This window comes from Pezoporus occidentalis, unplaced genomic scaffold, assembly GCF_034315485.1.
Source record: "Pezoporus occidentalis ecotype Australia unplaced genomic scaffold, CSIRO_AGI_Poc_V1 ctg3, whole genome shotgun sequence".
Classification (NCBI taxonomy): domain Eukaryota; kingdom Metazoa; phylum Chordata; class Aves; order Psittaciformes; family Psittacidae; genus Pezoporus; species Pezoporus occidentalis.
In genome coordinates, this window is record NW_026914940.1 from 17,514,882 (window position 1) to 17,770,821 (window position 255,940).

At 37.4% G+C, this 255,940-nt stretch overlaps 1 protein-coding gene and 2 long non-coding RNA genes across 3 annotated transcripts; 1 reads left to right on the top strand and 2 right to left on the bottom strand.

Moving 5' to 3' along the window:
* Positions 1-40,280: 40,280 nt before the first annotated feature.
* On the top strand, positions 40,281-202,576 carry ANGPT1 (angiopoietin 1). Its single transcript, XM_062627177.1, has 9 exons — positions 40,281-42,404; positions 117,497-117,652; positions 119,930-120,051; positions 128,338-128,570; positions 143,718-143,845; positions 149,282-149,383; positions 163,064-163,230; positions 191,776-191,906; positions 202,108-202,576. Exons 1-9 carry the CDS (start codon positions 42,108-42,110, stop codon positions 202,266-202,268), a joined length of 1,497 nt encoding a protein of 498 aa, XP_062483161.1. The 5' UTR covers positions 40,281-42,107; the 3' UTR covers positions 202,269-202,576.
* Positions 149,245-151,671, bottom strand: LOC134167963 (uncharacterized). The gene is made up of 3 exons (XR_009966344.1): positions 151,279-151,671; positions 149,906-150,160; positions 149,245-149,364 (listed from the first exon to the last, which is right to left on the bottom strand). It is a non-coding gene; the product is annotated as an uncharacterized LOC134167963 (long non-coding RNA).
* Positions 202,577-224,364: 21,788 nt separating the features above from the next.
* Positions 224,365-245,789, bottom strand: LOC134168041 (uncharacterized). Its single transcript, XR_009966382.1, has 2 exons — positions 245,495-245,789; positions 224,365-224,625 (listed from the first exon to the last, which is right to left on the bottom strand). It is a non-coding gene; the product is annotated as an uncharacterized LOC134168041 (long non-coding RNA).
* Between the last annotated feature and the right edge of the window lie 10,151 nt (positions 245,790-255,940).

A 255,940-nucleotide genomic window follows, 5' to 3' on the forward strand; every position in this document is an offset into this window, starting at 1 on the left:
CTGATTCAATATTTCCAATATGATTTTCCTTATTGTTTACTATATCGTTTACTATAGTAAACTATAGTTTACTATATCATCGCAGTCCTTCTTCTGAAACTTCATAAGAGTAAGAACTCCCCAGGACTATTGAGATCTTTGTACTTGAAGAGATGCTTTTGTTAAGATCCCAGTAGTCTTGGAAATAACATAAATCTACGTGATCAGTTTTCAGAAGGGCACAGAATTCCCATTACTAGGATGTGCAAATGTTAGTTTATTCCAAGACATTAAGATTCCAAAGTATGATGGCCAACTTAATATTTTTATTAAAAATCTGACTGGCTAAAGTCCATTCTAAAAACTGACTTCATGATAGAGGAATACTTATGAGTTTATCACTTACATTATAAAGGGATTAATTAGAGAGAACCTGGTAGATTTCATTGAAATTCTCTTTTTGATAAAGTTCGTCTTTCAAAACTGTTCCTAAGTAATATTCTCTGGTTTTGTGAAGAGATAACTGTTGCTTCTTTGCTCTAATAGTTGCATGTGGCAGAAAAGAATGTTTAACAAGAGTTTGTTCAGCAAGAAAATTCAAGATCAAAGGTTATCCTCCTTTCTCACGCCATGAATAAATCTAAATCAGCCTTTACAAAACCCTTTAGCCAAAATACTTGTGAAATGTTCTGCTGATGAAGAAATAATTGTTTTCTTACGCAACATTTTTTCTTTCAGATTCTGAAATCTATGTCATTTTCTACCTACATTTCTACATCACAATACTCCTCATTAATCTGCATCCAATAGCAAATCATGTGCTGACATTTAAAATTCTGCAGGAATCCATCTAATACTATGTGATATGTTGCCAAGGGACATTGTAATACTGAAAATATTGGATGCGGAGACTGGCTCTGCAAAGGTCTTGGAGACAGAGTATATAGATACAGTTTCATTGGCCATGGGGACACACAGTACTGAGTGCTAATTAGTATGAGGTATAACTCTTTGAACAGCTGAGGCTGCAAGGATGCAGTGCCGTATCCCCTCTTTGACAGCAGCACTTCCTATCTTAGCAGCCAAGGTTATGATAATATAGAAGCACTATCAAAGTTTTAAATTTCTTCTTCAAAGAGGTATTCTTTCTTTCTATGTTGCACAAGAATCCTCTCCATTAGTAAAATAAAAATGGTCAATGTGTGGATGTAAGAACAGGTATGCGATCAGTTATACTGTTTTAGAGTTTGACAAGTAGCAACTTCTGGCCTGATCCCAGAGCTGGTAACACCCTTTCAAAGAAAACCTTGACTCTGATCCCTAACACAGGTCAGGGACCATTAGTGCAGGAAATTTGGATGCAACCACCCTGTTTTGAAGGATAAGACAGTTTGGCTGTAAGTCTATGTCATATGAGATGGCCTCAGGATCTTAGCTGGTTGTCTCTACTAGCATATGATCATTCATAACCATATTATTCAAAGTAAGTTTATTTGACACGTCTCCACTATGATGATTTTCTTATCTAAAACTATCATTGGTTTCCGCATTGAAGGGACTGGCACAATACACCACCTCCCAAACACTTCAGTCACTGCCACTGAGAACACACAGGCACTCTACTTACCTCATAGGTCATAGAAATACAACTAATAAGGTCTTTTATTCGTTCCTTCTAGATACATCTTGTCTGCACTCTAACTCAACCAGCCATGCTCTTTTGCCATCTGTACTGGTAGAGTTCATCAATGTGTAACAACAGTTGGATATTTGTAACATTGAAGAACAATGGATGGACTGGGCTTTCTAGGTTGAACCATTTTTCATTACTGCCAACCTGTTGAAAGGTTGCAATAGTCTTCTATGTCTTGTTACAACCACTGGTGGGATCATATTGTCCTCCAGATGTGGGCTGTTAACTTCCTGATGCTAAAAGAGTAGTTAAAACTTTCAGGATTACATTAGTTTTTTTTTGACAAATTAAAAGTGACTTTTTTTTATGTGCAGAGAGGAGCAAATTGTCATTTGGAGTGAGTGTGCTTAGCTCCCCTTAATTCACTGAGCCTGTGCCAAATTACCCTAGAAAAGATTATGGCTGCAGGATAGGCAGAATAATTTTCAAATAATCTCCACAGTGATAATTTGTTTGTTTTAAAGAGGAAAACGTTAGTTCGCATTTGGTAGGGATCATTTATAGTTTAGGACATTATTAAATTTTAACAGTAATTTTTTTCACTGTGACAAGCATAGATAAATAGAGCTATCTTAAATATCCAGCTTGAAATGTCTTCTTGTTTTCCTTCTATGGGAGAAAAAGTCCTTTTAGAAGAGAAATAGATAAACAACTCTACTTCTTTATAGGGGCATAGAATGAAATAACCCTGTAAATAAATTAGTTAGATAATCTTTTACAGCTTAGTGAAAATATGGAAGCAACTATTATTTTACAAGCCAAGTAATGTAAAACACATGATTTCCCTGATTAAAAACACAGAGCAATAGAGCTATGACTAAAAAAATTCAATGTAAAAACTCAGTTTTTGTGGAATTGTACATGAAAGTACTGTCGCAGCTTACATAAAAAATAGTGCTATAAATCATAAAATATAACATAAATAATTAGACTATTATAAATGCATTGCTTTATTATTGATAAATACCATATTTTATAAAACAGTGATTTTTTAGTTGCTTTTGTAAATACTGTATAGCTTCTTTGCAGTTTTCTGAGCATTAATGATTTATCTCATTTCTATCTTTATTTTTTTTTTAATCGAAATATTTCTTGTGGTTTGAAGACCAAGCGTCCCATCACTGTGGTCTGTAAGCCTGTAAAGAATCTCTTCATTTGAAAAATAGCACAGTAGATAATTTATTCTCTGCTGGAAGCAGAATTGCATTTTCATTTCACTAGCCTTTAAAACTGCCTGAGAAGACAAGAATGGCCATAGTAGTCCCCATGAAAGCTCCATCTAGGCTACTATGCTGCCTCCAGCAAAGCCTATAAAAGTGGATATCAGGGAAAAAGAAGATAGATACAAGCACAGAGACTTCCCTCTAATATTCTTCCAGTCTCTTCCTACTTCCAGTTCAGGGAATTTCTTGTTTTGTCTGTTAAGTTTATCCATACATAGACTGTTTTACTTCAGTGGGGAACAGTAAGAGCAATACTTCAGGTAAACCCTCTTTTTTTTTTTATGTTGTCTTCTAATGACAGTGTTTTGATTCTGTTAGGAGAATGACAGATTTGAAAACTATTAGGTATGATTATATTAATGTGTGGAACTTTCTTCAAATTCTATGATTCTATTCTGAGGGATATCTTTCTTCCTGCGTATCACATATAAATTTGAAGAATTTACTAATTCATTGTGATTTCATAGGAAGAAGGGAGACAAAATATAATATCTTTCCTAATTTTGGGAACAAACTGCATCAATGAAAGCCAACCCAAATTTGGTTTTATTATTTGATACACATATTTCCTTTCATCAACAGGAAATGGTCAGAAAAAAATGGACATAGGGTTACTGTCCTTGTACACCGCCTAGGTAAAAAAGACATTGGCCATTTAAGAAAAGAGCTCTAAATAGAGCAGAAATAGGATTTTTACATTTCATTGAAGCTTCTGTGCTGGTTTGGTATTAGAAAAGCTTGTTGTGTGAAGGAAGCCAGATAGAGGAGAGGAACGGAATGTGTGAGTCGTTTCAAAATAGCTGAGATTTTAAGAGTTGCTGACCAGTGGACAATAAAAACTTCAGTCTTAATAAATTGTCAGGTAAGCATATTTTCAAAAACATATGTCTGATTATGAAGATTTTGCATGAGTTTATAAAGACAGGATCTGCCTTCCATGCCTCTTCCTGTCAGAGAGTATCAGATACATAGACCTGTTAGTATTCCTGAGTGGTGTGGTTTATAAACAAATCAAACTTGAAACTTATACTGTGTTTTGAGAATGGAATTGGATAACATGCAACACAGATAAAAGCAATACTATTTCCAAATTTTACATATATGCTGTTGCATATCTCATTAATATCTCATTACTCAATAATATAGTCTGATAATATAATCTCAGTTATTTCATCTCTTCTCTCAGTATTTGTGCATTAGTGTCATGTTGAAGAAATTAGGCCTTTCACAGTCATGATAAGAAATGGCATCCCTTAGAGAATTAAGAAATTACAGATTCCACTTCCGTGTCTTGTGAGATTGTGCTTTTCAGGGCATTCACAGAATGAAACTGAACAAAAATATTGATAACCTCCAGGAGGGGGAGGTAAATAATGCCATACTAGACCGTATATTGAGATGCTGATGCTCTTCTTTTAGAACAGCATCAGTAAATTGTGGTAATTAACACACTTCAGAGCTAGAAGAAGGTTAAATGACTTACTTCATATTATCTTAAATGCATGCCCCTCTTAGTTTTTTACATTATATTTCTACGAACAGAAGTATTGCTATGCTCAGAGTTGGTGTGTGAACGTAAAGGTATATTACAGATTGCATGAGTTTATAGAAGTAACAAGATGCCTTGGGGGAATTTAAGATTCATAACATCTGTTCAGGGCACTCAAACTACAAAGAACAGCAAATCTTAAGGCTAGGCAACAGGACGTACTGAACAGCTCCTAAACTGTTAAAGCCAACAACTTGTGAGAGGTAATCCTCCCACTCTACTCAGCCCTGGTGAGGCCTCACCTGGACTTGTGTCCAGTTCTGGCCTCCCCAGTGCAAGAGAGACACAGAGCTTCTTCATCCAAGGATGATTAGATTGATTAAGGCTCTGGAGCATCTCTCATATGAGGAAAGGCTGAGGGAGCTGGACCTGTTCAGCCTAGAGGAGGCTCAGGGAGGATCTGATAAATGTGTTATAATTATCTGAAGGGAGGGTGTCAAGAGGACAGGCCAGGTTCTTCCTGGTGATGCCAGGTGATAGGACATGAGGCAATGTGCATAAACTAAACCACAGGAAGATCTACCTGAACATGGGCAAGAATTTGACTCTTGGGGTGACTGAGCATCAGAATAGGTTGCCCAGGGAGGTTATGGAGTCTCCTTCCCTGGAGATATTCAACAGCCTTCTGCACACGATCCTGAGCAATGAATGTACCCTGCATGACCCTGCTTGAGTGATGAGGTGGACTAGATGACACCTGGAGGTTCCTTCCAACCTCAACCATTTAGTGATTCTGTGAAAGCTTAGACTTTCACTTGAGATCCAGAACAGAGCAGGCTCTCCCAAGCATAAGCCCTTGATGGAGCAAGAAGAGAGGAGCTTTTGAGGACTGGAAGGGGATGGCAACCTGAAGCCAGGGTGAAGCCTTGTTCTCACTCTTCTGACCCTCTTTGACCTGGATTGTGCAGATCTAAGTTGGCTGGCTGGGAACTGGCTTCTCAGACTCCAAAACTGCACACTGCATGACTTTATGTATAGTTACTATTACAAAATACCACCTGTGTAGAAGAGTGGACCCTTGTTTAGCCTCTCAGACTGGATTTTCCCTGTGGGCTCTAACTGATTGATTGATTGATTGATGGCTTGGCTTCTCAAGCGAAGATTTGGGAAGGGCTTTAACCACGCTTACTACAAGTATGATGACCAACTCATATGCCACTGGTATGAACACCAATTCTTAAAGGGAATTGAGAGAGACAAGGAGCAACAAAACAATACAACCATAGACAGAAATGGCCGGTTATTTCAAATCGATTGGATAGCAATTAAAAATACAGGTACTTTTCTATTCAGCTAAAGCTGGCTTAAACATTCATAAGCTCTTTTGCTCAGACACTGAACTGTGTAATCCTAGGATATACCCCATTTAAAAAGCAAATTTCAAAAAGTGTTTCTCATCAGACTTCATCTGAAGAAGTGTCATGAAGCAGACCTCATCTGGGTGTGGGCTACAAGGAGATATGAGAATGAAATAAATTTTAAATGTGTTGATTTTCATCTGGACCATCTCGTGAACTTCAGCTGGAGCTGAATATGATTAGGTATGACTTAGAGAACAGTCGGTAAAAAAAAAAAGAACAACCAGCAAATATTCTGGTCCAGCCTCTATGAATATTCCTAGCATGAATGCTGCTACCTATATCTACTTTTTTTTTCTGTCAAAACACTTCAGGATGATTAAATAAAGAGGAGTCAGGTATTCACCTTCTTTTGTTTTAGTTCAGACAGAGGTATTATTAAGAAAATATTATCTCTTACCTGCTTAACAAAACTGAGTTGCAAAACTGCACACTTTGTTGAAGGTTACAATAATGAATAATGAGAGAGGCATTCATAACACTGACAAGATCTTTACACCTTTTTTTTTTTTCTTTTCCTACTTGCACCCACAGGAGTACCCAGGTTTTCACTTATGTTTCTCCATCAGATAATGAAAGTAGAAGCTGCTTTAAAACTTAGATTGATGTAGTTTGTTTTTCTCAGTCATAGATAGTCGAGGCATTTAGACAAATATTTTAATTCTTAACAGATATTATGAATTTCATCTGGACTCCTGGCATATTTCTATATAAAAAATTATACTCAGCTCCTTCTTTGATTCCTGTAGACATATTCCAGATTTACATCATCATTAGATGTGAGATGAGAATCCGGCTTATTATGCTAACACATCAGGGAAAAAAAACATCTGGTTACAAAGCTGTTCTATAAGCTCTTTTCCACAATGCTCAAGAAAGCAAGGAAAAACTAGTAGCAGACACACCCCTCCCTGCCAAGTTTCTACAAAAAAATGATGGAGTACTAGCTTCTCAGAGAAAAGTGGCTATAGTGCTATGGTTTTGCTATATAATGTGCATTTTCACATTAAAAAAAATAAAGTAAATACAAGAGCATATGAAATACGGCATTCTTTATCTTGCAAAGGAGCAGATTGACATTTTGGCTGACTGCAAACTTAGCATTACAAATTACATTAAAAGGAAATTCATTATCACTTAATTTGTGTACATAAATATGAGAGCACCCATACTTTGCTGTAGGCATTTTTTACATCTTCTAAACTAGAAAAAAACGTGGATATGGCTGCATGTCTTCATTTTCTATATAGAAATTTAACAATTGCAATACTTTGTTTCTTTAAAACAATACAGGAGACCTCCTGCAGCTTTCCTTTTGACAAAATCCAGAACAAATAGAAACATGCCTGGATAAAACAGTCATTTGTAAAATTAAAGTTGATTGAAAATTTTCACTGAATAATTGTTAAAAGAACATTGAGTTCTTGAAGATGTGATTTTGCAGTGTTCCTTGCAGGTCAGCAGAAGTGAGTTAGCTGCAACCCAGAGAAAAATCAGTCTAAAAAAAGGAGGTATCTTTGCAGAGAAAATACTGGCAGCAGAATTTTTCCTGAGCCCTAGTAAAATACTTCATACCTTGTATGAAATTGCTAACCTCAATTAACAGACATGTCAAGTACCTGCATAACATCCTTTTAGCACTTTATGTAATCAAATTAGGGGTGATCAAATGTTTTCTATCAAATTTGTTTTTAGCAGAAAATTGAATTTTCTGAGAAACATTTTCTTACTGCAAGTGTTTGTTTTCCATGGAAACATGTTTTTTTTTGCCAAAACCCCCAAACCAAAACCATTGCTGCCAACCCCCAATGCTTCTTTATTCAGCCGATATCTTTCAGAGCTTTTTGTCAAAAATCTGACATTTTGCAGAGATGAGATTTTGCGTTATGAGACTGAGACTATACCAATTCCATTTCATGTTTTTGTCATGTCTCATCTGTCTCTTTTCTAAAGTAAACAACTCCAAACTCTTCCATCTCCCTTCACACGAGTTTTTCACAGCCCCAGTCTTTCTTAGACTTGCGCACTTCTGCAGTGTCTTGGTGGTGGTGGTGGTGTGACCTGTTCGGCAAGGTAAACCAGGCAACTTCTGAAAGTTAGAATAACTTTTTTTATTGTTTTCCAGTGCTGTCTTTTCAACATTTCATCATTTCAGCTGTATGAATAACTTTTTCACACTGACGAGGTACCTCCTTTATACCTACGTTAATTTCCTGAATTGACCTAGTTAATTCAGTAGCCTTACTGTACTTAGCTCAAACGTTTTTTCTTCAATATGCATTATGTTGCACTTGTTAGCACCAAATTCTTATACCTGTCAACATGAGCTTATTTGCAAAGCATGATTAAGACCCAAGGACAGTAAAGATTTGTGCTTGGCCTCAGTTTACTTAAGACCCCACCCCATCATTTTAACATGTGGCAATAAGCATTCAGTGTAAAACTACTTTAATTTAAATATCTTCTCTAAGCCTGTATTTCTTGTCTTTCCAGATTGCAGACTCTATGTGGGGATTATGTCTGTGTAACTCTGTCAGCATAAAAGTAACAGTCCTAATAAAAGTCTGCTTTCAGAAATATGGAAAGAAATACAAGAAACAGCAGTAAGAATGGTGCAGAAAAAAAAAGTAGATTTTTAAGAATAGACAATCACTTTCGAAAACGGACTAAGTGGGGAAAAAGTTTCAGGAGCTCTAAATAATGAATATCCATTAAGGGCTATGGAGTACTTAATCCCTGAAGCATTGAATTGCTATTTATTTATTAGTTATTTCTACTTCACAGCTAAAACATCTTTAGTGATACGAATTGTATAGAAAGAAATAACAAAAACGGCTTCTGGATTTAAAAAAAAAGATATATACATATAAAAAGAAGTTATTTCTGAGGCCAGAAGAGAGAATAAAACTATCAGAAATTTCTCTATTGAGCCCAACAATTCCTGCAATATTGTTCAGTTTTCATCAAATACTTGAAATTACAGAGAAATTGTTTTAGCATTTTAATTGATACAGTAATAAAAAAAAATAATCTTATCTCATTTCCAGATATCTCACTATCAAAATGTAAGACATCTTTGATGTTTTATGTATCTTGCTACATCTGGACAGGCATCTGTTCACTAAAATTTGAACTGACATCTCTATGAAAGGTATTTAAAAGCTTTCCAAATATGTCTTTTCAAACACGCCAAACCATTTATCTGTGTCACATCCTCTAGCATGCATTTCTATTTTCAACACCCATTTTTCCTTTTTAATATTGGGATGCAAACTTTCACCTTTCTGTTGCAGATTTCCATGTGAGTAAATTAAGATGAATTGTTGTTGAAATACAGATTTGAAATAAAAATATTTGTTTCTGTCCTTCCTTTCTGTTCTACAGCTAATATATTATCCAACACCCCTTTGATGCTCATGGCACAAAAATTATGCCAAAGTCTGATTTTTCCTTTTCTGTTTCTTAAAGAGAACACTCTTTTGGTCCGATTATTATTAAGTAGGTTGGGCCAGGTCTGTGAGCTGATGGCTGGTATCAGTTAAAACAAAAAATGGCAAAACAGAATGAGATTTGAAAAACCTTGGTTTCCTGAATAATCTGGATTATTCAATTTTTAATTAGCAACCTTAAATTTACCAGAATAATACTAAAACAATGCAGGTCTACGTTCCTATTTAAAGACTTTAAATGGGACTTGACTATCAGAGATGTGGCCAACATATATTTCAGTTAATTGGAAATTACAGGCTTTTGAGCTAAATTCACAGAATACTACAACCCTGTGATCAGGATACATCTGTACTGCACATTGCTGTTTACCACAAGCAATCCAACTGCTGAGGGGTTAGCAAACTAGCCTTTGTGGAGCACCCCACTAACACAGCTATCATGTTTCTGATAATGTGTAACATACTGCAGTGTGTCATGCAGTGTTTATGTTCCTTGGCACTGCAGTGTACAGCTTTTAGGCTCCTGCCATCTCTTGGGAGGTCACAACTTATGAATTAGGTATCGACTGTCCATACATCTTATACGAAGAGAAGAGTGCCAGCACTCTGACCAGATAATAACCTAGGCAAACCAACAGCAAACATTGTGCGTAATCCCTTGCCAATGTTCAGGCATTTGACCTTTGCCACAGAGAAAGATTTCGCTTTATATACGGTTCATAGCCATTGAGAACTTTTGCTGAAGGAACAACTGTGAGGTCAAGGTCAAAGGAGGAGTGATGCTGTAACTGACTGCTTCCATATAGCCACGTGTTATAACATTCACCTGCCATCAGGAGACTTTCCTACAGGTTCATGTTCTCCCTAAACTGATTTGAAGCTGGGAGAGAACCTTTATTCTATAGCTAGCAGGTACATCGAATGGGCAGGGACTGTTCATGCCTTGCTAGGACTTATTAACATCAACAGTCATACTGGGCCCATCTGGTTTAGTAGCTGATAGAAGTCTGTCATGGTTTAAGCAGATATCCAGATAAGTATTATAAAAAATATTACACCAAATACCCTCCCATTTTTCAACTTTCTGTTGCTCAGGAAATTTGTGATCAGAGAGGTATCTGTTGAAGCTATTTCTCTTTCAAGGAGTAATTAAGACCTCATCAGGATAGGGGCAGAAAAAAATGCACATATCTTTACGGATGGTTTAATTCACATTTCCAAAGTCAGAATGCAGAGTGTATGAAAGACCAAGCATCTTGTGTGACTGCTAGTGTGGAAGAAACAAGTTCTTTTTTCCCTGGGAGTAAATTAATTTGTTTGCTTATCTTTTGAGTAATGGTTTGTTTGATTGCAGTTTGTCAGATTTGTGGTTTGGCAGCAGTTTTGTGTTTGCAGAGTGTTTGGGGCTGTCTGTTGTGAGTAGCAAAAACATCTTGCAGATGAAGGGTGAAAAAGTCTTTCTGCTTTTAATCACTGTCAACAGTGTTAATAGTTTGTTAGCTGCCAAAGCTGTGTCACAGAGTAGGGCTGACCCAGGTGATGTATCAGAAGCCTAAATAATGAAGATCTAGCAGCAGATGAAGGGTAACTTGCAGAGGAAAAGTATTGCTCTATCTGTCATCAAGATGAAGGGAAAATGAAGGAGGCAGGACTAAGGCAGCACAGATGCCGAGAATTTGAATTTAAAATCTTTCAGATAGCTTTTAAATATCAGACATCAGTAACTTTTTATTTCCTTGTTTAAAAGAATTGTCATGGTATGTGTGCGGTCAAATGATAGCTTAGAATTTTACTCGAAGTTACTGTGTATTTTTGGGAAGCATGTGATTTGCGTGTACAACAGTATATTTCGGAACACAGATGTGATCAAATTGGAGGTACAGTAGTACACATTTAATTTAGGGAGATCACACAACACTGATTCTGTACTAGGAAGAGCTCAGGGTTAGCTGTCTGAGGATCACAGTATGTAGTACATCCACTTGACTGTTTTATGGGTTGTGGGATGTCAGCCTCAGCAAAATGTAGTAATTTCTTGGGCAGTTCTTAGGGGCAGCTCATCTTCTGTTTGCAAAATAAGCCACAATTCTGGAGAATGATCTCACCATAAGGTTTTGCTGAACCAGGCTGAATTTAGACCTCTTCTTAAAAGACTAATGTACCATCTTAGCCCTCTGCCTGGGCAATTGATAAAACAGAGACAGTAGAAAGGTTTCTTGCCTTATCATAACAATACATACAGACATGAATTCACTTATTAACAGAGCTCAACAGGCAGCTAGGATCACATTAATAACTATATTCACTGTTTATTATGGATTTCTGTTATCATCGTTTAGAAAGGGAGTGGTTGGTTAGCAAAAAGAAAGCCTACTTGTTTGCCTGCCTTGACATTGCTCTCTTGGTCAGGTAGAAGCCAATGGAAACAAAGACAAATCACTTCTTCATCAGGTGTTATCCTTTATTACTTACAGTCAAGATGAGAAAAGGGGGATGGTCAGTAAAAACTGGCAAGAGAGGTAAAAAGACTTCTGTGAAGATTAAGGAACAAATTCTAGTGATAGAAAAGGTGGACTACGTTAAAGGTAAGTCATACTTGAGCAGCTTGATAAACTTCAAGAGGCCTTGCAGGGGGTTCCAGATATATTGAAGCACTGGGCAATCATGAATAGCATGGAAAAATGCCGGATTCTGCACCTGAGATGGACCTGGGATGAAGTAATGATGGGCAAAACTGGGAGAGAAGCCTTATCCTTCCAATATTTGTTTTTCACGTATCTACACTCTCTCATGTAGCAGCTCAACTTCATGACATAGAAACAATACCACAGCTGTGAGTTACAATAATGAGATGCAGTGATACAACTTCATTTTCCCCTTTTATTTTGTCTCTGTTGTTTTTCTCTACAGTCCCTTTTGTCCTACGCATTCTACCAGTATAGTTCTTACCATCTTTTAAATCCCAGATGAGCAGGCTTTTCCATTCCAGCCCTTAAGGTTTTGGGATTCTAACTACAGAAATAACAATAGAGCTTAGAGACTGTCAAGGGAAACATGAGAAAGCCTCTAAAACAAAGGATTTTGGAAAACAGATTCTGGAAACAGCATGTAACTGAAACTGCAAAATGTAGAGTATGTTTAGCTCCCAGGATCACAGTACCAGACTTGATCCCAGTAGGCATTGCTTGTAGCCTGCTTTTGTTCACTGGATTTTGATCTCTGAAAGCTAATGGAAATTATGTGGCCTGTTTTCTTAGGGAAGTGTATGAGGCATGGATTGTGGAAACTGTGCTCATGAAGTAAGTGACTTAAACATTGAATGTGTGAGGTGTTTGAGTAAGAACCAGGTGCCAGTAAAGACCTTGCCACATGTTGTGCTAGGTCTCTCATAACCTACCTCAGCTATCTTCTGGCTTTTGTCGTGTTCAGAGCTAGTATGCAAGTAATTGAGTGCAGCTGTAGTTGTCATTTGGCTCTGGCCCAGGACAATAACAGAACAGTATACCTCCTCTGGGCCAGACCATGTTTGCTGTTCCCTGCTCCCATACATTGAATTTCATAGATTACCCATCCACTTGGCCAAAGATCAGGTTCATGTGCCCAGGCAGCTGACTTTGACTACAGATACCCAAATTGCTTAAACAGAAAATAGAAATGGTCATTGTAGTTACCCCAGCTAAATAAGCACCCTTTGCTCCAGGCTATCATGAATTCCAGCAGATACATCCTCTATCTACGTCAGCTGTGGTGATGGTACGTTCTGCCTGTGGGATCCTCTGTCTGGCTGGTGTCCCAGTGGGAATGGAGGGGGGAAGAACTTGTAACTGCTGGATCCAGCATGCTCTCTCCAGGCTCTTCCACCACTGGGTCTGGTACATGGATGACAAAGACCTCTACAGACCTGTGATGAATCATGGGGGCCATCAGATGCAGATGGCCCCCCTGTTACCTCTGGCAGGCAGTTCTTTATGCTTCATGATGGCAGTCAGCCATGCAACTGCAGGAGTACACAAATATTTTTTCAACACTGTGCATCCTATTCAGCACAAAATGGTCCAAAATACTGAATGTATTGGGCAGGAAAAAAAATTGTCTCTGTAGAGAAGCCCATTACCCCAGGAAACATCTGGGTATACTCTCTGCCTATATCAAGCTGTATAACTGCTGACATATTCATTGAAATGAGAATAGTAAGTGAAGATAATTGGGCAGGAGATACGTCACTCCAATCTCCTTTCCCTTCTCCAAGTACTCTTCCATGGCAGGCGGGTTGGTACTAGAATATCTTCAGGTCCTTTCCAACCCTATCTATTCTGTGATTCTATGATTCTGGACAGGAAAATTCATCATTGCTGATTACGTATGTATGTACCTACATTTTAAGTGTAATATGGCCTACTGTGCAACTTAAGTAAAATAAGCCAGTGAGGTATTTTTGTGGAAAGGAACATGTATGGGGCTGTGATTCACAACTTTCCAGCTTGAAACAAGTGTAGCAAGAAGTCAAAGCCTCCAGATGTTACAGGTACTGGGTCCTGGACTGAAAAGCTCGTTCTGAGAGTGGGAGGGTTTAGGCAGCGGAAGGACAGTTCCCAGTCATTCACAGAAGAGCAGGGACAGAATTGCCAGCAACACCAGACTGTTTTATTGGCAAAATGCCTAGAAGCTGGCTGTATGCTTAGAATATGATAAGGAAATAGAAATAGGTCTCAAAGGCCTTCAAGAATGATCCAGAGTTTGTCCTCAGATGCTCCCTCTTTTCCTCAAAGGGGGCAGCAAATAGGAAGCCCAACTTTTCAAACATCTGACTATATCCCGGTCAAGCAGTTGCCGAGCTCTTCACAGTATTTACAGGCATTACTGTCCTCAGTCCATATTAACCCTTCTTTAGAACTTTCAGATTAGCCAAGCACAGCTGGTCCTTTTAGTCCTATACCAATAAATGAAGTAGGGCCAGGGCCTCTCCCATTGCCCTGAACACAGAGGGTTTGGATGGCTAAAATTTTCCCTCCTCTACAGGAAAAAAACGTAAGGATGGCCTCATCTGGGTTCCCTTGTGCCAGTCCCTGGCCAATCGTATTTTCCAAACCTGTAGGAAAAGATCAGCTGGCTCTGGCCATAGATGCGTGAATAATGCTAACAGTTAAACAGCAGGGTAAGACTCAGTGCCATGCTATGGTCCTGCAAAGGCAAAATAAACTTAATGCACATTCATACAGAACCTTTGCACATGCTGGCAAGAGAAGACCTGTAGAAGAGTCTGCCCCTGGAGCCCTAGCAGCTGTTTTAGATCTACCCACCTTCATTCTAGCTTGAGATAAACACAGTGAAATCTGGGCTAATGCAAATGAGGCACACATGGCCTTGATCTGGCTCAAATCCTGTCCCTGTCTCTGTGATGATAACCATGGTATTGTAGCTAACATTCAATTATATGGCAGTGGCAAAGTCAGAGGCAGTAGGCCAATGTAGAGATGCAATGCATGGCAGGTCTATGGCTAGGTCCATGACTACAGATGGAATCCAAGGACAAAGGGAAATACAGGGCCCTGTGCCTGCATATAAAGATGCAAGGCTGCTTCCAAAGACAATGACTCTGTGGGCAAGCAGGCAGATAAGGAGCAAGAAGGGACTGTGAGAAGGCTCACTGCCTATCTGTAGGAGGTTCACTAGCTGTGGGATATCTGGCATGGTCAGACAGTCCTGACTTAGCATAAAGTCAGCTGGCACAAAGTCAGCTCATCAACATTTTTTGAGTACTATAAACTTACTTTGCTGGCTCAAGTATAAGTTTATCAGCACTCTGCATCATGTAGTGGGAGTGTTCTTATTCCAGCAGAGTCGGGATTTAATCTACAGCCAAACCATAGACATAGCCAGTGAGAGCTGTAACCAAACAAGAAAATGGATAAGTGCACTAATGGTAAAAATTCAGGAAAAAAGAAGTCATTAGAGTATGGGGGAGCAAACTGGCAAATAAAAGTGCTGAGCAGAGAAAAAGTATCCAAAATACCAAGTGATTATAGAGGCATGATGTTATACACAACATATACAATTCCTATGGATATCAAGTGCAGAGCATGCTGTGACAAATGTTTTGCAAACTGCCCAGTGGAACTTGAAATACACAGCTTTCACAGTAGGAAAGAGAAGTAAAAGACACAGTGAATGAGCCTGTGACATGCTCCCTGTGATCCTAAAAATTCATGTATTACACCAAGAATTTCTTGCAGGCCAGAGAAACTTTAGTATTGCTAATTTTACTGGAAGTGTCTCCTGTCCTCCTTCAGTGTCACTTCTTTATTACTGGACCATAAAACTAAACAGAGGACCCACTCTGATGCCATCTGAATCCTCTCAAGTATATTCTGGAGACTGAAGTGCATGAAGAATTGCGCAATTCTCCACTTTATAGATCTGCTTTTTCCTTTATGTGAGAAATATTGTTATTAGGATGTTTTAGACCACACATCAAAAAAGGTAAAGACAAGTAGAAATTACCAACGTTCCTAACATCCCAGCCAGACAACGCCATTACCAGTGGCTATAAAGATTTATGCAAAGCCATGAAAGAAAAAAATATATCACCTACTCAAACTGCATTTATATCAGAAAGGTCTCTGCCTTATTCTGGTGACTCCTGGTTCTGAGAAGGTGGCAGTTCCAGTGCTTGGATGCCTGTTGTACAACACTTGGAGAGGCACTTTCAGATGGTACCCTACAGGAAATTCCATCAGCTCCCAGATCCAGGCCCACCTTGCAGGATTTATCTTCATATAATCTCAGATTGTACCAGTATTTTTGCTGTGTGGAAAATGTTAACACTTGTAGACAAACTCCCTTTAAATTCCTAGAGGGACTCAGACATATCATAATAGTATAGTAGTATCATAGTAATAAAAGTATAATAGTATCATAGTATGATAGATTCAGAGAATGATTAAGGTTGGAAGGGACCTTAAAGATCATCTAGCTTCAACCACCTTCCATGGACAGGGACACTTTCCATGGCCTCCTCTGGACTTGCTCGGGCAGATCCATGTCCCTTTCCTGTTGAGAGGCTGAGAGCTGAAGACAGTACTGCAGGTGGAATCTCATGAGAGTGGATTAGAGGGAAAGAATCACCTCCCTTGACGTACTGGTCATGCTCCTTTTGATGCAGCCCAGGGCACAGTTGGCTTTCTGGGCTGCAAGTACATACTACTGGCTCACGTTGAGCTTTTAGAATCATAGAATCATTAGGGTTGGAAAGGACCTTAAGATCATCTAGTTCCAATCCCCCTGCCGTGGGCAGGGACACCTTACGCTAAATCATATCACCCAAGGCCTCGTCCAACCTGGTCTGGAACACTGCCAGGGATGGAGCATTCACAACCTCCCTGGGCAACCTATTCCAGTGCCTCACCACCCTTACAGGAAAGAATTTCCTTCTTATATCCAATCGAAACTTCCCCTGTTTAAGTTTTAACCCGTTACCCCTTGTCCTGTCACTACAGTCCCTAATGAAGAGTGCCTCTCCAGCATCCTTGTAGGCCCCCTTCAGATACTGGAAAGCTGCTATGAGGTCTCCACGCAGCCTTCTCTTCTCCAGGCTGAACAGCCCCAACTTCCTCAGCCTGTCTTCATATGGGAGGTGCTCCAGTCCCCTCATCATCCTCGTGGCCCTGCTCTGCACTTGTTCCAACAGTTCCATGTCCTTTTTATGTTGAGGACACCAGAACTGCACGAGAGCAGAGTAGAGGGGCAGGATCACCTCCTTCAACCTGCTGGTCACGCTCCTTTTGATGCAGACCAGGATACAGTTGGCTTTCTGGGCTGTGAGTGCACACTAAAGCCAGCTCATGTTCATTTTCTCATCAGCCAACACCCCCAAGTCTTTCTCCGCAGGGCTGCTCTGTATCTCTTCTCTGCCTAACCTGTAGCTATGCTTGGGATTGCTCCAACCCAGGTGTAGGACCTTGCACTTGGCATGGTTAAACTTCATGAGGTTGGCATCAGCCCACCTCACAAGTGTGTCGAGGTCCCTCTGGATGGCATTCCTTCCCTCCAGCGTACCAACCAAACCACACAGCTTGGTGTCATTGGCAAACTTGCTGAGGGCACAGTCAATCCCACTGTCCATGTCAGTGACAAAGATGTCGAACAAGAGCGGTCCCAACACCGATCCCTGAGAGACACCAGTCGTTACTGGTCTCCAGCCAGACATTGAGCCATTGACCACAACTCTTTGTGTGTGGCCATCCAGCCAGTTCTTTATCCACCGAGTGGTTCATCCATCAAATTGATGTCTCTCCAATTTAGAGACAAGGATGTCGTGTGGGACAGTGTCGAACGCTTTACACAATTCCAGGTAGATGACATCAACTGCTCTACCCCTGTCCATCAGTTCCGTAGCCCCATCATAGAAGGCCACCAAATTGGTCAGGCAGGATTTCCCCTTAGTGAAGCCATGCTGGCTGTCACCAAGCACCTTGTTGATTTTCATGTGCCTTAGCATGCCTTCCAGGAGAATGTGCTCCAAGATTTTGCCAGGCACAGAGGTGAGACTGACTGGTCTGTAATTCCCTGGGTCATCCATTTTCCCCTTCTTAAAAATGGGGGTTATATTTCCCTTTTTCCAGTCATCGGGAACTTCACCTGACTGCCATGATTTCTCAAATATGATGGCCAGCGGCTTAGCAACTTCATTTGCCAGCTCCTTCAGGACCCGCAGATGGATCTCATCAGGACCCATGGACTTGTGCACATTCAGATTTTTAAGATGGTCTTGAACCAGTTCCTCTCCTACAGTGGGCACAAGGTCTTCATTCTCAAATGATTATTTTCATCAATCAACACTCTCAAGTCTTTCTCTTTAGGGCTGCTCTCAATCCTGTTCCTGCCCAGCTTTTGTTTGTCCTAGTATTCATTCTGTTTATGAGATAGTTTGATTATGCTTGCCTGTTAAATAGAGGATTGTTTCATATTCTTGGACTATCAGACTACTGGTAATCATAGAATCATGAATCATAGAATGCTTTGGGTTGGAAGGGACCTTAAAGATCATCTGGTTCCAACTCCCCTGCTATGGGCAGGGACACCTAGACCAGGCTGCTCAAAGCCCCATTCAACCTGGCCTTGAATACTGCCAAGGAGTTTTCTGGAAAATATGGGAAATAAAGTGGTCCAGGCTTTCATCTTTCCTGTTTGGTGACTCATTGGCACGTTTTAATGTGAAATATGTTTTATCTCCTGTATTGATTTCTGTGATTCAGAAGAATATGTATCATAAGCATCTCATTACCGTAAATGTATTTTGGCAGTTACTGGCTTGAATTGGACATCAAGTCATGGTGATTGTCCTTGATACTTAGGTAAGATGCATGAAAACAAAGAGATAGTGACAAAGCACATCATATTACACCTTTTCAGTAAAGGCAGAACAAAAATAAATTAGTAATTTCCACACTTCTATTAAACTGACTGTCCTTTCTTTATAATCTAGTATGTGATACCAAATAGATTACTGATTCTATGGAAAGAAAAGAGGAAAGAATCTAGATGGTTGTAAAGAAGACTTACAAGAACATTTTTTTTTCCCCTCTACTTTCCTTAAGGGAGATTGTAAGAGTTAAATGTTAACCTGAAAACAAGCACTTTTCATTGTTTAGTTTCATGATGTTACATGTGAAAAAATCTATGCTCAGCCATGTTGTATAATGTGGCTTATGCGAAAGGTTTTTAATAATTATTTGAAGACCAAAATGTTTCAGATTAGGAAAAGGAATCAAGAGTTATTAACTTCATCAGAGAATTTGATTCCTATTTCATGACATGAAAATAAAACAGTAAAAGAATGAAACAAGGCACTGGAAAAACAATATTTACTTTTCCTGTCATAGAAACAGCTATGAAAATCACCTGCTGTTGCAGGACTCCATGAGCTAATAGATGAAACTTTTCACAATTATTTTCAATTGTGATGTCAATCCTCAAGAGTACACTGGCATTTTCTTAATGAAATTGCCTCACAAACAGTACAAAATTTAATTGAGCTATTGGCATGTTTATTGACACAAGCATCAAATGGCTGTCTACATGAGTTGCTTGGTCCAAATGTTCCCAACCTGTTTTCCTGAGTGTAAATCAGACATGATTTATCTCATGTTTGACCTTTATTAGTGTCAGATAAAAGTGACAGCAGCCATGATGCTTACAGTAATAATGCAGATGGCAAGCATACGATTGCAGTGTTTTAGTCTGTTTTGAATTTCCGGCTACAAAGACCATTGAGATGGAGGCCAGTGACACTCCTGGGTGCTTCAGCAGGACCGCAGAAGGCACAGGGTGTTCACTGTGCTGTGTTGGCTTCTAGATGACCAGTGTTAACATGTGGGAGAATAGCAGTGCCTGCTTGTTACTACCAAACCTTTTAAAATCTCTGGTGGATTTACTGGGAGGATGAGATGGATTAACTGAACACCACTCATGACTGTTGGAGAGACTAAGGTCCACTCTGTATGCCTGTCTGGTCAACATCACAATTGCTTCCAGACTGATAAACACATACAAAAAAATCTTATCATAATGTGATAAGTGTTTAATGTTTGCAGCTTAAACTACCTGTAGATGTGCAGTGAAACTGCAACTAAGTGGGATAGCTTTGAGCTCTGTGATGCCTCCACATAAGACCAACAACATTGCAGTGTAAGGAAAAGCAGAAAACAAAACTCCAGCAATGTCCAGGGCTGAATGAGTGGCACCATCCTTTCCTGTGACTTATTAAGTGCCTTCATCTCTGACTGCTTATCCTTTTTGTTTACGTTCCATGAGGAAGATCTTGAGAAATATTCCTTAGAAAGAAACTCAGGGGTAGGCTTTGTAGTATCCCTGTACTGAGCTGTTACTGAGCTATGTAGGTGAGCTGCACATTCACCTATAATACTGTTTAAAACCAGTAATATTTACTGATAAGTAATAGAATCATAGACTAGTTAGGGTTGGAAAGGACCTTAAGATCATCAAGTTCCAACCCACCTGCCATGGGCAGGGACATCTCACACTAAACCATATTGCCCAATTTATTGATAAGTGAGAAACATCTGTCTTCTACTAATCAACTGTATATTATTTGATCCCCAGCTTGCTTCGTGTTTGTTAATGCAAAAAGCTACCCCTGACTACGCTCTTGCAATAAAATAATATCAATAGCTACATAAAATCATGGTTCATTGTATTAATTTCCTTCTGTACTTGAACTTGCCTGAAATCATAAATATGTCCACAAGCACAAAATTCCCTCTATGTATCCCTCAGCAGAGTGTAATATTTAAACACTTTTAAATGTATCTTTTTTTTTTCCAGAAATATTGCTATCTAGTAGGTTTTCCTAATGCTTTTCAAAATAAGGGAAAATGAGTTCACTTTAAAGATTTTATAATAGCTACTTTTCCACCACAAATTTGTTCGTTCCTTTGACATTCCTAAAAGATATGAAAGCACAAAACCATCGTACATTATACCCAGATTTCTAAACAGTTTCAATTTCTAAGCTTTAAATTACCATAGAGCCATTTGAACCATGTATATTTCAAACACTTATAATTAGCAAGATTTATATGTACAGCTGGCACTATGACAGCATTGTAACTAGCCTCTTTCACATCCTATTGCTTAGACCCTATCACATCTGACACTGCACTGGTAATGCAGAGAACTGGAGAATACTATTACTGAACCGTACTCCAGAGACAGACAATTAAAAAATGGTACTTAGTATCAGAGTTAAAAAAATACTTACGTACTTAACAGATTTCCTGTGATCATGTGGAAAGGAAAGCTATACCTCTGTTGCAGCAAGAAGGCATTAAATAATGTTTTCTATTAGGAAAGTTCTATTCTGTGCATAGTTCCCACATTGCATGTCAGAACAGTCTGAAATGGGGTTGAGCATTATCACAGTTCAAAATATATAAGGTAATAATTTTAGTTTCAAATATGCCCACGTGGATATTTGAATTTACTGTAGTTCTAAACTCCTAAAATTACACTTTTAATATTATACATAATAGCTGCAGCTGGGAATATCAGGAATCAGACCTCCCCACATCTTGTGCTGCTGATATGTGTTCCCTGAAGTAAGTTTGGGCAGCAGAGAAGAGGCTGTGGTCAGACTGTGGTCTCAGTAACCTTCTTCTTTTGGCAGGCTCCGAGAGCATACCTTGCAGAAATAACAAGTGGAATTGTATTCTACTGTGGGAAGATAGAATAGAAAAAATTGTTATGATGAGTTTGAGTTCTTATCTAGGGTTCCCTATAAGGAAAAACTATGCAGAGCTCACAAGAGTGCAGTTGCCCTCACATAGCTTACAGGAGATGAACAGTTATCCATGTGTACCTGAGGCAGACAGAACAGTTGATTCTCTCTGAAATCTGAGTGGAAGCAGCTGTGGTACCAGTGTGAAAAGAATTCAAGGTCCTATGGAGAAGTATACGTTTATGTTCTTTCTTCTGAAGAGAATAGACAGTTAAAAAAAAAGAAGGGAAAGGTAACTATGAGTAAATGACAGCAGAAGACTTAAATGATTTTTTTCTTTTTTAGTTAGCTTCAGTGCAGATCTCCAGAAAAGCAACCCTGGAAAGTTGGCACTTTTTGTTATAGGACACAGGGACCCTTGAAAAAAAAGTAAGATTTCTGAAATAATCTGAAGTGAGGCTGCAGAGATTTTTCTGTTTTCTTAGGTTCTTTCAAAAGACTGCAGAAAGATGCATGGGAGTGACCAGTAAAGAACTGAATTGAAAAGGAGCCTAGGAGGGCTGAAAAAGGAAATATCAAATGCTGCCTGAGACAATTGGAACAAGGTGTTATATTCATGCTTTAATTTACTGTGATAGTAAGCAGTTAAAATTTGACACTGGTTCAAGGAAATTTATTGACTTCTTTGCTTTTGAGAATTTACTGTACAATGGCTGATACTGCAATAAAAGATTTGAGAAAAAATGAGGTTTGTATCAAAGTTTCACCCAAATGAAGTGTCAAAAAACTGCACAAATGCAGATGTTGAGTGAGGAAAACTTTGCTTTGTTCTGGGCAAAAAACCAATGTTGCAGGCAAAAAAAGTTTGCTCTATTTCTAAGAAATGCAAGTTATGACGCACTTGATGGATTTCGGCTGCTGTAGGCAGAGGAAGTTAGCTGTAAAATTGCATTACAAAAATTTCTAAGATGTTGCAGTCCATATAAGTTTTAATACCAAAAAAAAGAGGAAATTTTAAAGGGTAAGATGAATGGGCTGTCAGTCTGAAAGCACAGAGAAGGCTAAATTTAAAAGTTGGACACAGTTGTGCAAGACAGCGTTATGCCAAAAACTGTAATATTAGCACTGAAAGGAGAGCCACAGGCAGCAGAGGGTAAGGTGGTAAACTTCAGCCTTACGATAGTGAACTTATCCCCGCTAAGGGAGTTTGTGAACTAAATTCATAGGGAAACAACCTACTGGAAAGGATTCAACTTGTAATTGGACCAGACGAAAAAGTATCCATGATAGGATTAAAAAGAGGTCATGCTATGGTGTTGCTGAGTTGGTTCTCTCACTGTTCTGATCTGGGTCCATCTTAGTTTAAGCTCAGAGGTCAGGGAAAGTTGCAGGACAGGGGTGGATGACTGCGCTTTCACTCACATTGGATGGGTGTTTACCTGTGGTTGAGGCTAAATGAAGATATAGATAGGATTTGGGGGGGGGGGGGAGGGCTGATGGAATAGCAACTTCCCAAACTTCTGTTGCTCTTCATGTGTGAGAAATGCTTCAAGATGGTTTCTCTCTCACTGTAAGCTACCTCCTTAGAGTGGGTAGGGAGTGAGAACCTAAAAGTATGTGTATAAACCACGGTAATGTGCACTTTGATAATTATAACACTGTAGGGTTTTTCTGTCTTTGTTGTCATATAATCTAAGAAGTAAATATGTAATCAGCAGATATTCTTTGTGATTACCTTTTCTGATTTACCAGCATTTGAATAGTGAAAGCCTTCTCATCCCAGTAAATCTATACTGGACTTTTTATTCGTTATGGCACCAGGAATGTAGTAAGTCTTCTCTTTATTCATGCTGATGCAGTACTCCTTGTCCTTAAAACCTCATTTGTGCCTGGAACTGCTGGAGTGACAAACTGTTCTATGCAGTGCTACAAATGCCCTGAGTCCTCCTATCTGGAGTCCTAGAGCAGCACCTGGTTTTAGGACAGAAATTGAAACTGGTTTTCTATGCACAAATTAAAAATAAACATTTGCTTCTTTTACTTCAAATTCATCATGACCTGTCATTGTTTCAAGACCAAAAGCCTTTAAGCAGAGTATAACCACTAAATAGTGCAGAGAAACTGTGTGTAGCTATTATCTCCTGCTGAAGTTGCTGCTATGGTTTATGTCTGCCACTAACGGGGCAGTAATAACAAAGTTTGTTTCTGAAAATATATATATTATCTATTCTAAATATTGCTACTTGGTTTATTAGAGAGTTTATTGTTTTCTTCTAATAAGGAACATTACTAAGTGAGGAAAAAGCCTCCTGATTATATACTTTCTTGAGGCCCTGTCGGAAAAGCCACAGGGTCATCATTGCTGCTATATTTGTAGAATGGCCAGAAGATCATAATAGTGTGTCACAAGAAAGTGTTTTTAGTGAGATGTTAGGCAGAGGTCTGGTGTGTTTCTAAACTGTATGTCAGGTCTTGAAAGTTTTCAATTGATTTGTCTCCAGCTTTAGTAAAGTGAAAATCTCTGTGGTAAAGGGTTATCACAAATATACCAAGGCTGTGTAACTCAGAGGAGCAATACTCATACTGAGCACTTATATGTAGACCTCAAAGAGCTTTTAATCACTGGATGCTTAACTAATTTGTGGCAGATATCTTAGCTAACAATTATAGCCTCCCTTTAATTCCCAAAGTATTTATGGGTAGACTGCAACTCTCCCAAACTGTTCAGTTAATCAAAGCTCTTACAGAGGTATTTCTTAAGGAACATTTTCTAACTGTTACACTCCTTAGAAATAACTCACACATCAATTTCTGCATTTATTTTGGTGTAAAATAATCTAGTAAGTGTTTAGCACTTACTGTGTTATTTAAAAATGTAATGGTTGTCCAAGACAATATAAGCTTATAGAAAAATCTATTCATGACACACTGTCCTATTAAGAAAAAGAACATATTGTTAATTGATATAAAAGTTCAAATTTTAATGTAATTATTTTAAACAATGCTATATCTATTTGAAATTGTGTACTACGATGTCACTGCTACTGGCCCTGTTAGTAATGGAGAGTCAGAAAAACTTTATTTGACTATATATACACATTATAATCACTATCAATTTAAACAAGATGAAAGAATAAAATAAAGATTTCATCTTTATGTAAGAAAATGTTTCTGCACTCAGGGTATTAAGTTCTGGAATTCTATCACCAAGAATGTCCTTCTTTTACCAAAAGCCTCAATAAAGCAAGCAATCAAGAAGAAGCTGGCCTGTTGGCTTCTATTGGAAATGCAGAAAGGGAAAAGAGTGTTCACTGGTGGTTCCACGCTCAGAACTAGCTCACTCAGGGTGTACCATCTATATGTTACTAGATGACTTGTGGGAGAGCTCACAGGATTTGATCTTAAACTAAAGGCTCCTTGTTAAATGCATGTGAAAGCCTTCAATAAGAAGTTGCACATCACAAAAATATGTAACTATATACATACAAATACTATTGTATATCTGATACTATTTAGATATATATGTTTGATACATATATGTGTGTATCTTTAGATATATATTTATATATGCATAAAGTACATACACACATACAGATATGTATAACCAGATCATGCAGTTGTAACTTCTCAGAGCAAATATATTTGAAACTATGTAATTAGAGAAGACAGTTTTGAAATTTGTCTTTGGATGTTTCAAAAAATACAAATGTTTTCAAAAAAAGCTTCCTTTCCTTTCAAATAAAAAAAAAATTCTGTGTTGATCCACTTCTGCCCTCCTAACTGAGAAACAAAAAAACAACCAAAGCAACTATAGCCACATGCAAATAATCAAAGCTCATTCCCAAGTAATTAAATTATTCATTATACAAAATGGCATCACTTAAAAATAAGGGTGGCAGCAAAAGTGAAGTGACACTGAACATTTATTTTGGGTCAAGTAGTTTCTTGGGGCTACTCTATAAATTAATAGAGTTATTTCAAAGAAGTCTTTTTGTCTGTGGTCTTCTGCCAGAATGCTGAATATAAGCGTTAATACTCTTAAAAAAACCCATGAAACTGCCTATTTACAATTTAAATCTTCAGATGCTTAACATCATCTTTCCTCTTTTAAAAATTATATACAGAGGTTAAATACTCATAATTTTGTTTTCCTAAAAATATTTTTCATATAGCACTATCAAAGAATCAACTTTTTAATTATGTTTGTATGTTAAACATGTTGCCAAAGTTTAATGTAGTCTGGCCATCATAAATATGTAAGTAGTAAATTTGTGAATTGCAAGTAGTAAACTGATATGTTGGTGATATGCTACGCTCAGGGTTAATGAGAAGGAGATACATTTTTAAAACCTTTCCATAAATTATTTTGATGGGACAGCTGTGTCCTGCACACACTGCAATGTAGGTGAATCCATTCTTGCATTTTCCTGTATGATAGAGTTGTTCAACACAGCATAAATGCAGAAATATTGAGGATTCAAGTAACCATATAAAAATTATGTGGAATTAAAAAACATTTTATAAATAATTCCTTGACTGTTTTCAGTTTATGTTTTTAAAATTTGTTTTTCTTTAATACCTTTCAGTATTACTTGAACTTATAAAACATATCTGTTCATGTTGCTCAGCATGATAGACTGCTGGTTTAGGTTGCAAGAAGTAAACGCACATTTAAATTAAAGTTATCTCATTTTCCTGGTATTCAGACTCCGTATAGGGTATAGGGTGACTTGACAGCTAGAGTAAATGTGCAGATCTGTCAGACAAGCTGTACCCTACTGTGTGTCCTCTCAGTAGAACTTTACACTTTTTTGCCTTCACACAAACAAATTGTCATCTACTTGCTCTTCTAGATTACTACTAAAACTTTTAAATCACTTCTGTCTGACTTTGTGCAAAGAAGGCAGTCCTTTTAGTCCTCTTGCTTACTGGGAAAGGGAAAATCCTCTAGATTTTAATAAGTATCGAGAGAGTGAATGTGTGGACAGAAAGCAATTAAAGAACATCATAAATGTTTTCAGAAGTAAAAAGGACAGGAAAGCTTTTGCAGTTGCTCTTTAGCAATATTGCATGTAACTAAAACTGAGAATGTATGGAATATAATGATAAATGGTAAAAAATATGCAAAAATGGAAACCTCCATTTTTATTTTATTTATTTTTTACAGAAACTCATACTGTCTGGCATTGAGGGATGGGGTGGATTACTTAATCTTTGACAAAATATGGCTGAAGTATCTTCAGCAATGCCATTTCTTCAGTGGAAGGAAGTTAAGTGAACCTTACATAGGTCGTAAGTCCTGGTTCACTAGTAAGAAACATCTACTTTAGTACTTGGAATGCTTTGCATAATAAACATATTGGCATAGATTTATTCATCATACCCTTCAGTCACGCTCTTCTTTACTAGTTCTGCTTGTGTTTATGAAGTTTGTGGTGGTGCAAATTTAGTTTCAAAACTAGCAGGTTACAAATACCTAAATGTAGTTCAGCCCATTTCTGCTCCGGCTCTCAGTAACTATTTGGCTGCATTTTGCACCTGATACGAGATATAACCCATTGCAGTTAATGGATTTTTGCATCTTTACACAAGATGCAATAATAAAAAAGACACAGCAGAATCCTGTAAAAACGTGCATGAATGCTGTATTTCTGAAATTATCAGGACATTAAGAATTCTGTGTTGTTTTTCAAGCACTTTAAGCCAGTCTGAAGGAATCAGTTCATTTAAATGATCTTAAGGTCCTTTCCAACCCTAACTATTCTGTGTTTCTACGATTAGGCCATTTGTTCTTTTCAAACACCCTGCATCTCATATCTCTTGTGACCTGTGTAATGCAGAGCTGGATCTTGAGATCTTTCTTTAGGAAGAAGGTGGCTGCATGTGTGTGTTTGTCACACCACAGTAATGTGGACTCTGAGTTTTGAGCACATTGAAATGCTAATATTGCTTCTTATTACATATAGGTCAGCGTTAAGTGTAAAGGCGGAATGACATTTCTCTGTGGACAGATAATATAATTTGTAACAGAGTTCCTGCACTTTTCAGTGATAGAATCAATTGTTTACAGCTGACTGAAACAAGAAATGAGTTGGTCTGATAAGGGACTGTGGCTTGGGTCCAAGCTCAGATCCTTTTACCAAGACTGCAGTAGAGTGGCTGTAATACTCTGTAGCCAGGGAGTTGCTGAAAGAGAAGCATTAAGTATTTACAGGTAAAAACCTGGTTTCATGGCAAAATTTTCATTGACATTAATGATTTCAAGATTTCCCCCCTACTGTGAGGCTGATATATCATTTATACAGGGCATTTAAAAATACAAGCTTTTGCTAATGCCAGAATATGATATTGCCTGGGCTGAGTGAAAGACTTAATTTTATTTTCATTTATGAAGATTATGTCAGTTAAGACAGCTTCTAATGGTGAGATCACATTCTGCTGTGATGTTTATGTTGATCATTTTCTGCTCTGAACACTATGGAGGGAACAGTAGCTAAAATACTTTTGATAATGAAAGATGCAGTAACGTGAAAATAATTGATCTCAAAGTAGAGAGCTTTCCTGTTATAGAATTTCATAATTAAAAGCTCAGCAAATGTTATTTCTTAGTTGGCAATTACATATAGATGGGCAAAAAGATCAGTGAGCTTGAAGCTGACATGTAGTTTCCATTTGTAACCATAATACAACTATCTTTTTTTTTTTAATTTTGTTTAAACAGTGGCAGAAAAAATAGAGAAAAGATGCAGAAAAAGGATTATTTTTTTTATGTACTCTGCAAGACATTAAAAGAATATATTTTTACTAGTGATCTACCAGTGATTTATACTGATATTTAGAAACTGGAACCCAGGATATACTTACTGCATATGCTCAAGGGAGGGGTAATTGCAGAGCAGCACCTCTGCTCTGCCATGTGGCCAGGCTGCCTGGTCTTGCCTGTTCTCTCTCACTGTTGGAGCAGAACCCCAAGAGCAGCTGCATTTACAGGCAGACACAGTGGTTACCCTGACTACAAAACCATGTGGGACATCTCAAATCACTACCTCAAAAACACGAGTTTTAATTGTTTAGGTTTGTGGTTTTTTTTTCCCACGCTAGTGACGGTTAATTTTCCAGTTTTCTGCCGCTGATGCACCCAGGCGTGTGCAGGGACAGGAATGGGTTTTCTTTGGTTTTTCCTTCTGCAGTTCTCCTTTTCTCCCGCAGGGCCAGCAGAGGGGGGTCACGCTCCGCGCGGGTCCGCACCGCTCAGCGCCGCCTGCGCGGGCTGGGGCCGGGGTGGCGGAGAGCGCCTGACTGCAGCGAAGAGGGAGCGTTACCTCCATCTGAGTGCCAGGGATATGGGCGAGGGGGATCTTAATCACAAGAGGTAAACTGTCCCCTGTAGCCTATCGGCAGCTAATCAGCGATAGAAACTACTTACCGGAAGGGTAAACTGTTTTGTCTGTCACTGTCCTTCTAATAGAAACAGTCAAACAAAAGTATAAAATAAATATGAAATATCTAAATCTAAATCTAAATCTAAAAATATAAATGATCAAAAAACCCCACAAGCAAACAAACAAAACCGATCCCATACGCCTCGCACTCCCCTGCAACCTTTTAGGATCAAAATGTAACCAAAAAAACCCCAATATTTCCCTACATTTAAAACTCCCTTTTTTTTTTTTTTTCCTGAATAGCTCACAAGAAGATATTGATAGTCCTAATGGCAGCTCTGCTGAGATCGAGCTTAACTTCTGCCAATCTGATCTTTGCTCTAACTGCAGTGGCTGGGACTTCCTTTGTTTCTAAACATGTTCTGAAAGCCTGTATTGATTAAGTGTCTGAGAACTGAAACTGTCTCAACTAATGTTTTCTAAAGTAGTCCTTCCTACAAGTGTGAGGGGATTTAATTTTCAGTTATTTCTTCAAGAGCAAAATATAAATGTGCCTTCACAGGATCAGGTGAATCTTACATGAACATGAAAGATGTTGTATGAGTAACTTGTTCCATTTTGTATCTGCTTAAATGCAATTTACCGGCCTTTATCTTTTTTGCAACGTAAATAAAGACTTTTCTAAGTAGTAACAGGATCTGTATAGTAGTGAAAAACAATCATAGGTGATTCTTGTCCTTTTCTTTTGTTACTACCATAGCAAAATCACTCTTGTTAAATCAGACCAGCGCCTAAATGTAGAGCAGTAGCATGAATCTGAAGTGCTAAACTATGGCCTCCAGTGTTATGTTATTAAATTTCTCTCTTTGGATAGATTTGGATTGATTTTCCCATCATAATCAATTTATCTCAAATCTTCTGCATTTATTACTTAGACAAGCATTAATGCAGGCAGACTCATACTACAGAGGGTGCATATGCTTTGTTTCTAGGGCCAGCTACCCACAAGCATCATATTTTTCAGTTCTTCCTTTTTTCAAAAAGAAGGGTGGGAGTGATTTAACATTAATTAGAATTGGTTTATTGTGACATTCAACTACACATAGGTGTGCTGATAGTACACAGGCAGCATACTTCTGATTGCCCTCTTCTCCACCTATAAATCCCCAGCCAATGGGAGATTTAGACATGGATCTCAGTCCAACTTCTTGGTAGCTTCCTGACCTCCAGTTTCACCTCTATAACACTGTTTATTGTTTTTTTTCTGTTTTTTTTTTGTTTTTTTTTTTTAGCTCATCTGAGGCAGTATTTTTATAGTTATACAACTCACCTAGCTGTAGAGTATATGGAAACGTATTTGTTGATTATAACTGAGCCTTTGCCAAAACTGTAACCTGGTTATATTTCCTTTCACTTATTTCTTTTTAAATACTTTCTTTTGGGACATTTATCTGTTGTGGTTTAAACCCAGCAACCACACAGTATCACACAGCCACTCTGTCATACCCCTCTTTTCTTCTCATGGTCAGGATGGAGAGGAGAATCCAAAGAATTCTCCTGTAAATGTAAAATGTGGGGGTTAAGATAAGAATGGTTTTATAAATAAAATACAGTAGAAGGTAGCACTAATACAACAACTACCACTACTACTAAGGGGAATAACAAGGAGAGAGATATAAAACCAAAGAGGAGCCCTCCCCCCCCCAACAATGAACACAACTATTCTATGAGTTCGTATAAATTGAGTGTCAAACTTCCTGCTTGAGTACCTTGCATCTCTATGGTTTGGCTGAAAAGTGGCTAACAGCAGATTACTAGCTGTTTGGATGCCATGCAGTTGTCTTTCAGAAAATCATAGAATCATAGAATGGTTTGGGTTGGAAGGAACCTTAAAAATCATTCAGTTCCAACCCCCCTGCCTTGGGCAGTGACACCTTCCATTACACCAGGTTGTTCAATGCCCCATCCAGCCTGGCCTTGAACATTGCCAGGGATGGAGCAGCTACAGCTCCTCTGGGCAACCTGTTTCAGAGTCTCACCACCCTCATAATAAAGAACTTTTTCTTAATATATAATCTAAATCTCCTCTCTGTCAGCTTAAAGCTGTTCCCACTTGTCCTATCACTATATGCCTTCAGGTCTTACCAGTCAACCTCAGTCTTGAAACTGACAGGTCATCTCTCTTTGCTAGGTGAGTAGATTTCCCTTTATCTGGATTCTCTAGGCAGTGTGAAAACACCATGGCACACAGGAATTTTCAAAATATAAATTGTTGATAGTGCCTGCTACAGAAGTTTTGGTTCATCCTCTTGTTTTCATACAGTACTGGTGAAATCATGGAACAGTGATACGATTATTTTTCCCTCATGGAACAAGAGGCCCCTGTTAGCTCCTAATGCTCATACATCTCACATTGGAAAGGCCCATTGAAACACAAATAGTATGTGCAAGTGATTTCAAAACACCGAAACAATATGACGGCAACACACTAAAGATGCTACAACTTCCTCAGCGTTGCTTAACCCCTGTAGATCTTTCTGCCTGTATTAGACAAAACATGCCACACTCCCTGCTTCCTACAGTAGCATGCCTTCAGATGCATAGCCTTGCTTTGCACTCCCAAGTACTTTAATAGGTATTTTAGGAACTGTGAATTTATACTTGCTTATTGCCTGTTGCAGTATTTAGAATGATGGTTCCATATTTATCAAAACATTTATTTTAAAGAATGCCAACCAAATGAGGAATAGAGAACTTGCAAAGGCAGGCTGACTAAGGGTGGAGAAAGCAGAGCCACATTTGACACCACTGCACTCCTCATTTCACCCCTTAAGGATCATCTACCAAAGCCTCACCACCGTGTTTCGTCCCGTCATGTTACTGCTGTTCTCTTATGGTTCTCAGTTCTGACATGAACATGTAGTTGAGTGGACTTGTATCACTGCACAAACCCCCAATATTTCCAGGCAGATGGTGTGGTCCCATCCACTTAGATACTGTTATGTGGAGTGGGCAATTGAGGGAACCTGAGTTCATGGCACTTGAAACATGGATTTGTGTGAGCTAGGGGACATGAAAAAGCTGAGTACAGGGTATTTCCTTTATACACTTCAGAACCTAGGAACAAGATTATATCATGCAACAAAACTTCCCAGAGCCTGGCTTGCTTGGATCTGGATTAGACTTTCAAAGCTGTTCTTAGAATTCTGATAAAGTTGTGCTCACTTTGACACTTGTTTTAAAATGTTTTTACATATGAAAAAATGTTATTGGCCAGATAATACTTTTTATGAATTACAATAACAGTGCTTTATAAATTACTACAAATCACTGACTGAATACATGATATTATATAAAAACATGAATTTTATGGCCATTGTACAAAGATGTACTTTATTAACAGTAATACTTGGATACAAACCATTCTAGTCTCCTGCTTTCTGTGTTTTTTTTTCTGTCTTCTGTTCTCCTGTTCCAGAATTTGCAGCTCAAATGAACTCAGTGCTACAAACTTGGCTCCTGCTCTGGGACAGTGGGCATCTGCTGAATATAGTCTCCAAACAGGAAAATGACTCTGGTCCTTTTAGAAGGAAGACTGTGCATTTTCACAAGTTATGTCCCTCCCAATCCTCAACATTATACCGAGATTACCCTGACTTGATCCAAAACATGGATTTTAATTATTGCATAGGAAATGTGGAGAAAGTTGCAGTTATAAAATACTTTATTTCCACATTCTGAGTTAGAAGGTTACATCGAGGATGCTAGAAACAGAGTAGTGGTTTTACCAGGATTTTTTCTTTGTTTGTTTGTTTTGTTTTTTTTCCTGAGAATTATACAACTTCTCAATGTCAAAGCATGGGATAAATCCCTAAATTACCAAGAATGATCCCTTCCCAGGTCATGAGCTCAACACTTTCCCTAAGAGCCAAGGTTAATATTTATCTGTGCCCCGTGGCAGTAATTTTTGAAGGTGTTGCTGCTGGGGATTAATTGCTGCTTCAAACAGGCAGTTAACAGTTTAAACAACATTTTTATTGGCATACAGTAGTTCAGTGTCTACTATTGTGCTGATGGGTTTATGATGACCAAAATGAATTAAAGAGTTCATCTTCTAGTTACACATTATTAGGGGCACTGTGCCATTTGAGTACCCTGTGTTGATGTATGTGAAATGTACAGTCACTGGTGTACACAGAAGAAAATGTTCATTTTAAAATATTGTACTTCAGACTGTTTTCTGTTCTGTTTACACTCGGAAATGAATCAGGCTGCTGGTGCTCCAGTGACCTGGTGCCTGAGCACACATGCTCCTGAGGACACAGTCCAGGCTCTGGTGCTCGTGTTTCAGCACTGGTTTTCCACAGGATGCAGTACCATGCTTGGAAAAAGTGTTGCCACAGTGTCACAGGTTCTACACTGCACTGTGTTCAAATAAGTGGCTGAAGAATCAGCTGCAGAGCTCATTACACTTACAAATATGTTGCTTGAATTCAGTACAACTGATTCAGTGTTTATATGATCACTGGCATTAAAGGAAACCAGATATGTGTAATCCTATTAATTATCTAAATTTTTACACCTCATTGATTGGGCATTTTTAGATCTTCAGTGTGATTAGAAGCCTGAGATCTGTATTCTGTCTCCCTGCTACAGGTGTCAATCTCAAACAGTGTGGCTATGCCTGCTTTCCTCAGGGAACCACAACCTGTCAATGTTCAGAACTCCATTGAAGTGGGTTTTACAAGCCTTTTTGGGCATCTGTGCCACAGCAGGTTGTACAAACATGCTAGAGGGAATTTCTGAAGGGAATGTAGAATGCCTTCACTGTGATTGCAGTGCAACATATTGATTTCTGAGCTCCGGGGCTAGTTAAGCTATGTAGCACAGTGCCTGAGGCTCCTAAGCACACCCTATTCCCCAGGACATGGATTCCTATCTCTATTTTCCAACTCTCTTGGAAAATACTGTCTCTGACTACTATTAATGACTTGGTTCTAGCAGACCAATTAACTAAAGCCAGCTTATGATAAATGTTTCTCCTATATAAAATTATGACAGCTTGCTGTCTAAGTATAGGATGAATGCATCCCACACTTCAGCTGAGTAGTGTCACATGGATGTAATGAGGTTATTTAGCGTCGCACAGCTGGTGTGCCTTGCTGCTGTGATTCCATGGGACACTGCTCGCAAACCATAGCTAACCTCTTGCCTCACTGCTATTTATTTGTGTTGTCTGACTTTTTGTTTCCTAAGTAAAAGTGACACGTACAATTGGGAAGAAGCTGATTGGCTTCTTAAAATAATTTTAGCCAGTTGACAGAGGTTCCTAATTAGTTAACCACAAATTCTGGTCTTATGGGGACACTGCTGGAATGGAGCACAGAAAACCAAGCCTCTGCCTCATGCCCACATATGGAATGTGAAAACAGAAGCTGTTTGCAAAAATAAATAAGAGGTGTGGGTAGAAAAGTACACTATAAAAATATAACAGATAATTTATTTATAAATCACACTCTTAAATAAGAAATAGTCGCAATTTTTAATTCCAGACTGTCTCTCTGTGCCTCTCTCTTTCAATGGCTACACTGCTGTTTACTTACCTCTGGTACCTCACATCCCTGGTGGCTGATTCTGTCTTTTCTTTGCTATATCTGTCACACAGAACCTAAATCCTAGCTTCTGGGAATGAATTAATAAATAGTCTAAGTGTAAGGAAGCTACCGTGGTCCTGGAGACTGAAAGATTTTAGGTAGACCCAAGTCCAATATGCTAGTCTTGCTATCGAAGTAGTCATGGAATCATAGAATGGTTTGGGTTGGAGAGGACCTTAAGATCATCAAGTTCCAACGGCCCCTATCAGGGACGCCTCACACTAGACCATGTTGCCCAGTGCTTTGTCCAGCCTGGCCTTGAACACAGGCAGGGGTGGAGCATTTACCGCTAAATTCAGTTAGCATTTGACTTAATTCCTGAACATACATACAGTTATATGAATTTACAATCTATTTAGTACTGCTGGAGAGAGCACTTGAAATTCTGATCTCTTTCAGGGAAAATCTAAAGCTGGGCTCAATCCAACCTATCATATATTCACATGGCCATGATGAGCTTGTATTTCCTGAAGTTTTAATTGAAATACAATGTTGTGGGTTTTTTTTTCCCCAGGTTCTAGAAGAATGTGCCCCTTTTTGGGAGGGGGAGGGTTTGTTCCATTTTTGGAATTCTGTTAAGGTGTCTTCATTTAGCTGGGACTTCTGTAGCTTCCAAGCTAAGTCATCTGCGCCATAAATCTTGGTATTAGTCAATGTCAAAAATATTTATATCATTCATGTACTTCTCTGCTTCCTTTCCTACTATTTATCCTTTCCAGAAGAAGTACCAGGATGGTGATCCTGAATGCTGGAAGACTGGGCTGCTTGCATTGTGTAATACAATTTCTGTTGGCTGCTCCTGCTCCTGATAGAGACAAACTCTGGCCAAAAAGTTAAGCTAAATTGCATGAACGCTGAGACTACTCATGGAGTTGAGTATGCCCATTCATGAAAAGTACAGCAAGGGTGAGAATATTAAAAGCTGCAATACTGAGATTTCTCAGTCTTGGGACTCTAGTTAATTTCTCATTTGGAATGAAATACACTTCAGAAACATCATTGCCCTTGCCATGTTGTTCTTTTAACCAGGCACCTAAAACAGTTAAGCTGTGGTTTTGAAGGTGAACTCAAACAAGAAAATTCAAGCTCTCAATACCGTATTTTCCCAGTTTAAAGCTACATTAAAAGCTAGGTATTTCACCCACATAATTAGCTACTAGCTTGTACAGTTGAAGGATGGGTTTCATTCTTCTTTTAACTGAAAGCAGAAGATGTGTTATTGTTGTTCTAGGAAAGCAATATTGCCAGATTTTTCACAGAAACTTGAAAATTGGAGATTCAGTGCATTCTCTGTAGCTTTTTCCTCTTTATTCACTGATGTATAGATTATACCTCTTCCAGGCCTTTCTTTTCAGTCCCTTTGATTTGTAGGTATTTTGTATGAACTTGATTAGAGTACCACAGAAACTCTAGATGAAAATTTACATTCTTAGCTTCTACCACAGCATTATATCCAATAAATTTGATTTCCTGTGCATTATTTATCTAAGTCTATTCTATGGGAAAAAAAAAAAAAGTTTGTTGGAAAAATCAGTCTTAATTAGAAAAAAATATCTATATTTAAGGAAGTAGAACAGTGATAACTCTTAAATGCTATATTCTTGCTACATATACTTGAACCAAATACTTGATAAATACTGAGAAGTTACCTGGATTTACATCTTCTTCTGTGTGGAGAAAATGAACGAGATAGTTTTACATTCTGTTTTAATTAGGTCAAAATATAAGCAAGATTCACAGTTGGTTGTTTAGAGTGCCATCCAGTTTGATGGGGAATCTGGCTGACGTGTCTCAACCAGCAGAATAAATCAGAGTACTCATTCATGTGTTGCTACCAATATATATATGTTCCAAAAGTTGAGACTCTTAACTCCTATCTCTCTCCATATGAGGCAGTAAAAGAATTTAAACCTGGGACTCACCTCCAAATGCTCTGATAAGTGGCAGTGGCATCACTTCCCCCTTTGTTGCACCTGAGTTGGAAAGATCTGAGCTACAGACAGACCTCTGAAGAAAAGACAGAAAAGACTTTCTGATGAGGACAGAAAGATTGAGGTCACTGGAAATTGGTGCTCAGCAATGGTGGGTAGGTCTCATATTTCTTCTATGGATAAGGAGTTTTGTCACCCCCTTATTGGGTGACACACCCCCATTTGGGCTTCTGTGTCTCTAACCATTACATACATGGTGCTCCTCATCAACAAGGATTTTAAGCACCTGCTTCAGAATTTTGTTTTCCATTAGGTAGGAAAGCTGTAGCCTTGCAGGACTTGCAAAAAATTGCACTTTCAATGTGATTTGCAACAAAGTCGACATTGTAATTTGCAACATTCACGATAGAGTATAAAAGGTTTGTATCCATATGAAATATCTTTCTTTTAAAGCCAGCCAGTTTGTTGGTTCTGTCTAGGATTTACAGTAGAAGATCACTCTTATTGGTCCTCATCATTTTAGATTAGGACATATATGATTTTACCATTTTCAAACAGAAATGTCATGCCTGCTGTGTTCAGTTACTCTGCATTACTCCTATTTAATAAGGGGGGAAGTTGGTCTTTGAAAATGCCTCAAGTATCCTGAAAGTGTGAAAGTTAAAGATAAAATTTACCCTAGGTAGAGAACAAGAGGATGCTGGAGCCATTCATTTATTCCCCAGGGAATGAGAGCAAATTTAACGGAATTAATGTACATGCTTTTTCTTGCTTGAAGATATGTTATGAATGTAAGAACCACTCAATTTCCCCATGTTCCCAACAGCATGAAAGCAAGTTTTCAGAAAGGACCTGTCTCTCTCAGCTGCCAACATGTTTGGAAAGAGTCTGATAAAGCTTTTTCCCAGAGAACCCTCACAGCCTCTCTGTAAGACAAAATTCAGACAGGTTGCACAGCATAACCAGTAGCTCAAACATTTCTGTGGTAAACCACCACGTTCCTTTAAGAGCTGCTTCTTTTTGCCACTCTGTTAATGTTCCCAGCTTGTTCCTATGTAAGAATTTCTTCCCAGGTAAGAATTCAAATGCTGGGAGAGCTGAGCTGGCTGCAGCATGACTCAGTGCCCATCACCATATTCCTTTGAAGGAAGGATCTGGCAGGCAGCGCTGTGTGGAATCATACCTTAAGTATGCACATGTAAATATACAAACTCCAGTCCTGAGGTGTAATTTATTTGAGATAACTCTTTGCTTGTTCCCAGGAGGATAAGAAAAGAAATCATAAGGTAGCATGTAGTAGTAGAAAGTGTTATTGCCTGGTCATTTCCTTCATTTGCTCTCAATGCCATCTGGATTCTGTAGGGTCAGGCACAAACCTTGCATCCCATTTAAGATGGTAAATTCGGACAATCTCCACTGAAGTAACAGAGAAGCATTAACACAAAACCAGTCAGACTTATGGGACTTCAGATCCCATTTTATGAAATCAAATTTATATGTTTAGAATGATGTTCTTTGGAATGTGCTACATTAAAAATAAACATTTTGTGTCCTGCTGTACAGTGTTTACCTAGAGATAGAAACCTGCTTCTTACACCTATATTTAGGGACCATTCTGCAGCGACTTCCCTTATACATTGGGGAAGTTGAGTTGGAGTAACTCCAGCTACAGTGTGTGACATGATGCAACCTTATTGCAACCCATCTGCAGCAACAGCGCATATTGCAGCAGATATGTAAAGAAATAGATTCTTGTTTCCTAGGATCTCTGTTTGAACTCTGAGCATGTATATGATTCTGTGACAAAAGCCATTAAATTATATTAATGCTAGATCTATGGTAACCGATATCATGTGAATGTAATTTTTATCTGGATGTTGAATTCCTATTTATTTTACATTGTAGGATTCATTACAATAGTGAGCTACAGTATTTTGTATAGCTACTAAATAAACAGTGTGTATGAGACTCTGCATGGTCTGTGAAGGAAGCTTCTGGAACCATCCCTTTCCTGTTACACAAAAGGAAGAATTCAGGGGATACAAAACTAGTCATTGTGTTGGAGGAAGTGGTCTTAGGAAAATAAGGAGTCTTTAAAATACATCCGTGCCCCCACTCAGTTTCTGGCTGAGTCACTGATTTTCTGTGCAATCCTGGACAAATAATTTTGATTGTATCTATAGTATATAATGTAGGATCCTGCAGAAATACCCACAGCGACTTTGGCTGAACTTTGAGAACTATTTTTTTACCTCACCTCAATGAAATTTTTAGGTCAAAAAGCTGGGACAGGTCACATAGTTCATGTGGTACTGGGATAATAAACTGTACATTTATCAAATTGGGTAGAAGACACCAAGCTATTGACACTTTAGGGGAAAGATTTTTTGGTTGGTTCGTTGCTTGGTTTGATTTTGGAAAGAAAAAAAGCAAGTACCTTAATGGGAATAGGGAATTTTAGAAATTAAAAACTATTCTTTTTTCTGAATCTGTTTTCCTTAGACAAAATGGAATTCCTCAGAAAATTTCCCTGTGGAATGACATGACTGTAGATCTGGAAGCAAGCATTTTTTCTGTGTTTCTTGTTGCACTTTTGCCTATGAATGCACAGGACCATGACTGTTTCAGGGAGGACTGTGAACTGAACCTAGCCTGACTGGTTTGATGTCCTTATCAGAACAACTTTGCCATGTGTTTGAAGAAACAGCAAGTTGACCTTGGTGGTCCCTGTTTTACAGGATTGGGAGTATCTGTGCTTCTAGCTGGGGACCCTGGTTGCCAGCTCCAGCTGAGGAGTCAGCAAGAACAGCCCCAAATCTTACTGAATTCCAGTGTAGCCAACAGAGCTGCTGCCCAGTCACCCTGGGTCCGTGCAAAGATTTAAGTGAATCTCAGCACAATTCTTGAGTCCCTTTCTGTGCATCCCCTTGGGCCAGAAGCGCTGCAAACTGGGAGTGACAGAATAGCTCCTGAGCTCCTCCAGGGACTCCTGCTATCCTTACCTTGCCTCTGTGTGAGACATCATGTGTTTGGACACACAAGATGTCTCAGCTGTGCTACTCATACCACCCAGATGTGGGCAGTAAGTGTTTGTGTGTGTGGAACTCCGTTCTCTATGGTGAGGAAACCTTTAGTGCTGTGCTCTGGTAGGAGATGCTCTGGCTGCTACACGGCTCTGCACATCTCCCTGTTGTGGCACCTGAGCACTATGTGCTGCCAGTGATCCATCGGTATGGGGCCTGGGGTCAGGGTCTTGCTTTGAGATGCAGGTGCCGTGGCAGGGAGCTAAGCTGGAGACATGAGCAAATGCAAAAGGTGTCTGACAATTCTGCACTTCTTGAAGGTTCTTATGGCTGTTATATCTTAGTAAGAGGGTGACAAAGGGGAAGGAGAAGTCATCTTGAGCCAGTGAGAAGGGGCCATGCAATAGCCACAAAATGAGCCTGCTCTTCTGTGAAGTCTTTTCTTATCTGAAAAACATCATTTTTAAGCTTATAATCTCACTTTTCCATGTTGGCATGTGAATAAGTCTGTTGTTTAAATACTCTGGAGAAAATGAATGTGGTATTTGTGTAATATGTGGCATTTTAAAATATGGCCTAGATATTTAGGAAGCCTTTGTACACCCACCTTTGCTACCCCCCTTTTAGCTGCTCTGAGGCTCTTTCATAAAGTTCTCATTTTACTTAAAAAACAAGCAAACAAAAAAACCCAACAAAACAAAACCAAACAAGCAAAACAACAAAAAAACAACAAAAAAACAACAACAAAAAAAAACCCACCCCAAAACGGATTGTTACCATGTTTGTGCTCTGATGTTTTTGCTTTGTCTCATAGGAAATAGCTGGTTTTATGCTAACCCTTGAGCTCAACATCTTATCCTACAGTTTTCTTCCTGACTGAAGCTCTCTGATCTTATATGAACAAATATCTTGCGATTACATTTCACAATAAATGCAGACACTGTGCAACAAACCCATGGCAGAACTAGTTGTGATAATGGTGGAGAATTATAAGAAATGCTATATGAAAGCAAGAAAGCAGTTGGTCTTCAGAGGCAGAAAAAGAAAAAGCAGAGTGCAAAGGTGGGCTGAACAGTTCAGAGGTAGAAGGATATTCTGATTTTTTTAAAAACAAAAGTAACATTGATGCTTTGCTCTTTGCTTTGAATTCTTTCCTTTTTTTTTTCTCTCTCTGCACTGGACATGCAGTCATTTCAAAGCAAGGTAAGACTCTGTATTATTTTAGGGGATATTTCTTTTTAGTCCAAATGCAATGGTTTCTTTCCAGATGCAAAACAAAAAGCCTTCACCCCCACTTTTGAATAGGAATCACTTACTCAGGAGCAGACCATATACTTGGCTAAATATTCCAAGCAATTCTTTTAGAATAAAAATGTAGAGCAGGAACTCAGATCCAAATTCCTCTGAATTTCAGGAATACTCCAATCCTGTTTCTAATTGGTGCATTTTAAATTTGTTCCTAGCAAATGCCAAAGGCATTATTTAAGTGTAAGACAGTTTGTTAAATAGTTACCACAATTTTTCTCTAATCACTTTGCCCTTAAGAAAGTTTCTACATATGATGAGAGATGCCTGTATAGCCCCAGACAGACTTGCAAACTGAAGGAAGTGTTTTGGATGTAATAACTATGCAGTAGTACAGAAGACAATCTGGAATATTTCAGCCACCGTCCCTCACTGTTTTATAATTAGTTACCTTAGTTTAGATGCCAAGCATAGAAAATTATTATCCTTCTGTACTGCCATTTCCCATTACTATTTGGCAGTCTTAATTTCATTGTATGCTGAAAAAAACCCTCTCTGCTAACTCTGCTAAAGAAACACAATTGTCTTAGAAAAGTAGCTAAAGCATGTGAGGGTTAAAAGTAACTTTTTTCCCATAAGTGTCATTCTCCAAACTTAGAATTCTTTAATAGATGCAGAGCAACGCAGAAATGAAAGCATTTTTAATTTCAGTGCTTTGTATATTTACAGAGGGATTACAACAAACTTCTACACTTTATCTACATTTTAATAGGTCAGCATGAACATATGAAGTGTATTAAGGTGGACTGCCTTCCTTATTAAACTTACGTGAATTTGTCAAAAGCCCTTAGCAGTTGTATGCAATAGGGGCTGAAAAGCCATGCATGATTGAGGTCATGCATCCAGCCAGTTTGTAAGATGATCCCTCTGCACGGAGCCATCAGCCATCCCTAGCATAGGGGCGCACTCATACACGCATTCCTGTCAAGTCATCTTGTGAAAGGCTGCTTGCTTCCAGCTTGGCTTGAAAGTGCAACCTTAATAAAACTCACTGAAGCCTGAGAGAAAATAGCAGTTCTGCAGCAGATAGTGTAGGGGAAAGAGACTGGGATATGCATAAGCAGCTGACTAAAGCAGGCTACATGCTGGACTGTAACAGAGAGGAAACAATAAATCTTAACTACTATGCAATAAATATTCCCAATTTTAACTAAGGAATCTATCCTCATAGTGAAATTAAAAAAAACCAACAGTTTATCCAAGCTTGATTACCAAAGTGCTCTTCTCCAGTCCTTTTTCCAAAGACTTCAAGGGAAATTAAGAACAAATTTAAAGAAAGACGAAGAAAAAGTTTTTGTTAAAGCAGGAAAGGAAAGTAATAATAACATGTCAGTTTTCCTTTCCTTTGCTTTCCTGGCAGCGATTCTTCCTCATATAGGCTGTAATAGCCAGCGTCGGGGTCCAGAAGCCAGTGGGAGAAGATTTAACCGGATTCAGCACGGGCAGTGCACCTACACTTTCATTCTGCCAGAACAGGACGGGAACTGTCGTGAAAGCACGACAGACCAGTATAACACAAATGCTCTTCAGAGAGATGCTCCTCACGTGGAACAGGATTTCCCTTCCCAGAAACTGCAACATCTGGAACATGTGATGGAAAATTACACTCAGTGGCTTCAAAAAGTAAGTGTTTCTTTTTTTTCATTTCTCACTAAATGGATTTTTTTTGTGACCCTTATGCTGTTCAGGGGGTTTATTAGTTTCTATGAGAACTGAGGTAATAAGGATTCACCTAGTTCATGGCTGTGTAGGGGAGAACTGTTTCAGCCAGAGTGCACCATTCTTGGTGACATTGCTTTTGGGAGCAGAATTTTCCTGTTGTGAAAGATGCAGCTTCTTGAAGTTTTATCTCAAGAGACTGCGGATGTTTGTAAGCCAGAGAACACAAAAATCCTCCAGAGACTCTAATGACAGAACTTACTAAGTATTCCTGTAAACTCTCTTTCAGCTCACAGCTTCAGGTCACATGCCATGCAGGATACCTGCTACTCTGACAGCAAGAGGGAGCGTTTAAAAAAATCAGCATTTAAAGGCACTGGGTTAAGAACATCATTGTTCCTCTGTAAATAGATCAATATAAATTGTTCCACACAGCTAATTGCTAGAAAGAAAGAAGAAAGTATATAGGCATTCACAGTCCTAAAACACCACAGTAAAAGTTTTTAACTGTGTAGATTACACTGGAGTTCAAACAGCCCGTTTTAATTTGTGTGTGTATATGTGCATTCTGTCATAGGAAGGGAAAAATGGGTTTCAAGGTGTAGCAGTAACTTAGCAGAAGTAATTACTTTTAAGAATTTGTGCAGTAGTTCTAATTTTCTAATGAACTTTTCACTATTTTATGCATTAGCTGAAGTTTGGGCTTGAGAAGACATAAATATGTGAATAATTCCACTCATATGAGCAGTCCCATTCACCTTAACAGGATTACTCACTTGTGTAAAATTACATACCTTGCAGGATCTTTTCAATACCTTGGTAATGAAAATGTCTTGGGATAGCTGACCAGTAAAAATAAATAAACAGTCTTTGTATATAGTTGTTTGTATTATTTCAATTCTCACACTGGCATTTTGACCTGGCAAAGCAGAAAGTTGGGCAATTGAGGGATGTAACTGGTTGTGTAAGATGTCACAAGAAAACTACTGTATATACTCTTTTGAAAGATACATTATTTAACTCTAACACAAGTTCATCCTAAGAATGAGCATCAATAAAAATCTAGTGAAGACTTGACTTGGCGAGCTAAAACTTCCTATTAGCATAGTTAATTACCTGTGTTATTTACAAGTTTTGTTTCAGCCAGGCAGTATACAAGACAGAAATATGTTAAAAAGCATATACAGTCATTCCCCATCCCCCTAACCCTCCTAAAGTCTTTAAAGAGGATTTCCTGGTCTCTTGGTAAATTAATTGTGCTCTTTGCATATCTGGCTGTAGCAAGAGAGAAAAGCCCCTGTCAGTAAATATGTAACTGTAAAAAAAATATAATCAAACATTTACTTTTTAGATTACTTTCCTTTTCTTTTTCTTTTTCTTTTTTTTAAATATCTTAGTCTGCTTTGGGAATATAATGCCGGAAATGAGGGGATGCTTTTTGCAGAGGAAAGCATTTCTTAAGAAATTATTTTACTATACCTTGGGAGGGCTGAGGCAAGCACTAAAAAGAAGAAAGTTGTTATTTGTGTTTATACACACATGATTTTACTTGAGTAAAGTGCCTGCTGGATCAAGCTTATAAGACTTATTCTGTATTTGTCCACTAGAGACTGAACTAAGATCACTGTTTCAGTGTGAGCTGAGCACGAAGAAATATGAGTCTGGAGTGTGAATGTCTGAGTTAGGGCTAGTCCTCTCACACTTTGGAGGGAAGTGATTAAACAGGTAGGAAGCCCAATGAAAGGGCTTTATATTTGAGGACTGTTTTTTCTGCAGTTATTGTTAAACATACTATGGGCAGACCAATCCCCCCTCCTCCTTTCCTTCCCAGCCCCCAAGCCTCTGCTCCCAGGGGTTTACATAAAACTGGGATTGTGCACATATCCCCATGTGTCAGTTTTCCCTGGAATAAAAGGACTCATTTCTCTGTGCGATGGAGTATGGCTCGCTCTGAACAAATGAGGCTGATGCAGCTCTATTATAGCATCTCTGAATACTGAATTTGCTTTGTGGTTTTTGCCATTACAAAGCATCTCAGCCATAACTCATTTCCTTTCTAAACAAGCATAATGTTGAACTGCAATGAATATATTATGTAGATAACTCGCATATCATTTTTATACTCTGCATTTATTTCCCTCCCTATATTTTTAATATCAGATGTAGCTGCTGCTGCACTAAACAGTATTTTACAATTGCACCTGCAATAAACAAAGAATAATTTATAGTTATAGGTCTATGACTGGAAGTGAATAGCTAGAATAAGACAATGTTTAAGAATTTGAGATATATTCTGGCTTACATAATGGAAATAACTTTATTACTTCAGGTTATATGTATAACTTTCATTAAAGTTGTCCATAGGCTACGTTTGAGTAACTTGTTTTCTCAGCACAAATGCTAGCCTGCAATATTGAAAAACTATTTATTTAGGAAGTTTGGGAGAAACATGATTTACTTAACTCTGTTGTATCTGAAAATGGTTTTCTCTAGACTAGCAGATTTCTAGGAGCAAAGCAAGTATCAAAGTAAAATAAGAACACAAGCCTGAGTGAAGAGAAAAATTGCTTGTCTGGGGAGCCAATTACTGGCAATTAAGTTCCAGCCTTGTCCATTGACATTTGCATATCTATAGTCAGCATAACAGGGATTGGTTGGCAAATCAGGGATCCAGCAAAATGCTCTGCACAGAAACTATTTGGAAGAAGATGACTTGGTAAACATTTTTAGAGATTTTCCTAGAACTGTTTATTTTAATACCGGATAGCTTTCCCCATTGTTTAAGCTTGGGTTTCATTTCTGCAATATGTTTATACTAATAGTTCAAAACAAACAGTTCATCACATTCTCCTTGCAGTAACTGACTGGCACACGTGATGCTGTTTGGCATTTAATTGCAGTGTCTAAGTATTGCCAAAGAGGAGTTACATGAAATGTTATCATCGCGTCTTGCTTGGGAACTTTCTGTTAGTCAGCTTGTTGAACTCAAGGCATCAATGGACTCTGTATACATTCAGAATAGCTATATAGATGAGTTTTTCACATACTTATCCATCAGTCCAAACAGTAGTAATAGTTGTTATTACAGTAGTGAATTTTACATGATCTACTCATGCTTTTTTTCCTGATCATCACCTAGGCAGAATAATATAAAAGTTTAAAATTAATACTTAATAATAATATACAATAAGAAGCTAACACAGCTGTACAAGTTTGAGCTGAAAGTGAACCACAACTATTCTGTCAGCCAAATCCCAGACTTGGATTTCTTAGATTTTAGTTTTTTTTTTTTGTTTTCTCTGCAAATATTGATGACATCACTAGACTTAAACCAAATAAAGAAGCTTCCACTCACTTCCCTTTGCCTGCAAAGTGCCTGTTCTGTCACCAACTATAATAGAAGTATAAAATGATGAGCTGGTTTCAGTCATTAAAGAAAGAAATTATGAGCAATTTTTTTCTGGGGTATCTATAGTCATTTGATAGTCCACTTTAAAGTTTATTCTTCTCATTGTTTTGATAAATCATTTGTCTATGGCATTCTTTGTGCTCTCTGTTCCCTATTTTTACAGACATAAGATCACAAGTGCTCACTTGGGTTTTAAGCATCTAAGGAATCTAGGTTTTGAAGGGGACCAATCATTGTATAGAAGAAAGTAGCTTTTGGAAAGACTGGTCTCTGTCACTGTGTGCTGTGGCTCCACTGAAAATTTGAAATAATAATAATAATAATTTGCTTATGTGCGTGGATTATGCCTTGGATTTTATATTGTTTGCTGAAGATGGGAAAATTGCTTATATGTCATTCTTGCTGTGAAGCTGTGTGAAAATGTGACAGAGCCTGCCCTGAAGAGAGCATACCTAGAGATGTCATAATATCCTATGAGGATAATTTATATTAATACAAAGAGGGAGGTGGCCATAGAGTGTATAAAATTTTGTCACATTAAGAAACCAATATTCCCTAGTTGAATGAATACAAGAAATAATAAAAATTTTATTTATGCTTATGTCTCACTGGGGATTTTGTAATGTGGCATCTGGCCTTAGAGTCCACATAACATTTGGATGTTAAGTGCAACCAGGAGATCCATGATGAACTTCTGTTAGTTTTCCCAAATAAAAGCAGATAATTAGATTTGGAATCTACCATTGTTCTTGTGCTTATATTACTGACAGAGCTGTGTAAGGAATGGCTTTTCAGTAAATCTTCCCTTTTCAAGGTGGACCAGGGCTAAAAGGAAACAGTGAAAATGTTTCATCCGAAACTGGCCAGTAGCCTTCTATTTGGCATCCAGCTTGAATCTGGATTTCTTGTCTAGACCCAGAGGCTGTTTACTATTTTAGGTACTCCTTTTTTCTTCAGTCAATGAATTCTCACATCCAAAACAGAGCCTCATCCTAGTGACCTTTGAAATGCAGTTCTCACAAACAAGATTTGAAACAAATGATGGGATTCAAATTAGTGGGATTACTTATATATTATGTCCTAATCAATGATTAAGTATATAAAAATGGAATTTAAGAACCAAAAGTAAGTTCATGGAAGCAAACTGATTCTAAGAAAATTCATGTTTGAATATGAAACTGAAATTGCTTATTTACCTCTAAACAATCTCTTGGCAAATAATGTGCCTGCATTTCAAAGCAGTATTAACCACACTTCTGAAGTCATTGGGATAATTTGAGGTACCAACAAGAAAGGGACAAGACTTCAAATGTGGAAATGCCTGAAAGCGTTACATTTATTTGAGGGATAATCAATTTGGCAATGTTGTAGGTTTTTTTTAAGAAGCAGAAGAGCAGTCTCATATATGCCACATTTGGTAGAAAATTGCATAAAAAAAAGAGTATTTCCCAAGCTTGGACAGAAGGTTTTACATAATGTGCAGTAGAACCTGAATATGTTTGTTTCCAGTGCTGACAGCTGTAATTAGGAACTTTCTGGTAACAATAAAATATTGCATTTATTAGTCATCAGAACTGTCCAACTGACATGCCCAGTGGGAGATCTCATTTAGAGCACTGAGAGCTTTTCTAAATGAAACTGATATTAAGTAAATTGCGTGTCATTTTGAGGGTGCTGAGAACTCATCGTTCCCATTCCCTTCTGTGGTTTGGAACCAATCTTCACAGAGCTGGGCACTCTGTGGAAAAAAAAAAAAAAAAGGAAAAGAAAGCCAGCCCATGTGGGAAAAGTAAGGAGCTGGGTGTTTTTTGTCTGCATCATCCCACCCAAACTTCTGGCTGAAAGCCAGAGATAGCCAAGATAGGATTTTCTTTGCTGTGGGGAATCTCTCAGTGCTGTGTCAAGAGACAGTAGGAAGCCCAAAGGAAGAGCCAGCTATCTGAATGGTCTTGTGGAAGTCCCTGCTTCTCTTCATTGACTCCAGGGAAATCCTGAGCAGCTCACTTCCTGACTTAAATGCCTCAGTTAAACGGGGTAGATTTAAGCTTTACTTCTATCCATGGCTGTAGCACAGACTGCCCTACTGACTGCAAGGAAATTGTAAACTTTAAGTATTTCAGTTTCCCTTTTCTAACACAAATATAGTACTACTACCTAATTTCACAATGCTGTTGGGAGGCTTAGTACGTAATTTTTTGTGTTGTTTTTGGAGTCTTTCTATTGGAAGGTATTTTGTGCTATTAAGAGTATATAAATTATAATAATACTTCCAAAGTTTACAGGAAATGGAGAGAGATTGAAAAATCTTTTGGAAGAAAAGAAGTTTTAAAATTAGCAACTAAAATAATTTATAAAGAATAAGCAGATAAATACAATGAACATGAATCTGTAGTGCTAAGTATATTTTGCAAATTGGTTGTATATGTCCTTTTAACAGTGAGAACAGTCCTTATTCTTTCACTATTTTTCAAACACATTAAGCAGCTTCTGCTCCAAACTGTATTTATCTAAGATGAATAAGACTGTGTCTCAGTCATGTATGGATTCTCAGGAAGATCAGTGAAGGATGGCTAGTTTTTCAGAGCTATTGTTACCAGCAATTTTGAATAAACTTGTCACCATCAAAACTGAACTCACATGATGAAGATACTTAACAACCTGCTCATATTCATCTAAATTTATGGTTCAGCTTAGTTCAGTCCTCTTCTCCATATTTGCAAGACAATGCAAACAATGAGGAGGTAGCAAATGAAGACCTTCTAGAGCCAGTATCAAGATTTTAGCTGTGCTGTGAACCTTATCTTCAGCACCAGCCGCTCAAATGTCTTAAATAAACAGCCTTGGTGTAAAAGTCTTCCCAGTAGCATAAGGATTTCCTCTCTTGTTAAAGGGTTGTAGTTTGATCAGGAAAAGGAAATTGAAATAGTTTCATATTTCATAGGAAGGGTTCTTTTTCTTATGAAACAAGTGTACTTTAACACAAGGTTGTTCTTGTGAAACCATATGTGCATATTTTAGACAGTGTTATGAAACACCAGGGTGGTGAATATTCACTTGGAAGGGTAACTTAGAAATGCTATAAATTGTTGAACATTTGCACTGCATTTCCTTTAATGTTCCTGCACAAAAATCAAGCTTTGCTTTTCATTACCTTAGTTAAGAATTAGGTTAAGCTAAAACACTGTAAGTCACTCTGAAGGTGGGATAAGAAGTCTACCCAGGGACTTGCACCAATTTAATTATCCCTACTTAAAACTGATGCAAGTCCAACTAGTGTAACTTCCTTGTCTAAACAAGACTAACAGTGGAGCTACCTTCAACATTGAACAAACATAGGGGTACAGACAGTCAAAGCAAGACAGGTATATGGTCAGCTGGAAAGATGCTCAAGTTGCACTATTCTACATTTGCAAAAATGTTTTGCTTTCAGAATTTAACCAAACCAACAAACCAACCAACCAACCAACCAAAAAAAAAAAAAAATTTAAGACAATTTTTTAATCCCTCAAGAAAACCATATAGAAAAACGGAGTCACATGACTGAAAGAAATTTCTTATACTTCTTTGACTAGCTTCTAGGAACAGAAATGAAAAGAAGACAAAAAGGAAAGGGCAACAGAGAACTATGCTGATTTTATGGTGGAATAAGTGAATAGGTCTTTAACAAAGGTACTTTAAAGGTCTGTTATATGGTAGTACATGATCAGTTACATGATCTGTATTACTATTCCTCCTTTAAATGAGAAATTTAATGAGCCTATTTCAGGCTGAAAGTGCAGTTATAGTCTTGCTGTTGAAAAATCTGGATTGAATACCCCTGAGTAAAAAGTAGCTGATGAAAAATTCTGCAAGCTCTGTGGAATTCCTTGCCCTTGGAAGTCTCATGCTGGTGCATGAGTGTGTGCACACATATATACACATGCTCATACACACAGGTATGCATTTAGATTTTTGGAGTGTTTCGTGTAATATACAATAAAATCTGTTTCTAAGTATTGTGGCTTAAATCCATTCTTATATTTTATACCTACTTACCTGCTGTCAATCTATTGTTCTCCTAGAATTGACTGGTTGGCTCAAAAATAGTAGAAGAGTTGGTAGCAAGATGAAATCTTGTGTATTGTATGTGCATTAATTCTCTGTGAATGAGTACCCATGCTGTTCTGCTGATAAATTATGTGTGCCTTTGCTTTTGTTCTTTATAGAATATATATGAAGCAAGAATTTTCATATATTCTGGAAAAAATGTTGGACACTTGTATTTCCCATCCTAGCCATGTTTCTGTCCTTACATGTGCCTATCCTGCAAAACAAACTTGATTATTCTTTGTTCATGCACAGCATCTGCTCCTTCAGTAGGACTTGGCATATATATATGTTTTAATTTTTCATCAGGTCTTCTGGGATTTTTTTTTTTGAGTAGATTCTTGCCATTTGTCATGTTTTTGCTAGTTGTCTTGTTGCAAATAATGTACCAGGCGTACCTTCTGCAATAGCAATATATGGGAACAACCAAAATCCACTTGTTCCAGTTAACAGAATTCCCTTCTGACTCTGTTCTGCCCGAGGATTTGGGTCCTGGCATTCTTTCTTGTCCCCCTGTACCAAGCAGGAAAATAGGCTTGAGAGATTTCCCTAGAGATAGGATAGGCTCTTAACATTCCTGCCAGGAAATTAAGGCAAGACTAGAGAACTGTGGGAAAAAAATGGGAGTATGAGCAGAAGGCCTTAGAAGGCAATTTGTCTCTTTTTGACAGCATGTCTTCTTTCACACTGGAGCATAGATGATCAGATTGGTGTTAATCAATTTTGAATTCAAAAACTATTTCTGCTGCAGGCTGGTAAGCAATTTATAGACTGATCCTGCTTTTTTCACATCTGAACTTCCTTTAAAGGCTTTCTGTGTGCAAGAGGTTTTTCTTGAGAGATACTATCTATGTTATGAAACTTCTCTTTTAGGGACAACACTGTTTAGCAGGGCAGGCTTTCCGTTTCCTCATCTGTGATCCACACCAGTCTAAACCTGCAGAGGGAACTTGCAAGGTTTCAAAGAGAAAAACACTGGTGCCTGCCCACTGTTTTAAATATACAACCAACTTGCAGTCACTATCAAAGGCTCTCCAGCCTTCAAGATGGAGTTCTTACTTCCTGACTGTAGGTGAAAAAAAATCTGATTTTCAAGGTGTAAATTTACTATTTTGAAATGTGTTTTAATATTTGACCTTTAATACACTCCAAATCCACAGAACACATTTTAAATACCCACAAAAAATGAAAGGAAGAGTCCTAACAAAATCTCTAGAGATGCTTTTACATTTATTTTCAGGTCTGTCATAGATTTGCCTGCCTCTTGGATTATATTATTTTTGAATGTTTTAAAGTTGTCAGCCTATGATTCTAAACATTTATTTTTCTTTCTGAATATCTTGTCTGTAAATATGGCCTTGCACAGCAGAGATTTAAGAAAAAATGATATAGTTGTTGTTAAATGATGATTTTGTAATTTTTTTTTCTAAGCATTGTATTGAATGAATTTTCAATTTGGATGAAACCACCTGTGGCTCTACTTAAATGTGCTGATTTTCACTTACGTATGTTTGACTTTCAATAGCTTTAGCAACAATTATCTTCTGGGAGTTTTAGTTCTCATGCAGAAGTCTTTTGCAGGAAAAAGAATTGTATTAAATAAATCTCTTTAAAAATCTCCCATCAGGTCAGAGTGTGGGTAAAGTGAGGATGAATAATAGGGTCATTTTCATGCCTTTCTCTTCTCTTCTCTCTTCTGAGTCAAGGATTTATGTTTCAAGAAGGCAAGCATCTTCAGATAATTATCTTACTATCAGAGCACTAGTCCTAAAATCCTAATATTTTATAAGAAAAACCTGTGTAGAAATGGCTTGATATTTCTGAAATCTCATAGGAACGCTTTATATATAACCTGGTTCTCTGAAGTCTCCTCCAACACCAAAGGACTCAATGAAGACTGATACAGCCTTTAAAAACTGGGCACTCATATGCAGATAAAAGTCTCTGAAATGAGGATTTAGGATCACTGCCATTGTCATTTAACTATTGAGTATATTTATTTGTGTCACAGTTAAATATTTAGCCTCTACAGCCTTAATTCATTGGGAAATTCCCGTGGCTTTGTAGGCCACATCAGCAAGTCAGCACAGTAACAGGCAGTCCCCAAACCATGATGCCTTTGGTGCTGTGCCTGGAATTTTGAGGATCTGCTTAAAGGGAAAATTGCTCAAAGAGGTGATCTAATCTCTTCCTGAATGAACTATTCCCCTTTGTTCCTTGGCTAAAAAATCATACTTCACTCTGTATGTGACTTACAATAGTAGAGATAAATGGTAAAAGGCCACCTATCTTTCCTGTGTCATTTCTATCCTGTTAATAGGAAAGGCCATAAATGCTGTGCTAGGAAGTTTTTCTGTGTTACTATATTTGTGTGGAGGAGATAATGACTGCACAATTCTTAATCACTTTAGCCTGTTAACTACAGAGGCAATGATTAAGGTTGTTTCCCTTCACATTTTTCTTGAATGATCCAGTTTGATCTCTTGCCTTTTCCAAGAATTCTGACTGATACAATAAATATCCTTTTGTATATTCCTCTGACAGTTTACCTCCATGACATTGTCCAGTTCAGCTGTTACGGTTTCTGCCTTCATGTCAGTTGTTAAAGAATTACTTTGGACCTGTTGCAATACCAGACTTTTATGCCAAGAAGCATAAACAAGACAACTGTATTTGCATAGGCACATGAGACAAGAGGAGTTCTTCAAGTACTAAAAAGTTATCATTAAAGGTGAGGGATGACTACAGGAGAGTAAATTTAATAATCACTGGTAGAAGGTAATTTTTTATGATTTGATCTGCTTGATGAGCTATTTTACTTGATTTTACAGTCACAGTACAAAGATATAACACATGGCTCTGCAACTGAGAAACATCCAGTTGAATGAGTGATTTCAAATCTTTATTAGCTAATTTTTGTTGAGAAAGATGGCTTGTTTCTCAGTTCCTGAAAACAGGGTATTAGTTGAATTTCTGCAGCGCACCTCACTGGCAAAATGCTTGACCATCCTTGCATGCTTACATACACTGCTTTGTGTTTATGCAGCCATGACACCATGTAATGCTTGCATAAACTGTGTGAAATATCTGTGATGAATTTGTGGGTTGGGTAAAATGTAAATGCAATAACAATATAGGTAGCTTCTTCAAGTGCTTTTTGATAACTTTTAATTCCATAAGATAGTTACTGGACAGGTAATTCCAAAGGAAACTGAGGGTGAGTTTGTAACTGTGGACTATTGTCTCTTGGAAACGGCCATCTCAGACAAAGTGTAAGGGACCTGGAGAAAGATTAGAAAAGCTAAATATAAGGTAGGAGGTGGGGGTGGTGCTTCAGAGCAAGAAGTCTGTCTATTTGAGGCTGATAGAGGATTTTCATTAAGACTCTGACAGGAAGGGTGAAGGTTGCTGTTGTAATCCACAAATTTGTGTGCTGCCCAAGGTATCAACATGTCACTAAAGCACACACAATAAGTTGTCTTGCAGTGACAGAAATGTCTAAAAAATTACTTTTCTGTACAGCACAGTGTTCAGTAAAATACCCTGAAACAATGTAGCTGTAAAATATTTACAGGCTGTTTGGCCCTATTAAGATCATAATACTACATATTTCAGTAGTACTACAGTCTGCTGAACTAAAACACATCATAGTTGTGGAAGGTTTTATTTAAAATGAGACTGTTTCTTTGCTATAAAAAAAAAAGAACAGATATTTTTTTCCCCTAAATTTAAGAAAGCAGGAGTGAGGCAAAAAGATGCTCAACAGCACGTTTTAATGAGGAAACCATAAATTCTCCATATTTTACTGGCTATTAAAGTATCTGAAATGCAGACAACCCCCAGCTGGAATGCGGAGTAGAACCAGAATGTGATGTGTGGCAGTTCAGGTAACCAACATGTCGTTCTCTTACCAGAAATGCTCTTGCAACCCTCAGTGACAACCTCAAAAGTAATATTGTGTTCACTGAAGAAACAATTTACTAACATCAAGCAAGTACCATGTAGAGTCCGTGACGAGTTAGAGGTCAGAAATACTAGAAAGACATTTGCCCAAACTTGTCAACTTCAGATTTGCAAGATCGAAGGACTTGACCCCAAAAGTGCCAAGGGTCCTGTTTTGAGTTGTTGGTACTCAGAACTTTCCAGGAAACATATAGCACATGAAAGCTTTACCCCTATAAATGAAATTGCTTTCATTTCATGGTGGAGGGTGTTATCACATGCACATAGCTGCTTTTCAGTAGGCTTCAACGGGAGGTAAAACTGAATGGAAATTGCTCTGGTACTCTAAGCAAGCACACACCTGTTTTATACTTTTGGATAAATAGATGAGAATGGGAAGTCCAGAGAATTCCAATAGAAGCCTTCCTGTAGGTAACAATGCCAAAACAATTCAAAGTATCAAATAAATGTGAATTCTAATTCCTTGCACGGTTCACCTAGGGGATCATATGGCCCTAGATAACTTTTTAGTTGCCATACATGATAACCATTATGACACATGCTATGCTGACCACCAATAAATCTTATAAATATATAATAATAATATTTAATTATTGTTTTGTATACAGTGAGTGTATAAATTATGTATTTAAGTGTTTATACAGTGTATTTATATCTTGACTTTTAAAGTGCAATTGATGTACCAACATTAAAAATAGTTATAAAATTAAACATTGACAGAAATAAAAGAATTTGTCTGGAATTCAGGTTCTTAAAGCTAGGATTAATGATTGTATTTCTTTAGTGCTAAACAGTAAGCCAAAAAAAGCAGCAGTTATTACCTTCTACCTTAATGCCTCCCAGTGCTCACCACAGAAAAAAAACCCCACAACAACTGCATTGTGAATCCTAGGATTAAAAAAAAAAGTTTCACTTATCCAGGATTTAACACTCCTACACACCTTGGAAGCATCTACTAATTTGGCCACTGACCCCCTGGGGTATTTCCTAGAAGCAGAATTGAGCAAGGCTGAAAATGCTGTTGTTGTACTGTTATGGCCATGAAGATACAACATGAATTCTTGATTTGTAAAATATGGACCGAGTGTGACATCTTTTTCCTTTTTGTGCATTTTTAAAGACTACTTCAACATTTTAATTTATTATTTTGTTAACAAAATTATGCAGAACTCCTGAAATTACAACCAAAACTCTGGTCTTTTGTCACTAAAATTAATCTTTTTTTTTTTTTTTCCACCATGGTGGAACACTGAAGATATGTTTTAATTTAAATTTCCCATTTTCATTCTTCTTAAGTTTCAAGATGACACCTCACTCAGTGTTAGTTTTGTCAGTGTAGTTTTGAATGCTGTCATTTTCACTTCTATCGTAAAATCCTTCTAAAAGGCTTTAAGCAATCGGCACCAAGATTATTTTTAGAATACTATTCTTAATGGAATGCAAGCTTTTTATTGAAAGACAGCTTCAAATCCTAATTCAGAGTTCCTCAGTGTTTCTATCAGAGTGGATGTTAATTTTCGGGGTTGCTTCTATCAGACTTAGTCTGCTACTGATATTACGTTTTCCAGGTGTTGCTAGCATAAACTCTTACCAAAAGTTATATCCAGAGACAACAGTGATTTCCTATGGGAATATGAGCCCAAAGGTGGTTTTCAACACATTCTACAAACTCAAACCATTATCATTAAATAGCCTTGAGAGAATTAGAAACTGAAAAAAAAAAGTCTCTCGACTCTCACTCAGAGTGTGATGCTAATAAATCGTTGTGGAGCTGGGCCGAATGCTGCTCACAGTGAATCAGCAGTAAAAATCTGAGCTCAGTTTCTCTCCCGGAAAGGACATTTCCCGACTTCAGGCACGGCCATCTGAAGCTGACCCCTTCATCCTCTCCTTCCCCTGGTGCTTTCAAGAACTTCCAGGTCTACTTTTTGGCACTGGCTTTCTGGATTCACATACTTCAAGCTGCCTCTGCCCTAATGTAAGGGAATTTCTCAACGGTAAGAGACAGACCTCAGCTCTGTCCAGACAAACCTATTTGGCAGAACAGGAATTTCCCAGATGACCAGGAGGAATTTTAAAGGGCTGGAGGGGTATGTTGCAAAATGCTAGCCTAGCACCCATGGAGACAGAAGTCTGTTATTTATAGAAAAGCAGAGGCAGAAAACAGATGATGTGCTTCCTCACAATATGCTCTACAATTCCTGCATTGTGTCAGCATAAATTTGTGGGATACCACATCAAGAACTGAAATGATAGTACGGTCTCCATCCTCAGCCAATTCTTTAGTCTGCATGCCTAGAAAGATACCAGCTAATACCATATGCAGTGTTGGTTTTATAGTACTGAAAAGAACACTTTTAGAAAGCCCTGAAACAACATTTCAAATCGGAAATCATGTCAATGGCATCAATGGAATGATGCCAATGTCAATCTGCTGCAGCTGAAAGAAGACTCAAGCCCAGTCTGTGAGAAGCAGACAAACTCAGATTTTTTTTTTTGTTCATTTGAGGATAGGATACTGTGTACAGCTTTTATTATGTTCTCTGCCTTCTGCCAGTATTCCCCAGGCCTAAAAGTGGGATGTAGATCTCATGAGAGTAATTTTATAAAGACATTTTCAGCATTTGCTTTTTCATTCACATCAGAAAAAACATAGATGCTACTTGGGCTATCTTAGTTTTGGGTTTTTTTTTTAAGTCTTCCTCTTTTCAGTCCCCTAAAACACCAAAGAATTGACACAGCTTTTGAAACAGAAACACTCAAACTGATCAGGAATATGATCTTAATTTAAACCTAGTCTCAGATTCTGTCTGGCCTGTATTTTTAGGGGACATTTGAGTTTTTTGTGGTCTTTTTGCTGAAGCCAGTCAGTAAATGTTTTTGTTTCTTTTTCTGAAACAATTTAAAATAGAAAAAAAATCTTTTTGATGACATCTTCTGCAGAATATTTGGGCATTTTCTCAAGATATTTTTGTGTCAGAATTGCTATATAGCAGATGTAAGCCAGTTAGAAACCTTCCAACCTGAGGATTTGAGACCTCATGTTAAAGAAAACAAATGGCAGAAAGCAACAACTGCAACTTTGTGGTTATCTGCCAAGAGGTTAGAATTCTTGATTAAACAAGAATCTGTATTTTTTGATCAATTTATTTATTAATGAATAATCTTCATTTTCTCTATTTTTTTTTTTAAGAGTTTTTCATAAACTCAAAGAAACGTCACCGGAAAACACTTTCCTGCAGATGAGAAAATCAGCAGACTGCTACAAAGTAACTGACAAGACTGTCATGAGTGAAAGTGGAAGCAAGTTCCAATATTATCTTGGAATATGAAGGAGAAGCCTAAGTGTAGTATCCATGTACAGGCACAGTGGAGATGTTAGAATAGGGATGTGCTTTATTGGTGTCCTCCTATTTACCCAGGAACAGTTTTTTTTTCCCAAGGAATACAGAGACAATCTGCATGTGGAATGTTGTTGATGTAGTAAAGATCATGCAAACTCTCCCCACTGAGCTAGAGGCATTTGAGTTCAAAGAGAGCTATTTGTAACATTTCTTCCACTGCCCTGGTTTTTGGTTTAATTAAGAAAAATATTTTTTAGCTGGCTAATTTAGCTTATGTTAAAGGAAGAAGAAAGTCATCAATCTACATAAGAAAAAGCTCTTATAGAAAATATGTTGTGAAAAAAAAAAGTAGATCCATGCTGCACACTTTATAACATTCCACTGTTTTGTTTAGTGGCATACTAGAAATGCATCTCTGGATGTTAGAATCACAGAACCATAGAATGATTTGGGTTGGAAGTGACCTTAAAGATCATCTTGTTCTAGCCCACCTACCATGGGTAGGGATACCTTCCACAAGACCAGGTTTCTCAAAAAAACTGGCTAATTAACCATGGGCTAAAATCATAGCTGCCGTAATTTGACTTTGCTCAACCTACATTAGTGGAATGGTGTTGATTTAAATCAGCTAGGCATCTGGATGCGCATGCTTATGTCAAAACCTCATTCTCAATGTATCAAAGCCCATGCCTCCTCGATGAATTTGCCTGCTTTGTTGGAATGAACTCGTTTTCCAAAGTGGTCGTTGTTTTGTTGTTGTTTTTTTTTTTTGTCTTAAGGGACCAGCTCTGCTTACACAGCCGGATGTACAAAGGGGCAGTGATGCTATGCAGCAGTGTATCCTCAGTACTGCCCCTGGAAAAGCCAAACCATTTGATTCCTACTTCTGGTTGTCAAATGAATCATAGAATCATAGAATGGTTAGGATTCGAAAGGACCTTAAGATCATCTACTTGCAATCCCCAAGTCATTAAAGAAAGCCATTGCCTCTTCTTAGCAAGTAAAAGCCTTTCCTAAACTTAAACTGAAAAGATTTTTTTATCTTACAGCTCATTGCTTCCCATAGCTGCAGGGAAGTTATGGAAACATTGAACAGCACTAACTTTTCAAACGAAAACTAAACCTTGAAATTTGTTGAAAATGCCTTACAATGTCCTGTATAATTTATTAGCAACAAAATCGTTCTGCACAGGTGTTAAATGTGATAGTAAGTAAAATATAGAGCATGTGCCACCTTGTATGAATTATTCTAGAAACTCATCCAAATGATTGATGAAATGCATGGACCTGATATTATTTTAGGCAAAGAATGTATGTTGAAACCCTTTATCTAACAACCAGTAGGAAAATCACACAGTTTAACAGTAGTTTTGAAGCCAATTTTTGTCTTCCTTTCAATATACCTTTTTGAAATTTAAAGGTTCCTGTAAATTCAGAGCATAGAAGTGTGTCAGGAGAAAAAAGTAAAATCTGGCCTTCACAGGAGCTGTAAGAGCTACCCTTGACATCAGCAGGATGTGGGTGTTTAGTGTTATTGAAAATCCGTACATAGACTACATTTCCAAAGATGACTAGTAATCAGGGTGCACAAGCTGCAATCAGCATCACTTAGGACCTGCAGAATGAACACCTGTCGAATATTATGCCTGTTAAGAAACTTTGAAGTTCTCCAGAATGAGAGCAGTCCCAGATCAGACAGTACTTAGGGCCTTCTTGTGAATAAGTTAACAAAGGTAACAAACTTCCATGCTGTTATCCAGGTTCTAGGTTGCAAATGAAGGAGTTTCTGTCTTGGTTTTTGATATTCTGATGTGGTTTTCATTTGTTTTTCCATCCCATAATCCTCATGAAGACTACACCAGCAGGACCTCTAAACTCTACTATCTGGACATTATGAATGAATCTGCTGTATATAAACCTAAGACAGTCAGTTCACATATATGTGTATGCTCAGCTTTTGCTTGGTTCTTTGCTTTTGAGATAAATTTGCTTTGCTTGCAGTAAGCCAAGCACCAGTATGTTCTGGGCTGTCCTGCCTGGAAAAGTTTATGACCTTTTTGGAAGGGGCAGGCAACTCAGGAGGACTAGAAGGATGTCATGAGGAGGAAAACTAGAAGGGCCAAAGCCCAACTAGGACATAATCTGTCTACAGCTTTAAAAGAGAATTAAAAATGTTTCTATAAATAGATTAGCAGCAAAAGAAAGGCTAAGGAGAATCTCCATCCATTATTGGATAGGGAGGGGAAACATAGTAACAAAGGATGGGGAAAAGGCTGAGATATTTAATGCCTTCTTTGACTCGGTCTTAAGAGTAAGACCAGTTGTTCCCCTTGAGCTGGAAGACAGGGACAGGGATCAGGATGAAGCCCCCCATAATCCAAGGGAGAATGGTGAGTGACCTGCTACGAAACTGATGCAAACAGGTCTATGGGACCAGATGGAATTCACCCAAGGATTCTGAGGGAGCTGGCAGAAGTGGTCACCAAGGCTCTTCCTGTAATTTATCAGCTATCCCGGGTAACCAGGGAGGTCTCAGTTGACTGGAGGTAACCAAAGGTGATACTCATCTACAAGAAGGGCAGGAAGGAGTATCTAAGGAGTTACAGACCTGTCAGTCTGACCTTGGTGTTGGGGGAGGTTATGGAGCAGTTTATCTTTAGTGCTGTTATATAGCATGTACAGGACAACCAGGTTATCAGGGCCAGTTAATATGGGTTTATGAAAGTTGGTTTACCATGGCCCAGCAGTGTGCCCAGGCAGCCAAAAAGGCCAACGGCTTCCTGGCCTATATCAGAAATAGTATGACCACCATGGCCAGGGCAGTGATTGTTGGAACTGGTGAGGCTGCACCGTAAATCCTGTGTTGTTCTCGACCCCTCACTACAAGGAAGACATTGAAGTGCTGGAGTGGATTCAGAGAAAGACAACAACTTTGGTGAACAGTAGGTGAAGTCTTATGAGGAGCAGCTGAGAGAACTAGGGCCGTTCATCCTGGGAAATGGAAACTCAGGGGAAACCTTATCACTCTCTACAACTGCCTGAAAGGAGGAGAGAGTAAGATGTGTTTCAGTGTCTTCTTCAGAATAAGAAGCAAAAGGACTAGAAGAAATGGCCTCAAGTTCCATCAGGGGAGGTTTGGATTGGGTATTAGGATAAATTTCTTCCTGAAAAGTTTGTCAAGCATTGGAACAGGATGTCCAGGGAAGTGGTTGAGTCACCATCCTGGAGGTATTTAAAAGACGTGCAGATGTGGCACTTAAGGACTTGGCAGTCCACCACTGGATTGATGATCTTAAAGGTCTTTTCCAACCTAAATTTTTCTGTGATTCTACAAATAATAGGGGTGAATTAGTTCTAAAATTGTCACAAAATATAAACATTTTCAAAGGGATTTTTCTGTGCACAGAGTTTTGGACTGAATTCCTCAACACGCTTCTTGTGTTGTTTGATGAATATTTTTGACTTGGTTCCCAGGCAAAATGTCATTCACTGCAGATCAAGTAACTATGACAATATGGATACTTAATTGACTTTTTATGACTGAATCTCATGTTGCCACATGTTTGCCTAAGCTGTCATTGTGTGAATTTTCAGACATATGAAGAAAAACAGTGTGGTTTTATGCATTGCTATTATGTGGATATTTCCAAACTTAACACTTTTACTATACTGTGTACAGTTTTAGCTGACTCTTCATACACTCCTGTGTGTTTTCTACTGTAGGTCTTAGAAAAGCTGTGTTCATATAAATATTTAGAATAGCATACTTTTGTTTTATTTACAATTTTTTCAAATGTCTCTCTTGGAAGAGCTAGCTTGTTAGGTCAAGCCACTCATCTCTGTTACACAGCATGTAAGTGAATGAACTATTAAAATACATAAGCAAAAATAAATTTTGTAAACATGTAAGGAACTTCAGCAATAAAGGTATCACTCCACTGCTGAGTAGAAAACACATCAAATTTTCTGTAGGAATAAGGAATAATAAGAAAATTCCAAGGAACAATGTTATTATATCTGAAAAATTGTAGAAGGTTTTTCAACTAAAGATAAATGGTCTGGCTTTTATCAATACCTCAAACACTCCTTGCAACAGAAAAATAAACTTTTAAATGAACTTGTAAGATTATTTATATTTTAATATCCTTTTTATGTTATAAATGGGATGGAATGTTAATATTAATTTGATTTTGATTAATTTCTCTCAGTGACATAAGATATTTTCTCTTTCTTGTAATACTTACTGGAATAACCACTGGCCCTGCTTCTGTTTCTGCTTATGTTGGCTGTAGATCAGTATAGCATCTCTGAGTTCAACAAAACGTAACTACAAGCAGAACAGGCATTGTTTTCTTTTGCATATGTACACATGATTTTGAACATATGTTTCCTACCATATTCTCAACTTAAATTGTCACTAACTTCAGTGCATGTTTATTTTTCATTTTTGTTCTACTTTTATGTTTTGCATTTGTTGACCAAGAGATTCATAGCCAGCTGCAAGGCTCCTTCTTTGGGCAAGACCCAAAAGAACTTAAATGAAGGCAGCTAAAAAACTCCATGAAGGCATCCAAAGATAATTAGGTTGCCTGATACAAGGGAATATGATGAGAAGTGGGCTTGGGCGTGGTGAATACAGTCTGAATTAACACAGGAGATTTAAAGAGTTACTACAGATCAGCTTTCGTCTGGAGATAGTCTAACTTCTGGGGAGGTCAACTTTTCTCTCAGATATTCACCATACCAGGAAGAGACGGGAAAAGTTATATTTTCCTTTTATTTCAAGACATGATCCAAAGACAATTTGGCACACTTTAGCATTCCTTTGGTACAAGAGAACTTTTCAGATACATATATAATTTTATATATATATATAATTGAATGAAACGTAAAACATCTGCAGTTTTGAATGACAGAATACATATTTTGGAAGATTCTCTTTATCACATTTTGTTTGTTGTTTACTGTCATGGAATCTACTTGTACTGACTTCAGAAATAATATTAGCTAACTGCGTTACAAATGTGAAAAGAAATCTGCCTTCAGCACAGACTGATTTGGTTGAAAATTGGCACAATGTTAAAGTAATCAGAAATAATGTGGTAGAGTGTGCTGCTTAATTGTCCTGTTAGAAAATACATATATTTCTTGCTAATAATGAAAATTGAGGCATATAATAATTTTTATGTAAGCACTAACGAATTTATATGTATCCATCATAATAATACCAACTCCTATTTACTTTAGGGCAATGTATAATCCTTAGTAACACAATTTTATTTTAATTTATTAAGTATTATTTAATTTAATTTATTTAGCATAGTTTTCTCTCATCAATAAATACTATTTTCAATCTATTAGATTTGGTGGAATTAATAGGGTAATTTAAATATTGAATTTCCTATTCTTCATCTCAAGAGGTTGTAAAGCAGTAAGACATGAACACGCATTGAGCTTCAACACCTCTGCCAAATATCCAGAACAATTGGAAGATGAACTTATGGGGACTTTCAAGAAATCTGATGAAGGATTTTTATAAGGGCATCTAAGGACAGGAGAAGGGGTAATGGCTTCAAGATGAAAGATTAGATATTAGGAAGAAATTCTTCACTCTGAGGGTGGTAAGGTGCTGGAAGAGGTTGCCCAGAGAAGCTGTGGCTGCCCCATCTCTGGCAGTGTTCCAGGTCAAGCTGAATGGGGCTTTGAGCAACCAGACATAGTGGAAGGTGTCCCTGCCTGTGGCAGGAGGATTGGAACTGAATAATCTTTAAGGTCCCTTCCAAACTATTCTATGATTCTGGTTATATGAATAGGAAACAAGATTTTAAAGCTAGGAAGGGAAGTAATCTTCTAGAGAAAAATCCTGTTTGGTTTGTTGGGTTTTTTTCCTAAATAAAATGATTACTTTCAAGTTTGTGTCAGTGTAGTTCTCTATACTTTCCAGTCATTACAGCAGCGCTTTTTTGGCATTTGCATGTATGATCTGAATGTAGATGCCCAGAATTTCAGAACTGTACAAATTAGTCCTCGACTTTTTTTCTTTTTGTTTTCTTTTTTTTTTTTTCCTCTTAAAAACTTTGACTAAGAAAGATTACATTTGGTGACAGGAACTTCCATTTCTAGATGCTAAATAACCATCTGCCTCCCCAGTCTCCATATTACTATTCTTATGGAAAACTGAAGCAAAAATTTATACAGTTGTAGGGCTATACAGGCTTTAGTTTTCAACCTTTTCTTCACCACCTAGTTGCCTTGTTTCTTTCTTCTTTGTTCTCTGTTTAGTTATTATAACTTGAAATAAGATGATAGATTGAGTAAGTGCCTCTGTTCTTTATGCAGTAGCTTTATTTCCCCAGTAATATGCTTTTTCCTTTGGTCATCTGTTGTAAGTGACTTTCCAATTCTCACTCTATTATTCAGGTAGCTTCAAGAATTTTCCAAGATTTTCAAATTAGGTTTCAGTTTGATCAAGAATTATTATTCATAGTTATCTGTGAAAGGAAATGCAATCCTGGCTCAGAAACAGCCAGTCTGATGAGCTGGCTTTGTGCCTCTGATCTTGGATTCCCTGAGATCCCAGGGTGCAGAGGAAGTAGAGCTCCTAGGAGTCAAACCTGACCCAAAAACCTTGGCACTTGGATGCTATAGCTCCCGTGAGCTTTGAAACTCCTGGCTTTATGTCTGTCCAGTCTGAAACAGCCAAGAAATTGCTAACCTTGGAAGACCTGGCAGTCTGGGCCTTTGCAGCTGGAAATCCCGAGACTTTCTGGGTCACAGGTCCTTGTGAATCCCCTCAGTGGCTCTTTGTGGAAGTGAGAGCCTGGAAACATCTTTGTGTTGGGCCACGCAGGAGCCTGGAAGTGGAGGTGACAAATCCTGCCTGGAAAGTAGGTTTCCACTGCGACTTTGTATTGGGACTCCTTTCATGATAGAAGAGTAGTTTAGAACTGTTTTAAGGGAAATAGCTCTGGAGAAGTGTTAAGCTTGAAAGGCCTTTGTAGGTTTCTGGATGTTTTGCTCTTGGAAATACTGATAAGTGGAAGAAGAGCATTTGAGGTATCTTGCAATGGCTCCAGAAGTTTGATTTCAACTCTTACTACAGATTTGCCCTAGAGAGCAAGATTTGCCCTTGATTTTTGATGAACTCAAGGTTATTTTCACATGAAGGTATGCACAAATGTGTGTATAGTATGTGTTTATGTTGGAATTCCACAGTGATCATAGTTCTACTGCCCCTAAAATCAGCTGGAGTTTGGCAACTGATTTCAGTTAAAGCAAATTAGATGTTAATTCAGAAATAAACAGACTCTTTTGGCATGTTGAGCTTGTGTCTTTTCCTACAAAGGTAACTCTTTTTGCCTTTTAAAACTGGAATGTGGCTTGTGTAATTTATGGACATAAACAAAAATGAAAGAATTTCAGAAAAAAAAGTGACATGGTTGTTAGGGTTCCAGTAATGTAGATACATACCGGGGTTTTGTTTGTTTTGTTTTGCTTCGTTTTGTTTTGTTTTCTGAAAGACTAAAATACACCTCTAGTCTCTGGCTACAGATGCAGAATGTTACCCTACCTTAGCACTTTGTATTGCCAGAACATTATGTGGGTGAAAGTTACTTTTAGTGACAAGATCACAGGTTTAATTTCAATATGGATTAGCCTCTGAACATTCCAGTGCTTACTGTATCTTATTATTTGAATATTTGTTGGATAAGAATTGTAGCAGCTTTTTTATTATGCAAATTCTCAGCTAACAAGCATATGGGAAATGCATTTTTCTTAAAGCCAGGAGGCTTGTGAAACAGTCTTTCTCTCAGACTCTTGCTGTTTTACCAGGCTCTGAAGTTTCTAAACTTTCCAGTGTGGGATCTAATATGAAAGGGGGAAAAGAGGCTAGATATTGTCATGCTCAGTCCAGTCTACTTGGACTTTTGGGACTTTTGATCTGCCAGGTAGTGACTGTTTGTATAAAACTACATGTCCTGACTTCCAGTCCCTGGGGGAGTCTCCCAGCAAGTGCTGGCATTGCCATTTATTATTTAGGAAAAACTTGCTCTTCATCCCAGTCTTGCTCTCTCAATCCTGAACTGGGACATAAGTTACAACCTTGGTCTCTCAAGCCATTTTCTGAGAAGTAGGAAGAGCTTCTGGAGAGGACCAGAAGGGTCCATGCTTTAAAAGCATCTGCTGCAGTGGGAGAGGACTCTGTTAAAACCTCTGTTTAATTATGTCAGTTATCCCTTCTTAGCTGAAATAATGCTTTTTACATAGAACAGTGCAGTGGAAAAACAACCTTGGAAAAAAAGGGTTAGAACCCCAATTTTTATTTTCAGGAGTATTATTCAAATTCAGTGAGCAGGAAAGCAGTTAAAAAAAATTGTGAGGTACAGAAATTAATGCAAAGACCCAACATTTAAAAATAAATAGAGGGAAAAAAAAAAAGAAGAGGAGATGTTGTGGTTGAGTTTCTATCATAAATATTTTTAGCAGTCAAAGCAAGCCATACAGGCCCTGTTTAGATCAACAACAACAGAGATGTACTTGCTGCTCAGTAGAGACCTCCAAAATTGCATGTCACAGTATGCAGTTACTACGATGGATATAAAAAGGAAACTTCAAAGTAATATTTTTTTGGAAAAGAGCATATTATAAGTAGCTAAATGAAGTGTCTCAGATAAAGCAGAAACTATAATGTGGTTTGGTTTTTTTAAACATTAAAATTTAATGTTAAAAATATGCTTAAGTTTCATTATCGTCATCTTTTAAACAGAAATACCAATGGATGTTAGTCGTTAGTTTTAAAATCACTCAGGTGATTATAGGACATCTGAAACTACAGGTTAACATATAGGGCACATTTAGTGAAAGTGACAGCTAAAACTACACTGACTGTTGTGGATACAGGATTGCAATCAAGAGTAAACATAAGGATTAGTGACTAATTATTAAAGTCCTCCTCTTAAACAGGTTCTTATTGTTCTGACTATCTTACTCTTTAACAGGGAACTACATTCTTCTAGTTAACAAAAAATATTCCAAAAGAGAGGTAATATAGCTCACAATTTACTATTCAAAACCAAAGTAACTTTGTAAACTTTCTAATGATTTAAAAAGACCCATGTAAGAACCTTACCCAATCTGACCTCTATGGTGGTAACATGTGAGATAGAGGAGCAAATGCTCTCCTGCCGAGAAGGTCCTTGAGGTCTCATACTTCATGTTACAGTGTTGTGTTCATTGGACCAATTTATAAAGATCTGAATGATATCAACACAGTTTTGGCATATAATAGAATATATAAAATCTAATCACTGCTTTGTAAGAATATTTCTAGATGTCTTTCATGAAAACAACGTATTTGGGCTCCTGATGCCTAGTGTGTATAGTCACATCTTTTCAACTTACGATTCAAACGATCTAAACACCAAAACCAAGAGAAATATATTTCTGTAATGTACTATTTCTTAATAAATAACAAATACCATGTCTCAAGTGCCAGAACACAGGCTCAGACTCTGAGTTCAATCATTATTCTCGAGGCTATATCTTTATTCTCTCAGTGCTTAAGATGTAGGTGTCTATATGTCTCATTAGATATGATAGATAATAATGTGCCTAATGTTTATATAGCTAATCAGGCAGTTGAAGAAAAAAACACTGATTGGAAAACAATAGGCATAAATCAAGTAAAAACTTAAACTACCAATGATACCACTTTTGTGAAAAATTTTGTAAAACTCTTTGTTCATTTTTTTTCTTTCTAAAAATTATTATTTTATTCAATTCAGGTTTCACTTCTGCCTGCTTTATAGACTGTTGCAAAACACGTCATCAGCAAAAGTTATTAAATCAACATAGCAATCACAAATATTCCTGAGAGTTTACTTTGGGCTGAATATCTGCATTAATAGATGTCAAAGTATTTGATTATCATTAATTGGATTTTAGAAAAGTTTACAGTTTAAGAGGGCCTGGCTCGGAATTCTTTGCATTATTGACAAAGTTTCTGTTCTGCTCTCTGTCAGTTGAAATAAACAGCTAGAAAATATGCTTCTCTGAAGCTGTTTCCTGTAATATGTTACGGAACATTAAAGGAAGAACGTTAATTTCAGGAGATCCCTTTATAAATTTTGTTCTGTAAGTCACCAAAGTCTGACAGTTAAATCTGATTTTTCTTCTGATTATAACAGAAAAAAAATACTCAATAAGCTTTTATTTTTGTATCATGCTGATATGACTGGGAATTAGAATTATTTAATGTATAGATGGCACATAAACAACTAAGTCAGCAAAGGACATGAGTTACTATGAATATATATGATTGCTAAGAAAAAAAATTCAGGGCTTTGGGGGAAAACGGGGGGAATGGTGAAGTGGGTGGTGTATCAATAAACAACCACAATAAACTTATCTGTTTTTCAGAATGACATAGATAAAATGTATTTCCTTTTCTCTTATATGACAGATGAAAATATTCTGTCACAAAAAACTAGACCCCAGCTGCATCTTTCTTAAAAGATAATAAGTGTTTATCCTTTTTTTTTAAGTGGCTGATTTTTAAACATAAACCAGCATGTCATTACACAAAAAGTCTGCCACTTAAAATTTATTTTGTATTGCTCTTGCAGGATTTGAACAGAAGAAACACATTTAAAATGATATAATGGAAGAATATAACATTGTAGGTCACACAGATTGGCTCATACTCATTTACAGTCATGACCTGTCGTTGAAGGAGTCACAATATTTTCCATTATAAACCTCCCTTGAAGTTGCTCTTTTTTTTTTTTTATTCATAAGCTAATCCACGTGTACCACAGATGTTTATGCAGATTCATAAGTATTGAAAAAAAATATGTCTTATTTTAGATGACATCCTAAAAATGTTGTAATTGTTTTACACCTAAAATCTGTCGTTTGTGTGTCCCTGGTACACTTGGCCAAGAATATTCATTCTTGGGGTTGCCTCCTCCACACCTGCTAAAGCACTGGGCCACTCAGTCCTGGGCTGTGTCTAGGCAGTGAGATAGGTGTGTTCCACATGTGCTCCACAGTCTCAGCCTCCTGCTGATGGTCCCACTGGAGGAGCAAGTTGGACATAAGGACAAATAGCTGTATTCAGAGGGAGGGCAGCAGAGCAAAGGCTGCTACTACCCCCTAGAAGGCGAGGGATCTATATACAAGAGCTCCATGGGAAAGACATCGTCAATGTGTGTCTTCACGTTTTTCATATTGCTGCTGCTGTATTACAGGAAAAGTGATAGGCACAAAACGCAGATGATGGGTAGTCCCAGAAACAGAATGGTTCAAATAATTAACCTGTTTTGGCAGGCTAAATGATTTGAAAGTCAAGAAACTGTTATAATGGCTCTGAAGGGGTTGGTTTTTTTTTCTTGTTTCTGCCAAAATAAGAAATAAATGTAAATAATATTATAATGTAGTTGCACCCTATTAAGCTGTCACTTACAAATGCAGAAACTGGATTCATTGACCTGTAATTCTCCTTCTGTTTGGTAATACCAAGATTTATGAAAGATGGTAAGGTTTTGGAACATTTGTTGAAGTTTTGCTTGAAAAAAAAAAGGAAGAGGGTTTTGTCCTGAGGACAGAGGTTTAAAGGTCAACATCCCTTGATTTATGACTAACAGTGTCACAGGCTCTTATGTGACTCATACCCAGAAAAAAAAACAAAACCAAAACCGAACAAAAAAAAACCTAAGCAAACAAAAAAAGAACAAAACTTGAAATGAAGAGAATTAATCCCTATAAAATGTTAGGTGTCTGTAAGTTTGAAAAATATCAAGGAAATATGAATAAATAATTAACTTCATGTTATATTCATGTATGCTTCAATTGAGTTGTGTCATATCACACTTCCTCTATTTGTGGTTAGAAAAAAAGAAGTTGTTGGTTTAGGCCAAAAAAGTGGGAACTTATAACATAAGCACCAAAGATTGTGAGAATAATATTTATATTTCAGTTATGAAATAATCAAAGTTATGTATTAGGTTGATTTTTCTTATGAGCTAAGGGATGCCACAAGTTTTTATATAGGCTAACCTTTGGATAACAGACATAATGCTAATTCTTCTAAAAAATTACTTTGTTAACAATATCAAACATTGAGTTAACTGACTCCTACCTAAGATTCATATTCATATGAACTTAATGAAACATGAACGTAAAACTTTATACAGTACCTATATATGCTACCTACTTAGGGTAGTGTTTGAGAACAAAATGTTTACATGTTAATATGTAACAGATATCTGAATCAGTTATCTCCATTTATACAAAATATTATATTACATCCGTAATTTTGGTTGGTAAACTAAAATGTATTGCCCTTGAAATATACTTGTAGGCCACACCCATTTGCAAACATAAATAGGATGTCATATTAAACTGTGGATTTCTTTTTTAAAAAAGTAAAAGTATGAATGAGTTCTTAAAATCATTTTAGTTGAAATTCCTTATTGTATTCGTTATCTTGAATTATTCCATGATATGATTTTTCCATAATAAAATAGTATGAAACTCTAAAATTTTTTTATGTACTGATGCTGATGCACCACAAGGAAGCAATAATGTTCATATTAGGATCTCAATTAGCGACCCATAGTGAAGGTACACTTTTTGGGGGAGGAGGAATCCAGCATATACGCTTGTTAGAACAGAAGACTAACTCAAATAATTTTTCCTATATAAATTTCAAGAAGTCTTACAATAATTCAGGAGTTTTTAATAGCAGAGGGCATTCTAATTTTCTGGGAAGGTAATAAAAGGACATTTGTATGTAAATACTGCGAAAGTATATATATAGTACATATAAGTATATACACAAGGATAGAAGAAAAATATAAATAGAAGGAAAATTCTCACTGTGAAATAGTAAGATCTGCATACATTTTATGCAGACTTTTTCAAAATGAATGAAAAATCACTAATATTTTCTGCTTTCAGTGTCCCAATATTTGTTCATATCGAAGCTTGTTTGGATATATGTATGAAAGTATGCATGCACCTGTGCATGTGTTCATATATGTATGCCTTCTATGTTTTAGTCTGTGGTCTGTACAGAAAAAAAAATTCAAAGCACTTGTTATAGTTAATGTAAATGCATTCACATGAAGTTGAAAGGAAATACATATACATATATACACAGTTAATATAAATATATTTCCTTTTAACTTCACAGTTATGAGATGCACAAGTGACTATATCACTTTGGAATAACTTCCTGTATGATTTAAGTATTTAATCTTTATCTACTATGGATTTGGCACTGCTATATTCTCTTTCAGTCAAAGTTCCCACTAAAATCAGGAGAAGTTTAGTCTGAGCAAGTGTTTTAGGTTGAAGTTTTTTATTAAGAAATAGCTATCAATAATCCTTTTTTCAAAGAAATACTGTGTTCTGACACTGCTTCAATTTGTATTATTCTATTTTATTGTTTTTAAACTTACTTACACTTTAAAAAACACATTTATGAGCAGATAATTTAGAAATTAACATCTGGAGGCTCAGGACAGATGCAGTTTGAGAGTAAGGTGGCTGGAGAAACACTTGCCATCTACTGGGGGGTTCTATTGAGTTTGTTTCCTAGAGCAGGAATGTGAGGCAGTGCAATGGCTTTCATATGTTTACAAATGGTGTGTGAAAAGCATCACCATTCAGCATTGTTTCAGTAAGTTAGACCCACGGGTTGTATACTTAGCATGGACTTTTCCTGTCATGAGAGAGGATAAGCTCATCAGATCCATTAGGTCAGAGGCTGAATAGGAAAGGCAAGAGACCATGCAAGAGTTCCCACCACTATGCCCTACTTGTAAATAAATAGAAGACTTCAGTCTCTATCACTATCAAGTCTTCTCTTTTCACAAACAATTCAGCAGCACAAATAGGCTCTTCTCTTTTTCCTTCTTTCTTTTTTTTTTTTTTTTCCTTAAAAGATAGAAAGACACCTACAGATCTTATTCTGTTTGCCTGGGCCTGTCTGCCTCTCTTTACCATTTGTGATGATTGATTGTTTCTGTGTTTCATCAATTAAAAATGTTTTAGATTACAAACTCTTCAGCATGTTTAATAGAGTCTGGTTAAGTAAACATCCTCCACCAAAGCAGCACAAGTAGAGCTTAAAATAAATACTGCTACTGTGCCAAGTTCATAATTGCTTGCACATTTAGCACTTTACCATGTCCTAAGCATAGCCATAAAAAAAAAAGAAAAGCTCTGTACTTACTGCAGTTGTCGTGAAACTATAGCCATTTCAGTATTGCAGAGTATTTATGTTCTTTAAGTATTTGATTTTCCAGTTTATATCATATTTGTTTCTAAGAACCAAAAGCTGAGCCTGAAGATGAACAGTGGTCAGGCTTTGTCAACAAACTAGCCATGTAAGTGCTTTGGCACTAATTTCTTTCTGACAATAGAATACATTTTCAAAGATACAATGTGAAAGGATCCAACGCATCTCTCACTCTTAGTGTTACCAGCAGACTTTCATCTGTGATTTTATTTCAAGGTAGATAAAATCTCTTATAGTTAGGTGACAGATTAGTGCTACACTCAAGAAAACTGTAAAAAATTGGGTGGTTCAACAACACATCATGGAGATATTACAGAGCAATTTATGCATTAAAATCAATGCAACATAAACCCCAACATATTTATGCTATGAAAATAAATACATTGTAAAAGTTGCATTAAAGTGTTTTTTCCAAATTTAAGACAGTTTAAACTGCTAAAATCATGTATGAAATACATAGGGTAAATTTGTATCAAGCCCAACAGAGATCGTGTAATGTCTGTAAAACAAATGAATAATGAGCTCTGAAACATAATGAGGAAACAAGACACAAAGATGACAAGTGTTAACACAATTATGAAAAAGAAAAAAAATTGAGTAGTGTGCAGAGTATCAGGAACTGCGGTCACTTTTCTAGTGACTGTTGACCATGTGAAGGAATGCAGGCCAAGATTTTGAAAAGCCATTAATGATTTGTTTGTATCCACTGCTGCTATTGATTCAAGCACGCTAAAGGGAATAGGTTTTCAGAACAGAGGTACTCAGCTTTTCCAGATAATCAGGCCCTAAACAGGCAAGATATGAATAGACAGATTTTTCATGAGCCTCTGCAGATCTCCGAGGTAAATTTGCTGCTGATCCTTTAGTGAATCTTGTGTTTGTTGTCCTGAAATGTGGCCTGCAGATCATATCCTCAATGACTTAACTTTTCCAAGGGGTGTGTTTGACAAACTGGATTATATCCTATGCTTCCAGGGTATCTAGTTAAGTTGCATTTAATCCAAAATTCTAGGTTTGTCTACCCCTAAACACTGAGGAAATTTGGAGTTGAAGGTGGGTGTATATAAATGGAATGGTTCTGGCTACATGCTTCTGGATATCTGCCAAGATGCTCCAGCATCTATCTGTCATCTGTGCCTAACTTTTTCCCCTGAAATTTTTTCACATACAGTCTTTTCTATCGTTGCTGAAAACTTAATTTTTAGTCTCAATATCTAGAGTGAGATTTTTTTCTTACCAATTGCTTAGAATTCTTCTCAAAAAAAGAAGAAAAATAACTTTTCCAGTCTAAATTTTTCTTTAGCTTAAATTTGAGTTCCAGGTTTCTGTCTACAGACTATTCCACCTTTCACTTCTCTTTCATTTTCCCTCACCCAATCGTCTGGGCCTGTGAAATTTGCTTAATAAATGATAAAAAGTAAAAATTAATAGTTACGTTATTTGGTGGTCATGAGAGATTTTGTGTCCTCTGCAACCTTTTTCAGATTTGAAAATCCATGTGTTAAACTGGAGTTGAAAATACAAGATAGCCATATGCGTATGAATGAGAAATCAACTATTTTCAATGCAGATTATTGTAAGAATTCCTACTGATTGCACTTGTCACATATTTAATCAAGCCATTGCCAAGCAGTGGTTTTATTTTGAATTCCAAACAAGACAACTTTCTTTAATATATATAAAAAACTAAGTTTGAGGTTTGTTTAAGCATGCAATAACCATTCACAAAACTTAAAACTAGGTCAGGAACTGCTTTCATACTTTATGAGCCTATATGCCTTTGGTTGAAATTGCATCACAGTACTTCCAGACAATTATTATAATTTATATTATATTAGCAAAAGGAAGTCCTGCGTTGCTAAGAAAAATCTAAGTCTTTTAATTGACTACTTCAATTAAAAAAACATTAAATGCTGCAATTTCATAGTTGTGCAATGATACAGTGCATTTGTTTGAAGGCAGCACAGCACTACAATTACGCAAAAAAAAATGAGTAGAACAACTGTATTATTCACCCAACAGAAGAAACTAAAGCATTACAGAGAAAGGAAACTTTAACAAATAGGTTCACATCACTTAATTGTTCAGTTAATCAACTTAATTTGGAAAATAGATTGAAAAGTATATTTAATTACGTATCATTTATGGTTCAAGAACATGAGAATGAATATCTGGTCTAGACGGGGAGATTTCTGAAGAAAATGTTATCCTTTTGTGAAGGGTATGTATTCAAAGTGTTTTGTTATATTTTTAAGAGAGCTATCAGGTAAGATAGACTTATCCAAGTTAAGATAGATATCTCTTCAACAGTTACTCCCAGCAGAGACTTCCAATCTCTTCAACAGTTACTCCCAGCAGAGCTTCACAGGACCTTGTGTATCATCTGATTGTGAAAACAAAAGCTCTGATGATTACATGGTAAGGGGTGTTGCAGGAACCACCTCATGTGAGCTGGGACAGCACGAAGAGGACTTTCTGACAGCACTGCACGTTGTGCCAGCTTTCAGGTGTGCTGTCAGCATGGTTTCTATATCTGTAAGTGAACATATGAAAACAAAAAACAATTGCAAACCCCTCTACTCAGACCTGCAATCGACAGTTGCAGAACACACCAGGGGAAACAAAGACAAAAAGTGAATATGAAAAGTTAAAATGCCTTTTTTTTAACAGGCTACATAGCCTGCAGCTGTGAAGTGGTTGACAGGAGAGACTGACAGTGGTTTTTAGCAACCAGAAGTGTGGTAATTGTGGAATCACCCAAGCAGAGCTCTGACCAGGGGCGGTGGCTGCTACCACACCTCACAGCCTCTCACCTCAGCTGGGCAGTTGGGTAGGATGGACAAATTACTCATTAACTTTATTTTGCCTTTAACTCTGGGTAAGGGGGAGGCAAATGGGTAGGAACTGTTCACAGGCACATTAAGCTAACAGAAGACAAGTATGAAACAGCAAGAGGGTGTCCAGAGCTTCTTTTACAGGGCAAAGTTAGTTCATCTTACAGTCTTCTGTTGACCAGTTATTGAATTAATGCTTAGCTTTAAAATATGTGAAATTTAATTCATATTCATAAATATCACAGCAGCTAATTTGTTACTGTTAGGATGAATGGCAGATATGATTAGAATAAGCATGGAGGTGGTGTGGGGTAATTTTGCTTGGGGTTTTGGGGTTGGTCTTTTTTTGTTATTTAGGAAATGCAGCAAATAGCTTTCCTTTTTTTTTTTCCTTCATAGAATTATCATAAATATATTAAATTTTCTAATGCCAAATTTGGCAAATACTCCAATATTTCGCAAGCCACAGTGTTGTAAATGTTGTCATGCAAACTGCAGGGCCTTTGTCTTTAGCAAGATTTCTTCCATAGCATCTCCAGGGCAACACTGTTGCAAACTCTTAATGTGGATTTTGGAAAAACTCATCATAGGAATGGGAAAATCTGCCCTGGAGTTCATCATTAGTGCTCCAGTTTCCTGGAAGACTTGTCCCATATTTCAGCAGCATACTGGAAATGATTTGTCTAACTGATGTTTTAGTGCAAAAACCTTTCCAGATGGACCCTGATCTGCATCCCCCCACCTCCATTGTGTTTTCTTTGAAAATAAACTTCCAAAGTAGGGACTCTGATTTAGCAGGAAATTCAGTGATTAAGTTAGGGATACTCTGGAAAGAGAGGACTATACCCACAGGTGGTCAGGTTGACATATTTTAGGATGAAACCAGACTGTCCTCTTGGAAATAGAAATAATAGAATAAAAGAACATTGAAACACTGAAGTGTTTCCTTCCCATCAGAAAAGTTTTATGACGTTTCAGTGAGAGACATAGTTGAAAGGTTTAGTGAGATTAGGCTCACTTATGTCACATTTTCACCTGACAGACATTAAAAAGCTTTCGTGAAGTGCAATTGCTAAAATGTAACAGAATAAAATCCGTGATTTACACATTTTAATTAATACCAAGTGACAGATTTACCTCTATTTTGGTATTTTGCTGTGGCAGGTAAAAGCCAAGGAAAAAATGCTTTAGTCTCAACATGGGCAAATACCTTGAATAAAAAGCTAGTCATCTGATTCCAGATAATGTTTCACAGCTAGACCTTTTCTTTACCAGTCATAAAGCTAGGGACAGAAGAACTCAGACTCCATGGTTGTATCTGAATTTTGAAGCTTGGCACTGTTTCTGATAGTTGCCAGTACAAGATGTTTCTGAAGACAGTCTTTATTTATTTTTAGCTCTGTTGATAGGAGCCATCTGCTTCCCAAATATCTCAGCTAAAGAATGACTAATGTATATTTAACAATTACCTGATAATGAGCTGAGCGACTTTCTAATTGAGTAAGCATTTGTAAATCCCCTCTTTTCTTTCACTTACCTAACAGGATCTTAAACTTTTGGGATTTGCAAACAGCAGTGTTTTCCGGTGTATTCCAGTGGCTGAGGACCTCTGAATACTGATAGGAAGCTAACTTAATTTTCTTTGACACTTTTCACCAATTCCTCAGACAAAGGCTATGAACCAAAATATCAGCTGAACATACCTTCAGAATACTGCGAAAAGTATATTCGAAACCAAAAGCATATTTGGTACAGATAAAATAGCAGTTAAAACTTATAAACCTCAAAATTGAATCAAGTAACATAGAATCATGTTGTACTTTGGTAAATTTGCTTTGTAAGTTTCCCTTGTGATTGTCAATACTGTATAGGGCTTGACTCTATCAATGGTAAAATAAACATTCCTATTAACAAATGTTCCTGTTCAAAGAAAGTAGTGGAAGCTTGTGGAATTTCTCATACAAATCTTAATCAGGCACCCTGATCCCTATTTTCCCTCTGTTGATTACAAATATATTTTTGCTGTTGATAATTATTCTTACAGATTTTGGCCAGTACATCACACTGTTAAGAATCACTGATGAGCTATGATTTATAGCTGAATATTAGCGCCAACTTTGAAAACATAAATTTTTTTTCTTTAGAATTGCTCTGAAAAATCCCTTGAGGAGAACAGTCTGGCCCTTCCATTTCCAGTCTGAGCAGGAAGTTCAGGGGAACAAGAAAGCTAGAATAATATCAGAATATTTGTACAAAGTTAAAGCTGAATCTGGAGTGAAATCAAGTGTATGCTTTGTTCTTTTTCTTTTTTAATTAGGCGTGTAATGCTTATCACCAGATGATTTTATCCTGGTGCTTTGGTCACATCTTGAGGTTGCAACAAAGCCCTCCTCTGTAATGAGAACATGACTCCTAATATTTTTTGCCCTTGTGGTCTGCACACCATGGGAATGGCATGTGGATTTATTGCACCCTGAGAAGACCACCTGAGAAGCTCAGCTTTGGGAGACATAGCCAATCTCTGAACTCCCCAATGCACCAGATCAGACACGCAAGCCAAACCATGTACACTGACCCATGTAACCTCCTTCTGTGCCCATTCTGGTCTCATGTCCCTAGTACCTGCTGCTTTTAGAGCTGTGGTGGACTGTACAGCTTTTGCTAGGTAGGAAATGCTGAGGCGAGGCTCTTTGTACATAATTATTATTAAGCACCATACTGCCCATACTTAGACATGTATCTAAAGGAAAATGTAAACAGTTGAAACTGCTAAGGTACTTATCAGTCCTCTTTTGTCTCTAGAGTAGTTATTGACTATCAAACAGCCCTTCCTTTTAGCTTTGGCTCAGAAAGATATTTTCATTGGCTGATCTGTGGTTGAATTTTATAGCCAAATATTTTGTGTTTGGGGACTTCAGTCGTAAACAAAGACAAAAGCACTCAAACTGCAGTATGGTCTTTGAATTGGCAGATTTCTAAGGCAGTTTTACCTGCTTCATCATGAAAGGAAGGTTGGTGAGAATGAATAACAGCAAAGCTGAACTTTTTCAGGGGTAGATCATTTATTAGCTCAGTACAGTAGGAACAAGGAAAGGTATGAAGTGAAATCAAGGTAGACTTAAACTTGTGCACAAAACAATGGAGCAATGGAACACAAGGAATTTCTCAGTGTGACGTTCCTCTTTGCAAAGCTAGCTCTGAAAAGACCTCTGCATGGGGCTCATTAAAATTCTGAAGTCATGGTCCACAAACAGAGCAGGACACACAATGAATAAAGGTCTGTACAAACATGGAATTTCAGGCAAAATCAGATTGCTTTGTCATAATCTGATGGTTCAGTCTTGAAAACCGTACTCTCAATGGTATTGCTGTTGGCTTCAAGGGTATGATGGGATCCTCAGAACTATCTAAAACAAATAGGCTAGGATTGTTTTGCTCACAACTTGACAATAAAACACTGAATTTCTCAAAAGCTAACAGATTTTAAGACCTGAGTGGAACAGTTAGCCAGAATTCTTTCATAATATGAATAGCTCCTGTACAAACCCATAGCCTGCACTTGCGTTGGACCACATTTTGTGGAAGGAAATCTAAAGTGAAATCCTGATCCTGCCTTCTCACAAATATTAACACCTAGCAGGAAGTGGAGAATTGAGTTCCAGATTTTTTTTGTTTGGTTTAATTCAAGGTAAAATTTCCCCTTAATTATAGTTTATGAGCACTACTGTGTACAATGAAATGGTAAAAGCTATACAGCACTGTTCTTTAAAGAAAATTAGTTCCTTACCACTAACATACAACATTTCCTCCAAGAAGTACAGTGCTGTCCTCCTTTCTCAGGCAGCACCCCCCTTCATTAGTTTCATCTGGATTTTATCTGAATAAAGAACTGTAGGATTTGCTTCCATGGACTGTGGATGAAATAAATTTAAGAGGATAACTCATTAAGAAAACATGTCAAAAGCGATTTTTCTGTTTGTAGTGCAAGAGGTGTTGACAACAGCTAACCTAGCTTGTTGCTTCTATGTAAACCTGTTCTCTTTCATATTTTTAGCACATGTTGCCAAAGAACTTTGGCAGAGTATATTTGCCACTGTTGATTTCTTTTAAAGAGGTTTGTGGGTCATTTGAAAGCTGCAAAGTGAAGTGAGACTTCGCTTTTTGTGTTTTGCCAATTTCATTATGCCTTGACTGGTAGTTAGGATCATTTCCAAAAGCCTAATGGACATTTTTATTAGGTTTCTACAAGGGTACTACTTACTTTCTTTCCCTGGCAGATTTCCATATTCACTGTGACTAATGCAACCTCTATTGTTTTTTTGACAAGAGGAAAAAGAAGAGACATTTTTTCATTCCCCAAGGAGAGAAGCTGTCAGCTACCAGAAGAATAAAGACTTCAGTGTTTACCTTTCCACTCAGCCCAATGACTACACAGGGGCAACAGAAGATTTTTAATGGCTAGAATGAAAGAATACACAAAATGACATCAATGGACTGGAAAAGTAAACAATTTGCATATTTCTTCTTGTCAGTCCACCTTTTCTTCAGTGGCATTTTGCTATGGAAACAAGTGAAGACCACTTTAACATGGCTATTAGCATTTCAACCAAAACTGGTCACTTTATGGACACTTCTTGGAAGGTTTCTATGTCATCTGGACTCACAAAAGTGAATGACAAAGTGATTGAGAGTGCATAGAGAGCCTGGTTATTTATTGGTTCAGGATTGACCTTATGTTTGGATGCAAGCAGAATTGCCAGTGGAACCAAAAGGGTGTTCTGGCTGAGTACAGAATGAAGGATGGAACTGCTGGGAGCCAGTTGTCTGCTCTGTGCCTGGCAGTAGCAACAGGCTTGGATGTTAGACAGATGTATTTGAGTGGGAAATCTCAGCTCCCTCATCCCAAAATAGCTCTGCCAGAATGGTGTTTTGTCCCTTCCACGGAAAGGGAGAGGGACAATTCTGCAGAGAGCAGAATTTCTTGCTTTTCTTCAAGCATCTCACACACATCCTCAGACTGCGCTTCCATTTTGACAAGTGTCCATGCAATAATCCTGCCCTGCAGGGTGCTCTTCAGGTGTCTGCAGCTGGAAGAGCTGGGATATACATTTCTCTTTTCTTGAAACAAATTGTATTTTTGCAATATACATCCATAGGAGGCCAGATGCATTATTCAGAAGAGGAAGCAAAGCATGGAGACCATAATATTAGTTGTTTACATTGCAGTGTGAGCAGAATTATTGTAAGGATTTGACCCTAGCAGTTGTTGCATATTCATGCAAAGCAGAGGGTCAGAAAGCTTTCCCTTCTCATCACTTCCCTAGCACAGCAGCACAGATGAAGCATTAATGGTTCCCCCAAGCCCCCATAATGGGGTCCAACCTTTTTCTCATTTGGACTGAATGTTGCTGGAGAGGATTGTAAGGCACGTGCTATTGCATGCTGCTGCAGATGCACTTTCTCAGCTGGTTCAGGACCTGCTGCAGATCAGTGGCTCTTGTTCCTCCTGTAGGGGAGGCTCAGCCAGCCACATGTGAGCCCTGGTGACCTGCATCACTGCCCACCAGCACAGATCCCCCCCAGGTAGTTATGAGGTAGTGCTCTTTTCCTCATATACTGAAAGAGTAAAGCTGGTGCACATTTAAAGTTTTCCAAGGAACTGAACACACACAAACAGCTGGTGATTCTTATACATACATTTAACTTTTTTATATCTCATTGCATGCATGTCTTTGCATTTTTGAGCTTCAAAAATATTATACTTTATTAACAAAACTTTGTTATCCTATCTTTTATTTAAAGGCCACTGGAATAAGTTTTTATTTGTTGTAGTTAACCATGGCTTTTCTGTGTCAGGGGTTAATATGTGTATTTTTAAATTCTCAGATTAACCACTTTTTAACGTTATAGATATTGCTAAACTTATCATTTTGCTCTAATGAATAGATAAAATAGGCCTGTAAATTATCTATTTTTTCATAGATATTTATAAAACATTAGTGTGTAAATTGTCGTGAAACGGGTACTAAATTTAAATGAAGATATTCTGTGGATCACTTTCTTAATGTTTAGTTTGTTACAGCATCTAATGTGTTACAGAAACACACTTAACTTTTTTTTTTTTAATGGATGGACTTTGTTAAGTTTAGGAACTCTCTGTGTTTACCTCATGGTGTTTCAACACTCCAGATGTTCCAGTATACTGTGCAGGTGAGGAACAAAACTTGCTTGAGCATCATGGCCTCCTGTGGGGTTAGAAATGTCTTGGTTTGTCACTTCTGTTTTATTTCTGACTATCCACCTCTCTGCAACATATTTACAGTATGAAGGTATGAGATTCCCTCAGTTACTCATATTCTATATGTCCATTTTACGCCAACATTATTTTAACAACATTCAGTTTTAGCTGTCAGGATAGTGTGAATCTCATTGCAAAATGTGAGATAAGTCTGTGCCATCTGGGAGTTTGAAGCCTGCTTGTTTAATCTTCTGATAATTACCTCTGTAAAACAGCACAATGCATCCAGATTTAATTTTTTATTTGGTTATTCAATTGCATTGATTTTATAGAACTGACAAGTGATGAAAGAATACATTTCATCAACTCAGTGCACCAGTCCGATTTCCCTGCCAGAAACTATTAATATTCCACATTTTCTATTCAGGGATCATATTTATACTGGATGATTAGTAGTGCACTCTCATCACTGTCGGACCATTAACCTACTGCTGTCATCTCTGCAGTTTGAAAGGGTGGACCTGTCTTAGCTGAATGTGATGAGTCAGATAAGGTCCAACCTGCATTTATTTAACTGACCTGCTGTAGGTCTCCTGAACAGGAGACCACATGTTTCACCTTTCTCCTCTGCAAAATGAGAATAATGACATGAGAACCTCCAATCTTTTGACCACTGGCCCAGTTTCAGTCAGGAAGGCAGTTCCAAGCCCTATTTCAAAAAAAAGGAAATTAAGTTACAATATAGTATCAATACAATGTATTGATTTTACCATGGGAAAAAAAAAATATATCTAAAATGGGAATGGGATCCAATTGTCTGTGGTCTTAGCTTTTCTCCTGCTCTCTTACTTAGATAAATATTTGTGGCTTTGGTCACAATACTCTCCAACAAGAATATACTTTTCTGATGTGTTTTTCTGAGGCTAAAGTGACAAAATTACGTTCACAGGAATTTGGAATGGAGAATAAATTCATTACGTGTATTGATTTGGGCTTTCGCATGTGATCCCAAGCAGTAGGAAAAGGTTTTCAGTAAATATTTTTAATCAATAGAAGTTAAACATTTAAATATTTTTCTCCTGTGAATTTAACTGACTTGCTTACATTTTCTCTAATCGTATATTACACTGAAGACTGCGGTTTAGATTTCATTATTAATAATAGTTATCAATAACATTACTGAAAAGATAAAAATCATCATAAGGAATGGATTATTGGTTGAAAATACTTCATGAGACACCTATTTCAGTAAGCTAAAAGCACCAGGTAGTTAGTTTGTACAGGTACAAGATACTGATGTCGTATAATGCAGCGTATCTATTGTAATACATTTTAATCAATTTTGCCAGTAAAGGACAAAAATACATGATTTCTTTGAAAGCACAAAACCTGAAGCTAGGTGGAAAGTCAATGCACACAGTAGCTGTAAGAAGTATTGTTTATGCATATATATTATATGCATATATAAATGATATATAATTTAAAAATTGAAAAAGACTTAGCATGATGCATGCTATACACCTATGCATATGCAAATACCTTTTGGCTTTTGTTGTATTCTATGCATACTAGGTTGCTTTTATCCAACTACTAATTCTTTGTAATATGCATAAAAAACACAAAGAGAAGTAAGCAGCAATCACAATGCTATTGCCAAAATGTGAAACTGAATATGGTTATTTTTGGATCGAATAACTGCCTTTAGGTTTAGACATTGGATACATATTGTAAACAGATTTTTAATGAAGTCAGCAACCTGTTTTTTTAACCACTTTGCACAAAGTTTTGTAGTTTTCTCCCCCCCCAAAATTATAAAACATATTTGAGTGTAGTAGCTGAAAGATTTAAAATGTATTTGAAATTACCAGTGATATCTGAAGTAGTAAGTCCATTCAGGAAGCACTTCCCAAGTAGCATAACTTTCATGTAGAATATAGAACTTACCTCACACAGCTGAGTTGAATAATGAAATATACTGAGGCAGACAAAAAACAGCATCAGTTTGCATATTTTGTTAGTGAAATGCAATACTTTTTGTCAGGGGAAGTAATGAATAATCTATCATGATTTTTATATGTAACAATAAGATTATTGCTGCCTGTAGAGAATTTTGAATAACTGAATTCTCAGATATTTTAGTCAGATCCATAACTGCATTTAAACACTTGAAGTGCAACATAAGCAACATTTAAACACCTAGATTAAGCAAATGGTACAGAATCCACCGCTTCTCCCTTCTCAGACTATTTAGGTACTTGGAAGTAAGTAGTATTTGATGCTTAAAACACACATAGATTCTCAAGGCTGTGCTGCTGCCTGTGCTGAAATGACCTTGGATAAGGCAAACCATTCAGTTGTTAGTAATTGAAAGGATTCAGCCTGGAGAAGAGAAGGCTGTGTGGTGACCTCATAGCAGCCTTCCAATATGTGAAGGAGGCCTAAAAGGATGTTGGGGGACATCAGGGGAGACATACATCAGGGGCTGTAGCAATAGAACAAGGAGTAATGAGTTTAAACTGAAACAGGGCAAGTTCAGGTTGGATTATAAGAAAGTTTTTTACTGTAAGGGTGGTGAGGCACTGGAACAAGTTGCCCTAAAAAGTGGTAAGTGCTCCATCCCTGTTGGTGTTCCAGGCCAGGTTGGACAGAGCCTTGGGTGATATGGTGTGACGAGAGGCTTCCCTGCCCATGGCAGGGGGGTTGGAACTTGATGATCTTAAGGTCCTTTCCAGCCCTAACCATTCTATGATTAAATTCATATTTCATACAGCAGAGTTTTCAAATAATCTAATTTTTGAACGAAACTCATTGGGATCTGAAAATGCAGCACAGAGGGGAATATTAAACTGACAGTAGTTTCAATGGGCAGCCATTTCAAATATGTGATGCTATCACTTAATTTGATGATGCAAACCTTTGCAAATCCAGACATAAAACTCATTCTATTATATCTGTCACACACAGCTATCCTCTCTCTTTTAAACTAAATCTTTCTGGAAAAAAAGTAGAAAAAATTGTCCTATTTATCTCAGCAAGAACATATTTATCTCACAGTTTCTCTGATCTACTCTTAATTTATTCTGTTCTCTAGAAAATCTATTTTGCAGTGTCCTTATCAAATATGTTCTAATAGACCCTGTATATTACTTGCCTTAATTATATGTGAAAGTGGGAAAAGAAAGGACTCTTCTGATTGATTTCAGTTACCAATTTGCAGTTTTTACAGACTAAATTTAAAATTTTCAGAAAATACAGGGACCAAGAGGTAAACAGACCTGAGTAAAAAATATATCCGAGTTGATCTTACTTGCCAGCCTTCAGTAATTACAAAAATGTAATAGCTTTAAGTTGAAACATACCCTATGATTGGTTTTAGCACATTTTTATGAATGGCCTAATACCTTGTCGTTTGAGCTTTTACACTAACTGGTTAATCATTAAAAATGATTTATTTTTTGAGAGCTTGTCCTGAAATGAGGGGTTTTTTTACACTTTTTCTACTGCATACTTTCTCCATTGTACCTGGTTTTTCAAAAAGTGTTGCCAGTTTGTCCTGGGTTTAGCAGTAGCAGTCATGTTTTTTTTTCCTTTGTGGTAGCTGGTGCAGTGCTGTGTTTTGACTTCCAGCCTGAGAACAGTGTTGGTGAAACCGATGTTTTCGGTTGTTGCTAAGTGATGTTTACCCTGACCAAGGACTTTGTGAGGCTCATGCTCTGCCAGGGAGGAGGGGAAGCTGTGAGGAAGCAGAGATGGGGCGCCTGACCCGGGCTAGCAGAGGAGGTTTTCCATACCACAGCACGTCATGCCCGGGGTGGGGGGTGACTGGGAGTTACCCGGAAGGACACGGGCTTCCGGGTGGAACTCGCTTTCTTGGCCGGTGGTATCGTATTCTCTTCCCTTGTTATTTTCCCTTATCACTGTTGTAGTTGATAGTAGCGGTGGTGATTTGTGTACATTGGTTGCTGGACTGTTCCTGTCTCGACCCATAGGAGTTGCACTCTTTCGATCCTCCTCCCCGTTCCTCCGGGAGTGGGGAAGGGGAGAACCCCGGTGGGGGGGGGACATGGACCTCGATTGCTGTCAGCTCAGCACCACTCACTGGGAGTGAGTGAACAAGTTACCTGACTGGGTTTAAACCACGACAGTTCTTTTTGGCGCCCAACGTGGGGCACGAGGGGTTGAGATAACGACAGATCTGACCGGATTAATAGTCACTCGTCACAATGCTGATTTATTGGCTCTCAAGGTTGTTCCTCTTGATCTCACAGTTTCAGTATATCGTATCTTACGTCCATCCGGTATTTGCTGTATTGGTGTTTTTCAAGTGTGGGGCTTGGGCTAAGGTTTTTGTCCCATTGTACTTTATGGTAATGACTTGTAATACAATAGAATCATTGATCATGAAACTGATCTGGCTTATGTTCCCAGTGTGGTCACCATCTTTATACTTTGGGAGGTATATGATGGAGGTGCTTAGCAATTACACATCTTTTTTCTCCTTCTCAGGTGCTCAACCTGTGAAGGAGACATCCTTTTACCCTCACAGTCATCCCCCCAGACCATTTACATTTAAGAGTTTTGAATTTTTTGAATGGTATTTTAATGCTGTTGAGACTTGTTTGCTGATGGTGATGGGAATCACCATGCTAACACGCATACAGAGTGTGTTTTGCCCACGACTGATTTCAAGAGTTAAGCAGAGTCATGTTTGGGTCTTGTCTGGGGTCAAACGGCGATGTAGGAGGACCGAGAGATTTTCCCTGAGGCTGGACAGCCATGAGTGGCAGGGTGTGTGGGATAGTATGGGCAAGTATCTAGGTCAGTGGGCCCCTCCAGTACTTTGGAATTTCACTACCGAACAACTGCAAAATCCAGAAGAATTAGTAAAACACTTAAATGAGGTGTGTGGTCATTCTGGGCATACCAGAGATGGACAAACCATGGCAACGTGCTGGGGCTTGGCCTATGCTTACAGGGCCTTGTTCAACACTATCCAGCACCTTCAAAAGGAAAAGAATGTCGGCGGATCTGAGGGCAAAGCAACAGTCGCTACTCAAACTTTGGCTGCAATGAACAGCACAGCTACCCCAGCGGCAAGTACAGCAGCTGCTCAAACTTCAACTGCAACAGAGAGCACGGTTACCCCAGCTCCAAACACAGCAGCTGCACCAACCCCAGCGACAAGTACAGTCGCTACTCAAACTTTGGCCTCAATGAACAGAGCAGCTACCCCAGCAGCAAGTACAGCAGCTGCTCAAACTTCAACTGCAACAGACAGCACGGTTACCCCAGCTCCAAGCACAGCAGCTACACCACCCCCAGCAACAAGTACAGTTGCTACTCAAACCACAGTGATAATCACTGCAGCCAAACCAGAGGACCAATTCGTACCAATATCGGTTGCCCCTGTACGCAAGAGAACAAGCAAAAAGGAGGCAAAAAGGGTGAAGCGAGATGAAGAACCAATGAATTCACCACCCGGTCCAGAATCTGATCAGGAGTCATCATCACATGACAAAGAAGAAGAAGAAGAGGTAACTTCTCAACCTCGGACCTCAACCGAGCTGCGGAATATGCAAAAAGATTTTACCCGTCAACGAGGGGAGCACATCATCACCTGGTTACTCCGATGCTGGGACAATGGGGCCGATGGTCACGAACTAGAAGGTACAGAAGCCAAGCAGCTGGGATCACTTGCTAGAGAAGGGGGAATTGACAAAGCAATTGCAAGAGAGAAAACGTCCCTCAGCCTTTGCAGGCGGCTCTTGGCAGCTGTGAAAGAAAGGATTCCGTACAAGGACGATGTTACGAGTCGTTCGGCCAAGTGGACTACCATAGACAAAGGCATCCAGTCTCTGAGGGAATTGGCCATCGTAGAGATGATCTATCACATCAAGCCGAATAACGGGGATACACCTATACATCCAGATGAAGTTGAATGTACACGACCCATGTGGCGAAAACTTACACGGAATGCACCGTCATCATATGCCCATTCATTGGCAACAGTAACCTGGAATGACATAGTACCACTGACAGTGGATGAAATGGTTCATAAACTCCGAGAGTTCGAAGACAACCTCACCCCTTCCATCATCTCAGCTGTGGAAAAACTGTCCCAGGACCTCGAACAATTGAGGGACGATCTATCTGATTTATCCAGCTCCTCACGTGTACCAACACACGTCTCAGCTATTAACAAAAGGCGTCCTATTGTTCAAGAGAGAGATACAGGAGTTATACGCCATGGGGTGCCCTATGGTTTTACCTGCTGGATCACGGAGAAGACATGACAAAGTGGGATGGAAAACCTACTTCAACTTTGGAGGAACGGGTGAGTGAACTGAAGAGGGGAGCAAGGGCCAAGACTGATCGTCCCATGAGAGCTACGGCTTCAGTCTCTGGTGAGCAGTTTCCCAGACGGAATGGAAGAGCCGATTTTACTCCAGCTCCTGTGATAACGAAGAATAATCCCTTTCACCACGACTTAAGTGTCCAGTGCTGTGATGACCATTAGAGGGGCCCTGCGTCCAGCCAGGTGGAGGTAGGGGACAATCGGATTAACTGGACTGTGTGGATCAGGTGGCCTGGCACATCAGTCCCACAGAAGTATAAGGCTCTAGTAGATACCGGTGCACAGTGTACCCTGATGCCATCAAGCTGTCAAGGGGTGGAATCCATCTATATTTCTGGAGTAACAGGAGGATCCCAAGAGTTGACTGTGCTGGAGGCTGAAATCAGCCTGACTGGGAGGGAGTGGCAAAAGCACCCTATTGTGACTGGTCCAGAGGCTCCATGCATCCTCGGCATAGACTACCTCAAGAGAGGGTACTTCAAAGACCCAAAAGGGTACCGGTGGGCTTTTGGTATTGCTGCTTTGGAGACTGAGGAAATTGAGCAGCTGTCCACCTTGCCTGGTCTCTCAGAAGATCCCTCTGCTGTGGGGTTGCTGAAAGTTGAAGAACAACAAGTGCCAATTGCGACCGCAACAGTGCACTGGCGGCAATATCGCACCAACCGAGACTCCCTGATTCCCATCCATCAGCTGATCCGTAGACTGGAGAGTCAGGGGGTGATCAGCAGGACCCGCTCACCCTTTAATAGCCCCATATGGCCAGTGCGAAAGTCTGATGGAGAATGGAGACTAACAGTAGACTATCGTGGCCTGAATGAAGTCACACCACCATTGAGTGCTGCCGTACCGGACATGCTAGAACTTCAGTATGAACTAGAGTCAAAGGCAGCCAAGTGGTATGCCACGATTGATATTGCCAATGCATTTTTCTCAATTCCTTTGGCAGCAGAGTGCAGGCCACAGTTTGCTTTTACTTGGAGGGGTGTCCAGTTCACTTGGAACCGACTGCCCCAGGGATGGAAACACAGCCCTACCATTTGCCACCGACTGATCCAGACTGCACTGGAACAGGGGCAAGCTCCAGAACATCTGCAATACATTGATGACATTATTGTGTGGGGTGATACAGCGGAAGAAGTCTTTGAGAAAGGGAGGAAAATAATCCAAATCCTGCTGAAAGCCAGTTTTGCCATAAAACAGAGTAAGGTCAAGGGACCTGCATAGGAGATTCAGTTTTTGGGAATAAAATGGCAAGATGGACGTAGACAGATCCCCACAGATGTGATCAACAAGATAACAGCAATGTCTCCACCAACTAATAAGAAAGAAACGCAAGCTTTCTTGGGTGCAGTGGGGTTCTGGAGAATGCACATCCCAAATTACAGTTCGATTGTAAGCCCTCTCTATCATGTGACCCGGAAGAAGAATGATTTTAAATGGGGCCCTGAGCAGCAACAAGCCTTTGAGCAAATTAAACGCGAGATAGTTCATGCAGTAGCCCTTGGACCGGTCCGGACCGGACCAGATGTAAAAAATGTACTGTACACTGCAGCTGGGGAGAACGGTCCTACCTGGAGCCTCTGGCAGAAAGCTCCAGGGGAGACTCGAGGTCGACCCCTCGGCTTTTGGAGTCGGGGATATAAAGGATCTGAGGCCAGCTATACCCCAACTGAGAAAGAGATACTGGCAGCCTATGAAGGGGTTCGAGCTGCTTCAGAAGTGATTGGCACTGAAGCACAGCTCCTTCTGGCACCCTGGTTGCCAGAGCTGGGCTGGATATTCAAAGGCAGGGTCTCCTGTACACATCATGCATGCAACTGATGCTACATGGAGTAAATGGGCTGCACTAATTACACAACGAACTCGAATAGGAAATCTCAGTCGTCCAGGCATTCTAGAAGTCATCATGGACTGGCCAGAGGGCAAAGATTTTGGAATGTCACCAAAGGAGGAGGTGGTGCGCGCTGAAGAGGCCCCACCATATAATAAACTGTCAGAAAGTGAAAAGCAGTATGCCTTGTTTACTGATGGCTCTTGCGGTATTGTGGGAAAGCATCGGAGATGGAAGGCAGCTGTATGGAGTACTGGACGACAAGTTGCAGAAACTGCTGACGGAGAGGGTGAATCGAGTCAGTTTGCTGAGGTGAAAGCCATCCAGCTGGCCCTGGACATTGCTGAACGAGAAAAGTGGCCAGTACTTTACCTCTATACTGACTCATGGATGGTGGCAAATGCCCTGTGGGGGTGGTTGAAGCAATGGAAGCAGAGCAACTGGCAACGCAGAGGTAAACCCATCTGGGCTGCTGCACTGTGGAAAGATATTGCTGCCAGGGTGCAGAACCTGGTGGTGAAGGTACGTCATGTAGATGCCCATGTACCCAAGAGTCGGGCCACTGAGGAACACCAGAACAACCAACAAGTGGATAAAGCGGCTAAGATTGAAGTGGCTCAGATGGACTTAGATTGGCAACATAAAGGTGAATTATTTTTGGCCCGGTGGGCCCATGACACTTCAGGCCATCAAGGCAGAGATGCAACATATAGATGGGCCCGTGACCGAGGGGTGGACTTAACAATGGACACTATTGCCCAGGTTATTCATGAGTGTGAAGCATGTGCTGCAATTAAACAAGCCAAGCGGTTAAAGCCTCTTTGGTATGGAGGACGATGGTTGAAGTATAAATATGGGGAGGCCTGGCAGATTGACTATATCACACTGCCACCAACCCGCCAAGGCAAGCGCCATGTGCTCACCATGGTGGAAGCAACCACCGGGTGGCTGGAAACGTACGCTGTGCCCCATGCCACTGCCCGGAACACCATCCTGGGCCTTGAGAAACAGCTTTTGTGGCGACACGGCACCCCAGAGAGAATTGAGTCAGACAATGGGACTCATTTCCGGAATAACCTTATAGATATTTGGGCCAAAGAGCATGGCACTGAGTGGGTATATCACATCCCCTACCATGCACCAGCCTCTGGGAAAATCGAACGGTACAATGGGCTGTTAAAAACTACACTGAGAGCAATGGGTGGGGGAACTTTCAAACATTGGGATACACACTTACCAAAGGCCACCTGGTTGGTCAACACCAGAGGATCTGCCAACAGGGCTGGCCCAGCCCAGTCAGAACTTTTACATATTGTAGAGGGGGACAAAGTTCCCGTGGTGCACATGAAGAATTTGCTGGGGAAGACAGTCTGGGTAATTCCTGCTTCAGGTAAAGGCAAACCCACTCGTGGGATTGCTTTTGCTCAGGGACCTGGATATACTTGGTGGGTAATGCGGGAAGGTGGGGAAGTCCGATGTATACCTCAAGGGGATTTGATTTTAGGGGAAAACAGCCAGTGAACTCAATTGTATGCTGTTGCCTGCTGTGTAATGCTTTTATAGCCAATCAACTAGATGTCTCCAGGTCACCAGCGACTGGCCCTGACTTCCCTCCAGCCATCATCCCAACAGAGAATGAACTTTGAACATCATGGACTGAATGGACTCGGCAGCATTATAGGGATTGGTCCATGCTCTAAGAAAATGATCTTTTCCTCTTGGTCTGTATGTATATGGATGTATATATATGGGAGAGCGATGGTGTATTGAAAATGTGGGATCTGAGCACGACGTGAATGGTATGGAATAAGGGGTGGATAATGTCCTGGGTTCAGCAGTAGCAGTCATGTTTTTTTTTCCTTTGTGTTAGCTGGTGCAGTGCTGTGTTTTGACTTCCAGCCTGAGAACAGTGTTGGTGAAGTTGATGTTTTCAGTTGTTGCTAAGTGATGTTTACCCTGACCAAGGACTTTGTGAGGCTCATGCTCTGCCAGGGAGGAGGGGAAGCTGTGAGGAAGCAGAGATGGGGCGCCTGACCCGGGCTAGCAGGGGAGGTATTCCATACCACAGCACGTCATGCCCGGGGTGGGGGGTGACTGGGAGTTACCCGGAAGGACACGGGCTTCCGGGTGGAACTCGCTTTCTTGGCCGGTGGTATCGTATTCTCTTCCCTTGTTATTTTCCTTTATCATTGTTGTAGTTGATAGTAGCAGTGGTGATTTGTGTAAATTGGTTGCTGGACTGTTCTTGTCTCAACCCGTGGGAGTTGCACTTTTTCGATCCTCCTCCCCGTTCCTCTGGGAGTGGGGAAGGGGAGAACCCCGGTGGGGGGGGGACACGGACCTCAATTGTTGTCAGCTTGGCACCACTCACTGGGAGTGAGTGAACAAGTTACCTGACTGGGTTTAAACCACGACACAGTTCCAAAAAAAATAAAAAGAGTTGAATAAAAGAACACCAGGTATTTGTAACACTTTGATCTCAGGATTTATTTGATTCAAATATAAATATGAGTTAATCCCCATGTTTCCTAAAGGAAGCTAAGGCATGGAGGTGTCATATGAAGATAGTGTCACAGCAAGCTCTAGACCACAGGGGTTTCCAATTTGTTCTGTCTGTTCAGCTTGGCACTATAAAATGAGCATTTTCATCATGCCTGTTTATCTCAGATAATCATATGCTACATTTTAGTTTCCTTTCAAGGATCAGCATGCCAAATTCTGTCATGCAGCGATTGCTATTGACATGTCAAAGTTAACACCACATGATCACATTTTCTAACAGCTTAAGTTAGAAGTTAAAATCACATCTATTTAAAAGTGATAAAGGGTTTAGCAAAGCAGGCCAAAAAAAGCTGTAATTATGTCAGCTCAGTTATTATTTGATGAGAATGGGAAAGGGAAACATACTATGTGTACCACCCAGCTCCAGGCACTTGAGCTGTATGGGTGTATTAGGACTGCAGAAATTTGTACAAACAGTGAAGAGAGGAGGGATCTGTGGACAGTAATGAAGATCAGCAACACTGTGAGCCCGCCTTTATAAATATCACTGTAGGATGCCTAGGACAGATGGTCTGAATAATATCTACATCTGTGCTCTTTGCAGATGGCTTGTCACATCTGTCACATCTTCCTTTTGACATTTAGGTTCAGGCATATGTACTGATATCCTGCTGCATGCTAATAGCTTGTCACTGGCTTATGAGGCTGAGATGTCTATTATTCTTTGAATACACCAGAGGAAACACTGCAGAGACAGGGAAGTTGAAAGGTGCTTTACTTCCCCCATTTATAAATTTTCCACACCACCTAAAAATATTTCTGTTATCCAGTTACCTTAAAATAATACTCACTTTAAGTTAGCTTAAGGTAACAGTTAAATAAAGGCATTGTATTCATAGAATCATAGAATAGTTAGGGTTGAAAAGGACTTTAAGATCATCTAGTTCCAACCCCCCTTCCATGGGCAGGTGTCCTGGGTTCAGCAGTAGCAGTCATTTTTCTCCTTCTTGGTAGCTGGTGCAGTGCTGTGTTTTGACTTTCAGCTTGGGAACAGAGCTGATAACAATGATGTTTTGGTTTGGCCAAGGACTTTGTGAGCCTCATGCTCTGCCAGGGAGGAGGGGAAGCCGGGAGGAAGCAGAGACAGGACACCTGACCCAAACTGACCAAAGAGGTATTCCATACCACAGCACGTCATGGCCAGGAGGTAACTGGGAGTTAGCCGGAAGGGCTGGGAGACTGCAGGGTTGGAGGAGGTATCGGTCGGTACTTGGTCCGGGTGGGGGGGGGACGAGTTATCGGTCGACTGGTGGGGAGGCGTTGTATTCTCTTCCCTTGTTATTTCCTTTATCATTATTATTATTGGTGGTAGCAGCAGTGATTTGTGTTATAACTTAGTTACTAAACTGTTCTTGTCTCAACCCATGGGGGCTGCATTCTTTCCACTTCTCCTCTCTGTCCCTCTGGGAGTAGGGGGAGGGAAAGAAGGGGGGGAGTGAGTGAACAAGTCGCCTGACTGGGTTTACACCACCACAGCAGGACACCTCACACTAAACCAATTCAAAACAGATAATGCAATTACAGAAGTTTGTTGAATGCATAAGTGGATTGAAAGACAAAGTATACTAACCTGTGTGTTTTAAGGCTGTGTTTGTTGAGGCTGTCTTCCTGTGTCTTAGCTAACTTGGTCTCAGCTTCCAAGGAGGTGGTAAGCATGTCAAAAGTTTTTATTGAGAGACATAACCTGAAGCAATATGAATTAGGGGCCTATGCTAGAAAACTTTGAGAGTTTTCCGTTAGAGGGGCTTTTCAGGAGCATGTCTTTTGACAGTTTACTGTTCGCTGGTGATGCAAGTTTGCTTTGTAACACTGTCCTCTTAATGCCTTCTTTTAAATCTAAGTTTTGATCCCTTCAAACTAATTTCTTGCCTTTCTAATGACAAGAATTACTCTCACTAGTCCTCCCAACTGAAAAAAAAGGATTCCTTAATTTCACTTCACTGAAGGTGTCTTTTTGCTTGATTAGATGCTATCACTTCTTGGCTAAATAATCTTCTTTCATTTGCAAGGACTACACTTTCCTGATTTTTTTTTTCAATATGATATTTTTGTCTTTTATCAGGCCATGCATTTGCTCAGCACACTACTGAGTTATTTTTTTGAATTAAGTGAAATGAAAATTTTCTGTTCACTTTCATATATTGTAATTAATTCAGTGGGCATTGTACCCAAATAAGTTTATTTATATATAGATACATGACATAATAATAGTTTGTTTAAAGACCATATAGAATAATAGACTAAGGAGTAATAAATTTCAGTTAATTGCTTAGAAAATTCAGAAATTTCAGTAATTTTCAGCTTTTATCATTCCTTACTTTCTTGGGTATAAGTATACAGAATTTCAATGTACTTTGGTTTCTTCCATATAATCCTCTGGATTCCTTTCTGCTGTCAAGAATGAGTTAACTCTAATTTAACAAGTAGTTTAAGTTAATTGATGCTGTCATTATTATATCCTTGTTCAGGAAATAGTAAGAATAAACAAAGACAGATATGATGCCAAGTCTATGCACCCACCTATGTTTATTACTTTCCTCTTCCTCTTCTTCCTGCTAGCTATTTTAGTGCAGGGCATGTCTGGTAATGCTTTTTTTTATAGTAGATAAGACACTGGAATTGAGACCTGATCTGAACTAAATAATGCAAAAAAAAAATGAAAATGACAATGTACAACTGCATAACATACATTCCAAAGCACTAGAGATCTTTAGCTGCATGTATTTACCATTATTTTATTCTTTCCAGGCACTCAGATTCCTCAAATGAGTCTAAGCAGTAGCCATTCATTGGAAACTGAGTAATATTTCTATCTCACTCTCTTCCTCTCTCCATCATTTACATATAGTGCTCATATTTTACTTATTACTTACCAGAAGCTTTACATGCACCCAAAAGCTACAAAGCCAGCGTTTTATACCTCGTATCCACTGTCATCCTCTTTTTCAAGCTATGGAAAAGCCTTGAGAATCCGACCCACAGAGGCACTAGGTAATTTGGTGAATGCCAATTATCTATATTGAACATCAATGCTTATAGAATACACCTTATATTTCAATGTGCTGTCACTGCATTCATTCCTTAGAGTTTGGCTAAAAAGACATGCTTTCTGTCTGAAAGCAGCTGAAATACTTTCCGGTTAAGCAATGATAATTTTCAGATTTTGTGTTTAGCAGTTTTATAGTGTGAATTTTTAATAATTTGGTCATTGAAAAGGTAAGTACAACTCTTTTGCTTTGTATGTGGTAAATAGAATAAATGTGGGAATAAGCTGAGAAGTATTGGGGTTTTGCTTCTTTCTAGAAAGGGGAAGTGTGAGTGTGTCAGGCTGTAGCCATTCGTTTAGCAAGCATCACTCTTTAAGGTGGAAATTCAGTACCTCTAAACTTACACGCATGTTTGCTGTCTAAGCATGTCGATATTTTCAGCTCATTACATAACCACTTCAAAAAAGACAAACCACTGCTTATGAAAACATGCTGCTCCCCACACCACAGGCTGTTTTCTGGTCTGCCTTTAGGATTCATACAATTTCCTGTTCATGTATTTCCATAGCAGGCTGGGGCTCTTCAGTGGAGTGTACGTGAGACAAAGCCTTTTTTTTTTTTCAGTTACTTAAATTTCTCACTGGATACATGTGGATAAACATCTGGCATTGGTTTGTGGCACAGAGATATCCAGGACTGAAAAGCAAGTGTTGACAAAAGGAGAAACTATAATACATGATGAGCATGGGCTTCTCTCCTTTCCCCTGCTGCAAAAATTGCAGCTTAGTCTTCAGACCATGCTGTGAGTGCCCCTTCACTCTCATAGCTGCAAAGCTGTGGTCAGAATCAGTATCTTCCTCCTACAGCTCTGCAAGTGTCTCCCACCACAACATTACCCCTTACTAGGTAAATACAGTGCCTTTTCATTTGTGCCTGTGTCCCTTAGGGACAAACAAATAAAAGGAAGTACTTTTTCTCATGATATATAATAAAATGATGGAACTCATTGCCACAGGATGTTGTGGAAGCCAAAAATATAAATGTTTTTTAAATTATGCTTGATAAATGTATGAGGATTGGGTCCAGCAGCAGCTATAAAGCGTAATTGTCTGCATATAAACTTACCTCAGGAAATTCCAAAGCTGTGGATATCTTGGAGAATATACTGACTGTCCTGAAGAACTTATGCATGTTGTTTTTATATGGCTTCAGCTATTGACCATTGTCAGAAACAAGATTCTGTATAAGATAAACCTTTGACATAGAAGAGTATATAGCAATTTTCTTTTGTCTTTTTTTTTTATTTCTTAAGAAAATACTTTAATTATTGCCAGTGCTAATGTCTTCCAGTGTGATTTCTTTTTTATCTTTTTTTTTAACACACCAACTTACTTTCCAAGGCAATGAATTAGTAGTAAATGTAAATAAAATGTCAAATTGTTTCATAAAATTATCTACAAATTTCCACAGTGGATTTTTTTTTACGCTAACATATGATGGAAGCCAGGTTGCTAAAGCAGTCTCTAAACCTATGCAACAAAAATACAGCTTGCAACACAACAGTTTAACCCAAAGAAATGCTCTCTTGCTTTTTAGGAAAAATAAATATTTTTTTCAAAGCGATAAATGCCAAATTGGTTTATAATTACACAACTACATTCCAGAAAGAATCTACTTGGAACTGATCTGGGATCACAGACTGACCAGGGAAGATTGTTCAGACTGCAATTGGCTATAGAACATTAATTTACTGTTAGAGATGTAGACACTTACCTGGTGTAAATCAGCTCTGCTATCTCCATCTGGGTCAGAAATCTGAACATAAGCTCTGAAATCTGAATAACAATATGACAAGTGTTGCCTAGAAAAATAATAATAATAAAAAAAAAGATTGACAGAAAAACATCATGAAGAAATTTAGGTTGAGCACTGAAATAATGTATCTTAAATGTTTCTTCTTCATCAGCTACTTACTTTTAAAGGCATTTTTTTCCCCTGAAATAAATTATCCCTTAGAAATTATTAATGAATTAACTACTTGTGAAGCAAACTGGGATGAAATCCTGCAAATCCAAATTATTGTAATGGAAGCAAAATCAGGCCTGTAGTTTCATTCTTCTGTTGTATTTGAATCATAGAATATTTAGGGCTGGAAAGGACCTGCCATGGGCAGGGACACACTAAACCATGTCACCGAAGGCTCTGTCCAACCTGGCCTTGAAAACTGCCAGGGATGGAACATTCACAACTTCCCCGGGCAAACCATTCCAGTGCCTCACCACCCTAACAGGAAAGAACTTCTTCTTTATATCCAATCTAAACTTCCCCTGTTTAAGTTTTAACCCGTTACCCCTTGTCCTGTCGCTACAGTCTCTAATGAAGAGTCCCTCCCCAGCATCCTTGTAGGCCCCCTTCAGATACTGGAAGGCTGCTAGGAGGTCTCCACACAGCCTTCTCTTCTTCTGGCTGAACAGCCCCAACTTTCTCAGCCTATCTTCATACGGGAGGTGCTCCAGTCCCCTGGTCATCCTCGTGGCCCTTCTCTGGACTTGTTCCAACAGTTCCATGTCCTTTTTATGTTGAGGACACCAGAACTGCACACAATACTCCAAGTGAGGTCTCACGAGAGCAGAGCAGAGGGGCAGGATCACCTCCTTCGACCTGCTGGTCACGCTCCTTTTGATGCAGCCCAGGATACGGTTGGCTTTCTGGGCTGCGAGCACACACTGCGGCTCATGTTAAGTTTGTCATTGACCAACACCCCCAGGTTCTTCTCCGCAGGGCTGCTCTGAATCTCTTCTCTGCCCAACCTGTAGCTGTGCCTGGGATTGCTCCAACCCAGGTGAAGGTCTTTACACTTGTCATGGTTAAACTTCATGAGGTTGGCATCAGCCCACCTCACAAGTGTGTCAAGGTCCCTCTGGATGGCATTCCTTCCCTCCAGTGTATCAACCGAATCACACAGCTTGGTGTCATCGGCAAACTTGCTGAGGGCGCACTCAATCCCACTGTCCATGTTAGCGACAAAGATGTAGAACCAGAGCAGTCCCATCACTGATCCCTGAGGGACACCACTCGTTACTGGTCTCCAGCCAGACATTGAGCCATTGACCACAACTCTTTGTGTGCAGCCAGCCAGCCAGTTCTTTATCCACTGAGTGGTCCATCCATCAAATTGATGTCTCTCCAATTTAGAGACAAGGATGTCGTGTGGGACAGTGTCGAACGCTTTGCACAAGTCCAGGTAGATGACATCAACTGCTCTACTCCTGTCCATCAGTTCTGTAGCCCCATCATAGAAGGCCACCAAATTGGTCAGGCAGGATTTCCCCTTAGTGAAGCCATGCTGGCTGTCACCAAGCACCTTGTTGATTTTCATGTGCCTTAGCATGCCTTCCAGGAGAATCTGCTCCAAGATTTTGCCAGGCACAGAGGTGAGACTGACTGGTCTGTAATTCCCTGGGTCATCCATTTTCCCCTTCTTGAAAATGGGGGTTATATTTCCCTTTTTCCTGTCTTCGGGAACTTCACCTGAATCTTTTTCTTCCTGCCCTCCCCCCAGAATTAAGGCTGCAGCCACTTTCCATACAAATAGAGTGCTCCTAATAACATCAATAGGAATTGTATAAGTGATTTACAGATCCTCACTGTGTAATTTCAAGTAGCAATAATGGTATTTACACCGCAGAGCTGTATGCGCATATGGGAGAATAGCTCTTTTGTCAAACATTTAATTCAGATAGATAGGAATAACCTAGCCCAAATCACTCCCAGGAGGCAAATACAGTAAAGACTATATACTCTGTGACTATGAATTTTGATAAAAGCTTCTCAACTAAATTCATTCTTCCATTAAATACAATCTCATTCTCAATTTTACAGCATTAAATTAAGCTGTTTTTGAAGAAAGTAGACTGCTAAAATGGGCAGGAAAGTCTTATATACAAAAAGATAATGAGGTGCTGAAAGAGTGTGCTAAATGCTTTTGCTTAAAAAAGTAGACATAGGATACATAATTAGTCATATAGCCGCAGAGAAACTGAAAGCTTTAAACAGAATATGAGAAAGAAATAATAGAAAGGAAAAAGGAAATGTGGCAGGAAAAAGTACTCTATGGTGTAAGTAACGGAATGTAAATAATGTAGGATTAGTTCCATCAAATATATTGCAAAATAATACTGGAATCAACAAGGTTGGACACATTCTTTGTGCAAATCTGCACAACTATATTAATCCTGTGAATATTCTCATAACTTGTTAACCAAAATGTCTTGACATGCCAACAGCAAAGGAGAAACAACCACCACATCAGCTTACCAATGGTTTTCCTTCTTTCAAATAAATCTTGGTTTAAAATATCTTGAATGCCATGTGTTGAACCCCACTGCTTCAACCCCAAATCTACCAATGTCCCACTCATTGAAGTGCTTGAGCTGCTTTAGAATCTTCTGCAGGTAAAACCCACCTAGTCATGATTAGCGTTTGCACTTCCAGCCTGAGGGCAGGTTTGTAAATGTTCCTAAGTCTCCTAAAAGGCTAAATACCAGCTAAAAAGAAGAATACTAGCATTGTGTAGCATCTCTTATCTTTTAAAATTTCTGGAGAACCTGAAATTTTGATGAGGGAAGACAGAAATATACTGTATTTGGGATCACATAAAGGAAATGCAATAGATGAATAAGTTAATCGGTTGGATAATATAAACTACACAATGAAAACCAAGATTTAGAAGCCAGTAGATAAAACTTTTGTTAAATATGCTGACAGTAAGGACTAGGTAATGAATGGCACATTTCCAATTTCTGAGTTATCCTTGCAGCAATCCATTTGTCATCAGATTGAGGGATGTGATTTCATCATTGCAGCCCTGAATTTTTGACACTTTTATTCCTGCAATGTAACAAATATTATGCCAGCAGCTTTGTTGGTTTTTCAAACTGTGGTTGCACTAAAAAAGTCTGACCAATATACTTACATACTGCTCTGATAGCTGGAAGAATTTGATAGTCCAGGGAGTATCTTCATCTGGAAGGAAAGACAGAAGAAAGGTCTAGCTCTGGTTTATATTAGGAAGGGAAAGGGAAAGGGAAAAGAGACTTAGATGAAGGGAAAGTGGAAAGAAGAAAATGAAAGGGTGGAGAAAGGTAAATGAAAGTTTCCACAATTGCTTTAATGACAGATGATTATCTGACAGCTGTAAATTACTTCATCTATGAAAACTTTGTCAGAAGGAGGTGGTAATATACATTCATGGACCTTTTTAAAACCTGTAGCTTCCCATTCATTCTGTCCCCAATCCTTAACAACAAATTTGCAGAGTTCGGTGGTGCTATATATCATTTGAGGATGTGATCCTGTATCATCAATCCATATCAGCCATGTTTTAAAGACCTGCTTAGATGATCATATTCAGCAGTAGTCAAGCTGCCACTCCTGAAGGGGAAGGCTTTATTTTCATTCTTGAAATATGATAGTTTGATATTTTTATTTCCAATGTTCCTTATCTGAATCACAGGAAACAAAAGTTCTCTTACACAATGACCAGCAAACATGAAAGAACTAAATGGCTTCTCTGAAAAAATACTGAAATCTTCTATACGTGAAATCTAGACTCTGTTGTCAGTTTTGTTTCTACAGTCATAACCCATGTAGGTAATCACTAACTGATAATACCATTTTCAAGTGGACACAACATCAGAAACCACATTACTTGGAAAAAGGAAAGCTAGAAGCTCTATTTCATTTAAGTGGCGATTGATAAAAAGCAGTTCATTTGAAACTTGTTTGTATTGGCTGTGTCTTGATATTCCTTTCAGTGCTTCTTTTGTATAGAAAAGTACTTTCTAAAAGTAGCTGCTGGATCTCTTCTAGTGTTAGACATGTCCGTGACTCAATTTTGCATGGTTTTCATTAGCATTTTTTGTCTCAGGTTGTTTTGTGTAGACATCTGCATAATAGGTAGATAATTTCAAAAAATCCTAATCCTGTTAAATCCTTATTTTCTGTAAGGCTGACTAGCTCTGTCTCTAAAATAATAAACACAGGCTTGATGTCAGTTCCTATGTGTAGCTGTCTATTCTGATTTCTTTGGAAGATAGGCTTACCAGAGTTGAATGCTGTGCAACTGTTGCATATGGTGGGGTGTTAGAACTCATGGAATCATATCATTTCAAGACAGAAGTTCATTTATGCAGAAAATTTGTGAAGCAATTTTTTTAATATCTTCCCACTTTGAACTGTGCTCACATAAGAAATCTGACGGAATTAGTACAGAAACACAGTATGGCCCTAAGCCAGATATTCAGAAAAGTCTAATGCTTATGATGGAATTTTGATGGTAATACTTAAATTTAAGCATTTTATAAATCTGTGATGGATTTGGCGTGGAATCATCCAACCCGAGAACCCTCAGGCCAAGCAGTTTTTTGCAATTAGGTTAAACACTATCTTCAGAAGCTGCCTAATTCATACCTGAAATCTTCAAGACACCATGAAATACAGTGGCATTCTTTCTATAACTTAACTGCATAATTGCTGGGAGAAGAAGCCACATTGTATGTTTATTCGATGTTTCTTGAAAAAATCTTAAACAGTCTTGGGAAAAGAGATAAGTCCTTAGGACACCTGACCTCTGTATCATGAGGTTGCCACATCATAATCCTACCATTTAGCATTATGAACCTTGTGGTCTTCACGGCATAATGGTCCTGCTTCAGCAGGGCGAATAGTGAACACATTTGAGCCACCCTAGACTGTATTTCTACATATTAAACTCTTGCTTGGAAGAGAACTTGTAGGCCTGTAGTAGTCCCTCGGACTGAAGAGGGAATAAAACTCCTGTTAACTACTTACTCATGTGATGTTTTAAAGAAAATCAAACCCAGATAATTCAGTTTGCTGTATCTAAGCATCTGATGGATAATCCAGGAGGAAGTTTCAAACACAGTATTTTCAGTCTAATCCCAGTGAGACATACCTGCCAGTTGGCTTGAATGAACTTCTGCTCACTTTGTTTGAGATGATGAGTCAGATTCTTAAGAGCTTAATGACCCACTTTCAATGTATGAGGAATTCAGGTATATAACTATGCTCCAGAGCTCTCCTAATAAATCTAAACTTTAACACTTTAAAGATTCTTCTCATAAATTATTATTCTTAAACATATTACTATGTTTTTTTTTCTTTTATATAAGAGGCATACTGAATAACTTTTGTACTAGAGGAGTATCTTTTATGAACAAGACAGTGAACCTTCTCTAACTTGACTAAAAGAAGTGATAGAAAGGCAAGGTGCATGTTCTATAGTCATCACTATATATACATTTTAATTTGGCACTGTGAAATCTCTGTGCATTTGGCAGTATTTGGCTGAACAGTAATTTCTGTTTTGTTGCTTTAAATTTGCTACTTTAATAGTAGTTTAGGATTGTAAGAATCATCTTTAAAACCATTAATCTTATAACTGCATCTGCCATGGCCTATTGGGATGTATTAGCAAAAGGACAGTATTAATGCTGAATTGTTCTCATGCCCAGGGTAAATAGCAAAACACAACAGTTAATCTGTACCCTCATCTCTGAAACCTAAAAGAATACCCTAGTAAAAGAGGTGAATTGAGTAGGTTAGTCCTGGCAAATTTATCAGAGTCACTCACACTCTCCTTTTTGAGCAAAAAAAAGACAGAACAAGATTCTACCCTTTAGAAATACAGCAAAACAGAGTTTGTACCCCCTATTCCATGTCCCTCATGGCATTAAGGTATACAACAAACTAGGTATGAGACATCTTAAAATCACAAATTCCTTAAAGTCAGCAATGCTTTTCTGTTTTCCCAGAGTTTAGAAGTGATGAATTATGCCAAATAACACAGAATGTAATTATTTTTAGCTCTGATTCAACAGGAGATTTTCAGACAGATTAGTGGTCACCAAAGAAGTATTTGCATCTGTTGTTTATGCTATGACATCTCAGATCAAAGTAAGGCTTTAAACTTTAACTTTCCTGTTTCCAAATGAATAATGAAACTGGAGAAAAGCTGAAGATGGGAGGAGAAAACAGCTCAGGAGTATTAAACACATTGAGGACAACTCTGAAATGGAGAGGTCATGTAGGATGAAGCCCAGGGGTTGGATCTGTCAAACTTCTGAACGCTGTGCTCCTCATCCCCTAGATTATGCACATATGTGTGTGTGCCTGTGAATCATCTAAGTGATCATGTAAATACTCCATGTTTAAAATGAGGTCTGTGTTGGCCTCAGGATTTGCTGAATATCTAGCCCTTGGCAGTACTGTGTCCAGCGTGCTAAGTTCTGTGTACCATGGTGAAAGTTCTGTGTACCCATGGTGATACAACATTTCCGTGGCTCAAGCTAACAAAGTTAGTACTGGATTGCAGTGACAGAAAGAAGTCCAGTAAAAACCCAGCAATAGAAGCTCAGCCAAAATAAAGCTTCTTTCTAAACAGATGATAAGATTTTTCAAGTAAACACAACATTTTAAGGAGCTGATTTTAAGCAAGTTGAGGGTCTCTTTGAAGAGATAAATTATGTGGATTACCACAGTCAAAAAAAATCTATTAACTACCTTGTAAACAGGGAGATCACCAATAGAAAATAAAATCCACAGCAAAACCTCTGCTTGAGCCATTGTCTTTAGATCATGATTAGGCTATTTATGCAGTTAACTAAGAAGGAAAAAAAAGAAAGAAGCCTCTGATTTAAATGCATGACTTAGAAAATTATTACTGGTCTGGGGAACCCATCACAAACAGTTCACTTGTAAAATACAGCTCAGGTCAATAACAGTCAAAAGCATTTTCATTTACTAGATTTCAGAGGGCTTTAATAAAATAATTTGCTGGCTTCAGTTCAGTCTATATTCCACAATCCCATATTAAGATCTTCATTGGACAAAGCTGTATAATAAAAGCTCACAATTAGCCATGTACAAACAGACCAGTACATACATATACACAATAATACTGGCCTATATATGCAAGCAAAGGTTGGAACTGAGAGGTACTGCTTCTTATTAAAAGAACAGCCACCACAAATTTTGTCAATTTGTGTCTTTGTAAGTTGCCTGGATATGGCAAGTGTTGGGCTGAAGTGTAGACTGACAATGCCATCTTAATTTTATTTATGACCTTTCTTGGACACAATTAAGTGAGTAGAAATTGAACAGAAAGAAAATGTCAGTAACTATGAAAATGGCCAGAAAGACCTTCTTTCTCTCAGCACTCATTTACATATCACTGTTAGTATTACTTGGAAAGAGTGTAAATAAGGTAAAAAAGGGTTATATATAAGGTCGAATTTAAGTTGGCTTTGTCTTATAAAAATATTTCAAGTCACTGTGTGGATTTAAATTTTTACAGAATGTTCTGTTCCCTCAACTGAACATCACATTTGATTTGTCTGGATAAAAATATTTGGATTATTTATTTATGTTGGAAAAACTGTATGAATTTGAATTTAATTGAATGAGCTAATTAGATTGTCCTTTAATGGTGTCAAAGTTTCACGGAATTTGAGAAGCAAATGCAGTTTTAAACAAAATTAGGGGGACAGTTGAACTAACTAATTTAATCCAATTTTGAAAGTTAACGGGTATAGCGAAGTATAGCTGTCACATTTTTTCAGCAATTCTGATGTTCTGTTACATGTTCTTTTCTTTTTAAGTGAGATAAACTATTTCTAGTGGAAAGACTGGCCTGCACTTTGTATTCCAATGTATTTCTCTCACACAATTTTCTACGCAGAAGCCATACCATTTTGTTTTTAAATAACATGTAACTGTTTAAAATAAACGTAATTCATCCATGTAAGAGACAATAAACTAGTGGGTTTTTTTTATATTTATATCTTATTTTACATAAAATTACTCTGGAAAGATATTTATATCAATTAAATGTCACACTATTTATTATTAAGCAATCATTTTGATGATGTACCAAAGGGTAGCTATTCACAGTATCCTCGGAACTACAGATTGAATAAAACTATTTGGTCATCTATTTTCTTCCTTGACATTTCAGGATCATTTCCTAAAATATATTTCTCCAACTGTTTGGTCCACCAGAGTTATTTATATATTATATGTTTCAATTTTAGCACTCATTTCACTTTTCTCAATGAAAGCTTTAGAGCTCATGAGAGAGTAGAATAGGCTTTAAGTATAAAAGAAATCAAATGAAATATACCAATATGATTAACATTTCAGGACTTGGAAAGCCAGTTTATATTAAAAAACCTTCTTACCACTCTGGCTTTACAAAAGCATGTGTTAAAAGTTGGGGATTATGAAGATCCATTGCAGTAAAGGATTCGAGCATTCTTACTGCTGGTTCAGCTGCTCTACAGTGCAGCTTGTGCCAAGACCCTCTGCTTTTCTAAAACATCACAGCAAAACACTGAGCTGCTCTTCACATTTGTGACTTGTAGCTTCATTCTTTTAAATGTCACTAATTGTTTGAAGCATCTTGGGAATACAATGCAAATGGGGCTGGCATCATATTTGAATCATACGTAGAAGAGTTCCATTCCTATTTGTGAGGATATTTGTTTACTAACCAATATAAAACACTGGAGTAAGAAACAAATAGTAGGAAACCTTTCTTCTATCAATACTTATGTGGCATATAATAACAGCTTTGTTATTTTGGTAGAGTTTACCTTCATAAAAGCAGCGTTTACCCTATATTTACTAAAGGAATTTACAGCTGCCTCATGAAGGAAAATTACTGGAACAGCCCATGTTTTAGTTTATTATTTCACAAGTATATCAAAGACTCCTTGTCAGACAAGCTAAAAGCCTTGTGTAAAGTTCACAGAAGCCAGGAAGCCTTAAGATCAAACTTCACTTGTCTTTTTAGATGCTCATTGTATTTCAATGTGCTTTATAGTTGTGACTATTAACCACGGACTCACACTCTCATTTTAGTAGCAGATGAGTTATCAGTGTCAACTTCCTTTTTACCTGACAAATTCACTGAATCATATGTTGAACACAATCTTTTCTGGCAGACAGGAACAGAAGCTACTTCTTACATATTACAGGATCAACTGTCACATGCATGAGTACACTGTCACCACCAGGAAAGTGGGGAATAGACTAAACCTTTGTATTGAGCCGTCTCAAGAATATTTAGCTCCAAACACCAATGATCCAGGGTCCATAACCCTTCTGCCTAACAAAAATAGAAGCAGGATTATGAATGTGTTACATTCAATTAGGGCTGGGTGAATCCTTGGTCAGTGCTATGTTTCTGGGAGCTGGGACAAGGGAAAAAAGCTAGACTACTTTTCTGTAATTTTTTTGTAATGAGCAAAAAGGAATCTGAAAGCAAGCTGGTTCGTCTGCATGTTAGTGAAAAGCTCTGCAGCCATCCCAGGTAAAATGGAACCCTGGAGAAACCGAGACTAACACAGAGCATGAAGAAAAGGAGGGAGAATCACATTTCCTACACACTCAGCTGTCAGTTTGGATAAGGAACTTTAAAATAAAGCAGAGTTGTGTGGTACGTTTGAGATACATTATCTAGTTTTCTTTGGCAAGTAGAAGTCTACCTGGAGAAGTCGTTCAGATCAGCCAAGCTATTGCAGTGTTCCAGCAGAGCCTGTAGTCTCACGTGTCATGGATTTTGTGAGTGATGAAGATGAAGACGTTTTCATGCCATGACCTTCTCTCATATGGCAGCAGGGGAGCGCAGGTCTGCTTGGAATGACACCTCCTTTGGGGTGCTGTGAAAGCAAAGCTATTGCTGCTGCCCAGCTGTGAAAGGTCTGCTACTGGAACTGCGAGAGGCAAAAAGATAAGCTTCAAACAAACCCCCAACACCCCAACCTTTCAGGAAGTTCAGTTCTCAACTGGAACTCTTCAGATTTTGCCCATTTTACATAATCCTTCCTGTATTCTTCCTTTTAAAGAAAATGCCTTTGTGATGGCCTTGCAGTCCACTTGCAAAGAAAGGAATGAAGTCCTGTTTTCTGGCTTCTTTGTCATCACACTGACACTGCCACTACTTCCACTGTTATCACACAGAAATCCATTGAACACTCTACACATTGTGCAGAAATTTACATCTCACCTTCCCTTTTCCTGCTGGGAGTTTGTGGTAGCATAGTAATTTATTTCAAGAGGAACAGAAGCAGTTGTCTTTCAACTTTCTTTTCATGCCTAGAAGTTAGCAGTTTAGTCTAAATGTAATAATGGTTAATAATCCCTATGTGCACACTTGCACGGATGTCAACAGCCTACTTTTCACAAGAAAATAATCTTGAATAGCATGTTAATAAGTTTACAGTAAAATTACAAACTCCAATATTTGGTTTCAGAGCAGATTAGAATTGCAGACAGCCAATTGATAATAGAATACTAGCACTCCTGTTGGGAATATCATCTGGGATGATATTTTTACCTGTCCTGGAGCTGAAAGTCAAAAGAACAGTGAAATCTCAGGGGTGAAATCCTGGTCAAATTGAGATTAACTGCAAAACCTCCATCAACTTTAATATGTCAGGATTCAGATGTATTTTGCAGTAACCAATAGTTTCCTTGGGGCCTCTGGGAGGAATAGATATGAGTATGATTAGAGTCACAGTCACAGCATTCTTTCAGTGCCTGAAAAGCTTTTTCATCTGTTTTCAGTACTGAAGAAATTGCCATGCTATAATGTTCTGACTACAATGTTATTGCCAGCTAATGGGCAGAAGGTATAACTATTAACATGATTTCGACCTACATCTAAGTGAAACAGCTGCCAGACTTTTCTAAGGACTGATGAAAATCTGTTCTCTGCTATTATAATACAGAGGATTATAGATATGAGCATTATTGATGTCAATTCTTCTTTTGACTGAATAGCTGTAGTCATGAGGAATACCATCCTAATTCCTATATGTTCTGCAAATGTGGTCAAAGTAATGACCTGAAAGTCCACATTTAAGGACAGCAGCTCCAAAGTCAGTACAAAAGATATTTTTCCTTATGCCTGAGGGAGAAGAACAGTACCACATGGCTATCATCCTGAAAATGAGATTGAATTAAAATCCTGAGTTTGAATACTTGAAAGTTTAGGAATATCTGCATTTGATTTCAAGCCCTGGTCATCTCTGAGTCTGAAGAGTTACAGCATGTTTTAAAAACCTGGGATATTTTCCTTTTAGCCCTGTTATTCTGATATGTTGGTTTATTCAGTGTATGTTTGATTATATTGTAAATGCTCCTGAGTTATTACAAAACCACTCTTCTGAATATGGTTTTACTTGGCAAGTAAACATTAATTTTATTGTTATAAGTGACCTACTTGGAGTTTACTGTAAAATTAAGAGTATTATGGAAAGAAGATTGAGAAAGCAAAACCAATGATAAATGCTAAGAATTCACATAATATCTGAGTGAAGGAGGGACTTGAAATAAGTGATATGTCTCATCTTTTCTCTGTGTTTTCACTACATTAATCATGCCAGAATAACTGTCACTCTATATTTGTGAACTGTGAAGCTCTGTAGGGGCAAGGGCCAGTACAAATTCCTGGATTACAAATCGGAAATGACTGTGATTGTTATCACTTCACGCACCGGGACACTGTGTGGAAATTTGCAAACAAAAGTAGCAACTTAATCAGTGAGAGAGTGAGTCTGACAGCCACCCTACCACCTCGCCTGGAATGTAGGAGCAGCCACAGTTGCCAGTATGCCTGGGACCACTGGGAAGATATTCCTAGTTAGATAGTCCAAAGGATACATCAAAGACATCTGAACAGTTTCTTACTATTTAAAAATAATTAAACCCATTCCATTTCATCCTTAGTGTAATTCTTTGAATCTGTATTGAGCATGCATGAATCTTAAACCGTTCATTTCTAATTGGTTTTAACTTGGATATTGAGCATAGCATTTGTGAACACGTTTGGTGGCTTCTGTTTTCCCTAGAAAAATCAGGTACATTTTCAAATTGTGGCAAAAAAACCTGCTCATCTCTTTGTCTAGGAACCCATTTCTAATATACGCCCCTCTTCCTCAGTCTATCATTTGTTACATCTGTTGTTCTGCATGTGTGCTTATGCATGCACATCATAGTTTTTCGTATGTTAATTTATTTGTCCTGCCTTTGTTAGCAACTGTGACAGGAACTGCATCAGAATTAGTAACAGTGAGTTAGCAGATATGAAATTTAGGGCTGAAAGCTTCCCCACTTTATCTCATGATTTCATGACTTACAAAGGAATGCCTTGCACTATCATTGACTTCCAGGAAGAGCTGCAAGTATGATAAACTGAAGTAGGAGGGAATATTCTTGCCAGGTCCTGGAAAACAAAAGCAAAACAACCAAAAAAGAGAACAGGGGGAGAATGCTGTTTCTAAAGCAAGGCTTTAGGAGGGAGACTTTTCCATAATTATTTTCCATTTGTCTCCTCTTTTTAATGACTTAAGTGCAGGAATATCTCCAAAAGCTTTAAATTTTCAAATTTTCCCCACATTTAAACGTTTGGAACAGTTTTTATTCTTCAGAATTAGAGAAAAAGAAGAGATTTTTCAGCCCAATTTCCTTGTTGTTACTACTGAATATAGAACAGCCTAATTGTACTCCACATCATTGCAAGTCCAGTGTGATTATTCCTTTAGCAGCTAACTGGGAAATGATAATACTTTTTCCCAGTATACGAGCTCTTTAGAGAAACCTTCAGTTTTACATTTCTCACTCAGAGGCTGTGGCATTCAAGAAGTAGGAGCAATGAACTGATCCTCATAATTGTAACCTGAATCTCGCTCTGGCAACTGGGGATGAAGGAGATTGTGTTAGCAAATGTTTACTTAAAGGAAACCTGTGATTGTGCCCTTTCAAAATCTCCAGAGGAATGTAATGAAAAGAGGGACTAAAACTGTCTTTATATGCTTTGGCTGCTCTCATATTTCCTATGAAAAAGGTCTTATCTTTCTATACAATTACCAAAAGCCATAAAAGGAAACGTACCTTAAATTATGCCGTTTCAGGTAAACCAAGACATTTTTACCTTATTAAGTTTCCTAGCCTGTTCTGTAAGCTAATTTGAGTACCTGATATTTCACTATATGTTTTAGTGATCTTCAGATCTTTCCACTGCTCTTACTAAAATGTTTTTTTTACAATGTATTCAGTGGAATAAACTCATCCTTATTTTATATATACATACATGCATATGTATGTATACATGTATGTATATATGTATATGTGTATAATATACATACATGTATATGCATATGTAAATATATGTACATGTATACTGAATATGTGACAGTTTCAATCTGAAATTTTTATGCGTTTATGTTATAATATTGTGAAATTGACACCACTTATATTTATGTATTTTAATTCACTGTTTGACATGTATTAAAGCAATCAGATCCATCAGCACAGGAAGAAAACAAATTTTCTAGGACTGCACATATTTTGGCAGGACTAACTCACCTATATGTAGAGTTACACATTTTAATGCTGAGAATTATAGGTATATCTGGAGGCACTTATAGATTAATGGGTTTATATATAGAATTTCATGAATGGAAAGAAAAGGTGTTAGACTTTGTACTAGTAGTTAACTTTTTTTATAGTGCTGTGGGAAACTGAAGTTGTTAGTTTACTGCTACAGATACTTCTGGAAATTTCATTTATTTGTGCCTTAAAATTATAAAATGATTCTAGCAGAGGTGTATCAATGTCATTTCTTAATGTCTGTATTAAAACTAAGGTAAATATTGTCATGTATCCAAAACATCTATCATTAAATTGCTTGTGTCCAAATTATTGTAATGAAGGTTAAGAACCATAAATATAACCAAACTTTATAGGACACGAATGTTGCTGCCTTCCTACATTATAACCCATAATTTCAGGGAGTTATTATATATACACTCTTTTAAATCTATGCATATAAACACTGCGTGAGAGAATATATAAACCCTTGTCTAGTTATTAATTGCTGGTAGACTGAATTAGTTCAACAGATTTCAGGCCTCTACCTCCCTGGGTTGTGTGGGGAAATGGATTTTACAGCACTTAGGGGCTTCGCTCTATTACGTACCAGTGGGCAAGAACCTCAGTCTTCAATATAAACTGGAGTCATGGTGTTGAAGCTAAATGCTGAATGCAAGACAAAGTAGAATTAGATAATACTTGCCATTATTAGGCAAGGGAAAGGAGAAGAAAAGAACAGGGCTCCTGATTTAAATGTTATCATTCTTTGTGGTGTAGATAGGATTCTTTTAAACATTTTTTGCTAAGTAATACATGCTGAGGTGATGGATCATGCCTGCTTACAAACACCTGGCTCTTCAGGTGCTCTAGCTTTTCAAAGGCTTCACTTACAGTCAGAAGTTGGTAGCAGTGAGCTTTGCCCTTGAGCAGACCATGAAGCACTCTGTCACTGCAGTCATATTCTGTTTCTATTTTTCCTGTGTTTTGAGGTACAGTTAGCTGTGTAATCATGGCCACAAGGATCAATGGCTCCACACCTCATCTGGTCTTGGACAAGGCAAAACCCTACCTACCATGGTTCAGTTCTTACCAGCACCTGTGAAACACTGCCGGCATCAAAGACAGGGAGTACACAATACATTTCTGGTTAGGAAGCTTGCATTATTTCCTGTAACCTAGCAAAATATATGAGATTACTTTCAGCTTTCCTCACCACTAGGTTATTTATGATAGAAGCACACACATGGAGGATGTGAACACATAGTGCAGATATCATAAGTTCCACTGACTGTTTTAAGACTGGTGGGATGCAGGGAGTGAAAGTTTTGTGTATCCTTCTGGGTTGAAGGTAAAAATAAGTAGTTGCCTTGAACAGTGGGGAAATTGTTTGATGGCCCAGGGGATTCCCTTGCATTCCTGTAGCCTCACATATACTGAAATTGCAGTACTTTCAGTGCATCTAAACTTCCCATTTATGCACTACAAAAAGATTGCAGGTTAAGACTGAAGGCTATTGACAGTCACCATCATAATGTAATGCCCTGGGTCTTCAGCTAACTTTGAGACTTTGTGTCAAGTGCTGATGAAAGGCAAAAAGGTAATCTTCAAGGAAGTTGCAACATACACAGGAGAAATAGGCAAATGATAAAAAGGATTTCTGATTTCTTCATCAGGGGGAACCTAAGATAGAGAACAAAAGGCAGAGCTCATGGCAGTGAATAAAGAGATTCCCTTTCTGTGGTATTTATATAAGGCACTACAGAAAGAAGAAACTTGTGCAAATATTAGAAGGTAATGCAAGTGAGTTAATTTCACAGGCTTTCTTGGAAGGATGTTTTCATGCACCAAATGCCAACAATGCACTTACATGTCAAAGTGATGAGTGTAAGGAACCAAGCAGAATTAAAAATGGATTAAGAAATACAATGTTATAACATTACACTACCTCTTATAAGACAAAAAGTTATATATAGATTCCAAATTATGTTACAGATTCCCAAGTTCACTGAAAGTTTAGCTATAAGCTGGCAGTGCAATATAGCAACCGCAACTATTTATGCAGTATGAGATCACATTTTTCAAGAACCATACATAGTATAGTAAAGAGATATTTCAGTGAAACTAATATTAAGTCATATGTCCATTCTCTAGGCATGAGCCTTAAGATGTCTAAATATTCTTCTACACAGAAGTTGTTCCAGAATTAGTCATTCTGAAAAGTACTCCTCACCAAAAGAAAGTACTCCTCTCTTTGCCAGAGAAAATCAATTAGATACACACTTTAATAGAAATGATATATTTTTTAAATCCCCGCGGATGTTAATTTGTTTAGGGTAAGATCACAGATGTTGCTTTTTCTACAGTTATGCCTTTCTCTTCAGTGTTTATTTGTGATGGTTCAGGTTTGCAGTCAACTATATAATCAAATGAATTTAGTTTGCAGAATTAAGTAGTTTGGACAGTTAGATCAAGAAAGAAAAATACATCTCATGCTGTACTAAAATTTGTAAAGGTTAACATGAGGCTGGCTAATTCTTTGAACCAGAAATACCACTAATCAGTAGAAAATAAGAACATATTTTTATGATTTACTTGTTATGAGTATCTTCCTTATGGGATTATTTAATCACATCCGATGTGATTTTCAATTATTGACTTTATCAAGCCTTAAGGTTAAATACTAGAGAAATCTAATATTCATACTTTTGTAATAACAGCAATTATTTACGTCTGAAATAAAAAAAAAAATCATTTATACAATTTTTTGAGGTTTAACCTAGAAGTGGGTAAGCTTTTAGAGTGATACGAAACTTTGAAAACAAATTGGAAAGATTTATTGAAGATACCATAGTAGAAATCAGGCCAGTACAGTCAATATTTGGCCTAAACCAATACAATGCCTTTGATAAGTCAGATACTTTGTGAAGAACTGAAACTCAATCTTCTGGCTTCCAAAAATTACCCATATATTGAATGTTATGCTATTGGGTAAACCTAATGGGAGGTCTTCTGATATCTTGAAACAAAGAACTCTGCTCCCCATATCTTGCCTTGACTAGTGTAGCAAGGACTATTTCTATGCACATTACAGTCCTTAATAAAATACTTTATTTCCAGTTTACCAAGATTCCAGTGGGATGTCATAAAATGTATTCTTCCACCATTGTTATCTATTATTGCCTATTACATTTTATGTATTTTACTGTATAACATAACATGGTACAGAGATGCCAAGCCACCACTCACACAAGCTCGAATGTCTACAAATTGATTCTCCAAGACTGTAGTTTCTTAAGCACCTAACAAACAGAAGCAACTTGACTGCAACGAATTGCTGTCATTTTATAATTGCAGAGCTGGTTCACACAATAATTTCTCAGATGTTTCTGCAGACTGCATCCCTACTGAGTCATATTTGTAGGTTCAGAAACATCTTCAGTGACTTTTCTTGTTTTGCTGATTTGTCTATACAGAATAGTTCTTTTTATTTATTTCATTATGTGTGCTTTGTTTGGTTTGTTTGCCTTTTTTTAATTGTTAATTAATTATTAATATCTGACTTCCCAAGGCATTTTGTCAGTGTGGGGAAGTATGACCCTCCCTCAGACTGAAAAGAGGAGAAATAATTGAACTTCCATTGTTTTTATGTGGGATAGTATTATTAATACCTCTTCAGGTATACAAAGCAAAACAGACAAGACAAACAAGTTCTTACAGAATATCACTTCTGCATTGTCTTTCCATTACTCCAAATGATGTGCAGTGTATGATATGAGAGGGAGAGCAGTCTACTGTTGCTTTAACTTGCACTGTATGAAAACCTCATGTCATCTGGATATCATAGCAGTCCTTAACATGTAATTACATGGGACTAACATTGCTTGATCAAAGAAAACGAAAAAGCTCTTATTTTATTTATAAGCCATCTGCCACAGACCATTATCATTTACTTAGACCCTAAGTTACAGTTTCCATTTTAATAGCTCTGTTAGTGTTTGGGTGGTTTCTATGAAGATTATTCAATAAACATTGCCCAGAAAAAGCTAGATACTTTTAATGCATAATCATCTGGAATGTTTATTAAACAATAACTCTGAAGCTTCTGACATTTTTATTTGTGAGAATGTTACAATGTTATTATGCATCCCACCGGTAAGCCTGCATTACTGAAAACTCCTGTGCAATGTAAGAGATCTTACTGAAAGCAGATGCAACCAAATTAATAAAAAAAGGGCATCGATGCATTATAGAAAGCCATGTAGTGGGAGGGGTGGAATTGGGGAAAAAGCATGCAGGAAAGAATTTTGTTTAATTTTTGAAACAAGTATCTGAAATAAGAAGAAAGAGAAATGTATGGATTTGAAAATCCAAATGCAAAATGTAGATTCACTGTAAAGAGTATTTCATCATGTATTATACGTTTAGTGTTTAAAGCAGAGTCTCTGGACAAATTGAATTAACTTAATTATAGGATGAAAGGGATCTAAAAGGTGACTTCAACCCCTAAAGGTTCTTGAATTTACTTCATGAATAGGTTTCTGCGTGTCACATTTTCTGTGGGGCTACCCTGCAAAGATACTTTTATCACCTGTTAAATGTTATTCCTCTTAACTAATCACAAAGAACGCTCAGCCTAAGGTTCAGTACCCTTAATACAATGTCTTCAAAGAAGAGAAGGTTTCAGATAAAACTCACTGCTTGGCCATAATGAACCTGGTAAATGCTGGTTTCCTGCAATAAAAATAATAGATGAAGTCTTGGCTTATTGAAGTCAATAGAGATTTTGCCATTGATTTTCGTAGGGCAAGTATTGCAACCAATAAATCTCCTGAGCAAACTGAAAGTGGGTGAAGGGAAGAAGGGGAATGGATGTAACAGAGCCTGTACAGTTTTCCAGTCCTTGTTCTACCTTCCTTGGCCTGAATAAATAGCTCCTAATACTCCTGAGATGTGCTCACAGAAACTATTATGGCAGTGTACTGAACACCAAATATTTACAAAAGCATTTGATGAGTAATTCTGAAATGGGAAAATCAGCTTTGTTGTTACAATGAATCAGTCTCAGATTCAACCAGAGCTTGTTTTAGGGGTGAGTAACCAAGGGCAATTGCCCAAGAATGGATACTATGAGGAGTGTGTTAGCCTGCAATAGTTAAAAGTACAAGTTGTCCAATATGCCTCAATCTGCACCTGAGTTCTTGCTAGTCAAAACCTGCTGTAGCTCCACACAGACACAATTAGATTTTTCAAACACAATCCTTTATGTAATGTGAGTAAAATAACAGGGGGAAAAAAACAGTAAGAAATGTAATTTTTTTTTCTTTTTATATTTATATTCCTATCTGTGCTTGTTTTTATTGATGTGTGGAAATATCTGATTTCTGATGCATAAGAAGTGTAGCTACCATATTTTTTCATGGGTTTTCCCAGATATCCTGTACACACATGTGCCATGTAACCCATGTTAAACAAAGAAGTTTCAGAAAGCTGCGGACTAACAAATCAAGCACTGTACAACCACATCACAGACATGCTATGTTCCTATCTGGAAACAAAAGACATTGGACGGGAGAAATGTGTGTGTTGGTACCCCATCGTGGGCACTACTATGTCTTAAGAGTCCTGTGTTTTGTTAGGAGATAAAAGATGTGGGAGAAATTTGAACTTCATGTTCAGATGTTCCAGTATCTGGACCAGAATATGGAGAATATGGACCGTCCAATGTGTGGGGCTTTCATAGAGATTATTTGTAACCAAGAGATAGTTTGAGGGAAAAAAAAAAAGAGAAACTGTTTAGAAAACAAGAAGCAAAGGGTTGATAAAAATACATTATTGAATGTGAAAGAGATATATAAGCAAAATACTTCTGAACATAAAAGGATGGTGTAGAAATGTGATGGATCTGTAAAATCTCCCTTGAACTAGCATAATATTTATAACACTTATCTCACAGTAATAAACTAAAACAGAGCAGTGAGCTTAGACTGGGAGTGGAAAAAGGTGACATCCATTGAAGAGGTTGTTTTGCAATGCAGTTTTCCTTGGCTGCTAAATCTCATTTTAATACTTATCAGAGTATTCAAGGTAAATTTTCCCTACCACTTAAAACACTGCAAGTTTTCTGCACAGAGTGGTTGCTTGGCAATTCAAGCAAACGTTTTTGTTGTCTGAAACTGTAAGAAATCCACTTTGGTTTTACCAACATGAGTATTAAGTGCTTCTCCAAACTGATGTAAACAAACAAACAAATAGAACAGTAACAACTGTTTATGCAGAAAATATTTTACACTTTGGCAGTGTTCTTTCTCTGTCAAAGTATTTATAAAAGTAGTAGGAGGTGCACATAAATAATTAAATTTTGATAAATCATGTGTGAGCTCAGCTGATGTGGCTCATCAGAACATCTAACTGTATTTACCCCTAAGCACAAGTATGCTTATAGATAAGATGAAAGCAGACTGTCTTATTAATCATACTGTATATTTGACTCCTGCACCTTTCTTCAACCTTTAAATGAACTCCATGTGGTTCATACTATATAGTTGTGCAGCTTACCTTTCACAATGAAATATGCTTACTGCTGCAGAAGCAGGTTCAATGTGATTGACATGATTAGGTAAAACAGTGGTTGCTTAAGTCTGGAACTGGCTAACCATAAAAAAAAAGATAAGTCACAGAAAGAAACTGAGGACCAAATCTTCACTGGTTGTCCTTCACTGGCTGGACTCCAACTGATTGCTGTGGAAGGTATTGAAAAAAACTGCTCTGGGCCACCTTTCTTATGTTAATACTTTACGGAGCACACCAAGCAAGATTCCAAAACACTGGTTGTATAAGTAGCAAACAATCTCATTATATTGTAGACTATTCCTGAGTTTCCGGTGTGCTGTTGCTGGGCAAGGACCTAAGTAGCTAGAAGTGGAATGACCCTGCCTATGTTAACTAAAACAAACAGAAACAAGAAGTACCCCTCTCTCTAGAGTGCCCAATTTATTAAGAGAGTCCTAATTCAGATTCTGTTCAACAGATTGCAAATGAAAACCAAACAGTATCAAGAGAACAAAAGCAAAAGGAACAAAATAGCTTTCTATGTTTTTTTGGTCAAGAACTTCCTTCTTTTATTGCCACTGACAGTGTCTTCATTCCTTTACAATTTGTTGATCACAACTAAACTAAGCTGTGCTCATTGCTGAGTTTGTGAAACTCTTTGTGGGGATCTAACCCAGTAAAAAGTCATATTGATGAAACTGTGAGATAGGAAGAATCCAGGGGAGGTAGGTTAGGATATGGCAGGATCTCTTCCAGGAAGGACTCAAATGTAAGTTATGATATACAAGTAGTTCCTGACATTTCCCTGTGGTGTGCTTTGCTCTTTTAGGGGTTCACTTGGAACGTGTCTACCACAGATGTTCACTGCAACCTTAACACAGGTAGAGGAAGGCAAGGCCTGCTCCAGCTCATACCAGCAGGCTGTGATACTTGGAAAAACACTGTGACTCTGTGACTGGAAAGGGCTACACAGATAGTCAGGACCCTACCCCCATAATCACAGGGTCAGCTGAGACTTGGGCTCCCTTTGAAAAGGTTGAAATTTCCCCTTTTGGCAAGAATGCCAGCTATACACCCTGTCACCAGAATGCCTAAATAGGAAAAAATACCACAGCTACAACCCTTTCTCTTTTACAGCTTGAGAACTACATTGTGGAAAACATGAAATCGGAGATGGTGCAGCTGCAGCAGAATGCTGTGCAGAACCACACGGCCACCATGCTTGAGATAGGGACCAGCCTCCTCAGCCAGACAGCAGAGCAGACAAGAAAACTCACGGATGTTGAAACCCAGGTATGTTCCCAGAGTGGTTTTCTAAAAGCTGTTAATTGCAGAGAGCTTTTATCATCCTCTTCCTATTCTAATGCATCACCACCCATATGTTTCAACACATGCCTCCAAGAAACATACACACTTTGCTTCTTGGTACCAACAGCAGTGATGACTGACCCTTGTTATGTGTCTGCCTTCTGATTTCATTTAGCTAGTGTATTTAGCTCTGTGCACATAAAACAGGCAGGACTGTCCAGGAAACTAAATCATCATTTGTCTTCAAATAAACAGCCCAGCTACCAACTGTGAATGATACAAGTGTCAAGCTAAATAAAGAGTTTCAGGCTAAAACAGAGCCTTTGATCTTCATTGTTGTTTGCCTCTTTACTATTACAAGAAAGTTTTTTTTATTTTCTGCAAGATGTTTCCAGCTATTTGAAAAGTAGAAAGAAGTTCTTTACTGTGAGGGTGGTGAGGCACTGGAATGGGCTGGCCAGGGAGGTTGTGAATTCTCCGTCCCTGGCAGTGTTCAAGGCCAGGTTGGACAGAGCCTTGGGTGACATGGTTTAATGTGAGATGTCCCTGCCCATGACAGGGGGGTTGTAACTAGATGATCTTTAGGTCTGTTCCAACCCTAACTATTCTATGATTCTATGATATATATATATATATGTTTTCCTTATTTTTGCTGCAGTACTTACTCTGACTGTCAGCTCAGTGATGGCATTTCCCACCTCCCCTCTTTCTGCAGTATGAGAAAGTCCCTGTAGTCACTGGCTCTACCGTCAATCAGAAAAGAGTGGTGGAGGTGGCTCAAGAAAGTGAAAAGAGACTGCTCTTGGTAGTGTTGGAGGTAGCCAGCTGCATGGCAGTGAGGTGTAGGGTACAAGAAGGAGAAAAGCGGGCCAGGATCTCATGCATGTAATGAGGACTCACAGCAGAGTAAGGGGACTCCGAAAGATTGAAGATACAGCCTACATGTCCTTAAATTTCCCTGACCCCTCTTAACCCCGGTCCCATCCAAAACCCCATGGATTCCCTTTAGGCTTTCTTCTCTACCTGAAGCTTTACTGTGGTTTTGTAGGCTACTCCACAGAGGTATCCCCTTTTGAAATCTGTTGGTGGTTTCCTGTCTTCTTGCTAGCCTCTGTAATACACTTTCAATTTCTGCCATGCCCTTCTGAAACTGTGGTGCTGCCTCCTGTCATTAACAGATGTATCCATCTTGAAAAAAAATAACAGCTTTGCACAGACAATGTCCAATTTTTTCAACCTCTGAACCCTTAAACAAAACCAGACGAAGTTGCTTTGTGAACTTGTGCAATTTCCAACAAAACAGGGCACTGGGCTGAGTTTGAGAGCCATTCTCTTTGCTTTATGTTCTGTAACAAGTTCTTATCAGGCATGCATGAGAAAATACTACCATATAATCCTATGATGATATTGATACATATCCAAGAAAGGTCTGATAGGTTCCATTAAAGAGGCAGCATTTTAAGTTCCAGAAGTGATTGCATCTCAGTTGTTGTCTGCACACATTCCTAAAAAAACTGTTAACACCCTCTGCTTCAGTCTCTATTTAATGAATGACAAATGCCAATAAAATCAGCTAACATTAACATTGTTGCTTTCACTTTTGAAAGCATTCTGTTATTTCTGCTTTTGAACTATTTTTTGTTAGAATCTATTCTCTTCTAGTTAAAAGGCCTCTTTCAGTCTGATGTACTTAGTAAAATGGGCTGTTGATACAGACCACCACTAAAGTGAAAGACGATTGCATAAGGCAATGTTTTAGGATCACAGCCCGCATCTTAAAAATCTGTGTAAGAGTGCAAGTTGTGATAACATAAGCAGACACCAGACTTCTGCCAACACGGCAAAAGAGAGAACTCAGGGGAAAGCTAAAATAGGAGCTCTCTTTACAGAATAGCGGATGCAACACTTTGGCTGAGGTCCAAGTACTCTTGCACCCTTCTGTTTGAAGCATGCTTTGTAGGAATTCATGTTTGAGGCATGCCTCATGTTCTTTCCATTGAAATGAAGTTTGTTTGGCAATCACCTTTCCTTTTTCTGCCGGTCTAGTATTATTCTACAGTAAACAGGGTGCCAGAATATCAGCTGGTACATATCAGTGTAGCTTGGGTGAGTTCATTTGCACCAGCTGAGCAGCTGAGGTTATAAAAGGATTTAGAAACAATTTTTGATGAATCATAAATCAGAATGAAATTGTTGCATTATGTTGCTATAGAAACAGAACCAGGACAATATAAACACTAATGTTTTTAATTTATCCTTAAGGTGCTAAATCAAACATCCAGACTTGAAATTCAGCTACTAGAAAATTCACTGTCAACATACAAGCTAGAAAAACAGCTGCTACAACAAACACATGAAATCCTGAAAATTCATGAGAAAAACAGGTAAAAATGAGTAGTTGGTGTCTTACATTTTTCTCTGTTCATCAAAAAGTTTTCTGTGTGTACTTTGTTCTAAGAAACTGATGAAAAGAAAGATGCAAATATGGTAAGTGGAAAGTATAGGTAATATTTACAAAATGGCTAAAAGTGCTAGGGTGTGTACTTTCACTGTGTTAGCTCATGTATGCTAAGTGTAAGTTGATTTTTACTACTTTTCATGTGAACTGTAAGTTTACAACTCAGTTTGCTTCTTCACAACTTAGTCACATGGCCACAGTTCCTCCCACTGAAAAGCATAAAGATAACTTGTAGGAGCATTTTCAGGTAGAAAAATATTAATAATAAATTATTATATTATCAACTACCTGAAAGTTCATCTTTCTAATTTTAATTGATACAAGGAAGGATCTTTCTCTTTGGACTCATTTGTATATAGCATACTTGGAGCCATTTAAAGAATAAAGAATAAGTGAATGGTAAACGTTTGGGGTTTATGTTGAAATTGAAGAAAAAAACTGCTTAGCAGAGCATAACTGCTTAAGCAGTGAAGTGAGAGTCAAGAAGAATTTCCAGTGTTGACTCTTTGTCTGCTTCAGAAAAGTATGTCTCCTGCAGCGAGAGCACCTCACTTAGAGGTGCTTCTGTAACACAGGACTCAGTACCTTCTGGATTTAGCAATCCAGCATCTCAGTGTGATGTATTGACCTTGTCTGGCTGACAATTGCCCACCCAGCTACTCTCTTGCTCCCCTTCATCAACAGGACAGAGGGGGAAAATATGATAAAAAACCCTGTGGTCAAAATAAAGACAGGGAGATCACCTACCAGGTAATGCCATGGGAAAAAAAAAGTCTTTATTTATTGCCAATTAATAACAGCATAGGATAACTAGAAATAACAAAACCGAAAAGACCTTTCCCCCATACCTCCTCTTCTTCCCAGGCTCAGATTCACTCCTGGCTCTTCTGCCGCCCTGCCTTTGAGCAATGCAATTGCTCAAAGTTGGATGAAGAATGAGGGTTGTGGTCGGTTCACCTGATCCTTCCTCTTGCACTTTCCCTTCTCCATGGGAAAGGGAAAGCATGGTTCTTTCCCATGGACTGCAGTCCTTCATTTCTTCAATGTGGGCTCTCCACAGGCTGAAGCTTCCTTCTGGAATCTCCACCTGCTCCTCTGCGAAGTCGTCCATGGGAAGTATCTGCTCCACTATGGTCTCTCCATGGGCTGCAGGGGAACCTCCTTCTTCTTCTCTGACCTTCGTGTCTGCCACATTCTTTCTTTCACTATTGTCCCTCACTTCTCAAAGCTGTCATTTAGTGTTTTTACCCTTTCTTAAATGTGTTTTCTTCAAGGCACAATCATCTTGGCAGGCAGGCTCAGCTGTGTTTCATGGTTGGATAGTGATGAAAAATAGAAAATATTGTTAATGTTTTTGCTAGATCTGTCTAGTTGCAAAGTTAGTCAAATAATATACAATTTTTTCTACTGGTTATGAAAACCAATTTGTTGTATTTAACAACTGTTTATAACCAGTAATTCCAGCAGATGTCATTCTGGAGAAGTTGGATTATATTGAAAAGTCTTGAACTCCACAAATTTCTCTTGACCAGCTGGAAATATGAACAAATTAGTGCAGAATTAACTTCAGACATCTCAAAATTAAGGAATTTACCTGAAGTGCATATATGGACTCTTCTGGTACTCCACTAAAAGGGTAGGCATGTGTAAGCGGCAGTTCATTCTGCATATTTTAAAAAACCTATTTCAATTTAGGATTAGCCCAAGCATTAGTTAAGTATATAAATACTTGCATTTTTATCTTCTGCAATCTAGTTAGCAACAAAATTTTATTGGGTGCTCAAGAGACTGTCTTGTGTACTTAATAATCTGAAATTATTTATTTATCTTAGCAATGTGTCAGGGTGTAAAACCTTCATGTCAGTAAACAAGTTTTACTTAAGTTGACCTTTGACTTGGCTGATATTATGATGAAATGGTCTATGACATGACAAAATGGTCTGCTTTGTTTTTTCAGAAGAAGAGGAGGGATATGTTAAAAAGCACATTTTATATGCAATTCTTTCTCTCAGAAACAAATTTGTATGTGAATGAATGAAAAAACACATGGAGTTTCGTCTTGTTCTGAAGCAAGTACCTGGCATGCATTTCCAGGCTTTATAGTCCCTTTTTGAAAATGATAAAATTAAGGAAAGGTCAGTGCTATGATTCCACTAAAATGTGGATAGTCGGCTTCTGTATCATCATCTACTCCTAACAAAGAAATGCTTAGACTTGGCCTTGTAGCTCCTGATCCTGAAATCAATTATATGTGTATCAAGTTCACTACGGGACACGTCTTGGTGATCTCAGCAGATTTCAGGTTTCTGAGCATGCCAATGATTTTAGCTTTAGTTTTAGTTTGACTTAGCTTTGAGCGGTACTTATAGATTACCCATCAGGCTATGTTCAGTAGTTATTTGCAATTTAAATGCCTTTGTCCTTCTCCATATCACTTTCACATCAATAAAAGAGAGAAAACTTTTATCCACATTGCCTGCGTGGACTGTAAGTGTGTTTGGAGGGGGCCTTTCTTTTGCAGTAGGTGCATGCCACAGTGGGAATGAGTGTAGGAAATGTTATCATCACAAAAATAATCACAAGAGATGGTGTACTGTAGGCAGATAATTCCTTTCTTTGTGCTAAAATAAAAACAATTGCTACCAAAAAATGGATTTTGGATTAAAGTAATGCAAAATATTACAGTAATAATAGCTGATCGTTGATGTACTACAGTACATTAAAGAAAATGAACACTGCATATCAACAAGAGACCAACACATGATCTTTAGAGAAAGAGATATATCTATTCTTGGCCTTTCTCTTTACTTCCTGCCTCTGCTGGGAAGAGTGGCCAATTTTTTTTTCTATTTATCCCGCTGAAGTGAAAGATATTCCATGGCATAAGTACAGTCACATTTTCCCCAGAATCATGTTTTTATTAAGTGCTTTCATGCCATAAATAACTTAATTTTGTGGATTCCCACCCACTATAATGTAAATGGTAGTTTCTTCCACTGCATTTTTTTCTCCCACAAGAGCTTTCTAAAAACTATTTTGATTTATTCTTGAAAGATTCCCCAGCTAACGTTCCTTTATCACCCCCTCTTTTTTCCCATAGTGTACCCTCTGCATTTAACTTACTGCGTGCCTTTTGTTTCAATAATACAAGTGTGAAGTCAGCTTCTTATTTACTCATATGAAACAAATAAGAAAAAATATAATGGAATTCTGGATCTTTCAGCAATTTATAGTGGAAGTGAAATTTAAATATAAAATTTGACTTAAATTTGCAGGCAATCAAACTACATTAACACATTCAATACAGGAACTGTTGTGTCCTGTGAAAAGTGAAGGCTCAATGATTCTTGAATTTCCACCTGACTGTGTGAAAGATGGAGAAATATGGTACTTATGATCAGTTTCATTTGAAGGTTTCACATGTACTAAAAAAATAAATTCTTTTTTTTATTTTTTTTTTTATTTCAATGGTATTAACACTGGTATCAAAAAAAATAGGCTTACTGTGCTAAGTGACCAGGTACTGGCCTTGAGGGATATGGCGACACATATTTTTTCAATTCCTTAAACTCATAAGAGAATATCAGACCACCAAAGTAAGAATGAGTGGTCAGCACCTAACAATATAGGGAAAATTTTACTTATGTAAAAGGAAGTACAAAGAAGCTGTCTCAATGAGAAAATAGCATTCTTGAACTCAAAAATAAGCATTTAAATTCTCTACCTTTTTTGTCTTCTATACATAATAAGAAAACCACATGTATAAAGCCAAAGAATTTTTTTCTACATTAGTTGTTTCTGTTGAATTGCTCAACAAAATAAGTGGTTTAATCTATACTTTTAATAAATCCAGATTTTTTAAGAGATTATATTCATACGAAAGTTGTCCATCTCCAAGATCTGGTCTGTATCCTGTTCTCACATATCTAAACTGAGGCCTCTGAAAACAAAGATAAAAAAATCCCTTAAACTGCTGTGGTCTGGAATGGATTAGTGAGTAAACTATCTACCTTATAAGGCAGATTGTCTAAACCAGACTTTCCTTCCTCCCCAGAGAGCTAACAGAGTGCTTTCTATAAGCTCTACATCATCACCTTTCAAAAAGACAACAACTTTCCCTGGAAATCATTCTTTGACTTCTGTATGGGCCTTCTACCCTCTCCAACATTATCAGAAGTCTTTTTCTGAATCAGCTGGACATGGCACAGTTGCACCCAGGCATCCTACTGGTTTATATCCTAACAAACTTAACACATCATTTGTATGGTTGAAAATAGATTCTTAGCCTTGCCAAAATCAGTAGGTTAGACACTGAGATATGGTTAACCTTTAGCAAAACTAAGGTTGTCATTGCCTTGGGTGTGTGTGTGTGCATGTTTGGTTTTAATTTACCTGTCTTCTAGATAATGACTCCAAAGAGTCATTGTCCAGCAGATAATTCCGGTATTTATCCATGCTAACAACAGCATCTGTTTCTTCACAACTTCATTCTGTTCCCCAGATGACCAATTTGTTTCCCCAAATTGGAGGCTGCAATTCTAAAAAAATGCACATTCATACCTGTATGTACATGTGTGTATATATACCTACACACATAGGTATATATATGATATTTCTAGTCAATGGTGATTTACTTTTATTGTGAATATTGCAGTGCCCATGACTACTTCATCTGTCTAGGTCCGTAACTATCTTAAAACATTTATGACTTTCAAATATATAGGAAATAAATAGGAATTTCAAAGGTATAGGAAGCATAGAGCAAACTTACCGTAAAAAAGAGCCAGTTGTTGCATCATGCCCATAACATTTGACTGGAACCTGTCATGAAAGAATGTTATATAACAAATTTAGTCAGCCTTTACATATTGTTGGATTAATTGGTATAGAGGCAGCCTTCTTTTCATTTTCTTTAACATTTTATGGCAGCAACGGTCACTGATGAAAATTAGTAGAAATATTTGCATTTTATCCTTGTCTTTAAAATGCCTCTTTTAAAAAATGGGAAGATATCTTTCCCAGTCACTCAGCAAAGTTATTTCTTCATTGTATTTGTCTATTGGAAATTGTCCACTGTCACAAGCAAAAAAGAGAGAACAGACTGCTCTTTCAACTGTTAAAAAAATATTATAATAAAAGATTTTTTTATGAGGTTTCTAGCACTTTTTTATTTCAAATGAGCTACAATAAATTTGAATGGAACTACAGAGATTAAAAATTCTGGCCACATTGGAATCGAGTCTCATAAGAGCAGCTTTTCTCACGCTGTTAAAGGATTTCTTCCTTTTGAACAGGCTAATTCAGAAATCCTCTATTTTTGTGCAGTTTTTGTTTTTCTTAATTTAGAGCTTTGACCAAAACTTTCTCACTGATTCCTAGTAAAATACAACGAATGTTTTCTATTTCTCCCAGGGAGTGGTCCTATCCTCAGGACTTACTCTTATCTGTTGTAGATTTATGGACATAGAAAGATCATTTCATAAATGCATATGCATTCCTTTAAATAGCTTTGTTTTCATAACAACACAATTTTAAAATCACAAAGAAAGCTGTAAAGGAACCAAGTGCTATGACACTACCAACTTTCCACCACATGTTGACACATCACTCATAAATATTAGGATGTACTATTACTAAAGCTGTAAAAGATCTGCTTGCTGTCTGTCTCTGTAGATGGCATGCCAGGAGGCACTAAAGATTGTTGTCTTCTTGCATCTTTTAATTGGCATGGTCAGTATTGCTACAAGACTGTCATCACCATGGGTTCATTTACTATGGTCTTAGGATGGCCACGGTGGGAAACAAATAATGAAATGCACTAATTGTGTCTATCAAAGGCTCTTTCTTTTACATGGAAACATTAAGGTATGGAAATCATTTAAATGTGAACATACAAATAGGATGTTGTAGAATTAGGAAAATGACTTGCACTATACTAGGATCCACACAAAGGTAAAGGGACCTTTTTTGTCTTCACTTAGCATTTAACTGTAAAGCAATAATCTGACTTCAAGAATGGTATCTTCTCTTACATTAGCAAAGCATAACATTTTTGATGAACTGTAAGATGTCAGACTGGGATGTGGTCATACCTAGCATCCATTTTATCACAAACTGTGTCCAGGGTCTACCTTGTTCTTAATCAAAGTGAATTGATATACAACTTATAGTCTATCAGCAAAGTTAAACGCAAGTCAAAACAGCATTTCAATAACTCCTGTGAAATAAATGGACAGAACTGATAAAATTCACCTAAAACATTTTTTTTAACAATATTTTATGACTACAACTAATTCCATCAGAACATTTTCAGCAGATTCTAACTAAACAATTAGTCTGACCTTCTGCATAAAAAAGGCTCAAAGACTTCCATAGAAATTTTCTCAAAAAATAGATGTGAGTCTAGAGCATAAAAGCATTATGTTTAACGTTAGACTTCAAGCAATGAATAAAAATCAGCTACAGGTCTGATAAGGTGTTAAAATAATTTATTGTCTTTGGCTTCAAAATCCACACTTTGTTTCAGACTGAAACTTTCTGTCATTTGATTCCTGTCCACTGGCTCTTGATATGCTGCTTATTAATTATTGAGCCTTTAAAAATGAGATATCATGTTTCCCTTTGCATCTGGGACACCACAAAAAGATTGTGTTCCCTTCCCATCTTTTCTTTTTCTCCTTCTTTACCCAGAGCCTGCTGACTTTCACAGAACTAGGTATGTTGGTATTACAAAGTATATTTTCTTCAGTGTCTTTGTGAGTCCCGTATTTATAACGTTTCAGAAGAAAGATTTGCTGCTTGGTTTCTTTTATTTAGAAAAAGAAAGAAAAAAAATATATATTACTCTATCTTGTACAGCAAATCCAAGGCCTGAATTTAATCTTTGCATTGTTATCATTTGTAACAGCTCATGTTAAGGTTCTGTGATATCTAGTAAAAAAAGTACCTCCATATGGATTTGATTACGTTCTTCAGTTAGGTTACATGACCTGAAATTATGCAGGCATTTTGCCACTGATCTGTTATCCAGGAGTAAAAACAAAGGTGGGGGGAGAGTGCAAATAAATAAATAAAACCAAAGACTGACTTAAACAGGAAGTAGTTTGTTGGCAACTTTGTAACCCCCAGTTGGTTTATGGGCATGAGAAACACCTCTTGGTGCATAGCGTAGTATTACAAAACAGAAAGCAACAGAGGGATTGAATTACTTTCTTTATCTAATATTAACATTATTTATGCTAAGATCCCACCACAGGATTAAAGCACTGGCCTGAAAAAACTTCTTTTTGCTGTTGACATATATTAGATATCCTTTATGTACAGCTCCTCTATTCTTCTACATATAATCTGATATGTCTTGGATCTTTGTAAATTGCGCACTTCCGACTCAGGACAGGGAGCATACTGGAAAAAGAATACTGCTCAGGAGAAAGTGTTTCCATACATGCGTAAAATTATTTATAAAAATTGATGTAAGCAGGTTGCATATTATGATATCCAACAGTTTCTTGTATGAGGAGGATTTTGTGGAACCAGAAAAGTGAAGGGGTGGAGGGAAGTGAGCAGGAGAATATGTATGTGGACTCAAGGGAAAGAAGTGAAACCTATCTTAAAAGGCAAGCTTCTGATTTATCTTTTGTGGAAACAGTACTATATTTCATGTGAAACAGATACCACTAATCTGGTACATAATTCTTTTCCTAACATTACAGACCACATCAAATGGTATTGTTATTGTGGGTTCCATATCTCTTGATGTTACTCCATAGCTCCTAATGCTTATCTTCCATTTAGTGGCAAGGCCCTTCACAAAATCTTCCTTAGTTTACACTTTATTTCTATCTCTTATCATATCAGTCTACCCGTACTACCAATGATGTCCCCTTCAATGCCTTTCTCTTCTCTTTCTTTTGCCTACCATAGACTTTTTTGCCTGAAGTTGTACATACAGATGTGTTATTGGCCCTATGCTCATGTACTTGGATGGGTGTAACAACTGGACACGGAACCTGAGAGATCAGTTACATTTGGCTACTTGACAGAGAAAATCTAAGTTAGCCCACTAATTCAGTGGGCTGAATTAGTAGATGCGACATTTTTAGAATAAATGATGTATTTACTGAAGTCTATGGTGAAAAATAAAATAGTTTTGTTTTCTCAATAAAAATATTGTCATGAAATAATATCTACTAATTGTTTTATTTCATTTTAGTTTACTTGAGCACAGAATTTTAGAAATGGAAGAAAAACATAAAGAGGAACTGGACACTTTGAAGGAAGAAAAAGAGAACCTACAGAGCTTGGTCACGCGACAAAGCTACATAATCCAGGAACTAGAGAAGCAGTTAAACAAGGCAACAAGCAATAATAGTGTCCTTCAGAAACAACAGCTTGAACTGATGGATACAGTTCACACTCTGATCACTCTTTGTTCTAAGGAAGGAGGTAAGAAAGAAGCTTTATAAATATTAGAAGTTCTGGCAAATTTCTTCTGAAGTAAGTCCTGAATTTTTGAAAAAGCAAAACTTAATGAGCTTATTCTAAGAAAGAGAAGGACAATTTAACTGAGAACAAAATAGCTGATGAGAACCCACAAATCAAATAAAGTTTGAACAATGCTAAGGCTGACCCTTGTACTAACAGCAGTATTTCATTTATTTTTTTAATTTAATATCACTGAGTTGTTAAAACTTGACCATAGTTGATGAAGGCCATAATTGTATTGACTTCACATTAGCAATACTGATTTGCTGCTCTGACCATCTCCTTTTGCTAGGGGTAATCCAACCAACCTTGGATGTTTATAGATGCCTATATCTAATTTACTCTAGACTTCCTTTACCATCAATGGAGAGAACAGGGTACTAAACAGAGGAAAGTAATGCAGAACTTTATACCTATGTATAAAGGTTATGATGCTGATGAACATGAATGTAGGCACTTATGGAGCTGGAGACATTCAAAAGATTGATTTCTTCTTCTGAATGAGATTTTATTTATAATAAGGGATCATCTTTCTTCCTTCTGCCTTGTTGGGCTTTTTTTTTCTGGGTGCATTAAGCACATTAAAACACAGAAAATAGAAATAACACCCTTGGAAAAAGAGATTGACAAAAACTCTAGTGCAATTCTCAAGTCTGCCTTTTTTTAATAAGCAGTTTTCTTACAGAGACTAAGGTAAAATAGCAATTTTCAAATGCTAAAGACAATGTAGAATGTCTCTGGAAATAAATTCCTTTCATCAGAACTGGTCAAGGGAAATGGATGAACAGAGACTACTGTAAAGGATGGAAATGGGACACTGGAAAGAACAAATTAGTAACCACAGAAAACAAGACAAAATCATACAGAAGAGAGGGAAGAAGAAACGTAAGGGAGAATATAAGAGAAAAGGCATATACTAAAAATAGCAGCTAAAAGGGGATTAACAGCTGTGCCTGGTATAGCATGCAGAGGGTTAAGAATACTGGGGGAAAGAAAGTTAAGGAAATAAATTAATATCCATCTGGGTGGGAGAAAGCCATCAAAACCCTTCTGATAAAGGAACCTAGAGAGAAACTAGAGATGTGTGAGCTGTGCTAGTCATTCAGTGAATGTGGAAGCATGGATGAAAGAGGTGTATGCAAGGTTAAGTACCAGCAGTGCGAAGAGACCAGCATATTTGCTCATTGTAATTCTAGAGCTCTAAGTGCCATAAATTATCTAAAAAATGAAAAGGAAAAAAAACAAACCCAAACAAAGCCCTCAAAAAACAGCCCTGTCCCCCCAGTCAAAACCTCATCACCTGCATCATTATTAAATACTCTGTTTAAAAGGCAGAAGACATATTAGGTCATTCAAACTATTTACCTCAAGGCAGTGTGGGTTTGCTCTCTACTATATATTCCCATGCAACTTGTGTGGCTTAAATCTAAACTGCTCCAGTGTTGAGGATTATATCTCTTTCTTTGGAACTGTTGCAAGATTGAGCCTGTGTTGATAGAATGCTTCTTTTTAAAAAACCTTTTTCCTCCCCCATGTTCATTCTAAACGTTCCCTTCTGCTTATTCTGTTATATAGTTGCCCAGCATTTTGAATTAAATAACATCCTTCATAGTAGGCTGTTCTCATATCAATAGAGAAACATTGTGATGCAATGCAAATCCTTTATTATGTTTTACAGTCTTCTGGCAAAGAAACCTGGCAAAGCTGTGTTCAGAGTGTTCTAATAGAGCTCAGGAGTACTTTAAAATTAATATCGAAATGAAAGATATATTATTCTCATACAGGGATGTACTGCAAGGTCTTTTTAAGGTTAGGAAGATTTTCTGACAGTTCTGAATTTGACTCAAAGAAAAAAAAACCAAAACAAACCAACATTTTTCCTAAACTTTATATCCTCAGCTGTTTCTTATAAAAACTTTGGGTGAGGATACAGAAGTAGATGTTTCCAATTGGGCTCCTGGGTATAAATTCAGGTACCTGGAAACCAGAATTTTACTTCTGAGGAACTGTGGACGTAAGAGAAGATGCTCGACGAAGTCAAATGCCTAAATATAATTTTAATGGTCTAACTAAACCTCTTTAATTTGGACTCCATTACCTTTTGTATATTATCATGTTCAGAATTTTCCTTGGATATCTTTTATTTGAAGAGAAATAATTGCAGATATGTTTCCACTTACTGTCTGTGAAAAAGGAGCCAGGAAGCTTAAATTAAAATGATAATATTATGCTGGAGCAAAAGATGACTCTAATGAAGGCACAATATGAAAGCATTTGGTTGTACCAAAAATTAATCAGCTTCAGTCTGTGCAAAAATATGCTGAAGATGTAAAAGTATGCATGCTGGGAAGTACCTTGGAGCTACTCTAAATTTGCACAAAAACATCAATTTTAGATAGTCTTACACAAGTCTTTATGTGTGAACTAATGTTCCAAACATAAAATATGCTGTGAGAACTGGTATTTATTGGGAGATAGAGAATAACAAAATGTGATACATAAATCAGTGACACCCCTTCTGCCTCATACATATATCATAAAGAATATAGCAGAAATAGAAATGGTCCAGAAAAGAATAAGATAATGGAAATAACTAGAGACCTTGAACGATTTCTGTATGAGGAGAGAAAGCCGTAACATACAGAACTATTAGATGGGAAAGAAGGTATGTGGGATGCTGCCATGGAAGAATGCAAGCTAATAGCAGGGAGAAAAGGAGCAGTCTACAATAGAGTTATATTTTCTGTTGATAAAAAATAGTATTTGGTTGCTAGATATCACTGGGTGTGATAAAGATTTTTGAATTCTTAGAAAGCTAAAAGCTAGCAAAGGATAGGTCCCCTAGAAACATCAGGATTTTAATTAGGGCCACTTATCTTTGAAAAGAAGCATAATCTAAGCAGGGCATTCAGTCTAGAAAACCAGATTGTCAATGGTGAGTAAATTCCTAAGGGTAAACACAAGAGTTGAGAGGAATTGCAAAGTACATCTAAATCCCATGGTATTTTGAGAATGGCTTTAAGAACCTTTGTTGTATTTTTCAACCATAAATTGAAAATTTATTCCTACAACATAATTTTCATGCTCAGAGTGGGGACCTTATAACAGTCTTCCAATACCTGAAGAGGGACTGCAAGAAATCTGGGGAGGAGCTTTTTACAAGGGCATGCAGTGACAGAACAAGGGGGAATGGTTTTAAGCTTACAGAGGGGAGATTTGAATTAAGCATTAGGAAAGAATACTTCACTATAAGGGTGCTGAAGCACTGGCACATCTTGCCCAGAAAAGTTGTGGCTGCCCCATGTCTGGCAGTGTTCAAGGCCAGGTTGAATGCAGTGTTGAGAACCTGGTCTAGTGGAAGGTGTCCCTGCCCGTGGCAGGGGGGTTAGAACTGGATGATCTTTAAGGTGTTTTCCAACCCAACCCGTTCTATGATTCTGTGATATATTGAAAATTATTACCTATATCAAAAAAATCTAAAAAAACCTCCCCAAGAGAAGTAAAGCGACAGGAAAATTATGTTGCTTAAGTCATAGAACTCAGTATTTTCCAATTAGTGAAGCAGAAATGACTGTTTTTTTAAACTATTTTTTATAAAATGGTAATAACACAGCTACACAACTTCATTTTATACCAACCTGGTTGTAACTATTGTTTTTTGATTACAAAACATGAGATAAATTTCATCCAGTAATGTCATAATTGCATCAGAAAATTTATTTTTACATTAATTTAGATAATTTGGGAAGCATTCAGAAGTTTGCCTGCAAGCAGCCTGTGAATAGCATAGCTGAACATGTAGAAGCACAGGACTAAACAGAAACTGCTTTTTAGTTTTACACTCTGAGGAGCTCCCAACACTGGATAACAACCCTAAGAAATTTTTTTCAGTACTTCTACCATGGCTAGGCAAACTTCAAGAGAATTTCTGAAGGATATAAAGGCAAATAAAGAAGAAAGAAGAAAAGTAGAAGCCATACAAAGGATAATTCTTTCAAGTATAGGCAGACATAAATATAAAATCCAGATCCCATTTTCAGTGTCAGTTTTGGTGCAGACCAGCACTGGTATGGGGACCACCTGTAAAACTTGGAATTGTTTGTCAGTTTGGTTTCCAAGATACCACCCACTTCTGTCCCAGCGTGAGTGATTCTAGGATTTCAGTTGCACGTAATCCTTAAAATAGACACTCTAATTGGTCAGAAAACCTACAGAGAGTCCAATATATGCACGACACCATGGGGACTCACATGTCTCCATTTTGGCCTGTGTCTATGGCTTAATAGATTTGTCACAGTGTCTTTGTACTTTCTAGGCAGAAGCAACAATCTTGGCAGTGGTTGCCAATAAATTTCTACAATGTAATTTTTAAAAGGCAGCACTTTCAGACACTAGTTTCCCAAATGAAATGATTGTTCAGTACGGTAAAAATCTAAAGTAGCTTCTTAAAGATTAAGTAAACTCCAAATTCAAATGTATGGAAACACCTGAAAGTTTTACTTTCCCCAACAAAAGATGGAAAATAGAAACATTGCAGTGAAGGCTTAATTAACCACCAAAGAAATATTCCCAGACTAAAAGTCCTTCCCTTGTAGCATGTAAGAGTTGGATACCGATCACATTAGTCTTTGCAAAGGTCAGCAAAGATTTTGTGATTATTGTTTTCTTTAAACTATTCATTCCTCATACTACTTTGTGTATCGTTTTTCTGAGGATGGATAAGACATTTTAGCACAGTACTGTCACTGTCAAACAATAAATCTGTAACACAGTAAATAGTTTAGTGACAGACTTTTTAAGTTTATGCATCAGAAAAATTACTTATGAAAAGGATAAGTAGAGCTAAGTAGAAAGTTTCACAAACGTTACTAAAACCCCCCAAACCACCCAAGCAACCAAAAATAAAAGCCACCCCAAAACAAAACAAACAAAAAACGCCAAAACAACTCAACCCCCAAGTACTACGAATTACATTAAGCAGTAGATAATATTATAATCAAAAAGTCTATGCAAGTTCAAGCCGAGTAATTTATAAATTGTATCAGTCTAATGGGAAACTATGTCTCAAGCCCGATGTCACAAAATGTGCCCATTGAGAGGTCACATATATTTTCAAATAGATTGTCTTTTTATTACAGTATAAGACAGTATATCTAGAGTGTACACTGCGTTGAGTTTAATTTACATAACTTAGGATAGCTGCTCAAGTGCTCCTACCCACAGGACAGGGGGATGTAAAAATTCATCAGGAAAGTACATTTAACCATAAACTTTGCTTTTCCTTTAATTTATGTTGTCTGTTAGACTGCATAATAATATACCTTGTTAAAATGTTTGCACTAAACATATACTTCAGAAGACTAATGGAACAGTAGAGAAAGTTTTGTCATTAATGTCTGGTTTTGTGACCTCTTAGTAGGAGAGAAATGAAGCATTAGCTTCCTCTTGAATGCTGACAACACGCTAAGCTTAATTCTCGAAATAATACACATGTATGCCAGGAATTTACTGCCCCAGAAGCACCTATTGAGTTAATGAAATAAATAACATGGTTAGTGGGTCTGGTACTTCTAAAAAGGCACAAATCTCCTGGTTTATGGATCGTTTTCATATTTTAGAAAATTATGCAGGAAAAAAAAAAATATGTCCAAAAAATTTGAGTGGAATTTGTGTTTTTAAAAGGCACAGCAGTTAATGTATTCAAAACATTGAACAGTAAGTAGTAGTCTATTCCGCCTTTTTAGACCACAGTTGTTATGATGTAAAAATTTGTGCTGAAGTGAAGATCATGAGAATAGAATGAGAACTTCAAAGAAATGACCTGAAGGTTACAGGCACAGAGGAAACTCCATTGACATAAGCAGAATTACCCCAATAGTGATCCTGACCTACTTCATTAGAAGGACTTCAAAGACACCTTACATAATATGAGCTAGTATTTAAAAAAAATTAAAAAAATCCCAGTGGGGATCCAAGGATAGAACAAGAAATTCTGGTGTTCTGAAAGATAATTTTAAATCTTACTGTTTGGACTGTGTTCAGCAAGAGAAATTTTATATATTATATTGATTCAACCATATATTGGAATACTATAATGAGTATATTTAAATCTAAGAATTTTCAGTGTAGAAGAATGAGGTTGTGTGATACAGCTCTTGGTCATTTTTCTTCCATGCAGAGAAAGAATAGCATTGCTACTCATCTGAGATATATTTTGAGATGACAGCATGTTTTGTCTGGTATCATTTCCTAACAATATCTTTTCATTCTTAAAGAACTTGTGACTGCTTTGTACCTCATCCTTGACATTGCTAAGGTTTTTTCAACATGATGAGACATAACTAGTTTGGGAGGAACCTGTAGTCTGGCATATCAGTCACTTGATTATTTTTCTTCTGAAGCATAGAAGAAAAAAATTACATTTTTGCTAGATGTATAGAAGTTTCTGACCAACTTTGTCTGCAAGCTGTAGGTTGCAGGCAGATCAAGACTGTGCTCGAGGCATGGTTATAAGAAAAGAATGCTTGAATGAAGTGACAGACATTTTATTCTGTCATGAAGTCCTACTTTGACCCCCAGAGATATCAAAGCAAATAGCTTCAACTAAGCTTTAAAATATGTGTGTTCAAGGATACAGAAAACCTCCATTTGCTCAGTTTCTACTTTTTCCTGCTTTAGAGATTTTATGAGCAAGCTGTTTCACTTTTTTTAGGACAACAATAACAGAAAAACCCTCAGTTTAAAAAAAGCTGAGAAGATCATTGTCAGAAAATGTCCACCTACAATTCGCAAAGCTCACTATTATAAAGATACATTTCATATTATAGTCTGCCTTTATTTATATTTTGAAAGTTGGGGAAAAAAATAATTTTGTATTTAGTGTCATGGAAGAGAAGAGGGGTCCCTTTATCTTTACTGTAGCTGGATGTGATAGAGCACATGGACCCACTGAGTGGAAAGTGAGTGCTACAGGGCTTCAGTCAGATGCCAGGTTCTCTTTGTACAGTTGCGTAGAAGTTCAGTTAAACATCCACATCAGCACCAACTTTATTTTTTCTTGTTTTTATCTTTCCAAGTGCTATAAATTTCCTGTTTCCCTTGGGGTCTTTCTGTATTGACATGCATCTTCAGGGATGCTCAGAAAGCTCAAGTAAGATATTTTGGTGGTCAGCCTCAGCTGACCCCCCTAACACAGTGTAGATGTAAAGTCCTGGTCTGGACTTTATTTAGCATCAACAAAGGCACTTTAGTAAAGTGTGTTATCTTAGTATGAGGTGAATTGAATCTGCAAATGCTTTTTTTCTCTATATTATCTGTTAAAGGGGGATATTAGTTACTATATATTAGTGATATGCTATGTTTTATTAGTATCTACATTGAGACAGATTAAGTCTATATTCCTGTGTGTCTTTTTAACTAACTAACTACAAGCACTAATTTCAAATCATCATGATTTTAAGATAAAGATATTTTCATACCTTGCTCAGGTAAGGATACCTTAATTTGCAAGTTATGCTGTGTAATAAAATGACAAAAAGTGTATTAGGTAGGATCAAGCCAGGCTGTGGTTTAATAGAGACTCTGTACTGAAATAAATCAATCTGAATGTGCAGCATCTGAAATTTACGTCACTGGAAAAATATTTAAATTCTTCAGAACGGAATTGGGGATTCCCCTATTTTATCCCTATTAACTTGCTGATAGTCACAACAGGAGGTCAATATTTGTTAGTGATGAAAAATTAGTATCTTAAGTGCATATATTTACATTTAAATTCTTGATCGTTAATATCAAAATCAATTACCTACCCTCATTCCTACAACACATGTCAGTGCCAAATTCCTCCTCATTCTGCTTTGTGAAAATGGTATTATTCAGTCACACGGAAGATATTCAGGGAATATCAGCATATATATACCAACTAAACACTGTCGGTGTCACCCAAATGACTTGTTAGCGAAAAATTTCTTTGTATGCATGCCATTCTTCAGCTGGAAACACTAAATGGACATTAGGGTGCCTGTGTGGAAAAATATAAATAAATTAAAGAAATATGGGCACTACAAATATTAAACAAAACCAGTGGCTTAATCTTTCTTGTAGCATTTTGTGAAAGACTTCTTTAGTTCTCATCTCACTGAATGGCTGGTTACTCACAAAATTGCTATCCCAAGCAGCTGGATAATTCAGTATCTTTATCTCTTTGTAAATGGGCCATAAGGCATTCTATTTCAGCTCACTAATGAGGACCATTTTACGGTATTCCTAAGTGATGTCTTTCAAATGCACAGTGAATCGAAGTATTATTGTTGTTACCAGTCACTAAGGCTGGATTTACTGTGAAAAAAACCTTAATAACTGTTGCTAATTTATTGGGTAGTAAATAATTATGCCCTGGAGAGGATGAAAGCTCACTATGTTAATGTTTTCCAAGACCAAGTCAATTCCTGCAGCACTACAGGAGGGAAATTCTGCTTTAAATGATTTATTTAATAAGTAGTTGAGCAGCTTGAGTGTTTTTGCTGTGCAATTGTTTGCCTTTCTTACTTCAGACTCTTAGAGGGTGTGTGGGAAGGAAGAGTAATATTCTGTTAGCTGCTAAAACATTTCTTTTAATGTTGATGTGAGGCATTTAATTGGCTACACATATTCTCCTTCCCCCCCACCTTAAAAATATGTATCTGAAGTTCCATACGTAATGAGCCTTGGTTTTCCTAACAAATCTGAGACTGGGCTAGCTCCTAGGCTGGTAGAATCATCGTAGCCTTAGTAACTGCATTTCAGCTTGGTCAGGCAGTTGTGCTGGATTGCACATCCCTTTGGGCATCTCATGTGCACTCAGTGGTATGCACATAGCCATGAATGGCAGGAGATTGCTGGCAAAGGGGTCATTTTTGCTTTTGCTCCTTGGGAACAAAATCCTTGCACTTCTCCATCCAGTCTAGTGATTGTGGGGTCACAGGATGAGCCTGATCACTGAGCTGCTTCAGTGGAGTAATAGACCTGTATAACAAACAAAGAAACAAACAACAAGAAGACAACAAAGAAAGCAAACAAAACCTTCAAGTGTTCCTCCTCCCCTTCCCCTCCCCACGTTACTCCTCCCCTCCCTGGACCCAGAACACCTCTTTTAATAACGAATTCGTTCTCTGGCTATGAGGCAGTCTACAACCAATGGAAATGGGAAGAGTTTAGAATTGGATACTAAGTGCATGTAAATCTACTAAAAAGTTCCTAATGTTTTACCAATAATAAGTAACTGCAGTATTTTTTAATTTCATATATCTCAATGGATTATAATATTCTGACTCTTTTTCACATTGGCTATATTGTGTGATGGCAGTAGCTTTAATAATCCAGAAATACCTTTTTGGAGAGGAAAAACATATAGTATGTATTATGTACCTGAACAAACTAAAATCCAGAAAATGCACTTTTCAAGTCCTTTTTGACAGGGACACAAATGTCACGGCTATCACTTAGATTTGTAGGCAGCACTGTGGTTATCTAGAGACCATATTTGACTTGAAGTCAGCCTCCAGGTTTGTACTATTCCCTGTGGTTTGTATAACATTTGCAGCACAACTGTGTTGTCACACGGTTGTCTTGTTGCACAGACTAGTTGGATGTCGCCGACAGTTATTAGGTTGCAGTTTAATGTTTGCTCTCAGGTGGAGGTTGGTATATGCAAGACTAGGCCACTGAAACAACAGATCATACCTCTGGCCATAAGTCAGCAAAAACTGAGTGGCTGTAACTCTTTGCGTATTTTTCCTCCTCAAAGCAAAAATAATCTTCACCCTTTCTCTGTCAGATCTGTTTGTGGTTCCTGCTGCTAAGACTGGGAATACATATACATGTGTAGGCCATATTGGAGGCCTCCTCACTGGGAATATTTGACTGACATCCTTTTGATAACATTAACAACCTGTTCCTGGCTTGATTCTTTGTGAGCCAGGCACTATTTGCCATTATAACTGGAACTGTGATGGTGCACAGAAGCTGCACCCAAATGGCTGAGAAAGAGGTCAGAGTTACAGGGTCTCCTGTAGAAATGTAGGATTCCTCACAATGCGTCTGGAACCCTGAAAAGATCAAGGCAAAATTTATTTGCAGTCTGGATGTAAAGAGAATCTGCCATTTGGTGGTCCTTGAATGACCTGTCCTGGAATGCTACAGCTGGAGGTAAAACCCATCAATTTACAACCTCCTCCTTTCTGATTTTGTTTAGAAGTTGCTCATCTGGGGACAGAAATTTTCACTTCAGATGCTTTTGATAGAGCAGCTAAAATTTAGATCAATTTTGTTTGCCAATATGGAGGGAAACATTTCCTTTCTGTCTTCAAAAGCATAAGATATTTTTGAAGTGTCTTTTGGTATGTATAGTGATTATTAAGAAAAGATTTTAATTTTTTAATTTTAAAATTATTATATAAGAAAATCAGAATAATGCAAATAAAACATTAAAACAATGAAAATATAATCATTCACTGAGAGACTACAGAAATCTCTGCATATCTGTCCAAATAAGTCACTATCAGGGAAACAAAAAACTCAACAGCTGCCTTTTATTTCCTGGCAATATTGCTGAAGGACATAAGACTCTCTTGATTAACTCAGCCTAAACCGATTTCACAAACATGACAGTTCACATATTAAATAATTTAGTAAATATGAATGTGATTTTATTGATTCAGTCAACATAATGAACTGTAGTTTAACATTCTTTCCTGCTTACAAACTGCCTTATTCATTTACCCAATATCTGATGGGGACTTGAAAAACAATGAAATAACCACTTTGTTTTCTCAAAAGTAATTAGAAAGTCTCAATTTAAAAATCAAGTATATTATTTCTTAAGTATTTTTTTTCCTAGTAGACGTGAGATTAGATAATTTTCATACAGCTAGGAAAAAAAAATAGATATTGTATGTTTTAAATTTCATATTACCAGGAGGAGAACTGTAGATTACTAAATACTTCAGAAGCTATTTATTCTTGGTAGCCAGTTTGTATTTCTTTAGACCCAGGCAGAAAAGCAGATATCCTTCATCTGTGATAGGCCTTAGGAAATAGTAAATTAATTTACTATCGACTTATTTTCATAACTGATAGCAGAAAAATAGTCTCAGCATGCACAGAGGTACACACAACTAACACTTAAGGGATTTCCCTGGCTATTGTTTTGGGAAAAAGCCCTACATCTCTGAACCCTCTCACTTGCAAGTGTCAGTAACGTTTTCTAAGAAATCTGAAGAGACTACAGCCTCAGATACCCACACTGGCTTTATACTGAAGGTTAATGCCCTGTTAGTATCAGTAGCAGAACACTTGGGCAGACTCATACAGGACATCAAGGTAAAGACAGAGCTGAAAGACTGATAATTGAAATAAATAATTCATAAAGGAGGGAAACACAAGTAGCATAGCCCAAGGAGAAAGTTATTGGGCTAAAAATTAACTGGAAAACCTTTGGAAGTTCAGTGAAAGAAAAACTTAATTTTTCTTGTTAATTCTCCTGTTCAGAAAAGCAGGATTTTCCACATAGACATCATTGCTTCAAAGGAGCATGACTTCACCACCAGTTTATTCATCCAGAAAAGGCAATCAAAAATCCCTTCAGGGGTCCAAATTTTGGCTGAGCATGAGGTTTAAAAAATGATAATATTATTTTTCTTAACATAGACTTATCCTTTTCTTCAGGTACATAAAACTTTGGCATAAGCGTTTTTGAAAACAGCATAACTAACATTAGAAATCTGTGTAAAGTCAGTTAAGATCTTGAAGCTGAACAAAGAAACATAATGGAACGTATTTTGTTTTAGAACTATGTTTTTGAGCCTTGTTCTTTTTCTTTTTATTGTATTTACACACCTACCATATGTGAGCCAGTGCATCATTCAGGAACTTCACTTAATGTATAAAGGATTCAAGGTCTATGAAATGTTATAGAAAAACAGTCTGGAGCTGCAGTAGGTAGAAGTGGTTTGGAAATTGTATGGAATATTAAGTTATGAAAACAACAGGAAACCTTAGAAAAAACATAGTTTGCCCTAAAAGAACCAGTAACATTCCTGAGTATTAATTTTCTGATAACTTTGGATTGTTCTTGCAAATTACAGTCTGATGTATTAAGAAAAACTAAACTTTGTGCTGGTTATGCTTAATATACCATGCTGCAATCTGTAATTCTGTAACAGTTCAGCAATCTGTAATTCTCTAATAGTTCAGCTCCTTCACAAGGAGCTGAGAGCTTTTCTTCCAGCTGGGAGCACCAGCTCCTGAGAGAGGGCGAGGCACCCAGGGAAACCATAGTCTGGCTGCAGTGGTTCACTGAATAAAACCCACTGCTATAAAAGAAGGGTGTCAGGTTGCTTAATCTGTAGGAAAATAACACATCTGCTCTCTGTGATCTCAGGTGTTTCAGATGTCTGATACTGAGAGGAAGGCTGGAAGGAACTAGGCATACCTATGTCTGTGCTTGTCACCTTCATCTCTTACAGCAATGGCAGTTTTATTCTGTTTTTTTTCTAGTCTTTAAACATAGGAAAAAAAGTATTTGTAAGTATGCTTCCTGGAGATCCATCTCCTTAGAAAAATTATTTTCAAATGTAATTCTAATGACTTTAATTAAAATCTTACCTTGCTTAAAATTTAAATAACATGAAATTTAGGATAGAGTCATGCTTTTTTCTTTCTTTTTTTTTTTTTTTTGGTCTAACTTTCAGTTAAAAAGGAGCCAAATTCAAATTTCCTTGATTGACTGTTAAGTAGTTATTTCCAAATGGGTTTTAATGTGTGTATAACAGTTAAATAGAGATAAGATAATCTCTCTATATGCAGATATTAAAAAATAAGTACTTTAAGACTCAAGGAAATGAACACTCTGCCTCTGCACAATTAAATACATTTTTTAGACAGGAGGTACTGGTGTCTGCAGTTGAAACAACAGCATTACAGAAATTCAGGCCAGGAAGAATGGATCTAATATAAATCCCTCTGAAATCAATGAGAAGCTTGGCTTTAACTCCTCTAGGCTTTGGCTCCAGCTCCAAGTAATTCTTCAAATTGGACTTTGGCCACTGATATCAACACCATCTGCTTACAAAAAAGTACCATGAAGTCTTTAATTAACACAAATCCTGAAGGCCTCAGTTCTATGTCTTATCCATAAAACGGCATCTTTGTGAGTGCATTGTTAATGCATACTTTGCTGAGAACCTCATTGCCTGCCACCTCATGGAAATATTGTCATCTACTGCATTGCCAGCGCTACCTTTTCCAAATGTGGCCAGTTCTCAAAGCCATAGATTTTCCAATTGAAATTCATATGCAAATATATGAACCAAGTTTGATTTTTATTTATGATGTTGGATAAAAGCAATGATATGCAGCAAATACATGGAAAAGGAGGAGTAAGGGGTTGTGTTGTTTTGTTGTTGTTTTTTTTTTTTTTGTTAAAATCAAATTTTAAAGAGACAAAATAAAACACATAAAAGGGAAAAAAGAGTGTTATATCTCTAAAATTCTGACCTAGAGGGCAGGATAATCTTACAGTTCAGAATTTTGTTTCCCACTGTTTTTCTATTTTCACCTTTTTACAAAAATCATCAAGGTAAAACTTTTAACCTTCATTTTCCTCAGTTTCCCCTTCTGTGAAATGGTATTAATGCCCGTTGATCTGACAGTTGTCAGAAATTTGCCATCCTAAACTACTGCTTTGATGTGTTCAAAGAGACAATATATCAGTCTGAAAATCCTTGACATTATTTCATACGATCTTAAGGCGCAGATAGTCCCACATGTCACGCTGTTGCTTTTTTGCACATCATTGTCATTAAGCATGAGTTTTGCAGCACAGGCTACTTTATTGAAATTGAGTAAGTCATAGTCCCTTTTGCACCTATAACTCACACTTTCAAGCCAAAAATAAGAAAGATGTGTCTGTCACAAGACGATGAGTGTGTATGGAGAACTTAATATTGTTTCCTTATTGTAGGGATTAATGAAGTGCTGGCCTGGGCCCTGCACAGCACTTAAGGACATGTTTAACTTTAAGAATCTGAGTAGACTGATGGATTTCCATGGGAATACTGATGTGCTTAAAGTATGTGTTGGTGGCATGAAGTCATATCCTTCAGTACCTTGTGGGTCATGCTACATTTGTTTGCGAAAGTGAAGGAACACATTCAGATGTTACTTATTCCACAGGGAATCTCTTGGTTCTTCAAGACTGGGAGCCTCAAACATCTTACCTTCCTGATTTCTCAACCTAACTTCATATATGTGGTCTTTCTGCAATACATAGAATCAAGATCTACACTGGTATTTTAATATTAATTGTTCTCCTATTCTGGGTCAAAAAAAAATTAAATAAGTTATGGCTCTAAAGAGCTGACTTCAGTAGCACTGATTTTTCTTATTTTTTTTCCACTGATTGTATCTAGCAACTTTTATGAATGTAGATATGAAAATAATTAAATAATTCTCTGAAAAAAATAACTTAAGCAAGCAGGTCCCTTGCCCCAAGTCCATAGACTGCTCAAAAAGCAGTACCTCATAGGTAGGAGGGCACCTCATAGGCACCTCAAAAGGCAGTACCTCATAGGCAGGAGGGCACCTCATAGGCACCTCAAAAGGCAGTACCTCATAGGCAGGAGGGCACAAGCTCCCTCCTTCCACGGTTCTACATTGCTGCCTTAGCAGATCCATGCTCACATCTGTGTCAGATTGCAAAACTGAACAAGTTTTCCACCTCCATGTGCCATCTCTGGGATGTTCTTTGGCACCTCCCGGGTACAGCTTGAGTCGGAGGCACAGACCTTTGCATTCAGAAGGAATGTTCTGTGTTCACATCTCTATGTAGACAGGATGCTCTGTTTATCTATTTACATAATGACTTCTGCTGGTGCCTACTCTGCCATCTGCCTGCAAGTTTCATATTAGTTCTTTAACAGAATTTACTAAACACACTGTGTAACAATTGCAGTACAGTTATTAGTGTGCATGATTAAGGGGAATACAGTGTGCAAGAGCAGACTTCCTTGATGCAGAAACACTTAAGATTGCTATTGTAACTTACTGTGTTTCTTTTTTTTTGTTTTGCAGTTTTACTAAAAAATGTAAAAAAAGAAGAAGAAAAGCCTTTCAGAGACTGTGCAGATGTATACCAATCTGGTTTTAACAAAAGTGGGGTCTACACTATTTATATAAACAATGTCTCAGATCCTAAAAAGGTATATACTTGTTTTATTTTCTTATTTGTTAATATGATATTGCTTGGCCGTAAAGGAACTTTTGGAGCCTTTATTGAAGTTCTCATTCTGCAAACTATTTTATAGTAGGGGCTGCATTTCATATTGAAAAAAATACATTAGAGTGAAAAAAATGGTAAACTATTATTCCAGACATTCTTCTTTCTTCCTAACAGAGAATCCTTCCTCAGTTCCAACATACACTCCATAACTGACTCACTTCCTCCCACTTGGCAGGTTCACTTGAATCAAACTAGGGCTGCAAATAAATCTATGATAAAGTTTAGAAGAGTATTAGTAAAGTGCGATAATGAGGAAGATGATGGGAGGGATTATCTGGTAGCACAGGGGAAGAAATAACAGACTGAACAGGTTTTAAAGGTAAAGATTTTAAAAAATCCTGTTTCTCTTGTAGGGAGCAGGGGAGAGTGGTTTTGGCTGTAAAGAATGCTGAATGTTAGCACTGTTTGAAATGATGAAGCATATATAATCCTACCCTTCTCAAAAAAGAAAAAAAAAAAAGAAAAGAAAAAGGTATCTGGGAGTATTTTTTTTTTTTGATAGAAATGAAACATTAGTCTGTAAATGTGACTGGTTTTTTTTTGGAAGGCTCTGGTTGCTAATGTACCTGAAGCTAGGAACATGAAAGAATAACCTAAGCCTATCTTATATGTGAAGGAATTCTGGCTGTCCTTCTGACGGGACACTATTAGGACCAGCACCCCAAAAGGACAAGAGCTGATTAGCTGGGAGTGGTATCCAGAAAGTGGGCTGAACAGGAGAGAGGCAACCACATCTATCTGGTGAATTTATTCTTACTGAATCAAATGGTGATACTGCAAACAGAAAAAAACAATAACAAATATTACCAATGTTATTGTCTCTAGTTATTTTATGATGTTATTAAGACATGTAAAACATATTGCTAAGCTTAATTTGATTTTATTAGAGGCCTTTTGAAGCCTGTAAATGTCAAATATTATATTTTACTAAGGAATTAGAGTTCATTATAATGTCAGTAGAATTGGGATGAGAGAGTGCTATGGGCAAAGATTAATATAAATCTGGTGAATGTGAATGGAAAAATAATTGACCAGACATAAAATACAGACACTTCATTAAGCATTACTGAAAAGGACAAGAACAATATAAGCAGTTCTGTAGAATCTGTTCAATTCCAAACAGAGATGAAGCATCAAAGTCCAAATTGCATTGAAAGCTTGCGATGTTTTTTCTTAGCTTTATTAAGGTCATAAGCCATTCCCAAAATGCTGTGCTGCAATGAAAAACAGTGGCTATCTGAACACACTGTGTCACTTATGCTTCTGGTGTATTTACTTTAACCCGCTTCACCAGCAATATAAGGACACTACGGAAGACACCCAGTCTCTATCCCTGCTTGCAGACACTGCTGTCAATTAATACAGGCAACACAATTCAGCTGATATCATTTCCTTATTTTTTTCCTGAAAGATTCCAATTTTAGCAAGAAAATGTGGGAGAGTGCGTGTGTGTTGAGGGCATTTCTGCTACCACCTGTTTCTTTCTTGCCCTAGTGATAACACAGCAAGAGCTGATCCTGGGCACATTCATGTTAGTCAAGTGAGGAATGTGATTGCTTTAACAGATGGTTTTTTAGACATTAAGATCGCATTAACAGTCTGCAAGTTAGTGCTGTGCAGAGATAGCTGAAACAACTTCAGCTGAGGTAGCTTCAAAATCACATGAATGCAGCACTCTACCAGTAATAATTAGCCCAGAGGTAGCACCATGCTGACAGTGTTAGATTGATCTGGATCCCAAGCTAATATCCTGATAGGTACCTCATGCAGACATACCCTCTTGTTCAAAACCAGCTTATTTATCTGGATTACCACAATGCATTGCACAATCCTGACACGTTTTTAGAGGCCTAATATATTGTTATCATCTGTAAAACAACCACTGGCAGCTGTCTCATTTATAGTAATTTTATACTTCAGGTCACAAAAATTTCCTTTTACATTTCCTGAGGGATAGTTACTAGAATCCTGATATCCAATAGGGGATTGATTGATGGCTTGGCTTCGCAAGCGAAGATTTGGGAAGGGCTTTAACTGCACTTACTACAAGCACAATGACCAAGGGTATGTCGGATATGCAAATCTGGTTGGAAAAAAGGTGCTTAGGTAGTCAGGAAGTGTCCCACCAGGGCTCTCATCTCCTGAGCAATCTTGAGCTACCCATGCGCTGGTCCGCCCGCATGCAAGGTTGGATCTGCAGCTTCCCACGCACCTTGTCACCTATCGTTTCGACCCTCGCCCGTCCATACAGACAAGTGAGAGTAACCCCTTCCAGCTTGCGCAGTGGATTTTTTAGGTGAAGCGCAGCTTGCACAGAACTGCCCCCATCCTTTACACCTGAGATTTAACTGCCACAGCCCAGCTAGCCAGGACAGTGACAGCGAAGTCCACAGGTCGTAGGTTTTGTTATCTCTTTGTCATATATACATATGTTACTGTCAGTTTTTTTGTTTTTTTTTCTGCTGATTTTACTGTCATATAGTCATAGAAAATTATCCTCTGTGCTTCCAGCTCCGTAGCGTTTATATGCATTTAGATATGCATACAAATTTAGATTGTACTTTTTCTTTCATATTCCTAGCTTCAGAAGTTCATTAGTTTAGTTTATTAGTCTTCCAGCCCTGAATCAAAAATTAGTGATCCATTTGTGCTTAAAAGAATCTTAATAATCCATATTTTGAGATGGGAAGAGAAAAAGGTAGGATTATTAAGCTAATTAATTTTCTTACTTTGGTGTGTGTGCGCGCAATGCCTAGTGGTGTTGACAAATAATTGTCCCTAGGCCATAGTGAGAGCAAAGGCAAGAAGAGTCCTTTCAGTCCCCTGAAGACCTGGTTTCAGCTACCAGGCTGAAATGAGCTGAGGAGCAATGGGAGAGAGGTTGTCACCATTTTGGAGCTGAATGTACCGTGTCACCTTCAGGTTATAAAGTAGGCCAGAAGGACTGGTCTGAGCACACACAGAATCCCTGTATCTTTCCTTGGATCAGTATATTTGACTCTCCTACTGTCTCCCCTAATACCCTCACAGGCATGACTTCTAAAAACTTCTGGGTGCAGTGCACTGAAAATGTAACATTATAATTGCCGGTGGGGTCTATATATCTGGGGTTTTTGTGCTCTGCAAAAGGAATTCCACTGCTGTCACGAATGCAGCTTCACTCCTTCCCCTCTACTTCCTGCCTGTGGACATCCTAACAAATTGTCGTTGATGGTGTCTCTGAGCATAACTTCCAGAGCTTTAAACCATTAAATGCATGCTAGCCCCATATACTGTGGAAACTGTCATCCCAACACAGTTAACTTCAGGCTTCTGCGCAGCAGAGACACATTGCCTGAATGTCAAATGATGGTCTTGAGCTTGTTGCTCTATACCAAAATATAAACTAGTGATATATCTAAAATATGTATAAATAATCCCATACTTACCTTTTAGGAGTTTGAGTACTTTTCCCTTAAAATTTGCATCTAAGGAAGGGCAAGAGTGCAGTGCTTTAGGTGCTCTTTTAACCTATATCAGATTATTTTATTGACAATAAACTCAGAATCTAGAGATGAATACAAATTCAAAGTCACTTTTCTTCATCCTTTTCTTTTTTGGTAGAGGGTTAAATAGCAGAACATGTTAAAAGGTGTTTAATGGCTGAGTGCCCTGACTTTGTCTGGGACAGAAGCCAGTCCAGGACATTTGCTGGCTAGAGCTACCCACACTGAACATCTATAATCAGCTTGGCACTCTTGTTAATATGGCAGGTGTTTATGTCTACCAGTGTAGAAAGTGCCAGACCACACAGTGATGGCTTGTGAATAACGGACTGCTGATAAATCTTTCATTGTGCATTTTTCAATTTTAATTTGCTATAATTTTCAGAAAACATCAAAGCCTTTTTATAGGTATTTTGTTATATTTTAGTATGAAAAACCTATCATTTGTTTGTGCACGTCTTTAAAATGACTAGTCTTAATACAGCTGGGGATTTAATGCTTTAAAAATTGGCAGTGGATTCATGGGAGCTTGAAATGACTTGAAAGTAAATCCATCATTTAGAAATTCTCACTCTAAATCAGACTAAAGAAATTAAATCCGGTAGATAAATGTTTTCACTCACAGTGTCTTTCCTGAAGGAGGAATAGGGCCAAAATGTTTGTCTAGGAAACTGTGGGCTTTCTTGTGGTTACCCTTGAACAAGTTCACATGTTTGCACTGTTCAGCATTCTGTTTCCTTCCTATACCTACACGGGAACTTCACTCAGCATGCCTGCAGCAAATTGAAAGAAAAGCACTTGCACAGGACGACTGAACAATGCTTATGAGTAAGAAAGGTTCAGAATTGCTTTCCCTGAGGGTAGAATATTGTTCTTTAGTCAACTGAGGAATGAATTTTTATGTAACTGAATAGTAACCTTCAATTTGACAAATCAACTTAAAGCTTTCAATTACAAAGCAGTGCTGAATGGATCAACTCTTAATGCAAATGTCCAAAGCTAAGCCAATGGGTGATAACTCTTCAACCCTCTTACATATTGATGTCTTACTTATAAGGAGGGAAATAACATTTCAACAGCACAGGCAAATTAAATTTAGGATAGTTGCAGTGCCAATATGGCACTGATGAGTGCATGGGAATGAAAATCAGGGAAAATTTATTGAACAAGTAACACAGAGAAATGGATCTTAAAATCAAGTGTCATACAAAAATAGGAAAAAAAAAGACTACTACCACTTGCCATATTCCAAGAAAAGTGAATTAATAAGCAGTAATTGCTTTTTTATCATTTATCCTCTATTTTTGAAAGGATAATGTAAGAAGAATGAAAATGAATGAAAATTAAATATATATTTTTATTATTATTGTTATAATTCAAAGCAAAACATAATAATTGTGCTATATTTCGGACTTCCTGAATGTGTATTTTCTGTAAGAATTCCTGAAGATTCTTTCTTAGGCAGAATGACACTGTTAAATAGAAAACATTATTATCACTGAAACACTCCTGTTTGTTAAGAGGAAGTGAGTGGTTGTAGGGATACTGCAGAAAAAATAGAAAAGGAGCACAGAGGTAATGTGAAGAGGAAAGCTGAGGATGCAGAGGGAGGTGATGGGGAGATGTTCTTGAGTAATGTGCTGAAAGCAAACATTGAGAGAATTACACTGAACACAAGGAGAGCTCTGGTTGTAATCAAGTGATTGAAGATAACATCAAGGGCATAGGCATGAATCCATAAGAAAATAAGCTTCCTTAGTTCTGTCATTCACAAATAGTTCTCTCTCTACTTTTTCCCCCTTAAGATTACAGAATTCCAATGCAAGTTTTGTTTGTTTTAATTTTTTAATTTTATTTTAATTGTTGCATAGGTCTTTTGCAATATGGAAATTGCTGGAGGAGGGTGGACAGTCATACAGCACAGAGAAGATGGAAGCCTGGATTTTCAAAAAAGCTGGAAAGAATACAAAATGGTAAGGTGAAGAATGTGGAATAGTTGTACAGTTCGTAGACATGTTATATTTCAAATAGTACTTCCGGTTATCTTAAACAGATAGATAGTCTGTCTACAGTGGTGTGGTGTGGTCCTGCAGTCTTTCATGAGCTACCTTTTGTCGTGTCTGCTACTTTTGAAAACTATATTATTTTTACTCAGTTAGTGGGGTATTATTTCCCATGACTTAGGGTTTCTTTCAGATCAGTTACTGAAATTAAAGTGAGGTTAGGCCCAGGCATATGCACTAAATAATATTGTCGTCTGTCCTTCTGAAGTTTTGACTTGCTGTGTCATTAAGGAGTAATAGGCATGTGATGGTTTTCCTAATGTATGGATGTTCCCAGCTGAGGGGAACACTTTCAAAACTTGAAGCATCTCAGATAGAAATGAAAAGTTTTATTGGGGCTTATCCCATGTAATACAACACGTCTGCCAATCAAACTAATGTACTGGAAATGTTGATACTTTGAAAAAGATTAAAAGAAAATAAATAACTTACCAAATTACAGATGACATGACTTCAGCTGGCTCTTTTTTCATTGACAATTCAAAAAAAAAAAAAAAATTTACTCCAATCTAAATAACTCCTGATTTTTTTTTTCATTTGGTGCATGCTCAGACTTTCTGATAGACTTCTTTTCTTTGAGTCCCTGAGAACTGGTTTGGATTTCAGTGACATTCCCAGTTAAGTTTTCAGAACTGTGTTATCAGCCTGGAAGAGGATAATCTTTCTTCCAGCAGTTTTCAGAAGGCACTAAATGAAGAGAGGGAGATATAAAATGTTTAAATATAAAAGCAATTTTAGTTCAGTAAAAAGTTCTGTTACAGAGCATACCATTTCAGAAATAGGTACAATATTAGATTATTGAAGCAAAATGTCATGTTGGATTTAATGGATGCTTCCTTTTCAATATTTTCATATTACTTGAAAGCATAAATTATAGAGATAAAAACTAACCATCTGGGTCAGGTCTCTGCTACTATGGATAACCAGAGGATGTAATATATTTCATAATTTGTAATGTTCTAATTTAGCAGGAAACTTGAAATATGTTTTATTTTATTTTAGTTCAGAGTCAAATAAAATATTAAACATCAATTTATTTTGGGGAAAAAAAAACTTTGAAAATTCTACCAGTTCTATTTATGAGATTTGTATATGCAACCTAAGTTGTTTTCTATACATGGGCTGGTTTAATTTATACATATTGTACAAATTATCGAGACCTATTCAATTTTTCTCTCCTGTGCTTTTTCTCAGACCATTTAATAAAAATAGACCATATTTTTAAAGTTTTCCCATATGGCCTTTTTTCACATATATCCCTTCACTTACTCAAACATTTTTCTCAAATTTTCCTTTAAAACAGTGTGAGTCTGTTCAGGATCGATTATGTTGGGTTTGTCTAGTTCAAGCAGTCCAAATTAGTTTTGTTTCTCTTTAGGAATGCCATAGTCTTCTAAGAGATCACTTTTATCAAATAAAAAGGATCTGTTTTGGACTTTTACTGATAGTTATCCTATAAGTAAGTCATGAGAAAAGGTGGGATTTAGGCTTGTCTCTGCTTCTATGAATTATTTCATCAGGGTAGCTACACCCCCTTCTGTCACCACATGTTGGATGATTGAGGCTGGTGAATGCTCTGTGATTTGTTGGAATATGTGACCGCGTCTGAACTTCAAGGCAATGACACCACTGGTTTAATTCCCTTAATTAAATTAATTACTTAATTTAATTCCCTTAATGAGAAGTTCAGAGATGGTGTGTGATATCTATTGGATCACATTCCTTCTTCCTAATAATCTACCTGGCATTTCTTCCAATGGGAAACTGGGTAGTGTGATGAGGAGCACAATGGTACTTGGTCTTACTTGGATTGATTGAACTTAATATATGTTCTCTCAGGCCATAGTTCAGATACAGGTTTTCAGATTTGCTAAGACATTTTTCTGTGCTTGTATCTCACTAGGGCCCCTGATTCAACAGAAATAAACCATATAACAGCAATAAGTCGTCTCTGGGCCTTTAGTTTCAGTGCATTTACTTCTTATTGGAAAAGAATATGGAAAACTGTAGAAATTATTCTGTTACAACTCATTACAGATTGTCAGCTTCTAAGCTGGACCAGGACTCACTCGACCAACCTGTAGTACTGCTAATACCATCACAAATTAATGGCTGTTCCAGTTTAGGAGGCCATTGAACATTTTCTCTGACTCTCAGCTGAGATCCTTATAGCAGGTAACTTAGGAAGGGTGAGCATGGAGTATCCTCTGGGAAGATGAGTGACAGTGCTGCTGGGTTACAGGAGTGCCCTGGCAACAAGGACGCAATCATTGTCTTTGATTCAGTTTCATGGTGGTGCCTTCAGCTTACATGGAAGTACTTCAATTACTGTTTAATGTATTTTCCAGACACCAAAAAAGGAAACAGGTTAAAAGAGAAATAAAGCAGCAACAAATCTTCTGAAAGTAGGAAATTTACAACATACATACATTAATTGCCACAATGTCAGTGATACTACAGTAATAGTGATACTTACTTTTTCTTCTTGTTCTTTTGGATCCGTTTCACCTGACATCCAATCTCCACTCTGTAAAATGAAGTTACCTTTCTTTGGTAACTAAAGCAGTAGCTAATGAATACAAAATCTTTTATGCAGGTTTATTGTTGTGCCAGATTGGTTATGGCATCTTCTTCCTTAGAGGCATATGTGCTTATCAATATTACCCAGTCTTGTGCTGTGCCTTTGTGCCATTGGGCCATTTCAGTTTTGTATTGTTTGTTCCAATAGTAATTGGAAGAAATTCAGGGGAAACCCTGTGAGTTCATCCTCCCATACTTTTCTTATCAGCTCCTACTACATCTGTTCTTTCACATTTTGCAGTGGATTTTCCATTATACTATTCACTGCTTATCAGAAAAATATGAAATGGAGCAACGAATAATTTCTTTGACAACAGCAGCTAAGATCACCCTGCAGCAGATTTCAGCCATTTTTCATTTTTCCTTGCCTGAAGAATGAATGTAAAACACTATTAGAGTTTTGACCTCTAGAAAGGGAATATAACTTTAAGAACTATTATTTACCATCTGTAAACCTGCGCTGCTTTTAGAAGGGGTATTTCCACAAGCTTATTTTCTAAGACACAGTTTCTGGCATTAAATAGGCAGTCATTATCAATAATCAAATCCAAGCAGATTATCAGCTCATGTGATAACTTGGCTATCAAGAGTTCTTTCTCAGTTTCCAACTTTTAGTTCTTGGATAAATGAATCTTTCCCAGTTACTGTCTATTTTTGCCAAATCAGATGATGGACTGTTGGATTCCCTATTCTTTAGAGTTTTAACATGTCTTGTTTATTAATTCCCATTAATTTCACCAAAGTTATTCCCCACCCAATAGCCCAAATTCACTATCAGTTTCCTAGAGGGGTTTCTGGGGGGACAAGCTTATTGGGGGCTTCCTCAGATCTTTATTTTCTCAGGCCTTTTATTTTCTTGCTTTCTGTCATTGGAGAAAGACTCTCAATAGGTATTTGAAATTGTGTGCCTTAGCCAGCCTGCAATAATTCTTTTCCTAACCAGGTCTGGTTGTTTGAATTGTTTTTTGGTTTTTGTTTTTTTTTCCCCCGTATGTCAGTATTCAATTGTACTGCATGCTTTATTGCTACAATATTGCTATTTTCCTTTCTCTGATGAAAGCAAGCTATTGCTTTTTTAATCATTCACCATGTAATGAATTAGATTAGGATCACTTGTATGTGTTAGACTCATAGCTGAAATTCTCACAGCTTTATGGCAACCACCTCCCATCTTTCTGACTGGCAGCTGTTTCTTCTTTTGGTTCTCTGGGGCAAGAATGACATTCAGCAGTGAATTACACACCCCCTGAATCTCATTCTCCTGATTAATACCTAAGGGTCCAACATCAGTTCAGTGGTTAATACAAGTCTGCTGTCAATTTATCTCAGAAATCACCACTAGGATTTGTGTGTGCCTGAAAAGCACACCTACAAAACCACTTCCATTTCTGTTGGAGTTTCTTTTACTTTTCTCTCAAAGCTGTTGGGTCAAAATGACGGCTAACTCTGTAGTGCCAAAGTGGTATGATGCCAAAGCAAGATAATTTATGCTCTTCTAAGGCTTAAATTCTGCATCACTGAGATCACAGAGGTGGTTAAAAGAACTTTCCCAAGAAGTATTGCGGTATGAAGTTATAGTGGGCATTTACATTATATTATCTGGAATAATTTGGCTTTCCTTTGAGCATCAGTAAATTTTAACTAGTATAACAAATCTGGTAATCTGTGTCTTCTGCTTTCCTAAAAGACAGCTGAACACCTCTTCAGACTTTGATTTCCTTCAAGGCTTGAGGGTTTTTACTTTTTCATATACTTCACAGAGTTCACCTCTGAGTAAACTCTAGTTTGGACACAAGTCCCACCCTTTTCCTGGAAGACCCTCAAATTTATGACAGTCAGGTGGCTGGTCACCTCATGTTTTCACCTCATCAGTCCTTGCAAGTCCTACAGACTGCAAGTTGGTATTTGGGCATATAGATGTACTTGAATTATTCATAGAAAGAGCTACCATTCCAGCAAAGGTTTTATTTCTTAGCACACTCTTCCAGTTCATTCTGAAAAGTTCCAGATGTTATTTATATTTAATTTTTATTTGCAAAGTGTCTAGCTCCTGTTTCATAAGATGGACTTTTAATTCCTTTTATGGTCTCCATCTGTTTTAAGTCTTATTTTAATTTATCTTGTGAAGGTTTCAGTTCCAGGTTTCGGTTTTATTATTCTTTCTGCCTACCTTTCCTGACTCTAAACTCTATATTGCTTCAGTAATAATACTAACTTTCACTTTTTTCTTTTTCAAAATAGGTCCTCACCACAATTAACATTGTGCTTGACCTGAGAAAAGAGGCAAAAACTCAAGCTGTTGTGCTGTTTCCTTTTGTAACATTAATTGATGATGGCTGTTTTTCTGTTGCAGTTTTGTCCATTTACAAACTGTGTGCATATTCTTTTTTCTCTCCAAACACTTGAAGAATCAAACAACTATGGGTAGAGCTCCAACTCCTTCCAGTCACATTAGATTATTCACTTTCTTTTCAAGTGAGAGGCCAATTGCATACAAATGAACAAGGCACATTTTAAATATGTTTGTATAAGCCTCATGATTCTTATTCCATTATTTTAACGGAAAACAAGTTCAGATGTGTTTTTCTTTAAACAAAAATTACATAAACCATGTGGCTTGGCTGAAAAGAATGTTCTTGACAGAAAAAATAAATTTGCTCATAAATTGAATGCTCATATTGTGGAAACATTATCGTAACTCTTGGTTTTCTTAAAGCTAGCTATTCTGAATTAATTTTAAATCCTTTTCCGTATTATAAGTATTTAAGCTATGTTATGCATTGATATGGCTGTAAAATTTTCTCACTTCTTGCATTCACAGTAGTCTAATATTATTGATATATTTGCCACATTCCTGTGTTCTTTAAATAAGAACTCAAATACTATCAAACAGATCTGAAGGTAGTAACACTGCTCTTCCTATGACTATTCCAGATTGAATGAGTTTATGAAAAGCCCATATTTTGGATCGTCATTCATGATAAATTTTTGCATTTAGACTAAAGAAAATGGACCTTTATTGGCACGTGGAAAATGTGTATATAAATATATGCCAGCTACAGATTCCTAGCTATGAACAGGCCTGTGGTTTTATGACAATTAGACATTTCCTCCACTGATTATGACTTGAGATATATTCAGGTAATCTATTATTTTGTCACAAACAGTAACTCAAAGAAATATAAGCAAAGCAAAAAAAAATATTACATTTAATGTGCGTATGCTTGTTGATTGATCTGATATGGATATAGATTTTTCATCTTCACTCTTATTACCCCCAGATTGTTTGCCTGTGAAGGATCCCCCCCCCAGGGGCAAAGATATATAATTATACAAAGATAAAGCTGCTCCTGATAGGTAACTGGATTTTTACACAGCACTGCCTTGATTTCAGAGTTGAGAAGGTTTTATCATTAGCACATGGGGTATTCCGTTTTGCTTTCTTCTGCTTAGCAGAGAAGCAGAGGTTGTTCAAAGCATGTCTTCATAGTTTCTCCTTTCCTTTATGGCTTACCAAACCCGTTCGGAGGGAAAGAATTGTTGGTTCAAAGAACGTGAGGAGGTATTTTGAAGATGGGAATAGGAAAGTAATACAGAAAGTTTTGTGGAAGGTGGAAAGCTTTCATAACACTGTGTGTACTATATCCATCTAGCTAGATAGATAGATAAAGAGCTAGAGGAATATCTCAATTTCTTTTGCAGAAACAGTTTCATGTTCTTTCCCTGCCAGTAGTCTGAAGAATGTTCTAAATGATGTTGCAACATCGACATGGCCCTTCCTGCAAAATGAAGGGTTTGAGGACAGGATGGACCTGTGAGAAAGGCAAAAACTAGAGAATGCATATCCTTGGAAAAGACAGAAGGCATGTTCCTTCTGTACTGTAAACAAACAAGACAAGTTGGGAGTGGTGGTATTGAATTATGTTGCTTAAATAGGCAACATAAAATGAGAGTGAATTATGTGAGTACAAGGGGATAAAAAAAAAGCACACTTCAGACATGAATAATTTTGTAACATGTAACCACAAATACATTTCTGACGATAGTACACTTCAGTGTCATGAGTTAGTTACATCTGAAAAAGATCATTTACTTCAAGGGACTGGGATAGATGACATGGAAGTAATTTGCTTCTTTCAAATATTTACCAAGTAATTTGGATATAAGGAAATGATTTTTGGTGAATTGAATGTGTATTAAGATACTGCGTGAATAACGCCTTTCATGGAGACCCACCCCTCTGTGATAAAGTATGACATGTCATGCTAGTTTAATAAAAAGTCACTTCTGACTGCAACTGTTACTCAGATAATTGTCACTTTCATCAGTGTCATAAAAAAGAGCCAGCATGTACTCTGGTTCACCTGAAATCTGAATCCAGCATGTCCAGTGGAGACAGACATGATATCAAAGCAGTGAGAGACCATACTCAGTTTTCTGAAAGCATGCACATGAAACTTGGTACTGAGCAAGGCTTAATCTACAGTGTGCATTTCAACAGTATGACCTCAGAGAACAAGAATGAAACAATATTTGTTTCAGAGGGGTTTGGATCACTAGATTAGGCACCAGAGAAGGTGTTACCACACAAGGAAGCATTTTTATTTTGGGACATATTTTTGGATGTAAAATTATACACAATTTATTATTGGAGCACAGTTGTGTTTTAAATGTGTGATACTCAGCACGGTCTCCCTTATGCAAATATAACTGGGTAACATCAGTTTCAAGACTTGTGTTGACACATGGCTATATACTTATGTCTGTTTTGCCACAAGTGTTTCAATTTAACACCATTAGTGTATGCCACTTAGACTTATGTGGTCTTCCAAAGGCTCTTAATATAACCGTGTAAGGCACACCATACATATAAAACCCAATACACTTTATGTAATGATATCATGATTAAGCTTAATTATGCTAACATCCTGTAGCAGAGCACCATGAGAAAGATTAATGCTACTAAAGATACTTTTTAACCAGAAGATGGAAATGCCAGATGAGATTTTAAGAGGTTGTTTTGCGAATCAGTGATTCGAATATTTAGTAGAATTGTCGCAGAGTTCCTACCAATTGATAGTTGTGTGCTTTCATCATGGAACAGCTTTTTCTTCAGGGATGAGCATCTCCTGCCTTATCTGTTCCATCTGGGATTCACTGGAGGAGCTCTTCACTTCGGGGCTAGCATGTAAAATTAGCACTATAACATTTTGACCCTGGTGTGAGTCACCTTCTGTTCTTAAACTATTTAGAGTAGCAGATGAGCCAAAGCAAGAGAGAAAAAAAGCAATCCATTAAGTTTGATTGGTATTTAGGCAGATTATGGGGCAGAGATTCAAATCCCTGATCAAGTTTACATATAGATGGTTTGACCATTGATCTTCCCTGTAGTATCTATGCTCCTAGTCATGCACATCTTTGCTATATGGGATGAATCAGTGTCTTTTGAAAAGAAAAGAGAATGAAGCCCTACCTCCAAATGTTCTTTCTTTTTGCCTGAATTGAAACCAAGGTACTTTTGGTTTTTTAGAAATTTTTGTTAAAGATTTTAAATCAGGTTTTAAATGAGGGCTAAAAGCCCTGAACCAAGCAATTTATTTCTTTGGAAAGAACAGCACACAAAGATCTCTTACACTCCTAATTCATCTTTCTTTGATCACAAAACTTGAGTTTTCTTTAAAACATACCAATCTCCCTGGGATGCACTTACTAGGAGCCACACTAAATGCCTGTATATATCTATTCAGAGTGAAGAAGGTGGTTTGGGAGAGAGGGTCTCAGTATAAATTTTCTGAGTGGTAAATGCTCTGCTGTTTTTAGTTAAACAGTAAGGAATTTAGTTTGAAATCGAGGCCTGTGGATAATGCACTGTCTGTTGTATATGGGTCACTGTAGGAAACAGATGTTTGCGGACCATTACCTGGACAAAGGAAGTTTGATAAACTTATGCTGTATGTTTTTCAAAAAAAAAAAGAAAAAACTGAACTTCTGTAGGTCTACTAATGTATTTGTTCTAGAACAGAGAGCAACAGCCTGAATTGCTGCAGCATATGAAGCTTTTGAGATGCACATTTCAAACTTGGACTGATTATATAACCATTTAATTCCTTAAAATATCAAGAATTTAGGGGTTTTTTTAGACTTTTGAGAAGGTACCTCTGGCTTTAATCTAAACGTATTTTTTGAACTTGCCAATAAATATTTATTAGTATTTTATAAAAATAATTCTGAATATTTAGCATTATTAGGGTATTTGTTCTCTGAGGAAGCTGAAGTCATTTCTATAGACCACATCTTTATTTAAAATATTGTAAGGAATGATTCAATGTGATCTAAATGAAGATGTATACTGACCTTTTTAGAACTTATCTTCTTAAACAGAATCTATTCCACATTCTCAGCTAAGGCAAAAAGAGATGAATATTCTTTACGGCTTCTGAGAAGACACTGCTGCTGTAAAACACTGATTTATTATCTGCTTTATTCAGTGAATTGTCTGACAGGAGATGAACCCATAGGATATGTTGACTGTGTCTGGTTTCAATTTTGTTTTGTCTATAAAAAGTCAAAGCTTCCTATGAGCATTATCAGGCAAAATAAATAATATAAGAGAGATAATTGTTTAATGAATTTGGAGTAACATGATTCAAGCCAAATACCCCCACAGATTTTGCCAAAGCTAATAAAACTCTTTTGCACCCTACTTATTATTTTTGAATAATCATCAACTTGTAAATTCTTAAGGTCATTTTTAAAACAAGTATTGAAGCTTGTTTCTTTGTGCTTGTGAGTGCCTTAGTAGTTTTGACTGTTAATCACCATGCAATTGGAAACAAGCTGATATAAAAAATATATAAAATTTATGAAATTATGAAATCATGGACTTGTGTCTGTGATTCCTGGTTGTAAGTGCTTTAGTGCATGCTAAAGAAAAACAAATTACAATTTATTTTTTTTTTTACATAACTATTGGTCACTATATCAGAATTTACACAATATACAATATAGTTATAGGCATAAAGAGCCATAAGACTCCTTTGCTTCATCCTAGTACCTCTGAGTCTTTCCCTGCTATATTCTCCCAACTTCCAGAGTGCTAACAAGGATAATGTAGGAGACCTCTGAAAACTTTTGGAAATTTCTGAACTTTTCCCATTACATTAAGCACTGTTTTGGGAAGTTCAAGGCTCTGATTTGGCACTCCTTCCAAAATGTTACAGAAATTTCAATGGGAAATTAGTATATTTGGAATAAGATTTAAATTTTAACAATTAATCCCTCTACTTGGAAACATACAATGAGCAAAATATAGGAAGTTAATGACAAAATAGTGTCTCATAGTCATTTAAAATGTAATTTCGGAGCAGTGTTTACTACCTACTGGGTTTCAGAGGGACTTAAAATGTAGTTGACTACAAACAAACACATTCACTACAAACAAACACAGATGTTCCTATTCCTGGAAGATTGATAGCTGAGGATGACTTGGAGCACTTAATTTACTTCCTTGAGTTTAAGTACAAAACTTTAACTCAAATAATTCTGAAAGTATTTGCTATAGCAATATGAATGCAAAACCCAATGAGTATGTTGGCAGAGTATACATGTACTGGGAAACAAAAACATTTCATGGCAGCTATGAGTCTGAATACGTGAGTCCTAATGTCAACTTTTAAGATTCAGAAGTATGCTTTAAGTCCTTCTCAAATCCAAACTCCTTGTCTATCGAAGATGATAAGCATGGTCCTAGACAAGGCTGCAGTCACCTTAACGTGTGGGACCCCACAGATTTAAGCGGCAGTATAAACATAAATGGCTTGTGTTTACATCACTAACTAAAATGGTTGCATTTCCTTACTGAAATTTCATTACTGAACAACTACTGAACTATCTCATGAACAGCAAAATTAATGAGTTCTGCTTTTCTGTGGATTTTTGTCCTGTGTCCTGCATAGAAGTCCTATATTTATTACTAATAATCTCATGAATCTCTATTATTTTCTAAGAGCCTTTGTGGCAATAGCTTGAGTTCCCCTTTTATGTCCCTCAAATCTCTCCCAGATATTTAAGGATTCTCTAAGGCAATACATGCTCAGCATCTGCACCTGGCTGCCTGGTGTGCGCCTGCTGATAGGCAAGTGAAATAGGCAGCTGTTGAGTTCCTTCTTCAGCATTTCTCTCAGCAGCAGCTCATCCCAGATGCCAGTTCTCCTGAAAACTCATTGAACTTTAAGTTTGTGTGATTTCTATCTCAACCTCAAATGCGTTCAAAAAATATTGCATGAAAATAAAGGACAGGTGGACATAACAATTGCAAAAGCTTGTTTTCCTTAAGCATTATGGCTGAATGAAAAAAATAAAAATAAAAATAAAAAAAGAGATTTTATATTTGATTTGATCTTATATTTTATACTTTGAAGGCTATAGATCTTGAAGGCAAATCAAAAGAACCTGGCACAACCATTTTCTTTGCCACCATCTGAGAAGGGAAGGTTTAATTATGATTTTCAGGGGGTTTTGTTAATTGCACATCATTCTCTTCTGTGCACAGAAGCATCAAAATAGTAGTGTTTTTGCAGCAGTGACAGACCAAGATACAAACAGGGAAAGCTGTGTAGTTAGAAAGTCAGCCAAAATATGTGGAAAAACTAACAAGCATGAAAGTCTTTCTTCAGGTTTGAAATAGTGGCCGTAAACTGTAGACTAAATACAGGTTGGAAGCAGTAGAATTTGGTATAATAAAATTATACTTGAAGAGATGGTTCCCAACTCTGTACTCAACAGAAATGTACTGATGCTCTCTGTTTCAGATCTATGAAAGTTTGAGTGCCTTTTTGTTTATTGTTTTTCCCAGCCATATTAAGTATTTAAAAAATGCACAACTTCTTAGGAACATTCCTTGCTTCAGAGATATGTTTTGTCTTCCACTTGCTTCCTTGGTTTTCTTTTCATATAAGCAAGGATTTTGTTTAAAAAGAAGTTGCCCTTGACAAGAAAAAAAAAAATAAAAATCACTGTTTAGGCATTTCTAATCTGGGTTTCAATATTGTAGCTCCTTATAGTAAGATTTAGTTTTTTCTAACTAGTGTGGTAGCTTTCCTCATAATTTTATATTGCTTTTTATATTCCTCCAGTTCCCTTTTGCTGCAACTTCATTTCCTCTGGTCAGAAGAAAAAACCACTTAATGACAGATTGTCGTGTTAGTGTAACAGTACATGTGAAAAGGGAGAATGAAGTGTAAATGTGAAGAAAAAAAATTGTTATTATTATTTCAAAATAGTTATATATGATGTCTGGAGTTTATATAGAACACATATGGGAACACATTATGTTAAAAAAACCCACATGTATTTCATCCTGAATAGGCTTCAATCTAAATAAGATAAGACAAATATAATTCAATAGAACCACAGTTCAAAGGGGAGTCAGCTTAGCTTGCTGGCATTGGGAAAAAGGGAGAAAGGATTTCCCGAATATCTTCTTTTAAAGGGAGACAGCTGATAACAACAGTATTATATCCTCTGTGAATCAGAAACCATGTGGACTGCAAAGAAACATACTTTGGCTGATATATGAACACCTATGGTTCAAATTCTACTTTCTGGATTTTAGGAAGACAAACTCTCTGTTAAGTAGTCACTGTAGAGCATATTTTGCCTTCCTGAGACAAGTGGCTATGACCAGTGGTGAAAGAGAATATTGCAGACAAACCACTGACTGCTCTGGTATGACACTGCCAAAGCTGCTAGAACAGGAGAGACCGTGTGTGACAGTCACAGGGCAAAGAGAGAAGGTTAGGAGATGGAAAAGATTGAAGGAACAGATAGTAAATAGTGAAAACATACAGAAGAGTATGTCAGCTGTAGACAGGGTTTATGCAGGTGAGGAACAAGGTTTTTGTGTTTTAGGAAGCGTGCATGATGCCAAATATGCATGTGAATGCAATCAAAGCAGTAGGTGAGAGACAGATACAGAAGCATCACCAGGGGAAAGCTTGAGGAGCAGGACTTCACACTGGAAGACTAATGTCAAAGCAAGATATCACCAGTATTGTCTACAACCAGTATTTACAGGAACTTACATAGGAAATTCTCTATTTGAGAAAGAGTATAATAAAATAGTGTGCAGGAAAGGAAAAGCCAACTATTAATGTCCTCCCATATTTAACTTTGAGCCTTCTCTGAGACTCACCACAGACTACTGAATTTCAATTCTTGCAGACTAAACACTTTGTTATAAGTATCACTTGATGGTCTCTGAGCCAATAGGCTGATTATGTGTGTTTGAAACATAAATTTGTGTACTCAGCTCCGCACAGTTAAATGTGGCACATCTTCTAAGCCTCTAGTAATAACGAGCACCAAATATCTGCTCAGGTAGGCCAGTTAAAACAAAAGAATGAAGTATATAAATGCTACAACTGAGGATCACTCACAGACACCTATCCAGTAGATCTTATATACAGAAGAGGATTTTAAACTAAAAGCCTTCCTTTGGCTGTGGCAGAAACTTGACAGCAAAGGAATGGTCCGTTCTTCTTTAGAAGTTAAGACATGAGATATCATCCATGTTTAACTTGAATTCAGTGTATAGTCTAGGCTAAATTAAATTCTTTAACCTTTTATACTGTATAGCAGAATTGTGTTTTGACTTAACTGTCTTAATGATAACTAGGTTTAACGCTATATGAAATATGTTATAGAATATGACTATCCAGTATTCCCATTGAAGGATGTGCAAATATAACATCACACTATTAATATCTTGTAATTGGAAAGTGATTTTCCACTGATAACCCCAACTGCCCTTTCAAATATTAGCTAGCCTGCATGACACTCCTACATGGCATGTATTAGTAGACTCATTATAGAGATAATCAAACTGGAGCACAGAAAGCTATGACCAGTAATTTATATGTATAGGTAAAATATATTGATGGTTTTATTATTGTATAAAAGTTCTATCAGTTACAACAATTACATCTAGTTGTTTTGCCAACTTTTTTCTAGGGCTTTGGTAGTCCATCAGGTGAACATTGGCTGGGAAATGAATTTATCTTTGCAATAACAAGTCAGAGGCAATATTCTCTAAGAATTGAATTAATGGACTGGGAAGGAAACCGGGCATATTCACAGTATGACAGATTTCACATAGGAAATGAAAAGCAGAATTACAGGTAAGAATCTCTTGAAATTCTTCTGACTCTGCTGAGTGACAAATATTGTTCATTTTTTGCTTGGTAAATATAAGAAAGGACAATAATATGATATGGATTTTCATCAAAAGTGAATAGAGAGGGTAAAAATGACATGGAAATCTAATTTCTCAGTGATAGAAGGTTAGAGTAAATGTAACATATCTAAGAATAATGGATGACCTATTAATCATGCTGGCTGGTATAACTGCTAAAAAACCTGCATAACTTTAATCACATCTGAGACTACCAGAACTCAAACCTGATTGAATAGAAAAAGGATATGGATTCTTCATTACAACTTGAAGGATTTTTACCTCAGAAGCATAAAACTGAAATAATGGACATGGAAATAAAAGACAAAAAATGTCATTAAAACATTTGATATTTCCAAGCTAAAAAATTCAGTGTAAGTCAAGACAAAAACCAGAATGCTGGATCTTATTGTGAGGAGATGATAAACACAAAACACAGTGTCAGTTACTAGATAGCCTTGATTCATCATCAGCAGCAGCATGCCATTTATTATAGTTCAAAAAAGACATAAAATTAAAAATTTTTCCAATAACATTTTTCTCCCATATTTTCTTTTAAAAATGAAAAAGTAGGAACTTAAATCTGTTTACTAAAAAAAAAAACAAACCCCAAAATAATAACTCAAAGAAGAACTTAGAGACACAAGTCATACGTACGACCTTAGTGGTTTCATTGTATGTGATTTTTTTAAATCATTTCTTCATCTGAGCAGTACTGGAAAAATGTTGAAAAAAGATCATGAAACTTAATAAAAAACATTCTAAATAACTTATTGCATAAGACTTAGGATAGAACCAAACATATTGTAAAAATAAACATTCAAGTCATAGAGTGTGAAACTAGGTTTGTATTCAGATGTTTAAATTCAAGTAACTTGGTTCTCAGAAATATTCAGGGTTTTTGTCAGAGGGCACTACTGCAGAATTTAGAAGTGCAAAAGCTACATTTAGAAGGAATCTATATGAGTTTAAACCCTGCATAAAGCCAGGCACACAAAAGACAGCTCTGTCCTCCATTGCCTCCAGCAGTGCTGTGCCTGGCACTGCCCATGGCATTTTTGTCAGATATTGGGAAGGTGAAGCACCTGTTCTGAGGCACTTTTAGGCAATGAATAAATATAAGTAAAGGAAATTTCTCAAAACAGAGGCTAGAAATATTTGCACAAAACATAAAATCAGCAGTGTAAAAGTGGGTGACATGGGACCTTAAACATTAGTAGATGATGCTAAAAAATGTAAGGAAAGGATGAGACAAATACTTGTCAACTGAGGAAAAATTTCAAAGGACAGTCAAACATAGTTCTAAAAATTATGATGAAATGTCCAAAAAGACACAAGGAATATTACTTAGAGAAAATTCTTACTGCTGAACAAGAAAAATAAGAGATGTCTTCCAAAAGTATATAAATTAAATGAGGGTATACAGGCCTCAAAAGTATAATGTTGAGTAATAGTGATAAATTCTGCTGCCCATGTTCAAGTCACTTTTCCACAAAAATCAGAAAGAATTTGACTTGGACAAATGACTGCAGTTTTGATTCCTGTCCTACTCCATAGTCCAATAAAAGGGTAGAATGAGTTCTACTTATGCTGTCTGTGTGGCCTTCTTACAGTAAAACTGAATTTTCTTTGTCTGAGGATCAGGGAATCTGTTCCATTCACATTACTGTGGAATAAACAGAGACGGAAACATGAAGAGGTATAAAGGCTCTGTCCATCTCTGTTGGCCATTTATTTCTACTCAAACATATCTGAATGTTGAAAGAAAATACCTGAGCACATGGTGACAGTTCTGGAAATCATGATGAGTAAGCCACATGCAAATCTATTTTTTTTTAATGCCTGTCAAATGCACTTGTGCTTAGTACAGACAGATCTATGTCCAGAAGACATTTTTCAGGCTAAAATTATGTTGGGCTCTTTAAGAAAGCATTACAAGTATATATCCTATGACATAAAAACTCTTTATTTTGCTTGCCAGCATGACTATCTGTGATAGAAGCAACTCCAGAAGGCAGGCCAAATAAAAGCCTGATTATTGAGCCTTAAACAGCTGGCTACCCTTCAGAGAATGCTGTTTTCTCTTTATCTGAGAAGCTGCCATTAAGAATTTAAATGATTCCTCTGAAGCTGAAAATCATGGTTCCCAGCCTCCTGCTTTCAGTGCCTTTCCTGCACAATTGTCAGGCCTTTTCCATGTTTGCTTTCAATATCTCAAACACAGAACAAAAAAAAAAAAAAGCTTTTCAAAGCTTAAGTTGCTGTTAATTTGAAATAATTTTGAAAAAAAAAGCATACTCTCTTCTTTTGGAAGCTATTAGGATTTTCTGCTAGTGACCCACATTAAATGCTGCTTTGCAAAAATAAGTAATTATAGGCTGGCTACACTCTACATTAGTTTCAAATAACACAAGTTCACTAAGAAATAGTAACCAGTAAAGAGACAACTTTCCAAGCTGGTCTGGGCAGTAGGTCAAGGTGATCTGAAACAGAAGATATTGAAATGAAAGGAAAAGCTCAGGAAGTGGGACATCTTTCATTTATGCTATGTTGTACATTTGGAAGACATACATGCACACAAAAAATGTTAGAATAAAACAAATTAAAAAAAAATAAAAAAGAAAACAAATACCATGAAGGGATAAAATGTGTCTGAGAAAATATGGAAAATCATTTTCATGCTGTTTTTCCAAAATCCAACCCCAACAGTATGCAAAGTTCTATTCAGTCTGGATAACTCCCAATTGGTGATTTCAGAAGGGTTCTGTTTTTCCTCTGGTTGGTTGTATTCTCTTTACTACTTTTTATTAGCCTAAAGAATCTATGATTAAAAAGGTTAATGCTGAACACATGTGTATTAGAAATATACTTGTTTCTCTTTTAAAATGAGATAGCTCCAAAAGGGTTTCTGGGAATGCAGAATAAAACCTATTTATCTCAGATGATGACCGAACAGAAGAAAGTTGAGAAGATGGATACCAAAGCAGTAAATGTATAATGATAAGTGATAACTGAAATAGGAAAATCAGTGCTGCACCACATGTGAAAGCTTCAATAGCATAGAAGTATCTAAGTAATTAATTTCCTTTAGAACATCTTCAGGTTTCTTATCTGCACAAAATGGTTACACAGAGGGCTGTTTGTAAATACAATGAAAAGTATTTCTGTCAGTCTCTTTAAAGTCTTTCTTACACTATGGCAAGTAAAATCTCCATAGAGTAAGAAAAATCAGATCTTGCAAACCCAATTTAGTGCAGTGTTTCTTAATTTAAGTCAAAGGAGTTATTCACATTTTATATACCATAAAATGTAAGTTGAAAGAGACTTCTAGAAGACACACGGCCTCTCCTCTTTTCCTTTGTAGACTCTACCTAGCCCATTCTTGATAGCTAGCTGACATTGTTCAACGTTCTTAGGAGCTGTATAGGTATGATACTCTGCTGCTCTGACTTCTGTCCTCAGACCTTCCAGAATTAAACATGAAAAGTAACCATGTGTTGGGATTTCAGGCACCACACTTCATAATCCCACTCTCTATTTAATGAAAACAGATATACTGATGCTGTATTTTGAACAGCAGCAATTTCAGTCTGCATGCACATCCAGTTTTGCTATTCATGATGCAGAAGCAGCACTTCCAAACAAGGCAAAGCATGGACAATGGGGGAAAAGTAATTTTTAATTGGCTGAGATATTTGTACCTCAAAACCCTTAGAGAGTACACCCTCACCTCCATATGACAATATATTCCAGTGTTTAGTCATTCTTTTACTTAGAAAAGCTTTCCATTGCTGCAATGACTCACTACCACTGGTCCTATCCATGGAGGAATATGATTAAAGATGAGGCAGTGCTGCTAAGGTGAGCAAAACCTTGGGATTGCTGTAGGTCAGTCAAAAAACAGTCAAAACTGGTGATGGACAGCGAGCATCCTAATTTCTGTGAATGAATCATGGATTTAAGGTGATAGCTGGTCTTTGGTACTTTATGGAGAACAGTCTTTATATTGGAACCAGCATCATAAAGAGATTAGTAAATCTTACAACAAAATGAAAGAGGCATAGATACATTGTTAGTGGATCAAGTAAGAGACAGTTTGATAGAATATCAGTTATGCAGAGAAAAATCAGATATATGGTCCTTCAGATGCAAGAAGATAATGGAATTTGTTGTAAACAGGAGAAAGAGTCATTGAATTGATTCAAATCACTTGAAACCACTGACATGGTCTTGTGATTCACATAAATTAGGGAGCACAGTTTCCAAGCTCTACAAAATACGGTGTCTCTCCAGGCTTTGTTTTCGGAAACCAGATCAGTTGTTGAATGTAAACTAAAAGCATTAACCTTTATGGGAACTGATAGTAGAGATTTTTTAGTTCACTGAGTACTGGATTTTTTAGTTCTTGCTTATTTAAGCATTTGTATATTTAGTTTCAGCAATAGTATTTTTTTTAACTGTTTTCTTAGGCAAACTATTTAGGTAGTCTGGAGCCAGAGGCCTTGATGTAATGTTAATCTTTGATTTTTTTTAAGGTGGAAATTATTGATTTATTTAATCACCATGGTTGAACTAAAGCTGGAATTTCATATCAAAATTTCTCACTTTTCTTTCTGTAAAGAAAAATTTTCTTTTGTACAGTCTTTTAAATTGTACGAATAGAACTGCTGTAATCAGTAGTAAAGGAAGTATTATTTGAGAGTATGACTTTGATGGGGACAGCTGGGTTTATACATCTTTAATTTAAAATATGTTTCACACATTATTGCTATTGCAGAAGCAGGACATTAACAGGCTACTGGGCTATTAGGCTATTAGGCTACCAATTCGGTGTAGCAAACCTCATTTTTAAGTGTTACTTTGGTTCTTTGTTATCACCCAGCCTTTTTGGTAATGCATTTGCAATAAGTAACATAGTTTCTTCTTTTTTCATTTGAGTAGTTTAGGTAAAACTGACTTGTAAGTTTTTCTGAACCATCTGCCTAGCTTCATCTGTGTTATTTGTGTCACAGTAAGGCTTCAAAGGGTCCATTCTTAGGTGGGGAAGAAAAATCCAATGGAGGACAAATAGAATAGGATCCTCTGAGACCCAGTCCTGCGCCCAGACCCTGGTGCTTTTCTTGCCAACTTTGAAAATTACAAAATAACTCAAGAAACATACATGGTACAAAAGGTTAAACCCATAGTAATTCAGTTTTCTTTGGAAGCTTGAAATTCAATTTGCAAAACTACTTCAGAGGGAATATCCATGCAAAATCCTATTAAGAGACAGGATGGTATCTGTGGTATGCATACTTTCCATTATTTGAAAATATATTGCATATTTTTTCACAAAACAATGATATAAAATAGATAATATGGAAAAAGATGTAATGTCTCTATGTAAATATAAATATATGGCTGAAATAACTTTATTCTACTTAAGAATACTGTCAGTCTAATAACATTTCATAAAATCCAAATACTGGAAGTGCAGGGATTCAATCCAATGCCCATTAACCAGAGGTCTTTCTGGAACCAAGCCATTGTTACTAAAGCTCAGTGGCAGTTTATGCACTATCTCCAAATATAAGCAGAAATGAAATATAACATTTTCTCTGACTAAATGAAAGGTGATGCAAATATACTTGTGGAGTTTACGAATACTAAAAATTAACTTAAACCATTTAAATCCCTACGTATTCTATGCATCCACAGCTAATCATTTCCCATCTCTAATTACATAAAGCTAATTTATAGTTCACTATACAATATCCATGACTATCTTGAAGCAGGAACAGAGGTTTTCTTCTTCTGTGTTAAGGAATATAATAAGAATGCAGTGAGGTGTTCTGGCTATACTGAAACACAGTTGAAGTCTTACGAAGATGATGTGTGGACTCCTGAAGTAATAGGAGTTAACAGTGAAACGGCAGTGAAATACCTCAAAGGAATTAAGGAATGCTCCTCTAAGGAGGTGATATGGCACACAGCCCAGTTGAAGTGCCTATGCACCAAATGCACGCAGTGCAGGCCACAAACAAGAGGGTCTGAAGCTACAGTGTTGATAGAAAGCTATGACCTAGTTGCCATTACTGAAACTTTGTGGGACAAATCCTGTAACTGGAGTGCGGCTATCAGTGGCTACAGGCTGTTCAGAGAGGACATGCAAGGAAGGAAGGGCAGAGACATCTCTCTTTATGTCAAGGAATGGATAGAGTGTGAAGAGCTGCCTCTGAAGAACAGACACTGCAGGCTGGAAGCTCATGAGTAAGAATCAGAGACCAAGGCAACAAAGGAAAGCTCATGGTTGCTATCTGCTACAGGCTTCCTGATCGAGGGGAACCTATTGATAAGACCTTCTTACTCCAGCTACAGGAGTCATTGCACTCTTAGGCTTTTGTCCTGCTTGGCAACTTCAACCACCCTCTACTAGAAAAGTAGCTTGGTGAGCTATAGGCAATCCAGGAGACTCCTGGAAATCACTGAGGATAGCTTCTTAAGCTGGGTAATAGACAGCTCTATCAGTGGGGATGTGATACTGGACCTGTTGGTCACAAACACAAGTGAATTAATAGGTGATGCCAAGATTAGAGGCAGCCTAGGCTATAGCTGGGCAAGGAGTTAATCAATAGGACCCCCTGGGAGACTGCCTTTAGGGCCAAGGGAGGAGATCAGACCTGACAGATCTTTAAGGACATTTTCCAAAAAGCACAAGAGCTCTCAATCCTCAGGTGGAGGTAATCAAGTAAGGAAGACAAGAGACTTGTATGGATGAGTTGAAATCTGCTGGTCAAACTAAAGGGCAAGAAGTAAATGCACAGGCAGTAGAACCAGGGACAAGTATTCTAGTAAGAGTACAGGGAAGCTGCCTGGCTGTTCAGGGATGGTGTCAAGAAGACTAAGGCACCGCTGAAGTTGAACTTGGCAAGACATGCAAGGAATAATAAGGGCTTCTACAGGTACCTCAGTCAGAAAAGGAAGGTCAGCTGAGGAACCTTAACGTAAGTCTGTAGGACCTGAAATGATGGTTCTGAGGAAATTGGCTGATGTAGTTGCCAAGCACTCTCCATGATATTTGAAAAGTCACTGCAGTCAGGTGAAGTCCCTTGTGACTGGAAAAGGGAAACGTACCCATTTTAAAAGGGTAGAAAGGAGAACCCTGGGAACTACCAACCTGTCAGCTTCACCACTGTGCCTAGGAAAATCATGGAACACATCCTCCTAGAGGCTATGCTCAGGCATGTGCAGGACAGTGAGGTGATTCAAGGCAGCCAGCATGGGTTCACCAAGGGCAAGTCCTACCTAGTGTCCCTGTATGATGGAGTGACAACATCAGTGGAAAAGGGAAGAGCTATGGATGTCATCTCTGGATTTCTATAAGGCTTTTGACACAGTTCCCCTCAAAATCCTTCTCTCTAAATTGTTGAGATAAGGACATTCACTTCATGAGAAATTGGTCAGGTGGTCACACCCACAGCATAGTGGTCAATGGGTCAATGTCCAGAAGGAGACTGGTGATCACCAATATTAGAACCAGTGTTGATTAGTAACTTTATCAATGACATAGACAGTGGGATCAAGTGCACACTTAACCAGTTTACAGATACTATCAAGCTGAGTGATGCAGTTAATACATCAGAGGGACACCACACTATCCAGAGGGATGCAAACAAGCTCAAGAGGTGTGCACAAAAGAACCTCATGAGGTTCAACAAAGCCAAGTGCAAGGTCCTGCCTCTGGATCAGGTGCTAACTACATATATATGTACACCTATATGTATATAGAAAGCCAACTATATCCTGGGCTTCATCAAAAGGGGCATGGCCAGCAGGTCAAGGGAAGTGATTTTTTTCCCCTCCTTGAGTACTGCCTTCAGCTCTGGAATCCTCAACACTGGGAAAACGTGGACCTTGTTCATAAGGAGGGTCCAGAGAAGGGTCATAGATATGGTCAGAGGGCTGGAGCACCTCTTCTATATGAGGAAAGGCTGAGAGAGTTGGAAGTATTCATCTCAGAGAAGAGAAGGCTCTGAAGAGACCTCAGAGCAGCATTTCAGTACTTAAAGGAGGGTCATAAGAAAGATGGAGACAGATATTTTAGTAGGGACTTTTGTGATAAGGCAAGAGAAAATGGTTTTAAAGTAAAAGAGGGGATATTTAGACTAGATATAAGGAAGAAACATTTTTATGATGAGGGTGGTGAAAAACTAGAACAGGTTTCCCAGAGAGGTAGTAGATGCTCCATCCCCAGAAACATTCAAAGCCAGGTGGCATAGGCCCCTGAGCAACCTTGTCTAGTTGAAGGTGTCCCTGTCAACAGCAGGGAGGGTTGGATTAGGTGACCTTTAAAGGTTCCCTCCAATCCAATCTATTCTATGGTTCTGTGATTCTATGATACTAAGTACTGTAAATGAGCTACTGAATAGAGAAGTGAATAGTGGGAGAGAATGATGGGAATGGATAGAAGAGGGATGGTGTGCAGATCCTGAGGAGTGTAGGGGAAGGATCTTTTGGGTCGTGAACTGGGGAGTACTGGAGCACTTTCCCCCATCACATGCCCATTTTGTGGGAAGTTGGCTGGGGTGGTTGCCAGCACCAAAGCATTTTCCACTTGTATTCCCTCCAAAAAGCAAGAAAATGGGTTCACTTTATCAAAACAGGACCTCCATGAAGGGGTATGTAATTCTTTGTTACCCCTCTGAAACTTCATTACTGGAAGCTTTGCAAGATCTTGTGACTGTCTGCCATGTTCGAGTGGAAAAAAGAGCACAGGTTGCACCCATGAAAGCCCAGGCGTACCAAACCCAGCTAGAAGAGGGGTGGTTAGTAGGTCGAGAGAGGTCCTCCTTCCCCTCTACTCTGCCCTGGTGAGACCGCATCTGGAATATTGTGTCCAGTTCTGGGCCCCTCAGTTCAAGAAGGACAGGGAGCTGCTGGAGAGAGTCCAGCGCAGGGCAACAAAGATGATTAAGGGAGTGGAGCATCTCCCTTATGAGGAAAGACTGAGGGAGATGGGTCTCTATAGTTTGGAGAAGAGGAGACTGAGGGGTGACCTTATAAGTGTCTATAAATATATAAAGGGGGAGTGTCACGAGGATGGAGCCAGGCTCTACTCAGTGGCAAACAATGATAGGACAAGGGGTAATGGGTACAAACTGGAACACAAGAGGTTTCACTTAAACTTGAGAAGAAACTTCTCAGTGAGGGTGACGGAACACTGGAACAGGCTGCCCAGGGAGGTTGTGGAGTCTCCTTCCCTGGAGACATTCAAAACCTGCCTGGACACATTCCTGTGTAACATTATCTAGGTGTTCCTCCTCCGGCAGGGGGATTGGACTAGATGATCTTTCGAGGTCCCTTCCAATCTCTAGCATACTGTGATACTGTGATACTGTGATCTCTAAATTGTTATTGTCTTCAGTCTTGTTTTTCTCCATCCTTTTCCCTCAACTGGTCAATATTCAGTTGCCTTCCCCAGATTGATATATTTCCTTCACCAAAACTGGATAACTCTTCTCCATGTTTATTTTTATGTACCTGCAGAACCCACCTTCCAAAGGGTTGATAGGCTATTGATAAGAAATTTTCAATAGTTACATTTTGTAGTGTTCTTATGTTTCTAGAAGCCTTTTTTTCCGTTGGTTTCTCAGGGCTTTTCAACCACATAGCTGTAGAGAAACTTGTTTTCCAATATATTCTACCTCAGCTATCACTATAGTGGGCATGTTATCATTATCTCCTCCTCCAGGCTCATAGATTCATTTTTTTAAGAAAGGAAAATGTATGAGTGAGAACAAAAGTGTCTTATTTTCCCATAAAGCTTATCTAAAATAAAATAAACATGTCAATTCAAACTACTGATTACTTGAGGCAGCAAAAAATGGTTTGTAACAGTTTACTAGATTTAAACATCACCCTGGATTTAATGAATTTAAGTGCTTATTCTCAAATCAGACATAGTTTCTTACAGGTAGGTGAGATAAAGGTTTTCGTGCAAACATTAAAGCCCTAGGATTTTCAATGCTAACATAGGCCCTAGGAACAGACTGCAGAACCCTATCTGAGACACTCAATTCTCTGTGCATGCCTGAGGAGAGATAAGCTCCTTAGACAGAAGCCAAATCCGGCAACAAACAGAGCAGACAACTGCCAAGAGTTAACCATTAGGAAATTCTGAAAATAGCAAGGCATCCATTTATATCCACTGATGGTTCACAGCCCACAGCCTGAAGGTAGGAGACAATGCCCTGTCTTACTCAGGAAATAAATGAAAGACCCTAGGTTAATGCATTCATTTGCCAGAGAGGATCCAGACCATAGTTATTGATTCCCAAGAAAAAGCAGCAATCTTTCTGTAGGGGAACAGGCTAGTCGATGAAACTCTGATACATTGCAGAGAAGAATTCACTGATCAGTGAATGAGTAGGTACCAGGTTGCTTGTCAATGAGGTGGGAGAGGGAATTCTAAGTTTATGCTTCCTCATCCATGGGTTAAGCCTCATTTTGAATTAAATAGAGTTTGATTAAATGACACAACATGTTAGGAATTAGGAGTACACCTGAAGTCTGAACATTCTAAAACAATTCTGCTACAGACTTACACTTGTATCCCCTCTAAGGCTCAGTCAATATGCAGCAGGACACATGTTGCTGGTTATGGCACCATTGTGAGGAAGGATTTGTGGTTTTAAACCTTCCTCTTCCTGAGAGAATAGAAACCATAACTCCTACGTGGCTGGGTAAGCATTCAGATCAATAAGTTGTTACATGAAGAGTAGAGAGTAACAGCCACTGGTAGCTCAGCTACTATTAACTGGTAAACATCTCTACAGAAAAAAAATCTTAGGAGACTTGTGTGAGAGCAGTATCATGTAAAGCAAGAACAGCGTGGTGAAATCCCTGTTCAGGGCTACTGCGTGGGCACACATCTGAGAGAACCCTAACACATGTTAAGTATTGGCAGTAAAAAAACACCTGTGGAAACTCAGTAGTGATCTTACTTGTTACATATTGTAGCTCAGTGGAGATTTCACCATCTATTCCCTAGCTATCAGGGACAGACAGAGCATGACAGACAGAGCTGCACAGGCTTTTATAAAGTAATAGCCTTCTTTTTTTTTTTGGTTCTCCAATTTAAAGTGACTAATCTTATCCTGTTGAAATTATCTTCATAAGTAATCCATATTGTTAGTCTTCTTACACCGTGTCGCTCTCTTTTAAGTCTCTCTTGCTTTATGCCACTTCTACGTATTTGTATTAAGAAAGAATGTCAAGCAGGTATTTTAACAAAATTTATAAAATCCTGGTGTGAATGGACCTCACTGTAAGACCTTTCACTTTTGCCAGTAACAACACCAAGAACAGCTATGTTTTTTTTTAATTTACTTCTGTCAAAGCATTTGAAAGAGTTGAAACCTACTGATGTTTGTATTAATAGAAACCAGTAACATAGTTTCTTCCTCTCTGCTGGGCTTTGGCATGAAACAGTTCCTGAATAAAAGAACCTTGTGAAACTGAGACACTTCTTGGTATTTGCCACCCATGAGGATTTTCTTTTTTTTTAATATTAAAATTATCCAGACAACTCCAAGATCAGATGGTCTTTAAATTCAGGGTATCCACCACAAAGTCATAAGTGATGTAATATGTGTCTCTACTTCCATAAAAACCTAAATAACACAATAACTGTCTTTAAATGTTACAATAATTTTCTTAATCAATATTTGAGTATCCTTGCTGTCACTTTTTCACTTAATTAAAATTTACTTCATTTTTGTATAACATCATCAGTGTTAAAACTCTAAAGCTCATAATGATTATCAGAATGTAGATTAGTATAGTGAAAATTTGTGTATGAAGTGTAAAGAATATGTCTAGTGTCACAACTTCTAAATGGATACAGCATCACTAATGTTTGCATTAATACTCTAATAACTTCAGATTGCAATATAATGCATATATAAGTTTAAGTGCAAGCAGTAAAGGACTGTGAGAGAGACTCATGCAAAAGAAAATGCAAAATGAAGGAAAATATTTCAGAAAAAAAAATAAGGCTTACAAAATATCTCTGTGTTAGAATAGTTTTTTTCATGCAGATTCCATTATTATGTCATTTTCTTCACTATTATGCACAGATGCTGGGCAACAGAGTACATTTTCAGGATCCAAATTCAGGTCCAGCTCAAAATGTTTAACCTAGACAGGTCCTAACCATTATCAAGACCGAAGAAACTGACACTTCCAAATGCCAGCCCAGAAAAGTTTGAAATGGGGATATAAGGAATGAGATGTGTCTCTGATTTCAATTAGAAAAATTATGTTCTTCCTGTGGGTGACCATGGTCTCCATCAGAGTAAACATGACCACTAAATGTTTACGAGATTATGGTGAATTTAATTAGCATTAATGACCGTATATCCAGATAAAAGAAATTATGCTTTGTGAAAGTTTTCCAAAATGTTAACAATTCTCACCATTGACCAAAATTCAAACTTAAATTCTCCACAATACAGAAGCAAAGAATGGGACCTGAAAGCCCCCTCTGTGCAGTTTCTATCAGAGATGTGAATTCTCTGCCCACTGAGCTAAACAGAAGCTCAGTAGACCTGTCAATGTGACATCAAGCCCAAGCTAATGTATTCTGCCCCTGAGTAGGTTCAGTGTCATGCTTATTGTGACAGTACTGCTTCCAGGCAGGATGGAGTGTGGGCAGAATGAGCTCATGTCTGCTCAGAGACCTGACAGAGAAAGCTTTCATCTCCGTGCAAAAAACATGCAGAAATTCTTAGAGTGACCCTTATTTAATCTAGTATGTTTGTGGTTAATATCTCTGACGTCTGTTACCAACTCCAGCTTGGTTGGGTTTTTTTTTTTCCTTTTTATCATGAACAGCCCTACTGGCAAGTGTTTCTTGAGTGTGATTTTGGGAGCGCTTTCTGTATTAATTCACTATGTTTTCAGGATAATACCACTGATGGGGTATTTTCTGTGAGTTTGCTTCATTCATGCATCAAAAAGTCAAGCATACTTGTGAGGCTTGGAAAGAATTTCAGGAAGGGATCATCCCAGATTTTTCCAGAATCATTCATTGCATCAGTCTTTAAGAGACTGTTGTTTTGTTGTGGTGTTTTTTTTTGGGGGGGGAGGGGGGGGTGTAGTTCCCTATCAAATGTAAACATGCTTGATTTTGCTATGTCGCTCTCTAATGTAATGGTAACAAGAAGTGATATTATTCATTATTTGGTCCACAGCAATGCAGTGGATAAGTTGGAGCACAAAGAGATACACCTATGTCTAAAGAGCTACTAATTTACATAAACATATTTTTTGTTTGGTCTGCAAAGTTTAAATATACCTTCTTTATTATCATGGAAGAACGAGGTACTCAATAACAATGGAAGCCTAAATAATAAAAGATAACTGAGTGCCTGGTGCTATATAGAGTCTAGTCACCAGTCTTTAATCAGATACAACAGGCTGAAGTGTTTTCAATTTTAATCAGTGTTCGCCACACTTGACCCAAGTGCATGTGCAGTGTTTGTGTTCTATTTTCTTTTATTTAGTGTTATAATTCAATTGCACTGAAGTAAAACTGTTTTGTACCATTCTCAATGCCATTTGAACCAAAGAAGTCATTATTGTGAATCACAGCTCTTACAAGGTCATGACCTGTGGTTTTAGGGGAAAAAAAGCATGTAAGACATTCTGATCCCTGTTAGCCTGGTCAGTGTGGCACCAGCAAAGAACTTGGATCACAAATGTGTGACAGTCAGTGAACCTTTCACTCATATGTGACTGCTTATCGGCCACAAAAGACACCAAGGGAATTGAAATATGTTTTAACAGTCTGTTTGTATTTTTCTGCAGAGGTCTTAGTGCCACATAACTCATTTTGGCATTTTTTAAAACTTAATTTTGCATTAAGAAAACCAAGCAAACAATGAAGACAATATTTATTTTTCAAATACCTACAAACATTTCACAGAAACTCTCTGTACATCAGTCACTTCCAAAATTTGTTACCTTTTCCTAGATACAGGTCCTTATAATGAAAGTCTAACTTTTGTATGATAACGGATATAAAGGCCAGAGGATAAGCGTAGCACGATGTACAGTACAGCCAATAATGAGTAAAGTAATCAAGCCAGGGGTTTCAGTGCCATAAACCTTTAATAAAAATATTAATTGTCATATTGCTGGTGAATTATACTGGATGAGTAACAGATGCCTTTCCTTTCTCTTCTTCACCTCTTTCACAATCTCTTTTCCCTCATCTCATTTTTAATTTTTTTTTTGTGTGTACTTATGCCCTCATTCAGCAATACACTTAGGCACCTTTTTTAAGTTGTATTTTAAGCACATGCTAAGTACTTTGCTGAGATATGGCCACAAGAGCTCTCACTGAAGGTCAAGTCAGTCTTGTTTCGTTATTCTTGCACAGTCTGTAAGATGACATCAAAACGTAAGGAAAAAAAAACAAGAATCAAACATTGTCAGAAAGAGACCACCTTGTCATTAATGTTACCTTACACTGTTGGAAATTATTGCTTTTCCTGTCATCTCCACAAAGACATCTCCAAAGTAATTTCCTGTTATCTCCACATCTTCAACATCCTTTACTGTTTACTGATGTTGAGTCTGCATACACAGCTACTAGATTAAGCCCACTAATTTAAGTTGTAGAAATTCAGAAATTGTGAACTTGCTTATTCGTCAGGATTTAGAAGGCTGAAACATAGGCAAGTGAATGGAAATGTTAATTAATGTTTTGCTTTGAAAATAATGTCACTCCAAAACACACCTGCATTTTTCTCTGGGATTCACCCAGAGGGAAGCACATATCTCTTGACATGAATCCCACCACAAATCTTGAAAATCTCATGCAAAACTCAAAGTATTTAATGTTATTCATTATTCCTTTAAATCATAGTCTGATGGCAGCTGCAAACTCACTTCATTCCAGCCACATTATAGCAACACTGTAGTATGATTTGAGAGGATCATTAGGTCGTTAACACTGGAAAAAATTCAAAACCAGAATCTTCAAATGCCCAAAGGAGTACAATTGTAAAAGAATGTTGCGCTGCTAGCACAGAATAAACAATCAAAAAAAAAAAAAAAAAGAAGAATTAACTGCAGACCATTTTCACTTCTATCAATAATGATTCATTTCCTTAAATGCAACCTTTTCAAAAAGAGAAAAAAAGCCCACCATAGACTGCTGGAGAATGTCCAAAGAAGGGCAATGAAGTTGGTGAATGGTTTAGTGTCTTATGGGGAGTGACTGAGGGAACTGGAATTGTTTAGTCTGGAAAAAAGGAGGCTCCAGGGAGACTATTGCTCTCTAGGATGACTTGAAAGGAAGTTGTAATGAGATGGGTGTTGGTCTTTTCTTCCAAGTAACAAGGGATAAGACAAGAGGAAATGGCCTCAAGTTGCACCAGAGGAGGTTTAGACTGGATATTAGGAAAAAATTCTTCCACAAAAGTACTGTCAAGTATTAGAAAAAACTTCCCAGGAAAGTGGTGGAATCACCATCCCTGGAGGTATTTAAAAGAAATGTGGATGCGACTTTAGGGACATGGTTTAGTTGTAGACTTGGCAGTGTAAGGCTAACAGTTGGACTTGATGGTCCTAAAGGTCTTTTCCAACCTAATAATTCTATGATTCTATAATATTTTAAACATGCCTTACACAGTTTCAAATAACTGTTGTGCAAGTGGAAACGGGGGGAAAGATTATTCACCCTAGATGTTACCTCCAATTCAATATTTAAATAATTTCTCAATGGTGATTACAGGTTACACCTCATTCAACATTCAATGTGAAAAAAAGCAAAGAGTGTTCAGTACTCATATTTCAAGTTAGGAATTCTGGGAACCAGTGTATCTATGATTGTTTGTTTTTTTTTTAGCTGTCAGCCTTAGCTGTTTCACACACAATATAAGCCTGCATGAAGAAGGCATGATTATTGAACAGAATAACAGCATTTTACTTTCATTGTGTAGAGTTGTAAATATTTCCATAAAGTGAATCACAAAAGCTGTTTCCCTATAGGAGTCACTTTAACCTCAGTGACTATTTTGGAACAGGTAATTTCAAGGACACTGTCCCATTTGGTTTATGCAGAATCTTTGGAATCTGAAGACATTGTCTCAGTGCTGGTCCTTGGTTTTGTTCTCATATTTCAGCTTGTCTCTTATCTGATTCTTACCACTTACTTTTATAACAAATTGAATATTTTTTTTTACTATATACTGTTGATGCAGTCTTCCTGCAGGGAAGGCCTGCTTAAGGCTTACTTATCTCACTGCCTGATTTGTGACCTGAGATGTTATCATAACCATGGAACTTTAGAGAAACAGTCTAACATTAAAGAAGGAACCAGTATCAGTTAAAAAAAAAATCACACCAATTTCTGTTCTGAAAGGTAGTCTGAGTCCTTGGGATAGTGACTTGTTTCAGATAGACTGCTTAGGTCTCTGCCAAACTGTACAAACGTTTGACTGAACCTCCATAATTAAGAAAACAATGCTGATCCAGTGTCCAGCTAAAATAAAATGCTAATAAAAAGCTATCTCCACTTAGAAAGTTATCTATATTGTTTGATAATTAAAAACAAAACAAAACAAAACAAGCATAATCTATGGAATCTGAAGAATTAGGCATGTACTAAATTCATACAGTTTAGTAACAGTGACTTTCTAATGAAAAAAATCTTACCTATGAATAAAACTCTGAATTTTCATGTAATAGAAAGTAGAATGTAATAGCTTGTTATTCCAGCACATGCAAACTAAGTATATATATTGCTAACTTCAAAAATAACGTTTTTTTTTTTTAATGAAAATGTTAGGGAATTAGTATTTTTTTCAACTCTATTTTGTAAAAGGATATTTATAAATTAGTAACAGGAATCCTTAAATAGGTTTTACTGGTATCATGGCTTCAAGCAAATACTGGGGAAAAAAAGAAAATGCAATTACCTATATTTTCTCTTGCATCTCTGTAAATGGAAATTATGCATTTAAACAGTGTCTTCACAGGTTTTTCTTCAAATTACAATCAAGAACATGCAGCAGCAAAGTTTTAATTCTCAAGATTCATGAGTAGAGATGCACTTGTAGTACTTAACCCTCTTAAAGCAAAACTATAACTAATTTCAATCATAATTCCAGGATATTATTTAAAAAGAAACAATACAATTAAAAACCCCACCATAAAAAAAAAAAAATCAAATCCCGAACACACACCCCAAACCACAATGATTATATACTGTTTAAACACATTGACTTCCAAACACTAACATATCTCAGGAAGATTTCTATAAATTTTTAACATAGGTCTACCTATGGTATTTGTAACATCTATAGTTACTTATAATTAATTAATTTCAATTAAGTAAACTGTGTGATAAATATTTTACTATGGCCCGTAAATGATATTTTTCAATGACATTGTGGTGTAACAAGAAGCTAATATCTCTTCACTAGTCATCAGGGTAAAAGTAAGCATGAGCAGCGTTCCGATACATGAAGTTTTCCATCTCTATTTTATCTAAGTGAGCTAATTAGGATAATGTACAACCGATGCATATGACAGTGGGTAATTAATGTCACCCTCAGTGCAACTAAAGTATAAATCCACTATTAGAATATATCTTCATGGCACTTCATTTTGGATTAACTATTAAGTTTAATTTTACTGGAGTTGTGTGGGTCTTTTTTACTGGATTTTCAAACAGGATTAATCAATTTACAGATAAATAGCATTTCAAACCAGTATTCTCTGAAAGGATTAATCAATTTACAGATAAATAGCCTTTCAAACCAGTGTTCTCTGAACTTTTCTACTATCTTCAATGACTACAAACTAGATCCTTAAATAAAAACACACAAACATCACAAGGTTAAGCAATTCAGTATAGATGAGCAGAAAAAGGTCTGATTATTCATATAAACCTTAGAAAATTTTAAAATATGAGTTTTTCAAGAAGGTTTCTCTATTTCTGTGCTGAAAAATCCCTTGAGAATGAATTTTGGCATTTCTGTTGTTGGCTTCATCCAAACTGAGGAATTTTAATGGAGTAGGTAAAAAAAAAAAAAATTTTACATTTTATGTTACATTTTAAGTTAACCAAATTTCTATAGCCTTGGCTTTGCCTGTGTCTTGGGCAAATGTTCAGACAAGTTCTAATTTTGTATTTTATTTTTTAAGAAGTTCATTCATCTTCAATGTTATCAAAACAATTTGCATTTTCATCTTAGTATATGTTCAGTGTTTATATGCCTGTCTAAAACATTGATCATCTGTAGTTATTTCAAGTTTTAAATTAATAGAGACCCTATACTTCTTGGATAAATGTATTACATATTACATAGCCATCAATCAGGGCAAAAGTGGTAGCTTCGGTAGCAGCAGGAAATCTTAGCATTTATATGGCTGGTGGGAGAATGAAATTTTATTAATATTTTTCTGTAACAAGATTTTGACTACTCATTAATATAAAAAGTAATTAATCTAACTGCCGAAAAGTTTAATTTCAGATTTTCATGGGAAAAAAAAAATGGTGGGTGACTTTAGTTTAATAAGTATTGTGTTGAAAAAGAGTTTTAACAGAAAATGATGGTATCAGATTGATTTATCTCTTCTGTGCTCTGTATGGTGAGAGATTAGAGTAGAGGGAATTATTTCTGTTCAACACATCATTGTCATAGTAGCTTTTAAATATGTTTCTGCCACTGTTAGCAGTAAAAACAGTGTTGCCGTATGTTTCCTCTCCATCACCACTATGTTACTGACATCAGATGCAAACCTGGCAGCTCACACTGCCACAGTGACTGTTTCTGTGGCTTCTGTAGAATGTATTTCAAGTAGTAGAAGCATATGTTTGCTTGTTCACTGTCCAGGATAAACATATTTTTAAACATTTTTGTAAGCCGTGACAAAGCACCATTTGTCTGCATGCAGTGGTATGACAGGCTATTTGCCTTATGGTAGGAAAAATACCTCAGACAGAAAATCCGGATGTCTTTTAACTACCCCTGTTCACTATACCTGTTCCCAATGAGTACAGCTCCTTGGTCAATTATTAAAGAAATTTAATATAGAAAAAGAAAATTTGTTGAATTATTTGTTAAATTCACATTCAGTACAACAGCAATTCTCACTAGACTATTGTATAGTCTGCTGTAATATGTAACTATGTTTCTTATTCATGGATAGGTTATGTTTATTTGTTCAGAATAAACGTATTTTTCTCCTTTGACCTGTCAGGTACGCATGGTTCAAACAGAAGCTAAAATTAGCACAAGCTCTTACAGAGAAAACAAGCTTTTCTGTTAACAGTGTGCCCTCCCAGGAAAGGATCTCTCTTCTGCATAGTGTTTATTGACCCACAAACAGGATGTACTGAAACAATTCTAAAGGAAAAATGGTCATATGCATCTATTATTCTACTCTTTCTTACTACTTTACCTTTAAAATTGGAAGTTATGTGTTCTTACTCTGGATATATTAAGTGAATATTTTTTTTTGTTGGGCACATTTTGTTTGTCTCAACAGGACAATGGGCAAAGTTACAGTTATGTCAAAATTAATAATTACGGCTGTGTTACAGAGCAGCAAAGAAATACAGAGGCCACCTCGTCTTGCACATTTCTAAGGAATTGTGAGACAAAATCATTTTCATGTGAGGGCAGCAAGAATACGAAGAGCCAGATTAAAAATCTGTTCAAGTTGTCAGAGCTACTTACTGTGTTATTCAGGGTTGGATTTTTTTTTTTTGACGTTTTTCAGAACCATCATGCCTACTGTTTGCAGAGTTACAAACTCTATTAGGAATAGAATAAAATTAAATAAAGAGTGTGAGAATTTCCCACGCACACCGTTTTTCAAGTTTGGACTAAAGTTAGGAGTGGGAAAAAATGAACATTGTTAGATTTTTATGGTTTCTATTACAGGTTTTCCCCAGTCAGATACTAACTCTGACATTCCATTTCTTCTCTTTGGTACTTTTACACCACTCCTTCAAGGATGAACAGTGAGAAAAGTGATGACTTGTTCTTGCAACTTGGATAAGTGGCTTAGCAACAGCTTGAATTTTTGAGAGTAGTGGTGATTAAGTTTTCATCATCTTCCACTCTATTTAGTTTCTTCAATTTCTCTGAAGTATTTTCCTTTCTTTGAGAGTGGCTTCTAAAAGTGACTTCTAATGGTTACTATACTTACCTCATCTGGTGTTAAGTTCTTGTTATTTAACCAGTCTTGATTTATGGCCGCACACAAAGAGTTGTGGTCAACGGCTCACTGTCTGGCTGGAGACCAGTAACGAGTGGTGTCCCTCAGGGATTGGTGTTGGGACGGGTCCTGTTCAACATCTTTGTCACTGACATGGACAGTGGGATTGAGTGCGCCCTCAGCAAGTTTGCCGGTGACACCAAGCTGTGTGGTTCGGTTGATACGCTGGAGGGAAGGAATGCCATCCAGAGGGACCTCGACACGCTTGTGAGGTGGGCTGATGCCAACCTCATGAAGTTTAACCATGCCAAGTGCAAGGTCCTATACCTGGATGGGAGCAATCCCAGGCACAGCTACAGGTTGGGCAGAGAAGAGATTCAGAGCAGCCCTGCGGAGAAGGACTTGGGGGTGTTGGTTGATGAGAAAATGAACATGGGCTGGCAGTGTGCTCTTGCAGCCCAGAAAGCCAACTGTATCCTGGTGTGCATCAAAAGGAGCGTGACCAGCAGGTCGAGGGAAGTGATCCTGCCCCTCTAATCTGCTCTCGTGAGACCTCACTTGGAGTATTGTGTGCAGTTCTGGTGTCCTCAACATAAAAAGGACATGGAACTGTTGGAACAAGTCCAGAGGAGGGCCATGAGGATGATGAGGGGACTGGAGCACCTCCCGTATGAAGATAGGCTCAGAAAGCTGGGGCTGTTCATCCTGGAGAAGAGAAGGCTGCGTGGAGACCTCATAGCAGCCTTCCAGTACCTGAAGGGGCCTATAGGGATGCTGGAGAGGGACTCTTCATTAGGGACTGTAGTGATGGACAAGGGGTAATGGGTTAAACTTAACCAGGGGAAGTTTAGATTAGATATAAGGAGGAAATTCTTTCCTGTTAGGGTGGTGAGGCACTGGAATGGGTTGCCCAGGGAGGTTGTGAATGCTCCATCCCTGGCAGTGTTCAAGACCAGGTTGGACGAGGCCTTGGGTGATATGATTTAGCATAAGGTGTCCCTGTCCATGGCAGGGGGGTTGGAACTAGATGATCTTAAGGTCGTTTCCAGCCCTAACTATTCTATGATTCTATGATAAAATACTGGGATTTGGTTTAACCTTGTTTGTTTTCATAAGGAGAATATGCATGGCGCCAGTGAAATCTAGATAAAACATTTTTCCCTGAAAAAGTATGTCATATTTAAGAAGAATCTTTATTTCCTAACAAATTAAAAAGGATGCAAATGGTGTCCACACAATCTAGCTCTTATGTGGACAAAAGCACTATAATGCCTTCTACTCTGCAACCCAGTAAAAACAGTTCAAACTCACAGGGATCTCCCCAGTCACTGCAGATGGCTCATACTCTGTCTCTGACAAAGTGATGGTCTTTCCACTGAATCTGCAAATTAACACACACAAGGGAGGTTTCTTTTTGTGTTTTAGTGGGAGTATTAAATTTTGAAAAAGTTGAATACCAGGGCTAGGCTTCCCAGACAGTTACCACATTATGGTTAGTTCCACGTTTAACTGGATTTTGGCAGACATTTTAGCCTCAATCTCAGTGACAAGAGTTTTTCTCTAGAGTGATTGTTTCAATATGTGTCCTGTCCACAAAACATTATCTGTCATTAAATATTTGGGAGATGTCTTTATTACAGAGGTGCTTTTGCTATTCAGGGGCAACTGTTACTATTGGGAGACTTCATGCTACTTTGTAATATGTTCAGGAAAAGGCACATTGGGAAACTTTACAAGGAGCCAACTGCATTTAATATTAATTCAGTAGAAATTATGTTTTATTCATCAATAAACAAATAATTTTGCATGACCAAATAAACAATAAAAACATTTTCTGAGAAAAAAGAAATCTGAACTTAAAATAGAAAATAGAGCTGCTATATTGTTTTGAGTGTGTTTAGGTGTTTTTATTTTTCGGAGGGGGGTGGGGTGGGGAGGGGAGGTTATTACTTAATGTTATTACAATTAGTGTCTAGAATTAAGAGTAACCTGAGGATAATCTCTTACTGGGTTCTCCTAAATGGTTACAGTCCAGTGGGCTTTGGCTCACAAAGGGGCTTAATCATCTAAACATTATTACAAATGGAATGTGGTTGACTAACACAGTAATTCATAAAACTATCAAATTCAGCATCCTTAGGAGTGAGCTTTATTTCACAAACTGAAGCTATCTAAAATTTAGATGCAAACGTGAACCAAATGGAAGATGCAAGTTAAAAACTTAAAGCCTTCTTCAACCTCAGAAATTTCAAAACAAGAGAACAAAATAATGGCAGTCATATGGATTTTAAAAACAAAGATACCTTTCACATGCTGAACATGGAGGACAGCCAGTGGGACTTGTATTTGTCCACATGTATCTGTACTGACATATTCTCACACACCAGGTGGAAGTGATGAGCAATGAGGTCGAAGAAGGATTGAGATGTAGGTGCCCTCTGCTCCTATTCAAGTTAGGAAAGAATAGAAATACAGTGAGGAGAGGGTTTAGAATAGGAAAATCTGGTTATAGGTTTCTAATCTTCATGCATCCATTTTTATCAATGACCCTTTCAGTCAAAATTAACAGCCCTTCCCTTGAGGAAGAATCAGAATTTGGGATTCCTTCCTGCCACCCATGTGGAATGAGCAGGTGGCAGGGAGGGACATTTTAGTCTGCAGAGAAAGACAAAAGGAGGTGGGAATTTGGAGGCAGCATTTCCTAAAAGCAGGTTTTGATGTGTCCCTCTTCATTCATCATGCTGAATATTTTAAATCCTACTTCAAGACTCCTCTTTCTCTCTATTTAATGGTTAAGAATCTTGCACCATTACTCATATTTATGAATTCCAATCATGGAGATTTGTGCACAAATTTTTAGCACTGTTGTAATGATATGATTTGATCTTATCTCACTAAAATACTTAACTCCATGCATGCTGAGGTAGTTAAGATGGTACTCTACATCTCCTAATGATGATTGTTAATGCTTGCAGTAAGCTAGTAGGGTGGTTTTTTTTTTTTATTTACAGACAAAGTATGCATTGCTCACTATCTAAGCTGGGTATAAATTCCTGGCTATTTCAGTGAGGGACTGCTATAAATGAAGGACTGAGTGACCTCTAATGACTAACAGAAAAAAATTAGACAAAAAAGTAACAAACATTAAATTCTGGGAATCCTACGGACCTCTTCCTAACTCTAGCAAAAATAAATGAATAAATTTAAATTCTAAGATCAGGTGCTTTATATGTAAGCACTGAAGCAGAAACCATTTCCTACACTTTTAATAATATTTAGCGCACAATTTTTCACCTGGATTTATGATTGCACCTATTTCTTAGATATTCTATCTCATTCTGTATATTGCAATCTTCATAACTGCATGCTTCAGAAATATACAGGTGTTTTTATAATTTATTTGGAATTATATTTGGTTCTTCTGTTAAGCTCACCAAACAGCATGTGAACACAGGTAAGCTGTATATATTTGAAAGAATAATTCCAGGTGATCTAATCACTTCAAAAGGAAAAATTTCTGGTGTATATTTGAAATGTCTTTTCAGGCTACCCCGCATTTTTTTATGCAATATTTTAGAACTACTCTTTCTACACAATATACCTTTGGTTTCAAGGGACTCCAGACATTAAAGTTATGTCACACAGTAAAAATGGTAAAAACAAAAACATGTTTAAGAGAGGTCTTCCTCACCATCTGTGTGCATAGATCCCAAGCTTCCATTGTTATAATATCACATAGGAAAAAATGCAGAGGGAATTTCTAAAAAACACCCATGCTACATGAAAGGTAACAATTGTAATTTTTTTAAAATGTGTTTTTCAATTTGCACATCAACTAGGAAAGCTACCGCTCTGTAAGTGAATGCTGTCAGTTGCTGTTCCACATAGTGATTTTTTAATTTCATAAATACGTCATCAGAATCCTCAAAACTCATTATATGCATTACCCCTACTAACTTATAATTTACTTGGTAATGCTTGGCTGCTGTAGTTTTAATTCTGCTGTATACAGATAAAGTAGATATGTTCTTCCCACTTATTTGAACATGAATTTACTTTTCCTGCTTAATTTGTAAATCTGAGCAGTGTTTTCACTGCTTTCTTTTATCTTCAGAATTTCCTTGCTATGTGCAAATAGGAAGACAGGAGATGTAGTAATGAAACTGCTCCTTGACTTTTGGCTGGAAGGAGTTGTCTTTTATTTTGAGCATCCTTTCCTTTATCTCCTTCAAGAACAAACAAGAAGAACTCTTCCCTGAATCACCATCTTTTCTAAGGGAGAGAAATTACGTCCTAGTAGTTATTCCAAGTTTATTTTTAAAGGTTCAATCCTACTATTCCGAAACTGAGAATACTAAAAAAAATAACTAAGTCTAGACTAGTAAGAGATCTACTGCTTCCTGGGAGGTACCAGACATCCTATCTCAAGCCAGGCTAGCTCAGACCCATGTAGCCTGAACTGAAGCTCAGAAAGAAAAGAACTGGCTGCTTCAAGACCGACTTTGCAGTACCATTTTTGTCCTAATTATTAGGCAATGCTAATTCAGGGAGAAAGGCCCAAAGCAAGAGAATTTCACCCTGTGATTCTTCTGTACACTCTGTAGTATGGGAAGCCTAATAGAGTTTAGAGCTAAGCTAAGCTTTATCCTTTTAAAGTCACTGGAGACCTACCAGACAAACGGTGTTGAGGGAAATTCAAATGTAACTGGCAAGATCTGAGTCTGTACGGAGTGGAATCTATAAAATATCAGGGCAGGTGTACGAGCTTGTAAATAAATATAATGCCCCAACCCTTTGGGAAAAACACTGCACACCAAGTAATATGAATTTCTTTATTGTTTTGTTACATCATATGATTTTTTTTATTGGACTAAGTCAGGTTTATAGTGTTTGTTAATAAAAAGATCTGGCTAGAATTGTCTTTCTGATTTATGTAAACAGTATTTGATTTTTATACTGACTTTATGAGACTTCTGTGAGCTCTGGTGTTGCTGATATAGTGAGGATGTATGGCCACTTAAAATCAGAATGTAGATATCATGTGACAAAGTAATTTTTCTATCAACGCAATCTCAGGGAAGTTTATTTTGTTCTGCAAAAAATGAGGCACAGCTTACAAAACAAGGCAAAAGTCCAGTGAATGAATATGGGATCAATTCCAGCTTTTCTTTTGTATGGAATAAAGAAATGAACATAAGCAAGAAAGATCTTAGAGAAATCTTGCTTAAAACAATCATCCTTTGATAGAGTAACACAGTAATTATGGGCTAATTGCCATTGTGATTGAACAATAGAGTAACGCAATGACCCTCCTAAATATCTGTTCCTAGGTTGTTCCTTGTTGAATTTCTAAGAATCTTCATGACCTTTTATTGAGGCTCACACTTTGCCTTATTCATTTTTGTGCTACCCAAAGGTCTTTGATTATCCATAGTGTTTATATTTAATCCAAGAATTTTTACATGTGTATGCACACGTTCTTATTTATACGTAAAATTTACTCTAAGGATTAAGTCCAGTGACATTTAACTATTAGGCTCAGATCAAGCAACATGCAAGATTAAAATCAAATGAAGGTAGGCAGTGTAACTACATTGGAAGAGTAGCCCTGACAGCTCTCTTAATAACTTTTATATTTTAACATGGTCATTCTTAGCATCTATGGTTTCCACTGTTAGAGAAAGGACACACAGGACTAATTTTGTTGAAAATTAGGTAATGCTTAAGGCAGTATGAAAGTGCGAATCTCAGATTCTCTAGAGCTCAGGTGCAGGTTTTGTGCATTCATATATTGAGACAGCTCTGTAACCTCACAGGGATGTCCAGAAAAGTCTTTTCTGTAACAAGTTTCCATGACACATATAATCAATAGCTGCCATATGTGCTATGTGATCTTTCCCCTTCCTCTTATAAGCAGGGTTCCAAACCCAAAATTGTGTGGGAGATTTTAGGTTTTGTTTAAATCTCAGCCTGGATGACAAACTCTGCTCATCTCAGAAAAACACCAGTGTCTTAACTAATTAGAATGGGTTAGGGATACTCTTTCCTGCTGTTTAACACTGTGAACACTTTGAAGCAAAGTATCCATCTTCCATCTAAACAAATGAAGGAATGTCACTTGGTAAAGTCATTTACTTTAATATTCATCCAAAGTCACTGGATAAAAATACAACAATCTAAGAAGCAGCAACAACAATCAGTGACTCATAGCTGTTCTCCTTGTTCACTCTGTTTGTGGGAGAAGTCGGAAAGGCATTTTCTGGGATAGCACTCCCAGCTGTAAAACCCAGTGTCCTGGGTTCATCTGTAACACTTATTTTTCTTCTTCCTAGTAGCTGGCACAGTGCTGTGTTTTGACTGCAGTCTGAGAACAGTGCTGATAACACACCAATGTTTTAGTTGTTGCTAAGTAATGCTTACCCTGATCAAGGACTTTTCCATCACTCGTGTTCTGCCAGTGAGGAGAGGCACAAGAAGCCAGGAGGGCAGAAGAAGCAGAGGCAGGATACCTCACCCAAACTAGCCAAAGCGGTATTCCATACCACAGCACCTCATTCCCCGTATGTAAACTGGGGAGAGTTACCGAGAACAGCAGATCACTCCTAGTGTCAGGCTGGGTTTTGGACAGCAGGTGGTGATCAATTGTATTGTGCATCACTCATGTTTATTACTCCTTTCCTTTCCCCTTTTAATTTTATATTCTCTCTCCCTGTTATTTCCCTTATCATTATAATTATTAGTGTCAGTAGCAATAGTTTTATATTATATTTTATATTATATTTTAGTTATTGGACTGTTCTTATCTCAACCAGTGGGATTTACATTCTTTCAGTTTTCCTTCTCACCCTGCCATGAGGCAGGGGTAGGGGAGGAGTGAAGAAATGGCTACGTGGTGCTGAAATACCAGCTGGGTTTAAACCACGACACCCAGTTTAACACACTTAACTCCTGCTTCTACTCCCTTGGCGATTTATGCATTTTAAAGATATACTTGCCCCTCTTCAATAACTCTAGGACAAATAGAACTGAAGTTTCTCACTTTGTCTTCAGCGAATAAGTATATGCAATGAGTTACAAAATCATATTTTATTTAGCCCTGTGGCTCAAATATTCCTGCCTATAGAGCTTCAGTGAGATAGGTGAAGGATGTTGCTTCCCCTCTCTTGCTCCAGTGGCTAGGGCTTGTTCCTGGGATGTAAGGATTATGGCTTCATATTTCTCAGGTAGACACTGACATCCTGTCTCCTTCCTGCATATGAAGCTATTACAGAAAAGGATACCTTCATCTTCCAGCAGTGTTTTATGAAAAAAAAACAAGAGCATATTGGTCAGATGTCTGATGTAAGTGGCTATGTACAGGAGTAGTTTTTGCTGTGAACATCTCTCTCCAAGTGATATTTGTCTCACAGAGCTTCTAAAGCCTTTCCTCTGCTCTCCCCTCCTCTCCTGTCTTATCCTGTCTCCACAGTTGTCTTGTGCATGTGAACTGTTGCTGTAGTTGTGAACTCAGGTCAGATGTGACCAGGTTCCCCATGTTTCCCTGCTGGGACAGAGGTACTCCATTCACCATCTCTGCTGCTGGCATGCTTGGCTTTGGGCATTATAGCCCTGTGCACTAGAAATGTTCTCGTCCTTTTGCTGGGGCTGAGCTCAGGCTCCTAGCTCATGCTTGTGGTTTCAACAAGTTGACAAAACCCCTTAAGAAAAGGGATATTTAGCATTGCAAGTCATGAAGACTTTTGTGGCTTGAGCTCTTAAGTTATTCCCCATTCATCCTTCAGAGACGTCTTTGGCAGAAGAGGGTTGCTGACTTGTGTAGTAACTGGTAAAATTAAAAATTCTGAAACTCTTGAAATCGAGCCCAGGGATTAATAATGTGGTTGCTGTTAACTGGAAGTGCTGTTTCTGTGCCACAGTAGAGACCAGCTACCCAAATACTCAGTTATCCCGTCAATGTATTACAGATCTCTTGACACTTCTGTTCATTCTCTTTTCAGTCTCTTGACTCCCTCCACTTTGCTGCGTTTTCTGTTGCAAATTTCTTGTGCTCAGTTCTGCTCTGTGGCAGGGACAATGTGTTACTATGGATACATCAAAAACCACAGAATGTTCCCATTTTACACCTGAAACAAAGAGATTGAGCCAAAATGCAAAACATTTCTGCATTTTCTGAGTGCACTTCATGCAAGGCAAACCTGATGTGGAAAGAGATTTGGATATTTTATTTTTCTTTTTGCCAACACTGATTGTTTGTTTTCTCTTGCTCTTCCAGGCTTTATTTAAAAGGCCACAGTGGAACAGCTGGAAAACAGAGTAGCCTGATTTTACATGGTGCTGAATTCAGTACAAAAGATGCTGACAACGACAACTGCATGTGTAAATGTGCTCTCATGTTGACTGGAGGTGAGTACAACTCTGAAAATATGTGATACATTGATAGGAATCTACTCTGTTTTCCTAAAGTAACCATGGATGAAGTTGCGCTCACAGATGTACAAGTACTGTGTGAAAATTCCTTTTATTATTATTATTACTTCTACTCTTTTCTGTATATGTATTGTGGTAGTGCCAATACCTCAAGATTCCTATCAGCAGGGAAGGGATTACTCAGAGATGCAGTCAGTATACTTTTGCACTGAACAATTTTGAGTGAGAAAGTATAAGTTATTGTTGAAGTAAGAAAGGCAAAGTAAGAGAGAAGTTAAGAGATGAAGAAGAGGGAAGAAACTTTGTGAGAAGTAGAATTAGCGAGAAAAAGAAGAAAAAGAGCACAGGGAAATGGGCATTAGAAAGTAAAGTTTAAAAACAATCAGAATCTGGATTTGAAATATATTATCTACCTCATTCAGGGATGTGATTCTGTTATTGGAATAATTATAAAGAGTCAGCTTTCTGTCTTATATGTGTATAATACATACGTTTATATAAACCTAATTAATGCAATGGCCAAATAACTCGCCTGTGAAATACTGGACCTGCAACACCCTGTTCAAATTGTGGCACATAGCTGTTCTGCAAGATTTAAGACAGCATCCTCAGTGAGATCAGTCAAACTGTGAAAGGAAAGAAAGAAAAGTTGAGGCGGGGAAAACTCAGAGAAGTTATACTGAGACAGTTTAAAGCACCAAGTCATGTAGAGCGTATATGACTGATGTTTGTTCCCAGCAGTGCAGAGGAAGAATATCTGAGATGGTCACACCATACAGACACCTAAAGCTATGCAAAAGAGTGAGAACTTTCCCTGGAAAATTATGCTTATTCCTAATCCCTATGTGGGTAAACTCACTTTGTCTCCAGGACACTGCATTAAAGCAGAAAGATTAAATAGGGATTCTTTGGTTCATTAACTATATGACAGAAAAGGCCCTTATTTTCACATTTGACCTTCTTCAGAGTCTCTCCCTCAGTGATTTTTATCTTTTGTGTTAAAAAAAAAAACATATAGCATGCAAATTATTATTTTGGATCAGGCTGCTGACCTGGTATTATGTGGTTACTGGCACTCAGACTTAATTCATCTCAGGCCACACTGAGGAATATATGAGCCTCTAAAGCTATCATCTGCTAACAGAAGGCAGGTTCCCATCACTGGGAATTTATATCAAATCAGAACCTATCTCCTCATTCTCTTTTGCCAATTGGAAATGAACCAGTTGGGAAAGTCTTCAAAGAGCCAATTTTTCAAACTTTCCTAACTTCCCTTACTAATGTCTTATTAAATGTCAGCATGGCAAACTTCTTCCAGTAGACAGGTGATCAGATGTTACCTTTCCATTTCTATAAAATAAAAGAAGCTGACCAGATAGTTCTAGAGGCAGATAATGGATAAAAACTCAGTGTTTATTTTAATTAAGATTGTTGACCTTTCCCTTTAGACATCATGCTAAATTAAAGTATCTTACTTCCAGGGCAGGCCAGAGTCTAGTGAGAAGCTCCTAAATGTGAGTTGTGTCTGTGATGAAGTGTAGACTCATTCACGTACTTGAGCTGCCTGGAAATACCTCTGCTCCCAGACGGCTAATTCTGGGAGCTGAGGGTTTTGTTTATTTTCCTGCCCTGACTTCTGTGGCAGGTCAATGCCCCACTAAGGTCAACCTGCTGTTGAACAACCATTCCACAAGGTTCACATATATTTTGCAGCAGCAGTCCTGTAAATTAACAGGAAAACCACATATTGGAGCGTACTGGTAGCAAATTAAAGGAATATGGAGGAAGGGAGAGAATTATCAAAGGCTGAGGAAACCACAAATAGAACAAAACACTGCAGAGTGAAAGGAGATTGAGCTAGCTTTTGGGGATAGATGAGTCTAGTCTTTTGGACTAGATTCAGAGTACCAAATCTTCTGGAGATAGGCTGTACAGTACTGAGTAATATGTAGTTCAAGAAAAAAACTTTAATCATGCTAGAATCCTCCCCCAACACTTCGCTATATCTTTGCTTCTTGAAATGACTTCCTTATTCCTTGAAAAATATCAGATATTTAACTAAATATCAAAACATTTGTTTAGCGAGTAGATTTCAGTTTTGTTCCACAGACAATGACTAATTAAGAAAAGTAGCAATGATAACAGGTTTTGGAAAACCTCTTTTTTTCCAAACGATATCAGACTCTGTTAGTTTTGGCAACATCACAGAGAGCTTTTAATGATGAATGATATGAAATCTACAGGCAGGTTTCAAGATATCTTGACAGTTTGGGTGAGCATGTTATCTCAATGAGGTGAACTGAATATATTTATGTCAGGAATAATGGATGAGATAAGCTGAAGCTCAAGACTGTGATATGGTTCTAGTCAAGGCTGAAAATAAAAATGTAAGTAAAACACACATTTCTCTCAGTGATCTTGCTAGTTGTCAGTTTTATTTGGTCTATATCAAAACTATTATCCTCTTTTCTCCTTTCTTTCCTCCTAACCCCTCCCCCCTGACAAGCACACTCCCCAGAATAAGAAATAAATAAATACTGGGAAAATGAAACAGAAACATCAATAGAATTGTGCATGTGTTTCTTGAGCTTTCAAGAACCATGCTCCTTGACTTTATCTTAATGCAGTTTTAAGTAAATGACTTCAAAAGTACATGAGTGAGCTGGATTCTTAGCCCCTGTGAACTACACATGGCAGTTAAATGATTTAGCTGCTTTTTTGTACCTTGAAAAATTAAAAGTAAGCATGCTAGGTTCACTTTAAAGGGAGGCAAAATGTATTTATTCAAGTAATTATTTAAGCTTAATATTTGTCAAAGCACTAAAAAGCCTCAGTTCTATCATAAAAATATCTTTTAAAAACTAGTACAATATCTCAGGCCAGTAAACTAATGAAGATGTTGTATCCTCATAGCATTATTTTTGAGAGTACTCCAGTGAACTACATACGCAGCTTTTTTGCAAGGAATAGCACTTACAGTGTTACAGACTGTCACTGGAATGAAACATTGAGTAGATGTCCAAAGTGCTTCAGATAGATTTCCAAAAGTAGAACATTTAACGTCTCTGCATCACATTCGTGGGCACAAGGCCAAGTTAGAGCATCTTGCCAGGATACCACCTGTCAGCTGAGCACCAGAAGTTGTTTGTGCAATTGTTTTCAGTCACTGGAAAGTGACTTATGGTAACTTGGCCCATAGTAAAAGAGCCTTAAGGTGATTTGTTTTGTCTTGTATTGGTTGAAGTCAAGGTATTTACCTGGTTTCAAGTCACAAATTGGAATGTTTCTAAACCTCTGATCCCTGAAATACTTTGACAAAGTGACAGGCAGTCTTTCTATATGTCTTTCTAGGGCTGAAGCAGCATAGAATTACTGAAATAACGTCTTTTATTTTACTGGAAGAAGAGGTCCACCCAGCTCGTCTCCTGCCTCTGACAGCAGTCAGCAGCAGATGCCTTAGTTTGGGCTCAAGAACAATACAAATAAATGATACTTCCCTGGAGTATTTTCCCAGTATCTTTTGCATCTCCGGGGCTTCCCAAATTTGAGAGAGTTCTCATATATTTGTTAATCCTCAATGGATTTCTCATCTATTAAGCGAGAGTGCTCAATGACAAACCCAACCAGTGGTGCACTAATTGCTTGTTGTTTCACTGCTTTTTTCTCCAAGTGGTGCACTTTATGAATCTCTGGCAAGAATGGTATGGAGAATTCTGGTCATGGCTTGGAGGGAATTTTTTGGCTGAATATAGAAATCTGTCCATACATAATCCAATTAGAAAAAGCCACAGTTTCTTTTATATTTTGTTTGAAACCAAAACTTCTAAAGTAGCAACCTCAGCACACTTAAAGGTATCCAGCTTGAACCCCTGTATATACATATACTTACATAGGCAAACATCAATTTTTAGGCTTTATGTATATTGTTGCTTCCATAACAAAGTTACTTTGAAAACACCATTCATGAAGTATCATTTATGTTACCTAACATTTTAAATAGAGAAATATAACCACCATACAGATTAGAAGTGAACAGAAATAAGTTTATAGGACTATGTTATCCAGTTGAATGAAGAGTCAATGCCTTTTCATCCTATGTCCTCCCAGCTAAATTCTGGTTTAATCTTCAGAATGTCAAGTACTAATTGCTAAATAACAGTCTGGTCAATCCAATACTCTTAACGAATAAAAGAACATAGGCCTGGAAATGGATTCCAGAGGTCATTTAGTCCCTCTCTAAGGCAGACTCTTCTCTACCTATTTATTTCTGTCTTTCTGTTCATCTTCAAGATTTCTAGTGATAGAAACTCATTCCCATAATATAATCTGTTACTGAGTTTGGCTATACTTTATATAAGAAAACTTTGTTGGCTAAACTAATTCTCTGACAATTTACTTGTGTTCCATCTTGTCCTATCCTGCCTCACTGGAAAGAATAGACCATTACTTTGAAAAGCTGCTTATTTTTTTCAGCAGTGTTTTTTATAAATTTGAGACTGCTGGCAAACTGTCTTTTGAATTCTGGACTAAACAACCCTAATTCTTTCCTCCTATATTTTGGATATTGTCCTCCTATTTTGGACTCTATCCAGTGGCTTCACATATAGCTAGAGGTGTCATCCAAAACTACACCCAGTCTTCTAGCTGAGAAGTTACCAATGAAATGTTGAAGTATAACCATCTAACTTCTTAAAAGTACATATCAACTTCTTGAAATGTTACATAAAATAAATTGTTATGTCTTCTGAAAAATGAAGACTGTTTCAATATTTTTGCATTAGAAAGTGTTCTTATTGGCTGTGGTGCCAAATGCACTAAATTTTAAGGACAAACCCAGAGGGTTAGAAATAAATCTGGCTATTCATAGGATCCATTTATCTCATAAACCCAAGCAAATGTACCATTGAAGCATACTCTGGATATTATTGAATGGTTTATATTGATCTCACTGCATTTAGAGTGTACTAAGAGAGAGCAGAGACATGTGAAGAAAGGGTCTGCCATCAAATGTGCAGGGTTTAGATGCCTATTCTTTTACTATTTTTTTAATTTCATGCTTTTACTTCTTTTACTATGTATGCAACTAAGAATCTTTCATCGAACCTGAATGATCATTAACACATTCCCAATGCATGTCAGATTTACAGAGTACTCATGAAATGATGAGCACTGGGCTAGTAATGAAGAATTTTACATACATATATGCTTAATTACAATTAATACCACAAGCCAAAATGGAAATATGTTAGCTTTGGCATACAAAAGCCTTTTCTATGTTGCTTTTGCGAAGAAGATTTTGTCATATAAAAATTATACTTGTGACTTCAGAAAACCATTAATAAAAGATGGCTATTTCTTGTAATATCACTACTAATTTGAGCAATGCTCCTTCACTAGGTAGGGTGGGGCTTTTTTGCAAAAATTCATGCAAATTATCTCAATATACATTCATATTTGTCCAAAGATATAGTACAGGCAGGTCTGTGGATCTGAAATATCTGGTCATAGGTGGTTTAAGAAGGCTGAAGCACTCAAACCCCATTTATTTAATCAGAAGAGCTGACACGAAATTTAACAACTTCACAGCAGTAATAGTGACATTAACTAAAGACCAACTAAGAGTCCATAAAGTGTGAGCATGCCTTAGCTTGTTCAGAAGAGCAGCTCTATACAGTGAAGATTCAAGTTTATTTGTATAGATGAACTTTCAAAGAACTTATCAAGGTATTAGTTAAATTATTTTTTGTTTGGACATTGTACTTTATGACCTAAGGATGTTTGTTGCAGAGACAGTAATGCTGCTTGTACTGCAGAAATTATTACAGGTGGACTGGACTAACCTCAAAAAACTGAATCAACCCTCAGTTCAAATAAGAAATTAGTGATTTTGTAATCACAACATCTTGGCAAAGCCACCTATGTTTCTGAAAACATACTCTTAACCTTCTCATGAAAACCTCCTCTTTCCAACTTCGTCACTTTAAAATCTTGCTTCCATTACTATTTCTCATAACGCCCACGCTTCGTGAGTCATCTTGCCCAAATCAAATATCCCACGGAAAATATTGCCAAACGTTATCATCTTCGAGGTTAAAATCTTACTGCCACTCAGAGAAGACTTGATATTTATTTAGGAAAGCCATTACCTTGTAGTGAAACATAAGATTCTTCATGGAAGAAAAATCCTATGAACTTCAGGGAATGAGTCAACATTTAGCTACTGGGAATCTTTCCTCATGGCTCTGGAGCTGTTTTATTTGGTGTTTTCTCCAATGGCACTGCTGCAGGTATCTCTTTCGGAAACCTCTATTTTATGTTCCCCCATATACAGATACCAAGAAAGTCATTGTTTCCATTCCTCTTTCCTGCTATATACACGGCGTCTGAAAAATTACTTCCTCTATATCCATTCAAAGATATAGATTTTGATGTTGAAACATGCAGTAGGAAGTCTTCTGATAATCTGAAGCCCTATGGGGAATGAGGAGTTTTAAGAGGACTGCAGGGGAGGATGAGAAAGAACAAAGAAACAAACAAAAAACTTACAAAAACTTACTAAAAGAAAGAGAGAAAGTAAACTCAACATTTAATGTAGTATTAGGAAATATCTTTAAAAAAAATCATGCAATCTTACTGGTAGGAATAATGCTCATTAAAACACATTTTGAAAGAAAACTTTAATGAGAGATTTGAGAAAATGCTCACAAAAGTTTTGTAAAATTTTGTGTTTGTTCAGCTGATTCCACTTTTAACAGAGATTTTGCAAGGCACAACTGAAAATCCTCATCCTAAAAAGATTGTTTCTACATCCGTTGCTTTTCCTTTAAGATGAAATGGTAACTAGGAAAGCTTGTCATGTCTTCACATCCCAACACCCATCTGCACCCACCCACCCAAACAGAACCCATCTGCATCTGTCTTCCAGCTTTGAAAAATGAGGATTAGATTTTGCCTGTTTAACTTTGTCTGAAGTTTCTATAAGATCATACTGTGGTTGCAGTACAACATCAGCTGTAAGACTTCTTTGTTTATTGCCCCCTTAGGTAAAACTTTGTAATCAAAGAGAGGTCAATTGTATCAAAATAGAAATTTGCCAGAATTTCTCTGGCATAAATTCTTCTCTTAAGATTTTCTTATGAAGTGTTACTTCTGAAAAAAAGCCCACTAAGTAGTATCCAAAATCTAAGAAATTACTTTACAAGACTAGAAATATAAATTACACAGATCTGAATACAAAGGACAGGGCAAGCACTGGATCTGAAGGCTAATCACGGTCAGTATCAAATCAGTAGTAGTAAAGCATAGTTTAAAATACGTTTATACAATGCATTCATTATAGGTAGATACAAGGCTAACCACTGTATATGATGAAATTGGATGATTTGCAAGGGCAATGCACATTGTCCAAAAGGAACTTCTAAGAACTGAATTCCTTTTCCAGAAGTCAGAGTAGGAAACATGCTGAAAATTGAGAACCCTGTGTTTCAGTCCACTGCGACACTTGCAGCATTCAGTAGCCTCTCACTAGATGAGTTTGTTGCTACCTGTAGTGCTTGAAAAAGGTTTGCAGGGGGTCTTGGGAATGTTACAATGTTGTGATGTGCAGGCTGAAATAACTTTTGAAAATAAAGTGGCATTCAAAACCCAAAAGCAAAAGTCACCATTCAATCTTTATATATTACTTGGCTTCATACATGGAGGTAAATATTCCATACAGCCATATTACATGGAAAGATACACAAGACCTGTGCTAAAGATTTACAGACATAGGTCTTACTATGAGAAACAAAAAAACTAAAAAGTAAACCACCAGCAAAATAAGAAAAAACATCTCCCCAAACTCAGCAGAAATCTTTCTTGACAAATAGAGGTTAATATATTTTTGACATTGAGAATATTAACTTTTTGCAGTATGGGGACTCATTCTGTCTTTCTTAGTCTGAGCTAAGCATCTTTCTGTTACATTACATAGATAACCTGCCAGCTGTTGGTCTATTCCCATCAAGATATATAACAAATGTCCCACTACTGTCCATGGAGTTAGCGTGTCACCTAGTTTATCTTTGTCAGTTTGTCCTCTACAATCTTGGTGTTGCCAAGTTTCATGTTATTTGTAGTTTTCCTTAAAACTCCCATGGCAGTCCAAAATTCACCTTAACAAGAAAAGATTTTGGGGATGTAAGCAAGAAAGTTGTCTGATTAATTTAACCTTAAATTTAAAGCAACAATTCAAAATAGATTTGAAGACTGTCTTTTTCATCACTGACTCCATTTTCTCCATTGGTTAAAGACATATATAGAATCATAGAATCATAGAATAGTTAGGGTTGGAAAAGACCTTAAGATCATCAAATTCCAACCCCCCTGCCATGGGCAGGGACACCTCACACTAAACCATATCACCCAAGGCCTCGTCCAACCTGGTCTTGTTTTTACTGTAGAAGTCTAAAGGTGAGATGACTTTATTTGCACACAGTTTGCAACCAAAGCTACATTTCTAGTAAGTTTGGATTTTCTGCATTCAGTCATATAAATGGTAGCAAAACTTCTGTCCTTGTTAGTAATATTCACAAGTACTTGGCACATATTTCTGGTTTATTTTCAGTGCTGTGTTGACAGAACACTCACAAAGGTGGAGGTATGGCTTTACATGTATTTTCTCTGGCAGAAAACTCTGGTTGAAAAATTCCTGAACTGCTACATTTCTTCTTTATCCTAACTTCTTAATTTAATACTCCTTCAGTTGTCCCAACACAGCAGTTCACTGGGCCATTCTGTAAAAAACAGAATGCTGGTTTACTCTCTGAAAGAAAAGTTCTGGTCTTTTTTCTAAATCTCTGCCACCTCACTTTTCAGAATAGTCTTACAATGCAGCTGGAGGAGTGAACTAGAATCACAGCCATCTGGGCAAGACATTTTTGCTCTGTCTTTCCAGTGGAATAAAATATATGCTACTGCACAGAGGGTTCGAAGAGTTAATGAGTAGGAAGCCGCATCTTGCAGGGGCACAAAATGCAATCAGGGGCCTTCTAAGCCTAAATTTGGTATCAACCAGATTTTTAGTATCTTTTTGTAGTCAGTGGTGTTCAAGTAATTAGTAATTTTCTGCTACCTGTAGGCACATCAGTAAATAATGTCTGCAAGCCCCTGTCAGTTTTCTAGGTGCCAGGGGAGAACTTGCTATGGGGCTTCACAGAGAAGTGAACAAATCTCAAATGGACCTGTGTGAGGACCCTTCTGACACTGCTGATGAAAAAGTGTTTGTCACATTTCAAGATCAAGATTAAGAGGCTCAAGATTTAATATAGATTTTCATATATAAAATGCTAAGATTGAGGAGTGAATGTCACTGTTCTGACCCAAATGGTACCTGCAATGAATATGTCTTGATTGAAATTGGCCATACTCTCACCTAGATGCATGCACACTCAGGTAGTCATATAAACCATCTGTCCATGTACACAGGTATTCTGACTGTCACCACCCTACAGTATTATATTTGTCTTCTTCACTTAGTCCTTCCATTCATTTCCTGAGTCGTTTATAAATTTATCATAAGTCTTAAAGAGTTTACCTGTTTCCTTGTACACAACTGTGAATAAAGATTATCTATTGCTATAGTATTGTGATTACTATAAGAAGGCAGCACCACCGCACTCATAACCCATGTTTGCTAAGCACATCTAACCTGAGAGAATAAGAAAACTGTGCAATTGAACAATCACAGTTAAAGCAATAGAAAAGAATTGGTAAATAAAATTGAATCATGCTTATACTCAAAATAACCAAACAAGTGAAATTATGCAAAAATACTTGCAAATTATAGTTTTTCTGTGAGATTTACATTAGATGGACTAACTGTAGTACTGTTTAAACATGAGAAGCAGTTTATTTGTCTTTGTTGTTCTTGCTTTTGTTTCACATGCTGCATATAAAACAAGAATAGTTAGGACTTAGATACTTTTCCAGCTCTGTAAGTACAAGTTCATTCTCCAGCACCACTGATTATAGGATGGCACAGAAGAGGAAAAAAAGAAAACATTTATCTTCCCCACTACCGCACTAGGATTATTAATGAGGCTGGGAACAATAGAATTTGATAACCAGCTAAACCTATTAAATAAAATAAAAATACTTACTGCACGCGTAGTTTAATGTCTTGTTTTAATGTTTTCAGGGTGGTGGTTTGATGCCTGCGGTCCCTCCAATCTCAATGGAATGTTCTATACAGCTGGGCAAAACCACGGAAAGCTCAATGGCATCAAGTGGCACTACTTCAAAGGCCCCAGCTACTCTTTACGCTCCACCACCATGATGATTCGTCCCTTGGATTTTTAAAGACATTCAGTGGTGAATCCCAGAACAAGCCAGGATGACACTGCCCTCGACAGCACCACTATCACAGTTTCAAGGTAAAAGGTGAAGGTCTTCTTGAACGCAACATGTAGGGATGATGAAAAGTTGCTTCATTATCACCCCATAACCTGCAAAAACTCTCCAAGTCACCCCAGAAAAACTCCCCCATTTTGATGACTGGGGGAGGCTTGGTTTAGAAGAAGGTGGCTGCAATAATTTTCCAGAGAAGAACACCTGGATCTTTTTATTTGGCCCAAACCTGGTGCTTGTCAGTGGATATCTTTTTTATTTTCTTCTTTTTTTTTTAAAAAAAAAGGTGCAAAAATGCACAAGATTATTCAGCAACAGCTACAGAATTTGAAGAACTGAAATATAGCAACTACAGTCTATTGAGTAGAATGTTATTCAGAAGTGAAATGCCAAAATTATACCCATGAAAATGGATTACAGACACCTTTTTTAAGACTCATCTTAAGGCACTCAAGATGACCACTCCAAATATTGTTTTTCTTAAATTAACTGAATTTGTATAGTGGATGGATTTATGTTAATCCCAGAGTCAAATAATATGTGCGAGTATTATTTTTCATTAAATCCTTTAAGGACATGTTTCTCATAAATAAACTGAGTCAAACATATAAAGAATGATAAGGGTAACAAGCATAAATTTTTTAGTTGCCCTGTAGAAGTAAATCAGATAATTGGCATAATCCCTGAGCTAGGATTTATAGTGTGATAACAAAAGTAGCTGTGTTTTGAGATTTTTCCCTTCTTTCATTAAAGGCAGTCTGAATGTCATGTAGAAAAATTAATGGAAGGTTTAAAGAATGTGAAATATTATCCTAAAGAAAACACAGGATTTTTCATGGAATATTTCCATTAAAAGTAAACAGGAAGGCAAACTGTTAGGGTATATAAAAATTACATAAATGCATAGCTTAAGGCAATGGATTCATTTTACAGTATCCTTGCATGTGCACAATTTATCATTATTTTTCTTTATTATTACATTTTTGTGAATATCAGAAGCATGCCAGTTCTACACAGTGCTTAGGCTACAACTATAAAAAATACTCATCAGAGTAGTATAGAAAATAAATAATTGTGAACTTGTAAATAGTATGTTTATATTTCTTGTAATGGTCATTTGATTCTGTGATTCTGTGATTCTGTGATTTGTACAGGTAGCCCTGACCCCACTCTGAGGATGCAAAACTTCAAAAGGATATAAATATTATAAGAACTTTAAAAGACTGCTTAAAGGCTGTTAGCATGTAATTTTGTTATATTAAAATGTTGGAGAAGTGGGGGGCAAGATGCACATTTCAACTCTGGGAGAAGATCAAGTTCCTAAAACAACAAGCAACAAAATAGTTGGGTGGCCGATGAGGGTATAGAGAAAACTCTTTCCATTTACAGCCCCTTGTTATTTACTCATATGAGTAAAATCCATTTGGGAAAGTAGCTTGCAGTCATTCTATTTCTGCTATATATAAAATGAAAAAGTTTAGCTTGCTTCCACTGAAATTGAAAGTAATATTTTCATCAAGTAAATTATGATGAACATGACATGCAAAATCTGCATGTGGTGACTTTTTTGTTTGTCTGTTGCTTTGTTTCATTCATTAAACTGTTCCTGAGACCAGGCACAAAAAAGATCTGATTATTTTTTAAAGGATAGTGACAGAGTAACTGCCTTTATTTTTTTCTCTTCCCCTTCCCTTCTTTGTCGCTTCCCTTCCCCCCCCCCCCTTATTTCCATGGAATAGGATTTTTTAAACATCCCTTTTTAAAGATCACAAGACCCCACATGGTTCTCTTTGGTTTTAAGCAGGAAGATCTTTTCTTTTTGTGTATTTGTATATATTTTATATATATTTGAAGTAATCTTGCCTAGGGTTAATTTGCTGTTTTCTGCTGAATAAGTTACCAAACTGCTCCTTACTCAGCAGTTTTTTCACAGAGCTGTTTTGTCTCAGTTTCCAGCAGTTTTTTAATGGTCTTCATTTATGTTCAAACTATGTGGTCCGCCTTCTTCCACGTTCTCAACAGACACATTTTTGCAGGTCTTCAATTTAGTAATGCTATTTTTGCAGATCCTATTGCAAAAGGAAAACCACATTCAAAATAAAAGAGCATGATACTTACTGTTTATTTATCTGGGTTTGAAAAAACTGTGGATTTGGTTTCCTATCCTTTATAATAAAACATTATTAAAAATTGCAGAGTCTGTGTTTCGCTTTGCTTTAAGTATACCTTTCTGTGACAGGCTAACAACATTTTTCAAGCCTCCACCTCTCCTTGTATGAAATATTAATAAATTCACACAAAGCCTAGGAAAGGAGTCTGATTACAGATTGTCCAGAAATATACATTACTAATCTTTCAAATCCATATTTTGGTATTTTTATTCAATTTCCTTGATTAAAATTGCAGGCCCTATATTTCTAATTTTAAGTTCAAATTATACAACTCTATCAATCTTTAAAATAAAATGTTTCTTGAATGCCACAAAGATGAAAATTGAAGTGTGACGTTTTTTTCTCTTGCCTTATGATGTGTTCTATCATCCATTCACTCATGTTGCATGGCAGTGACAAATCTCCATTGATCTCTTAGCCAGAAATGCCTCTTGCTCCATTTGTATACCTTTTAACACTACACGGATCAGTTTAAACATCTCTTTGTAGTCAGTTTATCCTCATTTTCTCAGGAATTTTTGCTTAATTGGACTTGTTCATTCAGACCTAGCTTTTTAAATCAACACTAAAGCTGTGAGGAGCTACATACATAAAAGCACATTTTACTCTTTAAATTGAATATGCATGAATTGCATGAATTGAAGAGTTACACTTAGCAAAAATGGTGTCTCTGAATTTGATTTTTTGTTAAAATTTTCCCTGCCTTGAAAGAAACTAAAAATAGAGGCAGTTGTCAGTGGTGATGGTAATTTTACTATTTCTTCCTGGTTTATAAAAACAAAACTTTCATAGGTCAATGGATGTGTTTTCCATAGCATATAGATCCTTAATTTTTAAGATCTTTTAAGGCTGGAGATGTAATTTAATGTGCACTCTTCTGAGTGCCCTAGAATCCAGCACTGGCCTGTTAAGTAGGCAAGTAATCTACATTTATAATCATCTGTACAACAGGTTCCCAAGGCACAGTTCCTTAAAAACCTTTCCAGCTATAATAACAACTTACTTCCCTGCAGATCTGCAGCTCAAACCACAGCTCTGAACATGCCTTAAATAACCTCATTTGGGATTGGCACAGCACTCTGTTCTCCTGTGGGAAGAACAAAACTGAAATAGCAATCGCAATAAGAGCTGAACTCTCCAGGTAGGATCAAGCTTAATTTACAACCAGAATGTGCTGCAGTTGTGCCAAGAGGCATTCCTAACTACATTCTTTTACATAAACTGGACAGCTTGAGGAGACAGGCAATAACCCCTGAATACAGCTGATGCTGCTGGTGTTGCCTAACTCTGACTTGTGGTGTGTGTACACACACACACATGCGTGCACACACACAAACATGCACATGCAAAAGAAATACATATGCAGAAAGCTTGACACAGCCAATCAAAAAGACCTCTTTTAAATTTCATCTAGAGGAACTGTAATCTCAGGCCAATAATAGAAAAAAATCCAGAAAGCACAGAAAACTAAATAATTCAAAAGTGCAAACGCCAACAGGAAGACACTTTAATAGTGCCCCTGTGCACAGCTGGCAATGCTTGCCTTCTGCTGCCTGGATGAAGTCACAGGAAGGCAAGCAACAGACATAACTGAAGGCCAAAGACTTGCAGAAGCTTGTGTTCGCAACCACACCATCGTCTACTGGAACAGCCAATTCAGTCCCTGTCAAACCATGGGGAAGAAACCTTTCTTGACAGTCATTTGCCCTGCAAGGCCATGGAGGGTAAAACAGGCACATATGTCCCTTGCTGCTACTTAAACAGAAAACGGATGCATTGCCAGGTCAACCCTAGAAGTGCTAATAGGACTTGAGAGTAACTCATAGGGATATGCTTCTGGGAGATGGGGGTGTGGAGAGTAGGGGAGTTGGGGGGGGAAGTGAAACAAACTCTAAAATAAGGAGAAGGAAAATTGGAGAATCCTGATGCACTGAGACAGGTAAGAAAGAGTTGAGGAAGAGTGAGATAGTGGCTGTTATAGGATAAGACAGCTAAGGAAGGAAAGGAGTCAGATTAGGGAGCTAAAGGAAAAAGTAGTGAAAGAAAGAAGTCACTGCTGAAAAGAGTATGGAGAAATGACAAATGTGAAAACACAGAAAAAAGGAAAATGAAGAAGAATTAGGCAGAGGAATCTATTAATATATTTATTAGAGGAGAAGTAGTATCAATTAATTTTCTAAAGCCTGAAAGGAAGAGTGTCAATATTTTACTTGCTGTTTTTATTTAATATTTACAATGCCATGGAGATACATTGACATCTGGTAAAATCCAAAGCAATACTTAAAAAGCAGTCCCTTCTTAGAGGAATTTTTGGTAATATACAGCCTGAGAAACAGTTTCTCTTTTTAGCATGAGACAAGAACCCACCAGTAGATAAATCAGCTTTGGATAATATTTACTCTTCTACTAAAAGATGTGGACCTCCATCCTTTTGCAGCCTGCTCATACTTATATTTAGAATCATTGTCTGCTTTAAAGGAAACTACAAATCTCAGACCTGATCTTGTTCACCTTCATTGTTGAACCACTGGTTTGTTTTCTTTTGAGTAATGGAGCAGAACTCCTGGATATATGGATATAAGTTTTACTCTTCCTTTGAAACAAACCTTTCTTTTCTTTTTTCTTTTTTCTTTTTTTTCTTAATTCAAAAGCTTCTGCTTGGAGTTCGTCTTTCATCCACCAAAGCTGATTATTTAATCTCTCTTTGATAGCTTCCCTTAGCACTATTTGTTCTATAAACCCCTCAGACAAAATTCTCCTCCTGGAATCATGCAGAGGTTTTAGTCTACAGTCTTCTGCTCTGCCTTCACATGGAGTATCACACTGCCAGGCACCAATACTGTCATTTCTAAGGGATTTTTTTCAGTCCTTCCAGTAAATCTGGAATTCCTTGGAGCAACAGCATTGCAGGTCCTGGATCCCACAAATCCTGCCCCATCCCGGCACATTGAACAGAAGCTGCTGAAATCTTTCTGGCAGAAAGCCACATCAGTCCAGGCAATGGAAGAGTCATCAAGCACCCCTGCTTCCCTCCTACCCATTTCTCGTGGAATAGCTCCCTGTCCCAAGAGTGGAGAGAAACACAGCCCAGGAGCCACTATAATGGCAGTTTCTCACAAGGCGATGTCTCTGCACACCTCCAGGCTGTGCACACAGTCAAGCAGCCCCTGTGGAGTGAAAATGCAGGATTTCAGACTTCCTACTCACAAGCCAAAGATGATACAAACACGTAGTCAAAGGCTTTTCCACAATTAATTCTGTTTATTAGATTAAGAAACCAATGCTAGTTTTACCAGAGGAGGAGACAGGCAGTTTCCTAAGCACGTAGGTGGAGATGTGTCTAGTGTCACTAACAGAAGACTGATACATGCAACATTTAGCATGTTACAAAAGCGTTGGTGTTTGTTTAGAGTTTCAAGGCTTTGGGAAAATACAATAATAAATACATAAGAGTTTGTGTTGTAAGAATGATTTTTTAAGCACAAGCTCTTTTGAGTACCCACAAGTGTAAAATGAAGAGAAGAAAAGCTTTCCTCTATGACTCTCACTATGGGTTTGTTAACAGAGGTTTAGGCAGGAGGCAACAGCTCCGTCTCTGCTTCTTTTCCATTGTGTGATGTGCAAACTCATGACACCAGCATCTGAATTTTTTTTTTTGGAAGGCATGCTAAGGCACATGAAAATCAACAAGGTGCTTGGTGACAGCCAGCATGGCTTCACTAAGGGGAAATCCTGCCTGACCAATTTGGTGGCCTTCTATGATGGGGCTACAGAACTGATGGACAGGGGTAGAGCAGTTGATGTCATCTACCTGGACTTGTGCAAAGCGTTCGACACTGTCCCACACGACGTCCTTGTCTCTAAATTGGAGAGACATCAATTTGATGGATGGACCACTCGGTGGATAAAGAACTGGCCGGATGGGCACACACAAAGAGTTGTGGTCAATGGCTCAATGTCCAGCTGGAGACCAGTAACGAGTGGTGTCCCTCAGGGATTGGTGTTGGGACGGGTCCTGTTCAACATCTTTGTCACTGACATGGACAGTGGGATTGAGTGCGCCCTCAGCAAGTTTGCCGGTGACACCAAGCTGTGTGGTTCGGTTGATACGCTGGAGGGAAGGAATGCCATCCAGAGGGACCTCGACACGCTTGTGAGGTGGGCTGATGCCAACCTCATGAAGTTTAACCATGCCAAGTGCAAGGTCCTATACCTGGATGGGAGCAATCCCAGGCACAGCTACAGGTTGGGCAGAGAAGAGATTCAGAGCAGCCCTGAGAAGAAGGACTTGGGGGTGTTGGTTGATGAGAAAATGAACATGAGTCAGCAGTGTGTGCTCGCAGCCCAGAAAGCCAACCATATCCTGGGCTGCATCAAAAGGAGCGTGACCAGCAGGTCAAAGGAGGTGATCCTGCCCCTCTGCTCTACTCTTGTGAGACCTCACTTGGAGTATTGTGTACAGTTCTGGTGTCCTCAACATAAAAAAGACATGGAACTGTTGGAACAAGTCCAGAGAAGCGCCATGAGGATGATCAAGGGACTGGAGCACCTCCCATATGAAGACAGGCTGAGGAAGTTGGAGCTGTTCATCCTGGAGAAGAGAAGGTTGCGTGGAGACCTCATAGCAGCCTTCCAGTACCTGAAGGGGGCCTATAGGGACGCTGGAGAGGGACTCTTCATTAGAGACTGTAGTGACAGGACAAGGGGTAACGGGTTAAACTTAACCAGGGGAAGTTTAGGTTGGATATAAGAAGGAAGTTCTTTCCTGTTAGGGTGGTGAGGCACTGGAATGGTTTGCCGAGGGAGGTTGTGAATACTCCATCCCTGGCGGTGTTCAAGACCAGGTTGGACGAGGCCTTGGGTGATATGATTTAGCGTAAGGTGTCCCTGGGCATGGCAGGGGGGTTGGAACTAGATGATCTTAAGGTTGTTTCCAACCCTAACAATTCTATGAATCTCCTTTCCAACCACTGTGAGCTGCCCCATAGACTAGGTCAGAAAAACTGTCTCAGTTTGATGTCATATAAAATAGATTAAATGATACTGCTGCAAGTCAATGGATAATACAGGAAACTGAAGGACATTTCTAATGTGACTATCCTGTTCAAGGTAATATTTTACACATTTAAGTACTCAGAGAAAAAAGAAGCAAAAAATATTTATATTTTCAGTACAACCAGGTATAATGTAAATATCTAGAACATATAGTTTAAATATCTATTGGATGTGTGGAGGAAACGGTAAACAATTCATCCTACAACAAAGCAAGCTATCCTGCTGTCTCAGCTCACTCTGAGAGGCAGTCCTTATTTCTGACGTTTCTGCTGTCTGCTGCCACCTATAGTTCAAAACGAAGGTTTTCCAAAGGTCAATTCATTGCCAAAATCAACTAAACATGCAGTGAAGGATCTAAAAAAAAGGCAAACTGAAGGGACTAAAGCAAATAGAATGTCCAGCACGAATGGTCAAAGTTAATTCTATATTTAGGTATGTGCTTTCAGTTTTAAATGTACTTAACTCAGTTTATCCTAAAAAGGATTAAAATGTATTGGTTTTAAAGCAACATAGACCCTCCCTAAAGAAGATAATGACATTTATAGAGTAAAAAATTTGCTCAAAAAAATATAATTGATGGAGAAAGTGGAGTCTCACAAAACCCCTCTAAAAAGTCATGTCATGTTTATCTCAATTTGCACCAGATATATGTATATGGAGGACACATCAGGAGGCCTAAGAAAGAAGCAAAGAAAAGAAAGCTATAGAATTAAGACAGGAACTGAACTGTATTTTTAAAAACCACATTAAAATAGTTTTCAAGACAAATGCTGATCAGTTGTAAATACAAGAGTTCAATTTGTTTTTCCAATCTAAATTTAACCAACTTATGCATAATGTATTATCCTGAAAGTCTTTAATTGCTGTCTCACACACTGGTTTTATTGCACAGTCCAAGAGTCACATTTCAGGAAGGTTTTTGACTCATGAAGAATAATTTATTGGGCAATGAAAATGTATCCTATAATTTTGTGGTTTTAACTCCCCAAATAATCAGCTCATTTTGGTGCCTTGATTTACTCTAGAATCATATTTAGCAGTAGTAAAAATACAATGCCTTTTCAAGAGTTCAAGAATTCCTTTTGTTCTCTTAAGTCCACTGGAGTGTTATTTGCCATAAGATGGTTCAAATTAATAACTTCGGAGCAGCCCAAACTGCTAATCCTGTTGCCATACATAAGCTATCTTGTTTCTCTGACCTTTCACTTTCCAGTGTTCAAACCAGAGTCGCATTGAGGTTATGATTTGCAGGTCACAAGGTCACAGATAACCTTAGATATTAGTAGAACTCCATGTCATTTTCTTACAGAAACCAGAAGTGAATCAATATTTAGAAAGCTGGAGAAATCCAGTTGTTCAAGCCCTTTTGTCTACTGTGAGTCTCAAAAACTGTGAGCTTAGCTGATCTGAACAAATAAAAATGAATGGGGGTGAAACAAAACCAGAAGTCTGGTTATCTGCAGACCATAAGCACAACAAGCAAACAAAATTTGCTCCTGGCTGCCCAGGAGGTGTTCCAGCTCCACATCAAGGTTTACACAGTGCCTGTGGTACACCATGGAGGAGCTGGCGCTGTTACACAATCCATGAATATTTCAGTCTGAGCACCTCGGCTGCAAAAAAACATCGGTTTATGGCGCATGTACCATGAGAAAAAGCAGTGCTTTGCATGGAGTTTTAATGGCCGAAAGACCATTTTTCATGGAAGCTATGCCCTGGACTCCCGTTTGAATATCATCTGGTCTGCACGCAACTGGGGCCCCATGGTGAAAATGAGACTAAAGTCTTTCCTCTTAGTTTTCATCTTCTTCTGGTCAGATGAAGCTCTTGTCATGAAGAAGCTCAGGTACCACATCCCACGCTAACTTAAACAACCTTTCTCAGGATTGCTAACATGCATCTGAAGGGGCCCAAATCAGCATCATCATTTTAGATGTTTATGTCTAGTTAGATATTTCTACTTATGAGTTAGACACTGAAATATTTTGAGGATGTGTTTCTGCAGTTTGTTGACTTAGAGAAGAAACCTTAGGGTTATCCTGGTGTGGAGAGCTCAGCTTTGCATTTAAAGCCAAAGATTTCTTAAATGGGATATTTTCCCAATGTCTATCCTTTTAAGAGCGCATTCAGGAGCCAGTACTTTCAGAGCATGGCACACCTAGTGAATAGGAGAAAATGACTGTCCTAATGCACAGCAATTTTACTCATAGTAAAGGCAAATGAAGTTAGATAGTAAAGTCATTGTAAAGCCTTTTGAAGTACTAACATTTGTGACTGCATGGACCGCCAGGTTGCTTCAATCCCCCTGACCATACCTTTTATACAAGTTTTAACACCGGCTCTTAACAAGTCTCTTAATGACTTTAGTTCCTAGAAAGCTGGGACAGGTTCATTGTCTATCCAAATAGATCCTGAATTTGTGGTCTTTAATCTGGAGCATAATGTAAATGAAAGCAAAATTAAACAAAACATTCCCTTTTCTCCACAAAAATAAAGAAAAAGAGTCAGGGAAGGCTAGTTGACATTATTCTTTCTGTATTCTCTTTGTCAGAAACAACACTCAGTGAGGCTTTCACACAAAATAAGAAGGTAAGGAAAACAAGGATTTCAGAGTCCACCAGCTTCCTTCATCATCAATGGGAACATGGACAAACTCCATTTATGCATGCACTTGCCTGACTTTTCTGAGAGCATCTTCAAATCGCCGTATTAAGCTGTTACCAAGGAAGGAGCATGAACAGCAATGTACTCAGTATGTCAAAACTCTGAATGGATTATCAAATAGATCTGATTTGTAAGAGGAATTTTTAGTGCTCAGCAAGTGAATTATGAGGTTAGTGTCATGGAAGGGATAAACTTGGTATATCAGGTTGAAATATCAGGTTACTCTATGCATCCCAAAGTATTAATCTCCGGTTAGTTATCTTCATGTTGTTACCAGGAACGATGACTGCACAATAAACAACACTAATACCTAACCAGCAGGACCCTGCCAAAATGCAATGCCCTCTTAGGTACTGTGAAATGAGCTTCACCGACAAGGGTAAGATTCCCCCCTCCATAATGACCATGTTCCTGAGGGAATCTTTTCAGCAGTTGCTGTCGCTGTCTTTCCTTGTTTGTATAGATCAGCTTCAGACTGAAGCTTCCTTAGGTTGTTTTTTTCTTTTTCTTTTTGCTTCTAAAAAGCACATGTGGAAATGTTTTAAAAATGTTTAATATAGGTATGATCCTAAACAGCTCCATTCATATTGAAAATTTCAACAACCCTGTTGCAACAAATAATTTTGAAATTTTTTGACTGTTCTTTCATACGACACCTGTGAAGAGGAACCAGAAATTTAGCTACGGACACGCAAGATGGGCTTTAATTTTAAGAGACTGCAGCTGCACAACAGCCCTTTGGGACAAAGTTAAGTAGCTGCTACTTGAAGACTTGTCAAGGACCAAGCTGTCCTTCATGGGCTCCATGCTCATGAATCATGGGTCTAAAACAAAACAGCATAAAGCTGCTTCTTTCCCTCTTCAGTTTGCTGTGAGTAGCCTGGGAGCTACGAACAGCGTATGTGCACTGCCAAGAAGGCACAGGCTGATGAGACAGATTGACAAGCTTCTGCTGGAGAAAAAGAAAAATGTTTTCTCTCTAAATGTCACATAACAGATTGCCAGTGGTTTGGAAAAACTGATGGGCATTCCAGCACCCAGGGGCATTGGGGGAGGTTGGTGAGGGCTGGGGAGGGCACAGTCATTTGTGGATCTGGTCAGTGTTCATTTTCAGCTTCAAGAGAAATCTTCTGCTGTTGTACAGGGTTTGCTTTCATCAGGTTGGACTACTGCTGTAGTTTCAAGATCAGCTCTTCGATGGGGTGATGTCCTGCTCCCCAACAGCATTGCTGGTGATAAGGGGTATAAGAACTGTCTCTGCAGGACAGTCAGTGCCTGAGCTATTCTCAGTCATGACCTTGCTTATCCCAGATCAGATGCAACACACAACCTACTCAAAGAACCAATGGGCAACTTTTTAATAACAGTATAGATCTAAAGACTCTCATATTTCATAGGCTTTGGATCACCACACGTTTATTTCCAGTGGAAATCTGCTGCTGAGTTGTACTCCTCTGACTATTTTATTTTGTATACCCAGGTGATATAAAAAAATGAAACCTCGTCACTGTTTGCCAGTGTTTAATGTTGTATAGAAGAAAAGAACAGCAGGCTGAGGAAATATCAGGAGATTCGCACTGAGATTTTCTTTGTGATTTGAATAAAAAGAGTGAAAAAAGAGGGGGGAAATGTAGTCGTTAAAAAGGAGTAAAAGCACTTCTGAGAGCACAAGCTTCTTAGATCATCTCAGGGCCTTCATCAAGGGAAGTACTTCCTATCTACCAGAAACAGTGGCAAAAGATGGAGCATAATTTCCATGTAGACGCCGCTAAAAATAGTGGCATGGCATTATTGCTCAGACAAAGAAAAGATCTATAAAAAATCAAACAACAAGAAACATGTTGTCTGACTTTCTAATTCAATGTCTCAATCTATATGAAGTGTGAAAAAGTGAAGGAAGGATGGGGCACGATCAGACTTTGAAGTCCTGGAAGTTTTTCTGTGATCCAGTGTTCAATATGACCTAAACAGTCACTTCATTTGCTGAAAACGGAGTTGGTCCGTTTGTGTTCGCTGGTCCCTCTGCTCCCCCGAAAGCGCCTTCACAAACACGTGGACTTGAAAGGAGAAACAGTAATTCAGGAAGTCTCCTAACACAGCAGGGTTACATCTGTAATATGGAAGGGTTAAGATCGACAACCAAAGTAGTTTAATTCTATTTTCAGAAATCAGTACCTTACTCAGAATTATCTTTAATGACAGACACCAAGGTGTCAAAGGACTGTGTCAGGTTTCAGACCTTTTCATAGTTTAAATTCCTGTGTTTAATCAAAGGTTAACTGAATCATTGCTGGCAGTGAACAGTTACTTCAGTAGAGTGTTGTTGTGGGTGGCCTGCAATAAGTAATACCATATTCAGGCAGCAGTCTCCTACATGCAAACCTATTTCTCATGCATGTCTCTGTGTACAGAAAAATGTATGTGACAGTATATGTAAACTATCTCTCAGGAGATGATGCAAAAATAATTCCAACAGTATTTCTTAAACACTTCATCCTTTAGCTGAATAACATTATTTTTTTTTTTTTGGTCATGACTCTTCAAAAGATCTTTTTAAGTAAAATGAAAAAAGGATAAAACGAAACAATAGCAATTAGCTTGCTTTAATTCCTAAGTGATAGAATTCTCTTTTGTTGTGTCAGGTTACATTTTCTTGTTCCTTATTTTTCTGTGCAGCTTATAACTTAGAGAAAAAAAATGGAAATCAAACTTTTGTGAGCTGACTGTATTGGTTCAGCAGTACTCAACATATATACATAAGTAGGACATAAAATAGAAATAGATTCATAACACATAGTTGAAACCTATATGCTATTTTTTCCATCTCCAATAATTTTTTCTGTATTGCAAATAATTTCTGTGAATAGTACTGTTGCAGAATCAACAGGTTACTTTTATGTTCATATGTGTCTTTTTACCCAGTTTTGAAGATTATTTCTTCCTAACCTTTATACCTTTTTATAGTAGATTAATTGTTGTTTAGTTTCGTAGATATCAACACCTGGAATGTTAATAGCTTACGTGGATTAGCTTTCTCCAAATATTTGTTTTGAGGAAATTCATATTTTCATGCTTTACAAGACTTGGCCAAATATATACAAAATTTCTATAATACAATGAAATATATTACCATATAAAGGACTGATGCATCTGACTTTTATTCTAGATTTGGGTTTTAAAGTTTCAAAGGCTACAAAAGGTGAATGATGCTATTAAATGAGGTGTTTTAAAAAAAATTGAACTAAAAATTCTTTTCTCAAGAGCCAAAGATCAAAATCATGCTCCTTTATTTCTACAAAACAAGGATTTTCACAGATTTGTCATTAAACAGAAATATTCAGAGCAGGGATCTTTCTTTTTAGAAATATTTGTGGTTTTTCACTGAAAACCTCAGAATGAAGTGATTGGGTTTCCAATGAAATGTCCGCATATTTTGGTATTTTGTTTTTTTATTGACTCCTTCCTTTCCATCCCCAAATTCCACTGAGGAAATCAACAACTAAATATAAATAAGAAACAATAAGTATTGGGTTTCTGAAAGTGAATAATAAAAGTTTGCATTTTCTGCCACTTCCCTCTCTATTTTAGGTAACATAAGGTCATAATCTGTTACCTGAGAGTGTATTTATATTTTAGTGTTTATATAATAAAAGTATAACGAGTGATTCAGCTCTCCTAGAAACACAATTGCATTAAGGGAAAAATGATAAGCTGAGAAAAGAAAGTATTCCTTACTGTGATCAAGTGTCTTGCACAGAATTTCATGGGAAAATTGAGTATTTTTTGTTATGTATCTTTTCAGGAAAACTCAAAACAACCCCACTGTTTTCCTCAAGCCCCTACAAAAATAACACATAACTTGAAGGCAATCAGGACTTATGCAAGCAATAAAAGTTCAGTCCACCTCCTACTATTCATCCTGAAACTCTCAAGAAGATGACATGGAAAACTATGAAAAGTAACAGGAACCTTCTTCTATTTCCAGGTGGTGAAAGAAGTCTTTCTTGCTGTATACACCATTTTTCTTTTGCCCCTGGCCCAATTCAAACACACTTTCAGTCAAGTAGCCTACATGGAAATGAAATGTGTCACAATAAAGGAAAAGCACAAATTTCACTATAGCCTCCTGAATGTCTGCCCCTTCATTCGATGAAAAAAAAAAAAAAAAGGAAATCCATTCCACAAAACAAAGTTCTGGTGTTCTGTATTGTCTAGACAATACACTGAATTTCTCACCACTTTCAGTCAAACTGAAGGTCAGCTCTTGAATGGGTTAATAAAGCACTACGGAAGTCTGCTGGACACAGACAGTTATGTAAATGCACTGCATACTAAGCCAGCTTCTCCTGATGCTGGATACATGAGGGTGTTAAGAGAAGGGGGAACCTGCATCTGCTCTGTGTTTATGGACAGACATAAAATGATTATTACAAGAATTGGAGATAATACGATCCAATGTGGATACAGACCTCTGGAGTATCCAAGGAATTCATTTTAGTTTTGAGAAGACTTTGATCTGTCGACATTGCCATTTTCTGTTCTAAATAACAGTTAAGCCATTAAAGCAGTATGACTGAAGCCAAGTTTTCTGTAGATTTCATCCCCGCAACAATAGATGTCAGATTGTAAGACAGGATAATTCACATAACAAAAGGAATCATCCAAATTTTGCTCATCAAACCCCCCTAATGTGGAATCTAGTCCAAAAATGACATCTGCAGTTTAAAGCAAAGCAGTGTTACTTGAGTGATTAGATATCATGTTTGACCATAAGGAATTCATGGCTTTACTTTGTTCCAAAATCTATCCAGGCTGTGAATTTATAGTACTTATTTGTTCAATATTTTAGACTACAGTGGAAGTAATGAAATGCACCAATAATTTGTTACTCTAGACTCCTTGCCTCAGAAATCTGTTTTCAATTCCGTCTGTTCTAACATCTACTTCTAACAAGCTTAACAGTTTCAATATATTCAAGGCAAAAAAAAAACCAAGTCTGGTGTTAAATTGAAAATCTTGGGAATATTTCAGTGGCTGGATCAAAAATAAGAATCAGTAGGAGTCACAATTTCAACTCTAAAAACTTAGCAAAATAGTTATAAAAATAGAAATGGACCCCTAGATTTTGTGAGTTCCCTTCTTTCCTCACTTCTTCACTGTGGTGGTGGTGAGACACTGGAATAAGTTACCCAGAGAAGTTGTGGATGTCCCACCCTTGACAGTGTTCAAAGACAGGCTGGACTGGGTTTTAAGCAACCTGATCTAGTGGAAGGTGTCCCTGCACATGACAGGGGAGTTGGAATTAGATGAGCTTCAAGGTCCTTTCCAACGCAAAACATTCTAAGATTCTATGATTTTTCAGGAAGAGTTGGCCTCAGTGAGATTTCATAATGATTAATATTAAGCCAAATGTTAAGCGGGAAAATTTCCACAGCAGATTCAGCATTCATCTGAAACCTTCATCAAAACCTTAGGGATAGTGCTGTTCCCATTTGCCACAACTGGCATGCACAAAACCCAGAATATGCCTTCAAGAAGAGAGCAGAAATGCTCCTCACCTCTCTCAGTCACTCGTTTTCCCTGTAAGACTAGTAGCCTTTTGACAAACAGATGTGTGGGAGACACTTCAAAGAAGCCTAAAAGATCTGGGAGACAGAGATAGTATTAATTTTGCTGAAGAGCTCGATAGCAATTAAAGAAGAAGAAAATTTCTTCTTTAATTTTCATTTCTCTTGCACGTTATAACATAATTTTATTTTTTTTTTTATATGAAGGCAAGGGAGATTTCACTGGCTGTTGTCCACTTTCTTTTATGTCAGAACAGCAGCCTTAATTTTCAGCCATGAGTAAAGGTTTCATTGTGAGAGTTTAACATCATCCATTATCTGTAGATTGCCTTTTTTTTGTTTATCATCTCAAACCCAAAATTACTTAGGAGGTACAGGTTAAAATCTTCCCTTGACAAGTATTTTTCACTCCTCCAGTAACAATCTCTGGTATTTTCAATACATAAAAGGTTCTTGAACTTATTAGAATAACTTGGGATATATTTATTTTGAGAATCCAGCTGTTACTTTAACTTGCTGTAATCCCACGTCACTCAAAATAATTTACTCTTGATCTGATTTGACGGTTGAAGCTCTTTCCTTAAGGTCTGTTGAAAAGTTTCATTTGACAGTTGTTCATTTTGCTAACTCTTTTGTCTAATCCATGCAATCTGGGAATTTAATGGAAATAATGAAATATCAAGTTGTCCAAGTTGCAAAGTTTATTGTTCCTAGAGAAGTTCTTGGAAATTCAGTATTCTCTGATGCTGTTTCCTCATCTAATATCCCATTTTCCAAAAAAAAGTTGCCTGAATATGTCACCACTCCTAGCAAAAGAAAAAGAATCAGTCAATCACAGTAGGTCAGCTGTGGTTTGGTGCACTAAAAGAAAAAAGAAACCATTCATCTCAAAGTGATTATAGCCTTATGTTTACAGAATAGTATTGCAAAGCACTGCTAAGCTTCTACTAAACATGGCTTGTGTTCACAAACTAAGCAATCCAAATTAAGTTCTATTTACTGTAGTGAAAATGCACCATCCTTCTGCTGCTCTGCTGGCTCTTCCAGGTGGCAGTATACAGTTTAGAGAAACTCAAAAATGTTTTGAAGTACTTTCTGCCTCCTGTTTCATTTGTACTTCTTGTAGTCTTAATAGTGCTGAAACAGGAAAATTCACAAATGATTTTTTTATTATTATTATTATTACTATCAAGTCCAATCCTACAATATCCCAGGAATCTTAAAAATAAGGTTTAAGTATGATAATGGCTCAAAAATCTTTAGCCAAAAAAGGAACCAAAAATTCAAGGAACACCTTGAATTTCATCAACCAGTTCTACTCATCCTTGAAGCAAAGAACATTCATCCACATAGTTTAAACTTTTGGGATGTTTATATGATCAAGATATCTGAATAACTACAGTGAAAATTCTGTGGTTTTTGCTTGCTAATTTAGCAAATCAGCCCACACCTCTGCAGTAACAATATCTGCCAGGAATTCCAACCAGCTCAAGCATGATCTGCACTTCCTGAGAACATATGGCTGTTCTCAGACTGTTGGTTTTACAAAGGGTATCTTTATTTGATCTTGTGAAACACCATTGTCCCATATGAGGCTAAATGCATTCATATATAATTTCTAACTAAATCCCTAGAACACTTCTTAAATAATGAAGTATGGTAACCATAGCCCAGTCCTTGGAGATCTTTGCTTGTACTAAACACAATCATAATAAAACCCTGCTTAAGCTTCTCCAAGTTCTAGATCCTCTTTTTTTATCAGTTTCAAAAAAATATTGATTGGCTTGATGCCCTGTCAACAGCATCATCCCTTGACTCCTTAAGAATCTTTTTTAGGGTTGTTAGTGCATTCTTTATGTTTTTGTTTGATTGACATAGAACCTGCATTGTTATTTTACTTTTCTCAGCCTTTGCATTAGAGCAGCATTTACAGCACAATCGTTCACACCTTTGCTATTCCCTGAGGTCTGCTTTTAAACTTCAGACTGTCCACCCCCACCCCCAAAGACAGCCACACAACTGTAGTTCGTAAAATAAACTTGAGAAACAGAATTCTCAAAGAAAATTGATTCCAGCAATGGTTGCACATCAACTACAACAGCTAAAAATGACATACTAAGACAAATTTTGGTTTGATGAAAAAGATAGATACACTTGCTTTGATGGCTATTCCTGTAGGGACTGAGTTTGTGCTGGGAATTATCTGTACAAGCTTAACAATTTATTCTCCCACTAAATCACTTACTGAGATGTCACTGTCACTAAATGTGTCTCAGGACTAATCAGGTTCTGGGTTTATACTGACTGACTGGAACGTGCCAGTTTTTAGTCTGACACTTAATGTCTGACATTGCCCTAGTCTGCAGAAGTGCTTAATGTCTTCTTGCTATGACGCTTCTCTGATGACATGAACCTCAGTGAAGACAGAAACCAATGTGTCTCAAAAAGACAAAAAAGCCATTCACATATTATTATTATGGTTACATAGGTTTTGCAGAAAGGAAGAACCTAAATACCAATTAGAGCAGGAAACTGTTCCCACCTGGCTCTTTTCTGCATGTACAAAGATATAGACGAGACAGCATGTGTCCTAATAATTTACAACCTGCCAACAGAGAACAGATGGATGAGACAAACATGTTGAATTATTATATATGTTTTCTGTTTCAAAGAAATCTTAAACTGCTAATAGGAGTCAAAAGGCTGAATTTATACTAACCTATATATATATATATATATATATATATATATATATATATATAAAAACAATAAAGGCATAAAAGAGAAGCTCACTAACCACTGTTTTTTCCTCAAAATTGAACAAACAATTTTGCCTAATACATATCACATTGGCACTAGTATTGTTAGGCTGAATATGAAAGGCTTGATTCAACTCTACTTGAAAATCTTAAGGAATCATATTTTAGGAAAATATAAATGAATTAGTTCTTCAGTGTCTCAAAATCATGCTGTGCTCTCTTGTGTGGAACTTTGAATCACTATAGCTGGAAAAATGCGTAACTGTTGCTTTGCAAATATTTCTCAACTAATACTTCCCAAAGGTATTTGCTGAGGTGTGTATGTAATCAAATATTAAAAAGGGCCAAGCCTGAGAGTTTGGCAGACGTTCTGTTTCAAGCAGATGCAACACTCACAAAGATTGCCCCAAGATGATGTACAGCACTATCTCATGCATTGTCACTGGAGCTGAAACAACCTCCAGGCCTCTGAAGATCACCCCAACAAGGGACAGAGACTTATGGCCTCTTCTGGGAAAAAGAAACTAAAAGGTGGAAGCCCACAACAGTTAAAATTCCACATGAATTTCCACTCAAGTGATGGAAGCAATCCTGTTTGGCACACTGAGAACAGAATCAAAGACCTCCAGTTTGTTAAATGGCATTTGTAAGTATCTGTGGGGGGTACCTTTCTTTTGGCTCATGTGCTCTCAGCACAGAAAGGGATATCCAGTCACATTGACCAAAACGTTGCACAGATAGTCCTTATAGTAAATAATCTTTCCTGAGATCAGCAAGTGTTGCAGACTTGGGACATAGCCTTATTGCTTGGTGAATTATGAGTAAAATCAAACATGCAATAATCCCACATATGCTGTTTAACCTTGTTGCAGAGATTAAAAAATGAGGAGTAACAGGATAAAGTTTTATCCTTTTAAAATACCATCCTTTAAATAAAGATTTCTAAGTCTGTCTTATCAAGTCTTCTGTGTTATTTTATTCTTGCCTTTCCTTTGTGCTTTTAACTTCTTAAAGGAAACATAGTGCAGTGGTGGTCAAGAAGTTTGTGTCATTTCCTGTGAAGACTGAGGCCCTTCTCCCTCCTCTGGACAATCGATATTTACAGGCCATGACTTCAATTGGGTGGCAGCTTCTGAATGAAAACACAGGAAAGCTTGTACCAGGTAAAACCAAACTCCACTCTGTAGTCCATTTTTCAATAGGAGAAACCCTATATAGCAGTTGAAGTCTAAGAAAAAGGATAAAAGCAGGCCCAGAATATAGGAAAGATTTCCACGAATATTGGTCAGGAACATTCAGAGGTGATGCTTTTTATTTGATGACTATAGATCTTCTCCCAGTATTTTCTTTTTCCAATCATGTATTTTAAACTCTTTTGAACTTTTAATATTTCCAGAGTTCCAGACTAAAGACATTCTTATTTTCGCATCATCTTGTGCTGGAAAGTGAAAGATAGTCAACAATCATTCCCTGCCCTACACCACTCATTATTTTAATGGACTATATGTTCCTTCCTTATTTCTTGCTTCGTTTGTTTTATAGAAAATGTTTTTCTTGCCCTTTTCTTCTTGACTTCCTCCTTCTCTTTACCCTGCTATTGTATTCTCTTTGTAATGGAGTTACAATTCCTGTTTTCTTTTCTATTGTTTTCTAATGTTTGATTTGCTTTTCTGACTTTTTGAACAGGAAGCGGATTAAATAACAAGGTAAATTCTAAGCTTCTCTAATATGAGCTCTCTCTCACAGTTGCATATGCACTGAAATGTTTGCAGGTTCAATCATAGACCAGATTTTTTCAAATGCTGTTAATCAGAAATTTAAATACAAGTTTGCAAAACCAGGAAAAAAAACAGTTCATAAGAATATTTTTTTAGAAATAAAATGTATATTCTGTTCTCGTAAGTTATTTAAGACAGATTCTTGGACTAATATTATAGCAAGTTACTCTAATAATTTTACAGAAAGTTACATTCTAAAAGCAATGTTTCAATTCCATTTCTAAGGAAAAGGGAAAAATTCTGCTCCTTTTGCCCATGTGAGTGCATAATCTGCACTCACTAACACTGACTTAAATCCAGGGTAACATCATTGACTTAACTGGATCAGATACAGCTTTGGAGCTATATAGCACATGGACAAAATTCTTTCAGGAAAACTTTTTATGTGACAAAATCAAAAATTGTTAACTACTTTAAAATAAAACCGCTTGTTAGAACAGTGGATGTATTCTCCCTTATGCAGTCATTGCTAAGGACATGGCATTTGACCCTGAAATTACTTACGGTATGAAACAAAGCCCAGAAAAATCAGGGAGAAATCTTCAATTTGGCTCTGTATTTGTAAATTCATTCTTCTTTTCAGATATGTATGTTCAGATCTATTTGACATCAATGTGCTAAAGCTTACTGTCATTTTTACCAATTGGTTTTGACTAATTCAGTTGATGCAATCTGAATTTTTCCACACATATCTAAAATCAGAATTTGGCAGAGCATCAACAATGTATCTTTAGAGATAAGACATTTGCATAACTTTCTTCATACAATGTACTGCTGAATAAATATTTTATCTAAGATCAGGATCAAGTTGTTCCATCATCACTTCCATACAGGAATGGAGGACTATTTGACTGCAGTACCCAATATTTGCTTAGCATATTCTGTGTGAAGGCCATGTGTTTGTGGCAAGTTTAAAGCATGGTGGAACAGTCACCTTACACAACTACACAACAGTCATGTAAAGTTCATTTTCAGTTGCCATAGGTAGCGCTTCTAGTTCGGTAAAGAAGTTGTACTTACTGGCACTGGTCTTCATGGCTACTGTGCAGCCAGTGCTCTTGAGAGCAATTCCTCATTCCTAAGAATGAATCACTCGGAAACTGCGTGGTAAATAGCTTTCATTTCTACCCAACAGGAAAATTGTCATTTGAAATATCAACATTAGCCACTCCAAGGAGAAGTCATCAGAACTGAGCCATTAGATAAAAAATAAGTACTCACAAAATATACAACTTAACATCAGCACAGGAGTCTTTGGGCAAATTTGCTCTTGCTTTGAATGGTGTCATTTAGGTTATATGCCACCCTAGATAAATCTTTAATCTTACGGCAAACATGCACAACAATAGGAGTTGCTCTAAGGCCTGAAGATGGGTAGCAGAAGAAGCTATGGTTGGGAAGATTACACTATCTCAGTGCTGCAGTATTTCTTGAAACATGAAAGTAAATCCTGTTTAAAGAATAAATAACAGTAGCGTATTCATGTATGACCACTTGCTGCATATTTTGATGTGTTCACAGTTCTGTGAAATATCAGTGCAAACAGCTGGTTATTTTTTTTGTTCTTGAGACCTGAAATCATTCACTTGTGTGTATCTTGAACCTAGGGCACTAGCTGCAGCAGTTGTAATGCAGTATGCACTCTTACACGCATACATCTTGTTCCCTTAAATAACTTACCAATCAATAGCAAATTATAATATACAAATATCCAGTATAAGGCATTTGGCTGACAAAACAGACATCTGGATTTTATATTAATTTTGACAGAGTGTGCTTTGCAAATGTTCTCTTTATGTGAAAATGGAAAAGCAAATGTAAGGCAAATCCTTAAAATAATTTATGCTACACTTGAAGCCACAGAGATATGGTCTAATTCAGGGTTTATGTGAACAAGGCGTTGGTTTTAACTCCTCTTGGAGTCCCACCTAAGAGGCCCATGGGAAAATGAACTTGAGATGGCTCAAGGAGCTTGCTTGTGCCAGTGAGGCAAGAGGAACTTGTGTTGGTGCTGAAAGGAGGTGGGGCCCACGAAGTAAGAGAACTGAGAATGATTATATTGGCAGAGAGTTCTGTTTATTCAGTGTTTGCCACCAACAGGACTACCGTGTTCTTGTTAAAGTTTCTCTGCATGATAGGTAGCAATGATGAGGATATGGAGGCTCAAGTATGGCTTTTGGGGGCAGATTTCAAGTTGCAATTGCTTCTCAGTGATTCAGATGATGGGCATTGGTGTTGAGCACATAACCCATAGATCAAACTAGAGGTTTCTCTCCAACTTTCGTACTCTCGGTCTTCCCCAAATGGGCCACAAACTACAAGGAGAAAAAGAGAAGGGATTAAGAAAGTACCTCACTCAGTAACTATTCCATCTTTCTTTTTCTCTCACAAGCTGTATTTCAGCAGTTTCATGTTTCTTTACTTCCTGAAGACCATCTGTTGGGCTTTCAGCTGCAATGTTCTTGGTCACTCATGTTCCCCACTCCTCAGCATTGCTTGGTTTCCCCGCTCCTGCCAGATCCACTCCCCACTACCCTGACATCAAATCCTAAATTTTATAGCCATGTCTACACTAGTAAATAAAATGGACTAGGACACATCCAGTGTGTCCCGAAAGAGTAAGGGCAAGAAGTCAATAATCTGCACAGAAGACATAAGTCCCCTTTAGACCAAAAGAGCCTCAGCTGGTAAGATATTTAGGGAAAGTGTTCATATTCCTTTGATCCAGTGTCACTCTATCTGTTGCATGGCCTCTGAAGGCATTTATGCCTATTTTCCCAGTGGTTTCAGTATATTTTCATGATAGTTGTTCACAAATAGAGCAACTGAGGAATCTTTTGAACAATATGAACAAACAGGACCTCAGAATACTTAAATCATGCTTGGTTTGTTATTCTGAAATGCCTTTACTGACATTTATGGGGAAATAAGTTTTCTTTTTCAAGAGCGTTCTGTAACATCCTGGTAGCTTCAGCTGAACATTTTCCAGGACTCACAAAAAATTCAGGCTGGGTCAAAATAATAAAGTTAATATTTCATGCAGTATATTTTAGAAAATTAAATAGGATGGATCAGCAAAAAATGCAGAATTATAAAGCTGGTTAATATCATTTTTAAACATTATAAATTAAGCTGAGAATCAAACACCATATAAAAGCCGTGTCAGACACTGTAGTATCTTCTGGATTTATTGTCACAAGAGAAAGCTGTGGCTGACATGTGTGTAATATCATTCAATTAAAGATCATTGAATCACACATTCACTGAATATGTGTTTTTGAATGCTACTAAAAAAATGCCCCAAACCTTAAGGATGATTTCCAGAAGTTCCTTCCAACCCTAACAACTCTGTGATTTTGTGAATATTGATTTTTACTTCTATTTAATTTCTGCTAAAATTAAAAAGAAAAAAAAATAGAAAATTATATCTAAACAATGCTGTATTTTCCACTATGTGAGTTCAGCCAAACCTGATTTACTGAAGACTGTTTTGATTCACAATTTTAAGTAATTTTAAAAGTTTTGATTCTGTTACCAGTGTTTCTGCTAAGTCATATTTTATTCCATGCACATTCCATTGTCTTGTGAAAGAAAAAGAACAAGAATAGAAAAACTTTCACTTGTTCAGCTGTCTGATGCCTTACATGAATTCTGATCATTTTGATCATTGGAGTATCCCCCTCATCATTCACCCTGGACTCATTATGACAACTTACCATAACTTCAAGGCAACTTATTCTGACAACTTAAAGGGTTTGACTCATTGGCAGATTGGCATTCTGCTGGCATCTTCACAGTGAGACACAACTGACTAGAATTTTGAAAAATCTCTATTTTCAACACTAGAGTGTGTCTATACGTACAAAGTAGTACCACAGGAGGTGAACATAACTGACCAAGTAATGTAGCTGTGGTAATTTCAAGACTCCAAGTAATTTGGTCAGGCCCATCTCTGCAGATATGCACTGCTGTAGATATGGTGATATTGCTCTCTCTAGCTGTCAGCTCTACAAAGTGCCAAGCATTAGTAAGAATTCAATAATGAAATTATAACTATGAATATTAACGCAATCTGAATAGATTGCTTGCATTTATTCTTTGAGAACAAGACAGAAAACCAAAAAGCTCTGCTATTGATTCAGTGGATGCAGATTAATAATGCTGGCATTTAGTTTTTCTTCAGTGAAAAGTTTCTTGTTATAAAGATGTAATTGGAAGGATAGAAATCATTGCTTAATTTGAGGTTAATTCTGGGAGAAGAAATTCAGCCAAAAAAGGGGAAAATTCAGAAAACTTCACGTTAGTATTTGGGAAAATATTTAAGTTTTTAATTTTCAAGCATTTGCTTTTTGAAAATGACAACTGTTTAAAAATTACATTCCAAATATAAAACACCAAAAGTTTTCATATTCAGCTCAAACAAATTATTTTCTATCCTATAAAATATATTTTAGGCTTTGTTTGTTTTGTTTTGTTTCATGTTTTGTTTTATGTTTTGTTTTGTTTCACCAAAGAAACAAACAAACAAAACATTTTTTTTGGTGTTTTTTTTTAATTTCTCTTAAATATTTCTCTTACGTAGATTAAAAAATCCCCAAACAAACAAACCTCTAATGCATTACTTCCAGACTAATATATCTAGTAATTGCAAACATGCATGTTTATATGTAAGTCCATGCTGTGTCTCAAACACAAGTTCTTGTTAAGTTGCCAGTGGTACTATTTCTGACAGAGAAATTTGCTCTCTATCACTGGCCTAATTCTGCAAGAGAGTAAGTTACCTTCATATGTGATGACAGCATTGATTCACTTGAGAAGTGTTCACATAGGCGCCAAACATTGCCCCCGAATGTGGTAAATTGCTGAATGACAAAAATCTGGGGATGCAGACCTCAAATTTGGTTTGCTGTTTCCCAGTGAATATTTAGCAGGGGAAGAGTGCATCCAATTGCTCCTATTTCAAGACTTTATAAAAGATTTTTCGGTCCATGTACTCTGGTTTAAAGAAATTACTCTCTCCAAGAATGATCTCTGAGGGCTCTATTAAACAACAAACAGTTCCTAACCTCTCTGAACAGAAGCCAAGGAAAAGCCACAACTGATACAGAGACTGGCTCTGTACACAGACGGCTGATTTGGCAAGACAACAACCAACAGACTAAAGAAGGTCTCTTTTGGTTTGCATTTCCTTTAAATCTCTTAGCACTGAACTTGTAAGAGTTGTAGGCAGGCTGGTGTAAGTAAAAACATTTAAAATGATCTCTTTCTTGCCATGAAGCCACTGGATAAACTGGGCTAATTGTTTGAATTGGTTGAGGCAGCCACTAATTTGGTGACAAAAGCTTTTTAATCCAATGTCACAACATCTCTTTGTTACACGTGTTGAAATGAAAGTGGCCTCAAAAAGGACACTATAATTATTTGTATATTTTAAGCCTTCTTTTTTTTTTTTTTTTCCCATACAGGGATCTTCCTTTAACTGGAAGGCATATGGGCCATGATGTTCCTTGTGTTTATTTTTTCCCCGTGGTTGTTTTTCCTGTGTACATCCTTAAACAGCTTTCTGGCTGACCTGTATGCCTGTTGGCTGATATCAGCTGAGAGAGTTGAAGTGTCTTGAGAATACCCTCAGCATTAGAACCAAGATGTTCAGCTGACACAAGAGCCAAATAATTTTTTTGGACTCTCGAGTTATATGGGTAAATTTAGAAGAATCTACTTGTACCTTTACCAGAAATGCAGAAAAAGTTTATCAAGAGTAAAGTGTCACTAGAAAAGTTCACATATATTTTAAATTCAATTATATAATTATCATGATGATTATATTATATATATGGCTATTATATATATATAATCTCCAGATTTTTGTGTACTGATTTCTTTCCAGCATAAACTGTAATGGAGTAAATAGTAAACCAGTATGTCACCTACCATGCTAAATTCAACACAAGCAAAAACTGACACTGACTAAGCAGAAAGTCCAAGTATTCTGGAAATCTTTCCAGTTCTGAAAGGCTTTCTAAGATTTACAAAAATTCGTTAATACTGAGAGCCTCAAAAAATTCCCATATTTAGAAACAATGCAATGCAGTAGCTTAAAGTAACCTGGAACCTAGAGACAATCACCAGGAACATTATCTTGGGGAACTGGGTCAGCATGATGCTGGAGTTCTTGCAGCTCCATTGACATTACTGGAGTTACATTAATATAAAAGGACAGTTTAGACCTGGGGTCTGGCTTTACATCAAAAATTGATTTGTTTAAAGACTTTGCATTCATTTAAATGTAAAAACAATTGTAGTCAGTCCCAATACCGATATGCTTCAATAGCTGTTGTATATAAAACTGGATGCAGATTACTTGGCTTAACATGCATCTCCTGGTTTGCCATTTTTGAAAGAAGTCATACGTTGGTAAGTTTAAGACAGTATCTAATAAATGTCACACGAAGACTATTCTAGTCCTCAGTGCCTTGCAAATGAGGTTATTTTTACTCCACTAAAAAAAATGGAGGCATTTTCTTCATGTTGTTATGTAGTGTAGAAAATCAGTCTTTACCAAGACTGTGGCTCTCAAAGGCTGCTTGGCCCTACAGGAGGACACATGACCATAGAAAGTTACTTCAGTAAAAAAAAAAAGAAAGACTGATTCTGAGAGATATTTTAAGATCAATTAAAAAGATTCCTAAAATGACAAACATTTATTTTGTTTCTCTCCCTGCCAGACTATGACTGTACCAGAAAAGACCCAATTCAGTTGCCTAAACAAAGGCTCCTGGTGCCTCTTGAGATGTCCTAAGGTAGGACAAAGTGTCACTGGTGGACAGCACACAGGCCCTACAGGAGACCTGTGTTGTTCTGGAGCAGCAGCTGGAGGCTAGGTGGTCTTTGTGACAGCCTCAATACAGGCAGCTGAAAGGAGGCTGAATACCAACATTTCTATTAGTAGTAGGGCATCAGAGAATAGAAATGCTGTATATAATGAACATGTTCTGTGGATATCTCTAGCTCTGAAATGAAGGTTGCAACTCATCCTAGCATTAGGACTTCAGTTGAAGTTGAAAATAAGTTTAGGGAAATATGGAAATTTCAACATGACAAAGGTGGAAGTCCACAGTTCTGGTAAATTATTTTATTAAATAAAAAAAAAAAGATGGATATAAACATCTCTAACACAGTAAACTCTTGGGAACAAGTTTTAGAAACAAATCAGTAGGATTCTAAAGGGATAATTGAGTATTGTAAGGTTTCTTTGGTTTTGTGTGACCTACTTTGTAGACAATTAGCTGACAAAGTGCTGAGAAATATTGTAAATGATTTATGACAGTAATAAAATTCTTATATTTCAGGGTTTGCAAGAAATGCTTGCTACTATTTCCCACTGGCTTCAGGATTGCATCCTGTCTTCTCTGATTTAATGCCAGCAATGATAACTCATTCCATCAGCATGTCCCATTTTGGTTACAACAATGCAATTTACTTAAGCTGGAAAGCATCAGCCCTGGGAAAGCTGCAGCTGGTGCAGATGCAGGAGCAGTTCTCTTCCTCAGACCCATCAGTCACCAACCCCTTTGTTTTACACTTGCAAGCCCACACACCATCTAAACTGCTCTCTAGAGGTGAACTCTATCTTCTCACCAATTAAGTAAAATTCCATGGGTCTGTGTGATGCCCGCTTGGAAGACTCAGGTAAGGCCATAGAGTTGATGGGATGAACTCAGGCCTAAGAGAGACTGTAGTTTCTGTGCCATTTTGCTTCATGGAAAACACACTTCAGTACCTTCCTGTACTGTCTTCCTTGTATGGCAAATTACTGTATTAAAAATCATTTTAGTATTTAGACAGCCAAAATAAAATAAGTAGGATTTGTATCAAGGTGAAATATAGTAATATTTGTTGCACTTTCTATAGGATGAAGGAAGTTCCTGGTCATTGAGGCAAGTGGAGATATTAAATTTGTTGGCTTATCTATATAATCAAATTTCCATCTTTAACATACCACCCAAAAATTATTGTAACATATCTTATTGCTAATTCTTAAGGTGCTCTTTAATACTGAGAAGCCTTTTGAGTTACAGTATGAATGAAAATTGCATCTAAATGTAAAGTTTGATAGGACTCTAATTGAAACCCCTCAGTAATGTATAAATGGAGTTTTACATATGTATATATAAAATGCAAAGGCCAGAGGCTATAGACTCTCTCTTTTTCTAAAAACTCCAGGGTTCATATATACTCATGCATATGAAATATGTAACTCAATATGATGTTAACTGTTAACAGTTAGTTTTAGATTTGTATGCAACCTGCAAAACTTGTGAAACATATGGAATTGCAAATAGTATTAATGAATTTGGGAGTGATCAGCAGTACTGAAAAAGTGAACTTTTTAAAGACATTTAAGTTTGAACATTTTAGTACTATACATTAATATTTACTTTCCACTGTGTTTGCATAGGCTACGTCTAGTTGAAGGGGCTGTATGGGAAGAAACTTTCTAGGATAGATCTGCTATGGTAGTTATTTGTGTCTGCTTGTTGCCTTACCCACAGTGGATGCTTCATACAGCTTATATATTCTTTATTTTAAAAGTACACCTTCTTGGATTTCAGTGCTGTGCTCTGTTGCATACTGTATCCAGATGCACTGCAGTGCATGGATTATAGCACCCTAAACCGTGGGAAAAGCAATAATGACCAGAGGTGTATGGGTACCCCAAGCACATCTGCCTTATGATTGCACTGTTGAAGATAATCTCCTGGTTGTAGCCACTTTATAATATTTTCTGATTCATATAACAGGGTGATCTTGCAGCACCTGAACTGGACTCCTTTAAGACAAAACAAATCCAGGACTTCTCCAGACACAGAGGGGTTGGCCTTGGACCATATGCAATTTCACACTGATCTACCTTTCCTCCTCCCCAAATGCAGGTAGTGTGCATCTTTAGAATATTTCCCTATTTATGCATAACCATTGCTATTATTTTGCTCAGCTCTGCTAACAGAGATATCCAACACCTGAAGGAGCACTGACACTCTGCTGTGTTGATCTTCAGGAATATTTAATGGAATATATATTTTGCAATAGTTGGGAGGGGATTATATGTGGAAAGCTTTTATTTTCTTACTGCTTTTGTCTATCACCTAGTTTCTGTTTTGAAAATACGTTAATTAAAAGAAAGCTTAAAAAAGAACCTTCTTACACGATGTGTGGCCTGTACTTTATAAAGTCACTGAGAGCAAAGAGCATCCAATTAATATCAGAATATAAAAATTGTGAAAAATCCAAGATTTTAAAAAGCACAAAAGAACATTGAAAAGTATGTGAATAAAAAAATCAGGAGGAAGAACAAGAAAAAAAAAAGGAGGTGTTGGTCAGGGAAAGAAATGTCACCACAATAACCATAACAGTTAAAATCTTGATAACAAAATATGTAAAGTATTTCTAAACCATACTGCAGCCTACGCACTAGCCACAGGGTAAGAAAGACCTCACATATGCAAAGACATTATTGAACATGTAATCTTCATAGACAAGACCAGTTCCATATAGTCCCAAAGTTCAGAGAGGAGCAGTCAATTACATTTATTGTGAATATATTGTCAAGGATAGACAAGGTTCAATTGTACTGAATGGTTCCCGAGGTCATAGAATATCACTTTGCTAAGGCTTCCAGCTGGCAAATTCATTCTCTCACTCTCTCATTTAGTCCCTTGTGTTTATTTTATAATTGTACTCATGACAGCAGAATTACTAAACCTGCCCGTGCAGCCACAAGATGGTTGTTTTTAATGAAAAGTGTGTGAAAATTATTAACTGGTCTGTAAGCAAGTGATTCAAATTACCCAGTTCAGTCCTGATCTCATGTTTCTAATTAATGTCCAACCTACAGTGTGATTTTTTCAGGGCAGATTCAGCTTCTGTAATTCATTGTCCAGGAAGAAGAGATGAACTGGTTTACCAGATTTTATTAGTAAATAATAAAATTCAAGACTGCATTTGTGAATTGTGTCTGGCTATATTCTGAGAAAGCATGGTAGAATTAGTGTAAGTATTTATTGCATTTGGGCTGTAAAACTAGTTGGTTATTCTGGGCCAGCTCTTTGTTATCAGAGGCAGTCTTATCAGCTAATCCACTGTCTAAAACATAGCAGCCATATCACAGAATCACAGAATCACAGAATCCTAAGGGTTGGAAGGGACCTCAAAAGATCATCTAGTCCAATCCCCCTGCAAGAGCAGGGTAACCTAGAGTACATCACACAGGAACTTGTCCAGGCGGGCCTTGAATATCTCCAATGTAGGAGACTCCACAACCCCCCTGGGCAACCTGTTCCAGTGATCTGTCACTCTCACAGTAAAGAAATTTTTCCTGATGTTCACATGGAACCTCCTATGCTCCAGTTTACACCCATTGCCCCTTGTCCTATCACTGGACATCACTGAAAAAAACCTAGCTCCATCATCCTGACACTCACCCTTTACATATTTGTAAACACTGATGAGGTCACCCCTCAGTCTCCTATTCTCCAAGCTAAAGAGTCCCAGCTCCCTCAGCCTCTCCCCATAAGGGAGATGTTCCACTCCCTTAATCATCTCTGTAGCTCTGTGCTGGACTCTTCCAAGCAATTCCCTGTCCTTCTTGAATTGTGGGGCCCAGAACTGGACACAATATTCCAGATGTGGCCTCACCAAGGCAGAGTAGAGGGGGAGGAGAACCTCTCTTGACCGACTAACCACACCCTTTCTGACGCACCCTAGGATGCCGTTGGCCTTCTTGGCCACAAGGGCACATTGCTGGCTCATGGTCATCCTCCTATCCACCAGGACCCCCAGGTCCCTTTCCCCTTCACTACTGTCCAGCAGGTCAGCCCCCAACCTGTACTGGTACATGGGGTTGTTCTTCCCCAGATGCAAGACTCTACACTTGACCTTGTTGAATTTCATCAAGTTTCTCCCCGCCCAACTCTCCAATCTGTCCAGGTCTCGCTGAATGGCAACACAGCCCTCTGGTGTGTCAGCCACTCCTCCCAGTTTAGTATCATCAGCGAACTTGCTGAGGGTACATTCAGTTCCCTCATCCAGGTCGTTGATGTAAATATTAAACAGCACTGGTCCCAGCACTGACCCCTGAGGGACTCCACTAGTCACAGACCTCCAGCTAGATTCTGCCCCACTGACCACAGCTCTCTGCTTTCTTCCTTCCAACCAGTTCTTGATCCACCTCACTACCTGATCATCAAGCCCACGCTTCCTTAGCTTATCTATGAGGATGCTGTGGGACACAGTATCAGATGTCTTACTGAAATCAAGAAAAACCACATCTACCACTCTACCATCATCCATCCACCTAGTTACTTGCTCATAGAAGGCTATAAGGTTGGTCAAACATGACTTCCCCTTGGTAAAGCAATGTTGGCTGCTCTATATGGCCCTTTAATTACATATATAATATACCATTGCACAGCCAAATCCTTCACCAGTGTCCTCATTCTCTCCTAGTAAGTGTAGAGTTGAACAACAGCCCATTGCCAAGGATCTTACTAACTAGGGGGCTAAACACATGTCTTTGAAGTATGCATGAAAGAAGAATAAAGGATTCCAGTAGTGTCTGAAATGTGGATTCTGTACAAGATTGAGGGACATCACCTTCAGGTGTTCACAAGTTATTCCACAGGAGACAGAAGACTGCTGAAGATCGATGTGGACCAAGCAAGCAGAATCCTTAGATCCTGGGGAAGTCAATGCACTTAGAAGCAGAAAGCCTTTGGCTGATTGGCTGGGTACCTCTCTAGCACTGCCAGTTCTATTGTCTAGATGTCCATAGGCCATAATTCTGAGTTACACAGTGGATGAAGATACCTAGGTTTATGGATTCTGCCTCTGTAAACACGTAGTTTAGATCCTAAGAAGAGATAAAGAATGCCATCTGAGATGTCATTATTATCTGAAGTGGCCTCCATCCTCCCCTTCAGGAAGGTAAGAGTTGCTTTGCTGCTGTGTCTTGGTGTCAACTTTGTATGGGTGACATCCTGAGTTACTGAACCAAGGCCTAAGAGAGAAAGAAAACCTTTACCACTTTGCACTGCAGGGAGAGAGAATTTATTTTAGCATTTTATTTCTGTGAAGACTTCTACATTGTTCTGGCACTGAATGTCTAGAGCAACAGGTGATCATGTTTTTTTGCAAGACAGTGGAAACCATTTAATCATTACTTTTTAAATTCAATGCCTCAAAAGCAACTCCAGCATTTGCTTCTAGCATTTTGCTTTGCTTTCATGTTCCTAAATAGCTACTCTGGGCTTTTTGTATGAGAGCACTGAAATTTCCTACTTTGCAGTATGCCATCTTCCCACTTGCCCAGGACTAGCCATTTTATGTTTCAATAAAAAAAAACAAAACAAACAAATATTGTTCAGAAATTCTGTCTTAAGATTTCCTAGGGTTTTTACAAATTTGATATTAAAAAAATTGTTGGATAAAATCCAGAAACATTCCAGAGAGCAGATAAGGACTTTACTGCTGAGTGCCGCAGCCTACAGAGGGCATGTCCTATTGGGCCTGGGTCCAGAACCAGACACTAAACATTTGGCAGACAGGCTTTTTATTGCATTTTCTTTTTAATTATTTCTTCTTTCCTTTAGCTTTTGTTAAATTCATGCAGACAGTTGAAATCTTGGTTTTCTGTTGAATTTAAGGCCACCTGTTCATACTTTCTCAAGTACTGCTTACACTCCGTGACACCCTCACATTGCCACAGATTGGTAAAAATATACAACTTTATAGAGGAAAATGAGGGTTCCAAACTTACTTTTAATGATATTTTCTCATTTATTTTGACGTGGTGTGTGAGCCAGCATTTCTGTTTCTGGCAATTAGGACTCTCAGACAGAGATGTCATGCTCATAATACTGTAATTCTTGGCTTTTTTTCCCTAATTGTAAATCCTTTACCTCCCTGAAAGTAACATTTCCCAGAAGTGGAAAACTAGTCATCCTAGCTACTTAACAAACAGAAAAACTCTCCAGATGCTACTGTCATGCAAAGGCTTAAGTGAATTTAGCATTAAGTATTAAAAATACAAGTGTCAACATTGTGCCAGTACTTTGCAATAAACTTCTGCTGGTTTAAACTGCAGATACTATCATAAAAATGTAGCCATTGTAACTACTAGTGTGAGATAGGTTCTAAAACATAATTTTTTTTGTTACTGACACAAGAAATTGATTTATGTTGTGCATTTTTCGATATATATTTAAAACAAGAGAGGAAGACAAAGACATGGTCTTGGAGAGTTTATATGTAAAATTACATGACTGAAGTATACTTGACTTCCTCTAAATTCTATATATATGTTTCCAATTGAAAACGTTCCTGTCTGAAAATGTGTATTGGAATAGGAATATATCAATTCCACTGGATTATGAAGGAAGACTTGTAAATTTTTTGAAGGATTATAGATGAGCTCTCAAATTTTCCAAGACCACTTTTTTGTTTTTTTCCATAACTTTGCAGGCTGAAGCTGTGAAGATTCCCCAAGCCACCCTATTCTGTTGGAGCTCTGCAGCTGGAGAGTTTATGAAGCTCCAGTGAGATATTTTTGAATAAGTCAATTCCATTTCTTCTGGATGGAATATTTTAGGATTTTCTTCCAAAGGATATGTTACATATCTACTCATATTGTGCATGTATGGTTAGATCCACATCTTCCATGCTAAAGCACTAGGTTTTGATACTAAAACTCCCTACACATGGGAAATTTAAGTTCTTAAACAGGTCTTACAAATTTCCTTACACATCTTTCGATACTGGGGAAATTCCCTATTTAACTGAAGATTATGCGTCATTTCTTTCAGAGTCAAAACTCTGAAAACACGACGGGAACTTTACCTTACCTCTGTCTTCAGTTACTATTGCAGGTAATCTGAGATTTAGGAAAATAAATCTTTTCCTTATTGCTCACAGGTTTTTCCCACCTTAAGAAAAATAAATAATAAAATAATAAAAAAAAAGGGCAGAATTTTTTGCTTCTCTTTGTTGGGAAAGAGGGAAACTGTCAGGCTGAAGGGAAGCTTTGGTAGAGTGTTATTTCTTTGCCAGACGGCTATGTCTACTTCCACCTAATGACAGAAAGACTCTGAAAAAAAAAAGTGTTTTTTTCCATTTTGATCATGACATAATGTCCTGGGTTCAGAAGTCATGTCATTCATAATTTTCCATCTCCAGGTTTGCATCAATTTAAATGAAACAGGAATTTGACTTGTAAGTGATAAGAAACTGGCTTTAATGTTATATAGTTAAATAGTTCAATCTAAACTAAAAGAAAAATACACTGCAAGTGATTTCTCTTTTTTTCTATTCAGAAGTGTAATTCTAGTCATTGTCACTTTGTGTTAACTCTGTTTAGCTCTAGGTATAGAAGGCACAAAAGTTAAATGCAAGAACCTCTTGTATTAGACGATGGGAAGAGAAGGGGAAGTGAAAAGAGCACCTCTAGACAGTGACTGAGAAATTGCTCTCCAGCATCACCTAGCTATGTCCATTTACTACATGTAACATGGAACTAAGGGGCAATGTTCTTAACCCACTTTCACGCTCAATCTGTAACCTCAACTCATACAATAGCTTTACACATCCCTTTGCAGAGGGGCACATTCCCAAGATATGAGTAGTTACTATACTGTATGAGGTCACGTCCACTACTTTCATCAGTCAGTCCTTTAATATTCTGCTCTATTTTTCTTGCTATTGTATAAACCCGAAGGTGTAGTATTTGGTTTAACAAGATCAGACCCCATCTGCCCACCCAAGCTAAACAGATGTTAAATAAACCCCTACATTTTGGTCACATTTTTTTATTTTCTAATGTAAATTATAGCAGTATGTCATTGGTTTATTTTATGGGTGATTAAGTGATGTTTATAAAGATTTTATTACTTAGTAATGTCTTTGTTCAAAGCATGAACAATTGCTAGGTCCTTATTTACAAATTTAAGAACACCTGGGGAATTCAAGGCATTGGCAGACAGAAATTCTGTACGAAAATCATTAATCCTCTGGGTTGACTTATCTACATCTGAAGATGGTGATGAGAAGACATTTTGTTAAGCATACAAAGTTTCTTTCTCATCTTTCATTCCTTACTGCTTAACTTCTGTGAAGTCCAAAATTTTCAAAGATATCCAGTGTTTAGATCAGCAGAACTTGACTTGCAGACTTCGTGAGTGCTTCTATGGAAGTCAGTTCAGCTACAAAAGATGGCAAACTTCAACCAGTGTACTTTACTATAAGCTTCATGCCAGAAATTTTATGTACATAGAACCTGGGAGACTAGTGTATAGACCGCTGCACAGAATTCCTTTGGTTTTACATGAAAATCACTGTTGGTGGGGTTCCTGTGAAATGGGAATGCATGTTTTTACATGTCTGGTTTTTTTAAACTGAACAATAAAAATGAATTGTGACCTTGTTTTGGGAGGGAGTAAGGGGGGGAAATACTGCCTCAGTTTTTTTTTTTAAAGATAAAGGCTCAGTTTCCTATTCATTCTTTTCTATTTCTTGGCCACATTTATCTTCCTGCTAGCCAGTGGGACTTTAGAGTGAGGATCTTTGAACTAGAGCTGGTCTGAGCGATACACTGACTTTTAAACCTTATCAAGAATCACATGCCAAAAGAAACCTAACAAAATATTCACATTATTGTTAGTGTTATGGAGTATAGCAGTGTATAGAAGCCTCAGTCTACTACTGTACTACATTTATGTTAGTGATGTACCTAAGTAAAATGAGGAATAGATTTTTCCTAAAAAAAAACTTCCAGAGTTAAGAGGCAGCATAGCAAATAAATAGACAACAGTATCTTTATTGATGGTGTTTATAGGTAAAGAACTGAGCCATAGAAAGATTGAAGCACTTAATATCACAGAGGTAGTTTGTGACACATCCTGGAGCTGAGCCCTGATCACTTGGATCCCAGCTGGAAATGAGCAAGTATGGTTTCCAGAAAATAGTGTAAATTAAAACAGAAAGTCATAACATCTTGTCACTGATCTGTGTTGTATAAAATCAAGTTAAGCTACAAGGCTTCTGTTATCAAGGAACAGCTTGATTTAAAGAACAATTCATGTCCCTGACCACCAAATAAATTCTTCTTGAGCATCTTTGCTTTTAAGAACAGTCCTCCATGACAAAGATTCACAACTTACTGAATACAGTTTGATGTAGAAATACTACATAATGCCTAATTTTTAGTACTTCTGAAGTCAGGAGGAGTTTTATCACTGGTTTATGGAATATCAAAAGTCCAACATATTGTATCACCTGAAACACATGCTAACCAGAATAGATATTTATTGCTGTGCATAACTGTTTCCAGGTGGGAACTTCAAGAAAGGACAGAACACAGATTTGCACAGAGAAAGGGGTTATAAAAAAAAAAAAAACCACAAAAATTTAAGAAAAATGCATTGCACAAGGTTTAGTAATAGAAGCACTATTACAAGTTCATGTCCTCTTACATAAAGTCCTGAAATCAGTTTGGATTAAATACTAAAAACAAATGGATGTAGACTGCCTTAAAGTAGAAGGAAATATTAAGTATAGTCCATGTTTGACATGGAGCAGTTTGTTGCAGTCATGTGAAAAGATACATGCAAATTCCATTCAAAACAGAAATCATTATCTAGATCCCCTATGTGGATGATGATGAGTAGGAAAAATATATAAAATGCTTTTTAATGTCAGTTTCAGGCCACACATAAAGGTGATATTTGTCAGTTATTATATAGCTAATAAAAATATGCATGTTTATAACCAGATATTTTTTTCATATATTTATGTTTTTAAAGTTTTTTCGTTCTGAACATAAGCAGCTCTGGCAATTGGAGTTATTAATTTTCTCTTAATTGTATTATGATATTAAATGAATGACAAAATAGGAAGCTATTTGTAAATAATAAAAATGTATCCACAGATTTGTTCTTAACTTTTTCACCAGAACATAGAATCTACCTTTGAAAATAAATTGTGACTGTTGTACCTTTCTTTTTTTCCCCAAACAATTTAAAGTTTACGTGCCTTAAAAATTCACTTTCTTTTCAATGGTATCTTTTTCAGTAATCTTTGTTAATAAGGAGAAAAGGGTTAATCAGAAACCCTTATGTAGAAACAAAATAGCTATTGGAAGAGCTATTAAATGACTGTGTGAGACACTTGAAAGGCCAAATAAATTGCAGTTACTTCAACTATCGATGAGATGCGAGTTGGGTTCGCACATTGAATCAATTATACTAAGATGATAACTGGCAACAGTTGAATAAGTCTTAATTCTTTACCTAACCTAATAAGGCTTATATAAGACTTTGGGGAATAGCTGCAGACTATCTTAAAGCTTTCATCTGAAACATTTGTCAGGATTTCCTCTGAGAAGTTTGGAGGACGAAACTATCTGAGTATGTCTTTCCCAGAAGGTCTTCAACCATAACATCTTGCAAATACTTTTTTTTCTGTTACATAAATTTTGTACCTTTACGTTTTACCTCAAGATTTATTTTATTTGGCTCTTTCTCAAGCCACCTTTTTCTTATTTAAAAATTCTCACACTTATCATTTACACCTACATCTCTTCTACAGTATGTAAGAGAGCAGCCCTTCCTCCCCAGTGCATACTTTTATGCACCAAGGTTTTTTTTAAGTAACAGAATTACTGGAGTCCTAGATGTTTTGGTTGGTCCAGAGTGGAAGTAACAAAGTATACATACTTGAATACAAAGATTTAAAAGAATCTCTTGTCAATTATAGTTAGTAAATACCATTTCTGACATGGGAAAGATTCAGAGCACTGGAGAACTCTGGAGCAACCTTGGATCAGCACTGGACCGTTGTTGCAATAGAGTAGAGTCTTGGAATTAAGTAAAGAGCTAGGACACCTCAAGGCTTTTTGAAATACTAGGTTATGACAGTTAGATTATAAACGACATAAGGACAACATTAATATGGCATAAAGTGCAGACTAAGCTATTTTGGAAAAAATTATTAGAGAAAGAATCAAAAGGAATGGGGCTGTATGATACATTAGCAAACACCCTGAGATTTCCACTGAGGATGAAATAAGAAAGCACAACAGGAAATTTGAAATCTAGGAGAAGAATACTAATTTTTATAATTTTTATATTTGTATGGTGATAAAAGTTCTGATATAAATTATTGTGCCTTCATTTGAATTAATGAAGGCACAAAAACAGCTGTCAACTGGTACAGTTAAATGAAATTAAAGCTTAGAAAATGTTGCATAATACGCAACCACTGCTGAAAATTGCTTTAGTTTCTAGTTGTTAAATAGAAATTAGATAACTCCTTCAAAATTTTGTGCTATCACAGGGTGAAATTACTTGCAACCTGGCCCGTTTCACAAAAAATTTTATTATTTTCTTAGCTCCTTTACAACTCTGAGAGAGTGAAATTAAGTCTGCATTCTGACCACAATCTTGTGTTGAACTAAAATTATTAAATTATTTAACTTTCTAAGAGTTTTTTCAATAAAGCTACCATTTAAAACTTTATGATTATTTTGTAATATAGCAAAGCACAAAAGAATTCTGTTGTTGCATCACATATAGAAGAAGAAAACTTAATTAGGTCATTTTCCTAAAAGTGGCTTCTTATTCAAATATGAGTGTTAGAAATAATGAAATAGAGAAATAAAACAGAAATTAGTGGTATGTAAAATTAGTTTTACTTCCAGGTAAACACATGGGAGCTTATTACAATGTGATGCCTCAACCTAAAATGCTGGACTACTATTCTTCATGTACTGACTAGAGCAATACACACAAAGACAAATATCTGCTGGAGGATAGGAGAAGAAAGATATTCTGTTCCCCTACTTCACATCTAGTAGAAATGTAAAGCCAAAACAGCTAAGAAAGCATGGTGTTGTGCAGTTAGGAAAGAAAGAATAATTTAAGCTCAAATAAATCCTGCAAGGAAAAAAAAGCAGGAGAGCAAAAGGTATTAACAACAATAGGTGACAATACTCATTAAGATGCTATACATCCAGAAGCATCACTCCTTTGTGTTAAGCATGATGAAATATCAACAATGTCCTCTACTGTTGAGCACAGATACTTTTCAGATGAGAACAGTTGGCTGGAACATGATTGTTGCAGCAGAAATGGCCATTGGTGTAAATGTTATTTCTGATTACTGACCACAGTAGTTCTTACAAATGACAGGCAAAAAATGTTGACACAGGTGTTTGACCTGATGTCATTGACAGTGTCAGCTGCAGTTCTGCTCATAAGAGTAAGACAAAAAAGAGGAGTGACAATGGTAGTGCATAAACCACTGTCATAATATGACAAAGTTTCAACTTTGGTATAATTCCTAGCCAACACTGTAAACTTAATGCCTTGTTCTGTCAATTCCTTGATATATCATGAGCAGTGTCTCAATTTTGTCTTTAATTTTCATGAAATAATAAGTTATTAACTTCTTACTCATTTCTCATTTGGGTATCAGATTAAGATTAAAAAAATAAAGACAACTAACCAGACATCACATTATTTAGTGCTCATGTACCATAAATAACAGTAATGTCTCTCACCATGAAGACTGCACCATTTGTCCTCTCCTTTCCTGAGAGCTGCTACAAATTTGGGGAGAGTGTGCAGGTTGACTCCTGGGCCACAGATGAAAATCTGCATTGCATGACTCATACATCACAAGAGCCTCTTTCTCTGCAAAAGGTGCTGCTCCTAATTTTTGTAGGTGTTTTTGAAGCATACATGATCACCTCCAGTTTTGTCTTCATGGATTATTTACATTGATGCTAGTCTAACTATGTAATCTAAGACATGAGCAGCGACAACCATGGGTAATGCCAGATGATGTCATACAAAATCCTTGACTTCTTACTATCAAAGCTTTCACAATTGTAAAACCGTTTGCCAGCAGTGATCCTGAAGAAGCCTGTAGGTTCATGAAGGTGCTATAAATAAATTTGCAGTTAAAACTAGTTCAAAGTTTTAAATACAAAGTTGTGTTTTATACATGGGATTTGAATTTTGAATATTTATTTTTATAGAGACAGTACTTTTGTAACTGCATGGTGTAGCTTTAGGTTTCTGTTGAATTTCAGTCTTTAACATAAAATTTCTAAATATAAGATTAAAATATGCTTAGTACAGATTTAACAACTTGACATGTTTAATAGATATTAAATATTAAATTTAAAATATTAGTGTTGCTATTCAAAAGATTCAGAAAAATTCAGTTTTAACCTTGAAAAATGGACATACAGTAATAACATCAGTCAAATTTTGCCAGTGTATTGGCCATCCAGTGAAAGAATCATCTAGATAAAGCTTGTTTCTCAGATGTTACTGGAGATTGCTAGCATCATTCTTCAAAGAGTAATGCATACTGACTTAGATCTGTTCTCATATAAAGGTTCACAGTAAAAATATAAAATTAAATCGCATCAATTCTCATGTAGTATTACATGATTATGACAGCTACAGGTTGGGCAGAGAAGAGATTCAGAGCGGCCCTGCAGAGAAGGACTTGGGGGTGTCAGCTGATGAGAAACTTAACATGAGCTGGCAGTGTGCGCTCACAGCCCAGAAAGCCAACCGTATCCTGGGCTGCATCAAAAGTGACCAGCAGGTCAAAGGAGGTGATCCTGCCCCTCTACTCTGCTCTCGTGAGACCTCACTTGGAGTATTGTGTGCAGTTCTGGTGTCCTCAACATAAAAAGGACATGGAACTGTTGGAACAAGTCCAGAGGAGGGCCACGAGGATGATCAGGGGACTGGAGTACCTCCCGTATGAAGAAAAAATAAAGGATTTAATGTCTTCTAGAGGTCAATGACTCATATATGAAGTTAAATGACTATTTTTCAGAGGTAGTATTCATCTGCTTTTCTTATAGACGTCTGAAGATTAAATACACCAAGTATTTTAATATCCAAAGTTTGGGACTAATAGTAGGTTTCAGGCATTTCACCCATTTGCATGACTTGTGGAGGCACTTATGGTGTATGGGATGTAACACTGAACAGAAGAAATCCATATTTTCAAGTGCTTGATAAAAAAGGTTGTGTTTGCAACTCAATTAAAAACAGCTGAAGGTGGGCCAGGAGCGTAACAGTGATTAACAACTCCATTTATGTTGTTAAACTATAATATATCAAGAAGAAACAGCTAGACAATCCTAGACTTTACAAGACTTCTGGATTCTGGGAAAAGAAAAGATTCACAACTTCAGTCAGTTTCTTTAAACAGTGCACTTTGCTCACTTGCACTATTAGAAAACCCAGGCTGAGTCTGGGTCAACATCCAACTGACCCTGTGCTTATGTATGGACTGACTCCAAACTAAGCAATGGAAGATGACTTTAGGTAAGATGCCTGAGCTACTGGAGGTAGAATGCAAAAAGAAGTGCTGGAAAACATGTGAACCAAAACTAGAATTATATTATGTATCCAAATCCAAGAAATTTCTCATAGGCTTTTCAGAGAAGTTATGTCAAATGCCGTACATCATTGAGATAGTAAACCTGCAGAAAGCCAGTATGGATTACATTTCTTGGATGTGTAAGCCCAAACCAGTCTCCTCCCTGAGATCTACCAGGGGGATTTTAAATTACAAGGAACTTCCAAGCCAACACAAATACAGTATCAGCATTGGTGTAGTGCCTATAAAACATTTGAGAAGCAAAAAAATAAACAAATAGCAAATGTGAAAAATCAAACGCATTAAAAGCTATATGACAACAAAGACACTGAAATTCACTATGAAACCATGTTGATTCAGAAGGATTAAAAAGATCAAGAAGAATAAATTAAAAGATATAAACTATATCCCACTAAAAATAAAATAAAAATGTCAAGAACATATTTTTATTTTATTGATAAATGGATACTTATATGTGATCAAGGAAATACTTCTTTATTTTTAAGATAAAGTGTAATAAATCAAAGCCACATGCAACACACATCTAGGAAAAAAAGAATTCACTGAAATTATAATTAAATAAATAAATCTGATTTATTTTTTCAAATGCAAATAACTAAGGTTCACTAATTTAGATTGCCATGTTTTAGTGACATGGTGGAAAGATGTCAATAGGAGCTCTCAAAGAATTTGTATTTTAGAATATAAATATATTTTACAATTTAAATTGGCTCTAAAAATATATTCATATTTAATACTGCATTTCCAGCTGATTCACTCTTGAGCAACTCACTGGAAGGGATGATGCTGCTTGTCAAATAACATTTTGAACCCCAGCTGATCTATATAAAAAGCTGTCTCCACCCCCATGGAGTTCCAGCAACAACCACCTGTACTTCAATATTCACAGTGATCTGTTTTGAAAGTTGCAAAAGCAGGGTCTTTAGCAATACTTCACATAAAGATAGGAGACAGAATAGAATTTCAATTCTAAGTTTGTTCATGTAGCAAATGTTGTGCTTCTTTTTCCAAGTTACAACACCAAACTCATGGATCACAATATTCTCTGTCAGAGCCTGTAATACACCACAGTATTTCAGGGGCAGCATGGCCTTTTCTAATCCTTTAGTGTTTGATGTTTACCTCTTCTTTTTAATATGAGATGACCATCACTGTAAAGTTCACTTTAAGATGTTATTTTCCTCCACCCTGACCAAATACCTAAGATGATTTGAGACAGCAGCAAGCATGCCACCAATACAGCTCCCTCATCTGTACTGCCATTTCTCTCAATACTTCTTGGCCTAGTAGAAAAAGGGGACATATCATACACCCTGCAAATATGACTTTAATCTTTATTCAACAGTTGCTGTATTGAGAGCACAAAATAAGATCTTCTATAATCTGATTTTTTTTTTTTTAAGAAATAAAAAATAGTTTAAAGTCTTTGTTCTGGAAACAAAGCAAATAAGGGAAAACAGAAATACCTTGTGCATATAAAATGGACCCCACTATTTTAAAGAAGACACACAACCAATTTTACAGTTCAAGATCTTGAAATGTGGATGTTTGACATTAGAAGACCTAGCATTTTATATCTACCTAGGATTTTATATTTACTTTCAGAAAGGAAGTGCTCCAAGTCAGGAATTTAGCCTTCAGGAAGAAGCATTGAGATCATGTAAATGGTTAGATGCACAGATTATTCTGTGCTTGTATAGTACACACCACATTGCAGTCTTGATCCTGACAAAGCCCCTGGACATTAGGATGATTCCAGATAATTGGAAAAATAAGGGGAGCACTAACAAAAAGAAGACCCCACTTGGAGTATTGCGTATAGTTCTGGTGTCCTAAACATAAAAAAGACATGGAAATGTTGGAACAAGTCCAGAGGAGAGTCACAAGGATGATCAGGGAACTGGAGCGCCTCCCATATGAAGATAGGCTGAGAAAGTTGGGGCTGTTCAGCCTGGAGAAGAGAAGGCTGCGTGGAGACCTCATAGCAGCCTTCCAGTATTTGAAGGGGGCCTGTAAGGGTGCTTGGGAGGGACTCATCATTAGGGACTACAGTGGTAGGATAAAGTGCAATGGGTTAAAACTTAAACAAGGGAAGTTTAGATTGGATATAAGGAAGAAGTTCTTTACTTTGAGGATAGCGAGGCACTGGAATGTTTTGCCCAAGGAAGTTACGAATGATCCATCCCTGGCAGTGTTCAAGGCCAGGTTGGAGGAAGTCTTGGGTGGCATGGTTTAGAACGAGGTGTCCCTGCCCATGGCAGGCAGGGCTTGGAACTTGATGATCTTAAGGTCCTTTCCAACCCTGATTATTCTATGATTCTATGAAAAAAGGGCATAAGCGGTGCTACTGACTGCTCATTAGCATCTGAACCCTGAGGGCAGGAAAACATCCATTTTAATTCCTTTTCCTTAGCTGTCTAATTTGTATCTAGTAGATTGTGTAAGTTGCAACTAGCTGGCAATAGATGTCAGCAGTAGAAGGCATGACCATGTCGCTTTGCAAATAGGAATGTGGGTAAGAAAAGGTATATCCTGCACTTTCATGGTTTTTACATCGATATAACAATACTTGTACTTACATTCTTACACTTGCTGAGAGGACTTGATTTTCTTTGCAAGAAATTTTCCATTAAGTGGTTATGCATGGAAAACATCAAACAGAAATGATAAAAAGCCAGATGAAGTGAGGATTAGGAGGCAGGATTAAAATTAAATAGCTACAAAAGCAGTAATGGTGACATATAAATAATGTACATTAAATCACACAATCAGCCAAATTCATCTGTGTTTTATCTGTACAAAATCATCCTAAGAGATGATGATAACTTGAACTGGAGATGTTCAAAAGAATTTATTGTTGAAAATTACAATCACATGTTTTGAGTCTTTTGAATAAAATCCCGAGGCAGATAATGTTGCACTTCAAGGAAGCAATAATGTAATTGCCAGCTACATCTCTTATCAATGCATTATTCAACTGTAGAACATATACCCGAAGACCTGACTCACAGTCATGAGTATGCAGGTGCCAAAAAAAATACAAATTGTTGCAGAAACTAGCCAGAACAGCACATCTGCAGGAGAAAAAGAATAAGCTGTTTATCTAGCAGTAGCCAGTACAAAAAGAGAAGTAGTATGTTAATTGATGGTAGGAATTTAGCAGGTCTGAAGCCAGTTTTTTACTGAAGATTTACATAGTGGAAAGAAGCATCTTTATCTGTGTGAAAAGGACTGCTGATGCCAGGAAATTCGACTGTCTGCTTCACAGGATTCATGAAAGTCTCCTGGACAACCAAAGTCTTGATTTTGCAGTCTTGAGCACTTTTTATATCTGTTTCTTAAAAAACACCACGTATGCTTGCTTGTGCATAATATGCTTGGTGCTCTGAAAGTAATAATCAGATAGTAAATAAATACAAGAGTGAGGAAACAAAAGAATAAGACCCTACATATAATAGGCTGTCTACTGCCTTTTATATAGCCAGAAATATTTCTCATGTCCACTGTGTTCCATGAGATGTTAATTCTCTGTGTCTAATCACTGCCCTGTTTGAATATCCTCTCGAGTCACCCTTTGCCCATTGCTACAAAAAAAACAAGAGAACCTTGTCTTCTCTTTTTTTGTGGAAGGAAAGTATGGTGCTCTCATGCAAATACAGAATATCTTGCAATGAGATGGTAAATAATTTGCAAATTTCTAGACTTTGAAAGGAACTCGTCACTTTTTAAGCTGTCAGTTTGAGAAACATTCAAGACTTTCATCTTGCAAATAATTGTAACCACTAGCACAACATGTAGTGCCAGGATACAACCTATTCCCTTTATCTCTATTCCTACATTACCTGTAAGAATTTTACTATCTTTTGAAGAGGCTTATTCTAAGTCACATGCTGAATTGTAAAATGAACCAAACATTTTCATTATGTTTTGTTGTTGTACCAGAAAATAAGCATTAAAAAATCATGGTCATTTTATTATTTTGAGCGGCGCATATATCTTCTGATTATAATTTCTATACTGAGATTCATATAACACAGGCGCTTTCTTCCTGAGTCTAGTGTATCTATTATAGCATATAAAATACTTAACTTTAATATTATGTCTAAAGGTTTGTAATGCATTTTAATGAAAGTGCTTTTTCTATCTCTAAAATCTTCCCAAATCAAAACGTCTGTATCCGTGTGCATTAAGCTGTATGGATATGAGTGAAACCATGCAACTAAAAGCAGGCAATATCTGTTTTCTCGAAACTTCCCCTAAAAATATCCCAAGATTTCTGACAGTTATGGAGGTTAGCCAAATTTCTGGGCAATGTCCAGTCCTGGTCTGCACTACTCCATGAGATAAGGTAACTTCTTAAAACTAGACCCCAAAATCCAGTATTTCTGGCCGAAATTAAGTCACCCTTTAAAACTCATTTGTCCAAATATTTTCAGACCTATTTTATGCTTCTGAGCAATTAAAGGGGCTTTTTACAGCTATTTTCTAAAATACCTGAGAGCAAATGGTCTGCTGCTAGAGCTCCACTAACTGCAATTTATACTGAAGCAACTACCCCCCCTCAATCAAGGTGGAATATTAACATGTCTAAGAGCTACAGTCTGGGGTAAGGAGAAAGCAGAACTGCACCACCAGAGGGTCTAATGAACAAAAGCTGCCAATTTATTCAGTGCTAGAAAAGAAATAGGTGAAATCTTTTAACACCATCACAAAAATCCCTCCAGAAGGCAACATAATGCACCTGTTTGCTTCATACATTCCTAGGAAATGCTATTGAATCAGGATATTCAAAATGAAAAGTTTTCTTATTTAGAACAACGAGAATATTTCAGGTGAGAACTGACCAAACACATATCAATATTTAAAGACAGTCTTTCTGCTAATTTCAAAGGACTTAGGCAGACTGTTCATAAGAAGAAACATGGAAATAGCTCCTTATACACTCACAGAAATACATATAAGTATGCATATATATATTTACATATGCATATAGCAGTTACACATATATGAAAGAAGAGTAGATGTAGGGAGAAATAGAGGGAGAGGGAGACAGAGAATCTCTGGATAGCATAAATGAACATTCAGGTTATCACTTATTGTTTTTTGTCTGATCTCATTAACACTCAGCTACACAAAATATTGAGCTAGATTTCAATCTCAGTCACTTTTACACAAGTTCATTGATGTAAGTTTTTAATAAAAAGATGTGAAGTCCAGAACAACTAATAATAGGAGCAGTAAGTTGGGCTGCTGGCTTGAGTACTCTGTATAACTGCACTTACTGCCCTGTATTGGCAGTATGAGGAGCTCTGGCAACTAGAAAAGGAGTTTGAGTTGGGTTTCTGTACTAAAACATGAACCCTTCCTACAGACCCTGAGGTGGAGCAGAACTTAGACTTACCCATACATAGTCGTGAAAAATGATAAAGACATACCCAATAACTCCAGGTGAAAGTGGTAGTCATAAATTGAGTCTTCATATGTTCTGACCCATAAACCACTCATCACTCTTTTTCATTTCTACTGTACAGGAAAATGAAGAAATCACAAGAGACAGCTTTTGGTTTGAATGCTCTTTTGCAGGGTCAGACTGATGACAGGAACATCTGGCAGTTGAAAGTGGCATACTTCTAATAGCTACCTAGGAGATGAGGTGTGAGAAGCACTATTACTCATCTGAGACCTAAAAAAATTAACTTGACATGACAGAAGAGAGAATCATAGCTTTTAATTGCATCCAGTTGTTACTTTGGAAATGAAATAACCAGCCTTACTGATGGCTTGATTATCTTATTGGGATCCTGTCATCTAGTAATCCATTTAACAATAAAATTGTTGATAGCCTGGTATTTAGTGTTTATCTCCTGTGTATTTTAAGGTTATTGAGTTATACTTGAAGACCAATCTCATCTGTAGTGTAAGTGACAAAGCACAAACTACATTACAGTTAATCTCTGTATAGTTATTGGAAAGAAGGCCAAATAGTGATATATTTATCAACCCCCCCCTTTTTGAATTTTTTGCAGGTGATGTATTTTCCACATTCACCAAAGCTATTTACTCCTGGCACACCATCTGTCAGAATAGAATCATCTTCAGTATCACTAAAATAGAAAGTTATATTTTCTAATCACCAATGAAGATGAATCACCGCAATGAACGAGCAGGAAAGAATGTCTGCCCTGACAAATTAATGCATGATCAGCCCAAATAAGTACTTTTCTTATCATGAATGTTTTCTGACCTCTTGGTGCCCTATAATTACACTTTAAATGAAGGAAAAATGCTGATACATTAAATAGAATAATATCATTTTTCTCCACCACTAATGGAACTTTTATCACCCTCTGACTGTCAAAATCAATTTTAAATTGTGGGACAGTAATCTTTAAAGTAGCATTCCTATCTGCAGAACATCTTATTTATTTTTCACTTTGTAAAATTCATGTATATCATGTTTTCTAAGACATCTGCAGCCATCTGAAAACCACACACAGTGGAACAAAACTAGGTGAGAATTCTGCCTAGCAAAGCCCTTAGTGTGCCTCAAAAGCACATGTTGCCTCAGTCCATCTCAGTCAAGGTCATTATGTTTATATCACCACCATATTTCCCAACATATCTCCTAGGTAACTCTAACCATGAAAAAGGTAGAGTAATAACTTTAGTACACAATGACACTATTTATGCAATTCATTTTAAAGTTGTGAATCCCAAACTCAGCTTCTGAAATTCTGCCATCTTTAAACGTGTCCACTAAAGCATAAGAAAAATCTTAGACTTATTGTTGGAACATTTAAGTCTCTTTGAGGAACATTTCCTGATATAGCACCTCATGTACAACTTTACCAAAGCAATTAGTTTCAGTACTTTGAATTAAAGCAATAGAGAGAGAGAGAACTTTTAGAAGGATGTATGAGTTGAAGTGACATTCTTCTTCTGGGAAAAAATGGCTTTAAAGAATATTGCGAAGATCACTGCTAATGTTGTGTTAATTACATCTAGTATACTGCTAAACGGCCATTAAATTATGGTTAGATTAATAGTGATCTACCTCAGACCTTCGAAGGCAGTTTTGTAGCCCGTTCAGATAGTTTGAAGATGTAGGCAAAAAAATGTCAATACAAGTTCAGCCATGGAGCTTGTCATTCTTGTTTACCATTGAGTACACAACTGACCTCCAAAGAGAATGATCATCTGGGGAAAAATTCATAACCAAATGGATTTTTTTCAGGAGACATCACACAGGGAAAAAAAAAAAAGGAAAGGAGAAAAAAACCCACAGAATTGAAGAATTCAGTAGTTATAATACACAAACCCTCCTTTTCATTGATATTGAGAGACAAGACTAATGAAACATACAGTTTTCACACTTCTGTCTTTTGACAGCCAGAAGTTACTCCCTCATTAAAGACTCTGAATTTTGAAGGACAGATCAACAGAATAATGTAATATTTTATTTTAAATTTAATTCTAAGCTTCTGAATACCTTTTTCATAATCTGATGTCCTATATTTTTTCCCCCATCAGAATGATTTACCAAAGCAGTAGCTATAATTCAGTTCTGTAATGCTTCCTCATCAATATTTTGCAATATTTACTCAGAACAAGCTTTGGATTTAAAGAGGGTATTTGGACTCTGAGATTTTTGCTCTGAAAGCAGTGGATGATGTTCATATGTTACTGGTTCATATGTCTGTAGCATGGCCAGATAGGAGAAAAAAATCCACTTTCAATCCAGCACGAAAATATGTTATTGCAATTGCTTATACTTTTTAACAGTGTTGTTTATAGCAAGTGCCTGTCTCCTAATTCCACAATCTGTTCTCATGATCTCCCTCAGTAGACCCAAGATGCAGTATATGACTACATACTCTCTCACTTTCTGTTAGTTCTCTGGGAATAAAGCAATGTTGCTCAAAACATCTTGTAGGTACAAGGAAAAATTTGGAGACACTTGGCAATTACTTTACATCTGTTACATTATACCTTTTATATCTTTCATTTTCAAAAGAGAAGCCTCTACTCTGCATGGCTGCAGGAGGAAATCAAACCTTTGAAAACCCAAGCTCATACATTATATTTTACTAAAGTTAAGTAGGTTATTAGTTAACATGGACTATTGAGGGAACAAGAAATCGAAAGAGTTATGAAAATAACATGGTAAATTTGGAGACAGCAAGATGATAGGTGATATTTACTTCAAAAAGCTGCACAAAAAACAGAACAGAATTGGAGAACCATTTTCATGTGGCTATCAAATAGAGATTATCAATAATGATATACAAATATATATACATAAATATTATGCAGACGTATGCAATATATAGTCCATATGAATCTATGATACAAAAATACTGAAAACACCCTCATCCAGCAGAAACAAAAGTTTTCTGAGGACACAAATATTTAACACAAAAAAATTACCTGGACAGAATAAATCAAATTAGCCAAAATACATGCTTTTAGGTTTTTATTTTCATTTCTGGAGTGCTTGATTTAAGACCCCCTAAGAGAGTTCTATTGGGTCAGAGCTCAATCATCATTGCAGTGGATAAAGGATATCAGAAACATAGAAATATCATTCAGAATTAGTGTCTTAATGGACACATAGTCCTCTCTCTCTTCCATCATAATATTCAATGCAAGGTTTCTCAAAGCTCTGGTAAACAGTACAAGCATCAGACAATTACAGGCCAGTATAAGGCCCAAGGCCTGTATAGTTCATAAAGACTAGCTGTTCTGAGATGGATAGCTGGAAGTGCTTAAGATTAATTCTTTTCATGGGGATTTGCTGTGAGAAATTACCTTTGTAAGCAATCTCTGACCACAACTTCTCATGTTAACTACAGGAATGTTCTGTATGAATAGGAAGTCATGACTTTTTTGGCCACTTACTGCACAAGTCACTGTTTCCATCATTAAGATTGCTAATATACTAAAAATCTGTGTTGATGACAAGTCATCTGCATTCTTTCCTTGCATAGTCAATGCAGCTGCTTCTAATTATTAAGTTTAAAAGCCTTCTATTTTTTTAAGATATATATTGTTTAAGTATAAACTAAATGTTTCTATTTGACACTATTAGCAGTATGGCAGGTACTTTGGGCAGGCCTTGAGCTTTGCAGATAAAAGCAGAACTTCCAAGTGGGAAATCGTGAAAAGAGGTGGGCTGTGAAAATGGACTCAAGCTATGTGTAAGTATTCAACGCCACTGTCAAGTTTGAAAGTTTGCCAGCTGAGCTGCTGTCTCCTCCCAGGCCAAACCTACCAGCATCCTCAATATAAACAAGTAACTTTCAGGCTCACAACTTGCTGTTCAAGCCACAAAGCGTCCCCTTAGTCTGCACAGCCCCCAGATCTGCACCCCTTTCCAAGCCCATATGCCATCTCTCCAGATACTGCCTCCACTGCCCTCAATCTACTGCCCACCATCCAGGCCGGATCTGCTCTCAAAGCATCACATGTGATGCAGAAGACAGTACGTAGATTGGTATGCAGGTAAACGGCTGCCTTATTTTTCTTATTTTATTGTGGAAAATTTATTTCCTTGTGCCTTAGGGCCTTATTTATTTTCTTGATCACACATCAGTATTTTCTGGAGAGCAGCAGAAATAAGAAAATGTAAGGCAGTTCTAGATATCAGCATTTTGCCTTCATAAACACAAAATTTCTGTCATAAGACCAAGAAATCTTAGACCGATTAAGACCAAAAAAGGCTGCCATGGAGATCACAGTGACTACACACATTTGCCTGTATCAGTACAAACAAGACAGAATTTTTGTTTGTTACGTTTTAATCCCGCAGTAGAGGTCTGAACAAACTTGATATACTCATGACAGGAGAAACAAAGATAATTTGTCCTGACCCTTTGTTCTAATTTAAGAGATTACTTCCACTTATTTATTTTGAAGTACTGTTATTTTACCCTTGGGATGAGATGAACCAATTCCAAAAGCCCTAATTCAGGGTTTACTGACTTTCGCAGCCTCTCCTCCTCAGACTTTACTGGAAGTCTCTGCACACTGAAATCATTATCCTGAAACCTTCACTGTACAGAAGTAGTTCTGTCAGAGTGTCGTTGTTTAAACAGGGCTGGCCTAGCCCAGTCAGAACTTTTACATATTGTAGAGGGGGACAAAGTTCCTGTGGTGCACATGAAGAATTTGCTGGGGAAGACAGTCTGGGTTATTCCTGCTTCAGGTAAAGGCAAACCCACTCATGGGATTGCTTTTGCTCAGGGATCCAGATTTACTTGGTGGGTAATGGGGGAAGATGGGGAAGTCCAATGTATACCTCACGGGGATTTGATTTTAGGGGAAAACAGCCAATGAACTTAATTGTATGCTTTTGCCTGCTATATAATACTTTTATAGCCCATCAACTAGATGTCTTCAGGTCACCAGCGACTGGCCCTGACTTCCTTCTGACCATCATCCCAACAGAGAATGAGCTCCGATGGAACCAGACGAGTTCTGCGGTAAAGGAACAATCAGCATCAGCAGGCAACGATCCAGCACTGCACACAGCCTTTCCTCCCCCAAAAGACTGTTACAAGAGATGGAACCCTACACCATGGACCGAATGGACTCAGCAGCATTATAGGGATTGGTCCATGCACTAAGAAATTATCTCTTTCCCTCTGTCTGTGTGCGCATGTGGATGATAAATGTAAGAGCGATGGTATATTTAAATGTGGGATCTGAGCATGACGTGAATTGTATGGAATAAGGGGTGGATACTGTCCTGGGTTTAGCAGTAGCAGTCATTTTTTTCTCCTTCTTAGTAGCTGGTGCAGTGTCGTGGTTTTGACTTTCAGCCTGGGAACAGTGCTGATAACACTGAGGTTTAGTCTGACCAAGGACTTTGTGAGTCTCATGCTCTGCCAGGGAGGAGAGAAAGCTGGGAGGAAGCAGAGACAGGACACCTGACCCAAACTAGCCAAAGAGGTATTCCATACCACTGCACGTCATGCCCAGGACGTAACCAAGAGTTACCAGGAAGGGCTGGTTCACTGCTCGGTCAGGCTCATTCGGCAGGTGGTATCGTATTCTCTTCCCTTGTTATTTCCCTTATCATTATTATTATTGGTGGCAGCAGCAGAGATTTGTGTTATACCTTAGTTACTGGACTGTTCTTATCTCAACCTGTGGGAGTTGCATTCTTTTGATTCTCTTCCCCATCCCTCCAGGAGTGGGGGGAGGGAAGAAAAAGGGGAGGGGGGGAGTGGATTGCGTGGCTGACTTGCCGACAGAGTTTAAACCACAACACAGAGACACCAAGAAATTTCCATGGGATGATTAAAACCTGCTTAATTTGCTCACGTGGGTAAGTTTGATCTTGATATAATAGGAGTATTAGGAACAGCAGTGGTTATCAAAGCGGATTAATGGGCTTCAGGAAATCACTGCCAACTCTGATATATGTAGTTCCCATTAACAACTTCCTACATGGAACAGCATATCCAATGCATGTGAATATAAACCAGAAAGTACCAATCTAACAGCAAACATATATTTCAATGTCTACTAACCAAAAAAAAAAAAAAAAAAATAAATGTGAAAAAGCAAAATGTGCAGTTAAAAGAAGGTTGTTTTCAATTAAAAGCAAACATCAGTTTAAATCTTTTACGGTTTTGTTAAGGACAGTTTTATAGAAAATATATTGTTAAAGTTGACTGTGTCGTGTCATCCAGCTCTGGCAAAGAGCTCACTAGGCTTTTAGAATTACTTTTAGTTCAGCTAAAGAATTAAAATACATTATTTACATGTGATTATACAGCTTCTTTGTAAAAGTCAGTCTTTTGATATATGTTTCTATTTGTTATGTTATGTTACCTATTTACAATAAAAATGAAATTGCTCCTTTCAATTGATCACAAAGATCAGCATCTTTTAGTAAGCCTGTTCTATGCATCTGGAGCTTCTGAATTAAACATAAACAGAATTAAGTGTGATAATACAAAAGCTCATGTTACCTACTTCCCAACCAGTTTCAGTGTACTTGATTTATGGTGATTCTGAGAAGTTCATATGCATAACCTCATACCTATGTAGTTTACCACAAGAACTCGATCAGTCAAGAAGGGTATTAAAAAACTTTTTTGCTACCAACTAAGATTAATGCTATAAACTCAGGGATTAAACAACATG

Bases quoted from the DNA above. Each gene is read 5' to 3' on its own strand.
- ANGPT1 (XM_062627177.1), top strand. From the start codon at position 42,108: ATGTCAGTTTTCCTTTCCTTTGCTTTCCTGGCAGCGATTCTTCCTCAT. The intron at 42,405-117,496 runs GTAAGTGTTTCT...TCTCTTTTACAG, and splicing joins ACACTCAGTGGCTTCAAAAA to CTTGAGAACTACATTGTGGA. The intron at 117,653-119,929 runs GTATGTTCCCAG...TTTATCCTTAAG, and splicing joins TCACGGATGTTGAAACCCAG to GTGCTAAATCAAACATCCAG.